Source organism: Chionomys nivalis, chromosome 22 (genome assembly GCF_950005125.1).
Source record: "Chionomys nivalis chromosome 22, mChiNiv1.1, whole genome shotgun sequence".
NCBI lineage: Eukaryota > Metazoa > Chordata > Mammalia > Rodentia > Cricetidae > Chionomys > Chionomys nivalis.
Window position 1 is genome coordinate 55,423,674 of NC_080107.1, and position 288,358 is coordinate 55,712,031.

Consider the following 288,358-nt stretch of genomic DNA (forward strand, 5'->3'; position numbering starts at 1 on the left):
ACAAAGAAATGCATGAGAGTTTCTTACTAAAGCTTTCGTGAAATCAATAAACTTTCAAAAGAACGCGATTATCTTTCAAAGTAAAGCTTGAACTGAGGAAATTAAACCTGATCTCAGTTCTAACAGTGCTTTCACACGTAGCAAACAACTGCTTGTCTTTACAAAGAAACGCATGAGCGTTTCTTACTAAAGCTTTCGTGAAATTAATAAACTTTCAATAGAACACGATTATCTTTCAAAGTAAAGCTTGTACTGAAGAAATTAAACCTGATCTCAGTTCTAACAGTGCGTTCACACGTAGCAAACAACTGCTTGCCTTGACAAAGAAACGCATGTGCGTTTCTTACTAAATCTTTCATAAAATTAATAAACTTTCAAAAGAACGCGATTATCTTTCAAAGTAAAGCTTGTACTGAGAAAAGCAACACTGATCTCAGTTCTAACAGTGCTTTCACACGTAGCAAACAACAGCTTGTCTTTACAAAGAAATGCATGAGCGTTTCTTACTAAAGCTTTCGTGAAATTAATAAACTTTCAAAAGAACGCAATTATCTTTCAAAGTAAAGCTTGTACTGAGGAAATTAAACCTGATCTCAGTTCTAACAGTGCTTTCACACGGAGCAAACAACTGCTTGTCTTGACAAAGAAACGCTTGTGTGTTTCTTACTAAAGCTTTCTTGAAATTAATAAACTTTCAAAAGAACTCGATTATCTTTCAAAGTAAAGCTTGTACTGAGAAAAGCAACACTGATCTCAGTTCTAACAGTGCTTTCACACGTAGCAAACAACTGCTTGTCTTTACAAAGAAACGCATGAGCGTTTCTTACTAAAGCTTTCGTAAAATTAATAAACTTTCAAAAGAACTCGATTATCTTTCAAAGTAAAGCTTGTACTGAGAAAAGCAACACTGATCTCAGTTCTAACAGTGCTTTCACACGTAGCAAACAACTGCTTTTCTTTACAAAGAAACGCATGAGCGTTTCTTACTAAAGCTTTCGTGAAATAAACTTTCAGAAGAACGCGATTATCTTTCAAAGTAAAGCTTGTACTGAGAAAAGCAACACTGATCTCAGTTCTAACCGTGCTTTCACACGTAGCAAACAAGTGCTTGTCTTTACAAAGAAACGCATGAGCGTTTCTTACTAAAGCTTTCGTGAAATTAATAAACTTTCAATAGAACGCGATAATCTTCCAAAGTAAAGTTTGTACTGAGAAAATTAAACCTGATCTCAGTTCTAACAGTGCTTTCACACGTATCAAACAACTGCTTGTCTTTACAAAGAAACGCATGAGCGTTTCTTACTAAAGCTTTCTTAAAATTAATAAACTTTCAAAAGAACTCGATTTTCTTTCAAAGTAAAGCTTGTACTGAGAAAAGCTACACTGATCTCAGTTCTAACAGTGCTTTCACACGTAGCAAACAACTGCTTGTCTTTACAAAGAAACGCATGAGCGTTTCTTACTAAAGCTTTCGTGAAATTAATAAACTTTCTAAAGAACGCGATTATCTTTCAAAGTAAAGCTTGTACTGAGAAAATTAAACCCGATGTCAGTTCTAACAGTGCTTTCACACGTAGCAAACAACTGCTTGTCTTGACAAAGAAACGCATATGCGTTTCTTACTAAATCTTTCATAAAAAAAGAACGCGATTATCTTTCAAAGTAAAGCTTGTACTGAGAAAAGCAACACTGATCACCGTTCTAACAGTGCTTTCACACGTAGCAAACAACTGCTTGTCTTTACAAAGAAATGCATGAGAGTTTCTTACTAAAGCTTTCGTGAAATCAATAAACTTTCAAAAGAACGCGATCTTCTTTCAAAATAAAGCTTGTACTGAGAACAGCAACACTGATCTCAGTTCTAACACTGCTTTCACACGTAGCAAACAACTGCTTGTCTTTACAAAGAAACGATGAGCGTTTCTTACTAAAGCTTTCGTGAAATTAATAAACTTTCAATAGAACGCGATAATCTTCCAAAGTAAAGCTTGTACTGAGAAAATTAAACCTGATCTCAGTTCTAACAGTGCTTTCACACGTATCAAACAACTGCTTGTCTTTACAAAGAAACGCATGAGCGTTTCTTACTAAAGCTTTCTTAAAATTAATAAACTTTCAAAAGAACTCGATTATCTTTCAAAGTAAAGCTTGTACTGAGAAAAGCAACACTGATCTCAGTTCTAACAGTGCTTTCACACGTAGCAAACAACTGCTTGTCTTGACAAAGAAACGCATGAGCGTTTCTTACTAAAGCTTTCGTGAAATTAATAAACTTTCAAAAGAACGCGATTATCTTTCAAAGTAAAGCTTGTACTGAGAAAATTAAACCCGATGTCAGTTCTAACAGTGCTTTCACACGTAGCAAACCACTGCTTGTCTTGACAAAGAAACGCATATGCGTTTCTTACTAAATCTTTCATAAAATTAATAAACTTTCAAAAGAACGCGATTATCTTTCAAAGTAAAGCTTGTACTGAGAAAAGCAACACTGATCTCCGTTCTAACAGTGCTTTCACACGTAGCAAACAACTGCTTGTCTTTACAAATAAATGCATGAGAGTTTCTTACTAAAGCTTTCGTGAAATCAATAAACTTTCAAAAGAACGCGATATCTTTCAAAGTAAAGCTTGAACTGAGGAAATTAAACCTGATCTCAGTTCTAACAGTGCTTTCACACGTAGCAAACAACTGCTTGTCTTGACAAAGAAACGCATGTGCGTTTCTTTCTAAAGCTTTCGTGAAATTAATATACTTTCAAAAGAACGCGATTATCTTTCAATGTAAAGCTTGTACTGAGGAAATTAAACCTGATCTCAGTTGTAACAGTGCTTTCACACATAGCAAACAACTGCTTGTCTTTACAAAGAAACGCAATAGCGTTTCTTACTAAAGCTTTCATGAAATTAATAAACTTTCAATAGAACGCGATTATCTTTCAAAGTAAAGCTTGTACTGAGTAAATTAAACCTGATCTCAGTTCTAACAGTGCTTTCACACGTAGCAAACAACTGCTTGTCTTTACAAAGCAACGCCTGAGCGTTTCTTAATAAAGCTTGCGTGAAATTAATAATCTTTCAAAAGAACGCGATTATCTTTCAAAGTAAAGCTTGTACTGAGAAAAGCAACACTGATCTCAGTTCTAACAGTGCTTTCACATGTAGCAAACAACAGCTTGTCTTTACAAAGAAATGCATGAGCGTTTCTAACTAAAGCTTTCGTGAAATTAATAAACTTTCAAAAGAACGCGATTATCTTTCAAAGTAACACTTCTACTGAGGAAATTAAACCTGATCTCAGTTCTAACAGTGCTTTCACATGTAGCAAACAACTGCTTGTCTTGACAAAGAAACACATGTGCGTTTCTTTCTAAAGCTTTCGTGAAATTAATATACTTTCAAAAGAACGCGATTATCTTTCAAAGTAAAGGTTGTACTGAGGAAATTAAATCTGATCTCAGTGCAAACAGTGCTTTCACACGTAGCAAACAACTGCTTGTCTTTACAAAGAAACGCATGAGCGTTTCTTACTAAAGCTTTCGTGAAATTAATAAACTTTCAATAGAACACGATTATCTTTCAAAGTAAAGCTTGTACTGAAGAAATTAAACCTGATCTCAGTTCTAACAGTGCGTTCACACGTAGCAAACAACTGCTTGCCTTGACAAAGAAACGCATGTGCGTTTCTTACTAAATCTTTCATAAAATTAATAAACTTTCAAAAGAACGCGATTATCTTTCAAAGTAAAGCTTGTACTGAGAAAAGCAACACTGATCTCAGTTCTAACAGTGCTTTCACACGTAGCAAACAACAGCTTGTCTTTACAAAGAAATGCATGAGCGTTTCTTACTAAAGCTTTCGTGACATTAATAAACTTTCAATAGAACGCGATAATCTTCCAAAGTAAAGCTTGTACTGAGAAAATTAAACCTGATCTCAGTTCTAACAGTGCTTTCACACGTATCAAACAACTGCTTGTCTTTACAAAGAAACGCATGAGCGTTTCTTACTAAAGCTTTCTTAAAATTAATAAACTTTCAAAAGAACTCGATTTTCTTTCAAAGTAAAGCTTGTACTGAGAAAAGCTACACTGATCTCAGTTCTAACAGTGCTTTCACACGTAGCAAAAAACTGCTTGTCTTGACAAAGAAACGCATGAGCGTTTCTTACTAAAGCTTTCGTGAAATTAATAAACTTTCAAAAGAACTCGAATATCTTTCAAAGTAAAGCTTGTACTGAGAAAAGCAACACTGATCTCAGTTCTAACAGTGCTTTCACACGTAGCAAACAACTGCTTGTCTTTACAAAGAAACGCATGTGCGTTTCTTACTAAAGCTTTCAGGAAATTAATATAGTTTCAAAGGAACGCGATTATCTTTCAAAGTAAAGCTTGTACTGAGAAAAGCAACACTGATCTCAGTTCTAACAGTGCTTTCACACGTAGCAAACAACTGCTTGTCTTTACAAAGAAACGCATGAGCGTTTCTTACTAAAGCTTTCATGAAATTAATAAACTTTCAATAGAACGCGATTATCTTTCAAAGTAAAGCTTGTACTGAGGAAATTAAACCTGATGTCAGTAGTAACAGTGCTTTCACACATAGCAAACAACTGCTTGTCTTTACAAAGAAACGCATGAGCGTTTCTTACTAAAGCTTTCATGAAATTAATAAACTTTCAATAGAACGCGATTATCTTTCAAAGTAAAGCTTGTACTGAGAAAAGCAACACTGATCTCAGTTCTAACAGTGCTTTCACACGTAGCAAACAACAGCTTGTCTTTACAAAGAAATGCATGAGCGTTTCTTACTAAAGCTTTCGTGAAATTAATAAACTTTCAAAAGAACGCAATTATCTTTCAAAGTAAAGCTTGTACTGAGGAAATTACACCTGATCTCAGTTCTAACAGTGCTTTCACACGGAGCAAACAACTGCTTGTCTTGACAAAGAAACGCTTGTGTGTTTCTTACTAAAGCTTTCTTGAAATTAATAAACTTTCAAAAGAACTCGATTATCTTTCAAAGTAAAGCTTTTACTGGGAAAAGCAACACTGATCTCCGTTCTAACAGTGCTTTCACACGTACCAAACCACTGCTGTCTTGACAAAGAAACGCATGTGCGTTTCTTACTAAAGCTTTCGTGAAATTAATATACTTTCAAAAGAACGCGATTAACTTTCAAAGTAAAGCTTGTACTGAGAAAAGCAACACTGATCTCAGTTCTAACAGTGCTTTCACACGTAGCAAACAACTGCTTGTCTTTACAAAGAAACGAATGAGCGTTTCTTACTGAAGCTTTCGTGAAATTAGTAAACTTTCAAAAGAACGCGATTATCTTTCAAAATAAAGCTTGTACTGAGAAAAGCAACACTGATCTCAGTTCTAACACTGCTTTCACACGTAGCAAACAACTGCTTGTCTTTACAAAGCAACGCATGAGCGTTTCTTAATAAAGCTTTCGTAAAATTAATAAACTTTCAAAAGAACGCGATTATCTTTCAAAGTAAAGCTTGTACTGAGAAAATTAAACCCGATGTCAGTTCTAACAGTGCTTTCACACGTAGCAAACAACTGCTTGTCTTGACAAAGAAACGCATATGCGTTTCTTACTAAATCTTTCATAAAATTAATAAACTTTCAAAAGAACGCGATTATCTTTCAAAGTAAAGCTTGTACTGAGAAAAGCAACACTGATCACCGTTCTAACAGTGCTTTCACACGTAGCAAACAACTGCTTGTCTTTACAAAGAAACGATGAGCGTTTCTTACTAAAGCTTTCGTGAAAATAATAAACTTTCAATAGAACGCGATAATCTTCCAAAGTAAAGCTTGTACTGAGAAAATTAAACCTGATCTCAGTTCTAACAGTGCTTTCACACGTATCAAACAACTGCTTGTCTTTACAAAGAAACGCATGAGCGTTTCTTACTAAAGCTTTCTTAAAATTAATAAACTTTCAAAAGAACTCGATTATCTTTCAAAGTAAAGCTTGTACTGAGAAAAGCAACACTGATCTCAGTTCTAACAGTGCTTTCACACGTAGCAAACAACTGCTTGTCTTGACAAAGAAACGCATGAGCGTTTCTTACTAAAGCTTTCGTGAAATTAATAAACATTCAAAAGAACGCGATTATCTTTCAAAGTAAAGCTTGTACTGAGAAAATTAAACCCGATGTCAGTTCTAACAGTGCTTTCACACGTAGCAAACCACTGCTTGTGTTGACAAAAAAACGCATATGCGTTTCTTACTAAATCTTTCATAAAATTAATAAACTTTCAAAAGAACGCGATTATCTTTCAAAGTAAAGCTTGTACTGAGAAAAGCAACACTGATCTCCGTTCTAACAGTGCTTTCACAAGTAGCAAACAACTGCTTGTCTTTACAAAGAAATGCATGAGAGTTTCTTACTAAAGCTTTCGTGAAATCAATAAACTTTCAAAAGAACGCGATTATCTTTCAAAGTAAAGCTTGAACTGAGGAAATTAAACCTGATCTCAGTTCAACAGTGCTTTCACACGTAGCAAACAACTGCTTGTCTTTACAAAGAAACGCATGAGCGTTTCTTACTAAAGCTTTCGTGAAATTAATAAACTTTCAAAAGAACGCGATTATCTTTCAAAGTAAAGCTTGTACTGAGAAAAGCAACACTGATCTCAGTTCTAACACTGCTTTCACACGTAGCAAACATCTGCTTGTCTTTACAAAGAAACGCATGTGCGTTTCTTACTAAAGCTTTCGTGAAATTAATAAACTTTCAAATGAACGCGATTATCTTTCAAAGTAAAGCTTGTACTGAGAAAAGCAACACTGATCTCAGTTCTAACAGTGCTTTCACACGTAGCAAAAAAGTGCTTTTCTTTACAAAGAAACGCATGAGCGTTTCTTACTAAAGCTTTCGTGAAATTAATAAACTTTCAATAGAACGCGATTATCTTTCAAAGTAAAGCTTGTACTGAAGAAATTAAACCTGATCTCAGTTCTAACAGTGCTTGCACACGTAGCAAACAACTGCTTGCCTTGACAAAGAAACTCACGTGCGTTTCTTACTAAATCCTTCATAAAATTAATAAACTTTCAAAAGAACGCGATTATCTTTCAAAGTAAAGCTTGTACTGAGAAAAGCAACACTGATCTCAGTTCTAACAGTGCTTTCACACGTAGCAAACAACTGCTTGTCTTTACAAAGAAATGCATGAGCGTTTCTTACTAAAGCTTTCGTGAAATTAATAAACTTTCAAAAGAACGCGATTATCTTTCAAAGTAAAGCTTGTACTGAAGAAATTAAACCTGATCTCAGTTCTAACAGTGCTTGCACACGTAGCAAACAACTGCTTGTCTTTACAAAGAAACGCATGAGCGTTTCTTACAAAAGCTTTCGTAAAATTAATAAACTTTCAAAAGAACTCGATTATCTTTCAAAGTAAAGCTTGTACTGAGAAAAGCAACACTGATCTCAGTTCTAACAGTGCTTTCACACGTAGCAAACAACTGCTTGTGTTTACAAAGAAACGCATGAGCGTTTCTTACTAAAGCTTTCGTGAAATTAATAAACTTTCAAAAGAACGCGATTATCGTTCAAAGTAAAGCTTGTACTGAGAAAAGCAACACTGATCTCAGTTCTAACCGTGCTTTCACACGTAGCAAACAAGTGCTTGTCTTTACAAAGAAACGCATGAGAGTTTCTTACTAAAGCTTTCGTGAAATTAATAAACTTTCAATAGAACGCGATAATCTTCCAAAGTAAAGCTTGTACTGAGAAAATTAAACCTGATCTCAGTTCTAACAGTGATTTCACACGTATCAAACAACTGCTTGTCTTTACAAAGAAACGCATGAGCGTTTCTTACTAAAGCTTTCGTGAAATCAATAAACTTTCAAAAGAACGCGATCTTCTTTCAAAATAAAGCTTGTACTGAGAAAAACAACACTGATCTCAGTTCTAACACTGCTTTCACACGCAGCAAACAACTGCTTGTCTTTACAAAGAAACGATGAGCGTTTCTTACTAAAGCTTTCGTGAAATTAATAAACTTTCAATAGAACGCGATAATCTTCCAAAGTAAAGCTTGTACTGAGAAAATTAAACCTGATCTCAGTTCTAACAGTGCTTTCACACGTATCAAACAACTGCTTGTATTTACAAAGAAACGCATGAGCGTTTCTTACTAAAGCTTTCTTAAAATTAATAAACTTTCAAAAGAACTCGATTATCTTTCAAAGTAAAGCTTGTACTGAGAAAAGCAACACTGATCTCAGTTCTAACAGTGCTTTCACACGTAGCAAACAACTGCTTGTCTTGACAAAGAAACGCATGAGCGTTTCTTACTAAAGCTTTCGTGAAATTAATAAACTTTCAAAAGAACGCAATTATCTTTCAAAGTAAAGCTTGTACTGAGAAAATTAAACCCGATGTCAGTTCTAACAGTGCTTTCACACGTAGCAAACAACTGCTTGTGTTTACAAAGAAACGCATGAGCGTTTCTTACTAAAGCTTTCGTGAAATTAATAAACTTTCAAAAGAACGCGATTATCTTTCAAAGTAACACTTCTACTGAGGAAATTAAACCTGATCTCAGTTCTAACAGTGCTTTCACATGTAGCAAACAACTGCTTGTCTTGACAAAGAAACACATGTGCGTTTCTTTCTAAAGCTTTCGTGAAATTAATATACTTTCAAAAGAACGCGATTATCTTTCAAAGTAAAGGTTGTACTGAGGAAATTAAATCTGATCTCAGTTCTAACAGTGCTTTCACACGTAGCAAACAACTGCTTGTCTTTACAAAGAAACGCATGAGCGTTTCTTACTAAAGCTTTCGTGAAATTAATAAACTTTCAATAGAACACGATTATCTTTCAAAGTAAAGCTTGTACTGAAGAAATTAAACCTGATCTCAGTTCTAACAGTGCGTTCACACGTAGCAAACAACTGCTTGCCTTGACAAAGAAACGCATGTGCGTTTCTTACTAAATCTTTCATAAAATTAATAAACTTTCAAAAGAACGCGATTATCTTTCAAAGTAAAGCTTGTACTGAGAAAAGCAACACTGATCTCAGTTCTAACAGTGCTTTCACACGTAGCAAACAACAGCTTGTCTTTACAAAGAAATGCATGAGCGTTTCTTACTAAAGCTTTCGTGAAATTAATAAACTTTCAAAAGAACGCAATTATCTTTCAAAGTAAAGCTTGTACTGAGGAAATTAAACCTGATCTCAGTTCTAACAGTGCTTTCACACGGAGCAAACAACTGCTTGTCTTGACAAAGAAACGCTTGTGTGTTTCTTACTAAAGCTTTCTTGAAATTAATAAACTTTCAAAAGAACTCGATTATCTTTCAAAGTAAAGCTTGTACTGAGAAAAGCAACACTGATCTCAGTTCTAACAGTGCTTTCACACGTAGCAAACAACTGCTTGTCTTTACAAAGAAACGCATGAGCGTTTCTTACTAAAGCTTTCGTAATATTAATAAACTTTCAAAAGAACTCGATTATCTTTCAAAGTAAAGCTTGTACTGAGAAAAGCAACACTGATCTCAGTTCTAACAGTGCTTTCACACGTAGCAAACAACTGCTTTTCTTTACAAAGAAACGCATGAGCGTTTCTTACTAAAGCTTTCGTGAAATAAACTTTCAGAAGAACGCGATTATCTTTCAAAGTAAAGCTTGTACTGAGAAAAGCAACACTGATCTCAGTTCTAACAGTGCTTTCACACGTAGCAAACAACTGCTTTTCTTTACAAAGAAACGCATGAGCGTTTCTTACTAAAGCTTTCGTGAAATAAACTTTCAGAAGAACGCGATTATCTTTCAAAGTAAAGCTTGTACTGAGAAAAGCAACACTGATCTCAGTTCTAACCGTGCTTTCACACGTAGCAAACAAGTGCTTGTCTTTACAAAGAAACGCATGAGCGTTTCTTACTAAAGCTTTCGTGAAATTAATAAACTTTCAATAGAACGCGATAATCTTCCAAAGTAAAGTTTGTACTGAGAAAATTAAACCTGATCTCAGTTCTAACAGTGCTTTCACACGTATCAAACAACTGCTTGTCTTTACAAAGAAACGCATGAGCGTTTCTTACTAAAGCTTTCTTAAAATTAATAAACTTTCAAAAGAACTCGATTTTCTTTCAAAGTAAAGCTTGTACTGAGAAAAGCTACACTGATCTCAGTTCTAACAGTGCTTTCACACGTAGCAAACAACTGCTTGTCTTTACAAAGAAACGCATGAGCGTTTCTTACTAAAGCTTTCGTGAAATTAATAAACTTTCTAAAGAACGCGATTATCTTTCAAAGTAAAGCTTGTACTGAGAAAATTAAACCCGATGTCAGTTCTAACAGTGCTTTCACACGTAGCAAACAACTGCTTGTCTTGACAAAGAAACGCATATGCGTTTCTTACTAAATCTTTCATAAAAAAAGAACGCGATTATCTTTCAAAGTAAAGCTTGTACTGAGAAAAGCAACACTGATCACCGTTCTAACAGTGCTTTCACACGTAGCAAACAACTGCTTGTCTTTACAAAGAAATGCATGAGAGTTTCTTACTAAAGCTTTCGTGAAATCAATAAACTTTCAAAAGAACGCGATATCTTTCAAAGTAAAGCTTGAACTGAGGAAATTAAACCTGATCTCAGTTCTAACAGTGCTTTCACACGTAGCAAACAACTGCTTGTCTTGACAAAGAAACGCATGTGCGTTTCTTTCTAAAGCTTTCGTGAAATTAATATACTTTCAAAAGAACGCGATTATCTTTCAATGTAAAGCTTGTACTGAGGAAATTAAACCTGATCTCAGTTGTAACAGTGCTTTCACACATAGCAAACAACTGCTTGTCTTTACAAAGAAACGCAATAGCGTTTCTTACTAAAGCTTTCATGAAATTAATAAACTTTCAATAGAACGCGATTATCTTTCAAAGTAAAGCTTGTACTGAGTAAATTAAACCTGATCTCAGTTCTAACAGTGCTTTCACACGTAGCAAACAACTGCTTGTCTTTACAAAGCAACGCCTGAGCGTTTCTTAATAAAGCTTGCGTGAAATTAATAATCTTTCAAAAGAACGCGATTATCTTTCAAAGTAAAGCTTGTACTGAGAAAAGCAACACTGATCTCAGTTCTAACAGTGCTTTCACATGTAGCAAACAACTGCTTGTCTTTACAAAGAAACGCATGAGCGTTTCTAACTAAAGCTTTCGTGAAATTAATAAACTTTCAAAAGAACGCGATTATCTTTCAAAGTAACACTTCTACTGAGGAAATTAAACCTGATCTCAGTTCTAACAGTGCTTTCACATGTAGCAAACAACTGCTTGTCTTGACAAAGAAACACATGTGCGTTTCTTTCTAAAGCTTTCGTGAAATTAATATACTTTCAAAAGAACGCGATTATCTTTCAAAGTAAAGGTTGTACTGAGGAAATTAAATCTGATCTCAGTGCAAACAGTGCTTTCACACGTAGCAAACAACTGCTTGTCTTTACAAAGAAACGCATGAGCGTTTCTTACTAAAGCTTTCGTGAAATTAATAAACTTTCAATAGAACACGATTATCTTTCAAAGTAAAGCTTGTACTGAAGAAATTAAACCTGATCTCAGTTCTAACAGTGCGTTCACACGTAGCAAACAACTGCTTGCCTTGACAAAGAAACGCATGTGCGTTTCTTACTAAATCTTTCATAAAATTAATAAACTTTCAAAAGAACGCGATTATCTTTCAAAGTAAAGCTTGTACTGAGAAAAGCAACACTGATCTCAGTTCTAACAGTGCTTTCACACGTAGCAAACAACAGCTTGTCTTTACAAAGAAATGCATGAGCGTTTCTTACTAAAGCTTTCGTGAAATTAATAAACTTTCAAAGAACGCAATTATCTTTCAAAGTAAAGCTTGTACTGAGGAAATTAAACCTGATCTCAGTTCTAACAGTGCTTTCACACGGAGCAAACAACTGCTTGTCTTGACAAAGAAACGCTTGTGTGTTTCTTACTAAAGCTTTCTTGAAATTAATAAACTTTCAAAAGAACTCGATTATCTTTCAAAGTAAAGCTTGTACTGAGAAAAGCAACACTGATCTCAGTTCTAACAGTGCTTTCACACGTAGCAAACAACTGCTTGTCTTTACAAAGAAACGCATGAGCGTTTCTTACTAAAGCTTTCGTAAAATTAATAAACTTTCAAAAGAACTCGATTATCTTTCAAAGTAAAGCTTGTACTGAGAAAAGCAACACTGATCTCAGTTCTAACAGTGCTTTCACACGTAGCAAACAACTGCTTGTCTTTACAAAGAAACGCATGAGCGTTTCTTACTAAAGCTTTCGTGAAATTAATAAACTTTCAGAAGAACGCGATTATCTTTCAAAGTAAAGCTTGTACTGAGAAAAGCAACACTGATCTCAGTTCTAACCGTGCTTTCACACGTAGCAAACAAGTGCTTGTCTTTACAAAGAAACGCATGAGCGTTTCTTACTAAAGCTTTCGTGACATTAATAAACTTTCAATAGAACGCGATAATCTTCCAAAGTAAAGCTTGTACTGAGAAAATTAAACCTGATCTCAGTTCTAACAGTGCTTTCACACGTATCAAACAACTGCTTGTCTTTACAAAGAAACGCATGAGCGTTTCTTACTAAAGCTTTCTTAAAATTAATAAACTTTCAAAAGAACTCGATTTTCTTTCAAAGTAAAGCTTGTACTGAGAAAAGCTACACTGATCTCAGTTCTAACAGTGCTTTCACACGTAGCAAACAACTGCTGGTCTTTACAAAGAAACGCATGAGCGTTTCTTACTAAAGCTTTCGTGAAATTAATAAACTTTCTAAAGAACGCGATTATCTTTCAAAGTAAAGCTTGTACTGAGACAATTAAACCCGATGTCAGTTCTAACAGTGCTTTCACACGTAGCAAACAACTGCTTGTCTTGACAAAGAAACGCATGAGCGTTTCTTACTAAAGCTTTCGTGAAATTAATAAACTTTCAAAAGAACTCGATTATCTTTCAAAGTAAAGCTTGTACTGAGAAAAGCAACACTGATCTCAGTTCTAACAGTGCTTTCACACGTAGCAAACAACTGCTTGTCTTTACAAAGAAACGCATGTGCGTTTCTTACTAAAGCTTTCAGGAAATTAATATAGTTTCAAAGGAACGCGATTATCTTTCAAAGTAAAGCTTGTACTGAGAAAAGCAACACTGATCTCAGTTCTAACAGTGCTTTCACACGTAGCAAACAACTGCTTGTCTTTACAAAGAAACGCATGAGCGTTTCTTACTAAAGCTTTCATGAAATTAATAAACTTTCAATAGAACGCGATTATCTTTCAAAGTAAAGCTTGTACTGAGGAAATTAAACCTGATCTCAGTAGTAACAGTGCTTTCACACATAGCAAACAACTGCTTGTCTTTACAAAGAAACGCATGAGCGTTTCTTACTAAAGCTTTCATGAAATTAATAAACTTTCAATAGAACGCGATTATCTTTCAAAGTAAAGCTTGTACTGAGAAAAGCAACACTGATCTCAGTTCTAACAGTGCTTTCACACGTAGCAAACAACAGCTTGTCTTTACAAAGAAATGCATGAGCGTTTCTTACTAAAGCTTTCGTGAAATTAATAAACTTTCAAAAGAACGCAATTATCTTTCAAAGTAAAGCTTGTACTGAGGAAATTACACCTGATCTCAGTTCTAACAGTGCTTTCACACGGAGCAAACAACTGCTTGTCTTGACAAAGAAACGCTTGTGTGTTTCTTACTAAAGCTTTCTTGAAATTAATAAACTTTCAAAAGAACTCGATTATCTTTCAAAGTAAAGCTTTTACTGGGAAAAGCAACACTGATCTCCGTTCTAACAGTGCTTTCACACGTACCAAACCACTGCTGTCTTGACAAAGAAACGCATGTGCGTTTCTTACTAAAGCTTTCTTGAAATTAATATACTTTCAAAAGAACGCGATTAACTTTCAAAGTAAAGCTTGTACTGAGAAAAGCAACACTGATCTCAGTTCTAACAGTGCTTTCACACGTAGCAAACAACTGCTTGTCTTTACAAAGAAACGAATGAGCGTTTCTTACTGAAGCTTTCGTGAAATTAGTAAACTTTCAAAAGAACGCGATTATCTTTCAAAATAAAGCTTGTACTGAGAAAAGCAACACTGATCTCAGTTCTAACACTGCTTTCACACGTAGCAAACAACTGCTTGTCTTTACAAAGAAACGCATGAGCGTTTCTTACTGAAGCTTTCGTGAAATTAGTAAACTTTCAAAAGAACGCGATTATCTTTCAAAATAAAGCTTGTACTGAGAAAAGCAACACTGATCTCAGTTCTAACACTGCTTTCACACGTAGCAAACAACTGCTTGTCTTTACAAAGAAACGATGAGCGTTTCTTACTAAAGCTTTCGTGAAATTAATAAACTTTCAATAGAACGCGATAATCTTCCAAAGTAAAGCTTGTACTGAGAAAATTAAACCTGATCTCAGTTCTAACAGTGCTTTCACACGTATCAAACAACTGCTTGTCTTTACAAAGAAACGCATGAGCGTTTCTTACTAAAGCTTTCTTAAAATTAATAAACTTTCAAAAGAACTCGATTATCTTTCAAAGTAAAGCTTGTACTGAGAAAAGCAACACTGATCTCAGTTCTAACAGTGCTTTCACACGTAGCAAACAACTGCTTGTCTTGACAAAGAAACGCATGAGCGTTTCTTACTAAAGCTTTCGTAAAATTAATAAACTTTCAAAAGAACGCGATTATCTTTCAAAGTAAAGCTTGTACTGAGAAAATTAAACCCGATGTCAGTTCTAACAGTGCTTTCACACGTAGCAAACCACTGCTTGTCTTGACAAAGAAACGCATATGCGTTTCTTACTAAATCTTTCATAAAATTAATAAACTTTCAAAAGAACGCGATTATCTTTCAAAGTAAAGCTTGTACTGAGAAAAGCAACACTGATCTCCGTTCTAACAGTGCTTTCACACGTAGCAAACAACTGCTTGTCTTTACAAAGAAATGCATGAGAGTTTCTTACTAAAGCTTTCGTGAAATCAATAAACTTTCAAAAGAACGCGATTATCTTTCAAAGTAAAGCTTGAACTGAGGAAATTAAACCTGATCTCAGTTCTAACAGTGCTTTCACACGTAGCAAACAACTGCTTGTCTTGACAAAGAAACGCATCTGCGTTTCTTTCTAAAGCTTTCGTGAAATTAATGTACTTTCAAAAGAACGCGATTATCTTTCAATGTAAAGCTTGTACTGAGGAAATTAAACCTGATCTCAGTTGTAACAGTGCTTTCACACATAGCAAACAACTGCTTGTCTTTACAAAGAAACGCAATAGCGTTTCTTACTAAAGCTTTCATGAAATTAATAAACTTTCAATAGAACGCGATTATCTTTCAAAGTAAAGCTTGTACTGAGTAAATTAAACCTGATCTCAGTTCTAACAGTGCTTTCACACGTAGCAAACAACTGCTTGTCTTACAAAGCAACGTCTGAGCGTTTCTTAATAAAGCTTGCGTGAAATTAATAATCTTTCAAAAGAACGCGATTATCTTTCAAAGTAAAGCTTGTACTGAGAAAAGCAACACTGATCTCAGTTCTAACAGTGCTTTCACACGTAGCAAACAACTGCTTGTCTTGACAAAGAAACACATGTGCGTTTCTTTCTAAAGCTTTCGTGAAATTAATATACTTTCAAAAGAACGCGATTATCTTTCAAAGTAAAGCTTGTACTGAGGATATTAAATCTGATCTCAGTTCTAACTGTGCTTCACACGTAGCAAACAACTGCTTGTCTTTACAAAGAAACGCATGAGCATTTCTTACTAAAGCTTTCGTGAAATTAATAAACTTTCAAAAGAACGCGATTATCTTTCAAAGTAAAGCTTGTACTGAGAAAAGCAACACTGATCTCAGTTCTAACACTGCTTTCACACGTAGCAAACATCTGCTTGTCTTTACAAAGAAACTCATGTGCGTTTCTTACTAAAGCTTTCGTGAAATTAATAAACTTTCAAAAGAACGCGATTATCTTTCAAAGTAAAGGTTGTACTGAGAAAAGCAACACTGATCTCAGTTCTAACAGTGCTTTCACACGTAGCAAAAAAGTGCTTTTCTTTACAAAGAAATGCATGAGCGTTTCTTACTAAAGCTATCGTGAAATTAATAAACTTTCAAAAGAACTCGATTATCTTTCAAAGTAAAGCTTGTACTGAGAAAAGCAACACTGATCTCAGTTCTAACAGTGCTTTCACACGTAGCAAACAACTGCTTGTCTTTACAAAGCAACGTCTGAGCGTTTCTTAATAAAGCTTGCGTGAAATTAATAATCTTTCAAAAGAACGCGATTATCTTTCAAAGTAAAGCTTGTACTGAGAAAAGCAACACTGATCTCAGTTCTAACAGTGCTTTCACATGTAGCAAACAACTGCTTGTCTTTACAAAGAAATGCATGAGCGTTTCTAACTAAAGCTTTCGTGAAATTAATAAACTTTCAAAAGAACGCGATTATCTTTCAAAGTAACACTTCTACTGAGGAAATTAAACCTGATCTCAGTTCTAACAGTGCTTTCACATGTAGCAAACAACTGCTTGTCTTGACAAAGAAACACATGTGCGTTTCTTTCTAAAGCTTTCGTGAAATTAATAAACATTCAATAGAACACGATTATCTTTCAAAGTAAAGCTTGTACTGAAGAAATTAAACCTGATCTCAGTTCTAACAGTGCGTTCACACGTAGCAAACAACTGCTTGTCTTTACAAAGAAACGCATGAGCGTTTCTTACTAAAGCTTTCGTGAAATTAATAAACATTCAATAGAACACGATTATCTTTCAAAGTAAAGCTTGTACTGAAGAAATTAAACCTGATCTCAGTTCTAACAGTGCGTTCACACGTAGCAAACAACTGCTTGCCTTGACAAAGAAACGCATGTGCGTTTCTTACTAAATCTTTCATAAAATTAATAAACTTTCAAAAGAACGCGATTATCTTTCAAAGTAAAGCTTGTACTGAGAAAAGCAACACTGATCTCAGTTCTAACAGTGCTTTCACACGTAGCAAACAACTGCTTGTCTTTACAAAGAAATGCATGAGCGTTTCTTACTAAAGCTTTCGTGAAATTAATAAACTTTCAAAAGAACGCGATTATCTTTCAAAGTAAAGCTTGTACTGAGGAAATTAAACCTGATCTCAGTTCTAACAGTGCTTTCACACGGAGCAAACAACTGCTTGTCGTGACAAAGAAACGCTTGTGTGTTTCTTCCTAAAGCTTTCTTGAAATTAATAATATTTCAAAAGAACTCGATTATCTTTCAAAGTAAAGCTTGTACTGAGAAAAGCAACACTGATCTCAGTTCTAACAGTGCTTTCACACGTAGCAAACAACTGCTTGTCTTTACAAAGAAACGCATGAGCGTTTCTTACTAAAGCTTTCGTAAAATTAATACTCTTTCAAAAGAACTCGATTATCTTTCAAAGTAAAGCTTGTACTGAGAAAAGCAACACTGATCTCAGTTCTAACACTGCTTTCACACGTAGCAAACAACTGCTTGTCTTTACAAAGAAACGCATGTGCGTTTCTTACTAAAGCTTTCATGAAATTAATATAGTTTCAAAAGAACGCGATTATCTTTCAAAGTAAAGCTTGTACTGAGAAAAGCAACACTGATCTCAGTTCTAACAGTGCTTTCACACGTAGCAAACAACTGCTTGTCTTTACAAAGCAACGCATGAGCGTTTCTTAATAAAGCTTTCGTAAAATTAATAAACTTTCAAAAGAACGCGATTATCTTTCAAAGTAAACTTGTACTGAGAAAAGCAACGCTGATCTCAGTTCTAACTGTGCTCTCACACGTAGCAAACAACTGCTTGTCTTTACAAAGAAACGCATGAGCGTTTCTTACTAAAGCTTTCGTGAAATTAATAAACTTTCAAAAGAACGCGATTATCTTTCAAAGTAAAGCTTTTACTGGGAAAAGCAACACTGATCTCCGTTCTAACAGTGCTTTCACACGTACCAAACCACTGCTGTCTTGACAAAGAAACGCATGTGCGTTTCTTACTAAAGCTTTCGTGAAATTAATATACTTTCAAAAGAACGCGATTAACTTTCAAAGTAGTGCTTGTACTGAGAAAAGCAACACTGATCTCAGTTCTAACAGTGCTTTCACACGTAGCAAACAACTGCTTGTCTTTACAAAGCAATGCATGAGCGTTTCTTAATAAAGCTTTCGTAAAATTAATAAACTTTCAAAAGAACGCGATTATCTTTCAAAGTAAAGCTTGTACTGAGAAAAGCAACACTGATCTCAGTTCTAACAGTGCTTTCACACGTAGCAAACAACTGCTTGTCTTTACAAAGAAACGCATGAGCGTTTCTTACTGAAGCTTTCGTGAAATTAGTAAACTTTCAAAAGAACGCGATTATCTTTCAAAATAAAGGTTGTACTGAGAAAAGCAACACTGATCTCAGTTCTAACACTGCTTTCACACGTAGCAAACAACTACTTGTCTTTACAAAGAAACGCATGAGCGTTTCTTACTAAAGCTTTCGTGAAATTAATAAACTTTCAAAAGAACGCGATTATCTTTCAAAGTAAAGCTTGTACTGAGAAAAGCAACACTGATCTCAGTTCTAACCGTGCTTTCACACGTAGCAAACAACTGCTTGTCTTGACAAAGAAACGCATGAGCGTTTCTTACTAAATCTTTCATAAAATTAATACTCTTTCAAAAGAACTCGATTATCTTTCAAAGTAAAGCTTGTACTGAGAAAAGCAACACTGATCACCGTTCTAACAGTGCTTTCACACGTAGCAAACAACTGCTTGTCTTTACAAAGAAATGCATGAGAGTTTCTTACTAAAGCTTTCGTGAAATCAATAAACTTTCAAAAGAACGCGATCTTCTTTCAAAATAAAGCTTGTACTGAGAAAAGCAACACTGATCTCAGTTCTAACACTGCTTTCACACGTAGCAAACAACTGCTTGTCTTTACAAAGAAACGATGAGCGTTTCTTACTAAAGCTTTCGTGAAATTAATAAACTTTCAATAGAACGCGATAATCTTCCAAAGTAAAGCTTGTACTGAGAAAATTAAACCTGATCTCAGTTCTAACAGTGCTTTCACACGTATCAAACAACTGTTTGTCTTTACAAAGAAACGCATATGCGTTTCTTACTAAATCTTTCATAAAATTAATAAACTTTCAAAAGAACGCGATTATCTTTTAAAGTAAAGCTTGTACTGAGAAAAGCAACACTGATCTCAGTTCTAACAGTGCTTTCACACGTAGCAAACAACTGCTTGTCTTTACAAAGAAATGCATGAGAGTTTCTTACTAAAGCTTTCGTGAAATCAATAAAGTTTCAAAAGAACGCGATTATCTTTCAAAGTAAAGCTTGAAGTGAGGAAATTAAACCTGATCTCAGTTCTAACAGTGCTTTCACACGTAGCAAACAACTGCTTGTCTTGACAAAGAAACGCATGTGCGTTTCTTTCTAAAGCTTTCGTGAAATTAATATACTTTCAAAAGAACGCGATTATCTTTCAATGTAAAGCTTGTACTGAGGAAATTAAACCTGATCTCAGTTGTAACAGTGCTTTCACACATAGCAAAGAACTGCTTGTCTTTACAAAGAAACGCATGAGCGTTTCTTACTAAAGCTTTCATGAAATTAATAAACTTTCAATAGAACGCGATTATCTTTCAAAGTAAAGCTTGTACTGAGTAAATTAAACCTGATCTCAGTTCTAACAGTGCTTTCACACGTAGCAAACAACTGCTTGTCTTTACAAAGCAACGCATGAGCGTTTCTTAATAAAGCTTGCGTGAAATTAATAATCTTTCAAAAGAACGCGATTATCTTTCAAAGTAAAGCTTGTACTGAGAAAAGCAACACTGATCTCAGTTCTAACAGTGCTTTCACATGTAGCAAACAACTGCTTGTCTTTACAAAGAAATGCATGAGCGTTTCTAACTAAAGCTTTCGTGAAATTAATAAACTTTCAAAAGAACGCGATTATCTTTCAAAGTAACACTTCTACTGAGGAAATTAAACCTGATCTCAGTTCTAACAGTGCTTTCACATGTAGCAAACAACTGCTTGTCTTGACAAAGAAACACATGTGCGTTTCTTTCTAAAGCTTTCGTGAAATTAATATACTTTCAAAAGAACGCGATTATCTTTCAAAGTAAAGGTTGTACTGAGCAAATTAAATCTGATCTCAGTTCTAACAGTGCTTTCACATGTAGCAAACAACTGCTTGCCTTGACAAAGAAACGCATGTGCGTTTCTTACTAAATCTTTCATAAAATTAATAAACTTTCAAAAGAACGCGATTATCTTTCAAAGTAAAGCTTGTACTGAGAAAAGCAACACTGATCTCAGTTCTAACAGTGCTTTCACACGTAGCAAACAACTGCTTGTCTTTACAAAAAAATGCATGAGCGTTTCTTACTAAAGCTTTCGTGAAATTAATAAACTTTCAAAAGAACGCGATTATCTTTCAAAGTAAAGCTTGAACTGAGGAAATTAAACCTGATCTCAGTTCTAACACTGCTTTCACACGTAGCAAACAACTACTTGTCTTTACAAAGAAACGCATGAGCGTTTCTTACTAAAGCTTTCGTGAAATTAATAAACTTTCAAAAGAACTCGATTATCTTTCAAAGTAAAGCTTGTACTGAGAAAAGCAACACTGATCTCAGTTCTAACAGTGCTTTCACACGTAGCAAACAACTGCTTGTCTTTACAAAGCAACGCATGAGCGTTTCTTACTAAATCTTTCATAAAATTAATACTCTTTCAAAAGAACTCGATTATCTTTCAAAGTAAAGCTTGTACTGAGAAAAGCAACACTGATCACCGTTCTAACAGTGCTTTCACACGTAGCAAACAACTGCTTGTCTTTACAAAGAAATGCATGAGAGTTTCTTACTAAAGCTTTCGTGAAATCAATAAACTTTCAAAAGAACGCGATCTTCTTTCAAAATAAAGCTTGTACTGAGAAAAGCAACACTGATCTCAGTTCTAACACTGCTTTCACACGTAGCAAACAACTGCTTGTCTTTACAAAGAAACGATGAGCGTTTCTTACTAAAGCTTTCGTGAAATTAATAAACTTTCAATAGAACGCGATAATCTTCCAAAGTAAAGCTTGTACTGAGGAAATTAAACCTGATCTCAGTTCTAACAGTGCTTTCACACGTATCAAACAACTGTTTGTCTTTACAAAGAAACGCATATGCGTTTCTTACTAAATCTTTCATAAAATTAATAAACTTTCAAAAGAACGCGATTATCTTTTAAAGTAAAGCTTGTACTGAGAAAAGCAACACTGATCTCCGTTCTAACAGTGCTTTCACACGTAGCAAACAACTGCTTGTCTTTACAAAGAAATGCATGAGAGTTTCTTACTAAAGCTTTCGTGAAATCAATAAAGTTTCAAAAGAACGCGATTATCTTTCAAAGTAAAGCTTGAAGTGAGGAAATTAAACCTGATCTCAGTTCTAACAGTGCTTTCACACGTAGCAAACAACTGCTTGTCTTGACAAAGAAACGCATGTGCGTTTCTTTCTAAAGCTTTCGTGAAATTAATATACTTTCAAAAGAACGCGATTATCTTTCAATGTAAAGCTTGTACTGAGGAAATTAAACCTGATCTCAGTTGTAACAGTGCTTTCACACATAGCAAAGAACTGCTTGTCTTTACAAAGAAACGCATGAGCGTTTCTTACTAAAGCTTTCATGAAATTAATAAACTTTCAATAGAACGCGATTATCTTTCAAAGTAAAGCTTGTACTGAGTAAATTAAACCTGATCTCAGTTCTAACAGTGCTTTCACACGTAGCAAACAACTGCTTGTCTTTACAAAGCAACGCATGAGCGTTTCTTAATAAAGCTTGCGTGAAATTAATAATCTTTCAAAAGAACGCGATTATCTTTCAAAGTAAAGCTTGTACTGAGAAAAGCAACACTGATCTCAGTTCTAACAGTGCTTTCACATGTAGCAAACAACTGCTTGTCTTTACAAAGAAATGCATGAGCGTTTCTAACTAAAGCTTTCGTGAAATTAATAAACTTTCAAAAGAACGCGATTATCTTTCAAAGTAACACTTCTACTGAGGAAATTAAACCTGATCTCAGTTCTAACAGTGCTTTCACATGTAGCAAACAACTGCTTGTCTTGACAAAGAAACACATGTGCGTTTCTTTCTAAAGCTTTCGTGAAATTAATATACTTTCAAAAGAACGCGATTATCTTTCAAAGTAAAGGTTGTACTGAGCAAATTAAATCTGATCTCAGTTCTAACAGTGCTTTCACACGTAGCAAACAACTGCTTGCCTTGACAAAGAAACGCATGTGCGTTTCTTACTAAATCTTTCATAAAATTAATAAACTTTCAAAAGAACGCGATTATCTTTCAAAGTAAAGCTTGTACTGAGAAAAGCAACACTGATCTCAGTTCTAACAGTGCTTTCACACGTAGCAAACAACTGCTTGTCTTTACAAAAAAATGCATGAGCGTTTCTTACTAAAGCTTTCGTGAAATTAATAAACTTTCAAAAGAACGCGATTATCTTTCAAAGTAAAGCTTGAACTGAGGAAATTAAACCTGATCTCAGTTCTAACAGTGCTTTCACACGGAGCAAACAACTGCTTGTCTTGACAAAGAAACGCTTGTGTGTTTCTTCCTAAAGCTTTCTTGAAATTAATAAACTTTCAAAAGAACTCGATTATCTTTCAAAGTAAAGCTTGTACTGAGAAAAGCAACACTGATCTCAGTTCTAACAGTGCTTTCACACGTAGCAAACAACTGCTTGTCTTTACAAAGCAACGCATGAGCGTTTCTTAATAAAGCTTTCGTAAAATTAATAAACTTTCAAAAGAACGCGATTATCTTTCAAAGTAAACTTGTACTGAGAAAAGCAACACTGATCTCAGTTCTAACTGTGCTCTCACACGTAGCAAACAACTGCTTGTCTTTACAAAGAAACGCATGAGCGTTTCTTACTAAAGCTTTCGTGAAATTAATAAACTTTCAAAAGAACGCGATTATCTTTCAAAGTAAAGCTTTTACTGGGAAAAGCAACACTGATCTCCGTTCTAACAGTGCTTTCACACGTACCAAACCACTGCTGTCTTGACAAAGAAACGCATGTGCGTTTCTTACTAAAGCTTTCGTGAAATTAATATACTTTCAAAAGAACGCGATTAACTTTCAAAGTAAAGCTTGTACTGAGAAAAGCAACACTGATCTCAGTTCTAACAGTGCTTTCACACGTAGCAAACAACTGCTTGTCTTTACAAAGCAATGCATGAGCGTTTCTTAATAAAGCTTTCGTAAAATTAATAAACTTTCAAAAGAACGCGATTATCTTTCAAAGTAAAGCTTGTACTGAGAAAAGCAACACTGATCTCAGTTCTAACAGTGCTTTCACACGTAGCAAACAACTGCTTGTCTTTACAAAGAAACGCATGAGCGTTTCTTACTGAAGCTTTCGTGAAATTAGTAAACTTTCAAAAGAACGCGATTATCTTTCAAAATAAAGGTTGTACTGAGAAAAGCAACACTGATCTCAGTTCTAACACTGCTTTCACACGTAGCAAACAACTACTTGTCTTTACAAAGAAACGCATGAGCGTTTCTTACTAGAGCTTTCGTGAAATTAATAAACTTTCAAAAGAACTCGATTATCTTTCAAAGTAAAGCTTGTACTGAGAAAAGCAACACTGATCTCAGTTCTAACCGTGCTTTCACACGTAGCAAACAACTGCTTGTCTTGACAAAGAAACGCATGAGCGTTTCTTACTAAATCTTTCATAAAATTAATAAACTTTCAAAAGAACGCGATTATCTTTCAAAGTAAAGCTTGTACTGAGAAAAGCAACACTGATCACCGTTCTAACAGTGCTTTCACACGTAGCAAACAACTGCTTGTCTTTACAAAGAAATGCATGAGAGTTTCTTACTAAAGCATACGTGAAATCATTAAACTTTCAAAAGAACGCGATCTTCTTTCAAAATAAAGCTTGTACTGAGAAAAGCAACACTGATCTCAGTTCTAACACTGCTTTCACACGTAGCAAACAACTGCTTGTCTTTACAAAGAAACGATGAGCGTTTCTTACTAAAGCTTTCGTGAAATTAATAAACTTTCAATAGAACGCGATAATCTTCCAAAGTAAAGCTTGTACTGAGGAAATTAAACCTGATCTCAGTTCTAACAGTGTTTTCACACGTATCAAACAACTGTTTGTCTTTACAAAGAAACGCATATGCGTTTCTTACTAAATCTTTCATAAAATTAATAAACTTTCAAAAGAACGCGATTATCTTTTAAAGTAAAGCTTGTACTGAGAAAAGCAACACTGATCTCCGTTCTAACAGTGCTTTCACACGTAGCAAACAACTGCTTGTCTTTACAAAGAAATGCATGAGAGTTTCTTACTAAAGCTTTCGTGAAATCAATAAAGTTTCAAAAGAACGCGATTATCTTTCAAAGTAAAGCTTGAAGTGAGGAAATTAAACCTGATCTCAGTTCTAACAGTGCTTTCACACGTAGCAAACAACTGCTTGTCTTGACAAAGAAACGCATGTGCGTTTCTTTCTAAAGCTTTCGTGAAATTAATATACTTTCAAAAGAACGCGATTATCTTTCAATGTAAAGCTTGTACTGAGGAAATTAAACCTGATCTCAGTTGTAACAGTGCTTTCACACATAGCAAAGAACTGCTTGTCTTTACAAAGAAACGCATGAGCGTTTCTTACTAAAGCTTTCATGAAATTAATAAACTTTCAATAGAACGCGATTATCTTTCAAAGTAAAGCTTGTACTGAGTAAATTAAACCTGATCTCAGTTCTAACAGTGCTTTCACACGTAGCAAACAACTGCTTGTCTTTACAAAGCAACGCATGAGCGTTTCTTAATAAAGCTTGCGTGAAATTAATAATCTTTCAAAAGAACGCGATTATCTTTCAAAGTAAAGCTTGTACTGAGAAAAGCAACACTGATCTCAGTTCTAACAGTGCTTTCACATGTAGCAAACAACTGCTTGTCTTTACAAAGAAATGCATGAGCGTTTCTAACTAAAGCTTTCGTGAAATTAATAAACTTTCAAAAGAACGCGATTATCTTTCAAAGTAACACTTCTACTGAGGAAATTAAACCTGATCTCAGTTCTAACAGTGCTTTCACATGTAGCAAACAACTGCTTGTCTTGACAAAGAAACACATGTGCGTTTCTTTCTAAAGCTTTCGTGAAATTAATATACTTTCAAAAGAACGCGATTATCTTTCAAAGTAAAGCTTGTACTGAGAAAAGCAACACTGATCTCAGTTCTAACAGTGCTTTCACACGTAGCAAACAACTGCTTGTCTTTACAAAGAAACGCATGTGCGTTTCTTACTAAAGCTTTCATGAAATTAATATAGTTTCAAAAGAACGCGATTATCTTTCAAAGTAAAGCTTGTACTGAGAAAAGCAACACTGATCTCAGTTCTAACAGTGCTTTCACACGTAGCAAACAACTGCTTGTCTTTACAAAGCAACGCATGAGCGTTTCTTAATAAAGCTTTCGTAAAATTAATAAACTTTCAAAAGAACGCGATTATCTTTCAAAGTAAAGCTTGTACTGAGAAAAGCAACACTGATCTCAGTTCTAACAGTGCTTTCACACGTAGCAAACAACTCCTTGTCTTTACAAAGAAACGCATGAGCGTTTCTTACTGAAGCTTTCGTGAAATTAGTAAACTTTCAAAAGAACGCGATTATCTTTCAAAATAAAGCTTGTACTGAGAAAAGCAACACTGATCTCAGTTCTAACACTGCTTTCACACGTAGCAAACAACTGCTTCTCTTTACAAAGAAACGCATGAGCGTTTCTTACTAAAGCTTTCGTGAAATTAATAAACTTTCAAAAGAACTCGATTATCTTTCAAAGTAAAGCTTGTACTGAGAAAAGCAACACTGATATCAGTTCTAACAGTGCTTTCACACGTAGCAAACAACTGCTTGTCTTTACAAAGAAACGCATGTGCGTTTCTTACTAAAGCTTTCAGGAAATTAATATAGTTTCAAAGGAACGCGATTATCTTTCAAAGTAAAGCTTGTACTGAGAAAAGCAACACTGATCTCAGTTCTAACAGTGCTTTCACACGTAGCAAACAACTGCTTGTCTTTACAAAGCAACGCATGAGCGTTTCTTAATAAAGCTTTCGTAAAATTAATAAACTTTCAAAAGAACGCGATTATCTTTCAAAGTAAAGCTTGTACTGAGAAAAGCAACACTGATCTCAGTTCTAACAGTGCTTTCACACGTAGCAAACAACTCCTTGTCTTTACAAAGAAACGCATGAGCGTTTCTTACTGAAGCTTTCGTGAAATTAGTAAACTTTCAAAAGAACGCGATTATCTTTCAAAATAAAGCTTGTACTGAGAAAAGCAACACTGATCTCAGTTCTAACACTGCTTTCACACGTAGCAAACAACTGCTTCTCTTTACAAAGAAACGCATGAGCGTTTCTTACTAAAGCTTTCGTGAAATTAATAAACTTTCAAAAGAACTCGATTATCTTTCAAAGTAAAGCTTGTACTGAGAAAAGCAACACTGATATCAGTTCTAACAGTGCTTTCACACGTAGCAAACAACTGCTTGTCTTTACAAAGAAACGCATGTGCGTTTCTTACTAAAGCTTTCAGGAAATTAATATAGTTTCAAAGGAACGCGATTATCTTTCAAAGTAAAGCTTGTACTGAGAAAAGCAACACTGATCTCAGTTCTAACAGTGCTTTCACACGTAGCAAACAACTGCTTGTCTTTACAAAGGAACGCATGAGCGTTTCTTAATAAAGCTTTGGTAAAATTAATAAACTTTCAAAAGAACGCGATTATCTTTCAAAGTAAAGCTTGTACTGAGAAAAGCAACACTGATCTCAGTTCTAACAGTGCTTTCACACGTAGCAAACAACTGCTTGTCTTTACAAAGAAACGCATGAGCGTTTCTTACTAAAGCTTTCGTGAAATTAATAAACTTTCAAAAGAACGCGATTATCTTTCAAAGTAAAGCTTGTACTGAGAAAAGCAACACTGATCTCAGTTCTAACCGTGCTTTCACACGTAGCAAACAAGTGCTTGTCTTTACAAAGAAACGCATGAGCGTTTCTTACTAAAGCTTTCGTGAAATTAATAAACTTTCAATAGAACGCGATAATCTTCCAAAGTAAAGCTTGTACTGAGAAAATTAAACCTGATCTCAGTTCTAACAGTGCTTTCACACGTATCAAACAACTGCTTGTCTTTACAAAGAAACGCATGAGCGTTTCTTACTAAAGCTTTCTTAAAATTAATAAACTTTCAAAAGAACTCGATTATCTTTCAAAGTAAAGCTTGTACTGAGAAAAGCTACACTGATCTCAGTTCTAACAGTGCTTTCACACGTAGCAAACAACAGCTTGTCTTTACAAAGAAACGCATGAGCGTTTCTTACTAAAGCTTTTGTGAAATTAATAAACTTTCTAAAGAACGCGATTATCTTTCAAAGTAAAGCTTGTACTGAGAAAATTAAACCCGATGTCAGTTCTAACAGTGCTTTCACACGTAGCAAACAACTGCTTGTCTTGACAAAGAAACGCATAGCGTTTCTTACTAAATCTTTCATAAAATTAATAAACTTTCAAAAGAACGCGATTATCTTTCAAAGTAAAGCTTGTACTGAGAAAAGCAACACTGATCACCGTTCTAACACTGCTTTCACACGTAGCAAACAACTGCTTGTCTTTACAAAGAAATGCATGAGAGTTTCTTACTAAAGCTTCGTGAAATCAATAAACTTTCAAAAGAACGCGATCTTCTTTCAAAATAAAGCTTGTATTGAGAAAAGCAACACTGATCTCAGTTTTAACACTGCTTTCACACGTAGCAAACAACTGCTTGTCTTTACAAAGAAACGATGAGCGTTTCTTACTAAAGCTTTCGTGAAATTAATAAACTTTCAATAGAACGCGATAATCTTCCAAAGTAAAGCTTGTACTGTGAAAATTAAACCTGATCTCAGTTCTAACAGTGCTTTCACACGTATCAAACAACTGCTTGTCTTTACAAAGAAACGCATATGCGTTTCTTACTAAAGCTTTCGTAAAATTAATACTCTTTCAAAAGAACTCGATTATCTTTCAAAGTAAAGCTTGTACTGAGAAAAGCAACACTGATCTCAGTTCTAACAGTGCTTTCACACGTAGCAAACAACTGCTTGTCTTTACAAAAAAATGCATGAGCGTTTCTTACTAAAGCTTGCGTGAAATTAATAATCTTTCAAAAGAACGCGATTATCTTTCAAAGTAAAGCTTGTACTGAGTAAATTAAACCTGATCTCAGTTCTAACAGTGCTTTCAAACGTAGCAAACAACTGCTTGTCTTTACAAAGCAACGCATGAGCGTTTCTTAATAAAGCTTGCGTGAAATTAATAATCTTTCAAAAGAACGCGATTATCTTTCAAAGTAAAGCTTGTACTGAGAAAAGCAACACTGATCTCAGTTCTAACAGTGCTTTCACATGTAGCAAACAACTGCTTGTCTTTACAAAGAAATGCATGAGCGTTTCTAACTAAAGCTTTCGTGAAATTAATAAACTTTCAAAAGAACGCGATTATCTTTCAAAGTAACACTTCTACTGAGGAAATTAAACCTGATCTCAGTTCTAACAGTGCTTTCAGATGTAGCAAACAACTGCTTGTCTTGACAAAGAAACACATGTGCGTTTCTTTCTAAAGCTTTCGTGAAATTAATAAACTTTCAAAAGAACGCGATTATCTTTCAAAGTAAAGCTTGTACTGAGAAAAGCAACACTGATCTCAGTTCTAACAGTGCTTTCACACGTAGCAAACAACTGCTTGTCTTTACAAAGCAACGCATGAGCGTTTCTTAATAAAGCTTTCGTAAAATTAATAAACTTTCAAAAGAACGCGATTATCTTTCAAAGTAAAGCTTGTACTGAGAAAAGCAGCACTGATCTCAGTTCTAACAGTGCTTTCACACGTAGCAAACAACTGCTTGTCTTTACAAAGAAACGCATGAGCGTTTCTTACTGAAGCTTTCGTGAAATTAGTAAACTTTCAAAAGAACGCGATTATCTTTCAAAATAAAGCTTGTACTGAGAAAAGCAACACTGATCTCAGTTCTAAAACTGCTTTCACACGTAGCAAACAACTGCTTGTCTTTACAAAGAAACGCATGAGCGTTTCTTACTAAAGCTTTCGTGAAATTAATAAACTTTCAAAAGAACTCGATTATCTTTCAAAGTAAAGCTTGTACTGAGAAAAGCAACACTGATCTCAGTTCTAACAGTGCTTTCACACGTAGCAAACAACTGCTTGTCTTTACAAACGCATGTGCGTTTCTTACTAAAGCTTTCAGGAAATTAATATATTTTCAAAGGAACGCGATTATCTTTCAAAGTAAAGCTTGTACTGAGAAAAGCAACACTGATCTCAGTTCTAACAGTGCTTTCACACGTAGCAAACAACTGCTTGTCTTTACAAAGAAACGCATGAGCGTTTCTTACTAAAGCTTTCGTGAAATTAATAAACTTTCAAAAGAACGCGATTATCTTTCAAAGTAAAGCTTGTACTGAGAAAAGCAACACTGATCTCAGTTCTAAACGTGCTTTCACACGTAGCAAACAAGTGCTTGTCTTTACAAAGAAACGCATGAGCGTTTCTTACTAAAGCTTTCGTGAAATTAATAAACTTTCAATAGAACGCGATAATCTTCCAAAGTAAAGCTTGTACTGAGAAAATTAAACCTGATCTCAGTTCTAACAGTGCTTTCACACGTATCAAACAACTGCTTGTCTTTACAAAGAAACGCATGAGCGTTTCTTACTAAAGCTTTCTTAAAATTAATAAACTTTCAAAAGAACTCGATTATCTTTCAAAGTAAAGCTTGTACTGAGAAAAGCTACACTGACCTCAGTTCTAACAGTGCTTTCGCACGTAGCAAACAACTGCTTGTCTTTACAAAGAAATGCATGAGAGTTTCTTACTAAAGCTTTCGTGAAATCAATAAACTTTCAAAAGAACGCGATCTTCTTTCAAAATAAAGCTTGTACTGAGAAAAGCAACACTGATCTCAGTTTTAACACTGCTTTCACACGTAGCAAACAACTGCTTGTCTTTACAAAGAAACGATGAGCGTTTCTTACTAAAGCTTTCGTGAAATTAATAAACTTTCAATAGAACGCGATAATCTTCCAAAGTAAAGCTTGTACTGTGAAAATTAAACCTGATCTCAGTTCTAACAGTGCTTTCACACGTATCAAACAACTGCTTGTCTTTACAAAGAAACGCATATGCGTTTCTTACTAAAGCTTTCGTAAAATTAATACTCTTTCAAAAGAACTCGATTATCTTTCAAAGTAAAGCTTGTACTGAGAAAAGCAACACTGATCTCAGTTCTAACAGTGCTTTCACACGTAGCAAACAACTGCTTGTCTTTACAAAAAAATGCATGAGCGTTTCTTACTAAAGCTTTCGTGAAATTAATAAACTTTCAAAAGAACGCGATTATCTTTCAAAGTAAAGCTTGTACTGAGTAAATTAAACCTGATCTCAGTTCTAACAGTGCTTTCAAACGTAGCAAACAACTGCTTGTCTTTACAAAGCAACGCATGAGCGTTTCTTAATAAAGCTTGCGTGAAATTAATAATCTTTCAAAAGAACGCGATTATCTTTCAAAGTAAAGCTTGTACTGAGAAAAGCAACACTGATCTCAGTTCTAACAGTGCTTTCACATGTAGCAAACAACTGCTTGTCTTTACAAAGAAATGCATGAGCGTTTCTAACTAAAGCTTTCGTGAAATTAATAAACTTTCAAAAGAACGCGATTATCTTTCAAAGTAACACTTCTACTGAGGAAATTAAACCTGATCTCAGTTCTAACAGTGCTTTCACATGTAGCAAACAACTGCTTGTCTTGACAAAGAAACACATGTGCGTTTCTTTCTAAAGCTTTCGTGAAATTAATAAACTTTCAAAAGAACGCGATTATCTTTCAAAGTAAAGCTTGTACTGAGAAAAGCAACACTGATCTCAGTTCTAACAGTGCTTTCACACGTAGCAAACAACTGCTTGTCTTTACAAAGCAACGCATGAGCGTTTCTTAATAAAGCTTTCGTAAAATTAATAAACTTTCAAAAGAACGCGATTATCTTTCAAAGTAAAGCTTGTACTGAGAAAAGCAGCACTGATCTCAGTTCTAACAGTGCTTTCACACGTAGCAAACAACTGCTTGTCTTTACAAAGAAACGCATGAGCGTTTCTTACTGAAGCTTTCGTGAAATTAGTAAACTTTCAAAAGAACGCGATTATCTTTCAAAATAAAGCTTGTACTGAGAAAAGCAACACTGATCTCAGTTCTAACACTGCTTTCACACGTAGCAAACAACTGCTTGTCTTTACAAAGAAACGCATGAGCGTTTCTTACTAAAGCTTTCGTGAAATTAATAAACTTTCAAAAGAACTCGATTATCTTTCAAAGTAAAGCTTGTACTGAGAAAAGCAACACTGATCTCAGTTCTAACAGTGCTTTCACACGTAGCAAACAACTGCTTGTCTTTACAAACGCATGTGCGTTTCTTACTAAAGCTTTCAGGAAATTAATATAGTTTCAAAGGAACGCGATTATCTTTCAAAGTAAAGCTTGTACTGAGAAAAGCAACACTGATCTCAGTTCTAACAGTGCTTTCACACGTAGCAAACAACTGCTTGTCTTTACAAAGGAACGCATGAGCGTTTCTTAATAAAGCTTTCGTAAAATTAATAAACTTTCAAAAGAACGCGATTATCTTTCAAAGTAAAGCTTGTACTGAGAAAAGCAACACTGATCTCAGTTCTAACAGTGCTTTCACACGTAGCAAACAACTGCTTGTCTTTACAAAGAAACGCATGAGCGTTTCTTACTAAAGCTTTCGTGAAATTAATAAACTTTCAAAAGAACGCGATTATCTTTCAAAGTAAAGCTTGTACTGAGAAAAGCAACACTGATCTCAGTTCTAAACGTGCTTTCACACGTAGCAAACAAGTGCTTGTCTTTACAAAGAAACGCATGAGCGTTTCTTACTAAAGCTTTCGTGAAATTAATAAACTTTCAATAGAACGCGATAATCTTCCAAAGTAAAGCTTGTACTGAGAAAATTAAACCTGATCTCAGTTCTAACAGTGCTTTCACACGTATCAAACAACTGCTTGTCTTTACAAAGAAACGCATGAGCGTTTCTTACTAAAGCTTTCTTAAAATTAATAAACTTTCAAAAGAACTCGATTATCTTTCAAAGTAAAGCTTGTACTGAGAAAAGCTACACTGACCTCAGTTCTAACAGTGCTTTCGCACGTAGCAAACAACTGCTTGTCTTTACAAAGAAATGCATGAGAGTTTCTTACTAAAGCTTTCGTGAAATCAATAAACTTTCAAAAGAACGCGATCTTCTTTCAAAATAAAGCTTGTACTGAGAAAAGCAACACTGATCTCAGTTTTAACACTGCTTTCACACGTAGCAAACAACTGCTTGTCTTTACAAAGAAACGATGAGCGTTTCTTACTAAAGCTTTCGTGAAATTAATAAACTTTCAATAGAACGCGATAATCTTCCAAAGTAAAGCTTGTACTGTGAAAATTAAACCTGATCTCAGTTCTAACAGTGCTTTCACACGTATCAAACAACTGCTTGTCTTTACAAAGAAACGCATATGCGTTTCTTACTAAAGCTTTCGTAAAATTAATACTCTTTCAAAAGAACTCGATTATCTTTCAAAGTAAAGCTTGTACTGAGAAAAGCAACACTGATCTCAGTTCTAACAGTGCTTTCACACGTAGCAAACAACTGCTTGTCTTTACAAAAAAATGCATGAGCGTTTCTTACTAAAGCTTTCGTGAAATTAATAAACTTTCAAAAGAACGCGATTATCTTTCAAAGTAAAGCTTGTACTGAGTAAATTAAACCTGATCTCAGTTCTAACAGTGCTTTCAAACGTAGCAAACAACTGCTTGTCTTTACAAAGCAACGCATGAGCGTTTCTTAATAAAGCTTGCGTGAAATTAATAATCTTTCAAAAGAACGCGATTATCTTTCAAAGTAAAGCTTGTACTGAGAAAAGCAACACTGATCTCAGTTCTAACAGTGCTTTCACATGTAGCAAACAACTGCTTGTCTTTACAAAGAAATGCATGAGCGTTTCTAACTAAAGCTTTCGTGAAATTAATAAACTTTCAAAAGAACGCGATTATCTTTCAAAGTAACACTTCTACTGAGGAAATTAAACCTGATCTCAGTTCTAACAGTGCTTTCACATGTAGCAAACAACTGCTTGTCTTGACAAAGAAACACATGTGCGTTTCTTTCTAAAGCTTTCGTGAAATTAATATACTTTCAAAAGAACGCGATTATCTTTCAAAGTAAAGGTTGTACTGAGCAAATTAAATCTGATCTCAGTTCTAACAGTGCTTTCACACGTAGCAAACAACTGCTTGTCTTTACAAAGAAACGCATGAGCGTTTCTTACTAAAGCTTTCGTGAAATTAATAAACTTTCAATAGAACACGATTATCTTTCAAAGTAAAGCTTGTACTGAAGAAATTAAACCTGATCTCAGTTCTAACAGTGCTTTCACACGTAGCAAACAACTGCTTGCCTTGACAAAGAAACGCATGTGCGTTTCTTACTAAATCTTTCATAAAATTAATAAACTTTCAAAAGAACGCGATTATCTTTCAAAGTAAAGCTTGTACTGAGAAAAGCAACACTGATCTCAGTTCTAACAGTGCTTTCACACGTAGCAAACAACTGCTTGTCTTTACAAAGAAATGCATGAGCGTTTCTTACTAAAGCTTTCGTAAAATTAATAAACTTTCAAAAGAACGCGATTATCTTTCAAAGTAAAGCTTGTACTGAGGAAATTAAACCTGATCTCAGTTCTAACAGTGCTTTCACACGGAGCAAACAACTGCTTGTCTTGACAAAGAAACGCTTGTGTGTTTCTTCCTAAAGCTTTCTTGAAATTAATAAACTTTCAAAAGAACTCGATTATCTTTCAAAGTAAAGCTTGTACTGAGAAAAGCAACACTGATCTCAGTTCTAACAGTGCTTTCACACGTAGCAAACAACTGCTTGTCTTTACAAAAAAACGCATGAGCGTTTCTTACTAAAGCTTTCGTAAAATTAATACTCTTTCAAAAGAACTCGATTATCTTTCAAAGTAAAGCTTGTACTGAGAAAAGCAACACTGATCTCAGTTCTAACAGTGCTTTCACACGTAGCAAACAACTGCTTGTCTTTACAAAGAAACGCATGTGCGTTTCTTACTAAAGCTTTCATGAAATTAATATAGTTTCAAAAGAACGCGATTATCTTTCAAAGTAAAGCTTGTACTGAGAAAAGCAACACTGATCTCAGTTCTAACAGTGCTTTCACACGTAGCAAACAACTGCTTGTCTTTACAAAGCAACGCATGAGCGTTTCTTAATAAAGCTTTCGTAAAATTAATAAACTTTCAAAAGAACGCGATTATCTTTCAAAGTAAAGCTTGTACTGAGAAAAGCAACACTGATCTCAGTTCTAACAGTGCTTTCACACGTAGCAAACAACTGCTTGTCTTTACAAAGAAACGCATGAGCGTTTCTTACTGAAGCTTTCGTGAAATTAGTAAACTTTCAAAAGAACGCGATTATCTTTCAAAATAAAGCTTGTACTGAGAAAAGCAACACTGATCTCAGTTCTAACACTGCTTTCACACGTAGCAAACAACTGCTTGTCTTTACAAAGAAACGCATGAGTGTTTCTTACTAAAGCGTTCGTGAAATTAATAAACTTTCAAAAGAACTCGATTATCTTTCAAAGTAAATCTTGTACTGAGAAAAGCAACACTGATCTCAGTTCTAACAGTGCTTTCACACGTAGCAAACAACTGCTTGTCTTTACAAAGAAACGCATGTGCGTTTCTTACTAAAGCTTTCAGGAAATTAATATAGTTTCAAAGGAACGCGATTATCTTTCAAAGTAAAGCTTGTACTGAGAAAAGCAACACTGATCTCAGTTCTAACAGTGCTTTCACACGTAGCAAACAACTGCTTGTCTTTACAAAGAAACGCATGAGCGTTTCTTACTGAAGCTTTCGTGAAATTAGTAAACTTTCAAAAGAACGCGATTATCTTTCAAAATAAAGCTTGTACTGAGAAAAGCAACACTGATCTCAGTTCTAACACTGCTTTCACACGTAGCAAACAACTGCTTGTCTTTACAAAGAAACGCATGAGCGTTTCTTACTAAAGCTTTCGTGAAATTAATAAACTTTCAAAAGAACTCGATTATCTTTCAAAGTAAAGCTTGTACTGAGAAAAGCAACACTGATCTCAGTTCTAACAGTGCTTTCACACGTAGCAAACCACTGCTTGTCTTTACAAAGAAACGCATGTGCGTTTCTTACTAAAGCTTTCAGGAAATTAATATAGTTTCAAAGGAACGCGATTATCTTTCAAAGTAAAGCTTGTACTGAGAAAAGCAACACTGATCTCAGTTCTAACCGTGCTTTCACACGTAGCAAACAAGTGCTTGTCTTTACAAAGAAACGCATGAGCGTTTCTTACTAAAGCTTTCGTGAAATTAATAAACTTTCAATAGAACGCGATAATCTTCCAAAGTAAAGCTTGTACTGAGAAAATTAAACCTGATCTCAGTTCTAACAGTGCTTTCACTCGTATCAAACAACTGCTTGTCTTTACAAAGAAACGCATGAGCGTTTCTTACTAAAGCTTTCTTAAAATTAATAAACTTTCAAAAGAACTCGATTATCTTTCAAAGTAAAGCTTGTACTGAGAAAAGCAACACTGATCTCAGTTCTAACAGTGCTTTCACACGTAGCAAACAACTGCTTGTCTTTACAAAGAAACGCATGAGCGTTTCTTACTAAAGCTTTCGTGAAATTAATAAACTTTCAATAGAACACGATTATCTTTCAAAGTAAAGCTTGTACTGAAGAAATTAAACCTGATCTCAGTTCTAACAGTGCTTTCACACGTAGCAAACAACTGCTTGCCTTGACAAAGAAACGCATGTGCGTTTCTTACTAAATCTTTCATAAAATTAATAAACTTTCAAAAGAACGCGATTATCTTTCAAAGTAAAGCTTGTACTGAGAAAAGCAACACTGATCTCAGTTCTAACAGTGCTTTCACACGTAGCAAACAACTGCTTGTCTTTACAAAGAAATGCATGAGCGTTTCTTACTAAAGCTTTCGTAAAATTAATAAACTTTCAAAAGAACGCGATTATCTTTCAAAGTAAAGCTTGTACTGAGGAAATTAAACCTGATCTCAGTTCTAACAGTGCTTTCACACGGAGCAAACAACTGCTTGTCTTGACAAAGAAACGCTTGTGTGTTTCTTCCTAAAGCTTTCTTGAAATTAATAAACTTTCAAAAGAACTCGATTATCTTTCAAAGTAAAGCTTGTACTGAGAAAAGCAACACTGATCTCAGTTCTAACAGTGCTTTCACACGTAGCAAACAACTGCTTGTCTTTACAAAAAAACGCATGAGCGTTTCTTACTAAAGCTTTCGTAAAATTAATACTCTTTCAAAAGAACTCGATTATCTTTCAAAGTAAAGCTTGTACTGAGAAAAGCAACACAGATCTCAGTTCTAACAGTGCTTTCACACATAGCAAACAACTGCTTGTCTTTACAAAGAAACGCATGTGCGTTTCTTACTAAAGCTTTCATGAAATTAATATAGTTTCAAAAGAACGCGATTATCTTTCAAAGTAAAGCTTGTACTGAGAAAAGCAACACTGATCTCAGTTCTAACAGTGCTTTCACACGTAGCAAACAACTGCTTGTCTTTACAAAGCAACGCATGAGCGTTTCTTAATAAAGCTTTCGTAAAATTAATAAACTTTCAAAAGAACGCGATTATCTTTCAAAGTAAAGCTTGTACTGAGAAAAGCAACACTGATCTCAGTTCTAACAGTGCTTTCACACGTAGCAAACAACTGCTTGTCTTTACAAAGAAACGCATGAGCGTTTCTTACTGAAGCTTTCGTGAAATTAGTAAACTTTCAAAAGAACGCGATTATCTTTCAAAATAAAGCTTGTACTGAGAAAAGCAACACTGATCTCAGTTCTAACACTGCTTTCACACGTAGCAAACAACTGCTTGTCTTTACAAAGAAACGCATGAGCGTTTCTTACTAAAGCTTTCGTGAAATTAATAAACTTTCAAAAGAACTCGATTATCTTTCAAAGTAAAGCTTGTACTGAGAAAAGCAACACTGATCTCAGTTCTAACAGTGCTTTCACACGTAGCAAACCACTGCTTGTCTTTACAAAGAAACGCATGTGCGTTTCTTACTAAAGCTTTCAGGAAATTAATATAGTTTCAAAGGAACGCGATTATCTTTCAAAGTAAAGCTTGTACTGAGAAAAGCAACACTGATCTCAGTTCTAACAGTGCTTTCACACGTAGCAAACAACTGCTTGTCTTTACAAAGAAACGCATGTGTGTTTCTTACTAAAGCTTTCATGAAATTAATATAGTTTCAAAAGAACGCGATTATCTTTCAAAGTAAAGCTTGTACTGAGAAAAGCAACACTGATCTCAGTTCTAACAGTGCTTTCACACGTAGCAAACAACTGCTTGTCTTGACAAAGAAACGCATGAGCGTTTCTTACTAAAGCTTTCGTGAAATTAATAAACTTTCAAAAGAACGCGATTATCTTTCAAAGTAAAGCTTGTACTGAGAAAAGCAACACTGATCTCAGTTCTAACAGTGCTTTCACACGTAGCAAACAACTGCTTGTCTTTACAAAGGAACGCATGAGCGTTTCTTAATAAAGCTTTCGTAAAATTAATAAACTTTCAAAAGAACGCGATTATCTTTCAAAGTAAAGCTTGTACTGAGAAAAGCAACACTGATCTCAGTTCTAACAGTGCTTTCACACGTAGCAAACAACTGCTTGTCTTTACAAAGAAACGCATGAGCGTTTCTTACTAAAGCTTTCGTGAAATTAATAAACTTTCAAAAGAACGCGATTATCTTTCAAAGTAAAGCTTGTACTGAGAAAAGCAACACTGATCTCAGTTCTAAACGTGCTTTCACACGTAGCAAACAAGTGCTTGTCTTTACAAAGAAACGCATGAGCGTTTCTTACTAAAGCTTTCGTGAAATTAATAAACTTTCAATAGAATGCGATAATCTTCCAAAGTAAAGCTTGTACTGAGAAAATTAAACCTGATCTCAGTTCTAACAGTGCTTTCACACGTATCAAACAACTGCTTGTCTTTAGAAAGAAACGCATGAGCGTTTCTTACTAAAGCTTTCTTAAAATTAATAAACTTTCAAAAGAACTCGATTATCTTTCAAAGTAAAGCTTGTACTGAGAAAAGCTACACTGACCTCAGTTCTAACAGTGCTTTCGCACGTAGCAAACAACTGCTTGTCTTTACAAAGAAATGCATGAGAGTTTCTTACTAAAGCTTTCGTGAAATCAATAAACTTTCAAAAGAACGCGATCTTCTTTCAAAATAAAGCTTGTACTGAGAAAAGCAACACTGATCTCAGTTTTAACACTGCTTTCACACGTAGCAAACAACTGCTTGTCTTTACAAAGAAACGATGAGCGTTTCTTACTAAAGCTTTCGTGAAATTAATAAACTTTCAATAGAACGCGATAATCTTCCAAAGTAAAGCTTGTACTGTGAAAATTAAACCTGATCTCAGTTCTAACAGTGCTTTCACACGTATCAAACAACTGCTTGTCTTTACAAAGAAACGCATATGCGTTTCTTACTAAAGCTTTCGTAAAATTAATACTCTTTCAAAAGAACTCGATTATCTTTCATAGTAAAGCTTGTACTGAGAAAAGCAACACTGATCTCAGTTCTAACAGTGCTTTCACACGTAGCAAACAACTGCTTGTCTTTACAAAAAAATGCATGAGCGTTTCTTACTAAAGCTTTCGTGAAATTAATAAACTTTCAAAAGAACGCGATTATCTTTCAAAGTAAAGCTTGTACTGAGTAAATTAAACCTGATCTCAGTTCTAACAGTGCGTTCAAACGTAGCAAACAACTGCTTGTCTTTACAAAGCAACGCATGAGCGTTTCTTAATAAAGCTTGCGTGAAATTAATAATCTTTCAAAAGAACGCGATTATCTTTCAAAGTAAAGCTTGTACTGAGAAAAGCAACACTGATCTCAGTTCTAACAGTGCTTTCACATGTAGCAAACAACTGCTTGTCTTTACAAAGAAATGCATGAGCGTTTCTAACTAAAGGTTTCGTGAAATTAATAAACTTTCAAAAGAACGCGATTATCTTTCAAAGTAACACTTCTACTGAGGAAATTAAACCTGATCTCAGTTCTAACAGTGCTTTCACACGGAGCAAACAATTGCTTGTCTTGACAAAGAAACGCTTGTGTGTTTCTTCCTAAAGCTTTCTTGAAATTAATAAACTTTCAAAAGAACTCGATTATCTTTCAAAGTAAAGCTTGTACTGAGAAAAGCAACACTGATGTCAGTTCTAACAGTGCTTTCACACGTAGCAAACAACTGCTTCTCTTTACAAAGAAACGCATGTGCGTTTCTTACTAAAGCTTTCATGAAATTAATATAGTTTCAAAAGAACGCGATTATCTTTCAAAGTAAAGCTTGTACTGAGAAAAGCAACACTGATCTCAGTTCTAACAGTGCTTTCACACGTAGCAAACAACTGCTTGTCTTTACAAAGAAACGCATGAGCGTTTCTTACTGAAGCTTTCGTGAAATTAGTAAACTTTCAAAAGAACGCGATTATCTTTCAAAATAAAGCTTGTACTGAGAAAAGCAACACTGATCTCAGTTCTAACACTGCTTTCACACGTAGCAAACAACTGCTTGTCTTTACAAAGAAACGCATGAGTGTTTCTTACTAAAGCGTTCGTGAAATTAATAAACTTTCAAAAGAACTCGATTATCTTTCAAAGTAAAGCTTGTACTGAGAAAAGCAACACTGATCTCAGTTCTAACAGTGCTTTCACACGTAGCAAACAACTGCTTGTCTTTACAAAGAAACGCATGAGCGTTTCTTACTAAAGCTTTCAGGAAATTAATATAGTTTCAAAGGAACGCGATTATCTTTCAAAGTAAAGCTTGTACTGAGAAAAGCAACACTGATCTCAGTTCTAACAGTGCTTTCACACGTAGCAAACAACTGCTTGTCTTTACAAAGAAACGCATGTGCGTTTCTTACTAAAGCTTTCATGAAATTAATATAGTTTCAAAAGAACGCGATTATCTTTCAAAGTAAAGCTTGTACTGAGAAAAGCAACACTGATCTCAGTTCTAACAGTGCTTTCACACGTAGCAAACAACTGCTTGTCTTTACAAAGAAACGCATGAGCGTTTCTTAATAAAGCTTTCGTAAAATTAATAAACTTTCAAAAGAACGCGATTATCTTTCAAAGTAAAGCTTGTACTGAGAAAAGCAACACTGATCTCAGTTCTAACAGTGCTTTCACACGTAGCAAACAACTGCTTGTCTTTACAAAGAAACGCATGAGCGTTTCTTACTAAAGCTTTCGTGAAATTAATAAACTTTCAAAAGAACGCGATTATCTTTCAAAGTAAAGCTTGTACTGAGAAAAGCAACACTGATCTCAGTTCTAACCGTGCTTTCACACGTAGCAAACAAGTGCTTGTCTTTACAAAGAAACGCATGAGCGTTTCTTACTAAAGCTTTCGTGAAATTAATAAACTTTCAATAGAACGCGATAATCTTCCAAAGTAAAGCTTGTACTGAGAAAATTAAACCTGATCTCAGTTCTAACAGTGCTTTCACACGTATCAAACAACTGCTTGTCTTTACAAAGAAACGCATGAGCGTTTCTTACTAAAGCTTTCTTAAAATTAATAAACTTTCAAAAGAACTCGATTATCTTTCAAAGTAAAGCTTGTACTGAGAAAAGCAACACTGATCTCAGTTCTAACAGTGCTTTCACACGTAGCAAACAACTGCTTGCCTTCACAAAGAAACGCATGTGCGTTTCTTACTAAATCTTTCATAAAATTAATAAACTTTCAAAAGAACGCGATTATCTTTCAAAGTAAAGCTTGTACTGAGAAAAGCAACACTGATCTCAGTTCTAACAGTGCTTTCACACGTAGCAAACAACTGCTTGTCTTTACAAAGAAATGCATGAGCGTTTCTTACTAAAGCTTTCGTAAAATTAATAAACTTTCAAAAGAACGCGATTATCTTTCAAAGTAAAGCTTGTACTGAGGAAATTAAACCTGATCTCAGTTCTAACAGTGCTTTCACACGGAGCAAACAACTGCTTGTCTTGACAAAGAAACGCTTGTGTGTTTCTTCCTAAAGCTTTCTTGAAATTAATAAACTTTCAAAAGAACTCGATTATCTTTCAAAGTAAAGCTTGTACTGAGAAAAGCAACACTGATCTCAGTTCTAACAGTGCTTTCACACGTAGCAAACAACTGCTTGTCTTTACAAAAAAACGCATGAGCGTTTCTTACTAAAGCTTTCGTAAAATTAATACTCTTTCAAAAGAACTCGATTATCTTTCAAAGTAAAGCTTGTACTGAGAAAAGCAACACTGATCTCAGTTCTAACAGTGCTTTCACACATAGCAAACAACTGCTTGTCTTTACAAAGAAACGCATGTGCGTTTCTTACTAAAGCTTTCATGAAATTAATATAGTTTCAAAAGAACGCGATTATCTTTCAAAGTAAAGCTTGTACTGAGAAAAGCAACACTGATCTCAGTTCTAACAGTGCTTTCACACGTAGCAAACAACTGCTTGTCTTTACAAAGCAACGCATGAGCGTTTCTTAATAAAGCTTTCGTAAAATTAATAAACTTTCAAAAGAACGCGATTATCTTTCAAAGTAAAGCTTGTACTGAGAAAAGCAACACTGATCTCAGTTCTAACAGTGCTTTCACACGTAGCAAACAACTGCTTGTCTTTACAAAGAAACGCATGAGCGTTTCTTACTGAAGCTTTCGTGAAATTAGTAAACTTTCAAAAGAACGCGATTATCTTTCAAAATAAAGCTTGTACTGAGAAAAGCAACACTGATCTCAGTTCTAACACTGCTTTCACACGTAGCAAACAACTGCTTGTCTTTACAAAGAAACGCATGAGCGTTTCTTACTAAAGCTTTCGTGAAATTAATAAACTTTCAAAAGAACTCGATTATCTTTCAAAGTAAAGCTTGTACTGAGAAAAGCAACACTGATCTCAGTTCTAACAGTGCTTTCACACGTAGCAAACAACTGCTTGTCTTTACAAAGAAACGCATGTGCGTTTCTTACTAAAGCTTTCAGGAAATTAATATAGTTTCAAAGGAACGCGATTATCTTTCAAAGTAAAGCTTGTACTGAGAAAAGCAACACTGATCTCAGTTCTAACAGTGCTTTCACACGTAGCAAACAACTGCTTGTCTTTACAAAGAAACGCATGTGCGTTTCTTACTAAAGCTTTCATGAAATTAATATAGTTTCAAAAGAACGCGATTATCTTTCAAAGTAAAGCTTGTACTGAGAAAAGCAACACTGATCTCAGTTCTAACAGTGCTTTCACACGTAGCAAACAACTGCTTGTCTTTACAAAGAAACGCATGAGCGTTTCTTAATAAAGCTTTCGTAAAATTAATAAACTTTCAAAAGAACGCGATTATCTTTCAAAGTAAAGCTTGTACTGAGAAAAGCAACACTGATCTCAGTTCTAACAGTGCTTTCACACGTAGCAAACAACTGCTTGTCTTTACAAAGAAACGCATGAGCGTTTCTTACTAAAGCTTTCGTGAAATTAATAAACTTTCAAAAGAACGCGATTATCTTTCAAATTAAAGCTTGTACTGAGAAAAGCAACACTGATCTCAGTTCTAACCGTGCTTTCACACGTAGCAAACAAGTGCTTGTCTTTACAAAGAAACGCATGAGCGTTTCTTACTAAAGCTTTCGTGAAATTAATAAACTTTCAATAGAACGCGATAATCTTCCAAAGTAAAGCTTGTACTGAGAAAATTAAACCTGATCTCAGTTCTAACAGTGCTTTCACACGTATCAAACAACTGCTTGTCTTTACAAAGAAACGCATGAGCGTTTCTTACTAAAGCTTTCTTAAAATTAATAAACTTTCAAAAGAACTCGATTATCTTTCAAAGTAAAGCTTGTACTGAGAAAAGCTACACTGATCTCAGTTCTAACAGTGCTTTCACACGTAGCAAACAACAGCTTGTCTTTACAAAGAAACGCATGAGCGTTTCTTACTAAAGCTTTCGTGAAATTAATAAACTTTCTAAAGAACGCGATTATCTTTTAAAGTAAAGCTTGTACTGAGAAAATTAAACCCGATGTCAGTTCTAACAGTGCTTTCACACGTAGCAAACAACTGCTTGTCTTGACAAAGAAACGCATAGCGTTTCTTACTAAATCTTTCATAAAATTAATAAACTTTCAAAAGAACGCGATTATCTTTCAAAGTAAAGCTTGTAATGAGAAAAGCAACACTGATCTCAGTTCTAACAGTGCTTTCACACGTAGCAAACAACTGCTTGTCTTTACAAAAAAACGCATGAGCGTTTCTTACTAAAGCTTTCGTAAAATTAATACTCTTTCAAAAGAACTCGATTATCTTTCAAAGTAAAGCTTGTACTGAGAAAAGCAACACTGATCTCAGTTCTAACAGTGCTTTCACACGTAGCAAACAACTGCTTGTCTTTACAAAGAAACGCATGAGCGTTTCTTACTAAAGCTTTCTTAAAATTAATAAACTTTCAAAAGAACTCGATTATCTTTCAAAGTAAAGCTTGTACTGAGAAAAGCTACACTGATCTCTGTTCTAACAGTGCTTTCACACGTAGCAAACAACAGCTTGTCTTTACAAAGAAACGCATGAGCGTTTCTTACTAAAGCTTTCGTGAAATTAATAAACTTTCTAAAGAACGCGATTATCTTTCAAAGTAAAGCTTGTACTGAGAAAATTAAACCCGATGTCAGTTCTAACAGTGCTTTCACACGTAGCAAACAACTGCTTGTCTTGACAAAGAAACGCATAGCGTTTCTTACTAAATCTTTCATAAAATTAATAAACTTTCAAAAGAACGCGATTATCTTTCAAAGTAAAGCTTGTACTGAGAAAAGCAACACTGATCACCGTTCTAACAGTGCTTTCACACGTAGCAAACAACTGCTTGTCTTTACAAAGAAATGCATGAGAGTTTCTTACTAAAGCTTTCGTGAAATCAATAAACTTTCAAAAGAACGCGATCTTCTTTCAAAATAAAGCTTGTACTGAGAAAAGCAACACTGATCTCAGTTCTAACACTGCTTTCACACGTAGCAAACAACTGCTTGTCTTTACAAAGAAATGATGAGCGTTTCTTACTAAAGCTTTCGTGAAATTAATAAACTTTCAATAGAACGCGATAATCTTCCAAAGTAAAGCTTGTACTGAGAAAATTAAACCTGATCTCAGTTCTAACAGTGCTTTCACACGTAGCAAACAACTGCTTGTCTTTACAAAGAAACGCATATGCGTTTCTTACTAAAGCTTTCGTAAAATTAATACTCTTTCAAAAGAACTCGATTATCTTTCAAAGTAAAGCTTGTACTGAGAAAAGCAACACTGATCTCAGTTCTAACAGTGCTTTCACACGTAGCAAACAACTGCTTGTCTTTACAAAGAAATGCATGAGCGTTTCTTACTAAAGCTTTCGTGAAATTAATAAACTTTCAAAAGAACGCGATTATCTTTCAAAGTAAAGCTTGTACTGAGGAAATTAAACCTGATCTCAGTTCTAACAGTGCTTTCACACGGAGCAAACAACTGCTTGTCTTGACAAAGAAACGCTTGTGTGTTTCTTCCTAAAGCTTTCTTGAAATTAATAAACTTTCAAAAGAACTCGATTATCTTTCAAAGTAAAGCTTGTACTGAGAAAAGCAACACTGATCTCAGTTCTAACAGTGCTTTCACACGTAGCAAACAACTGCTTGTCTTTACAAAAAAACGCATGAGCGTTTCTTACTAAAGCTTTCGTAAAATTAATACTCTTTCAAAAGAACTCGATTATCTTTCAAAGTAAAGCTTGTACTGAGAAAAGCAACACTGATCTCAGTTCTAACAGTGCTTTCACACGTAGCAAACAACTGCTTGTCTTTACAAAGAAACGCATGTGCGTTTCTTACTAAAGCTTTCATGAAATTAATATAGTTTCAAAAGAACGCGATTATCTTTCAAAGTAAAGCTTGTACTGAGAAAAGCAACACTGATCTCAGTTCTAACAGTGCTTTCACACGTAGCAAACAACTGCTTGTCTTTACAAAGCAACGCATGAGCGTTTCTTAATAAAGCTTTCTTAAAATTAATAAACTTTCAAAAGAACGCGATTATCTTTCAAAGTAAAGCTTGTACTGAGAAAAGCAACACTGATCTCAGTTCTAACAGTGCTTTCACACGTAGCAAACAACTGCTTGTCTTTACAAAGAAACGCATGAGCGTTTCTTACTGAAGCTTTCGTGAAATTAGTAAACTTTCAAAAGAAATCGATTATCTTTCAAAATAAAGCTTGTACTGAGAAAAGCAACACTGATCTCAGTTCTAACACTGCTTTCACACGTAGCAAACAACTGCTTGTCTTTACAAAGAAACGCATGAGTGTTTCTTACTAAAGCTTTCGTGAAATTAATAAACTTTCAAAAGAACGCGATTATCTTTCAAAGTAAAGCTTGTACTGAGAAAAGCAACACTGATCTCAGTTCTAACCGTGCTTTCACACGTAGCAAACAAGTGCTTGTCTTTACAAAGAAACGCATGAGCGTTTCTTACTAAAGCTTTCGTGAAATTAATAAACTTTCAATAGAACGCGATAATCTTCCAAAGTAAAGCTTGTACTGAGAAAATTAAACCTGATCTCAGTTCTAACAGTGCTTTCACACGTATCAAACAACTGCTTGTCTTTACAAAGAAACGATGAGCGTTTCTTACTAAAGCTTTCTTAAAATTAATAAACTTTCAAAAGAACTCGATTATCTTTCAAAGTAAAGCTTGTACTGAGAAAAGCTACACTGATCTCAGTTCTAACACTGCTTTCACACGTAGCAAACAACAGCTTGTCTTTACAAAGAAACGCATGAGCGTTTCTTACTAAAGCTTTCGTGAAATTAATAAACTTTCTAAAGAACGCTATTATCTTTCAAAGTAAAGCTTGTACTGAGAAAATTAAACCCGATGTCAGTTCTAACAGTGCTTTCACACGTAGCAAACAACTGCTTGTCTTGACAAAGAAACGCATAGCGTTTCTTACTAAATCTTTTATAAAATTAATAAACTTTCAAAAGAACGCGATTATCTTTCAAAGTAAAGCTTGTACTGAGAAAAGCAACACTGATCACCGTTCTAACAGTGCTTTCACACGTAGCAAACAACTGCTTGTCTTTACAAAGAAATGCATGAGAGTTTCTTACTAAAGCTTTCGTAAAATCAATAAACTTTCAAAAGAACGCGATCTTCTTTCAAAATAAAGCTTGTACTGAGAAAAGCAACACTGATCTCAGTTCTAACACTGCTTTCACACGTAGCAAACAACTGCTTGTCTTTATAAAGAAATGATGAGCGTTTCTTACTAAAGCTTTCGTGAAATTAATAAACTTTCAATAGAACGCGGTAATCTTCCAAAGTAAAGCTTGTACTGAGAAAATTAAACCTGATCTCAGTTCTAACAGTGCTTTCACACGTATCAAACAACTGCTTGTCTTTACAAAGAAACGCATATGCGTTTCTTACTAAAGCTTTCGTAAAATTAATACTCTTTCAAAAGAACTCGATTATCATTCAAAGTAAAGCTTGTACTGAGAAAAGCAACACTGATCTCAGTTCTAACAGTGCTTTCACACGTAGCAAACAACTGCTTGTCTTTACAAAGAAACGCATGTGCGTTTCTTACTAAAGCTTTCATGAAATTAATATAGTTTCAAAAGAACGCGATTATCTTTCAAAGTAAAGCTTGTACTGAGAAAAGCAACACTGATCTCAGTTGTAACAGTGCTTTCACACACAACAAACAACTGCTTGTCTTTACAAAGAAACGCATGAGCGTTTCTTACTAAAGCTTTCATGAAATTAATAAACTTTCAATAGAACGCGATTATCTTTCAAAGTAAAGCTTGTACTGAGTAAATTAAACCTGATCTCAGTTCTAACAGTGCTTTCACACGTAGCAAACAACTGCTTGTCTTTACAAAGCAATGCATGAGCGTTTCTTAATAAAGCTTGCGTGAAATTAATAATCTTTCAAAAGAACGCGATTATCTTTCAAAGTAAAGCTTGTACTGAGAAAAGCAACACTGATCTCAGTTCTAACAGTGCTTTCACATGTAGCAAACAACTGCTTGTCTGTACAAAGAAATGCATGAGCGTTTCTAACTAAAGCTTTCGTCAAATTAATAAACTTTCAAAAGAACGCGATTATCTTTCAAAGTAACACTTCTACTGAGGAAATTAAACCTGATCTCAATTCTAACAGTGCTTTCACATGTAGCAAACAACTGCTTGTCTTGACAAAGAAACACATGTGCGTTTCTTTCTAAAGCTTTCGTGAAATTAATATACTTTCAAAAGAACGCGATTATCTTTCAAAGTAAAGGTTGTACTGAGCAAATTAAATCTGATCTCAGTTCTAACAGTGCTTTCACACGTAGCAAACAACTGCTTGTCTTTACAAAGAAACGCATGAGCGTTTCTTACTAAAGCTTTCGTAAAATTAATACTCTTTCAAAAGAACTCGATTATCTTTCAAAGTAAAGCTTGTACTGAGAAAAGCAACACTGATCTCAGTTCTAACACTGCTTTCACACGTAGCAAACAACTGCTTGTCTTGACAAAAAAACGCATATGCGTTTCTTACTAAATCTTTCATAAAATTAATAAACTTTCAAAAGAACGCGATTATCTTTCAAAGTAAAGCTTGTACTGAGAAAAGCAACACTGATCTCCGTTCTAACAGTGCTTTCACACGTAGCAAACAACTGCTTGTCTTTACAAAGAAATGCATGAGAGTTTCTTACTAAAGCTTTCGTGAAATCAATAAACTTTCAAAAGAACGCGATTATCTTTCAAAGTAAAGCTTGAACTGAGGAAATTAAACCTGATCTCAGTTCTAACAGTGCTTTCACACGTAGCAAACAACTGCTTGTCTTGACAAAGAAACGCATGTGCGTTTCTTTCTAAAGCTTTCGTGAAATTAATATACTTTCAAAAGAACGCGATTATCTTTCAATGTAAAGCTTGTACTGAGGAAATTAAACCTGATCTCAGTTGTAACAGTGCTTTCACACATAGCAAACAACTGCTTGTCTTTACAAAGAAACGCATGAGCGTTTCTTACTAAAGCTTTCATGAAATTAATAAACTTTCAATAGAACGCGATTATCTTTCAAAGTAAAGCTTGTACTGAGGAAATTAAACCTGATCTCAGTTCTAACAGTGCTTTCACACGTAGCAAACAACTGCTTGTCTTTACAAAGCAACGCATGAGCGTTTCTTAATAAAGCTTGCGTGAAATTAATAATCTTTCAAAAGAACGCGATTATCTTTCAAAGTAAAGCTTGTACTGAGAAAAGCAACACTGATCTCAGTTCTAACAGTGCTTTCACACGTAGCAAACAACTGCTTGTCTTGACAAAGAAACGCATGTGCGTTTCTTTCTAAAGCTTTCGTGAAATTAATATACTTTCAAAAGAACACGATTATCTTTCAATGGAAAGCTTGTACTGAGGAAATTAAACCTGATCTCAGTTGTAACAGTGCTTTCACACATAGCAAACAACTGCTTGTCTTTACAAAGAAACGCATGAGCGTTTCTTACTAAAGCTTTCATGAAATTAATAAACTTTCAATAGAACGCAATTATCTTTCAAAGTAAAGCTTGTACTGAGTAAATTAAACCTGATCTCAGTTCTAACAGTGCTTTCACACGTAGCAAACAACTGCTTGTCTTTACAAAGCAACGCATGAGCGTTTCTTAATAAAGCTTGCGTGAAATTAATAATCTTTCAAAAGAACGCGATTATCTTTCAAAGTAAAGCTTGTACTGAGAAAAGCAACACTGATCTCAGTTCTAACAGTGCTTTCACATGTAGCAAACAACTGCTTGTCTTTACAAAGAAATGCATGAGCGTTTCTAACTAAAGCTTTCGTGAAATTAATAAACTTTCAAAAGAACGCGATTATCTTTCAAAGTAACACTTCTACTGAGGAAATTAAACCTGATCTCAGTTCTAACAGTGCTTTCACATGTAGCAAACAACTGCTTGTCTTGACAAAGAAACACATGTGCGTTTCTTTCTAAAGCTTTCGTGAAATTAATATACTTTCAAAAGAACGCGATTATCTTTCAAAGTAAAGGTTGTACTGAGCATATTAAATCTGATCTCAGTTCTAACAGTGCTTTCACACGTAGCAAACAACTGCTTGTCTTTACAAAGAAACGCATGAGCGTTTCTTACTAAAGCTTTCGTGAAATTAATAAACTTTCAATAGAACACGATTATCTTTCAAAGTAAAGCTTGTACTGAAGAAATTAAACCTGATCTCAGTTCTAACAGTGCTTTCACACGTAGCAAACAACTGCTTGCCTTGACAAAGAAACGCATGTGCGTTTCTTACTAAATCTTTCATAAAATTAATAAACTTTCAAAAGAACGCGATTATCTTTCAAAGTAAAGCTTGTACTGAGAATAGCAACACTGATCTCAGTTCTAACAGTGCTTTCACACGTAGCAAACAACTGCTTGTCTTTACAAAGAAATGCATGAGTGTTTCTTACTAAAGCTTTCGTGAAATTAATAAACTTTCAAAAGAACGCGATTATCTTTCAAAGTAAAGCTTGTACTGAGGAAATTAAACCTGATCTCAGTTCTAACAGTGCTTTCACACGGAGCAAACAACTGCTTGTCTTGACAAAGAAACGCTTGTGTGTTTCTTCCTAAAGCTTTCTTGAAATTAATAAACTTTCAAAAGAACTCGATTATCTTTCAAAGTAAAGCTTGTACTGAGAAAAGCAACACTGATTTCAGTTCTAACAGTGCTTTCACACGTAGCAAACAACTGCTTGTCTTTACAAAGCAACGCATGAGCGTTTCTTAATAAAGCTTGCGTGAAATTAATAATCTTTCAAAAGAACGCGATTATCTTTCAAAGTAAAGCTTGTACTGAGAAAAGCAACACTGATCTCAGTTCTAACAGTGCTTTCACATGTAGCAAACAACTGCTTGTCTTTACAAAGAAATGCATGAGCGTTTCTAACTAAAGCTTTCGTGAAATTAATAAACTTTCAAAAGAACGCGATTATCTTTCAAAGAAACACTTCTACTGAGGAAATTAAACCTGATCTCAGTTCTAACAGTGCTTTCACATGTAGCAAACAACTGCTTGTCTTGACAAAAAAACACATGTGCGTTTCTTTCTAAAGCTTTCGTGAAATTAATATACTTTCAAAAGAACGCGATTATCTTTCAAAGTAAAGGTTGTACTGAGCAAATTAAATCTGATCTCAGTTCTAACAGTGCTTTCACACGTAGCAAACAAAAGCTTGTCTTTACAAAGAAACGCATGAGCGTTTCTTACTAAAGCTTTCGTAAAATTAATACTCTTTCAAAAGACCTCGATTATCTTTCAAAGTAAAGCTTGTACTGAGAAAAGCAACACTGATCTCCGTTCTAACAGTGCTTTCACACGTAGCAAACAACTGCTTGTCTTTACAAAGAAATGCATGAGAGTTTCTTACTAAAGCTTTCGTGAAATCAATAAACTTTCAAAAGAACGCGATTATCTTTCAAAGTAAAGCTTGAACTGAGGAAATTAAACGTGATCTCAGTTCTAACAGTGCTTTCACACGTAGCAAACAACTGCTTGTCTTGACAAAGAAACGCATGTGCGTTTCTTTCTAAAGCTTTCGTGAAATTAATATACTTTCAAAAGAACGCGATTATCTTTCAATGTAAAGCTTGTACTGAGGAAATTAAACCTGATCTCAGTTGTAACAGTGCTTTCACACATAGCAAACAACTGCTTGTCTTTACAAAGAAACGCATGAGCGTTTCTTACTAAAGCTTTCATGAAATTAATAAACTTTCAATAGAACGCGATTATCTTTCAAAGTAAAGCTTGTACTGAGGAAATTAAACCTGATCTCAGTTCTAACAGTGCTTTCACACGTAGCAAACAACTGCTTGTCTTTACAAAGCAACGCATGAGCGTTTCTTAATAAAGCTTGCGTGAAATTAATAATCTTTCAAAAGAACGCGATTATCTTTCAAAGTAAAGCTTGTACTGAGAAAAGCAACACTGATCACCGTTCTAACAGTGCTTTCACACGTAGCAAACAACTGCTTGTCTTTACAAAAAAGTGCATGAGCGTTTCTTACTAAAGCTTCCGTGAAATTAATAAACTTTCTAAAGAACGCGATTATCTTTCAAAGTAAAGCTTGTACTGAGAAAATTAAACCCGATGTCAGTTCTAACAGTGCTTTCACACGTAGCAAACAACTGCTTGTCTTGACAAAGAAACGCATAGCGTTTCTTACTAAATCTTTCATAAAATTAATAAACTTTCAAAAGAACGCGATTATCTTTCAAAGTAAAGCTTGTACTGAGAAAAGCAACACTGATCACCGTTCTAACAGTGCTTTCACACGTAGCAAACAACTGCTTGTCTTTACAAAGAAATGCATGAGAGTTTCTTACTAAAGCTTTCGTGAAATCAATAAACTTTCAAAAGAACGCGATCTTCTTTCAAAATAAAGCTTGTACTGAGAAAAGCAACACTGATCTCAGTTTTAACGCTGCTTTCACACGTAGCAAACAACTGCTTGTCTTTAAAAAGAAACGCATGAGCGTTTCTTACTAAAGCTTTCATGAAATTAATAAACTTTCAATAGAACGCAATTATCTTTCAAAGTAAAGCTTGTACTGAGTAAATTAAACCTGATCTCAGTTCTAACAGTGCTTTCACACGTAGCAAACAACTGCTTGTCTTTACAAAGCAACGCATGAGCGTTTCTTAATAAAGCTTGCGTGAAATTAATAATCTTTCAAAAGAACGTGATTATCTTTCAAAGTAAAGCTTGTACTGAGAAAAGCAACACTGATCTCAGTTCTAACAGTGCTTTCACATGTAGCAAACAACTGCTTGTCTTTACAAAGAAATGCATGAGCGTTTCTAACTAAAGCTTTCGTGAAATTAATAAACTTTCAAAAGAACGCGATTATCTTTCAAAGTAACACTTCTACTGAGGAAATTAAACCTGATCTCAGTTCTAACAGTGCTTTCACATGTAGCAAACAACTGCTTGTCTTGACAAAGAAACACATGTGCGTTTCTTTCTAAAGCTTTCGTGAAATTAATATACTTTCAAAAGAACGCGATTATCTTTCAAAGTAAAGGTTGTACTGAGCAAATTAAATCTGATCTCAGTTCTAAAAGTGCTTTCACACGTAGCAAACAACTGCTTGTCTTTACAAAGAAACGCATGAGCGTTTCTTACTAAAGCTTTCGTGAAATTAATAAACTTTCAATAGAACACGATTATCTTTCAAAGTAAAGCTTGTACTGAAGAAATTAAACCTGATCTCAGTTCTAACAGTGCTTTCACACGTAGCAAACAACTGCTTGCCTTGACAAAGAAACGCATGTGCGTTTCTTACTAAATCTTTCATAAAATTAATAAACTTTCAAAAGAACGCGATTATCTTTCAAAGTAAAGCTTGTACTGAGAATAGCAACACTGATCTCAGTTCTAACAGTGCTTTCACACGTAGCAAACAACTGCTTGTCTTTACAAAGAAATGCATGAGCGTTTCTTACTAAAGCTTTCGTGAAATTAATAAACTTTCAAAAGAACGCGATTATCTTTCAAAGTAAAGCTTGTACTGAGGAAATTAAACCTGATCTCAGTTCTAACAGTGCTTTCACACGGAGCAAACAACTGCTTGTCTTGACAAAGAAACGCTTGTGTGTTTCTTCCTAAAGCTTTCTTGAAATTAATAAACTTTCAAAAGAACTCGATTATCTTTCAAAGTAAAGCTTGTACTGAGAAAAGCAACACTGATCTCAGTTCTAACAGTGCTTTCACACGTAGCAAACAACTGCTTGTCTTTACAAAGCAACGCATGAGCGTTTCTTAATAAAGCTTGCGTGAAATTAATAATCTTTCAAAAGAACGCGATTATCTTTCAAAGTAAAGCTTGTACTGAGAAAAGCAACACTGATCTCCGTTCTAACAGTGCTTTCACACGTAGCAAACAAATGCTTGTCTTTACAAAGAAATGCATGAGAGTTTCTTACTAAAGCTTTCGTGAAATCAATAAACTTTCAAAAGAACGCGATTATCTTTCAAAGTAAAGCTTGAACTGAGGAAATTAAACCTGATCTCAGTTCTAACAGTGCTTTCACACGTAGCAAACAACTGCTTGTCTTGACAAAGAAACGCATGTGCGTTTCTTTCTAAAGCTTTCGTGAAATTAATATACTTTCAAAAGAACGCGATTATCTTTCAATGTAAAGCTTGTACTGAGGAAATTAAACCTGATCTCAGTTGTAACAGTGCTTTCACACATAGCAAACAACTGCTTGTCTTTACAAAGAAACGCATGAGCGTTTCTTACTAAAGCTTTCATGAAATTAATAAACTTTCAATAGAACGCGATTATCTTTCAAAGTAAAGCTTGTACTGAGGAAATTAAACCTGATCTCAGTTCTAACAGTGCTTTCACACGTAGCAAACAACTGCTTGTCTTTACAAAGCAACGCATGAGCGTTTCTTAATAAAGCTTGCGTGAAATTAATAATCTTTCAAAAGAACGCGATTATCTTTCAAAGTAAAGCTTGTACTGAGAAAAGCAACACTGATCTCAGTTCTAACAGTGCTTTCACACGTAGCAAACAACTGCTTGTCTTTACAAAAAAATGCATGAGCGTTTCTTACTAAAGCTTGCGTGAAATTAATAAACTTTCTAAAGAACGCGATTATCTTTCAAAGTAAAGCTTGTACTGAGAAAATTAAACCCGATGTCAGTTCTAACAGTGCTTTCACACGTAGCAAACAACTGCTTGTCTTGACAAAGAAACGCATAGCGTTTCTTACTAAATCTTTCATAAAATTAATAAACTTTCAAAAGAACGCGATTATCTTTCAAAGTAAAGCTTGTACTGAGAAAAGCAACACTGATCACCGTTCTAACAGTGCTTTCACACGTAGCAAACAACTGCTTGTCTTTACAAAGAAATGCATGAGAGTTTCTTACTAAAGCTTTCGTGAAATCAATAAACTTTCAAAAGAACGCGATCTTCTTTCAAAATAAAGCTTGTACTGAGAAAAGCAACACTGATCTCAGTTTTAACACTGCTTTCACACGTAGCAAACAACTGCTTGTCTTTACAAAGAAACGATGAGCGTTTCTTACTAAAGCTTTCGTGAAATTAATAAACTTTCAATAGAACGCGATAATCTTCCAAAGTAAAGCTTGTACTGTGAAAATTAAACCTGATCTCAGTTCTAACAGTGCTTTCACACGTATCAAACAACTGCTTGTCTTTACAAAGAAACGCATATGCGTTTCTTACTAAAGCTTTCGTAAAATTAATACTCTTTCAAAAGAACTCGATTATCTTTCAAAGTAAAGCTTGTACTGAGAAAAGCAACACTGATCTCAGTTCTAACAGTGCTTTCACACGTAGCAAACAACTGCTTGTCTTTACAAAAAAATGCATGAGCGTTTCTTACTAAAGCTTGCGTGAAATTAATAATCTTTCAAAACAACGCGATTATCTTTCAAAGTAAAGCTTGTACTGAGTAAATTAAACCTGATCTCAGTTCTAACAGTGCTTTCAAACGTAGCAAACAACTGCTTGTCTTTACAAAGCAACGCATGAGCGTTTCTTAATAAAGCTTGCGTGAAATTAATAATCTTTCAAAAGAACGCGATTATCTTTCAAAGTAAAGCTTGTACTGAGAAAAGCAACACTGATCTCAGTTCTAACAGTGCTTTCACATGTAGCAAACAACTGCTTGTCTTTACAAAGAAATGCATGAGCGTTTCTAACTAAAGCTTTCGTGAAATTAATAAACTTTCAAAAGAACGCGATTATCTTTCAAAGTAACACTTCTACTGAGGAAATTAAACCTGATCTCAGTTCTAACAGTGCTTTCACATGTAGCAAACAACTGCTTGTCTTGACAAAGAAACACATGTGCGTTTCTTTCTAAAGCTTTCGTGAAATTAATATACTTTCAAAAGAACGCGATTATCTTTCAAAGTAAAGCTTGTACTGAGAAAAGCAACACTGATCTCAGTTCTAACAGTGCTTTCACACGTAGCAAACAACTGCTTGTCTTTACAAAGCAACGCATGAGCGTTTCTTACTAAAGCTTTCGTGAAATTAATAAACTTTCAAAAGAACGCGATTATCTTTCAAAGTAAAGCTTGTACTGAGAAAAGCAACACTGATCTCAGTTCTAACCGTGCTTTCACACGTAGCAAACAAGTGCTTGTCTTTACAAGGAAACGCATGAGCGTTTCTTACTAAAGCTTTCGTGAAATTAATAAACTTTCAATAGAACGCGATAATCTTCCAAAGTAAAGCTTGTACTGAGAAAATTAAACCTGATCTCAGTTCTAACAGTGCTTTCACACGTATCAAACAACTGCTTGTCTTTACAAAGAAACGCATGAGCGTTTCTTACTAAAGCTTTCTTAAAATTAATAAACTTTCAAAAGAACTCGATTATCTTTCAAAGTAAAGCTTGTACTGAGAAAAGCTACACTGATCTCAGTTCTAACAGTGCTTTCACACGTAGCAAACAACAGCTTGTCTTTACAAAGAAACGCATGAGCGTTTCTTACTAAAGCTTTCGTGAAATTAATAAACTTTCTAAAGAACGCGATTATCTTTCAAAGTAAAGCTTGTACTGAGAAAATTAAACCCGATGTCAGTTCTAACAGTGCTTTCACACGTAGCAAACAACTGCTTGTCTTGACAAAGAAACGCATAGCGTTTCTTACTAAATCTTTCATAAAATTAATAAACTTTCAAAAGAACGCGATTATCTTTCAAAGTAAAGCTTGTACTGAGAAAAGCAACACTGATCACCGTTCTAACAGTGCTTTCACACGTAGCAAACAACTGCTTGTCTTTACAAAGAAATGCATGAGAGTTTCTTACTAAAGCTTTCGTGAAATCAATAAACTTTCAAAAGAACGCGATCTTCTTTCAAAATAAAGCTTGTACTGAGAAAAGCAACACTGATCTCAGTTCTAACACTGCTTTCACACGTAGCAAACAACTGCTTGTCTTTACAAAGAAATGATGAGCGTTTCTTACTAAAGCTTTCGTGAAATTAATAAACGTTCAATAGAACGCAATAATCTTCCAAAGTAAAGCTTGTACTGAGGAAATTACACCTGATCTCGGTTCTAACAGTGCTTTCACACGGAGCAAACAACTGCTTGTCTTGACAAAGAAACGCATATGCGTTTCTTACTAAAGCTTTCGTAAAATTAATACTCTTTCAAAAGAACTCGATTATCTTTCAAAGTAAAGCTTGTACTGAGAAAAGCAACACTGATCTCAGTTCTAACAGTGCTTTCACACGTAGCAAACAACTGCTTGTCTTTACAAAGAAATGCATGAGCGTTTCTTACTAAAGCTTTCGTGAAATTAATAAACTTTCAAAAGAACGCGATTATCTTTCAAAGTAAAGCTTGTACTGAGGAAATTAAACCTGATCTCAGTTCTAACAGTGCTTTCACACGGAGCAAACAACTGCTTGTCTTGACAAAGAAACGCTTGTGTGTTTCTTCCTAAAGCTTTCTTGAAATTAATAAACTTTCAAAAGAACTCGATTATCTTTCAAAGTAAAGCTTGTACTGAGAAAAGCAACACTGATCTCAGTTCTAACAGTGCTTTCACACGTAGCAAACAACTGCTTGTCTTTACAAAAAAACGCATGAGCGTTTCTTACTAAAGCTTTCGTAAAATTAATACTCTTTCAAAAGAACTCGATTATCTTTCAAAGTAAAGCTTGTACTGAGAAAAGCAACACTGATCTCAGTTCTAACAGTGCTTTCACACGTAGCAAACAACTGCTTGTCTTTACAAAGAAACGCATGTGCGTTTCTTACTAAAGCTTTCATGAAATTAATATAGTTTCAAAAGAACGCGATTAATTCAAAGTAAAGCTTGTACTGAAGAAAGCAACACTGATCTCAGTTCTAACAGTGCTTTCACATGTAGCAAACAACTGCTTGTCTTTACAAACAAATGCATGAGCGTTTCTAACTAAAGCTTTCGTGAAATTAATAAACTTTCAAAAGAACGCGATTATCTTTCAAAGTAACACTTCTACTGAGGAAATTAAACCTGATCTCAGTTCTAACAGTGCTTTCACATGTAGCAAACAACTGCTTGTCTTGACAAAGAAACACATGTGCGTTTCTTTCTAAAGCTTTCGTGAAATAAATATACTTTCAAAAGAACGCGATTATCTTTCAAAGTAAAGGTTGTACTGAGCAAATTAAATCTGATCTCAGTTCTAACAGTGCTTTCACACGTAGCAAACAACTGCTTGTCTTTACAAAGAAACGCATGAGCGTTTCTTACTAAAGCTTTCGTAAAATTAATACCCTTTCAAAAGAACTCGATTATCTTTCAAAGTAAAGCTTGTACTGAGAAAAGCAACACTGATCTCCGTTCTAACAGTGCTTTCACACGTAGCAAACAACTGCTTGTCTTTACAAAGAAATGCATGTGAGTTTCTTACTAAAGCTTTCGTGAAATCAATAAACTTTCAAAAGAACGCGATTATCTTTCAAAGTAAAGCTTGAACTGAGGAAATTAAACCTGATCTCAGTTCTAACAGTGCTTTCACACGTAGCAAACAACTGCTTGTCTTGACAAAGAAACGCATGTGCGTTTCTTACTGAAGCTTTCGTGAAATTAGTAAACTTTCAAAAGAACGCGATTATCTTTCAAAATAAAGCTTGTACTGAGAAAAGCAACACTGATCTCAGTTCTAACACTGCTTTCACACGTAGCAAACAACTGCTTGTCTTTACAAAGAAACGCATGAGTGTTTCTTACTAAAGCTTTCGTGAAATTAATAAACTTTCAAAAGAACTCGATTATCTTTCAAAGTAAAGCTTGTACTGAGAAAAGCAACACTGATCTCAGTTCTAACAGTGCTTTCACACGTAGCAAACAACTGCTTGTCTTTACAAAGAAACGCATGTGCGTTTCTTACTAAAGCTTTCAGGAAATTAATATAGTTTCAAAGGAACGCGATTATCTTTCAAAGTAAAGCTTGTACTGAGAAAAGCAACACTGATCTCAGTTCTAACAGTGCTTTCACACGTAGCAAACAACTGCTTGTCTTTACAAAGGAACGCATGAGCGTTTCTTAATAAAGCTTTCGTAAAATTAATAAACTTTCAAAAGAACGCGATTATCTTTCAAAGTAAAGCTTGTACTGAGAAAAGCAACACTGATCTCAGTTCTAACAGTGCTTTCACACGTAGCAAACAACTGCTTGTCTTTACAAAGAAACGCATGAGCGTTTCTTACTAAAGCTTTCGTGAAATTAATAAACTTTCAATAGAACGCGATAATCTTCCAAAGTAAAGCTTGTACTGAGAAAATTAAACCTGATCTCAGTTCTAACAGTGCTTTCACACGTATCAAACAACTGCTTGTCTTTACAAAGAAACGCATGAGCGTTTCTTACTAAAGCTTTCTTAAAATTAATAAACTTTCAAAAGAACTCGATTATCTTTCAAAGTAAAGCTTGTACTGAGAAAAGCTACACTGATCTCAGTTCTAACAGTGCTTTCACACGTAGCAAACAACAGCTTGTCTTTACAAAGAAACGCATGAGCGTTTCTTACTAAAGCTTTCGTGAAATTAATAAACTTTCTAAAGAACGCGATTATCTTTCAAAGTAAAGCTTGTACTGAGAAAATTAAACCCGATGTCAGTTCTAACAGTGCTTTCACACGTAGCAAACAACTGCTTGTCTTGACAAAGAAACGCATAGCGTTTCTTACTAAATCTTTCATAAAATTAATAAACTTTCAAAAGAACGCGATTATCTTTCAAAGTAAAGCTTGTACTGAGAAAAGCAACACTGATCTCAGTTCTAACAGTGCTTTCACACGTAGCAAACAACTGCTTGTCTTTACAAAGAAACGCATGTGCGTTTCTTACTAAAGCTTTCAGGAAATTAATATAGTTTCAAAGGAACGCGATTATCTTTCAAAGTAAAGCTTGTACTGAGAAAAGCAACACTGATCTCAGTTCTAACAGTGCTTTCACACGTAGCAAACAACTGCTTGTCTTTACAAAGGAACGCATGAGCGTTTCTTAATAAAGCTTTCGTAAAATTAATAAACTTTCAAAAGAACGCGATTATCTTTCAAAGTAAAGCTTGTACTGAGAAAAGCAACACTGATCTCAGTTCTAACAGTGCTTTCACACGTAGCAAACAACTGCTTGTCTTTACAAAGAAACGCATGAGCGTTTCTTACTAAAGCTTTCGTGAAATTAATAAACTTTCAATAGAACGCGATAATCTTCCAAAGTAAAGCTTGTACTGAGAAAATTAAACCTGATCTCAGTTCTAACAGTGCTTTCACACGTATCAAACAACTGCTTGTCTTTACAAAGAAACGCATGAGCGTTTCTTACTAAAGCTTTCTTAAAATTAATAAACTTTCAAAAGAACTCGATTATCTTTCAAAGTAAAGCTTGTACTGAGAAAAGCTACACTGATCTCAGTTCTAACAGTGCTTTCACATGTAGCAAACAACAGCTTGTCTTTACAAAGAAACGCATGAGCGTTTCTTACTAAAGCTTTCGTGAAATTAATAAACTTTCTAAAGAACGCGATTATCTTTCAAAGTAAAGCTTGTACTGAGAAAATTAAACCCGATGTCAGTTCTAACAGTGCTTTCACACGTAGCAAACAACTGCTTGTCTTGACAAAGAAACGCATAGCGTTTCTTACTAAATCTTTCATAAAATTAATAAACTTTCAAAAGAACGCGATTATCTTTCAAAGTAAAGCTTGTACTGAGAAAAGCAACACTGATCACCGTTCTAACAGTGCTTTCACACGTAGCAAACAACTGCTTGTCTTTACAAAGAAATGCATGAGAGTTTCTTACTAAAGCTTTCGTGAAATCAATAAACTTTCAAAAGAACGCGATCTTCTTTCAAAATAAAGCTTGTACTGAGAAAAGCAACACTGATCTCAGTTCTAACACTGCTTTCACACGTAGCAAACAACTGCTTGTCTTTACAAAGAAATGATGAGCGTTTCTTACTAAAGCTTTCGTGAAATTAATAAACTTTCAATAGAACGCGATAATCTTCCAAAGTAAAGCTTGTACTGAGAAAATTAAACCTGATCTCAGTTCTAACAGTGCTTTCACACATAGCAAACAACTGCTTGTCTTTACAAAGAAACGCATATGCGTTTCTTACTAAAGCTTTCGTAAAATTAATACTCTTTCAAATGAACTCGATTATCTTTCAAAGTAAAGCTTGTACTGAGAAAAGCAACACTGATCTCAGTTCTAACAGTGATTTCACACGTAGCAAACAACTGCTTGTCTTTACAAAGAAATGCATGAGCGTTTCTTACTAAAGCTTTCGTGAAATTAATAAACTTTCAAAAGAACGCGATTATCTTTCAAAGTAAAGCTTGTACTGAGGAAATTAAACCTGATCTCAGTTCTAACAGTGCTTTCACACGGAGCAAACAACTGCTTGTCTTGACAAAGAAACGCTTGTGTGTTTCTTCCTAAAGCTTTCTTGAAATTAATAAACTTTCAAAAGAACTCGATTATCTTTCAAAGTAAAGCTTGTACTGAGAAAAGCAACACTGATCTCAGTTCTAACAGTGCTTTCACACGTAGCAAACAACTGCTTGTCTTTACAATAAAACGCATGAGCGTTTCTTACTAAAGCTTTCGTAAAATTAATACTCTTTCAAAAGAACTCGATTATCTTTCAAAGTAAAGCTTGTACTGAGAAAAGCAACACTGATCTCAGTTCTAACAGTGCTTTCACACGTAGCAAACAACTGCTTGTCTTTACAAAGAAACGCATGTGCGTTTCTTACTAAAGCTTTCATGAAATTAATATAGTTTCAAAAGAACGCGATTATCTTTCAAAGTAAAGCTTGTACTGAGAAAAGCAACACTGATCTCAGTTCTAACAGTGCTTTCACACGTAGCAAACAACTGCTTGTCTTTACAAAGCAACGCATGAGCGTTTCTTACTAAAGCTTTCGTAAAATTAATAAACTTTCAAAAGAACGCGATTATCTTTCAAAATAAAGCTTGTACTGAGAAAAGCAACACTGATCTCAGTTCTAACACTGCTTTCACACGTAGCAAACAACTGCTTGTCTTTAAAAAGAAACGCATGAGTGTTTCTTACTAAAGCTTTCGTGAAATTAATAAACTTTCAAAAGAACTCGATTATCTTTCAAAGTAAAGCTTGTACTGAGAAAAGCAACACTGATCTCAGTTCTAACAGTGCTTTCACACGTAGCAAACAACTGCTTGTCTTTACAAAGAAACGCATGTGCGTTTCTTACTAAAGCTTTCAGGAAATTAATATAGTTTCAAAGGAACGCGATTATCTTTCAAAGTAAAGCTTGTACTGAGAAAAGCAACACTGATCTCAGTTCTAACAGTGCTTTCACACGTAGCAAACAACTGCTTGTCTTTACAAAGGAACGCATGAGCGTTTCTTAATAAAGCTTTCGTAAAATTAATAAACTTTCAAAAGAACGCGATTATCTTTCAAAGTAAAGCTTGTACTGAGAAAAGCAACACTGATCTCAGTTCTAACAGTGCTTTCACACGTAGCAAACAACTGCTTGTCTTTACAAAGAAACGCATGAGCGTTTCTTACTAAAGCTTTCGTGAAATTAATAAACTTTCAAAAGAACGCGATTATCTTTCAAAGTAAAGCTTGTACTGAGAAAAGCAACACTGATCTCAGTTCTAACCGTGCTTTCACACGTAGCAAACAAGTGCTTGTCTTTACAAAGAAACGCATGAGCGTTTCTTACTAAAGCTTTCGTGAAATTAATAAACTTTCAATAGAACGCGATAATCTTCCAAAGTAAAGCTTGTACTGAGAAAATTAAACCTGATCTCAGTTCTAACAGTGCTTTCACACGTATCAAACAACTGCTTGTCTTTACAAAGAAACGATGAGCGTTTCTTACTAAAGCTTTCTTAAAATTAATAAACTTTCAAAAGAACTCGATTATCTTTCAAAGTAAAGCTTGTACTGAGAAAAGCTACACTGATCTCAGTTCTAACAGTGCTTTCACACGTAGCAAACAACAGCTTGTCTTTACAAAGAAACGCATGAGCGTTTCTTACTAAAGCTTTCGTGAAATTAATAAACTTTCTAAAGAACGCTATTATCTTTCAAAGTAAAGCTTGTACTGAGAAAATTAAACCCGATGTCAGTTCTAACAGTGCTTTCACACGTAGCAAACAACTGCTTGTCTAGACAAAGAAACGCATAGCGTTTCTTACTAAATCTTTTATAAAATTAATAAACTTTCAAAAGAACGCGATTATCTTTCAAAGTAAAGCTTGTACTGAGAAAAGCAACACTGATCACCGTTCTAACAGTGCTTTCACACGTAGCAAACAACTGCTTGTCTTTACAAAGAAATGCATGAGAGTTTCTTACTAAAGCTTTCGTGAAATCAATAAACTTTCAAAAGAACGCGATCTTCTTTCAAAATAAAGCTTGTACTGAGAAAAGCAACACTGATCTCAGTTCTAACACTGCTTTCACACGTAGCAAACAACTGCTTGTCTTTATAAAGAAATGATGAGCGTTTCTTACTAAAGCTTTCGTGAAATTAATAAACTTTCAATAGAACGCGATAATCTTCCAAAGTAAAGCTTGTACTGAGAAAATTAAACCTGATCTCAGTTCTAACAGTGCTTTCACACGTATCAAACAACTGCTTGTCTTTACAAAGAAACGCATATGCGTTTCTTACTAAAGCTTTCGTAAAATTAATACTCTTTCAAAAGAACTCGATTATCTTTCAAAGTAAAGCTTGTACTGAGAAAAGCAACACTGATCTCAGTTCTAACAGTGCTTTCACACGTAGCAAACAACTGCTTGTCTTTACAAAGAAACGCATGTGCGTTTCTTACTAAAGCTTTCATGAAATTAATATAGTTTCAAAAGAACGCGATTATCTTTCAAAGTAAAGCTTGTACTGAGAAAAGCAACACTGATCTCAGTTGTAACAGTGCTTTCACACATAGCAAACAACTGCTTGTCTTTACAAAGAAACGCATGAGCGTTTCTTACTAAAGCTTTCATGAAATTAATAAACTTTCAATAGAACGCAATTATCTTTCAAAGTAAAGCTTGTCCTGAGTAAATTAAACCTGATCTCAGTTCTAACAGTGCTTTCACACGTAGCAAACAACTGCTTGTCTTTACAAAGCAACGCATGAGCGTTTCTTAATAAAGCTTGCGTGAAATTAATAATCTTTCAAAAGAACGCGATTATCTTTCAAAGTAAAGCTTGTACTGAGAAAAGCAACACTGATCTCAGTTCTAACAGTGCTTTCACATGTAGCAAACAACTGCTTGTCTTTACAAAGAAATGCATGAGCGTTTCTAACTAAAGCTTTCGTGAAATTAATAAACTTTCAAAAGAACGCGATTATCTTTCAAAGTAACACTTCTACTGAGGAAATTAAACCTGATCTCAGTTCTAACAGTGCTTTCACATGTAGCAAACAACTGCTTGTCTTGACAAAGAAACACATGTGCGTTTCTTTCTAAAGCTTTCGTGAAATTAATATACTTTCAAAAGAACGCGATTATCTTTCAAAGTAAAGGTTGTACTGAGCAAATTAAATCTGATCTCAGTTCTAACAGTGCTTTCACACGTAGCAAACAACTGCTTGTCTTTACAAAGAAACGCATGAGCGTTTCTTACTAAAGCTTTCGTAAAATTTATACTCTTTCAAAAGAACTCGATTATCTTTCAAAGTAAAGCTTGTACTGAGAAAAGCAACACTGATCTCAGTTCTAACAGTGCTTTCACACGTAGCAAACAACTGCTTGTCTTGACAAAAAAACGCATAGGCGTTTCTTACTAAATCTTTCATAAAATTAATAAACTTTCAGAAGAACGCGATTATCTTTCAAAGTAAAGCTTGTACTGAGAAAAGCAACACTGATCTCCGTTCTAACAGTGCTTTCACACGTAGCAAACAACTGCTTGTCTTTACAAAGAAATGCATGAGAGTTTCTTACTAAAGCTTTCGTGAAATCAATAAACTTTCAAAAGAACGCGATTATCTTTCAAAGTAAAGCTTGAACTGAGGAAATTAAACCTGACCTCAGTTCTAACAGTGCTTTCACACGTAGCAAACAACTGCTTGTCTTGACAAAGAAACGCATGTGCGTTTCTTTCTAAAGCTTTCGTGAAATTAATATACTTTCAAAAGAACGCGATTATCTTTCAATGTAAAACTTGTACTGAGGAAATTAAACCTGATCTCAGTTGTAACAGTGCTTTCACACATAGCAAACAACTGCTTGTCTTTACAAAGAAACGCATGAGCGTTTCTTACTAAAGCTTTCATGAAATTAATAAACTTTCAATAGAACGCGATTATCTTTCAAAGTAAAGCTTGTACTGAGGAAATTAAACCTGATCTCAGTTCTAACAGTGCTTTCACACGTAGCAAACAACTGCTTGTCTTTACAAAGCAACGCATGAGCGTTTCTTAATAAAGCTTGCGTGAAATTAATAATCTTTCAAAAGAACGCGATTATCTTTCAAAGTAAAGCTTGTACTGAGAAAAGCAACACTGATCTCAGTTCTAACAGTGCTTTCACATGTAGCAAACAACTGCTTGTCTTTACAAAGAAATGCATGAGCGTTTCTAACTAAAGCTTTCGTGAAATTAATAAACTTTCAAAAGAACGCGATTATCTTTCAAAGTAACACTTCTACTGAGGAAATTAAACCTGATCTCAGTTCTAACAGTGCTTTCACATGTAGCAAACAACTGCTTGTCTTGACAAAGAAACACATGTGCGTTTCTTTCTAAAGCTTTCGTGAAATTAATATACTTTCAAAAGAACGCGATTATCTTTCAAAGTAAAGGTTGTACTGAGCAAATTAAATCTGATCTCAGTTCTAACAGTGCTTTCACACGTAGCAAACAACTGCTTGTCTTTACAAAGAAACGCATGAGCGTTTCTTACTAAAGCTTTCGTGAAATTAATAAACTTTCAATAGAACACGATTATCTTTCAAAGTAAAGCTTGTACTGAAGAAATTAAACCTGATCTCAGTTCTAACAGTGCTTTCACACGTAGCAAACAACTGCTTGCCTTGACAAAGAAACGCATGTGCGTTTCTTACTAAATCTTTCATAAAATTAATAAACTTTCAAAAGAACGCGATTATCTTTCAAAGTAAAGCTTGTACTGAGAATAGCAACACTGATCTCAGTTCTAACAGTGCTTTCACACGTAGCAAACAACTGCTTGTCTTTACAAAGAAATGCATGAGCGTTTCTTACTAAAGCTTTCGTGAAATCAATAAACTTTCAAAAGAACGCGATTATCTTTCAAAGTAAAGCTTGAACTGAGGAAATTAAACCTGACCTCAGTTCTAACAGTGCTTTCACACGTAGCAAACAACTGCTTGTCTTGACAAAGAAACGCATGTGCGTTTCTTTCTAAAGCTTTCGTGAAATTAATATACTTTCAAAAGAACGCGATTATCTTTCAATGTAAAACTTGTACTGAGGAAATTAAACCTGATCTCAGTTGTAACAGTGCTTTCACACATAGCAAACAACTGCTTGTCTTTACAAAGAAACGCATGAGCGTTTCTTACTAAAGCTTTCATGAAATTAATAAACTTTCAATAGAACGCGATTATCTTTCAAAGTAAAGCTTGTACTGAGGAAATTAAACCTGATCTCAGTTCTAACAGTGCTTTCACACGTAGCAAACAACTGCTTGTCTTTACAAAGCAACGCATGAGCGTTTCTTAATAAAGCTTGCGTGAAATTAATAATCTTTCAAAAGAACGCGATTATCTTTCAAAGTAAAGCTTGTACTGAGAAAAGCAACACTGATCTCAGTTCTAACAGTGCTTTCACACGTAGCAAACAACTGCTTGTCTTGACAAAGAATCGCATGTGCGTTTCTTTCTAAAGCTTTCGTGAAATTAATATACTTTCAAAAGAACGCGATTATCTTTCAATGGAAAGCTTGTACTGAGGAAATTAAACCTGATCTCAGTTGTAACAGTGCTTTCACACATAGCAAACAACTGCTTGTCTTTACAAAGAAACGCATGAGCGTTTCTTACTAAAGCTTTCATGAAATTAATAAACTTTCAATAGAACGCAATTATCTTTCAAAGTAAAGCTTGTACTGAGTAAATTAAACCTGATCTCAGTTCTAACAGTGCTTTCACACGTAGCAAACAACTGCTTGTGTTTACAAAGCAACGCATGAGCGTTTCTTAATAAAGCTTGCGTGAAATTAATAATCTTTCAAAAGAACGCGATTATCTTTCAAAGTAAAGCTTGTACTGAGAAAAGCAACACTGATCTCAGTTCTAACAGTGCTTTCACATGTAGCAAACAACTGCTTGTCTTTACAAAGAAATGCATGAGCGTTTCTAACTAAAGCTTTCGTGAAATTAATAAACTTTCAAAAGAACGCGATTATCTTTCAAAGTAACACTTCTACTGAGGAAATTAAACCTGATCTCAGTTCTAACAGTGCTTTCACATGTAGCAAACAACTGCTTGTCTTGACAAAGAAACACATGTGCGTTTCTTTCTAAAGCTTTCGTGAAATTAATATACTTTCAAAAGAACGCGATTATCTTTCAAAGTAAAGGTTGTACTGAGCAAATTAAATCTGATCTCAGTTCTAACAGTGCTTTCACACGTAGCAAACAACTGCTTGTCTTTACAAAGAAACGCATGAGCGTTTCTTACTAAAGCTTTCGTGAAATTAATAAACTTTCAATAGAACACGATTATCTTTCAAAGTAAAGCTTGTACTGAAGAAATTAAACCTGATCTCAGTTCTAACAGTGCTTTCACACGTAGCAAACAACTGCTTGCCTTGACAAAGAAACGCATGTGCGTTTCTTACTAAATCTTTCATAAAATTAATAAACTTTCAAAAGAACGCGATTATCTTTCAAAGTAAAGCTTGTACTGAGAATAGCAACACTGATCTCAGTTCTAACAGTGCTTTCACACGTAGCAAACAACTGCTTGTCTTTACAAAGAAATGCATGAGCGTTTCTTACTAAAGCTTTCGTGAAATCAATAAACTTTCAAAAGAACGCGATTATCTTTCAAAGTAAAGCTTGAACTGAGGAAATTAAACCTGATCTCAGTTCTAACAGTGCTTTCACACGTAGCAAACAACTGCTTGTCTTGACAAAGAAACGCATGTGCGTTTCTTTCTAAAGCTTTCGTGAAATTAATATACTTTTAAAAGAACGCGATTATCTTTCAATGTAAAACTTGTACTGAGGAAATTAAACCTGATCTCAGTTGTAACAGTGCTTTCACACATAGCAAACAACTGCTTGTCTTTACAAAGAAACGCATGAGCGTTTCTTACTAAAGCTTTCATGAAATTAATAAACTTTCAATAGAACGCGATTATCTTTCAAAGTAAAGCTTGTACTGAGGAAATTAAACCTGATCTCAGTTCTAACAGTGCTTTCACACGTAGCAAACAACTGCTTGTCTTTACAAAGCAACGCATGAGCGTTTCTTAATAAAGCTTGCGTGAAATTAATAATCTTTCAAAAGAACGCGATTATCTTTCAAAGTAAAGCTTGTACTGAGAAAAGCAACACTGATCTCAGTTCTAACAGTGCTTTCACACGTAGCAAACAACTGCTTGTCTTGACAAAGAAACGCATGTGCGTTTCTTTCTAAAGCTTTCGTGAAATTATTATACTTTCAAAAGAACGCGATTATCTTTCAATGGAAAGCTTGTACTGAGGAAATTAAACCTGATCTCAGTTGTAACAGTGCTTTCACACATAGCAAACAACTGCTTGTCTTTACAAAGAAACGCATGAGCGTTTCTTACTAAAGCTTTCATGAAATTAATAAACTTTCAATAGAACGCAATTATCTTTCAAAGTAAAGCTTGTACTGAGTAAATTAAACCTGATCTCAGTTCTAACAGTGCTTTCACACGTAGCAAACAACTGCTTGTGTTTACAAAGCAACGCATGAGCGTTTCTTAATAAAGCTTGCGTGAAATTAATAATCTTTCAAAAGAACGCGATTATCTTTCAAAGTAAAGCTTGTACTGAGAAAAGCAACACTGATCTCAGTTCTAACAGTGCTTTCACATGTAGCAAACAACTGCTTGTCTTTACAAAGAAATGCATGAGCGTTTCTAACTAAAGCTTTCGTGAAATTAATAAACTTTCAAAAGAACGCGATTATCTTTCAAAGTAACACTTCTACTGAGGAAATTAAACCTGATCTCAGTTCTAACAGTGCTTTCACATGTAGCAAACAACTGCTTGTCTTGACAAAGAAACACATGTGCGTTTCTTTCTAAAGCTTTCGTGAAATTAATATACTTTCAAAAGAACGCGATTATCTTTCAAAGTAAAGGTTGTACTGAGCAAATTAAATCTGATCTCAGTTCTAACAGTGCTTTCACACGTAGCAAACAACTGCTTGTCTTTACAAAGAAACGCATGAGCGTTTCTTACTAAAGCTTTCGTGAAATTAATAAACTTTCAATAGAACACGATTATCTTTCAAAGTAAAGCTTGTACTGAAGAAATTAAACCTGATCTCAGTTCTAACAGTGCTTTCACACGTAGCAAACAACTGCTTGCCTTGACAAAGAAACGCATGTGCGTTTCTTACTAAATCTTTCATAAAATTAATAAACTTTCAAAAGAACGCGATTATCTTTCAAAGTAAAGCTTGTACTGAGAATAGCAACACTGATCTCAGTTCTAACAGTGCTTTCACACGTAGCAAACAACTGCTTGTCTTTACAAAGAAATGCATGAGCGTTTCTTACTAAAGCTTTCGTGAAATCAATAAACTTTCAAAAGAACGCGATTATCTTTCAAAGTAAAGCTTGAACTGAGGAAATTAAACCTGACCTCAGTTCTAACAGTGCTTTCACACGTAGCAAACAACTGCTTGTCTTGACAAAGAAACGCATGTGCGTTTCTTTCTAAAGCTTTCGTGAAATTAATATACTTTTAAAAGAACGCGATTATCTTTCAATGTAAAACTTGTACTGAGCAAATTAAATCTGATCTCAGTTCTAACAGTGCTTTCACACGTAGCAAACAACTGCTTGTCTTTACAAAGAAATGCATGAGCGTTTCTTACTAAAGCTTTCGTGAAATTAATAAACTTTCAAAAGAACGCGATTATCTTTCAAAGTAAAGCTTGTACTGAGGAAATTAAACCTGATCTCAGTTCTAACAGTGCTTTCACACGGAGCAAACAACTGCTTGTCTTGACAAAGAAACGCTTGTGTGTTTCTTCCTAAAGCTTTCTTGAAATTAATAAACTTTCAAAAGAACTCGATTATCTTTCAAAGTAAAGCTTGTACTGAGAAAAGCAACACTGATCTCAGTTCTAACAGTGCTTTCACACGTAGCAAACAACTGCTTGTCTTTACAAAGAAATGCATGAGCGTTTCTAACTAAAGCTTTTGTGAAATTAATAAACTTTCAAAAGAACGCGATTATCTTTCAAAGAAACACTTCTACTGAGGAAATTAAACCTGATCTCAGTTCTAACAGTGTTTTCACATGTAGCAAACAACTGCTTGTCTTGACAAAGAAACACATGTGCGTTTCTTTCTAAAGCTTTCGTGAAATTAATATACTTTCAAAAGAACGCGATTATCTTTCAAAGTAAAGGTAGTACTGAGCAAATTAAATCTGATCTCAGTTCTAACAGTGCTTTCACACGTAGCAAAAAAAGCTTGTCTTTACAAAGAAACGCATGAGCGTTTCTTACTAAAGCTTTCGTAAAATTAATACTCTTTCAAAAGACCTCGATTATCTTTCAAAGTAAAGCTTGTACTGAGAAAAGCAACACTGATCTCAGTTCTAACAGTGCTTTCACACGTAGCAAACAACTGCTTGTCTTGACAAAAAAACGCATATGCGTTTCTTACTAAATCTTTCATAAAATTAATAAACTTTCAAAAGAACGCGATTATCTTTCAAAGTAAAGCTTGTACTGAGAAAAGCAACACTGATCTCCGTTCTAACAGTGCTTTCACACGTAGCAAACAACTGCTTGTCTTTACAAAGAAATGCATGAGAGTTTCTTACTAAAGCTTTCGTGAAATCAATAAACTTTCAAAAGAACGCGATTATCTTTCAAAGTAAAGCTTGAACTGAGGAAATTAAACCTGATCTCAGTTCTAACAGTGCTTTCACACGTAGCAAACAACTGCTTGTCTTGACAAAGAAACGCATGTGCGTTTCTTTCTAAAGCTTTCGTGAAATTAATATACTTTCAAAAGTACGCGATTATCTTTCAATGTAAAGCTTGTACTGAGGAAATTAAACCTGATCTCAGTTGTAACAGTGCTTTCACACATAGCAAACAACTGCTTGTCTTTACAAAGAAACGCATGAGCGTTTCTTACTAAAGCTTTCATGAAATTAATAAACTTTCAATAGAACGCGATTATCTTTCAAAGTAAAGCTTGTACTGAGGAAATTAAACCTGATCTCAGTTCTAACAGTGCTTTCACACGTAGCAAACAACTGCTTGTCTTTACAAAGCAACGCATGAGCGTTTCTTAATAAAGCTTGCGTGAAATTAATAATCTTTCAAAAGAACGCGATTATCTTTCAAAGTAAAGCTTGTACTGAGAAAAGCAACACTGATCTCAGTTCTAACAGTGCTTTCACACGTAGCAAACAACTGCTTGTCTTTACAAAAAAATGCATGAGCGTTTCTTACTAAAGCTTGCGTGAAATTAATAAACTTTCTAAAGAACGCGATTATCTTTCAAAGTAAAGCTTGTACTGAGAAAATTAAACCCGATGTCAGTTCTAACAGTGCTTTCACACGTAGCAAACAACTGCTTGTCTTGACAAAGAAACGCATAGCGTTTCTTACTAAATCTTTCATAAAATTAATAAACTTTCAAAAGAACGCGATTATCTTTCAAAGTAAAGCTTGTACTGAGAAAAGCAACACTGATCACCGTTCTAACAGTGCTTTCACACGTAGCAAACAACTGCTTGTCTTTACAAAGAAACGCATGTGCGTTTCTTACTAAAGCTTTCAGGAAATTAATATAGTTTCAAAGGAACGCGATTATCTTTCAAAGTAAAGCTTGTACTGAGAAAAGCAACACTGATCTCAGTTCTAACAGTGCTTTCACACGTAGCAAACAACTGCTTGTCTTTACAAAGCAACGCATGAGCGTTTCTTAATAAAGCTTTCGTAAAATTAATAAACTTTCAAAAGAACGCGATTATCTTTCAAAGTAAAGCTTGTACTGAGAAAAGCAACACTGATCTCAGTTCTAACAGTGCTTTCACATGTAGCAAACAACTGCTTGTCTTTACAAAGAAATGCATGAGCGTTAATAACTAAAGCTTTCGTGAAATTAATAAACTTTCAAAAGAACGCGATTATCTTTCAAAGTAACACTTCTACTGAGGAAATTAAACCTGATCTCAGTTCTAACAGTGCTTTCACATGTAGCAAACAACTGCTTGTCTTGACAAAGAAACACATGTGCGTTTCTTTCTAAAGCTTTCGTGAAATTAATATACTTTCAAAAGAACGCGATTATCTTTCAAAGTAAAGGTTGTACTGAGCAAATTAAATCTGATCTCAGTTCTAACAGTGCTTTCACACGTAGCAAACAACTGCTTGTCTTTACAAAGAAACGCATGAGCGTTTCTTACTAAAGCTTTCGTGAAATTAATAAACTTTCAATAGAACACGATTATCTTTCAAAGTAAAGCTTGTACTGAAGAAATTAAACCTGATCTCAGTTCTAACAGTGCTTTCACACGTAGCAAACAACTGCTTGCCTTGACAAAGAAACGCATGTGCGTTTCTTACTAAATCTTTCATAAAATTAATAAACTTTCAAAAGAACGCGATTATCTTTCAAAGTAAAGCTTGTACTGAGAATAGCAACACTGATCTCAGTTCTAACAGTGCTTTCACACGTAGCAAACAACTGCTTGTCTTTACAAAGAAATGCATGAGAGTTTCTTACTAAAGCTTTCGTGAAATCAATAAACTTTCAAAAGAACGCGATTATCTTTCAAAGTAAAGCTTGAACTGAGGAAATTAAACCTGATCTCAGTTCTAACAGTGCTTTCACACGTAGCAAACAACTGCTTGTCTTGACAAAGAAACGCATGTGCGTTTCTTTCTAAAGCTTTCGTGAAATTAATATACTTTCAAAAGTACGCGATTATCTTTCAATGTAAAGCTTGTACTGAGGAAATTAAACCTGATCTCAGTTGTAACAGTGCTTTCACACATAGCAAACAACTGCTTGTCTTTACAAAGAAACGCATGAGCGTTTCTTACTAAAGCTTTCATGAAATTAATAAACTTTCAATAGAACGCGATTATCTTTCAAAGTAAAGCTTGTACTGAGGAAATTAAACCTGATCTCAGTTCTAACAGTGCTTTCACACGTAGCAAACAACTGCTTGTCTTTACAAAGCAACGCATGAGCGTTTCTTAATAAAGCTTGCGTGAAATTAATAATCTTTCAAAAGAACGCGATTATCTTTCAAAGTAAAGCTTGTACTGAGAAAAGCAACACTGATCTCAGTTCTAACAGTGCTTTCACACGTAGCAAACAACTGCTTGTCTTTACAAAAAAATGCATGAGCGTTTCTTACTAAAGCTTGCGTGAAATTAATAAACTTTCTAAAGAACGCGATTATCTTTCAAAGTAAAGCTTGTACTGAGAAAATTAAACCCGATGTCAGTTCTAACAGTGCTTTCACACGTAGCAAACAACTGCTTGTCTTGACAAAGAAACGCATAGCGTTTCTTACTAAATCTTTCATAAAATTAATAAACTTTCAAAAGAACGCGATTATCTTTCAAAGTAAAGCTTGTACTGAGAAAAGCAACACTGATCACCGTTCTAACAGTGCTTTCACACGTAGCAAACAACTGCTTGTCTTTACAAAGAAACGCATGTGCGTTTCTTACTAAAGCTTTCAGGAAATTAATATAGTTTCAAAGGAACGCGATTATCTTTCAAAGTAAAGCTTGTACTGAGAAAAGCAACACTGATCTCAGTTCTAACAGTGCTTTCACACGTAGCAAACAACTGCTTGTCTTTACAAAGCAACGCATGAGCGTTTCTTAATAAAGCTTTCGTAAAATTAATAAACTTTCAAAGAACGCGATTATCTTTCAAAGTAAAGCTTGTACTGAGAAAAGCAACACTGATCTCAGTTCTAACAGTGCTTTCACATGTAGCAAACAACTGCTTGTCTTTACAAAGAAATGCATGAGCGTTAATAACTAAAGCTTTCGTGAAATTAATAAACTTTCAAAAGAACGCGATTATCTTTCAAAGTAACACTTCTACTGAGGAAATTAAACCTGATCTCAGTTCTAACAGTGCTTTCACATGTAGCAAACAACTGCTTGTCTTGACAAAGAAACACATGTGCGTTTCTTTCTAAAGCTTTCGTGAAATTAATATACTTTCAAAAGAACGCGATTATCTTTCAAAGTAAAGGTTGTACTGAGCAAATTAAATCTGATCTCAGTTCTAACAGTGCTTTCACACGTAGCAAACAACTGCTTGTCTTTACAAAGAAACGCATGAGCGTTTCTTACTAAAGCTTTCGTGAAATTAATAAACTTTCAATAGAACACGATTATCTTTCAAAGTAAAGCTTGTACTGAAGAAATTAAACCTGATCTCAGTTCTAACAGTGCTTTCACACGTAGCAAACAACTGCTTGCCTTGACAAAGAAACGCATGTGCGTTTCTTACTAAATCTTTCATAAAATTAATAAACTTTCAAAAGAACGCGATTATCTTTCAAAGTAAAGCTTGTACTGAGAATAGCAACACTGATCTCAGTTCTAACAGTGCTTTCACACGTAGCAAACAACTGCTTGTCTTTACAAAGAAATGCATGAGCGTTTCTTACTAAAGCTTTCGTGAAATCAATAAACTTTCAAAAGAACGCGATTATCTTTCAAAGTAAAGCTTGAACTGAGGAAATTAAACCTGATCTCAGTTCTAACAGTGCTTTCACACGTAGCAAACAACTGCTTGTCTTGACAAAGAAACGCATGTGCGTTTCTTTCTAAAGCTTTCGTGAAATTAATATACTTTTAAAAGAACGCGATTATCTTTCAATGTAAAACTTGTACTGAGGAAATTAAACCTGATCTCAGTTGTAACAGTGCTTTCACACATAGCAAACAACTGCTTGTCTTTACAAAGAAACGCATGAGCGTTTCTTACTAAAGCTTTCATGAAATTAATAAACTTTCAATAGAACGCGATTATCTTTCAAAGTAAAGCTTGTACTGAGGAAATTAAACCTGATCTCAGTTCTAACAGTGCTTTCACACGTAGCAAACAACTGCTTGTCTTTACAAAGCAACGCATGAGCGTTTCTTAATAAAGCTTGCGTGAAATTAATAATCTTTCAAAAGAACGCGATTATCTTTCAAAGTAAAGCTTGTACTGAGAAAAGCAACACTGATCTCAGTTCTAACAGTGCTTTCACACGTAGCAAACAACTGCTTGTCTTGACAAAGAAACGCATGTGCGTTTCTTTCTAAAGCTTTCGTGAAATTATTATACTTTCAAAAGAACGCGATTATCTTTCAATGGAAAGCTTGTACTGAGGAAATTAAACCTGATCTCAGTTGTAACAGTGCTTTCACACATAGCAAACAACTGCTTGTCTTTACAAAGAAACGCATGAGCGTTTCTTACTAAAGCTTTCATGAAATTAATAAACTTTCAATAGAACGCAATTATCTTTCAAAGTAAAGCTTGTACTGAGTAAATTAAACCTGATCTCAGTTCTAACAGTGCTTTCACACGTAGCAAACAACTGCTTGTGTTTACAAAGCAACGCATGAGCGTTTCTTAATAAAGCTTGCGTGAAATTAATAATCTTTCAAAAGAACGCGATTATCTTTCAAAGTAAAGCTTGTACTGAGAAAAGCAACACTGATCTCAGTTCTAACAGTGCTTTCACATGTAGCAAACAACTGCTTGTCTTTACAAAGAAATGCATGAGCGTTTCTAACTAAAGCTTTCGTGAAATTAATAAACTTTCAAAAGAACGCGATTATCTTTCAAAGTAACACTTCTACTGAGGAAATTAAACCTGATCTCAGTTCTAACAGTGCTTTCACATGTAGCAAACAACTGCTTGTCTTGACAAAGAAACACATGTGCGTTTCTTTCTAAAGCTTTCGTGAAATTAATATACTTTCAAAAGAACGCGATTATCTTTCAAAGTAAAGGTTGTACTGAGCAAATTAAATCTGATCTCAGTTCTAACAGTGCTTTCACACGTAGCAAACAACTGCTTGTCTTTACAAAGAAACGCATGAGCGTTTCTTACTAAAGCTTTCGTGAAATTAATAAACTTTCAATAGAACACGATTATCTTTCAAAGTAAAGCTTGTACTGAAGAAATTAAACCTGATCTCAGTTCTAACAGTGCTTTCACACGTAGCAAACAACTGCTTGCCTTGACAAAGAAACGCATGTGCGTTTCTTACTAAATCTTTCATAAAATTAATAAACTTTCAAAAGAACGCGATTATCTTTCAAAGTAAAGCTTGTACTGAGAATAGCAACACTGATCTCAGTTCTAACAGTGCTTTCACACGTAGCAAACAACTGCTTGTCTTTACAAAGAAATGCATGAGCGTTTCTTACTAAAGCTTTCGTGAAATTAATAAACTTTCAAAAGAACGCGATTATCTTTCAAAGTAAAGCTTGTACTGAGGAAATTAAACCTGATCTCAGTTCTAACAGTGCTTTCACACGGAGCAAACAACTGCTTGTCTTGACAAAGAAACGCTTGTGTGTTTCTTCCTAAAGCTTTCTTGAAATTAATAAACTTTCAAAAGAACTCGATTATCTTTCAAAGTAAAGCTTGTACTGAGAAAAGCAACACTGATCTCAGTTCTAACAGTGCTTTCACACGTAGCAAACAACTGCTTGTCTTTACAAAGAAATGCATGAGCGTTTCTAACTAAAGCTTTTGTGAAATTAATAAACTTTCAAAAGAACGCGATTATCTTTCAAAGAAACACTTCTACTGAGGAAATTAAACCTGATCTCAGTTCTAACAGTGTTTTCACATGTAGCAAACAACTGCTTGTCTTGACAAAGAAACACATGTGCGTTTCTTTCTAAAGCTTTCGTGAAATTAATATACTTTCAAAAGAACGCGATTATCTTTCAAAGTAAAGGTAGTACTGAGCAAATTAAATCTGATCTCAGTTCTAACAGTGCTTTCACACGTAGCAAAAAAAGCTTGTCTTTACAAAGAAACGCATGAGCGTTTCTTACTAAAGCTTTCGTAAAATTAATACTCTTTCAAAAGACCTCGATTATCTTTCAAAGTAAAGCTTGTACTGAGAAAAGCAACACTGATCTCAGTTCTAACAGTGCTTTCACACGTAGCAAACAACTGCTTGTCTTGACAAAAAAACGCATATGCGTTTCTTACTAAATCTTTCATAAAATTAATAAACTTTCAAAAGAACGCGATTATCTTTCAAAGTAAAGCTTGTACTGAGAAAAGCAACACTGATCTCCGTTCTAACAGTGCTTTCACACGTAGCAAACAACTGCTTGTCTTTACAAAGAAATGCATGAGAGTTTCTTACTAAAGCTTTCGTGAAATCAATAAACTTTCAAAAGAACGCGATTATCTTTCAAAGTAAAGCTTGAACTGAGGAAATTAAACCTGATCTCAGTTCTAACAGTGCTTTCACACGTAGCAAACAACTGCTTGTCTTGACAAAGAAACGCATGTGCGTTTCTTTCTAAAGCTTTCGTGAAATTAATATACTTTCAAAAGTACGCGATTATCTTTCAATGTAAAGCTTGTACTGAGGAAATTAAACCTGATCTCAGTTGTAACAGTGCTTTCACACATAGCAAACAACTGCTTGTCTTTACAAAGAAACGCATGAGCGTTTCTTACTAAAGCTTTCATGAAATTAATAAACTTTCAATAGAACGCGATTATCTTTCAAAGTAAAGCTTGTACTGAGGAAATTAAACCTGATCTCAGTTCTAACAGTGCTTTCACACGTAGCAAACAACTGCTTGTCTTTACAAAGCAACGCATGAGCGTTTCTTAATAAAGCTTGCGTGAAATTAATAATCTTTCAAAAGAACGCGATTATCTTTCAAAGTAAAGCTTGTACTGAGAAAAGCAACACTGATCTCAGTTCTAACAGTGCTTTCACACGTAGCAAACAACTGCTTGTCTTTACAAAAAAATGCATGAGCGTTTCTTACTAAAGCTTGCGTGAAATTAATAAACTTTCTAAAGAACGCGATTATCTTTCAAAGTAAAGCTTGTACTGAGAAAATTAAACCCGATGTCAGTTCTAACAGTGCTTTCACACGTAGCAAACAACTGCTTGTCTTGACAAAGAAACGCATAGCGTTTCTTACTAAATCTTTCATAAAATTAATAAACTTTCAAAAGAACGCGATTATCTTTCAAAGTAAAGCTTGTACTGAGAAAAGCAACACTGATCACCGTTCTAACAGTGCTTTCACACGTAGCAAACAACTGCTTGTCTTTACAAAGAAATGCATGAGAGTTTCTTACTAAAGCTTTCGTGAAATCAATAAACTTTCAAAAGAACGCGATCTTCTTTCAAAATAAAGCTTGTACTGAGAAAAGCAACACTGATCTCAGTTTTAACACTGCTTTCACACGTAGCAAACAACTGCTTGTTTACAAAAAAATGCATGAGCGTTTCTTACTAAAGCTTTCGTGAAATTAATAAACTTTCAAAAGAACGCGATTATCTTTCAAAGTAAAGCTTGTACTGAGGAAATTAAACCTGATCTCAGTTCTAACAGTGCTTTCACACGGAGCAAACAACTGCTTGTCTTGACAAAGAAACGCTTGTGTGTTTCTTCCTAAAGCTTTCTTGAAATTAATAAATTTCAAAAGAACTCGATTATCTTTCAAAGTAAAGCTTGTACTGAGAAAAGCAACACTGATCTCAGTTCTAACAGTGCTTTCACACGTAGCAAACAACTGCTTGTCTTTACAAAAAAATGCATGAGCGTTTCTTACTAAAGCTTTCGTGAAATTAATAAACTTTCAAAAGAACGCGATTATCTTTCAAAGTAAAGCTTGTACTGAGGAAATTAAACCTGATCTCAGTTCTAACAGTGCTTTCACACGGAGCAAAAAACTGCTTGTCTTGACAAAGAAACGCTTGTGTGTTTCTTCCTAAAGCTTTCTTGAAATTAATAAACTTTCAAAAGAACTCGATTATCTTTCAAAGTAAAGCTTGTACTGAGAAAAGCAACACTGATCTCAGTTCTAACAGTGCTTTCACACGTAGCAAACAACTGCTTGTCTTTACAAAGAAACGCATGTGCGTTTCTTACTAAAGCTTTCATGAAATTAATATAGTTTCAAAAGAACGCGATTATCTTTCAAAGTAAAGCTTGTACTGAGAAAAGCAACACTGATCTCAGTTCTAACAGTGCTTTCACACGTAGCAAACAACTGCTTGTCTTTACAAAGCAACGCATGAGCGTTTCTTAATAAAGCTTTCGTAAAATTAATAAACTTTCAAAAGAACGCAATTATCTTTCAAAGTAAAGCTTGTACTGAGAAAAGCAACACTGATCTCAGTTCTAACAGTGCTTTCACACGTAGCAAACAACTGCTTGTCTTTACAAAGAAACGCATGAGCGTTTCTTACTGAAGCTTTCGTGAAATTAGTAAACTTTCAAAAGAACGCGATTATCTTTCAAAATAAAGCTTGTACTGAGAAAAGCAACACTGATCTCAGTTCTAACAGTGCTTTCACACGTAGCAAACAACTGCTTGTGTTTACAAAGCAACGCATGAGCGTTTCTTAATAAAGCTTGCGTGAAATTAATAATCTTTCAAAAGAACGCGATTATCTTTCAAAGTAAAGCTTGTACTGAGAAAAGCAACACTGATCTCAGTTCTAACAGTGCTTTCACACGTAGCAAACAACTGCTTGTCTTTACAAAGAAACGCATGAGCGTTTCTTACTAAAGCTTTCGTGAAATTAATAAACTTTCAAAAGAACGCGATTATCTTTCAAAGTAAAGCTTGTACTGAGAAAAGCAACACTGATCTCAGTTCTAACCGTGCTTTCACACGTAGCAAACAAGTGCTTGTCTTTACAAGGAAACGCATGAGCGTTTCTTACTAAAGCTTTCGTGAAATTAATAAACTTTCAATAGAACGCGATAATCTTCCAAAGTAAAGCTTGTACTGAGAAAATTAAACCTGATCTCAGTTCTAACAGTGCTTTCACACGTATCAAACAACTGCTTGTCTTTACAAAGAAACGCATGAGCGTTTCTTACTAAAGCTTTCTTAAAATTAATAAACTTTCAAAAGAACTCGATTATCTTTCAAAGTAAAGCTTGTACTGAGAAAAGCTACACTGATCTCAGTTCTAACCATGCTTTCACACGTAGCAAACAACAGCTTGTCTTTACAAAGAAACGCATGAGCGTTTCTTACTAAAGCTTTTGTGAAATTAATAAACTTTCTAAAGAACGCGATTATCTTTCAAAGTAAAGCTTGTACTGAGAAAATTAAACCCGATGTCAGTTCTAACAGTGCTTTCACACGTAGCAAACAACTGCTTGTCTTGACAAAGAAACGCATAGCGTTTCTCACTAAATCTTTCATAAAATTAATAAACTTTCAAAAGAACCCGATTATCTTTCAAAGTAAAGCTTGTACTGAGAAAAGCAACACTGATCACCGTTCTAACAGTGCTTTCACACGTAGCAAACAACTGCTTGTCTTTACAAAGAAATGCATGAGAGTTTCTTACTAAAGCTTTCGTGAAATCAATAAACTTTCAAAAGAACGCGATCTTCTTTCAAAATAAAGCTTGTACTGAGAAAAGCAACACTGATCTCAGTTCTAACACTGCTTTCACACGTAGCAAACAACTGCTTGTCTTTACAACGAAATGATGAGCGTTTCTTACTAAAGCTTTCGTGAAATTAATAAACTTTCAATAGAACGCAATAATCTTCCAAAGTAAAGCTTGTACTGAGAAAATTAAACCTGATCTCAGTTCTAACAGTGCTTTCACACGTATCAAACAACTGCTTGTCTTTACAAAGAAACGCATATGCGTTTCTTACTAAAGCTTTCGTAAAATTAATACTCTTTCAAAAGAACTCGATTATCTTTCAAAGTAAAGCTTGTACTGAGAAAAGCAACACTGATCTCAGTTCTAACAGTGCTTTCACACGTAGCAAACAACTGCTTGTCTTGACAAAAAAACGCATATGCGTTTCTTACTAAATCTTTCATAAAATTAATAAACTTTCAAAAGAACGCGATTATCTTTCAAAGTAAAGCTTGTACTGAGAAAAGCAACACTGATCTCCGTTCTAACAGTGCTTTCACACGTAGCAAACAACTGCTTGTCTTTACAAAGAAATGCATGAGAGTTTCTTACTAAAGCTTTCGTGAAATCAATAAACTTTCAAAAGAACGCGATTATCTTTCAAAGTAAAGCTTGAACTGAGGAAATTAAACCTGATCTCAGTTCTAACAGTGCTTTCACACGTAGCAAACAACTGCTTGTCTTGACAAAGAAACGCATGTGCGTTTCTTTCTAAAGCTTTCGTGAAATTAATATACTTTCAAAAGTACGCGATTATCTTTCAATGTAAAGCTTGTACTGAGGAAATTAAACCTGATCTCAGTTGTAACAGTGCTTTCACACATAGCAAACAACTGCTTGTCTTTACAAAGAAACGCATGAGCGTTTCTTACTAAAGCTTTCATGAAATTAATAAACTTTCAATAGAACGCGATTATCTTTCAAAGTAAAGCTTGTACTGAGGAAATTAAACCTGATCTCAGTTCTAACAGTGCTTTCACACGTAGCAAACAACTGCTTGTCTTTACAAAGCAACGCATGAGCGTTTCTTAATAAAGCTTGCGTGAAATTAATAATCTTTCAAAAGAACGCGATTATCTTTCAAAGTAAAGCTTGTACTGAGAAAAGCAACACTGATCTCAGTTCTAACAGTGCTTTCACACGTAGCAAACAACTGCTTGTCTTTACAAAAAAATGCATGAGCGTTTCTTACTAAAGCTTGCGTGAAATTAATAAACTTTCTAAAGAACGCGATTATCTTTCAAAGTAAAGCTTGTACTGAGAAAATTAAACCCGATGTCAGTTCTAACAGTGCTTTCACACGTAGCAAACAACTGCTTGTCTTGACAAAGAAACGCATAGCGTTTCTTACTAAATCTTTCATAAAATTAATAAACTTTCAAAAGAACGCGATTATCTTTCAAAGTAAAGCTTGTACTGAGAAAAGCAACACTGATCACCGTTCTAACAGTGCTTTCACACGTAGCAAACAACTGCTTGTCTTTACAAAGAAATGCATGAGAGTTTCTTACTAAAGCTTTCGTGAAATCAATAAACTTTCAAAAGAACGCGATCTTCTTTCAAAATAAAGCTTGTACTGAGAAAAGCAACACTGATCTCAGTTTTAACACTGCTTTCACACGTAGCAAACAACTGCTTGTTTACAAAAAAATGCATGAGCGTTTCTTACTAAAGCTTTCGTGAAATTAATAAACTTTCAAAAGAACGCGATTATCTTTCAAAGTAAAGCTTGTACTGAGGAAATTAAACCTGATCTCAGTTCTAACAGTGCTTTCACACGGAGCAAACAACTGCTTGTCTTGACAAAGAAACGCTTGTGTGTTTCTTCCTAAAGCTTTCTTGAAATTAATAAATTTCAAAAGAACTCGATTATCTTTCAAAGTAAAGCTTGTACTGAGAAAAGCAACACTGATCTCAGTTCTAACAGTGCTTTCACACGTAGCAAACAACTGCTTGTCTTTACAAAAAAATGCATGAGCGTTTCTTACTAAAGCTTTCGTGAAATTAATAAACTTTCAAAAGAACGCGATTATCTTTCAAAGTAAAGCTTGTACTGAGGAAATTAAACCTGATCTCAGTTCTAACAGTGCTTTCACACGGAGCAAAAAACTGCTTGTCTTGACAAAGAAACGCTTGTGTGTTTCTTCCTAAAGCTTTCTTGAAATTAATAAACTTTCAAAAGAACTCGATTATCTTTCAAAGTAAAGCTTGTACTGAGAAAAGCAACACTGATCTCAGTTCTAACAGTGCTTTCACACGTAGCAAACAACTGCTTGTCTTTACAAAGAAACGCATGTGCGTTTCTTACTAAAGCTTTCATGAAATTAATATAGTTTCAAAAGAACGCGATTATCTTTCAAAGTAAAGCTTGTACTGAGAAAAGCAACACTGATCTCAGTTCTAACAGTGCTTTCACACGTAGCAAACAACTGCTTGTCTTTACAAAGCAACGCATGAGCGTTTCTTAATAAAGCTTTCGTAAAATTAATAAACTTTCAAAAGAACGCGATTATCTTTCAAAGTAAAGCTTGTACTGAGAAAAGCAACACTGATCTCAGTTCTAACAGTGCTTTCACACGTAGCAAACAACTGCTTGTCTTTACAAAGAAACGCATGAGCGTTTCTTACTGAAGCTTTCGTGAAATTAGTAAACTTTCAAAAGAACGCGATTATCTTTCAAAATAAAGCTTGTACTGAGAAAAGCAACACTGATCTCAGTTCTAACAGTGCTTTCACACGTAGCAAACAACTGCTTGTGTTTACAAAGCAACGCATGAGCGTTTCTTAATAAAGCTTGCGTGAAATTAATAATCTTTCAAAAGAACGCGATTATCTTTCAAAGTAAAGCTTGTACTGAGAAAAGCAACACTGATCTCAGTTCTAACAGTGCTTTCACACGTAGCAAACAACTGCTTGTCTTTACAAAGAAACGCATGAGCGTTTCTTACTAAAGCTTTCGTGAAATTAATAAACTTTCAAAAGAACGCGATTATCTTTCAAAGTAAAGCTTGTACTGAGAAAAGCAACACTGATCTCAGTTCTAACCGTGCTTTCACACGTAGCAAACAAGTGCTTGTCTTTACAAGGAAACGCATGAGCGTTTCTTACTAAAGCTTTCGTGAAATTAATAAACTTTCAATAGAACGCGATAATCTTCCAAAGTAAAGCTTGTACTGAGAAAATTAAACCTGATCTCAGTTCTAACAGTGCTTTCACACGTATCAAACAACTGCTTGTCTTTACAAAGAAACGCATGAGCGTTTCTTACTAAAGCTTTCTTAAAATTAATAAACTTTCAAAAGAACTCGATTATCTTTCAAAGTAAAGCTTGTACTGAGAAAAGCTACACTGATCTCAGTTCTAACCATGCTTTCACACGTAGCAAACAACAGCTTGTCTTTACAAAGAAACGCATGAGCGTTTCTTACTAAAGCTTTTGTGAAATTAATAAACTTTCTAAAGAACGCGATTATCTTTCAAAGTAAAGCTTGTACTGAGAAAATTAAACCCGATGTCAGTTCTAACAGTGCTTTCACACGTAGCAAACAACTGCTTGTCTTGACAAAGAAACGCATAGCGTTTCTCACTAAATCTTTCATAAAATTAATAAACTTTCAAAAGAACCCGATTATCTTTCAAAGTAAAGCTTGTACTGAGAAAAGCAACACTGATCACCGTTCAAACAGTGCTTTCACACGTAGCAAACAACTGCTTGTCTTTACAAAGAAATGCATGAGAGTTTCTTACTAAAGCTTTCGTGAAATCAATAAACTTTCAAAAGAACGCGATCTTCTTTCAAAATAAAGCTTGTACTGAGAAAAGCAACACTGATCTCAGTTCTAACACTGCTTTCACACGTAGCAAACAACTGCTTGTCTTTACAACGAAATGATGAGCGTTTCTTACTAAAGCTTTCGTGAAATTAATAAACTTTCAATAGAACGCAATAATCTTCCAAAGTAAAGCTTGTACTGAGAAAATTAAACCTGATCTCAGTTCTAACAGTGCTTTCACACGTATCAAACAACTGCTTGTCTTTACAAAGAAACGCATATGCGTTTCTTACTAAAGCTTTCGTAAAATTAATACTCTTTCAAAAGAACTCGATTATCTTTCAAAGTAAAGCTTGTACTGAGAAAAGCAACACTGATCTCAGTTCTAACAGTGCTTTCACACGTAGCAAACAACTGCTTGTCTTTACAAAGAAATGCATGAGCGTTTCTTACTTAAGCTTTCGTGAAATTAATAAACTTTCAAAAGAACGCGATTATCTTTCAAAGTAAAGCTTGTACTGAGGAAATTAAACCTGATCTCAGTTCTAACAGTGCTTTCACACGGAGCAAACAACTGCTTGTCTTGACAAAGAAACGCTTGTGTGTTTCTTCCTAAAGCTTTCTTGAAATTAATAAACTTTCAAAAGAACTCGATTATCTTTCAAAGTAAAGCTTGTACTGAGAAAAGCAACACTGATCTCAGTTCTAACAGTGCTTTCACACGTAGCAAACAACTGCTTGTCTTTACAAAAAAACGCATGAGCGTTTCTTACTAAAGCTTTCGTAAAATTAATACTCTTTCAAAAGAACTCGATTATCTTTCAAAGTAAAGCTTGTACTGAGAAAAGCAACACTGATCTCAGTTCTAACAGTGCTTTCACACGTAGCAAACAACTGCTTGTCTTTACAAAGAAACGCATGTGCGTTTCTTACTAAAGCTTTCATGAAATTAATATAGTTTCAAAAGAACGCGATTATCTTTCAAAGTAAAGCTTGTACTGAAGAAAGCAACACTGATCTCAGTTCTAACAGTGCTTTCACATGTAGCAAACAACTGCTCTTCTTTACAAAGAAATGCATGAGCGTTTCTAACTAAAGCTTTCGTGAAATTAATAAACTTTCAAAAGAACGCGATTATCTTTCAAAGTAACACTTCTACTGAGGAAATTAAACCTGATCTCAGTTCTAACAGTGCTTTCACATGTAGCAAACAACTGCTTGTCTTGACAAAGAAACACATGTGCGTTTCTTTCTAAAGCTTTCGTGAAATAAATATACTTTCAAAAGAACGCGATTATCTTTCAAAGTAAAGGTTGTACTGAGCAAATTAAATCTGATCTCAGTTCTAACAGTGCTTTCACACGTAGCAAACAACTGCTTGTCTTCACAAAGAAACGCATGAGCGTTTCTTACTAAAGCTTTCGTAAAATTAATACCCTTTCAAAAGAACTCGATTATCTTTCAAAGTAAAGCTTGTACTGAGAAAAGCAACACTGATCTCAGTTCTAACAGTGCTTTCACACGTAGCAAACAACTGCTTGCCTTGACAAAGAAACGCATGTGCGTTTCTTACTAAATCTTTCATAAAATTAATAAACTTTCAAAAGAACGCGATTATCTTTCAAAGTAAAGCTTGTACTGAGAAAAGCAACACTGATCTCCGTTCTAACAGTGCTTTCACACGTAGCAAACAACTGCTTGTCTTTACAAAGAAATGCATGAGAGTTTCTTACTAAAGCTTTCGTGAAATCAATAAACTTTCAAAAGAACGCGATTATCTTTCAAAGTAAAGCTTGAACTGAGGAAATTAAACCTGATCTCAGTTCTAACAGTGCTTTCACACGTAGCAAACAACTGCTTGTCTTGACAAAGAAACGCATGTGCGTTTCTTTCTAAAGCTTTCGTGAAATTAATATACTTTCAAAAGAACGCGATTATCTTTCAATGTAAAGCTTGTACTGAGGAAATTAAACCTGATCTCAGTTGTAACAGTGCTTTCACACATAGCAAACAACTGCTTGTCTTTACAAAGAAACGCATGAGCGTTTCTTACTAAAGCTTTCGTGAAATTAATAAACTTTCAATAGAACGCGATTATCTTTCAAAGTAAAGCTTGTACTGAGGAAATTAAACCTGATCTCAGTTCTAACAGTACTTTCACACGTAGCAAACAACTGCTTGTCTTTACAAAGCAACGCATGAGCGTTTCTTAATAAAGCTTGCGTGAAATTAATAATCTTTCAAAAGAACGCGATTATCTTTCAAAGTAAAGCTTGTACTGAGAAAAGCAACACTGATCTCAGTTCTAACAGTGCTTTCACACGTAGCAAACAACTGCTTGTCTTGACAAAGAAACGCATGTGCGTTTCTTTCTAAAGCTTTCGTGAAATTAATATACTTTCAAAAGAACGCGATTATCTTTCAATGGAAAGCTTGTACTGAGGAAATTAAACCTGATCTCAGTTGTAACAGTGCTTTCACACATAGCAAACAACTGCTTGTCTTTACAAAGAAACGCATGAGCGTTTCTTACTAAAGCTTTCATGAAATTAATAAACTTTCAATAGAACGCGATTATCTTTCAAAGTAAAGCTTGTACTGATTAAATTAAACCTGATCTCAGTTCTAACAGTGCTTTCACACGTAGCAAACAACTGCTTGTCTTTACAAAGCAACGCATGAGCGTTTCTTAATAAAGCTTGCGTGAAATTAATAATCTTTCAAAAGAACGCGATTATCTTTCAAAGTAAAGCTTGTACTGAGAAAAGCAACACGGATCTCAGTTCTAACAGTGCTTTCACATGTAGCAAACAACTGATTGTCTTTACAAAGAAATGCATGAGCGTTTCTAACTAAAGCTTTCGTGAAATTAATAAACTTTCAAAAGAACGCGATTATCTTTCAAAGTAACACTTCTACTGAGGAAATTAAACCTGATCTAAGTTCTAACAGTGCTTTCACATGTAGCAAACAACTGCTTGTCTTGACAAAGAAACACATGTGCGTTTCTTTCTAAAGCTTTCGTGAAATTAATATACTTTCAAAAGAACGCGATTATCTTTCAAAGTAAAGGTTGTACTGAGCAAATTAAATCTGATCTCAGTTCTAACAGTGCTTTCACACGTAGCAAACAACTGCTTGTCTTTACAAAGAAACGCATGAGCGTTTCTTACTAAAGCTTTCGTGAAATTAATAAACTTTCAAAAGAACGCGATTATCTTTCAAAGTAAAGGTTGTACTGAGGAAATTAAACCTGATCTCAGTTCTAACAGTGCTTTCACACGGAGCAAACAACTGCTTGTCTTGACAAAGAAACGCTTGTGTGTTTCTTCCTAAAGCTTTCTTGAAATTAATAAACTTTCAAAAGAACTCGATTATCTTTCAAAGTAAAGCTTGTACTGAGAAAAGCAACACTGATCTCAGTTCTAACAGTGCTTTCACACGTAGCAAACAACTGCTTGTCTTTACAAAAAAATGCATGAGCGTTTCTTACTAAAGCTTTCATGAAATTAATAAACTTTCAAAAGAACGCGATTATCTTTCAAAGTAAAGCTTGTACTGAGGAAATTAAACCTGATCTCAGTTCTAACAGTGCTTTCACACGGAGCAAACAACTGCTTGTCTTGACAAAGAAACGCTTGTGTGTTTCTTCCTAAAGCTTTCTTGAAATTAATAAACTTTCAAAAGAACTCGATTATCTTTCAAAGTAAAGCTTGTACTGAGAAAAGCAACACTGATCTCAGTTCTAACAGTGCTTTCACACGTAGCAAACAACTGCTTGTCTTTACAAAGAAACGCATGTGCGTTTCTTACTAAAGCTTTCATGAAATTAATATAGTTTCAAAAGAACGCGATTATCTTTCAAAGTAAAGCTTGTACTGAGAAAAGCAACACTGATCTCAGTTCTAACAGTGCTTTCACACGTAGCAAACAACTGCTTGTCTTTACAAAGGAACGCATGAGCGTTTCTTAATAAAGCTTTCGTAAAATTAATAAACTTTCAAAAGAACGCGATTATCTTTCAAAGTAAAGCTTGTACTGAGAAAAGCAACACTGATCTCAGTTCTAACAGTGCTTTCACACGTAGCAAACAACTGCTTGTCTTTACAAAGAAACGCATGAGCGTTTCTTACTAAAGCTTTCGTGAAATTAATAAACTTTCAAAAGAACGCGATTATCTTTCAAAGTAAAGCTTGTACTGAGAAAAGCAACACTGATCTCAGTTCTAACCGTGCTTTCACACGTAGCAAACAAGTGCTTGTCTTTACAAGGAAACGCATGAGCGTTTCTTACTAAAGCTTTCGTGAAATTAATAAACTTTCAATAGAACGCGATAATCTTCCAAAGTAAAGCTTGTACTGAGAAAATTAAACCTGATCTCAGTTCTAACAGTGCTTTCACACGTATCAAACAACTGCTTGTCTTTACAAAGAAACGCATGAGCGTTTCTTAATAAAGCTTGCGTGAAATTAATAATCTTTCAAAAGAACGCGATTATCTTTCAAAGTAAAGCTTGTACTGAGAAAAGCAACACTGATCTCAGTTCTAACAGTGCTTTCACATGTAGCAAACAACTGATTGTCTTTACAAAGAAATGCATGAGCGTTTCTAACTAAAGCTTTCGTGAAATTAATAAACTTTCAAAAGAACGCGATTATCTTTCAAAGTAACACTTCTACTGAGGAAATTAAACCTGATCTCAGTTCTAACAGTGCTTTCACATGTAGCAAACAACTGCTTGTCTTGACAAAGAAACACATGTGCGTTTCTTTCTAAAGCTTTCGTGAAATTAATATACTTTCAAAAGAACGCGATTATCTTTCAAAGTAAAGGTTGTACTGAGCAAATTAAATCTGATCTCAGTTCTAACAGTGCTTTCACACGTAGCAAACAACTGCTTGTCTTTACAAAGAAACGCATGAGCGTTTCTTACTAAAGCTTTCGTGAAATTAATAAACTTTCAAAAGAACGCGATTATCTTTCAAAGTAAAGCTTGTACTGAGGAAATTAAACCTGATCTCAGTTCTAACAGTGCTTTCACACGGAGCAAACAACTGCTTGTCTTGACAAAGAAACGCTTGTGTGTTTCTTCCTAAAGCTTTCTTGAAATTAATAAACTTTCAAAAGAACTCGATTATCTTTCAAAGTAAAGCTTGTACTGAGAAAAGCAACACTGATCTCAGTTCTAACAGTGCTTTCACACGTAGCAAACAACTGCTTGTCTTTACAAAAAAATGCATGAGCGTTTCTTACTAAAGCTTTCATGAAATTAATAAACTTTCAAAAGAACGCGATTATCTTTCAAATAAAGCTTGTACTGAGGAAATTAAACCTGATCTCAGTTCTAACAGTGCTTTCACACGGAGCAAACAACTGCTTGTCTTGACAAAGAAACGCTTGTGTGTTTCTTCCTAAAGCTTTCTTGAAATTAATAAACTTTCAAAAGAACTCGATTATCTTTCAAAGTAAAGCTTGTACTGAGAAAAGCAACACTGATCTCAGTTCTAACAGTGCTTTCACACGTAGCAAACAACTGCTTGTCTTTACAAAGAAACGCATGAGCGTTTCTTACTGAAGCTTTCGTGAAATTAGTAAACTTTCAAAAGAACGCGATTATCTTTCAAAATAAAGCTTGTACTGAGAAAAGCAACACTGATCTCAGTTCTAACACTGCTTTCACACGTAGCAAACAACTGCTTGTCTTTACAAAGAAACGCATGAGTGTTTCTTACTAAAGCTTTCGTGAAATTAATAAACTTTCAAAAGAACTCGATTATCTTTCAAAGTAAAGCTTGTACTGAGAAAAGCAACACTGATCTCAGTTCTAACAGTGCTTTCACACGTAGCAAACAACTGCTTGTCTTTACAAAGAAACGCATGTGCGTTTCTTACTAAAGCTTTCAGGAAATTAATATAGTTTCAAAGGAACGCGATTATCTTTCAAAGTAAAGCTTGTACTGAGAAAAGCAACACTGATCTCAGTTCTAACAGTGCTTTCACACGTAGCAAACAACTGCTTGTCTTTACAAAGGAACGCATGAGCGTTTCTTAATAAAGCTTTCGTAAAATTAATAAACTTTCAAAAGAACGCGATTATCTTTCAAAGTAAAGCTTGTACTGAGAAAAGCAACACTGATCTCAGTTCTAACAGTGCTTTCACACGTAGCAAACAACTGCTTGTCTTTACAAGAAACGCATGAGCGTTTCTTACTAAAGCTTTCGTGAAATTAGTAAACTTTCAAAAGAACGCGATTATCTTTCAAAGTAAAGCTTGTACTGAGAAAAGCAACACTGATCTCAGTTCTAACCGTGCTTTCACACGTAGCAAACAAGTGCTTGTCTTTACAAAGAAACGCATGAGCGTTTCTTACTAAAGCTTTCGTGAAATTAATAAACTTTCAATAGAACGCGATAATCTTCCAAAGTAAAGCTTGTACTGAGAAAATTAAACCTGATCTCAGTTCTAACAGTGCTTTCACACGTATCAAACAACTGCTTGTCTTTACAAAGAAACGCATGAGCGTTTCTTAATAAAGCTTGCGTGAAATTAATAATCTTTCAAAAGAACGCGATTATCTTTCAAAGTAAAGCTTGTACTGAGAAAAGCAACACTGATCTCAGTTCTAACAGTGCTTTCACATGTAGCAAACAACTGATTGTCTTTACAAAGAAATGCATGAGCGTTTCTAACTAAAGCTTTCGTGAAATTAATAAACTTTCAAAAGAACGCGATTATCTTTCAAAGTAACACTTCTACTGAGGAAATTAAACCTGATCTCAGTTCTAACAGTGCTTTCACATGTAGCAAACAACTGCTTGTCTTGACAAAGAAACACATGTGCGTTTCTTTCTAAAGCTTTCGTGAAATTAATATACTTTCAAAAGAACGCGATTATCTTTCAAAGTAAAGGTTGTACTGAGCAAATTAAATCTGATCTCAGTTCTAACAGTGCTTTCACACGTAGCAAACAACTGCTTGTCTTTACAAAGAAACGCATGAGCGTTTCTTACTAAAGCTTTCGTGAAATTAATAAACTTTCAAAAGAACGCGATTATCTTTCAAAGTAAAGCTTGTACTGAGGAAATTAAACCTGATCTCAGTTCTAACAGTGCTTTCACACGGAGCAAACAACTGCTTGTCTTGACAAAGAAACGCTTGTGTGTTTCTTCCTAAAGCTTTCTTGAAATTAATAAACTTTCAAAAGAACTCGATTATCTTTCAAAGTAAAGCTTGTACTGAGAAAAGCAACACTGATCTCAGTTCTAACAGTGCTTTCACACGTAGCAAACAACTGCTTGTCTTTACAAAAAAATGCATGAGCGTTTCTTACTAAAGCTTTAATGAAATTAATAAACTTTCAAAAGAACGCGATTATCTTTCAAAGTAAAGCTTGTACTGAGGAAATTAAACCTGATCTCAGTTCTAACAGTGCTTTCACACGGAGCAAACAACTGCTTGTCTTGACAAAGAAACGCTTGTGTGTTTCTTCCTAAAGCTTTCTTGAAATTAATAAACTTTCAAAAGAACTCGATTATCTTTCAAAGTAAAGCTTGTACTGAGAAAAGCAACACTGATCTCAGTTCTAACAGTGCTTTCACACGTAGCAAACAACTGCTTGTCTTTACCAAGAAACGCATGTGCGTTTCTTACTAAAGCTTTCATGAAATTAATATAGTTTCAAAAGAACGCGATTATCTTTCAAAGTAAAGCTTGTACTGAGAAAAGCAACACTGATCTCAGTTCTAACAGTGCTTTCACACGTAGCAAACAACTGCTTGTCTTTACAAAGCAACGCATGAGCGTTTCTTAATAAAGCTTTCGTAAAATTAATAAACTTTCAAAAGAACTCGATTATCTTTCAAAGTAAAGCTTGTACTGAGAAAAGCAACACTGATCTCAGTTCTAACAGTGCTTTCACACGTAGCAAACAACTGCTTGTCTTTACAAAGAAACGCATGAGCGTTTCTTACTGAAGCTTTCGTGAAATTAGTAAACTTTCAAAAGAACGCTATTATCTTTCAAAATAAAGCTTGTACTGAGAAAAGCAACACTGATCTCAGTTCTAACACTGCTTTCACACGTAGCAAACAACTGCTTGTCTTTACAAAGAAACGCATGAGTGTTTCTTACTAAAGCTTTCGTGAAATTAATAAACTTTCAAAAGAACTCGATTATCTTTCAAAGTAAAGCTTGTACTGAGAAAAGCAACACTGATCTCAGTTCTAACAGTGCTTTCACACGTAGCAAACAACTGCTTGTCTTTACAAAGAAACGCATGTGCTTTTCTTACTAAAGCTTTCAGGAAATTAATATAGTTTCAAAGGAACGCGATTATCTTTCAAAGAAAAGCTTGTACTGAGAAAAGCAACACTGATCTCAGTTCTAACAGTGCTTTCACACGTAGCAAACAACTGCTTGTCTTTACAAAGGAACGCATGAGCGTTTCTTAATAAAGCTTTCGTAAAATTAATAAACTTTCAAAAGAACGCGATTATCTTTCAAAGTAAAGCTTGTACTGAGAAAAGCAACACTGATCTCAGTTCTAACAGTGCTTTCACACGTAGCAAACAACTGCTTGTCTTTACAAAGAAACGCATGAGCGTTTCTTACTAAAGCTTTCGTGAAATTAATAAACTTTCAAAAGAACGCGATTATCTTTCAAAGTAAAGCTTGTACTGAGAAAAGCAACACTGATCTCAGTTCTAACCGTGCTTTCACACGTAGCAAACAAGTGCTTGTCTTTACAAGGAAACGCATGAGCGTTTCTTACTAAAGCTTTCGTGAAATTAATAAACTTTCAATAGAACGCGATAATCTTCCAAAGTAAAGCTTGTACTGAGAAAATTAAACCTGATCTCAGTTCTAACAGTGCTTTCACACGTAGCAAACAACTGCTTGTCTTTACAAAGAAACGCATGAGCGTTTCTTACTAAAGCTTTCTTAAAATTAATAAACTTTCAAAAGAACTCGATTATCTTTCAAAGTAAAGCTTGTACTGAGAAAAGCTACACTGATCTCAGTTCTAACCATGCTTTCACACGTAGCAAACAACAGCTTGTCTTTACAAAGAAACGCATTAGCGTTTCTTACTAAAGCTTTCGTGAAATTAATAAACTTTCTAAAGAACGCGATTATCTTTCAAAGTAAAGCTTGTACTGAGAAAAGCAACACTGATCTCAGTTCTAACAGTGCTTTCACACGTAGCAAACAACTGCTTGTCTTGACAAAGAAACGCATAGCGTTTCTCACTAAATCTTTCATAAAATTAATAAACTTTCAAAAGAACCCGATTATCTTGCAAAGTAAAGCTTGTACTGAGAAAAGCAACATTGATCACCGTTCTAACAGTGCTTTCACACGTAGCAAACAACTGCTTGTCTTTACAAAGAAATGCATGAGTTTCTTACTAAAGCTTTCGTGAAATCAATAAACTTTCAAAAGAACGCGATCTTCTTTCAAAATAAAGCTTGTACTGAGAAAAGCAACACTGATCTCAGTTCTAACACTGCTTTCACACGTAGCAAACAACTGCTTGTCTTTACAAAGAAATGATGAGCGTTTCTTACTAAAGCTTTCGTGAAATTAATAAACTTTCAATAGAACGCAATAATCTTCCAAAGTAAAGCTTGTACTGAGAAAATTAAACCTGATCTCAGTTCTAACAGTGCTTTCACACGTATCAAACAACTGCTTGTCTTTACAAAGAAACGCATATGCGTTTCTTACTAAAGCTTTCGTAAAATTAATACTCTTTCAAAAGAACTCGATTATCTTTCAAAGTAAAGCTTGTACTGAGAAAAGCAACACTGATCTCAGTTCTAACAGTGCTTTCACACGTAGCAAACAACTGCTTGTCTTTACAAAGCAACGCATGAGCGTTTCTTAATAAAGCTTTCGTAAAATTAATAAACTTTCAAAAGAACTCGATTATCTTTCAAAGTAAAGCTTGTACTGAGAAAAGCAACACTGATCTCAGTTCTAACAGTGCTTTCACACGTAGCAAACAACTGCTTGTCTTTACAAAGAAACGCATGAGCGTTTCTTACTGAAGCTTTCGTGAAATTAGTAAACTTTCAAAAGAACGCGATTATCTTTCAAAATAAAGCTTGTACTGAGAAAAGCAACACTGATCTCAGTTCTAACACTGCTTTCACACGTAGCAAACAACTGCTTGTCTTTACAAAGAAACGCATGAGTGTTTCTTACTAAAGCTTTCGTGAAATTAATAAACTTTCAAAAGAACTCGATTATCTTTCAAAGTAAAGCTTGTACTGAGAAAAGCAACACTGATCTCAGTTCTAACAGTGCTTTCACACGTAGCAAACAACTGCTTGTCTTTACAAAGAAACGCATGTGCTTTTCTTACTAAAGCTTTCAGGAAATTAATATAGTTTCAAAGGAACGCGATTATCTTTCAAAGAAAAGCTTGTACTGAGAAAAGCAACACTGATCTCAGTTCTAACAGTGCTTTCACACGTAGCAAACAACTGCTTGTCTTTACAAAGGAACGCATGAGCGTTTCTTAATAAAGCTTTCGTAAAATTAATAAACTTTCAAAAGAACGCGATTATCTTTCAAAGTAAAGCTTGTACTGAGAAAAGCAACACTGATCTCAGTTCTAACAGTGCTTTCACACGTAGCAAACAACTGCTTGTCTTTACAAAGAAACGCATGAGCGTTTCTTACTAAAGCTTTCGTGAAATTAATAAACTTTCAAAAGAACGCGATTATCTTTCAAAGTAAAGCTTGTACTGAGAAAAGCAACACTGATCTCAGTTCTAACCGTGCTTTCACACGTAGCAAACAAGTGCTTGTCTTTACAAGGAAACGCATGAGCGTTTCTTACTAAAGCTTTCGTGAAATTAATAAACTTTCAATAGAACGCGATAATCTTCCAAAGTAAAGCTTGTACTGAGAAAATTAAACCTGATCTCAGTTCTAACAGTGCTTTCACACGTAGCAAACAACTGCTTGTCTTTACAAAGAAACGCATGAGCGTTTCTTACTAAAGCTTTCTTAAAATTAATAAACTTTCAAAAGAACTCGATTATCTTTCAAAGTAAAGCTTGTACTGAGAAAAGCTACACTGATCTCAGTTCTAACCATGCTTTCACACGTAGCAAACAACAGCTTGTCTTTACAAAGAAACGCATTAGCGTTTCTTACTAAAGCTTTCGTGAAATTAATAAACTTTCTAAAGAACGCGATTATCTTTCAAAGTAAAGCTTGTACTGAGAAAAGCAACACTGATCTCAGTTCTAACAGTGCTTTCACACGTAGCAAACAACTGCTTGTCTTGACAAAGAAACGCATAGCGTTTCTCACTAAATCTTTCATAAAATTAATAAACTTTCAAAAGAACCCGATTATCTTTCAAAGTAAAGCTTGTACTGAGAAAAGCAACATTGATCACCGTTCTAACAGTGCTTTCACACGTAGCAAACAACTGCTTGTCTTTACAAAGAAATGCATGAGTTTCTTACTAAAGCTTTCGTGAAATCAATAAACTTTCAAAAGAACGCGATCTTCTTTCAAAATAAAGCTTGTACTGAGAAAAGCAACACTGATCTCAGTTCTAACACTGCTTTCACACGTAGCAAACAACTGCTTGTCTTTACAAAGAAATGATGAGCGTTTCTTACTAAAGCTTTCGTGAAATTAATAAACTTTCAATAGAACGCAATAATCTTCCAAAGTAAAGCTTGTACTGAGAAAATTAAACCTGATCTCAGTTCTAACAGTGCTTTCACACGTATCAAACAACTGCTTGTCTTTACAAAGAAACGCATATGCGTTTCTTACTAAAGCTTTCGTAAAATTAATACTCTTTCAAAAGAACTCGATTATCTTTCAAAGTAAAGCTTGTACTGAGAAAAGCAACACTGATCTCAGTTCTAACAGTGCTTTCACACGTAGCAAACAACTGCTTGTCTTTACAAAGAAATGCATGAGCGTTTCTTACTTAAGCTTTCGTGAAATTAATAAACTTTCAAAAGAACGCGATTATCTTTCAAAGTAAAGCTTGTACTGAGGAAATTAAGCCTGATCTCAGTTCTAACAGTGCTTTCACACGGAGCAAACAACTGCTTGTCTTGACAAAGAAACGCTTGTGTGTTTCTTCCTAAAGCTTTCTTGAAATTAATAAACTTTCAAAAGAACTCGATTATCTTTCAAAGTAAAGCTTGTACTGAGAAAAGCAACACTGATCTCAGTTCTAACAGTGCTTTCACACGTAGCAAACAACTGCTTGTCTTTACAAAAAAACGCATGAGCGTTTCTTACTAAAGCTTTCGTAAAATTAATACTCTTTCAAAAGAACTCGATTATCTTTCAAAGTAAAGCTTGTACTGAGAAAAGCAACACTGATCTCAGTTCTAACAGTGCTTTCACACGTAGCAAACAACTGCTTGTCTTTACAAAGAAACGCATGTGCGTTTCTTACTAAAGCTTTCATGAAATTAATATAGTTTCAAAAGAACGCGATTATCTTTCAAAGTAAAGCTTGTACTGAAGAAAGCAACACTGATCTCAGTTCTAACAGTGCTTTCACATGTAGCAAACAACTGCTTGTCTTTACAAAGAAATGCATGAGCGTTTCTAACTAAAGCTTTCGTGAAATTAATAAACTTTCAAAAGAACGCGATTATCTTTCAAAGTAACACTTCTACTGAGGAAATTAAACCTGATCTCAGTTCTAACAGTGCTTTCACATGTAGCAAACAACTGCTTGTCTTGACAAAGAAACACATGTGCGTTTCTTTCTAAAGCTTTCGTGAAATAAATATACTTTCAAAAGAACGCGATTATCTTTCAAAGTAAAGGTTGTACTGAGCAAATTAAATCTGATCTCAGTTCTAACAGTGCTTTCACACGTAGCAAACAACTGCTTGTCTTTACAAAGAAACGCATGAGCGTTTCTTACTAAAGCTTTCGTAATATTAATACCCTTTCAAAAGAACTCGATTATCTTTCAAAGTAAAGCTTGTACTGAGAAAAGCAACACTGATCTCAGTTCTAACAGTGCTTTCACACGTAGCAAACAACTGCTTGTCTTGACAAAAAAACGCATATGCGTTTCTTACTAAATCTTTCATAAAATTAATAAACTTTCAAAAGAACGCGATTATCTTTCAAAGTAAAGCTTGTACTGAGAAAAGCAACACTGATCTCCGTTCTAACAGTGCTTTCACACGTAGCAAACAACTGCTTGTCTTTACAAAGAAATGCATGAGAGTTTCTTACTAAAGCTTTCGTGAAATCAATAAACTTTCAAAAGAACGCGATTATCTTTCAAAGTAAAGCTTGAACTGAGGAAATTAAACCTGATCTCAGTTCTAACAGTGCTTTCACATGTAGCAAACAACTGCTTGTCTTGACAAAGAAACGCATGTGCGTTTCTTTCTAAAGCTTTCGTGAAATTAATATACTTTCAAAAGAACGCGATTATCTTTCAATGTAAAGCTTGTACTGAGGAAAATAAACCTGATCTCAGTTGTAACAGTGCTTTCACACATAGCAAACAACTGCTTGTCTTTACAAAGAAACGCATGAGCGTTTCTTACTAAAGCTTTCATGAAATTAATAAACTTTCAATAGAACACGATTATCTTTCAAAGTAAAGCTTGTACTGAGGAAATTAAACCTGATCTCAGTTCTAACAGTGCTTTCACACGTAGCAAACAACTGCTTGTCTTTACAAAGCAACGCATGAGCGTTTCTTAATAAAGCTTGCGTGAAATTAATAATCTTTCAAAAGAACGCGATTATCTTTCAAAGTAAAGCTTGTACTGAGAAAAGCAACACTGATCTCAGTTCTAACAGTGCTTTCACACGTAGCAAACAACTGCTTGTCTTGACAAAGAAACGCATGTGCGTTTCTTTCTAAAGCTTTCGTGAAATTAATATACTTTCAAAAGAACGCGATTATCTTTCAATGGAAAGATTGTACTGAGGAAATTAAACCTGATCTCAGTTGTAACAGTGCTTTCACACATAGCAAACAACTGCTTGTCTTTACAAAGAAACGCATGAGCGTTTCTTACTAAAGCTTTCATGAAATTATTAAACTTTCAATAGAACGCAATTATCTTTCAAAGTAAAGCTTGTACTGAGTAAATTAAACCTGATCTCAGTTCTAACAGTGCTTTCACACGTAGCAAACAACTGCTTGTCTTTACAAAGCAACGCATGAGCGTTTCTTAATAAAGCTTGAGTGAAATTAATAATCTTTCAAAAGAACGCGATTATCTTTCAAAGTAAAGCTTGTACTGAGAAAAGCAACACTGATCTCAGTTCTAACAGTGCTTTCACACGTAGCAAACAACTGCTTGTCTTTACAAAGAAATGCATGAGCGTTACTAACTAAAGCTTTCGTGAAATTAATAAACTTTAAAAAGAACGCGATTATCTTTCAAAGTAACACTTCTACTGAGGAAATTAAACCTGATCTCAGTTCTAACAGTGCTTTCACATGTAGCAAACAACTGCTTGTCTTGACAAAGAAACACATGTGCGTTTCTTTCTAAAGCTTTCATGAAATTAATATACTTTCAAAAGAACGCGATTATCTTTCAAAGTAAAGGTTGTACTGAGCAAATTAAATCTGATCTCAGTTCTAACAGTGCTTTCACACGTAGCAAACAACTGCTTGTCTTTACAAAGAAACGCATGAGCGTTTCTTACTAAAGCTTTCGTGAAATTAATAAACTTTCAATAGAACACGATTATCTTTCAAAGTAAAGCTTGTACTGAAGAAATTAAACCTGATCTCAGTTCTAACAGTGCTTTCACACGTAGCAAACAACTGCTTGCCTTGACAAAGAAACGCATGTGCGTTTCTTACTAAATATTTCATAAAATTAATAAACTTTCAAAAGAACGCGATTATCTTTCAAAGTAAAGCTTGTACTGAGAAAAGCAACACTGATCTCAGTTCTAACAGTGCTTTCACACGTAGCAAACAACTGCTTGTCTTTACAAAGAAATGCATGAGCGTTTCTTACTAAAGCTTTCGTGAAATTAATAAACTTTCAAAAGAACGCGATTATCTTTCAAAGTAAAGCTTGTACTGAGGAAATTAAACCTGATCTCAGTTCTAACAGTGCTTTCACACGGAGCAAACAACTGCTTGTTTGACAAAGAAACGCTTGTGTGTTTCTTCCTAAAGCTTTCTTGAAATTAATAAACTTTCAAAAGAACTCGATTATCTTTCAAAGTAAAGCTTGTACTGAGAAAAGCAACACTGATCTCAGTTCTAACAGTGCTTTCACACGTAGCAAACAACTGCTTGTCTTGACAAAGAAACGCATGAGCGTTTCTTACTAAAGCTTTCGTAAAATTAATACTCTTTCAAAAGAACTCGATTATCTTTCAAAGTAAAGCTTGTACTGAGAAAAGCAACACTGATCTCAGTTCTAACAGTGCTTTCACACATAGCAAACAACTGCTTGTCTTGACAAAGAAACGCATATGCGTTTCTTTCTAAAGCTTTCGTGAAATTAATATACTTTCAAAAGAACGCGATTATCTTTCAATGTAAAGCTTGTACTGAGGAAATTAAACCTGATCTCAGTTGTAACAGTGCTTTCACACATAGCAAACAACTGCTTGTCTTTACAAAGAAACGCATGAGCGTTTCTTACTAAAGCTTTCATGAAATTAATAAACTTTCAATAGAACGCGATTATCTTTCAAAGTAAAGCTTGTACTGAGGAAATTAAACCTGATCTCAGTTCTAACAGTGCTTTCACACGGAGCAAACAACTGCTTGTCTTTACAAAGCAACGCATGAGCGTTTCTTAATAAAGCTTGCGTGAAATTAATAATCTTTCAAAAGAACGCGATTATCTTTCAAAGTAAAGCTTGTACTGAGAAAAGCAACACTGATCTCAGTTCTAACAGTGCTTTCACACGTAGCAAACAACTGCTTGTCTTGACAAAGAAACGCATGTGCGTTTCTTTCTAAAGCTTTCGTGAAATTAATATACTTTCAAAAGAACGCGATTATCTTTCAATGGAAAGCTTGTACTGAGGAAATTAAACCTGATCTCAGTTGTAACAGTGCTTTCACACATAGCAAACAACTGCTTGTCTTTACAAAGAAACGCATGAGCGTTTCTTACTAAAGCTTTCATGAAATTATTAAACTTTCAATAGAACGCAATTATCTTTCAAAGTAAAGCTTGTACTGAGTAAATTAAACCTGATCTCAGTTCTAACAGTGCTTTCACACGTAGCAAACAACTGCTTGTCTTTACAAAGCAACGCATGAGCGTTTCTTAATAAAGCTTGCGTGAAATTAATAATCTTTCAAAAGAACGCAATTATCTTTCAAAGTAAAGCTTGTACTGAGAAAAGCAACACTGATCTCAGTTCTAACAGTGCTTTCACATGTAGCAAACAACTGCTTGTCTTTACAAAGAAATGCATGAGCGTTTCTAACTAAAGCTTTCGTGAAATTAATAAACTTTCAAAAGAACGCGATTATCTTTCAAAGTAACACTTCTACTGAGGAAATTAAACCTGATCTCAGTTCTAACAGTGCTTTCACATGTAGCAAAAAACTGCTTGTCTTGACAAAGAAACACATGTGCGTTTCTTTCTAAAGCTTTCGTGAAATTAATATACTTTCAAAAGAACGCGATTATCTTTCAAAGTAAAGGTTGTACTGAGCAAATTAAATCTGATCTCAGTTCTAACAGTGCTTTCACACGTAGCAAACAACTGCTTCTCTTTACAAAGAAACGCATGAGCGTTTCTTACTAAAGCTTTCGTGAAATTAATAAACTTTCAATAGAACACGATTATCTTTCAAAGTAAAGCTTGTACTGAAGAAATTAAACCTGATCTCAGTTCTAACAGTGCTTTCACACGTAGCAAACAACTGCTTGCCTTGACAAAGAAACGCATGTGCGTTTCTTACTAAATCTTTCATAAAATTAATAAACTTTCAAAAGAACGCGATTATCTTTCAAAGTAAAGCTTGTACTGAGAAAAGCAACACTGATCTCAGTTCTAACAGTGCTTTCACACGTAGCAAACAACTGCTTGTCTTTACAAAGAAATGCATGAGCGTTTCTTACTAAAGCTTTCGTGAAATTAATAAACTTTCAAAAGAACGCGATTATCTTTCAAAGTAAAGCTTGTACTGAGGAAATTAAACCTGATCTCAGTTCTAACAGTGCTTTCACACGGAGCAAACAACTGCTTGTTTGACAAAGAAACGCTTGTGTGTTTCTTCCTAAAGCTTTCTTGAAATTAATAAACTTTCAAAAGAACTCGATTATCTTTCAAAGTAAAGCTTGTACTGAGAAAAGCAACACTGATCTCAGTTCTAACAGTGCTTTCACACGTAGCAAACAACTGCTTGTCTTTACAAAGAAACGCATGAGCGTTTCTTACTAAAGCTTTCGTAAAATTAATAAACTTTCAAAAGAACAAGATTATCTTTCAAAGTAAAGCTTGTACTGAGAAAAGCAACACTGATCTCAGTTCTAACAGTGCTTTCACACGTAGCAAACAACTGCTTGTCTTTACAAAGAAACGCATGAGCGTTTCTTACTGAAGCTTTCGTGAAATTAGTAAACTTTCAAAAGAACGCGATTATCTTTCAAAATAAAGCTTGTACTGAGAAAAGCAACACTGATCTCAGTTCTAACACTGCTTTCACACGTAGCAAACAACTGCTTGTCTTTACAAAGAAACGCATGAGCGTTTCTTACTAAAGCTTTCGTGAAATTAATAAACTTTCAATAGAACGCGATAATCTTCCAAAGAAAAGTTTGTACTGAGAATATTAAACCTGATCTCAGTTCTAACACTGCTTTCACACGTATCAAACAACTGCTTGTCTTTACAAAGAAACGCATGAGCGTTTCTTACTAAAGCTTTCTTAAAATTAATAAACTTTCAAAAGAACTCGATTATCTTTCAAAGTAAAGCTTGTACTGAGAAAAGCAACACTGATCTCAGTTCTAACAGTGCTTTCACACGTAGCAAACAACTGCTTGTCTTGACAAAGAAACGCATGAGCGTTTCTTACTAAAGCTTTCGTGAAATTAATAAACTTTCAAAAGAACGCGATTATCTTTCAAAGTAAAGCTTGTACTGAGAAAATTAAACCTGATCTCAGTTCTAACCGTGCTTTCACATGTAGCAAACAACTGCTTCTCTTGACAAAGAAACGCATATGCGTTTCTTACTAAATCTTTCATAAAATTAATAAACTTTCAAAAGAACGCCATTATCTTTCAAAGTAAAGATTGTACTGAGAAAAGTAACACTGATTTCAGTTCTAACAGTGCTTTCACACGTAGCAAACAAATGCTTGTCTTTACAAAGAAACGCATGAGCTTTTATTAATAAAGCTTTCGTGAAATGAATAAACTTTCAAAAGAACGCGATTATCTTTCAAAGAAAAGCTTGTACTGAGAAAAGCAACACTGATCTCAGTTCTAAAAGTGCTTTCACACGTAGCAAACAAAAGCTTGTCTTTACAAAGAAACGCATGAGCGTTTCTTACTAAAGCTTTCGTAAAATTAATACTCTTTCAAAAGACCTCGATTATCTTTCAAAGTAAAGCTTGTACTGAGAAAAGCAACACTGATCTCAGTTCTAACAGTGCTTTCACACGTAGCAAACAACTGCTTGTCTTGACAAAAAAACGCATATGCGTTTCTTACTAAATCTTTCATAAAATTAATAAACTTTCAAAAGAACGCGATTATCTTTCAAAGTAAAGCTTGTACAGAGAAAAGCAACACTGATCTCCGTTCTAACAGTGCTTTCACACGTAGCAAACAACTGCTTGTCTTTACAAAGAAATGCATGAGAGTTTCTTACTAAAGCTTTCGTGAAATCAATAAACTTTCAAAAGAACGCGATTATCTTTCAAAGTAAAGCTTGAACTGAGGAAATTAAACCTGATCTCAGTTCTAACAGTGCTTTCACACGTAGCAAACAACTGCTTGTGTTGACAAAGAAACGCATGTGCGTTTCTTTCTAAAGCTTTCGTGAAATTAATATACTTTCAAAAGAACGCGATTATCTTTCAATGTAAAGCTTGTACTGAGGATATTAAACCTGATCTCAGTTGTAACAGTGCTTTCACACATAGCAAACAACTGCTTGTCTTTACAAAGAAACGCATGAGCGTTTCTTACTAAAGCTTTCATGAAATTAATAAACTTTCAATAGAACGCGATTATCTTTCAAAGTAAAGCTTGTACTGAGGAAATTAAACCGGATCTCAGTTCTAACAGTGCTTTCACACGTAGCAAACAACTGCTTGTCTTTACAAAGCAACGCATGAGCGTTTCTTAATAAAGCTTGCGTGAAATTAATAATCTTTCAAAAGAACGCGATTATCTTTCAAAGTAAAGCTTGTACTGAGAAAAGCAACACTGATCTCAGTTCTAACAGTCTTTCACACGTAGCAAACAACTGCTTGTCTTGACAAAGAAACGCATGTGCGTTTCTTTCTAAAGCTTTCGTGAAATTAATATACTTTCAAAAGAACGCGATTATCTTTCAATGTAAAGCTTGTACTGAGGAAATTAAAACTGATCTCAGTTGTAACAGTGCTTTCACACATAGCAAACAACTGCTTGTCTTTACAAAGAAACGCATGAGCGTTTCTTACTAAAGCTTTCATGAAATTAATAAACTTTCAATAGAACGCAATTATCTTTCAAAGTAAAGCTTGTACTGAGTAAATTAAACCTGATCTCAGTTCTAACAGTGCTTTCACACGTAGCAAACAACTGCTTGTCTTTACAAAGCAACGCATGAGCGTTTCTTCATAAAGCTTGCGTGAAATTAATAATCTTTCAAAAGAACGCGATTATCTTTCAAAGTAAAGCTTGTACTGAGAAAAGCAACACTGATCTCAGTTCTAACAGTGCTTTCACATGTAGCAAACAACTGCTTGTCTTTACAAAGAAATGCATGAGCGTTTCTAACTAAAGCTTTCGTGAAATTAATAAACTTTCAAAAGAACGCGATTATCTTTCAAAGTAACACTTCTACTGAGGAAATTAAACCTGATCTCAGTTCTAACAGTGCTTTCACATGTAGCAAACAACTGCTTGTCTTGACAAAGAAACACATGTGCGTTTCTTTCTAAAGCTTTCGTGAAATTAATATACTTTCAAAAGAACGCGATTATCTTTCAAAGTAAAGGTTGTACTGAGCAAATTAAATCTGATCTCAGTTCTAACAGTGCTTTCACACGTAGCAAACAACTGCTTGTCTTTACAAAGAAACGCATGAGCGTTTCTTACTAAAGCTTTCGTGAAATTAATAAACTTTCAATAGAACACGATTATCTTTCAAAGTAAAGCTTGTACTGAAGAAATTAAACCTGATCTCAGTTCTAACAGTGCTTTCACACGTAGCAAACAACTGCTTGCCTTGACAAAGAAACGCATGTGCGTTTCTTACTAAATCTTTCATAAAATTAATAAACTTTCAAAAGAACGCGATTATCTTTCAAAGTAAAGCTTGTACTGAGAAAAGCAACACTGATCTCAGTTCTAACAGTGCTTTCACACGTAGCAAACAACTGCTTGTATTTACAAAGAAATGCATGAGCGTTTCTTACTAAAGCTTTCGTGAAATTAACAAACTTTCAAAAGAACGCGATTATCTTTCAAAGTAAAGCTTGTACTGAGGAAATTAAACCTGATCTCAGTTCTAACAGTGCTTTCACACGAAGCAAACAACTGCTTGTCTTGACAAAGAAACGCTTGTGTGTTTCTTCCTAAAGCTTTCTTGAAATTAATAAACTTTCAAAAGAACTCGATTATCTTTCAAAGTAAAGCTTGTACTGAGAAAAGCAACACTGATCTCAGTTCTAACAGTGCTTTCACACGTAGCAAACAACTGCTTGTCTTTACAAAGAAACGCATGAGCGTTTCTTACTAAAGCTTTCGTAAAATTAATACTCTTTCAAAAGAACTCGATTATCTTTCAAAGTAAAGCTTGTACTGAGAAAAGCAACACTGATCTCAGTTCTAACAGTGCTTTCACACGTAGCAAACAACTGCTTGTCTTTACAAAGAAACGCATGTGCGTTTCTTACTAAAGCTTTCATGAAATTAATATAGTTTCAAAAGAACGCGATTATCTTTCAAAGTAAAGCTTGTACTGAGAAAAGCAACACTGATCTCAGTTCTAACAGTGCTTTCACACGTAGCAAACAACTGCTTGTCTTTACAAAGCAACGCATGAGCGTTTCTTAATAAAGCTTTCATAAAATTAATAAACTTTCAAAAGAACGCGATTATCTTTCAAAGTAAAGCTTGTACTGAGAAAAGCAACACTGATCTCAGTTCTAACAGTGCTTTCACACGTAGCAAACAACTGCTTGTCTTTACAAAGAAACGCATGAGCGTTTCTTACTGAAGCTTTCGTGAAATTAGTAAACTTTCAAAAGAACGCGATTATCTTTCAAAATAAAGCTTGTACTGAGAAAAGCAACACTGATCTCAGTTCTAACACTGCTTTCATACGTAGCAAACAACTGCTTGTCTTTACAAAGAAACGCATGAGCGTTTCTTACTAAAGCTTTCGTGAAATTAATAAACTTTCAATAGAACGCGATAATCTTCCAAAGTAAAGTTTGTACTGAGAATATTAAACCTGATCTCTGTTCTAACACTGCTTTCACACGTAGCAAACAACTGCTTGTCTTTACAAAGAAACGCATGAGCGTTTCTTACTAAAGCTTTCGTGAAATTAATAAACTTTCAATAGAACGCGATAATCTTCCAAAGTAAAGTTTGTACTGAGAATATTAAACCTGATCTCAGTTCTAACAGTGCTTTCACACGTATCAAACAACTGCTTGTCTTTACAAAGAAACGCATGAGCGTTTCTTACTAAAGCTTTCTTAAAATTAATAAACTTTCAAAAGAACTCGATTATCTTTCAAAGTAAAGCTTGTACTGAGAAAAGCAACACTGATCTCAGTTCTAACAGTGCTTTCACACGTAGCAAACAACTGCTTGTCTTGACAAAGAAACGCATGAGCGTTTCTTACTAAAGCTTTCGTGAAATTAATAAACTTTCAATAGAACGCGATAATCTTTCAAAGTAAAGCTTGTACTGAGAAAATTAAACCTGATCTCAGTTCTAACAGTGCTTTCACACGTAGCAAACAACTGCTTGTCTTTACAAAGAAACGCATGAGCGTTTCTTACTAAAGCTTTCCTGAAATTAATAAACTTTCAATAGAACGTGATAATCTTCCAAAGTAAAGCTTGTACTGAGAAAATTAAACCTGATCTCAGTTCTAACAGTGCTTTCACATGTATCAAACAACTGCATGTCTTTACAAAGAAACGCATGAGCGTTTCTTACTAATGCTTTCGTGAAATTAATAAACTTTCAAAAGAACTCGATTATCTTTCAAAGTAAAGCTTGTACTGAGAAAAGCAACACTGACCTCAGTTCTAACAGTGCTTTCACACGTAGCAAACAACTGCTTGTCTTGACAAAGAAACGCATGAGCGTTTCTTACTAAAGCTTTCGTGAAATTATTAAACTTTCAAAAGAACGCGATTATCTTTCAAAGTAAAGCTTGTACTGAGAAAATTAAACCCGATGTCAGTTCTAACAGTGCTTTCACACGTAGCAAACAACTGCTTGTCTTGACAAAGAAACGCATATGCGTTTCTTACTAAATCTTTCATAAAATTAATAAACTTTAAAAGAACGCGATTATCTTTCAAAGTAAAGCTTGTACTGAGAAAAGCAACACTGATCTCCGTTCTAACAGTACTTTCTCACGTAGCAAACAACTGCCTGTCTTTACAAAGAAATGCATGAGAGTTTCTTACTAAAGCTTTCGTGAAATCAATAAACTTTCAAAAGAACGCGATTATCTTTCAAAGTAAAGCTTGAACTGAGGAAATTAAACCTGATCTCGTTCTAACAGTGCTTTCACACGTAGCAAACAACTGCTTGTCTTGACAAAGAAACGCATGTGCGTTTCTTTCTAAAGCTTTCGTGAAATTAATATACTTTCAAAAGAACGCGATTATCTTTCAATGTAAAGCTTGTACTGAGGAAATTAAACCTGATCTCAGTTGTAACAGTGTTTTCACACATAGCAAACAACTGCTTGTCTTTACAAAGAAACTCATGAGCGTTTCTTACTAAAGCTTTCATAAAATTAATAAACTTTCAATAGAACGCGATTATCTTTCAAAGTAAAGCTTGTACTGAGGAAATTAAACCTGATCTCAGTTCTAACAGTGCTTTCACACGTAGCAAACAACTGCTTCTCTTGACAAAGAAACGCATATGCGTTTCTTACTAAATCTTTCATAAAATTAATAAACTTTCAAAAGAACGCGATTATCTTTCAAAGTAAAGCTTGTACTGAGAAAAGCAACACTGATCTCAGTTCTAACAGTGCTTTCACATGTAGCAAACAACTGCTTGTCTTTACAAAGAAATGCATGAGCGTTTCTAACTAAAGCTTTCGTGAAATTAATAAACTTTCAAAAGAACGCGATTATCTTTCAAAGTAAAGCTTGTACTGAGAAAAGCAACACTGATCTCAGTTCTAACAGTGCTTTCACACGTAGCAAACAACTGCTTGTCTTGACAAAGAAACGCATGAGCGTTTCTTACTAAAGCTTTCGTGAAATTAATAAACTTTCAAAAGAACGCGATTATCTTTCAAAGTAAAGCTTGTACTGAGAAAATTAAACCTGATCTCAGTTCTAACAGTGCTTTCACATGTAGCAAACAACTGCTTCTCTTGACAAAGAAACGCATATGCGTTTCTTACTAAATCTTTCATAAAATTAATAAACTTTCAAAAGAACGCCATTATCTTTCAAAGTAAAGATTGTACTGAGAAAAGTAACACTGATTTCAGTTCTAACAGTGCTTTCACACGTAGCAAACAACTGCTTGTCTTTACAAAGAAACGCATGAGCTTTTATTAATAAAGCTTTCGTGAAATGAATTAACTTTCAAAAGAACGCGATTATCTTTCAAAGAAAAGCTTGTACTGAGAAAAGCAACACTGATCTCAGTTCTAACAGTGCTTTCACACGTAGCAAACAACTGCTTCTCTTTACAAAGAAACGCATGAGCTTTTATTACTAAAGCTTTCGTGAAATGAATAAACTTTCAAAAGAACTCGATTATCTTTCAAAGTAAAGCTTGTACTGAGAAAAGCAACACTGATCTCAGTTCTAACAGTGCTTTCACACGTAGCAAACAACTGCTTGTCTTTACAAAGAAACGCATGAGCGTTTCTTACTAAAGCTTTCGTAAAATTAATAAACTTTCAAAATAACTCGATTATCTTTGAAAGTAAAGCTTGTACTGAGAAAAGCAACACTGATCTCAGTTCTAACAGTGCTTTCACACGTAGCAAACAACTGCTTGTCTTTACAAAGAAACGCATGAGCGTTTCTTAATAAAGCTTCCGTAAAATTAATAAACTTTCAAAAGAACGCGATTATCTTTCAAAGTAAAGCTTGTACTGAGAAAAGCAACACTGATCTCAGTTCTAACAGTGCTTTCACACGTAGCAAACAACTGCTTGTCTTTACAAAGAAACGCATGAGCGTTTCTTACTAAAGCTTTCCTGAAATTAATAAACTTTCAATAGAACGTGATAATCTTCCAAAGTAAAGCTTGTACTGAGAAAATTAAACCTGATCTCAGTTCTAACAGTGCTTTCACACGTATCAAACAACTGCTTGTCTTTACAAAGAAACGCATGAGCGTTTCTTACTAATGCTTTCGTGAAATTAATAAACTTTCAAAAGAACTCGATTATCTTTCAAAGTAAAGCTTGTACTGAGAAAAGCAACACTGACCTCAGTTCTAACAGTGCTTTCACACGTAGCAAACAACTGCTTGTCTTGACAAAGAAACGCATGAGCGTTTCTTACTAAAGCTTTCGTGAAATTAATAAACTTTCAAAAGAACGCGATTATCTTTCAAAGTAAAGCTTGTACTGAGAAAATTAAACCCGATGTCAGTTCTAACAGTGCTTTCACACGTAGCAAACAACTGCTTGTCTTGAAAAAGAAACGCATATGCGTTTCTTACTAAATCTTTCATAAAATTAATAAACTTTCAAAAGAACGCGATTATCTTTCAAAGTAAAGCTTGTACTGAGAAAAGCAACACTGATCTCCGTTCTAACAGTGCTTTCTCACGTAGCAAACAACTGCCTGTCTTTACAAAGAAATGCATGAGAGTTTCTTACTAAAGCTTTCGTGAAATCAATAAACTTTCAAAAGAACGCGATTATCTTTCAAAGTAAAGCTTGAACTGAGGAAATTAAACCTGATCTCAGTTCTAACAGTGCTTTCACACGTAGCAAACAACTGCTTGTCTTGACAAAGAAACGCATGTGCGTTTCTTTCTAAAGCTTTCGTGAAATTAATATACTTTCAAAAGAACGCGATTATCTTTCAATGTAAAGCTTGTACTGAGGAAATTAAACCTGATATCAGTTGTAACAGTGTTTTCACACATAGCAAACAACTGCTTGTCTTTACAAAGAAACTCATGAGCGTTTCTTACTAAAGCTTTCATAAAATTAATAAACTTTCAATAGAACGCGATTATTTTTCAAAGTAAAGCTTGTACTGAGGAAATTAAACCTGATCTCAGTTCTAACAGTGCTTTCACACGTAGCAAACAACTGCTTGTCTTTACAAAGCAACGCATGAGCGTTTCTTAATAAAGCTTGCGTGAAATTAATAATCTTTCAAAAGAACGCGATTATCTTTCAAAGTAAAGCTTGTACTGAGAAAAGCAACACTGATCTCAGTTCTAACAGTGCTTTCACACGTAGCAAACAACTGCTTGTCTTTACAAAGAAACGCATGAGCGTTTCTTACTAAAGCTTTCCTGAAATTAATAAACTTTCAATAGAACGCGATAATCTTCCAAAGTAAAGCTTGTACTGAGAAAATTAAACCTGATCTCAGTTCTAACAGTGCTTTCACACGTATCAAACAACTGCTTGTCTTTACAAAGAAACGCATGAGCGTTTCTTACTAATGCTTTCGTGAAATTAATAAACTTTCAATAGAACGCGATAATCTTCCAAAGTAAAGCTTGTACTGAGAAAATTAAACCTGATCTCAGTTCTAACAGTGCTTTCACACGTATCAAACAACTGCTTGTCTTTACAAAGCAACGCATGAGCGTTTCTTAATAAAGCTTTCGTAAAATTAATAAACTTTCAAAAGAACGCGATTATCTTTCAAAGTAAAGCTTGTACTGAGAAAAGCAACACTGATCTCAGTTCTAACAGTGCTTTCACACGTAGCAAACAACTGCTTGTCTTTACAAAGAAACGCATGAGCGTTTCTTACTGAAGCTTTCGTGAAATTAGTAAACTTTCAAAAGAACGCGATTATCTTTCAAAATAAAGCTTGTACTGAGAAAAGCAACACTGATCTCAGTTCTAACACTGCTTTCATACGTAGCAAACAACTGCTTGTCTTTACAAAGAAACGCATGAGCGTTTCTTACTAAAGCTTTCGTGAAATTAATAAACTTTCAATAGAACGCGATAATCTTCCAAAGTAAAGTTTGTACTGAGAATATTAAACCTGATCTCAGTTCTAACACTGCTTTCACACGTAGCAAACAACTGCTTGTCTTTACAAAGAAACGCATGAGCGTTTCTTACTAAAGCTTTCGTGAAATTAATAAACTTTCAATAGAACGCGATAATCTTCCAAAGTAAAGTTTGTACTGAGAATATTAAACCTGATCTCAGTTCTAACAGTGCTTTCACACGTATCAAACAACTGTTTGTCTTTACAAAGAAACGCATGAGCGTTTCTTACTAAAGCTTTCTTAAAATTAATAAACTTTCAAAAGAACTCGATTATCTTTCAAAGTAAAGCTTGTACTGAGAAAAGCAACACTGATCTCAGTTCTAACAGTGCTTTCACACGTAGCAAACAACTGCTTGTCTTTACAAAGAAATGCATGAGAGTTTCTTACTAAAGCTTTCGTGAAATCAATAAACTTTCAAAAGAACGCGATTATCTTTCAAAGTAAAGCTTGAACTGAGGAAATTAAACCTGATCTCGTTCTAACAGTGCTTTCACACGTAGCAAACAACTGCTTGTCTTGACAAAGAAACGCATGTGCGTTTCTTTCTAAAGCTTTCGTGAAATTAATATACTTTCAAAAGAACGCGATTATCTTTCAATGTAAAGCTTGTACTGAGGAAATTAAACCTGATCTCAGTTGTAACAGTGTTTTCACACATAGCAAACAACTGCTTGTCTTTACAAAGAAACTCATGAGCGTTTCTTACTAAAGCTTTCATAAAATTAATAAACTTTCAATAGAACGCGATTATCTTTCAAAGTAAAGCTTGTACTGAGGAAATTAAACCTGATCTCAGTTCTAACAGTGCTTTCACACGTAGCAAACAACTGCTTCTCTTGACAAAGAAACGCATATGCGTTTCTTACTAAATCTTTCATAAAATTAATAAACTTTCAAAAGAACGCGATTATCTTTCAAAGTAAAGCTTGTACTGAGAAAAGCAACACTGATCTCAGTTCTAACAGTGCTTTCACATGTAGCAAACAACTGCTTGTCTTTACAAAGAAATGCATGAGCGTTTCTAACTAAAGCTTTCGTGAAATTAATAAACTTTCAAAAGAACGCGATTATCTTTCAAAGTAAAGCTTGTACTGAGAAAAGCAACACTGATCTCAGTTCTAACAGTGCTTTCACACGTAGCAAACAACTGCTTGTCTTGACAAAGAAACGCATGAGCGTTTCTTACTAAAGCTTTCGTGAAATTAATAAACTTTCAAAAGAACGCGATTATCTTTCAAAGTAAAGCTTGTACTGAGAAAATTAAACCTGATCTCAGTTCTAACAGTGCTTTCACATGTAGCAAACAACTGCTTCTCTTGACAAAGAAACGCATATGCGTTTCTTACTAAATCTTTCATAAAATTAATAAACTTTCAAAAGAACGCCATTATCTTTCAAAGTAAAGATTGTACTGAGAAAAGTAACACTGATTTCAGTTCTAACAGTGCTTTCACACGTAGCAAACAACTGCTTGTCTTTACAAAGAAACGCATGAGCTTTTATTAATAAAGCTTTCGTGAAATGAATAAACTTTCAAAAGAACGCGATTATCTTTCAAAGAAAAGCTTGTACTGAGAAAAGCAACACTGATCTCAGTTCTAACAGTGCTTTCACACGTAGCAAACAACTGCTTCTCTTTACAAAGAAACGCATGAGCTTTTATTACTAAAGCTTTCGTGAAATGAATAAACTTTCAAAAGAACTCAATTATCTTTCAAAGTAAAGCTTGTACTGAGAAAAGCAACACTGATCTCAGTTCTAACAGTGCTTTCACACGTAGCAAACAACTGCTTGTCTTTACAAAGAAACGCATGAGCGTTTCTTACTAAAGCTTTCGTAAAATTAATAAACTTTCAAAATAACTCGATTATCTTTGAAAGTAAAGCTTGTACTGAGAAAAGCAACACTGATCTCAGTTCTAACAGTGCTTTCACACGTAGCAAACAACTGCTTGTCTTTACAAAGAAACGCATGAGCGTTTCTTAATAAAGCTTCCGTAAAATTAATAAACTTTCAAAAGAACGCGATTATCTTTCAAAGTAAAGCTTGTACTGAGAAAAGCAACACTGATCTCAGTTCTAACAGTGCTTTCACACGTAGCAAACAACTGCTTGTCTTTACAAAGAAACGCATGAGCGTTTCTTACTAAAGCTTTCCTGAAATTAATAAACTTTCAATAGAACGTGATAATCTTCCAAAGTAAAGCTTGTACTGAGAAAATTAAACCTGATCTCAGTTCTAACAGTGCTTTCACACGTATCAAACAACTGCTTGTCTTTACAAAGAAACGCATGAGCGTTTCTTACTAATGCTTTCGTGAAATTAATAAACTTTCAAAAGAACTCGATTATCTTTCAAAGTAAAGCTTGTACTGAGAAAAGCAACACTGACCTCAGTTCTAACAGTGCTTTCACACGTAGCAAACAACTGCTTGTCTTGACAAAGAAACGCATGAGCGTTTCTTACTAAAGCTTTCGTGAAATTAATAAACTTTCAAAAGAACGCGATTATCTTTCAAAGTAAAGCTTGTACTGAGAAAATTAAACCCGATGTCAGTTCTAACAGTGCTTTCACACGTAGCAAACAACTGCTTGTCTTGACAAAGAAACGCATATGCGTTTCTTACTAAATCTTTCATAAAATTAATAAACTTTCAAAAGAACGCGATTATCTTTCAAAGTAAAGCTTGTACTGAGAAAAGCAACACTGATCTCCGTTCTAACAGTGCTTTCTCACGTAGCAAACAACTGCCTGTCTTTACAAAGAAATGCATGAGAGTTTCTTACTAAAGCTTTCGTGAAATCAATAAACTTTCAAAAGAACGCGATTATCTTTCAAAGTAAAGCTTGAACTGAGGAAATTAAACCTGATCTCAGTTCTAACAGTGCTTTCACACGTAGCAAACAACTTCTTGTCTTGACAAAGAAACGCATGTGCGTTTCTTTCTAAAGCTTTCGTGAAATTAATATACTTTCAAAAGAACGCGATTATCTTTCAATGTAAAGCTTGTACTGAGGAAATTAAACCTGATCTCAGTTGTAACAGTGTTTTCACACATAGCAAACATCTGCTTGTCTTTACAAAGAAACTCATGAGCGTTTCTTACTAAAGCTTTCATAAAATTAATAAACTTTCAATAGAACGCGATTATCTTTCAAAGTAAAGCTTGTACTGAGGAAATTAAACCTGATCTCAGTTCTAACAGTGCTTTCACACGGAGCAAACAACTGCTTGTCTTTACAAAGCAACGCATGAGCGTTTCTTAATAAAGCTTGCGTGAAATTAATAATCTTTCAAAAGAACGCGATTATCTTTCAAAGTAAAGCTTGTACTGAGAAAAGCAACACTGATCTCAGTTCTAACAGTGCTTTCACACGTAGCAAACAACTGCTTGTCTTTACAAAGAAACGCATGAGCGTTTCTTACTAAAGCTTTCCTGAAATTAATAAACTTTCAATAGAACGCGATAATCTTCCAAAGTAAAGCTTGTACTGAGAAAATTAAACCTGATCTCAGTTCTAACAGTGCTTTCACACGTATCAAACAACTGCTTGTCTTTACAAAGAAACGCATGAGCGTTTCTTACTAATGCTTTCATGAAATTAATAAACTTTCAATAGAACGCGATTATCTTTCAAAGTAAAGCTTGTACTGAGTAAATTAAACCTGATCTCAGTTCCAACAGTGCTTTCACACGTAGCAAACAACTGCTTGTCTTTACAAAGCAACGCATGAGCGTTTCTTAATAAAGCTTGCGTGAAATTAATAATCTTTCAAAAGAACGCGATTATCTTTCAAAGTAAAGCTTGTACTGAGAAAAGCAACACTGATCTCAGTTCTAACAGTGCTTTCACATGTAGCAAACAACTGCTTGTCTTTACAAAGAAATGCATGAGCGTTTCTAACTAAAGCTTTCGTGAAATTAATAAACATTGAAAAGAACGCGATTATCTTTCAAAGTAACACTTCTACTGAGGAAATTAAACCTGATCTCAGTTCTAACAGTGCTTTCACATGTAGCAAACAACTGCTTGTCTTGACAAAGAAACACATGTGCGTTTCTTTCTAAAGCTTTCGTGAAATTAATATACTTTCAAAAGAACGCGATTATCTTTCAAAGTAAAGGTTGTACTGAGCAAATTAAATCTGATCTCAGTTCTAACAGTGCTTTCACACGTAGCAAACAACTGCTTGTCTTTACAAAGAAACGCATGAGCGTTTCTTACTAAAGCTTTCGTGAAATTAATAAACTTTCAAAAGAACACGATTATCTTTCAAAGTAAAGCTTGTACTGAAGAAATTAAACCTGATCTCAGTTCTAACAGTGCTTTCACACGTAGCAAACAACTGCTTGCCTTGACAAAGAAACGCATGTGCGTTTCTTACTAAATCTTTCATAAAATTAATAAACTTTCAAAAGAACGCGATTATCTTTCAAAGTAAAGCTTGTACTGAGAAAAGCAACACTGATCTCAGTTCTAGCAGTGCTTTCACACGTAGCAAACAACTGCTTGTCTTTACAAAGAAATGCATGAGCGTTTCTTACTAAAGCTTTCGTGAAATTAATAAACTTTCAAAAGAACGCGATTATCTTTCAAAGTAAAGCTTGTACTGAGGAAATTAAACCTGATCTCAGTTCTAACAGTGCTTTCACACGTAGCAAACAACTGCTTGTCTTGACAAAGAAACGCTTGTGTGTTTCTTCCTAAAGCTTTCTTGAAATTAATAAACTTTCAAAAGAACTCGATTATCTTTCAAAGTAAAGCTTGTACTGAGAAAAGCAACACTGATCTCAGTTCTAACAGTGCTTTCACACGTAGCAAACAACTGCTTGTCTTTACAAAGAAACGCATGAGCGTTTCTTACTAAAGCTTTCGTAAAATTAATACTCTTTCAAAAGAACTCGATTATCTTTCAAAGTAAAGCTTGTACTGAGAAAAGCAACACTGATCTCAGTTCTAACAGTGCTTTCACATGTAGCAAACAACTGCTTGTCTTTACAAAGCAACGCATGAGCGTTTCTTACTAAAGCTTTCGTAAAATTAATAAACTTTCAAAAGAACGCGATTATCTTTCAAAGTAAAGCTTGTACTGAGAAAAGCAACACTGACCTCAGTTCTAACAGTGCTTTCACACGTAGCAAACAACTGCTTGTCTTGACAAAGAAACGCATGAGCGTTTCTTACTAAAGCTTTCGTGAAATTAATAAACTTTCAAAAGAACGCGATTATCTTTCAAAGTAAAGCTTGTACTGAGAAAATTAAACCCGATGTCAGTTCTAACAGTGCTTTCACACGTAGCAAACAACTGCTTGTCTTGACAAAGAAACGCATATGCGTTTCTTACTAAATCTTTCATAAAATTAATAAACTTTCAAAAGAACGCGATTATCTTTCAAAGTAAAGCTTGTACTGAGAAAAGCAACACTGATCTCTGTTCTAACAGTGCTTTCTCACGTAGCAAACAACTGCCTGTCTTTACAAAGAAATGCATGAGAGTTTCTTACTAAAGCTTTCGTGAAATCAATAAACTTTCAAAAGAACGCGATTATCTTTCAAAGTAAAGCTTGAACTGAGGAAATTAAACCTGATCTCAGTTCTAACAGTGCTTTCACACGTAGCAAACAACTGCTTGTCTTGACAAAGAAACGCATGTGCGTTTCTTTCTAAAGCTTTCGTGAAATTAATATACTTTCAAAAGAACGCGATTATCTTTCAATGTAAAGCTTGTACTGAGGAAATTAAACCTGATCTCAGTTGTAACAGTGTTTTCACACATAGCAAACAACTGCTTGTTTTTACAAAGAAACTCATGAGCGTTTCTTACTAAAGCTTTCATAAAATTAATAAACTTTCAATAGAACGCGATTATCTTTCAAAGTAAAGCTTGTACTGAGTAAATTAAACCTGATCTCAGTTCTAACAGTGCTTTCACACGTAGCAAACAACTGCTTGTCTTTACAAAGCAACGCATGAGCGTTTCTTAATAAAGCTTGCGTGAAATTAATAATCTTTCAAAAGAACGCGATTATCTTTCAAAGTAAAGCTTGTACTGAGAAAAGCAACACTGATCTCAGTTCTAACAGTGCTTTCACACGTAGCAAACAACTGCTTGTCTTTACAAAGAAACGCATGAGCGTTTCTTACTAAAGCTTTCCTGAAATTAATAAACTTTCAATAGAACGCGATAATCTTCCAAAGTAAAGCTTGTACTGAGAAAATTAAACCTGATCTCAGTTCTAACAGTGCTTTCACACGTATCAAACAACTGCTTGTCTTTACAAAGAAACGCATGAGCGTTTCTTACTAAAGCTTTCTTAAAATTAATAAACTTTCAAAAGAACTCGATTATCTTTCAAAGTAAAGCTTGTACTGAGAAAAGCAACACTGACCTCAGTTCTAACAGTGCTTTCACACGTAGCAAACAACTGCTTGTCTTGACAAAGAAACGCATGAGCGTTTCTTACTAAAGCTTTCGTGAAATTAATAAACTTTCAATAGAACGTGATAATCTTCCAAAGTAAAGCTTGTACTGAGAAAATTAAACCTGATCTCAGTTCTAACAGTGCTTTCACACGTATCAAACAACTGCTTGTCTTTACAAAGAAACGCATGAGCGTTTCTTACTAATGCTTTCGTGAAATTAATAAACTTTCAAAAGAACTCGATTATCTTTCAAAGTAAAGCTTGTACTGAGAAAAGCAACACTGACCTCAGTTCTAACAGTGCTTTCACACGTAGCAAACAACTGCTTGTCTTGACAAAGAAACGCATGAGCGTTTCTTACTAAAGCTTTCGTGAAATTAATAAACTTTCAAAAGAACGCGATTATCTTTCAAAGTAAAGCTTGTACTGAGAAAATTAAACCCGATGTCAGTTCTAACAGTGCTTTCACACGTAGCAAACAACTGCTTGTCTTGACAAAGAAACGCATATGCGTTTCTTACTAAATCTTTCATAAAATTAATAAACTTTCAAAAGAACGCGATTATCTTTCAAAGTAAAGCTTGTACTGAGAAAAGCAACACTGATCTCCGTTCTAACAGTGCTTTCTCACGTAGCAAACAACTGCCTGTCTTTACAAAGAAATGCATGAGAGTTTCTTACTAAAGCTTTCGTGAAATCAATAAACTTTCAAAAGAACGCGATTATCTTTCAAAGTAAAGCTTGAACTGAGGAAATTAAACCTGATCTCAGTTCTAACAGTGCTTTCACACGTAGCAAACAACTTCTTGTCTTGACAAAGAAACGCATGTGCGTTTCTTTCTAAAGCTTTCGTGAAATTAATATACTTTCAAAAGAACGCGATTATCTTTCAATGTAAAGCTTGTACTGAGGAAATTAAACCTGATCTCAGTTGTAACAGTGTTTTCACACATAGCAAACATCTGCTTGTCTTTACAAAGAAACTCATGAGCGTTTCTTACTAAAGCTTTCATAAAATTAATAAACTTTCAATAGAACGCGATTATCTTTCAAAGTAAAGCTTGTACTGAGGAAATTAAACCTGATCTCAGTTCTAACAGTGCTTTCACACGGAGCAAACAACTGCTTGTCTTTACAAAGCAACGCATGAGCGTTTCTTAATAAAGCTTGCGTGAAATTAATAATCTTTCAAAAGAACGCGATTATCTTTCAAAGTAAAGCTTGTACTGAGAAAAGCAACACTGATCTCAGTTCTAACAGTGCTTTCACACGTAGCAAACAACTGCTTGTCTTTACAAAGAAACGCATGAGCGTTTCTTACTAAAGCTTTCCTGAAATTAATAAACTTTCAATAGAACGCGATAATCTTCCAAAGTAAAGCTTGTACTGAGAAAATTAAACCTGATCTCAGTTCTAACAGTGCTTTCACACGTATCAAACAACTGCTTGTCTTTACAAAGAAACGCATGAGCGTTTCTTACTAATGCTTTCGTGAAATTAATAAACTTTCAATAGAACGCGATAATCTTCCAAAGTAAAGCTTGTACTGAGAAAATTAAACCTGATCTCAGTTCTAACAGTGCTTTCACACGTATCAAACAACTGCTTGTCTTTACAAAGAAACGCATGAGCGTTTCTTACTAAAGCTTTCTTAAAATTAATAAACTTTCAAAAGAACTCGATTATCTTTCAAAGTAAAGCTTGTACTGAGAAAAGCAACACTGACCTCAGTTCTAACAGTGCTTTCACACGTAGCAAACAACTGCTTGTCTTGACAAAGAAACGCATGAGCGTTTCTTACTAAAGCTTTCGTGAAATTAATAAACTTTCAAAAGAACGCGATTATCTTTCAAAGTAAAGCTTGTACTGAGAAAATTAAACCCGATGTCAGTTCTAACAGTGCTTTCACACGTAGCAAACAACTGCTTCTCTTGACAAAGAAACGCATATGCGTTTCTTACTAAATCTTTCATAAAATTAATAAACTTTAAAAGAACGCGATTATCTTTCAAAGTAAAGCTTGTACTGAGAAAAGCAACACTGATCTCCGTTCTAACAGTGCTTTCTCACCTAGCAAACAACTGCCTGTCTTTACAAAGAAATGCATGAGAGTTTCTTACTAAAGCTTTCGTGAAATTAATAAACTTTCAAAAGAACGCGATTATCTTTCAAAGTAAAGCTTGTACTGAGAAAAGCAACACTGATCTCAGTTCTAACAGTGCTTTCACACGTAGCAAACAACTGCTTGTCTTGACAAAGAAACGCATGTACGTTTCTTTCTAAAGCTTTCGTGAAATTAATATACTTTCAAAAGAACGCGATTATCTTTCAATGTAAAGCTTGTACTGAGGAAATTAAACCTGATCTCAGTTGTAACAGTACTTTCACACATAGCAAACAACTGCTTGTCTTTACAAAGAAATGCATGAGCGTTTCTTACTAAAGCTTTCATGAAATTAATAAACTTTCAATAGAACGCGATTATCTTTCAAAGTAAAGCTTGTACTGAGTAAATTAAACCTGATCTCAGTTCCAACAGTGCTTTCACACGTAGCAAACAACTGCTTGTCTTTACAAAGCAACGCATGAGCGTTTCTTAATAAAGCTTGCGTGAAATTAATAATCTTTCAAAAGAACGCGATTATCTTTCAAAGTAAAGCTTGTACTGAGAAAAGCAACACTGATCTCAGTTCTAACAGTGCTTTCACATGTAGCAAACAACTGCTTGTCTTTACAAAGAAATGCATGAGCGTTTCTAACTAAAGCTTTCGTGAAATTAATAAACATTGAAAAGAACGCGATTATCTTTCAAAGTAACACTTCTACTGAGGAAATTAAACCTGATCTCAGTTCTAACAGTGCTTTCACATGTAGCAAACAACTGCTTGTCTTGACAAAGAAACACATGTGCGTTTCTTTCTAAAGCTTTCGTGAAATTAATATACTTTCAAAAGAACGCGATTATCTTTCAAAGTAAAGGTTGTACTGAGCAAATTAAATCTGATCTCAGTTCTAACAGTGCTTTCACACGTAGCAAACAACTGCTTGTCTTTACAAAGAAACGCATGAGCGTTTCTTACTAAAGCTTTCGTGAAATTAATAAACTTTCAAAAGAACACGATTATCTTTCAAAGTAAAGCTTGTACTGAAGAAATTAAACCTGATCTCAGTTCTAACAGTGCTTTCACACGTAGCAAACAACTGCTTGCCTTGACAAAGAAACGCATGTGCGTTTCTTACTAAATCTTTCATAAAATTAATAAACTTTCAAAAGAACGCGATTATCTTTCAAAGTAAAGCTTGTACTGAGAAAAGCAACACTGATCTCAGTTCTAGCAGTGCTTTCACACGTAGCAAACAACTGCTTGTCTTTACAAAGAAATGCATGAGCGTTTCTTACTAAAGCTTTCGTGAAATTAATAAACTTTCAAAAGAACGCGATTATCTTTCAAAGTAAAGCTTGTACTGAGGAAATTAAACCTGATCTCAGTTCTAACAGTGCTTTCACACGTAGCAAACAACTGCTTGTCTTGACAAAGAAACGCTTGTGTGTTTCTTCCTAAAGCTTTCTTGAAATTAATAAACTTTCAAAAGAACTCGATTATCTTTCAAAGTAAAGCTTGTACTGAGAAAAGCAACACTGATCTCAGTTCTAACAGTGCTTTCACACGTAGCAAACAACTGCTTGTCTTTACAAAGAAACGCATGAGCGTTTCTTACTAAAGCTTTCGTAAAATTAATACTCTTTCAAAAGAACTCGATTATCTTTCAAAGTAAAGCTTGTACTGAGAAAAGCAACACTGATCTCAGTTCTAACAGTGCTTTCACATGTAGCAAACAACTGCTTGTCTTTACAAAGCAACGCATGAGCGTTTCTTACTAAAGCTTTCGTAAAATTAATAAACTTTCAAAAGAACGCGATTATCTTTCAAAGTAAAGCTTGTACTGAGAAAAGCAACACTGACCTCAGTTCTAACAGTGCTTTCACACGTAGCAAACAACTGCTTGTCTTGACAAAGAAACGCATGAGCGTTTCTTACTAAAGCTTTCGTGAAATTAATAAACTTTCAAAAGAACGCGATTATCTTTCAAAGTAAAGCTTGTACTGAGAAAATTAAACCCGATGTCAGTTCTAACAGTGCTTTCACACGTAGCAAACAACTGCTTGTCTTGACAAAGAAACGCATATGCGTTTCTTACTAAATCTTTCATAAAATTAATAAACTTTCAAAAGAACGCGATTATCTTTCAAAGTAAAGCTTGTACTGAGAAAAGCAACACTGATCTCTGTTCTAACAGTGCTTTCTCACGTAGCAAACAACTGCCTGTCTTTACAAAGAAATGCATGAGAGTTTCTTACTAAAGCTTTCGTGAAATCAATAAACTTTCAAAAGAACGCGATTATCTTTCAAAGTAAAGCTTGAACTGAGGAAATTAAACCTGATCTCAGTTCTAACAGTGCTTTCACACGTAGCAAACAACTGCTTGTCTTGACAAAGAAACGCATGTGCGTTTCTTTCTAAAGCTTTCGTGAAATTAATATACTTTCAAAAGAACGCGATTATCTTTCAATGTAAAGCTTGTACTGAGGAAATTAAACCTGATCTCAGTTGTAACAGTGTTTTCACACATAGCAAACAACTGCTTGTTTTTACAAAGAAACTCATGAGCGTTTCTTACTAAAGCTTTCATAAAATTAATAAACTTTCAATAGAACGCGATTATCTTTCAAAGTAAAGCTTGTACTGAGTAAATTAAACCTGATCTCAGTTCTAACAGTGCTTTCACACGTAGCAAACAACTGCTTGTCTTTACAAAGCAACGCATGAGCGTTTCTTAATAAAGCTTGCGTGAAATTAATAATCTTTCAAAAGAACGCGATTATCTTTCAAAGTAAAGCTTGTACTGAGAAAAGCAACACTGATCTCAGTTCTAACAGTGCTTTCACACGTAGCAAACAACTGCTTGTCTTTACAAAGAAACGCATGAGCGTTTCTTACTAAAGCTTTCCTGAAATTAATAAACTTTCAATAGAACGCGATAATCTTCCAAAGTAAAGCTTGTACTGAGAAAATTAAACCCGATGTCAGTTCTAACAGTGCTTTCACACGTAGCAAACAACTGCTTGTCTTGACAAAGAAACGCATATGCGTTTCTTACTAAATCTTTCATAAAATTAATAAACTTTCAAAAGAACGCGATTATCTTTCAAAGTAAAGCTTGTACTGAGAAAAGCAACACTGATCTCTGTTCTAACAGTGCTTTCTCACGTAGCAAACAACTGCCTGTCTTTACAAAGAAATGCATGAGAGTTTCTTACTAAAGCTTTCGTGAAATCAATAAACTTTCAAAAGAACGCGATTATCTTTCAAAGTAAAGCTTGAACTGAGGAAATTAAACCTGATCTCAGTTCTAACAGTGCTTTCACACGTAGCAAACAACTGCTTGTCTTGACAAAGAAACGCATGTGCGTTTCTTTCTAAAGCTTTCGTGAAATTAATATACTTTCAAAAGAACGCGATTATCTTTCAATGTAAAGCTTGTACTGAGGAAATTAAACCTGATCTCAGTTGTAACAGTGTTTTCACACATAGCAAACAACTGCTTGTTTTTACAAAGAAACTCATGAGCGTTTCTTACTAAAGCTTTCATAAAATTAATAAACTTTCAATAGAACGCGATTATCTTTCAAAGTAAAGCTTGTACTGAGTAAATTAAACCTGATCTCAGTTCTAACAGTGCTTTCACACGTAGCAAACAACTGCTTGTCTTTACAAAGCAACGCATGAGCGTTTCTTAATAAAGCTTGCGTGAAATTAATAATCTTTCAAAAGAACGCGATTATCTTTCAAAGTAAAGCTTGTACTGAGAAAAGCAACACTGATCTCAGTTCTAACAGTGCTTTCACACGTAGCAAACAACTGCTTGTCTTTACAAAGAAACGCATGAGCGTTTCTTACTAAAGCTTTCCTGAAATTAATAAACTTTCAATAGAACGCGATAATCTTCCAAAGTAAAGCTTGTACTGAGAAAATTAAACCTGATCTCAGTTCTAACAGTGCTTTCACACGTATCAAACAACTGCTTGTCTTTACAAAGAAACGCATGAGCGTTTCTTACTAAAGCTTTCTTAAAATTAATAAACTTTCAAAAGAACTCGATTATCTTTCAAAGTAAAGCTTGTACTGAGAAAAGCAACACTGACCTCAGTTCTAACAGTGCTTTCACACGTAGCAAACAACTGCTTGTCTTGACAAAGAAACGCATGAGCGTTTCTTACTAAAGCTTTCGTGAAATTAATAAACTTTCAAAAGAACGCGATTATCTTTCAAAGTAAAGCTTGTACTGAGAAAATTAAACCCGATGTCAGTTCTAACAGTGCTTTCACACGTAGCAAACAACTGCTTCTCTTGACAAAGAAACGCATATGCGTTTCTTACTAAATCTTTCATAAAATTAATAAACTTTAAAAGAACGCGATTATCTTTCAAAGTAAAGCTTGTACTGAGAAAAGCAACACTGATCTCCGTTCTAACAGTGCTTTCTCACCTAGCAAACAACTGCCTGTCTTTACAAAGAAATGCATGAGAGTTTCTTACTAAAGCTTTCGTGAAATTAATAAACTTTCAAAAGAACGCGATTATCTTTCAAAGTAAAGCTTGTACTGAGAAAAGCAACACTGATCTCAGTTCTAACAGTGCTTTCACACGTAGCAAACAACTGCTTGTCTTGACAAAGAAACGCATGTGCGTTTCTTTCTAAAGCTTTCGTGAAATTAATATACTTTCAAAAGAACGCGATTATCTTTCAATGTAAAGCTTGTACTGAGGAAATTAAACCTGATCTCAGTTGTAACAGTGCTTTCACACATAGCAAACAACTGCTTGTCTTTACAAAGAAACGCATGAGCGTTTCTTACTAAAGCTTTCGTGAAATTAATAAACTTTCAAAAGAACGCGATTATCTTTCAAAGTAAAGCTTGTACTGAGGAAATTAAACCTGATCTCAGTTCTAACAGTGCTTTCACACGTAGCAAACAACTGCTTGTCTTGACAAAGAAACGCTTGTGTGTTTCTTCCTAAAGCTTTCTTGAAATTAATAAACTTTCAAAAGAACTCGATTATCTTTCAAAGTAAAGCTTGTACTGAGAAAAGCAACACTGATCTCAGTTCTAACAGTGCTTTCACACGTAGCAAACAACTGCTTGTCTTTGCAAAGAAACGCATGAGCGTTTCTTACTAAAGCTTTCGTAAAATTAATACTCTTTCAAAAGAACTCGATTATCTTTCAAAGTAAAGCTTGTACTGAGAAAAGCAACACTGATCTCAGTTCTAACAGTGCTTTCACATGTAGCAAACAACTGCTTGTCTTTACAAAGAAACGCATGTGCGTTTCTTACTAAAGCTTTCATGAAATTAATATAGTTTCAAAAGAACGCGATTATCTTTCAAAGTAAAGCTTGTACTGAGAAAAGCAACACTGATCACAGTTCTAACAGTGCTTTCACACGTAGCAAACAACTGCTTGTCTTTACAAAGCAACGCATGAGCGTTTCTTACTAAAGCTTTCGTAAAATTAATAAACTTTCAAAAGAACGCGATTATCTTTCAAAGTAAAGCTTGTACTGAGAAAAGCAACACTGATCTCAGTTCTAACAGTGCTTTCACACGTAGCAAACAACTGCTTGTCTTGACAAAGAAACGCATGAGCGTTTCTTACTAAAGCTATCGTGAAATTAATAAACTTTCAAAAGAACGCGATTATCTTTCAAAGTAAAGCTTGTACTGAGAAAATTAAACCTGATCTCAGTTCTAACAGTGCTTTCACATGTAGCAAACAACTGCTTCTCTTGACAAAGAAACGCATATGCGTTTCTTACTAGATCTTTCATAAAATTAATAAACTTTCAAAAGAACGCCATTATCTTTCAAAGTAAAGCTTGTACTGAGAAAAGTAACACTGATTTCAGTTCTAACAGTGCTTTCACACGTAGCAAACAACTGCTTGTCTTAACAAAGAAACGCATGAGCTTTTATTAATAAAGCTTTCGTGAAATGAATAAACTTTCAAAAGAACGCGATTATCTTTCAAAGAAAAGCTTGTACTGAGAAAAGCAACACTGATCTCAGTTCTAACAGTGCTTTCACACGTAGCAAACAACTGCTTCTCTTTACAAAGAAACGCATGAGCTTTTATTACTAAAGCTTTCGTGAAATGAATAAACTTTCAAAATAACTCGAATATCTTTAAAGTAAAGCTTGTACTGAGAAAAGCAACACTGATCTCAGTTCTAACAGTGCTTTCACACGTAGCAAACAACTGCTTGTCTTTACAAAGTAACGCATGAGCGTTTCTTAATAAATCTTCCGTAAAATTAATAAACTTTCAAAAGAACGCGATTATCTTTCAAAGTAAAGCTTGTACTGAGAAAAGCAACACTGATCTCAGTTCTAACAGTGCTTTCACACGTAGCAAACAACTGCTTGTCTTTACAAAGAAACGCATGAGCGTTTCTTACTAAAGCTTTCCTGAAATTAATAAACTTTCAATAGAACGCAATAATCTTCCAAAGTAAAGCTTGTACTGAGAAAATTAAACCTGATCTCAGTTCTAACAGTGCTTTCACACGTATCAAACAACTGCTTGTCTTTACAAAGAAACGCATGAGCGTTTCTTACTAATGCTTTCGTGAAATTAATAAACTTTCAATAGAACGCGATAATCTTCCAAAGTAAAGCTTGTACTGAGAAAATTAAACCTGATCTCAGTTCTAACAGTGCTTTCACACGTATCAAACAACTGCTTGTCTTTAATAAGAAACGCATGAGCGTTTCTTACTAAAGCTTTCGTGAAATTAATAAACTTTCAATAGAACGCGATAATCTTCCAAAGTAAAGTTTGTACTGAGAATATTAAACCTGATCTCAGTTCTAACAGTGCTTTCACACGTATCAAACAACTGCTTGTCTTTACAAAGAAACGCATGAGCGTTTCTTACTAAAGCTTTCTTAAAATTAATAAACTTTCAAAAGAACGCCATTATCTTTCAAAGTAAAGATTGTACTGAGAAAATTAAACCTGATCTCAGTTCTAACAGTGCTTTCACATGTAGCAAACAACTGCTTCTCTTGACAAAGAAACGCTTATGCGTTTCTTACTAAATCTTTCATAAAATTAATAAACTTTCAAAAGAACGCCATTATCTTTCAAAGTAAAGATTGTACTGAGAAAAGTAACACTGATTTCAGTTCTAACAGTGCTTTCACACGTAGCAAACAACTGCTTGTCTTTACAAAGAAACGCATGAGCTTTTATTAATAAAGCTTTCGTGAAATGAATAAACTTTCAAAAGAACGCGATTATCTTTCAAAGAAAAGCTTGTACTGAGAAAAGCAACACTGATCTCAGTTCTAACAGTGCTTTCACACGTAGCAAACAACTGCTTCTCTTTACAAAGAAACGCATGAGCTTTTATTACTAAAGCTTTCGTGAAATGAATAAACTTTCAAAAGAACTCGATTATCTTTCAAAGTAAAGCTTGTACTGAGAAAAGCAACACTGATCTCAGTTCTAACAGTGCTTTCACACGTAGCAAACAACTGCTTGTCTTTACAAAGAAACGCATGTGCGTTTCTTACTAAAGCTTTCGTAAAATTAATAAACTTTCAAAATAACTCGATTATCTTTGAAAGTAAAGCTTGTACTGAGAAAAGCAACACTGATCTCAGTTCTAACAGTGCTTTCACACGTAGCAAACAACTGCTTGTCTTTACAAAGAAACGCATGAGCGTTTCTTAATAAAGCTTCCGTAAAATTAATAAACTTTCAAAAGAACGCGATTATCTTTCAAAGTAAAGCTTGTACTGAGAAAAGCAACACTGATCTCAGTTCTAACAGTGCTTTCACACGTAGCAAACAACTGCTTGTCTTTACAAAGAAACGCATGAGCGTTTCTTACTAAAGCTTTCCTGAAATTAATAAACTTTCAATAGAACGTGATAATCTTCCAAAGTAAAGCTTGTACTGAGAAAATTAAACCTGATCTCAGTTCTAACAGTGCTTTCACACGTATCAAACAACTGCTTGTCTTTACAAAGAAACGCATGAGCGTTTCTTACTAATGCTTTCGTGAAATTAATAAACTTTCAAAAGAACTCGATTATCTTTCAAAGTAAAGCTTGTACTGAGAAAAGCAACACTGACCTCAGTTCTAACAGTGCTTTCACACGTAGCAAACAACTGCTTGTCTTGACAAAGAAACGCATGAGCGTTTCTTACTAAAGCTTTCGTGAAATTAATAAACTTTCAAAAGAACGCGATTATCTTTCAAAGTTAAGCTTGTACTGAGAAAATTAAACACAATGTCAGTTCTAACAGTGCTTTCACACGTAGCAAACAACTGCTTGTCTTGACAAAGAAACGCATATGCGTTTCTTACTAAATCTTTCATTAAATTAATAAACTTTCAAAAGAACGCGATTATCTTTCAAAGTAAAGCTTGTACTGAGAAAAGCAACACTGATCTCCGTTCTAACAGTGCTTTCTCACGTAGCAAACAACTGCCTGTCTTTACAAAGAAATGCATGAGAGTTTCTTACTAAAGCTTTCGTGAAATCAATAAACTTTCAAAAGAACGCGATTATCTTTCAAAGTAAAGCTTGAACTGAGGAAATTAAACCTGATCTCAGTTCTAACAGTGCTTTCACACGTAGCAAACAACTGCTTGTCTTGACAAAGAAACGCATGTGCGTTTCTTTCTAAAGCTTTCGTGAAATTAATATACTTTCAAAAGAACGCGATTATCTTTCAATGTAAAGCTTGTACTGAGGAAATTAAACCTGATCTCAGTTGTAACAGTGTTTTCACACATAGCAAACAACTGCTTGTCTTTACAAAGAAACTCATGAGCGTTTCTTACTAAAGCTTTCATAAAATTAATAAACTTTCAATAGAACGCGATTATCTTTCAAAGTAAAGCTTGTACTGAGTAAATTAAACCTGATCTCAGTTCTAACAGTGCTTTCACACGTAGCAAACAACTGCTTGTCTTTACAAAGCAACGCATGAGCGTTTCTTAATAAAGCTTGCGTGAAATTAATAATCTTTCAAAAGAACGCGATTATCTTTCAAAGTAAAGCTTGTACTGAGAAAAGCAACACTGATCTCAGTTCTAACAGTGCTTTCACATGTAGCAAACAACTGCTTGTCTTTACAAAGAAATGCATGAGCGTTTCTAACTAAAGCTTTCGTGAAATTAATAAACTTTCAAAAGAACGCGATTATCTTTCAAAGTAAAGCTTGTACTGAGAAAAGCAACACTGATCTCAGTTCTAACAGTGCTTTCACACGTAGCAAACAACTGCTTGTCTTGACAAAGAAACGCATGTGCGTTTCTTTCTAAAGCTTTCGTGAAATTAATATACTTTCAAAAGAACGCGATTATCTTTCAATGTAAAGCTTGTACTGAGGAAATTAAACCTGATCTCAGTTGTAACAGTGCTTTCACACATAGCAAACAACTGCTTGTCTTTACAAAGAAACGCATGAGCGTTTCTTACTAAAGCTTTCATGAAATTAATAAACTTTCAATAGAACGCGATTATCTTTCAAAGTAAAGCTTGTACTGAGTAAATTAAACCTGATCTCAGTTCTAACAGTGCTTTCACACGTTGCAAACAACTGCTTGTCTTTACAAAGCAACGCATGAGCGTTTCTTAATAAAGCTTGCGTGAAATTAATAATCTTTCAAAAGAACGCGATTATCTTTGAAAGTAAAGCTTGTACTGAGAAAAGCAACACTGATCTCAGTTCTAACAGTGCTTTCACATGTAGCAAACAACTGCTTGTCTTTACAAAGAAATGCATGAGCGTTTCTAACTAAAGCTTTCGTGAAATTAATAAACATTCAAAAGAACGCGATTATCTTTCAAAGTAACACTTCTACTGAGGAAATTAAACCTGACCTCAGTTCTAACAGTGCTTTCACATGTAGCAAACAACTGCTTGTCTTGACAAAGAAACACATGTGCGTTTCTTTCTAAAGCTTTCGTGAAATTAATATACTTTCAAAAGAACGCGATTATCTTTCAAAGTAAAGGTTGTACTGAGCAAATTAAATCTCATCTCAGTTCTAACAGTGCTTTCACACGTAGCAAACAACTGCTTGTCTTTACAAAGAAACGCATGAGCGTTTCTTACTAAAGCTTTCGTGAAATTAATAAACTTTCAATAGAACACGATTATCTTTCAAAGTAAAGCTTGTACTGAAGAAATTAAACCTGATCTCAGTTCTAACAGTGCTTTCACACGGAGCAAACAACTGCTTGTCTTGACAAAGAAACGCTTGTGTGTTTCTTCCTAAAGCTTTCTTGAAATTAATAAACTTTCAAAAGAACTTGATTATCTTTCAAAGTAAAGCTTGTACTGAGAAAAGCAACACTGATCTCAGTTCTAACAGTGCTTTCACACGTAGCAAACAACTGCTTGTCTTTACAAAGAAACGCATGAGCGTTTCTTACTAAAGCTTTCGTAAAATTAATACTCTTTCAAAAGAACTCGATTATCTTTCAAAGTAAAGCTTGTACTGAGAAAAGCAACACTGATCTCAGTTCTAACAGTGCTTTCACATGTAGCAAACAACTGCTTGTCTTTACAAAGAAACGCATGTGCGTTTCTTACTAAAGCTTTCATGAAATTAATATAGTTTCAAAAGAACGCGATTATCTTTCAAAGTAAAGCTTGTACTGAGAAAAGCAACACTGATCTCAGTTCTAACAGTGCTTTCACACGTAGCAAACAACTGCTTGTCTTTACAAAGCAACGCATGAGCGTTTCTTAATAAAGCTTTCGTAAAATTAAAAAACTTTCAAAAGAACGCGATTATCTTTCAAAGTAAAGCTTGTACTGAGAAAATTTAACCTGATCTCAGTTCTAACAGTGCTTTCACACGTAGCAAACAACTGCTTCTCTTTACAAAGAAACGCATGAGCTTTTATTACTAAAGCTTTCGTGAAATGAATAAACTTTCAAAAGAACTCGATTATCTTTCAAAGTAAAGCTTGTACTGAGAAAAGCAACACTGATCTCAGTTCTAACAGTGCTTTCACACGTAGCAAACAACTGCTTGTCTTTACAAAGAAACGCATGAGCGTTTCTTACTAAAGCTTTCGTAAAATTAATAAACTTTCAAAATAACTCGATTATCTTTGAAAGTAAAGCTTGTACTGAGAAAAGCAACACTGATCTCAGTTCTAACAGTGCTTTCACACGTAGCAAACAACTGCTTGTCTTGACAAAGAAACGCATGTGCGTTTCTTTCTAAAGCTTTCGTGAAATTAATATACTTTCAAAAGAACGCGATTATCTTTCAATGTAAAGCTTGTACTGAGGAAATTAAACCTGATCTCAGTTGTAACAGTGCTTTCACACATAGCAAACAACTGCTTGTCTTTACAAAGAAACGCATGAGCGTTTCTTACTAAAGCTTTCGTGAAATTAATAAACTTTCAAAAGAACGCGATTATCTTTCAAAGTAAAGCTTGTACTGAGGAAATTAAACCTGATCTCAGTTCTAACAGTGCTTTCACACGTAGCAAACAACTGCTTGTCTTGACAAAGAAACGCTTGTGTGTTTCTTCCTAAAGCTTTCTTGAAATTAATAAACTTTCAAAAGAACTCGATTATCTTTCAAAGTAAAGCTTGTACTGAGAAAAGCAACACTGATCTCAGTTCTAACAGTGCTTTCACACGTAGCAAACAACTGCTTGTCTTTACAAAGAAACGCATGAGCGTTTCTTACTAAAGCTTTCGTAAAATTAATACTCTTTCAAAAGAACTCGATTATCTTTCAAAGTAAAGCTTGTACTGAGAAAAGCAACACTGATCTCAGTTCTAACAGTGCTTTCACATGTAGCAAACAACTGCTTGTCTTTACAAAGAAACGCATGTGCGTTTCTTACTAAAGCTTTCATGAAATTAATACAGTTTCAAAAGAACGCGATTATCTTTCAAAGTAAAGCTTGTACTGAGAAAAGCAACACTGATCTCAGTTCTAACAGTGCTTTCACACGTAGCAAACAACTGCTTGTCTTTACAAAGCAACGCATGAGCGTTTCTTACTAAAGCTTTCGTAAAATTAATAAACTTTCAAAAGAACGCGATTATCTTTCAAAGTAAAGCTTGTACTGAGAAAAGCAACACTGATCTCAGTTCTAACAGTGCTTTCACACGTAGCAAACAACTGCTTGTCTTGACAAAGAAACGCATGAGCGTTTCTTACTAAAGCTATCGTGAAATTAATAAACTTTCAAAAGAACGCGATTATCTTTCAAAGTAAAGCTTGTACTGAGAAAATTAAACCTGATCTCAGTTCTAACAGTGCTTTCACATGTAGCAAACAACTGCTTCTCTTGACAAAGAAACGCATATGCGTTTCTTACTAAATCTTTCATAAAATTAATAAACTTTCAAAAGAACGCCATTATCTTTCAAAGTAAAGCTTGTACTGAGAAAAGTAACACTGATTTCAGTTCTAACAGTGCTTTCACACGTAGCAAACAACTGCTTGTCTTAACAAAGAAACGCATGAGCTTTTATTAATAAAGCTTTCGTGAAATGAATAAACTTTCAAAAGAACGCGATTATCTTTCAAAGAAAAGCTTGTACTGAGAAAAGCAACACTGATCTCAGTTCTAACAGTGCTTTCACACGTAGCAAACAACTGCTTCTCTTTACAAAGAAACGCATGAGCTTTTATTACTAAAGCTTTCGTGAAATGAATAAACTTTCAAAATAACTCGAATATCTTTAAAGTAAAGCTTGTACTGAGAAAAGCAACACTGATCTCAGTTCTAACAGTGCTTTCACACGTAGCAAACAACTGCTTGTCTTTACAAAGTAACGCATGAGCGTTTCTTAATAAATCTTCCGTAAAATTAATAAACTTTCAAAAGAACGCGATTATCTTTCAAAGTAAAGCTTGTACTGAGAAAAGCAACACTGATCTCAGTTCTAACAGTGCTTTCACACGTAGCAAACAACTGCTTGTCTTTACAAAGAAACGCATGAGCGTTTCTTACTAAAGCTTTCCTGAAATTAATAAACTTTCAATAGAACGCAATAATCTTCCAAAGTAAAGCTTGTACTGAGAAAATTAAACCTGATCTCAGTTCTAACAGTGCTTTCACACGTATCAAACAACTGCTTGTCTTTACAAAGAAACGCATGAGCGTTTCTTACTAATGCTTTCGTGAAATTAATAAACTTTCAATAGAACGCGATAATCTTCCAAAGTAAAGCTTGTACTGAGAAAATTAAACCTGATCTCAGTTCTAACAGTGCTTTCACACGTATCAAACAACTGCTTGTCTTTAATAAGAAACGCATGAGCGTTTCTTACTAAAGCTTTCGTGAAATTAATAAACTTTCAATAGAACGCGATAATCTTCCAAAGTAAAGTTTGTACTGAGAATATTAAACCTGATCTCAGTTCTAACAGTGCTTTCACACGTATCAAACAACTGCTTGTCTTTACAAAGAAACGCATGAGCGTTTCTTACTAAAGCTTTCTTAAAATTAATAAACTTTCAAAAGAACGCCATTATCTTTCAAAGTAAAGATTGTACTGAGAAAATTAAACCTGATCTCAGTTCTAACAGTGCTTTCACATGTAGCAAACAACTGCTTCTCTTGACAAAGAAACGCATGAGCTTTTATTACTAAAGCTTTCGTGAAATGAATAAACTTTCAAAAGAACGCGATTATCTTTCAAAGAAAAGCTTGTACTGAGAAAAGCAACACTGATCTCAGTTCTAACAGTGCTTTCACACGTAGCAAACAACTGCTTCTCTTTACAAAGAAACGCATGAGCTTTTATTACTAAAGCTTTCGTGAAATGAATAAACTTTCAAAAGAACTCGATTATCTTTCAAAGTAAAGCTTGTACTGAGAAAAGCAACACTGATCTCAGTTCTAACAGTGCTTTCACACGTAGCAAACAACTGCTTGTCTTTACAAAGAAACGCATGTGCGTTTCTTACTAAAGCTTTCGTAAAATTAATAAACTTTCAAAATAACTCGATTATCTTTGAAAGTAAAGCTTGTACTGAGAAAAGCAACACTGATCTCAGTTCTAACAGTGCTTTCACACGTAGCAAACAACTGCTTGTCTTTACAAAGAAACGCATGAGCGTTTCTTAATAAAGCTTCCGTAAAATTAATAAACTTTCAAAAGAACGCGATTATCTTTCAAAGTAAAGCTTGTACTGAGAAAAGCAACACTGATCTCAGTTCTAACAGTGCTTTCACACGTAGCAAACAACTGCTTGTCTTTACAAAGAAACGCATGAGCGTTTCTTACTAAAGCTTTCCTGAAATTAATAAACTTTCAATAGAACGTGATAATCTTCCAAAGTAAAGCTTGTACTGAGAAAATTAAACCTGATCTCAGTTCTAACAGTGCTTTCACACGTATCAAACAACTGCTTGTCTTTACAAAGAAACGCATGAGCGTTTCTTACTAATGCTTTCGTGAAATTAATAAACTTTCAAAAGAACTCGATTATCTTTCAAAGTAAAGCTTGTACTGAGAAAAGCAACACTGACCTCAGTTCTAACAGTGCTTTCACACGTAGCAAACAACTGCTTGTCTTGACAAAGAAACGCATGAGCGTTTCTTACTAAAGCTTTCGTGAAATTAATAAACTTTCAAAAGAACGCGATTATCTTTCAAAGTTAAGCTTGTACTGAGAAAATTAAACACAATGTCAGTTCTAACAGTGCTTTCACACGTAGCAAACAACTGCTTGTCTTGACAAAGAAACGCATATGCGTTTCTTACTAAATCTTTCATTAAATTAATAAACTTTCAAAAGAACGCGATTATCTTTCAAAGTAAAGCTTGTACTGAGAAAAGCAACACTGATCTCCGTTCTAACAGTGCTTTCTCACGTAGCAAACAACTGCCTGTCTTTACAAAGAAATGCATGAGAGTTTCTTACTAAAGCTTTCGTGAAATCAATAAACTTTCAAAAGAACGCGATTATCTTTCAAAGTAAAGCTTGAACTGAGGAAATTAAACCTGATCTCAGTTCTAACAGTGCTTTCACACGTAGCAAACAACTGCTTGTCTTGACAAAGAAACGCATGTGCGTTTCTTTCTAAAGCTTTCGTGAAATTAATATACTTTCAAAAGAACGCGATTATCTTTCAATGTAAAGCTTGTACTGAGGAAATTAAACCTGATCTCAGTTGTAACAGTGTTTTCACACATAGCAAACAACTGCTTGTCTTTACAAAGAAACTCATGAGCGTTTCTTACTAAAGCTTTCATAAAATTAATAAACTTTCAATAGAACGCGATTATCTTTCAAAGTAAAGCTTGTACTGAGTAAATTAAACCTGATCTCAGTTCTAACAGTGCTTTCACACGTAGCAAACAACTGCTTGTCTTTACAAAGCAACGCATGAGCGTTTCTTAATAAAGCTTGCGTGAAATTAATAATCTTTCAAAAGAACGCGATTATCTTTCAAAGTAAAGCTTGTACTGAGAAAAGCAACACTGATCTCAGTTCTAACAGTGCTTTCACATGTAGCAAACAACTGCTTGTCTTTACAAAGAAATGCATGAGCGTTTCTAACTAAAGCTTTCGTGAAATTAATAAACTTTCAAAAGAACGCGATTATCTTTCAAAGTAAAGCTTGTACTGAGAAAAGCAACACTGATCTCAGTTCTAACAGTGCTTTCACACGTAGCAAACAACTGCTTGTCTTGACAAAGAAACGCATGTGCGTTTCTTTCTAAAGCTTTCGTGAAATTAATATACTTTCAAAAGAACGCGATTATCTTTCAATGTAAAGCTTGTACTGAGGAAATTAAACCTGATCTCAGTTGTAACAGTGCTTTCACACATAGCAAACAACTGCTTGTCTTTACAAAGAAACGCATGAGCGTTTCTTACTAAAGCTTTCATGAAATTAATAAACTTTCAATAGAACGCGATTATCTTTCAAAGTAAAGCTTGTACTGAGTAAATTAAACCTGATCTCAGTTCTAACAGTGCTTTCACACGTTGCAAACAACTGCTTGTCTTTACAAAGCAACGCATGAGCGTTTCTTAATAAAGCTTGCGTGAAATTAATAATCTTTCAAAAGAACGCGATTATCTTTGAAAGTAACACTTCTACTGAGGAAATTAAACCTGACCTCAGTTCTAACAGTGCTTTCACATGTAGCAAACAACTGCTTGTCTTGACAAAGAAACACATGTGCGTTTCTTTCTAAAGCTTTCGTGAAATTAATATACTTTCAAAAGAACGCGATTATCTTTCAAAGTAAAGGTTGTACTGAGCAAATTAAATCTCATCTCAGTTCTAACAGTGCTTTCACACGTAGCAAACAACTGCTTGTCTTTACAAAGAAACGCATGAGCGTTTCTTACTAAAGCTTTCGTGAAATTAATAAACTTTCAATAGAACACGATTATCTTTCAAAGTAAAGCTTGTACTGAAGAAATTAAACCTGATCTCAGTTCTAACAGTGCTTTCACACGGAGCAAACAACTGCTTGTCTTGACAAAGAAACGCTTGTGTGTTTCTTCCTAAAGCTTTCTTGAAATTAATAAACTTTCAAAAGAACTCGATTATCTTTCAAAGTAAAGCTTGTACTGAGAAAAGCAACACTGATCTCAGTTCTAACAGTGCTTTCACACGTAGCAAACAACTGCTTGTCTTTACAAAGAAACGCATGAGCGTTTCTTACTAAAGCTTTCGTAAAATTAATACTCTTTCAAAAGAACTCGATTATCTTTCAAAGTAAAGCTTGTACTGAGAAAAGCAACACTGATCTCAGTTCTAACAGTGCTTTCACATGTAGCAAACAACTGCTTGTCTTTACAAAGAAACGCATGTGCGTTTCTTACTAAAGCTTTCATGAAATTAATATAGTTTCAAAAGAACGCGATTATCTTTCAAAGTAAAGCTTGTACTGAGAAAAGCAACACTGATCTCAGTTCTAACAGTGCTTTCACACGTAGCAAACAACTGCTTGTCTTTACAAAGCAACGCATGAGCGTTTCTTAATAAAGCTTTCGTAAAATTAATAAACTTTCAAAAGAACGCGATTATCTTTCAAAGTAAAGCTTGTACTGAGAAAATTTAACCTGATCTCAGTTCTAACAGTGCTTTCACACGTAGCAAACAACTGCTTCTCTTTACAAAGAAACGCATGAGCTTTTATTACTAAAGCTTTCGTGAAATGAATAAACTTTCAAAAGAACTCGATTATCTTTCAAAGTAAAGCTTGTACTGAGAAAAGCAACACTGATCTCAGTTCTAACAGTGCTTTCACACGTAGCAAACAACTGCTTGTCTTTACAAAGAAACGCATGAGCGTTTCTTACTAAAGCTTTCGTAAAATTAATAAACTTTCAAAATAACTCGATTATCTTTGAAAGTAAAGCTTGTACTGAGAAAAGCAACACTGATCTCAGTTCTAACAGTGCTTTCACACGTAGCAAACAACTGCTTGTCTTTACAAAGAAACGCATGAGCGTTTCTTACTAAAGCTTTCCTGAAATTAATAAACTTTCAATAGAACGCAATAATCTTCCAAAGTAAAGCTTGTACTGAGAAAATTAAACCTGATCTCAGTTCTAACAGTGCTTTCACACGTATCAAACAACTGCTTGTCTTTACAAAGAAACCATGAGCGTTTCTTACTAATGCTTTCGTGAAATTAATAAACTTTCAATAGAACGCGATAATCTTCCAAAGTAAAGCTTGTACTGAGAAAATTAAACCTGATCTCAGTTCTAACAGTGCTTTCACACGTATCAAACAACTGCTTGTCTTTACAAAGAAACGCATGAGCGTTTCTTACTAAAGCTTTCTTAAAATTAATAAACTTTCAAAAGAACTCGATTATCTTTCAAAGTAAAGCTTGTACTGAGAAAAGCAACACTGACCTCAGTTCTAACAGTGCTTTCACACGTAGCAAACAACTGCTTGTCTTGACAAAGAAACGCATGAGCGTTACTTACTAAAGCTTTCGTGAAATTAATAAACTTTCAAAAGAACGCGATTATCTTTCAAAGTAAAGCTTGTACTGAGAAAATTAAACCCGATGTCAGTTCTAACAGTGCTTTCACACGTAGCAAACAACTGCTTGTCTTGACAAAGAAACGCATATGCGTTTCTTACTAAATCTTTCATAAAATTAATAAACTTTCAAAAGAACGCGATTATCTTTCAAAGTAAAGCTTGTACTGAGAAAAGCAACACTGATCTCCGTTCTAACAGTGCTTTCTCACATAGCAAACAACTGCCTGACTTTACAAAGAAATGCATGAGAGTTTCTTACTAAAGCTTTCGTGAAATCAATAAACTTTCAAAAGAACGCGATTATCTTTCAAAGTAAAACTTGAACTGAGGAAATTAAACCTGATCTCAGTTCTAACAGTGCTTTCACACGTAGCAAACAACTGCTTGTCTTGACAAAGAAACGCATGTGCGTTTCTTTCTAAAGCTTTCGTGAAATTAATATACTTTCAAAAGAACGCAATTATCTTTCAATGTAAAGCTTGTACTGAGGAAATTAAACCTGATCTCAGTTGTAACAGTGTTTTCACACATAGCAAACAACTGCTTGTCTTTACAAAGAAACTCATGAGCGTTTCTTACTAAAGCTTTCATAAAATTAATAAACTTTCAATAGAACGCGATTATCTTTCAAAGTAAAGCTTGTACTGAGGAAATTAAACCTGATCTCAGTTCTAACAGTGCTTTCACACGTAGCAAACAACTGCTTGTCTTTACAAAGCAACGCATGAGCGTTTCTTAATAAAGCTTGCGTGAAATTAATAATCTTTCAAAAGAACGCGATTATCTTTCAAAGTAAAGCTTGTACTGAGAAAAGCAACACTGATCTCAGTTCTAACAGTGCTTTCACATGTAGCAAACAACTGCTTGTCTTTACAAAGAAATGCATGAGCGTTTCTAACTAAAGCTTTCGTGAAATTAATAAACTTTCAAAAGAACGCGATTATCTTTCAAAGTAAAGCTTGTACTGAGAAAAGCAACACTGATCTCAGTTCTAACAGTGCTTTCACACGTAGCAAACAACTGCTTGTCTTGACAAAGAAACGCATGTGCGTTTCTTTCTAAAGCTTTCGTGAAATTAATATACTTTCAAAAGAACGCGATTATCTTTCAATGTAAAGCTTGTACGGAGGAAATTAAACCTGATCTCAGTTGTAACAGTGCTTTCACACATAGCAAACAACTGCTTGTCTTTACAAAGAAACGCATGAGCGTTTCTTACTAAAGCTTTCATGAAATTAATAAACTTTCAATAGAACGCGATTATCTTTCAAAGTAAAGCTTGTACTGAGTAAATTAAACCTGATCTCAGTTCTAACAGTGCTTTCACACGTTGCAAACAACTGCTTGTCTTTACAAAGCAACGCATGAGCGTTTCTTAATAAAGCTTGCGTGAAATTAATAATCTTTCAAAAGAACGCGATTATCTTTGAAAGTAAAGCTTGTACTGAGAAAAGCAACACTGATCTCAGTTCTAACAGTGCTTTCACATGTAGCAAACAACTGCTTGTCTTTACAAAGAAATGCATGAGCGTTTCTAACTAAAGCTTTCGTGAAATTAATAAACATTCAAAAGAACGCGATTATCTTTCAAAGTAACACTTCTACTGAGGAAATTAAACCTGACCTCAGTTCTAACAGTGCTTTCACATGTAGCAAACAACTGCTTGTCTTGACAAAGAAACACATGTGCGTTTCTTTCTAAAGCTTTCGTGAAATTAATATACTTTCAAAAGAACGCGATTATCTTTCAAAGTAAAGGTTGTACTGAGCAAATTAAATCTGATCTCAGTTCTAACAGTGCTTTCACACGTAGCAAACAACTGCTTTTCTTTACAAAGAAACGCATGAGCGTTTCTTACTAAAGCTTTCGTGAAATTAATAAACTTTCAATAGAACACGATTATCTTTCAAAGTAAAGCTTGTACTGAAGAAATTAAACCTGATCTCAGTTCTAACAGTGCTTTCACACGGAGCAAACAACTGCTTGTCTTGACAAAGAAACGCTTGTGTGTTTCTTCCTAAAGCTTTCTTGAAATTAATAAACTTTCAAAAGAACTCGATTATCTTTCAAAGGAAAGCTTGTACTGAGAAAAGCAACACTGATCTCAGTTCTAACAGTGCTTTCACACGTAGCAAACAACTGCTTGTCTTTACAAAGAAACGCATGAGCGTTTCTTACTAAAGCTTTCGTAAAATTAATACTCTTTCAAAAGAACTCGATTATCTTTCAAAGTAAAGCTTGTACTGAGAAAAGCAACACTGATCTCAGTTCTAACAGTGCTTTCACATGTAGCAAACAACTGCTTGTCTTTACAAAGAAACGCATGTGCGTTTCTTACTAAAGCTTTCATGAAATTAATATAGTTTCAAAAGAACGCGATTATCTTTCAAAGTAAAGCTTGTACTGAGAAAAGCAACACTGATCTCAGTTCTAACAGTGCTTTCACACGTAGCAAACAACTGCTTGTCTTTACAAAGCAACGCATGAGCGTTTCTTAATAAAGCTTTCGTAAAATTAATAAACTTTCAAAAGAACGCGATTATCTTTCAAAGTAAAGCTTGTACTGAGAAAAGCAACACTGATCTCAGTTCTAACAGTGCTTTCACACGTAGCAAACAACTGCTTGTCTTTACAAAGCAACGCATGAGCGTTTCTTAATAAAGCTTTCGTAAAATTAATAAACTTTAAAAAGAACGCGATTATCTTTCAAAGTAAAGCTTGTACTGAGAAAAGCAACACTGATCTCAGTTCTAACAGTGCTTTCACACGTAGCAAACAACTGCTTGTCTTTAAAAAGAAACGCATGAGCGTTTCTTACTGAAGCTTTCGTGAAATTAGTAAACTTTCAAAAGAACGCGATTATCTTTCAAAATAAAGCTTGTACTGAGAAAAGCAACACTGATCTCAGTTCTAACACTGCTTTCACACGTAGCAAACAACTGCTTGTCTTTACAAAGAAACGCATGAGCGTTTCTTACTAAAGCTTTCGTGAAATTAATAAACTTCCAATAGAAAGCGATTATCTTTCAAAGTAAAGCTTGTACTGAGAATATTAAACCTGATCTCAGTTCTAACAGTGCTTTCACACGTAGCAAACAACTGCTTGTCTTGACAAAGAAACGCATGTGCGTTTCTTTCTAAAGCTTTCGTGAAATTAATATACTTTCAAAAGAACGCAATTATCTTTCAATGTAAAGCTTGTACTGAGGAAATTAAACCTGATCTCAGTTGTAACAGTGTTTTCACACATAGCAAACAACTGCTTGTCTTTACAAAGAAACTCATGAGCGTTTCTTACTAAAGCTTTCATAAAATTAATAAACTTTCAATAGAACGCGATTATCTTTCAAAGTAAAGCTTGTACTGAGGAAATTAAACCTGATCTCAGTTCTAACAGTGCTTTCACACGTAGCAAACAACTGCTTGTCTTTACAAAGCAACGCATGAGCGTTTCTTAATAAAGCTTGCGTGAAATTAATAATCTTTCAAAAGAACGCGATTATCTTTCAAAGTAAAGCTTGTACTGAGAAAAGCAACACTGATCTCAGTTCTAACAGTGCTTTCACATGTAGCAAACAACTGCTTGTCTTTACAAAGAAATGCATGAGCGTTTCTAACTAAAGCTTTCGTGAAATTAATATACTTTCAAAAGAACGCGATTATCTTTCAAAGTAAAGCTTGTACTGAGAAAAGCAACACTGATCTCAGTTCTAACAGTGCTTTCACACGTAGCAAACAACTGCTTGTCTTGACAAAGAAACACATGTGCGTTTCTTTCTAAAGCTTTCGTGAAATTAATATACTTTCAAAAGAACGCGATTATCTTTCAATGTAAAGCTTGTACTGAGGAAATTAAACCTGATCTCAGTTGTAACAGTGCTTTCACACATAGCAAACAACTGCTTGTCTTTACAAAGAAACGCATGAGCGTTTCTTACTAAAGTTTTCATGAAATTAATAAACTTTCAATAGAACGCGATTATCTTTCAAAGTAAAGCTTGTACTGAGTAAATTAAACCTGATCTCAGTTCTAACAGTGCTTTCACACGTTGCAAACAACTGCTTGTCTTTACAAAGCAACGCATGAGCGTTTCTTAATAAAGCTTGCGTGAAATTAATAATCTTTCAAAAGAACGCGATTATCTTTCAAAGTAAAGCTTGTACTGAGAAAAGCAACACTGATCTCAGTTCTAACAGTGCTTTCACATGTAGCAAACAACTGCTTGTCTTTACAAAGAAATGCATGAGCGTTTCTAACTAAAGCTTTCGTGAAATTAATAAACATTCAAAAGAACGCGATTATCTTTCAAAGTAACACTTCTACTGAGGAAATTAAACCTGACCTCAGTTCTAACAGTGCTTTCACATGTAGCAAACAACTGCTTGTCTTGACAAAGAAACACATGTGCGTTTCTTTCTAAAGCTTTCGTGAAATTAATATACTTTCAAAAGAACGCGATTATCTTTCAAAGTAAAGGTTGTACTGAGCAAATTAAATCTGATCTCAGTTCTAACAGTGCTTTCACACGTAGCAAACAACTGCTTTTCTTTACAAAGAAACGCATGAGCGTTTCTTACTAAAGCTTTCGTGAAATTAATAAACTTTCAATAGAACACGATTATCTTTCAAAGTAAAGCTTGTACTGAAGAAATTAAACCTGATCTCAGTTCTAACAGTGCTTTCACACGTAGCAAACAACTGCTTGTCTTTACAAAGAAACGCATGAGCGTTTCTTACTAAAGCTTTCGTAAAATTAATACTCTTTCAAAAGAACTCGATTATCTTTCAAAGTAAAGCTTGTACTGAGAAAAGCAACACTGATCTCAGTTCTAACAGTGCTTTCACATGTAGCAAACAACTGCTTGTCTTTACAAAGAAACGCATGTGCGTTTCTTACTAAAGCTTTCATGAAATTAATATAGTTTCAAAAGAACGCGATTATCTTTCAAAGTAAAGCTTGTACTGAGAAAAGCAACACTGATCTCAGTTCTAACAGTGCTTTCACACGTAGCAAACAACTGCTTGTCTTTACAAAGCAACGCATGAGCGTTTCTTAATAAAGCTTTCGTAAAATTAATAAACTTTCAAAAGAACGCGATTATCTTTCAAAGTAAAGCTTGTACTGAGAAAAGCAACACTGATTTCAGTTCTAACAGTGCTTTCACACGTAGCAAACAACTGCTTGTCTTTACAAAGCAACGCATGAGCGTTTCTTAATAAAGCTTTCGTAAAATTAATAAACTTTCAAAAGAACGCGATTATCTTTCAAAGTAAAGCTTGTACTGAGAAAAGCAACACTGATCTCAGTTCTAACAGTGCTTTCACACGTAGCAAACAACTGCTTGTCTTTAAAAAGAAACGCATGAGCGTTTCTTACTGAAGCTTTCGTGAAATTAGTAAACTTTCAAAAGAACGCGATTATCTTTCAAAATAAAGCTTGTACTGAGAAAAGCAACACTGATCTCAGTTCTAACACTGCTTTCACACGTAGCAAACAACTGCTTGTCTTTACAAAGAAACGCATGAGCGTTTCTTACTAAAGCTTTCGTGAAATTAATAAACTTCCAATAGAACGCGATAATCTTCCAAAGTAAAGCTTGTACTGAGAATATTAAACCTGATCTCAGTTCTAACAGTGCTTTCACACGTATCAAACAACTGCTTGTCTTTACAAAGAAACGCATGAGCGTTTCTTACTAAAGCTTTCTTAAAATTAATAAACTTTCAAAAGAACTCGATTATCTTTCAAAGTAAAGCTTGTACTGAGAAAAGCAACACTGATCTCAGTTCTAACAGTGCTTTCACACGTAGCAAACAACTGCTTGTCTTGACAAAGAAACGCATGAGCGTTTCTTACTAAAGCTTTCGTGAAATTAATAAACTTTCAAAAGAACGCGATTATCTTTCAAAGTAAAGCTTGTACTGAGAAAATTAAACCTGATCTCAGTTCTAACAGTGCTTTCACATGTAGCAAACAACTGCTTCTCTTGACAAAGAAAGGCATATGTGTTTCTTACTAAATCTTTCATAAAATTAATAAACTTTCAAAAGAACGCGATTATGTTTCAAAGTAAAGCTTGTACTGAGAAAAGTAACACTGATCTCAGTTCTAACAGTGCTTTCACACGTAGCAAACAACTGCTTGTCTTTACAAAGAAACGCATGAGCTTTTATTAATAAAGCTTTCGTGAAATGAATAAACTTTCAAAAGAACGCGATTATCTTTCAAAGAAAAGCTGGTACTGAGAAAAGCAACACTGATCTCAGTTCTAACAGTTCTTTCACACGTAGCAAACAACTGCTTCTCTTTACAAAGAAACGCATGAGCTTTTATTACTAAAGCTTTCGTGAAATGAATAAACTTTCAAAAGAACTCGATTATCTTTCAAAGTAAAGCTTGGACTGAGAAAAGCAACACTGATCTCAGTTCTAACAGTGCTTTCACACGTAGCAAACAACTGCTTGTCTTTACAAAGAAACGCATGAGCGTTTCTTACTAAAGCTTTCGTAAAATTAATAAACTTTCAAAATAACTCGATTATCTTTGAAAGTAAAGCTTGTACTGAGAAAAGCAACACTGATCTCAGTTCTAACAGTGCTTTCACACGTAGCAAACAACTGCTTGTCTTGACAAAGAAACGCACGTGCGTTTCTTTCTATAGCTTTCGTGAAATTAATATACTTTCAAAAGAACGCGATTATCTTTCAATGTAAAGCTTGTACTGAGGAAATTAAACCTGATCTCAGTTGTAACAGTGCTTTCACACATAGCAAACAACTGCTTGTCTTTACAAAGAAACGCATGAGCGTTTCTTACTAAAGCTTTCATGAAATTAATAAACTTTCAATAGAACGCGATTATCTTTCAAAGTAAAGCTTGTACTGAGTAAATTAAACCTGATCTCAGTTCTAACAGTGCTTTCACACGTAGCAAACAACTGCTTGTCTTAACAAAGCAACGCATGAGCGTTTCTTAATAAAGCTTGCGTGAAATTAATAATCTTTCAAAAGAACGCGATTATCTTTCAAAGTAAAGCTTGTACTGAGAAAAGCAACACTGATCTCAGTTCTAACAGTGCTTTCACATGTAGCAAACAACTGCTTGTCTTTACAAAGAAATGCATGAGCGTTTCTAACTAAAGTTTTCGTGAAATTAATAAACTTTAAAAAGAACGCGATTATCTTTCAAAGTAACACTTCTACTGAGGAAATTAAACCTGATCTCAGTTCTAACAGTGCTTTCACACGTAGCAAACAACTGCTTGTCTTGACAAAGAAACACATGTGCGTTAATTCTAAAGCTTTCGTGAAATTAATATACTTTCAAAAGAACGCGATTATCTTTCAAAGTAAAGGTTGTACTGAGCAAATTAAATCTGATCTCAGTTCTAACAGTGCTTTCACACGTAGCAAACAACTGCTTGTCTTTACAAAGAAACGCATGAGCGTTTCTTACTAAAGCTTTCGTGAAATTAATAAACTTTCAATAGAACACGATTATCTTTCAAAGTAAACCTTGTACTGAAGAAATTAAACCTGATCTCAGTTCTAACAGTGCTTTCACACGTAGCAAACAACTGCTTGCCTTGACAAAGAAACGCATGTGCGTTTCTTACTAAATCTTTCATAAAATTAATAAACTTTCAAAAGAACGCGATTATCTTTCAAAGTAAAGCTTGTACTGAGAAAAGCAACACTGATCTCAGTTCTAACAGTGCTTTCACACGTAGCAAACAACTGCTTGTCTTTACAAAGAAATGCATGAGCGTTTCTTACTAAAGCTTTCGTGAAATTAATAAAATTTCAAAAGAACGCGATTATCTTTCAAAGTAAAGCTTGTACTGAGGAAATTATACCTGATCTCAGTTCTAACAGTGCTTTCACACGGAGCAAACAACTGCTTGTCTTGACAAAGAAACGCTTGTGTGTTTCTTCCTAAAGCTTTCTTGAAATTAATAAACTTTCAAAAGAACTCGATTATCTTTCAAAGTAAAGCTTGTACTGAGAAAAGCAACACTGATCTCAGTTCTAACAGTGCTTTCACACGTAGCAAACAACTGCTTGTCTTTACAAAGAAACGCATGAGCGTTTCTTACTAAAGCTTTCGTAAAATTAATACTCTTTCAAAAGAACTCGATTATCTTTCAAAGTAAAGCTTGTACTGAGAAAAGCAACACTGATCTCAGTTCTAACAGTGCTTTCACATGTAGCAAACAACTGCTTGTCTTTACAAAGAAACGCATGTGCGTTTCTTACTAAAGCTTTCATGAAATTAATATAGTTTCAAAAGAACGCGATTATCTTTCAAAGTAAAGCTTGTACTGAGAAAAGCAACACTGATCTCAGTTCTAACAGTGCTTTCACACGTAGCAAACAACTGCTTGTCTTTACAAAGCAACGCATGAGCGTTTCTTAATAAAGCTTTCGTAAAATTAATAAACTTTCAAAAGAACGCGATTATCTTTCAAAGTAAAGCTTGTACTGAGAAAAGCAACACTGATCTCAGTTCTAACAGTGCTTTCACACGTAGCAAACAACTGCTTGTCTTTACAAAGCAACGCATGAGCGTTTCTTAATAAAGCTTTCGTAAAATTAATAAACTTTCAAAAGAAAGCGATTATCTTTCAAAGTAAAGCTTGTACTGAGAAAAGCAACACTGATCTCAGTTCTAACAGTGCTTTCACACGTAGCAAACAACTGCTTGTCTTTACAAAGAAACGCATGAGCGTTTCTTACTGAAGCTTTCGTGAAATTAGTAAACTTTCAAAAGAACGCGATAATCTTTCAAAATAAAGCTTGTACTGAGAAAAGCAACACTGATCTCAGTTCTAACACTGCTTTCACACGTAGCAAACTACTGCTTGTCTTTACAAAGAAACGCATGAGCGTTTCTTACTAAAGCTTTCGTGAAATTAATAAACTTTCAATAGAACGCGATAATCTTCCAAAGTAAAGCTTGTACTGAGAATATTAAACCTGATCTCAGTTCTAACAGTGCTTTCACACGTATCAAACAACTGCTTGTCTTTACAAAGAAACGCATGAGCGTTTCTTACTAAAGCTTTCTTAAAATTAATAAACTTTCAAAAGAACTCGATTATCTTTCAAAGTAAAGCTTGTACTGAGAAAAGCAACACTGATCTCAGTTCTAACAGTGCTTTCACACGTAGCAAACAACTGCTTGTCTTGACAAAGAAACGCATGAGCGTTTCTTACTAAAGCTTGCGTGAATTTAATAAACTTTCAATAGAACGCGATTATCTTTCAAATAAAGCTTGTACTGAGAAAATTAAACCTGATCTCAGTTCTAACAGTGCTTTCACATGTAGGAAACAACTTCTTCTCCTGACAAAGAAACGCATATGCGTTTCTTACTAAATCTTTCATAAAATTAATAAACTTTCAAAAGAACGCGATTATCTTTCAAAGTAAAGCTTGTACTGAGAAAAGTAACACTGATCTCAGTTCTAACAGTGCTTTCACACGTAGCAAACAACTGCTTGTCTTTACAAAGAAACGCATGAGCTTTTATTAATAAAGCTTTCGTGAAATGAATAAACTTTCAAAAGAACGCGATTATCTTTCAAAGAAAAGCTGGTACTGAGAAAACAACACTGATCTCAGTTCTAACAGTGCTTTCACACGTAGCAAACAACTGCTTCTCTTTACAAAGAAACGCATGAGCTTTTATTACTAAAGCTTTCGTGAAATAAATAAACTTTCAAAAGAACTCGATTATCTTTCAAAGTAAAGCTTGTACTGAGAAAAGCAACACTGATCTCAGTTCTAACAGTGCTTTCACACGTAGCAAACAACTGCTTGTCTTTACAAAGAAACGCATGAGCGTTTCTTACTAAAGCTTTCGTAAAATTAATAAACTTTCAAAATAACTCGATTATCTTTGAAAGTAAAGCTTGTACTGAGAAAAGCAACACTGATCTCAGTTCTAACAGTGCTTTGACACGTAGCAAACAACTGCTTGTCTTTACAAAGAAACGCATGAGCGTTTCTTAATAAAGCTTCCGTAAAATTAATAAACTTTCAAAAGAACGCGATTATCTTTCAAAGTAAAGCTTGTACTGAGAAAATTAAACCTGATCTCAGTTCTAACAGTGCTTTCACACGTATCAAACAACTGCTTGTCTTTACAAAGAAACGCATGAGCGTTTCTTACTAAAGCTTTCGTGAAATTAATAAACTTTCAATAGAACGCGATAATCTTCCAAAGTAAAGCTTGTACTGAGAAAATTAAACCTGATCTCAGTTCTAACAGTGCTTTCACACGTATCAAACAACTGCTTGTCTTTACAAAGAAACGCATGAGCGTTTCTTACTAACGCTTTCTTAAAATTAATAAACTTTCAAAAGAACTCGATTATCTTTCAAAGTAAAGCTTGTACTGAGAAAAGCAACACTGACCTCAGTTCTAACAGTGCTTTCACACGTAGCAAACAACTGCTTGTCTTTACAAAGAAACGCATGAGCGTTTCTTACTAAAGCTTTCGTAAAATTAATACTCTTTCAAAAGAACTCGATTATCTTTCAAAGTAAAGCTTGTACTGAGAAAAGCAACACTGATCTCAGTTCTAACAGTGCTTTCACATGTAGCAAACAACTGCTTGTCTTTACAAAGAAACGCATGTGCGTTTCTTACTAAAGCTTTCATGAAATTAATATAGTTTCAAAAGAACGCGATTATCTTTCAAAGTAAAGCTTGTACTGAGAAAAGCAACACTGATCTCAGTTCTAACAGTGCTTTCACACGTAGCAAACAACTGCTTGTCTTTACAAAGCAACGCATGAGCGTTTCTTAATAAAGCTTTCGTAAAATTAATAAACTTTCAAAAGAACGCGATTATCTTTCAATGTAAAGCTTGTACTGAGAAAAGCAACACTGATCTCAGTTCTAACAGTGCTTTCACACGTAGCAAACAACTGCTTGTCTTTACAAAGCAACGCATGAGCGTTTCTTAATAAAGCTTTCGTAAAATTAATAAACTTTCAAAAGAACGCGATTATCTTTCAAAGTAAAGCTTGTACTGAGAAAAGCAACACTGATCTCAGTTGTAACAGTGTTTTCACACGTAGCAAACAACTGCTTGTCTTTACAAAGAAACGCATGAGCGTTTCTTACTGAAGCTTTCGTGAAATTAGTAAACTTTCAAAAGAACGCGATTATCTTTCAAAATAAAGCTTGTACTGAGAAAAGCAACACTGATCTCAGTTCTAACACTGCTTTCACACGTAGCAAACAACTGCTTGTCTTTACAAAGAAACGCATGAGCGTTTCTTACTAAAGCTTTCGTGAAATTAATAAACTTCCAATAGAACGCGATAATCTTCCAAAGTAAAGCTTGTACTGAGAATATTAAACCTGATCTCAGTTCTAACAGTGCTTTCACACGTATCAAACAACTGCTTGTCTTTACAAAGAAACGCATGAGCGTTTCTTACTAAAGCTTTCTTAAAATTAATAAACTTTCAAAAGAACTCGATTATCTTTCAAAGTAAAGCTTGTACTGAGAAAAGCAACACTGATCTCAGTTCTAACAGTGCTTTCACACGTAGCAAACAACTGCTTGTCTTGACAAAGAAACGCATGAGCGTTTCTTACTAAAGCTTTCGTGAAATTAATAAACTTTCAAAAGAACGCGATTATCTTTCAAAGTAAAGCTTGTACTGAGAAAATTAAACCTGATCTCAGTTCTAACAGTGCTTTCACATGTAGCAAACAACTGCTTCTCTTGACAAAGAAAGGCATATGTGTTTCTTACTAAATCTTTCATAAAATTAATAAACTTTCAAAAGAACGCGATTATCTTTCAAAGTAAAGCTTGTACTGAGAAAAATAACACTGATCTCAGTTCTAACAGTGCTTTCACACGTAGCAAACAACTGCTTGTCTTTACAAAGAAACGCATGAGCTTTTATTAATAAAGCTTTCGTGAAATGAATAAACTTTCAAAAGAACGCGATTATCTTTCAAAGAAAAGCTGGTACTGAGAAAAGCAACACTGATCTCAGTTCTAACAGTGCTTTCACACGTAGCAAACAACTGCTTCTCTTTACAAAGAAACGCATGAGCTTTTATTACTAAAGCTTTCGTGAAATGAATAAACTTTCAAAAGAACTCGATTATCTTTCAAAGTAAAGCTTGTACTGAGAAAAGCAACACTGATCTCAGTTCTAACAGTGCTTTCACACGTAGCAAACAACTGCTTGTCTTTACAAAGAAACGCATGAGCGTTTCTTACTAAAGCTTTCGTAAAATTAATAAACTTTCAAAATAACTCGATTATCTTTGAAAGTAAAGCTTGTACTGAGAAAAGCAACACTGATCTCAGTTCTAACAGTGCTTTCACACGTAGCAAACAACTGCTTGTCTTGACAAAGAAACGCACGTGCGTTTCTTTCTAAAGCTTTCGTGAAATTAATATACTTTCAAAAGAACGCGATTATCTTTCAATGTAAAGCTTGTACTGAGGAAATTAAACCTGATCTCAGTTGTAACAGTGCTTTCACACATAGCAAACAACTGCTTGTCTTTACAAAGAAACGCATGAGCGTTTCTTACTAAAGCTTTCATGAAATTAATAAACTTTCAATAGAACGCGATTATCTTTCAAAGTAAAGCTTGTACTGAGTAAATTAAACCTGATCTCAGTTCTAACAGTGCTTTCACACGTAGCAAACAACTGCTTGTCTTTACAAAGCAACGCATGAGCGTTTCTTAATAAAGCTTGCGTGAAATTAATAATCTTTCAAAAGAACGCAATTATCTTTCAAAGTAAAGCTTGTACTGAGAAAAGCAACACTGATCTCAGTTCTAACAGTGCTTTCACATGTAGCAAACAACTGCTTGTCTTTACAAAGAAATGCATGAGCGTTTCTAACTAAAGCTTTCGTGAAATTAATAAACTTTCAAAAGAACGCGATTATCTTTCAAAGTAACACTTCTACTGAGGAAATAAAACCTGATCTCAGTTCTAACAGTGCTTTCACATGTAGCAAACAACTGCTTGTCTTGACAAAGAAACACATGTGCGTTTCTTTCTAAAGCTTTCGTGAAATTAATATACATTCAAAAGAACGCGATTATCTTTCAAAGTAAAGGTTGTACTGAGCAAATTAAATCTGATCTCAGTTCTAACAGTGCTTTCACACGTAGCAAACAACTGCTTGTCTTTACAAAGAAACGCATGAGCGTTTCTTACTAAAGCTTTCGTGAAATTAATAAACTTTCAATAGAACACGATTATCTTTCAAAGTAAAGCTTGTACTGAAGAAATTAAACCTGATCTCAGTTCTAACAGTGCTTTCACACGTAGCAAACAACTGCTTGCCTTGACAAAGAAACGCATGTGCGTTTCTTACTAAATCTTTCATAAAATTAATAAACTTTCAAAAGAATGCGATTATCTTTCAAAGTAAAGCTTGTACTGAGAAAAGCAACACTGATCTCAGTTCTAACAGTGCTTTCACACGTAGCAAACAACTGCTTGTCTTTACAAAGAAATGCATGAGCGTTTCTTACTAAAGCTTTCGTGAAATTAATAAAATTTCAAAAGAACGCGATTATCTTTCAAAGTAAAGCTTGTACTGAGGAAATTATACCTGATCTCAGTTCTAACAGTGCTTTCACACGGAGCAAACAACTGCTTGTCTTGACAAAGAAACGCTTGTGTGTTTCTTCCTAAAGCTTTCTTGAAATTAATAAACTTTCAAAAGAACTCGATTATCTTTCAAAGTAAAGCTTGTACTGAGAAAAGCAACACTGATCTCAGTTCTAACAGTGCTTTCACACGTAGCAAACAACTGCTTGTCTTTACAAAGAAACGCATGAGCGTTTCTTACTAAAGCTTTCGTAAAATTAATACTCTTTCAAAAGAACTCGATTATCTTTCAAAGTAAAGCTTGTACTGAGAAAAGCAACACTGATCTCAGTTCTAACAGTGCTTTCACATGTAGCAAACAACTGCTTGTCTTTACAAAGAAACGCATGTGCGTTTCTTACTAAAGCTTTCATGAAATTAATATAGTTTCAAAAGAACGCGATTATCTTTCAAAGTAAAGCTTGTACTGAGAAAAGCAACACTGATCTCAGTTCTAACAGTGCTTTCACACGTAGCAAACAACTGCTTGTCTTTACAAAGCAACGCATGAGCGTTTCTTAATAAAGCTTTCGTAAAATTAATAAACTTTCAAAAGAACGCGATTATCTTTCAAAGTAAAGCTTGTACTGAGAAAAGCAACACTGATCTCAGTTCTAACCGTGCTTTCACACGTAGCAAACAACTGCTTGTCTTTACAAAGCAACGCATGAGCGTTTCTTAATAAAGCTTTCGTAAAATTAATAAACTTTCAAAAGAACGCGATTATCTTTCAAAGTAAAGCTTGTACTGAGAAAAGCAACACTGATCTCAGTTCTAACAGTGCTTTCACACGTAGCAAACAACTGCTTGTCTTTACAAAGAAACGCATGAGCGTTTCTTACTGAAGCTTTCGTGAAATTAGTAAACTTTCAAAAGAACGCGATAATCTTTCAAAATAAAGCTTGTACTGAGAAAAGCAACACTGATCTCAGTTCTAACACTGCTTTCACACGTAGCAAACTACTGCTTGTCTTTACAAAGAAACGCATGAGCGTTTCTTACTAAAGCTTTCGTGAAATTAATAAACTTTCAATAGAACGCGATAATCTTCCAAAGTAAAGCTTGTACTGAGAATATTAAACCTGATCTCAGTTCTAACAGTGCTTTCACACGTATCAAACAACTGCTTGTCTTTACAAAGAAACGCATGAGCGTTTCTTACTAAAGCTTTCTTAAAATTAATAAACTTTCAAAAGAACTCGATTATCTTTCAAAGTAAAGCTTGTACTGAGAAAAGCAACACTGATCTCAGTTCTAACAGTGCTTTCACACGTAGCAAACAACTGCTTGTCTTGACAAAGAAACGCATGAGCGTTTCTTACTAAAGCTTGCGTGAAATTAATAAACTTTCAATAGAACGCGATTATCTTTCAAATAAAGCTTGTACTGAGAAAATTAAACCTGATCTCAGTTCTAACAGTGCTTTCACATGTAGGAAACAACTTCTTCTCCTGACAAAGAAACGCATATGCGTTTCTTACTAAATCTTTCATAAAATTAATAAACTTTCAAAAGAACGCGATTATCTTTCAAAGTAAAGCTTGTACTGAGAAAAGCAACACTGATCTCAGTTCTAACAGTGCTTTCACACGTAGCAAACAACTGCTTGTCTTTACAAAGAAACGCATGAGCTTTTATTAATAAAGCTTTCGTGAAATGAATAAACTTTCAAAAGAACGCGATTATCTTTCAAAGAAAAGCTGGTACTGAGAAAAGCAACACTGATGTCAGTTCTAACAGTGCTTTCACACGTAGCAAACAACTGCTTCTCTTTACAAAGAAACGCATGAGCTTTTATTACTAAAGCTTTCGTGAAATGAATAAACTTTCAAAAGAACTCGATTATCTTTCAAAGTAAAGCTTGTACTGAGAAAAGCAACACTGATCTCAGTTCTAACAGTGCTTTCACACGTAGCAAACAACTGCTTGTCTTTACAAAGAAACGCATGAGCGTTTCTTAATAAAGCTTCCGTAAAATTAATAAACTTTCAAAAGAACGCGATTATCTTTCAAAGTAAAGCTTGTACTGAGAAAATTAAACCTGATCTCAGTTCTAACAGTGCTTTCACACGTATCAAACAACTGCTTGTCTTTACAAAGAAACGCATGAGCGTTTCTTACTAAAGCTTTCGTGAAATTAATAAACTTTCAATAGAACGCGATAATCTTCCAAAGTAAAGCTTGTACTGAGAAAATTAAACCTGATCTCAGTTCTAACAGTGCTTTCACACGTATCAAACAACTGCTTGTCTTTACAAAGAAACGCATGAGCGTTTCTTACTAACGCTTTCTTAAAATTAATAAACTTTCAAAAGAACTCGATTATCTTTCAAAGTAAAGCTTGTACTGAGAAAAGCAACACTGACCTCAGTTCTAACAGTGCTTTCACACGTAGCAAACAACTGCTTGTCTTTACAAAGAAACGCATGAGCGTTTCTTACTAAAGCTTTCGTAAAATTAATACTCTTTCAAAAGAACTCGATTATCTTTCAAAGTAAAGCTTGTACTGAGAAAAGCAACACTGATCTCAGTTCTAACAGTGCTTTCACATGTAGCAAACAACTGCTTGTCTTTACAAAGAAACGCATGTGCGTTTCTTACTAAAGCTTTCATGAAATTAATATAGTTTCAAAAGAACGCGATTATCTTTCAAAGTAAAGCTTGTACTGAGAAAAGCAACACTGATCTCAGTTCTAACACTGCTTTCACACGTAGCAAACAACTGCTTGTCTTTACAAAGAAACGCATGAGCGTTTCTTATAAAGCTTTCGTGAAATTAATAAACTTCCAATAGAACGCGATAATCTTCCAAAGTAAAGCTTGTACTGAGAATATTAAACCTGATCTCAGTTCTAACAGTGCTTTCACACGTATCAAACAACTGCTTGTCTTTACAAAGAAACGCATTAGCGTTTCTTACTAAAGCTTTCTTAAAATTAATAAACTTTCAAAAGAACTCGATTATCTTTCAAAGTAAAGCTTGTACTGAGAAAAGCAACACTGATCTCAGTTCTAACAGTGCTTTCACACGTAGCAAACAACTGCTTGTCTTGACAAAGAAACGCATGAGCGTTTCTTACTAAAGCTTTTGTGAAATTAATAAACTTTCAAAAGAACGCGATTATCTTTTAAAGTAAAGCTTGTACTGAGAAAATTAAACCTGATCTCAGTTCTAACAGTGCTTTCACATGTAGCAAACAACTGCTTCTCTTGACAAAGAAAGGCATATGTGTTTCTTACTAAATCTTTCATAAAATTAATAAACTTTCAAAAGAACGCGATTATCTTTCAAAGTAAAGCTTGTACTGAGAAAAGTAACACTGATCTCAGTTCTAACAGTGCTTTCACACGTAGCAAACAACTGCTTGTCTTTACAAAGAAACGCATGAGCTTTTATTAATAAAGCTTTCGTGAAATGAATAAACTTTCAAAAGAACGCGATTATCTTTCAAAGAAAAGCTGGTACTGAGAAAAGCAACACTGATCTCAGTTCTAACAGTGCTTTCACACGTAGCAAACAACTGCTTCTCTTTACAAAGAAACGCATGAGCTTTTATTACTAAAGCTTTCGTGAAATGAATAAACTTTCAAAAGAACTTGATTATCTTTCAAAGTAAAGCTTGTACTGAGAAAAGCAACACTGATCTCAGTTCTAACAGTGCTTTCACACGTAGCAAACAACTACTTGTCTTTACAAAGAAACGCATGAGCGTTTCTTACTAAAGCTTTCGTGAAATTAATAAACTTTCAATAGAACACGATTATCTTTCAAAGTAAAGCTTGTACTGAAGAAATTAAACCTGATCTCAGTTCTAACAGTGCTTTCACACGTAGCAAACAACTGCTTGCCTTGACAAAGAAACGCATGTGCGTTTCTTACTAAATCTTTCATAAAATTAATAAACTTTCAAAAGAACGCGATTATCTTTCAAAGTAAAGCTTGTACTGAGAAAAGCAACACTGATCTCAGTTCTAACAGTGCTTTCACACGTAGCAAACAACTGCTTGTCTTTACAAAGAAATGCATGAGCGTTTCTTACTAAAGCTTTCGTGAAATTAATAAAATTTCAAAAGAACGCGATTATCTTTCAAAGTAAAGCTTGTACTGAGGAAATTAAACCTGATCTCAGTTCTAACAGTGCTTTCACACGGAGCAAACAACTGCTTGTCTTGACAAAGAAACGCTTGTGTGTTTCTTCCTAAAGCTTTCTTGAAATTAATAAACTTTCAAAAGAACTCGATTATCTTTCAAAGTAAAGCTTGTACTGAGAAAAGCAACACTGATCTCAGTTCTAACAGTGCTTTCACACGTAGCAAACAACTGCTTGTCTTTACAAAGAAACGCATGAGCGTTTCTTACGAAAGCTTTAGTAAAATTAATACTCTTTCAAAAGAACTCGATTATCTTTCAAAGTAAAGCTTGTACTGAGAAAAGCAACACTGATCTCAGTTCTAACAGTGCTTTCACATGTAGCAAACAACTGCTTGTCTTTACAAAGAAACGCATGTGCGTTTCTTACTAAAGCTTTCATGAAATTAATATAGTTTCAAAAGAACGCGATTATCTTTCAAAGTAAAGCTTGTACTGAGAAAAGCAACACTGATCTCAGTTCTAACAGTGCTTTCACACGTAGCAAACAACTGCTTGTCTTTACAAAGCAACGCATGAGCGTTTCTTAATAAAGCTTTCGTAAAATTAATAAACTTTCAAAAGAACGCGATTATCTTTCAAAGTAAAGCTTGTACTGAGAAAAGCAACACTGATCTCAGTTCTAACAGTGCTTTCACACGTAGCAAACAACTGCTTGTCTTTACAAAGCAACGCATGAGCGTTTCTTAATAAAGCTTTCGTAAAATTAATAAACTTTCAAAAGAACGCGATTATCTTTCAAAGTAAAGCTTGTACTGAGAAAAGCAACACTGATCTCAGTTCTAACAGTGCTTTCACACGTAGCAAACAACTGCTTGTCTTTACAAAGAAACGCATGAGCGTTTCTTACTGAAGCTTTCGTGAAATTAGTAAACTTTCAAAAGAACGCGATAATCTTTCAAAATAAAGCTTGTACTGAGAAAAGCAACACTGATCTCAGTTCTAACACTGCTTTCACACGTAGCAAACAACTGCTTGTCTTTACAAAGAAACGCATGAGCGTTTCTTACTAAAGCTTTCGTGAAATTAATAAACTTTCAATAGAACGCGATAATCTTTCAAAGTAAAGCTTGTACTGAGAATATTAAACCTGATCTCAGTTCTAACAGTGCTTTCACACGTAGCAAACAACTGCTTGTCTTTACAAAGAAACGCATGAGCGTTTCTTACTAAAGCTTTCTTAAAATTAATAAACTTTCAAAAGAACTCGATTATCTTTCAAAGTAAAGCTTGTACTGAGAAAAGCAACACTGATCTCAGTTCTAACAGTGCTTTCACACGTAGCAAACAACTGCTTGTCTTGACAAAGAAACGCATGAGCGTTTCTTACTAAAGCTTGCGTGAAATTAATAAACTTTCAATAGAACGCGATTATCTTTCAAATAAAGCTTGTACTGAGAAAATTAAACCTGATCTCAGTTCTAACAGTGCTTTCACATGTAGGAAACAACTTCTTCTCCTGACAAAGAAACGCATATGCGTTTCTTACTAAATCTTTCATAAAATTAATAAACTTTCAAAAGAACGCGATTATCTTTCAAAGTAAAGCTTGTACTGAGAAAAGTAACACTGATCTCAGTTCTAACAGTGCTTTCACACGTAGCAAACAACTGCTTGTCTTTACAAAGAAACGCATGAGCTTTTATTAATAAAGCTTTCGTGAAATGAATAAACTTTCAAAAGAACGCGATTATCTTTCAAAGAAAAGCTGGTACTGAGAAAAGCAACACTGATCTCAGTTCTAACAGTGCTTTCACACGTAGCAAACAACTGCTTCTCTTTACAAAGAAACGCATGAGCTTTTATTACTAAAGCTTTCGTGAAATGAATAAACTTTCAAAAGAACTCGATTATCTTTCAAAGTAAAGCTTGTACTGAGAAAAGCAACACTGATCTCAGTTCTAACAGTGCTTTCACACGTAGCAAACAACTGCTTGTCTTTACAAAGAAACGCATGAGCGTTTCTTACTAAAGCTTTCGTAAAATTAATAAACTTTCAAAATAACTCGATTATCTTTGAAAGTAAAGCTTGTACTGAGAAAAGCAACACTGATCTCAGTTCTAACAGTGCTTTCACACGTAGCAAACAACTGCTTGTCTTTACAAAGAAACGCATGAGCGTTTCTTAATAAAGCTTCCGTAAAATTAATAAACTTTCAAAAGAACGCAATTATCTTTCAAAGTAAAGCTTGTACTGAGAAAATTAAACCTGATCTCAGTTCTAACAGTGCTTTCACACGTATCAAACAACTGCTTGTCTTTACAAAGAAACGCATGAGCGTTTCTTACTAAAGCTTTCATGAAATTAATAAACTTTCAATAGAACGCGATAATCTTCCAAAGTAAAGCTTGTACTGAGAAAATTAAACCTGATCTCAGTTCTAACAGTGCTTTCACACGTATCAAACAACTGCATGTCTTTACAAAGAAACGCATGAGCGTTTCTTACTAACGCTTTCTTAAAATTAATAAACTTTCAAAAGAACTCGATTATCTTTCAAAGTAAAGCTTGTACTGAGAAAAGCAACACTGAACTCAGTTCTAACAGTGCTTTCACACGTAGCAAACAACTGCTTGTCTTGACAAAGAAACGCATGAGCGTTTCTTACTAAAGCTTTCGTGAAATTAATAAACTTTCAAAAGAACGCGATTATCTTTCAAAGTAAAGCTTGTACTGAGAAAATTAAACCCGATGTCAGTTCTAACACTGCTTTCACACGTAGCAAACAACTGCTTGTCTTGACAAAGAAACGCATATGCGTTTCTTACTAAATCTTTCATAAAATTAATAAACTTTCAAAAGAACGCGATTATCTTTCAAAGTAAAGCTTGTACTGAGAAAAGCAACACTGATCTCCGTTCCAACAGTGCTTTCACACGTAGCAAACAACTGCTTGTCTTTACAAAGAAATGCATAAGAGTTTCTTACTAAAGCTTTCGTGAAATCAATAAACTTTCAAAAGAACGCGATTATCTTTCAAAGTAAAGCTTGAACTAAGGAAATTAAACCTGATCTCAGTTCTAACAGTGCTTTCACACGTAGCAAACAACTGCTTGTCTTGACAAAGAAACGCATGTGCGTTTCTTTCTAAAGCATTCGTGAAATTAATATACTTTCAAAAGAACGCGATTATCTTTCAATGTAAAGCTTGTACTGAGGAAATTAAACCTGATCTCAGTTGTAACAGTGCTTTCACACATAGCAAACAACTGCTTGCCTTGACAAAGAAACGCACGTGCGTTTCTTACTAAATCTTTCATAAAATTAATAAACTTTCAAAAGAACGCGATTATCTTTCAAAGTAAAGCTTGTACTGAGAAAAGCAACACTGATGTCAGTTCTAACAGTGCTTTCACACGTAGCAAACAACTGCTTGTCTTTACAAAGCAATGCATGAGCGTTTCTTATTAAAGCTTTCGTGAAATTAATAAACTTTCAAAAGAACGCGATTATCTTTCAAAGTAAAGCTTGTACTGAGGAAATTAAACCTGATCTCAGTTCTAACAGTGCTTTCACACGGAGCAAACAACTGCTTGTCTTGACAAAGAAACGCTTGTGTGTTTCTTCCTAAAGCTTTCTTGAAATTAATAAACTTTCAAAAGAACTCGATTATCTTTCAAAGTAAAGCTTGTACTGAGAAAAGCAACACTGATCTCAGTTCTAACAGTGCTTTCACACGTAGCAAACAACTGCTTGTCTTTACAAAGAAACGCATATGCGTTTCTTACTAAAGCTTTCATAAAATTAATACTCTTTCAAAAGAACTCGATTATCTTTCAAAGTAAAGTTTGTACTGAGAAAAGCAACACTGATCTCAGTTCTAACAGTGCTTTCACACGTAGCAAACAACTGCTTGTCTTTACAAAGAAATGCATGAGCGTTTCTTACTAAAGCTTTCGTGAAATTAATAAACTTTCAATAGAACGCGATAATCTTCCAAAGTAAAGCTTGTACTGAGAATATTAAACCTGATCTCAGTTCTAACAGTGCTTTCACACGTATCAAACAACTGCTTGTCTTTACAAAGAAACGCATGAGCGTTTCTTACTAAAGCTTTCTTAAAATTAATAAACTTTCAAAAGAACTCGATTATCTTTCAAAGTAAAGCTTGTACTGAGAAAAGCAACACTGATCTCAGTTCTAACAGTGCTTTCACACGTAGCAAACAACTGCTTGTCTTGACAAAGAAACGCATGAGCGTTTCTTACTAAAGCTTGCGTGAAATTAATAAACTTTCAATAGAACGCGATTATCTTTCAAATAAAGCTTGTACTGAGAAAATTAAACCTGATCTCAGTTCTAACAGTGCTTTCACATGTAGGAAACAACTTCTTCTCCTGACAAAGAAACGCATATGCGTTTCTTACTAAATCTTTCATAAAATTAATAAACTTTCAAAAGAACGCGATTATCTTTCAAAGTAAAGCTTGTACTGAGAAAAGTAACACTGATCTCAGTTCTAACAGTGCTTTCACACGTAGCAAACAACTGCTTGTCTTTACAAAGAAACGCATGAGCTTTTATTAATAAAGCTTTCGTGAAATGAATAAACTTTCAAAAGAACGCGATTATCTTTCAAAGAAAAGCTGGTACTGAGAAAAGCAACACTGATCTCAGTTCTAACAGTGCTTTCACACGTAGCAAACAACTGCTTCTCTTTACAAAGAAACGCATGAGCTTTTATTACTAAAGCTTTCGTGAAATGAATAAACTTTCAAAAGAACTCGATTATCTTTCAAAGTAAAGCTTGTACTGAGAAAAGCAACACTGATCTCAGTTCTAACAGTGCTTTCACACGTAGCAAACAACTGCTTGTCTTTACAAAGAAACGCATGAGCGTTTCTTAATAAAGCTTCCGTAAAATTAATAAACTTTCAAAAGAACGCGATTATCTTTCAAAGTAAAGCTTGTACTGAGAAAATTAAACCTGATCTCAGTTCTAACAGTGCTTTCACACGTATCAAACAACTGCTTGTCTTTACAAAGAAACGCATGAGCGTTTCTTACTAAAGCTTTCGTGAAATTAATAAACTTTCAATAGAACGCGATAATCTTTCAAAGTAAAGCTTGTACTGAGAAAATTAAACCTGATCTCAGTTCTAACAGTGCTTTCACACGTATCAAACAACTGCTTGTCTTTACAAAGAAACGCATGAGCGTTTCTTACTAACGCTTTCTTAAAATTAATAAACTTTCAAAAGAACTCGATTATCTTTCAAAGTAAAGCTTGTACTGAGAAAAGCAACACTGACCTCAGTTCTAACAGTGCTTTCACACGTAGCAAACAACTGCTTGTCTTTACAAAGAAACGCATGAGCGTTTCTTACTAAAGCTTTCGTAAAATTAATACTCTTTCAAAAGAACTCGATTATCTTTCAAAGTAAAGCTTGTACTGAGAAAAGCAACACTGATCTCAGTTCTAACAGTGCTTTCACATGTAGCAAACAACTGCTTGTCTTTACAAAGAAACGCATGTGCGTTTCTTACTAAAGCTTTCATGAAATTAATATAGTTTCAAAAGAACGCGATTATCTTTCAAAGTAAAGCTTGTACTGAGAAAAGCAACACTGATCTCAGTTCTAACAGTGCTTTCACACGTAGCAAACAACTGCTTGTCTTTACAAAGCAACGCATGAGCGTTTCTTAATAAAGCTTTCGTAAAATTAATAAACTTTCAAAAGAACGCGATTATCTTTCAAAGTAAAGCTTGTACTGAGAAAAGCAACACTGATCTCAGTTCTAACAGTGCTTTCACACGTAGCAAACAACTGCTTGTCTTTACAAAGCAACGCATGAGCGTTTCTTAATAAAGCTTTCGTAAAATTAATAAACTTTCAAAAGAACGCGATTATCTTTCAAAGTAAAGCTTGTACTGAGAAAAGCAACACTGATCTCAGTTCTAACAGTGCTTTCACACGTAGCAAACAACTGCTTGTCTTTACAAAGAAACGCATGAGCGTTTCTTACTGAAGCTTTCGTGAAATTAGTAAACTTTCAAAAGAACGCGATTATCTTTCAAAATAAAGCTTGTACTGAGAAAAGCAACACTGATCTCAGTTCTAACACTGCTTTCACACGTAGCAAACAACTGCTTGTCTTTACAAAGAAACGCATGAGCGTTTCTTACTAAAGCTTTCGTGAAATTAATAAACTTCCAATAGAACGCGATAATCTTCCAAAGTAAAGCTTGTACTGAGAATATTAAACCTGATCTCAGTTCTAACAGTGCTTTCACACGTATCAAACAACTGCTTGTCTTTACAAAGAAACGCATGAGCGTTTCTTACTAAAGCTTTCTTAAAATTAATAAACTTTCAAAAGAACTCGATTATCTTTCAAAGTAAAGCTTGTACTGAAAAAAGCAACACTGATCTCAGTTCTAACAGTGCTTTCACACGTAGCAAACAACTGCTTGTCTTGACAAAGAAACGCATGAGCGTTTCTTACTAAAGCTTTCGTGAAATTAATAAACTTTCAAAAGAACGCGATTATCTTTCAAAGTAAAGCTTGTACTGAGAAAATTAAACCTGATCTCAGTTCTAACAGTGCTTTCACATGTAGCAAACAACTGCTTCTCTTGACAAAGAAAGGCATATGTGTTTCTTACTAAATCTTTCATAAAATTAATAAACTTTCAAAAGAACGCGATTATCTTTCAAAGTAAAGCTTGTACTGAGAATATTAAACCTGATCTCAGTTCTAACAGTGCTTTCACACGTAGCAAACAACTGCTTGTCTTTACAAAGAAACGCATGAGCGTTTATAACTAAAGCTTTCTTAAAATTAATAAACTTTCAAAAGAACTCGATTATCTTTCAAAGTAAATCTTGTACTGAGAAAAGCAACACTGATCTCAGTTCTAACAGTGCTTTCACACGTAGCAAACAACTGCTTGTCTTGACAAAGAAACGCATGAGCGTTTCTTACTAAAGCTTGCGTGAAATTAATAAACTTTCAATAGAACGCGATTATCTTTCAAATAAAGCTTGTACTGAGAAAATTAAACCTGATCTCAGTTCTAACAGTGCTTTCACATGTAGGAAACAACTTCTTCTCCTGACAAAGAAACGCATATGCGTTTCTTACTAAATCTTTCATAAAATTAATAAACTTTCAAAAGAACGCGATTATCTTTCAAAGTAAAGCTTGTACTGAGAAAAGTAACACTGATCTCAGTTCTAACAGTGCTTTCACACGTAGCAAACAACTGCTTGTCTTTACAAAGAAACGCATGAGCTTTTATTAATAAAGCTTTCGTGAAATGAATAAACTTTCAAAAGAACGCGATTATCTTTCAAAGAAAAGCTGGTACTGAGAAAAGCAACACTGATCTCAGTTCTAACAGTGCTTTCACACGTAGCAAACAACTGCTTCTCTTTACAAAGAAACGCATGAGCTTTTATTACTAAAGCTTTCGTGAAATGAATAAACTTTCAAAAGAACTCGATTATCTTTCAAAGTAAAGCTTGTACTGAGAAAAGCAACACTGATCTCAGTTCTAACAGTGCTTTCACACGTAGCAAACAACTGCTTGTCTTTACAAAGAAACGCATGAGCGTTTCTTACTAAAGCTTTCGTAAAATTAATAAACTTTCAAAATAACTCGATTATCTTTGAAAGTAAAGCTTGTACTGAGAAAAGCAACACTGATCTCAGTTCTAACAGTGCTTTCACACGTAGCAAACAACTGCTTGTCTTTACAAAGAAACGCATGAGCGTTTCTTAATAAAGCTTCCGTAAAATTAATAAACTTTCAAAAGAACGCGATTATCTTTCAAAGTAAAGCTTGTACTGAGAAAATTAAACCTGATCTCAGTTCTAACAGTGCTTTCACACGTATCAAACAACTGCTTGTCTTTACAAAGAAACGCATGAGCGTTTCTTACTAAAGCTTTCATGAAATTAATAAACTTTCAATAGAACGCGATAATCTTCCAAAGTAAAGCTTGTACTGAGAAAATTAAACCTGATCTCAGTTCTAACAGTGCTTTCACACGTATCAAACAACTGCATGTCTTTACAAAGAAACGCATGAGCGTTTCTTACTAACGCTTTCTTAAAATTAATAAACTTTCAAAAGAACTCGATTATCTTTCAAAGTAAAGCTTGTACTGAGAAAAGCAACACTGAACTCAGTTCTAACAGTGCTTTCACACGTAGCAAACAACTGCTTGTCTTGACAAAGAAACGCATGAGCGTTTCTTACTAAAGCTTTCGTGAAATTAATAAACTTTCAAAAGAACGCGATTATCTTTCAAAGTAAAGCTTGTACTGAGAAAATTAAACCCGATGTCAGTTCTAACAGTGCTTTCACACGTAGCAAACAACTGCTTGTCTTGACAAAGAAACGCATATGCGTTTCTTACTAAATCTTTCATAAAATTAATAAACTTTCAAAAGAACGCGATTATCTTTCAAAGTAAAGCTTGTACTGAGAAAAGCAACACTGATCTCCGTTCTAACAGTGCTTTCACACGTAGCAAACAACTGCTTGTCTTTACAAAGAAATGCATAAGAGTTTCTTACTAAAGCTTTCGTGAAATCAATAAACTTTCAAAAGAACGCGATTATCTTTCAAAGTAAAGCTTGAACTGAGGAAATTAAACCTGATCTCAGTTCTAACAGTGCTTTCACACGTAGCAAACAACTGCTTGTCTTGACAAAGAAACGCATGTGCGTTTCTTTCTAAAGCATTCGTGAAATTAATATACTTTCAAAAGAACGCGATTATCTTTCAATGTAAAGCTTGTACTGAGGAAATTAAACCTGATCTCAGTTGTAACAGTGCTTTCACACATAGCAAACAACTGCTTGCCTTGACAAAGAAACGCACGTGCGTTTCTTACTAAATCTTTCATAAAATTAATAAACTTTCAAAAGAACGCGATTATCTTTCAAAGTAAAGCTTGTACTGAGAAAAGCAACACTGATGTCAGTTCTAACAGTGCTTTCACACGTAGCAAACAACTGCTTGTCTTTACAAAGCAATGCATGAGCGTTTCTTACTAAAGCTTTCGTGAAATTAATAAACTTTCAAAAGAACGCGATTATCTTTCAAAGTAAAGCTTGTACTGAGGAAATTAAACCTGATCTCAGTTCTAACAGTGCTTTCACACGGAGCAAACAACTGCTTGTCTTGACAAAGAAACGCTTGTGTGTTTCTTCCTAAAGCTTTCTTGAAATTAATAAACTTTCAAAAGAACTCGATTATCTTTCAAAGTAAAGCTTGTACTGAGAAAAGCAACACTGATCTCAGTTCTAACAGTGCTTTCACACGTAGCAAACAACTGCTTGTCTTTACAAAGAAACGCATATGCGTTTCTTACTAAAGCTTTCGTAAAATTAATACTCTTTCAAAAGAACTCGATTATCTTTCAAAGTAAAGTTTGTACTGAGAAAAGCAACACTGATCTCAGTTCTAACAGTGCTTTCACACGTAGCAAACAACTGCTTGTCTTTACAAAGAAACGCATGTGCGTTTCTTACTAAAGCTTTCATGAAATTAATATAGTTTCAAAAGAACGCGATTATCTTTCAAAGTAAAGCTTGTACTGAGAAAAGCAACACTGATCTCAGTTCTAACAGTGCTTTCACACGTAGCAAACAACTGCTTGTCTTTACAAAGAAACGCATGAGCGTTTCTTACTAAAGCTTTCTTAAAATTAATACTCTTTCAAAAGAACTCGATTATCTTTCAAAGTAAAGCTTGTACTGAGAAAAGCAACACTGATCTCAGTTCTAACAGTGCTTTCACACGTAGCAAACAAGTGCTTGTCTTTACAAAGAAACGCATGAGCGTTTCTTAATAAAGCTTTCGTAAAATTAATAAACTTTCAAAAGAACGCGAATATCTTTCAAAGTAAAGCTTGTACTGAGAAAAGCAACACTGATCTCAGTTCTACCATTGCTTTCACACGTAGCAAAAAACTGCTTGTCTTTACAAAGAAACGCATGAGCGTTTCTTACTGAAGCTTTCGTGAAATTAATAAACTTTCAAAAGAACGCGATTATCTTTCAAAGTAAAGCTTGTACTGAGGAAATTAAACCTGATCTCAGTTCTAACAGTGCTTTCACACGGAGCAAACAACTGCTTGTCTTGACAAAGAAACGCTTGTGTGTTTCTTACTAAAGCTTTCTTGAAATTAATAAACTTTCAAAAGAACTCGATTATCTTTCAAAGTAAAGCTTGTACTGAAAAAAGCAACACTGATCTCAGTTCTAACAGTGCTTTCACACGTAGCAAACAACTGCTTGTCTTTACAAAGAAACGCATGAGCGTTTCTTACTAAAGCTTTCGTAAAATTAATAAACTTTCAAAAGAACGCGATTATCTTTCAAAGTAAAGCTTGTACTGAGAAAAGCAACACTGATCTCAGTTCTAACAGTGCTTTCACACGTAGCAAACAACTGCTTGTCTTTACAAAGAAACGCATGTGCGTTTCTTACTAAACCTTTCAGGAAATTAATATAGTTTCAAAGGAACGCGATTATCTTTCAAAGTAAAGCTTGTACTGAGAAAAGCAACACTGATCTCAGTTCTAACAGTGCTTTCACACGTAGCAAACAACTGCTTGTCTTTACAAAGCAACGCATGAGCGTTTCTTAATAAAGCTTTCGTAAAATTAATAAACTTTCAAAAGAACGCGATTATCTTTCAAAGTAAAGCTTGTACTGAGAAAAGCAACACTGATGTCAGTTCTAACAGTGCTTTCACACGTAGCAAACAACTGCTTGTCTTTACAAAGAAACGCATGAGCGTTTCTTACTAAAGCTTTCGTGAAATTAATAAACTTTCAAAAGAACGCGATTATCTTTCAAAGTAAAGCTTGTACTGAGAAAAGCAACACTGATCTCAGTTCTAACACTGCTTTCACACGTAGCAAACATCTGCTTGTCTTTACAAGGAAACGCATGTGCGTTTCTTACTAAAGCTTTCGTGAAATTAATAAACATTCAAAAGAACGCGATTATCTTTCAAAGTAAAGCTTGTACTGAGAAAAGCAACACTGATCTCAGTTCTAACAGTGCTTTCACACGTAGCAAACAACTGCTTGTCTTTACAAAGAAACGCATGAGCGTTTCTTACTAAAGCTTTCGTAAAATTAATAAACTTTCAAAAGAACTCAATTATCTTTCAAAGTAAAGATTTACTGAGAAAAGCAACACTGATCTCAGTTCTAACAGTGCTTTCACACGTAGCAAACAACTGCTTGTCTTTACGAAGAAACGCATGTGCGTTTCTTACTAAAGCTTTCAGAAAATTAATATAGTTTCAAAGGAACGCGATTATCTTTCAAAGTAAAGCTTGTACTGAGAAAAGCAACACTGATCTCAGTTCTAACAGTGCTTTCACACGTAGCAAACAACTGCTTGTCTTTACAAAGCAACGCATGAGCGTTTCTTAATAAAGATTTCGTAAAATTAATAAACTTTCAAAAGAACGCGATTATCTTTAAAGTAAAGCTTGTACTGAGAAAAGCAACACTGATCTCAGTTCTAACAGTGCTTTCACACGGAGCAAACAACTGCTTGTCTTTACAAAGCAACGCATGAGCGTTTCTTACTAAAGCTTTCGTGAAATTAATAAACTTTCAAAAGAACGCGATTATCTTTCAAAGTAAAGCTTGTACTGAGAAAAGCAACACTGATCTCAGTTCTAACACTGCTTTCACACGTAGCAAACATCTGCTTGTCTTTACAAAGAAACGCATGTGCGTTTCTTACTAAAGCTTTCGTGAAATTAATAAACTTTCAAAAGAACGCGATTATCTTTCAAAGTAAAGCTTGTACTGAGAAAAGCAACACTGATCTCATTTCTAACAGTGCTTTCACACGTAGCAAACAAGTGCTTGTCTTTACAAAGAAACGCATGAGCGTTTCTTACTAAAGCTTTCGTGAAATTAATAAACTTTCAATAGAACGCGATTATCTTTCAAAGTAAAGCTTGTACTGAAGAAATTAAACCTGATCTCAGTTCTAACAGTGCTTTCACACATAGCAAAAAACTGCTTGCCTTGACAAAGAAACGCACGTGCGTTTCTTACTAAATCTTTCATAAAATTAATAAACTTTCAAAAGAACGCGATTATCTTTCAAAGTAAAGCTTGTACTGAGAAAAGCAACACTGATGTCAGTTCTAACAGTGCTTTCACACGTAGCAAACAACTGCTTGTCTTTACAAAGCAATGCATGAGCGTTTCTTACTAAAGCTTTTGTGAAATTAATAAACTTTCAAAAGAACGCGATTATCTTTCAAAGTAAAGCTTGTACTGAGGAAATTAAACCTGATCTCAGTTCTAACAGTGCTTTCACACGGAGCAAACAACTGCTTGTCTTGACAAAGAAACGCTTGTTTGTTTCTTACTAAAGCTTTCTTGAAATTAATAAACTTTCAAAAGAACTCGATTATCTTTCAAAGTAAAGCTTGTACTGAGAAAAGCAACACTGATCTCAGTTCTAACAGTGCTTTCACACGTAGCAAACAACTGCTTGTCTTTACAAAGAAACGCATGAGCCTTTCTTACTAAAGCTTTCGTAAAATTATTAAACTTTCAAAGAACTCGATTATCTTTCAAAGTAAAGCTTGTACTGAGAAAAGCAACACTGATCTCAGTTCTAACAGTGCTTTCACACGTAGCAAACAACTGCTTGTCTTTACAAAGAAACGCATGTGCGTTTCTTACTAAAGCTTTCAGGAAATTAATATAGTTTCAAAGGAACGTGATTATCTTTCAAAGTAAAGCTTGTACTGAGAAAAGCAACACTGATCTCAGTTCTAACAGTGCTTTCACACGTAGCAAACAACTGCTTGTCTTTACAAAGCAACGCATGAGCGTTTCTTACTAAAGCTTTCGTGAAATTAATAAACTTTCAAAAGAACGCGATGATCTTTCAAAGTAAAGCTTGTACTGAGAAAAGCAACACTGATCTCAGTTCTAACAGTGCTTTCACACGTAGCAAACAACTGCTTGTCTTTACAAAGAAACGCATGAGCGTTTCTTACTAAAGCTTTCGTGAAATTAATAAACTTTCAAAAGAACGCGATTATCTTTCAAAGTAAAGCTTGTACTGAGAAAAGCAACACTGATCTCAGTTCTAACACTGCTTTCACACGTAGCAAACATCTGCTTGTCTTTACAAAGAAATGCATGAGCGTTTCTTACTAAAGCTTTCGTGAAATCAATAAACTTTCAAAAGAACGCGATTATCTTTCAAAGTAAAGCTTGAACTGAGGAAATTAAACCTGATCTCAGTTCTAACAGTGCTTTCACACGTAGCAAACAACTGCTTGTCTTGACAAAGAAACGCATGTGCGTTTCTTTCTAAAGCATTCGTGAAATTAATATACTTTCAAAAGAACGCGATTATCTTTCAATGTAAAGCTTGTACTGAGGAAATTAAACCTGATCTCAGTTCTAACAGTGCTTTCACACATAGCAAACAACTGCTTGCCTTGACAAAGAAACGCACATGCATTTCTTACTAAATCTTTCATAAAATTAATAAACTTTCAAAAGAACGCGATTATCTTTCAAAGTAAAGCTTGTACTGAGAAAAGCAACACTGATGTCAGTTCTAACAGTGCTTTCACACGTAGCAAACAACTGCTTGTCTTTACAAAGCAATGCATGAGCGTTTCTTACTAAAGCTTTCGTGAAATTAATAAACTTTCAAAAGAACGCGATTATCTTTCAAAGTAAAGCTTGTACTGAGAAAAGCAACACTGATGTCAGTTCTAACAGTGCTTTCACACGTAGCAAACAACTGCTTGTCTTTACAAAGAAACGCATGAGCGTTTCTTACTAAAGCTTTCGTGAAATTAATAAACTTTCAAAAGAACGCGATTATCTTTCAAAGTAAAGCTTGTACTGAGAAAAGCAACACTGATCTCAGTTCTAACAGTGCTTTCACACGTAGCAAACAACTGCTTGTCTTTACGAAGAAACGCATGTGCGTTTCTTACTAAAGCTTTCAGGAAATTAATATAGTTTCAAAGGAACGCGATTATCTTTCAAAGTAAAGCTTGTACTGAGAAAAGCAACACTGATCTCAGTTCTAACACTGCTTTCACACGTAGCAAACATCTGCTTGTCTTTACAAAGAAACGCATGTGCGTTTCTTACTAAAGCTTTCGTGAAATTAATAAACTTTCAAAAGAACGCGATTATCTTTCAAAGTAAAGCTTGTACTGAGAAAAGCAACACTGATCTCATTTCTAACAGTGCTTTCACACGTAGCAAACAAGTGCTTGTCTTTACAAAGAAACGCATGAGCGTTTCTTACTAAAGCTTTCGTGAAATTAATAAACTTTCAATAGAACGCGATTATCTTTCAAAGTAAAGCTTGTACTGAAGAAATTAAACCTGATCTCAGTTCTAACAGTGCTTTCACACATAGCAAACAACTGCTTGCCTTGACAAAGAAACGCACGTGCGTTTCTTACTAAATCTTTCATAAAATTAATAAACTTTCAAAAGAACGCGATTATCTTTCAAAGTAAAGCTTGTACTGAGAAAAGCAACACTGATGTCAGTTCTAACAGTGCTTTCACACGTAGCAAACAACTGCTTGTCTTTACAAAGCAATGCATGAGCGTTTCTTACTAAAGCTTTCGTGAAATTAATAAACTTTCAAAAGAACGCGATTATCTTTCAAAGTAAAGCTTGTACTGAGGAAATTAAACCTGATCTCAGTTCTAACAGTGCTTTCACACGGAGCAAACAACTGCTTGTCTTGACAAAGAAACGCTTGTGTGTTTCTTACTAAAGCTTTCTTGAAATTAATAAACTTTCAAAAGAACTCGATTATCTTTCAAAGTAAAGCTTGTCCTGAGAAAAGCAACACTGATCTCAGTTCTAACAGTGCTTTCACACGTAGCAAACAACTGCTTGTCTTTACAAAGAAACGCATGAGCCTTTCTTACTAAAGCTTTCGTAAAATTAATAAACTTTCAAAGAACTCGATTATCTTTCAAAGTAAAGCTTGTACTGAGAAAAGCAACACTGATCTCAGTTCTAACAGTGCTTTCACACGTAGCAAACAACTGCTTGTCTTTACAAAGAAACGCATGTGCGTTTCTTACTAAAGCTTTCAGGAAATTAATATAGTTTCAAAGGAACGCGATTATCTTTCAAAGTAAAGCTTGTACTGAGAAAAGCAACACTGATCTCAGTTCTAACAGTGCTTTCACACGTAGCAAACAACTGCTTGTCTTTACAAAGCAACGCATGAGCGTTTCTTAATAAAGCTTTCGTGAAATTAATAAACTTTCAAAAGAACGCGATTATCTTTCAAAGTAAAGCTTGTACTGAGAAAAGCAACACTGATCTCAGTTCTAACAGTGCTTTCACACGTAGCAAACAACTGCTTGTCTTTACAAAGAAACGCATGAGCGTTTCTTACTAAAGCTTTCGTGAAATTAATAAACTTCCAAAGAACGCGATTATCTTTCAAAGTAAAGCTTGTACTGAGAAAAGCAACACTGATCTCAGTTCTAACACTGCTTTCACACGTAGCAAACATCTGCTTGTCTTTACAAAGAAACGCATGAGCGTTTCTTACTAAAGCTTTCGTGAAATTAATAAACTTCCAAAGAACGCGATTATCTTTCAAAGTAAAGCTTGTACTGAGAAAAGCAACACTGATCTCAGTTCTAACACTGCTTTCACACGTAGCAAACATCTGCTTGTCTTTACAAAGAAACGCATGTGCGTTCCTTACTAAAGCTTTCGTGAAATTAATAAACTTTCAAAAGAACGCGATTATCTTTCAAAGTAAAGGTTGTACTGAGAAAAGCAACACTGATCTCAGTTCTAACAGTGCTTTCACACGTAGCAAACAAGTGCTTGTCTTTACAAAGAAACGCATGAGCGTTTCTTACTAAAGCTTTTGTGAAATTAATAAACTTTCAATAGAACGCGATTATCTTTCAAAGTAAAGCTTGTACTGAAGAAATTAAACCTGATCTCAGTTCTAACAGTGCTTTCACACATAGCAAACAACTGCTTGCCTTGACAAAGAAACGCACGTGCGTTTCTTACTAAATCTTTCATAAAATTAATAAACTTTCAAAAGAACGCGATTATCTTTCAAGGTAAAGCTTGTACTGAGAAAAGCAACACTGATGTCAGTTCTAACAGTGCTTTCACACGTAGCAAACAACTGCTTGTCTTTACAAAGCAATGCATGAGCGTTTCTTACTAAAGCTTTCGTGAAATTAATAAACTTTCAAAAGAACGCGATTATCTTTCAAAGTAAAGCTTGTACTGAGAAAAGCAACACTGATGTCAGTTCTAACAGTGCTTTCACACGTAGCAAACAACTGCTTGTCTTTACAAAGAAACGCATGAGCGTTTCTTACTAAAGCTTTCGTGAAATTAATAAACTTTCAAAAGAACGCGATTATCTTTCAAAGTAAAGCTTGTACTGAGAAAAGCAAAACTGATCTCAGTTCTAACACTGCTTTCACACGTAGCAAACGTCTGCTTGTCTTTACAAGGAAACGCATGTGCGTTTCTTACTAAAGCTTTTGTGAAATTAATAAACTTTCAATAGAACGCGATTATCTTTCAAAGTAAAGCTTGTACTGAGGAAATTAAACCTGATCTCAGTTCTAACAGTGCTTTCACACGGAGCAAACAACTGCTTGTCTTGACAAAGAAACGCTTGTGTGTTTCTTACTAAAGCTTTCTTGAAATTAATAAACTTTCAAAAGAACTCGATTATCTTTCAAAGTAAAGCTTGTCCTGAGAAAAGCAACACTGATCTCAGTTCTAACAGTGCTTTCACACGTAGCAAACAACTGCTTGTCTTTACAAAGAAACGCATGAGCCTTTCTTACTAAAGCTTTCGTAAAATTAATAAACTTTCAAAGAACTCGATTATCTTTCAAAGTAAAGCTTGTACTGAGAAAAGCAACACTGATCTCAGTTCTAACAGTGCTTTCACACGTAGCAAACAACTGCTTGTCTTTACAAAGAAACGCATGTGTGTTTCTTACTAAAGCTTTCAGGAAATTAATATAGTTTCAAAGGAACGCGATTATCTTTCAAAGTAAAGCTTGTACTGAGAAAAGCAACACTGATCTCAGTTCTAACAGTGCTTTCACACGTAGCAAACAACTGCTTGTCTTTACAAAGCAACGCATGAGCGTTTCTTAATAAAGCTTTCGTGAAATTAATAAACTTTCAAAAGAACGCGATTATCTTTCAAAGTAAAGCTTGTACTGAGAAAAGCAACACTGATCTCAGTTCTAACAGTTCTTTCACACGTAGCAAACAACTGCTTGTCTTTACAAAGAAACGCATGAGCGTTTCTTACTAAAGCTTTCGTGAAATTAATAAACTTCCAAAGAACGCGATTATCTTTCAAAGTAAAGCTTGTACTGAGAAAAGCAACACTGATCTCAGTTCTAACACTGCTTTCACACGTAGCAAACATCTGCTTGTCTTTACAAAGAAACGCATGTGCGTTCCTTACTAAAGCTTTCGTGAAATTAATAAACTTTCAAAAGAACGCGATTATCTTTCAAAGTAAAGGTTGTACTGAGAAAAGCAACACTGATCTCAGTTCTAACAGTGCTTTCACACGTAGCAAACAAGTGCTTGTCTTTACAAAGAAACGCATGAGCGTTTCTTACTAAAGCTTTTGTGAAATTAATAAACTTTCAATAGAACGCGATTATCTTTCAAAGTAAAGCTTGTACTGAAGAAATTAAACCTGATCTCAGTTCTAACAGTGCTTTCACACATAGCAAACAACTGCTTGCCTTGACAAAGAAACGCACGTGCGTTTCTTACTAAATCTTTCATAAAATTAATAAACTTTCAAAAGAACGCGATTATCTTTCAAAGTAAAGCTTGTACTGAGAAAAGCAACACTGATGTCAGTTCTAACAGTGCTTTCACACGTAGCAAACAGCTGCTTGTCTTTACAAAGCAATGCATGAGCGTTTCTTACTAAAGCTTTCGTGAAATTAATAAACTTTCAAAAGAACGCGATTATCTTTCAAAGTAAAGCTTGTACTGAGAAAAGCAACACTGATGTCAGTTCTAACAGTGCTTTCACACGTAGCAAACAACTGCTTGTCTTTACAAAGAAACGCATGAGCGTTTCTTACTAAAGCTTTCGTGAAATTAATAAACTTTCAAAAGAACGCGATTATCTTTCAAAGTAAAGCTTGTACTGAGAAAAGCAACACTGATCTCAGTTCTAACACTGCTTTCACACGTAGCAAACGTCTGCTTGTCTTTACAAGGAAACGCATGTGCGTTTCTTACTAAAGCTTTCGTGAAATTAATAAACTTTCAAAAGAACGCGATGATCTTTCAAAGAAAAGCTTGTACTGAGAAAAGCAACACTGATCTCAGTTCTAACAGTGCTTTCACACGTAGCAAACAACTGCTTGTCTTTACAAAGAAACGCATGAGCGTTTCTTACTAAAGCTTTCGTAAAATTAATAAACTTTCAAAAGAACTCAATTATCTTTCAAAGTAAAGCTTTTACTGAGAAAAGCAACACTGATCTCAGTTCTAACAGTGCTTTCACACGTAGCAAACAACTGCTTGTCTTTACGAAGAAACGCATGTGCGTTTCTTACTAAAGCTTTCAGGAAATTAATATAGTTTCAAAGGAACGCGATTATCTTTCAAAGTAAAGCTTGTACTGAGAAAAGCAACACTGATCTCAGTTCTAACACTGCTTTCACACGTAGCAAACATCTGCTTGTCTTTACAAAGAAACGCATGTGCGTTTCTTACTAAAGCTTTCGTGAAATTAATAAACTTTCAAAAGAACGCGATTATCTTTCAAAGTAAAGCTTGTACTGAGAAAAGCAACACTGATCTCATTTCTAACAGTGCTTTCACACGTAGCAAACAAGTGCTTGTCTTTACAAAGAAACGCATGAGCGTTTCTTACTAAAGCTTTCGTGAAATTAATAAACTTTCAATAGAACGCGATTATCTTTCAAAGTAAAGCTTGTACTGAAGAAATTAAACCTGATCTCAGTTCTAACAGTGCTTTCACACATAGCAAACAACTGCTTGCCTTGACAAAGAAACGCACGTGCGTTTCTTACTAAATCTTTCATAAAATTAATAAACTTTCAAAAGAACGCGATTATCTTTCAAAGTAAAGCTTGTACTGAGAAAAGCAACACTGATGTCAGTTCTAACAGTGCTTTCACACGTAGCAAACAACTGCTTGTCTTTACAAAGCAATGCATGAGCGTTTCTTACTAAAGCTTTCGTGAAATTAATAAACTTTCAAAAGAACGCGATTATCTTTCAAAGTAAAGCTTGTACTGAGGAAATTAAACCTGATCTCAGTTCTAACAGTGCTTTCACACGGAGCAAACAACTGCTTGTCTTGACAAAGAAACGCTTGTGTGTTTCTTACTAAAGCTTTCTTGAAATTAATAAACTTTCAAAAGAACTCGATTATCTTTCAAAGTAAAGCTTGTCCTGAGAAAAGCAACACTGATCTCAGTTCTAACAGTGCTTTCACACGTAGCAAACAACTGCTTGTCTTTACAAAGAAACGCATGAGCCTTTCTTACTAAAGCTTTCGTAAAATTAATAAACTTTCAAAGAACTCGATTATCTTTCAAAGTAAAGCTTGTACTGAGAAAAGCAACACTGATCTCAGTTCTAACAGTGCTTTCACACGTAGCAAACAACTGCTTGTCTTTACAAAGAAACGCATGTGCGTTTCTTACTAAAGCTTTCAGGAAATTAATATAGTTTCAAAGGAACGCGATTATCTTTCAAAGTAAAGCTTGTACTGAGAAAAGCAACACTGATCTCAGTTCTAACAGTGCTTTCACACGTAGCAAACAACTGCTTGTCTTTACAAAGCAACGCATGAGCGTTTCTTAATAAAGCTTTCGTGAAATTAATAAACTTTCAAAAGAACGCGATTATCTTTCAAAGTAAAGCTTGTACTGAGAAAAGCAACACTGATCTCAGTTCTAACAGTGCTTTCACACGTAGCAAACAACTGCTTGTCTTTACAAAGAAACGCATGAGCGTTTCTTACTAAAGCTTTCGTGAAATTAATAAACTTTCAAAAGAACGCGATTATCTTTCAAAGTAAAGCTTGTACTGAGAAAAGCAACACTGATCTCAGTTCTAACACTGCTTTCACACGTAGCAAACATCTGCTTGTCTTTACAAAGAAACGCATGTGCGTTCCTTACTAAAGCTTTCGTGAAATTAATAAACTTTCAAAAGAACGCGATTATCTTTCAAAGTAAAGCTTGTACTGAGAAAAGCAACACTGATCTTAGTTCTAACAGTGCTTTCACACGTAGCAAACAAGTGCTTGTCTTTACAAAGAAACGCATGAGCGTTTCTTACTAAAGCTTTTGTGAAATTAATAAACTTTCAATAGAACGCGATTATCTTTCAAAGTAAAGCTTGTCCTGAAGAAATTAAACCTGATCTCAGTTCTAACAGTGCTTTCACACATAGCAAACAACTGCTTGCCTTGACAAAGAAACGCACGTGCGTTTCTTACTAAATCTTTCATAAAATTAATAAACTTTCAAAAGAACGCGATTATCTTTCAAAGTAAAGCTTGTACTGAGAAAAGCAACACTGATCTCAGTTCTAACAGTGCTTTCACACGTAGCAAACAACTGCTTGTCTTTACAAAGAAACGCATGAGCGTTTCTTACTAAAGCTTTCGTAAAATTAATAAACTTTCAAAAGAACTCGATTATCTTTCAAAGTAAAGCTTGTACTGAGAAAAGCAACACTGATCTCAGTTCTAACAGTGCTTTCACACGTAGCAAACATCTGCTTGTCTTTACAAAGAAACGCATGTGCGTTTCTTACTAAAGCTTTCGTGAAATTAATAAACTTTCAAAAGAACGCGATTATCTTTCAAAGTAAAGCTTGTACTGAGAAAAGCAACCCTGATCTCAGTTCTAACAGTGCTTTCACACGTAGCAAACCAGTGCTTGTCTTTACAAAGAAACGCATGAGCGTTTCTTACTAAAGCTTTCGTGAAATTAATAAACTTTCAATAGAACGCGATAATCTTCCAAAGTAAAGCTTGTACTGAGAAAATTAAACCTGATCTCAGTTCTAACAGTGATTTCACACGTATAAAACAACTGCTTGTCTTTACAAAGAAACGCATGAGCGTTTCTTACTAAAGCTTTCTTAAAATTAATAAACTTTCAAAAGAACTCGATTATCTTTCAAAGTAAAGCTTTTACTGAGAAAAGCAACACTGATCTCAGTTCTAACAGTGCTTTCACACGTAGCAAACAACTGCTTGTCTTTACGAAGAAACGCATGTGCGTTTCTTACTAAAGCTTTCAGGAAATTAATATAGTTTCAAAGGAACGCGATTATCTTTCAAAGTAAAGCTTGTACTGAGAAAAGCAACACTGATCTCAGTTCTAACACTGCTTTCACACGTAGCAACCATCTGCTTGTCTTTACAAAGAAACGCATGTGCGTTTCTTACTAAAGCTTTCGTGAAATTAATAAACTTTCAAAAGAACGCGATTATCTTTCAAAGTAAAGCTTGTACTGAGAAAAGCAACACTGATCTCAGTTCTAACAGTGCTTTCACACGTATCAAACAACTGCTTGTCTTTACAAAGAAACGCATGAGCGTTTCTTACTAACGCTTTCTTAAAATTAATAAACTTTCAAAAGAACTCGATTATCTTTCAAAGTAAAGCTTGTACTGAGAAAAGCAACACTGACCTCAGTTCTAACAGTGCTTTCACACGTAGCAAACAACTGCTTGTCTTGACAAAGAAACGCATGAGCGTTTCTTACTAAAGCTTTCGTGAAATTAATAAACTTTCAAAAGAACGCGATTATCTTTCAAAGTAAAGCTTGTACTGAGAAAATTAAACCCGATGTCAGTTCTAACAGTGCTTTCACACGTAGCAAACAACTGCTTGTCTTGACAAAGAAACGCATATGCGTTTCTTACTAAATCTTTCATAAAATTAATAAACTTTCAAAAGAACGCGATTATCTTTCAAAGTAAAGCTTGTACTGAGAAAAGCAACACTGATCTCCGTTCTAACAGTGCTTTCACACGTAGCAAACAACTGCTTGTCTTTACAAAGAAATGCATAAGAGTTTCTTACTAAAGCTTTCGTGAAATCAATAAACTTTCAAAAGAACGCGATTATCTTTCAAAGTAAAGCTTGAACTGAGGAAATTAAACCTGATCTCAGTTCTAACAGTGCTTTCACACGTAGCAAACAACTGCTTGTCTTGACAAAGAAACGCATGTGCGTTTCTTTCTAAAGCATTCGTGAAATTAATATACTTTCAAAAGAACGCGATTATCTTTCAATGTAAAGCTTGTACTGAGGAAATTAAACCTGATCTCAGTTGTAACAGTGCTTTCACACATAGCAAACAACTGCTTGCCTTGACAAAGAAACGCACATGCGTTTCTTACTAAATCTTTCATAAAATTAATAAACTTTCAAAAGAACGCGATTATCTTTCAAAGTAAAGCTTGTACTGAGAAAAGCAACACTGATGTCAGTTCTAACAGTGCTTTCACACGTAGCAAACAACTGCTTGTCTTTACAAAGCAATGCATGAGCGTTTCTTACTAAAGCTTTCGTGAAATTAATAAACTTTCAAAAGAACGCGATTATCTTTCAAAGTAAAGCTTGTACTGAGAAAAGCAACACTGATGTCAGTTCTAACAGTGCTTTCACACGTAGCAAACAACTGCTTGTCTTTACAAAGAAACGCATGAGCGTTTCTTACTAAAGCTTTCGTGAAATTAATAAACTTTCAAAAGAACGCGATTATCTTTCAAAGTAAAGCTTGTACTGAGAAAAGCAACACTGATCTCAGTTCTAACACTGCTTTCACACGTAGCAAACGTCTGCTTGTCTTTACAAGGAAACGCATGTGCGTTTCTTACTAAAGCTTTCGTGAAATTAATAAACTTTCAAAAGAACGCGATTATCTTTCAAAGTAAAGCTTGTACTGAGAAAAGCAACACTGATCTCAGTTCTAACAGTGCTTTCACACGTAGCAAACAACTGCTTGTCTTTACAAAGAAACGCATGAGCATTTCTTACTAAAGCTTTCGTAAAATTAATAAACTTTCAAAAGAACTCAATTATCTTTCAAAGTAAAGCTTTTACTGAGAAAAGCAACACTGATCTCAGTTCTAACAGTGCTTTCACACGTGGCAAACAACTGCTTGTCTTTACGAAGAAACGCATGTGCGTTTCTTACTAAAGCTTTCAGGAAATTAATATAGTTTCAAAGGAACGCGATTATCTTTCAAAGTAAAGCTTGTACTGAGAAAAGCAACACTGATCTCAGTTCTAACACTGCTTTCACACGTAGCAAACATCTGCTTGTCTTTACAAAGAAACGCATGTGCGTTTCTTACTAAAGCTTTCGTGAAATTAATAAACTTTCAAAAGAACGCGATTATCTTTCAAAGTAAAGCTTGTACTGAGAAAAGCAACACTGATCTCATTTCTAACAGTGCTTTCACACGTAGCAAACAAGTGCTTGTCTTTACAAAGAAACGCATGAGCGTTTTTTACTAAAGCTTTCGTGAAATTAATAAACTTTCAATAGAACGCGATTATCTTTCAAAGTAAAGCTTGTACTGAAGAAATTAAACCTGATCTCAGTTCTAACAGTGCTTTCACACATAGCAAACAACTGCTTGCCTTGACAAAGAAACGCACGTGCGTTTCTTACTAAATCTTTCATAAAATTAATAAACTTTCAAAAGAACGCAATTATCTTTCAAAGTAAAGCTTGTACTGAGAAAAGCAACACTGATGTCAGTTCTAACAGTGCTTTCACACGTAGCAAACAACTGCTTGTCTTTACAAAGCAATGCATGAGCGTTTCTTACTAAAGCTTTCGTGAAATTAATAAACTTTCAAAAGAACGCGATTATCTTTCAAAGTAAAGCTTGTACTGAGGAAATTAAACCTGATCTCAGTTCTAACAGTGCTTTCACACGGAGCAAACAACTGCTTGTCTTGACAAAGAAACGCTTGTGTGTTTCTTACTAAAGCTTTCTTGAAATTAATAAACTTTCAAAAGAACTCGATTATCTTTCAAAGTAAAGCTTGTCCTGAGAAAAGCAACACTGATCTCAGTTCTAACAGTGCTTTCACACGTAGCAAACAACTGCTTGTCTTTACAAAGCAACGCATGAGCGTTTCTTACTAAAGCTTTCGTAAAATTAATAAACTTTCAAAGAACTCGATTATCTTTCAAAGTAAAGCTTGTACTGAGAAAAGCAACACTGATCTCAGTTCTAACAGTGCTTTCACACGTAGCAAACAACTGCTTGTCTTTACAAAGAAACGCATGTGCGTTTCTTACTAAAGCTTTCAGGAAATTAATATAGTTTCAAAGGAACGCGATTATCTTTCAAAGTAAAGCTTGTACTGAGAAAAGCAACACTGATCTCAGTTCTAACAGTGCTTTCACACGTAGCAAACAACTGCTTGTCTTTACAAAGCAACGCATGAGCGTTTCTTAATAAAGCTTTCGTGAAATTAATAAACTTTCAAAAGAACGCGATTATCTTTCAAAGTAAAACTTGTACTGAGAAAAGCAACACTGATCTCAGTTCTAACAGTGCTTTCACACGTAGCAAACAACTGCTTGTCTTTACAAAGAAACGCATGAGCGTTTCTTACTAAAGCTTTCGTGAAATTAATAAACTTCCAAAGAACGCGATTATCTTTCAAAGTAAAGCTTGTACTGAGAAAAGCAACACTGATCTCAGTTCTAACACTGCTTTCACACGTAGCAAACATCTGCTTGTCTTTACAAAGAAACGCATGTGCGTTCCTTACTAAAGCTTTCGTGAAATTAATAAACTTTCAAAAGAACGCGATTATCTTTCAAAGTAAAGGTTGTACTGAGAAAAGCAACACTGATCTCAGTTCTAACAGTGCTTTCACACGTAGCAAACAAGTGCTTGTCTTTACAAAGAAACGCATGAGCGTTTCTTACTAAAGCTTTTGTGAAATTAATAAACTTTCAATAGAACGCGATTATCTTTCAAAGTAAAGCTTGTACTGAAGAAATTAAACCTGATCTCAGTTCTAACAGTGCTTTCACACATAGCAAACAACTGCTTGCCTTGACAAAGAAACGCACGTGCGTTTCTTACTAAATCTTTCATAAAATTAATAAACTTTCAAAAGAACGCGATTATCTTTCAAGGTAAAGCTTGTACTGAGAAAAGCAACACTGATGTCAGTTCTAACAGTGCTTTGACACGTAGCAAACAACTGCTTGTCTTTACAAAGCAATGCATGAGCGTTTCTTACTAAAGCTTTCGTGAAATTAATAAACTTTCAAAAGAACGCGATTATCTTTCAAAGTAAAGCTTGTACTGAGAAAAGCAACACTGATGTCAGTTCTAACAGTGCTTTCACACGTAGCAAACAACTGCTTGTCTTTACAAAGAAACCCATGAGCGTTTCTTACTAAAGCTTTCGTGAAATTAATAAACTTTCAAAAGAACGCGATTATCTTTCAAAGTAAAGCTTGTACTGAGAAAAGCAACACTGATCTCAGTTCTAACACTGCTTTCACACGTAGCAAACGTCTGCTTGTCTTTACAAGGAAACGCATGTGCGTTTCTTACTAAAGCTTTCGTGAAATTAATAAACTTTCAAAAGAACGCGATTATCTTTCAAAGTAAAGCTTGTACTGAGAAAAGCAACACTGATCTCAGTTCTAACAGTGCTTTCACACGTAGCAAACAACTGCTTGTCTTTACAAAGAAATGCATGAGCGTTTCTTACTAAAGCTTTCGTAAAATTAATAAACTTTCAAAAGAACTCAATTATCTTTCAAAGTAAAGCTTTTACTGAGAAAAGCAACACTGATCTCAGTTCTAACAGTGCTTTCACACGTAGCAAACAACTGCTTGTCTTTACGAAGAAACGCATGTGCGTTTCTTACTAAAGCTTTCAGGAAATTAATATAGTTTCAAAGGAACGCGATTATCTTTCAAAGTAAAGCTTGTACTGAGAAAAGCAACACTGATCTCAGTTCTAACACTGCTTTCACACGTAGCAAACATCTGCTTGTCTTTACAAAGAAACGCATGTGCGTTTCTTACTAAAGCTTTCGTGAAATTAATAAACTTTCAAAAGAACGCGATTATCTTTCAAAGTAAAGCTTGTACTGAGAAAAGCAACACTGATCTCATTTCTAACAGTGCTTTCACACGTAGCAAACAAGTGCTTGTCTTTACAAAGAAACGCATGAGCGTTTCTTACTAAAGCTTTCGTGAAATTAATAAACTTTCAATAGAACGCGATTATCTTTCAAAGTAAAGCTTGTACTGAAGAAATTAAACCTGATCTCAGTTCTAACAGTGCTTTCACACATAGCAAACAACTGCTTGCCTTGACAAAGAAACGCACGTGCGTTTCTTACTAAATCTTTCATAAAATTAATAAACTTTCAAAAGAACGCGATTATCTTTCAAAGTAAAGCTTGTACTGAGAAAAGCAACACTGATGTCAGTTCTAACAGTGCTTTCACACGTAGCAAACAACTGCTTGTCTTTACAAAGCAATGCATGAGCGTTTCTTACTAAAGCTTTCGTGAAATTAATAAACTTTCAAAAGAACGCGATTATCTTTCAAAGTAAAGCTTGTACTGGGGAAATTAAACCTGATCTCAGTTCTAACAGTGCTTTCACACGGAGCAAACAACTGCTTGTCTTGACAAAGAAACGCTTGTGTGTTTCTTACTAAAGCTTTCTTGAAATTAATAAACTTTCAAAAGAACTCGATTATCTTTCAAAGTAAAGCTTGTCCTGAGAAAAGCAACACTGATCTCAGTTCTAACAGTGCTTTCACACGTAGCAAACAACTGCTTGTCTTTACAAAGAAACGCATGAGCCTTTCTTACTAAAGCTTTCGTAAAATTAATAAACTTTCAAAGAACTCGATTATCTTTCAAAGTAAAGCTTGTACTGAGAAAAGCAACACTGATCTCAGTTCTAACAGTGCTTTCACACGTAGCAAACAACTGCTTGTCTTTACAAAGAAACGCATGTGCGTTTCTTACTAAAGCTTTCAGGAAATTAATATAGTTTCAAAGGAACGCGATTATCTTTCAAAGTAAAGCTTGTACTGAGAAAAGCAACACTGATCTCAGTTCTAACAGTGCTTTCACACGTAGCAAACAACTGCTTGTCTTTACAAAGCAACGCATGAGCGTTTCTTAATAAAGCTTTCGTGAAATTAATAAACTTTCAAAAGAACGCGATTATCTTTCAAAGTAAAGCTTGTACTGAGAAAAGCAACACTGATCTCAGTTCTAACAGTGCTTTCACACGTAGCAAACAACTGCTTGTCTTTACAAAGAAACGCATGAGCGTTTCTTACTAAAGCTTTCGTGAAATTAATAAACTTCCAAAGAACGCGATTATCTTTCAAAGTAAAGCTTGTACTGAGAAAAGCAACACTGATCTCAGTTCTAACACTGCTTTCACACGTAGCAAATATCTGCTTGTCTTTACAAAGAAACGCATGTGCGTTCCTTACTAAAGCTTTCGTGAAATTAATAAACTTTCAAAAGAACGCGATTATCTTTCAAAGTAAAGGTTGTACTGAGAAAAGCAACACTGATCTCAGTTCTAACAGTGCTTTCACACGTAGCAAACAAGTGCTTGTCTTTACAAAGAAACGCATGAGCGTTTCTTACTAAAGCTTTTGTGAAATTAATAAACTTTCAATAGAACGCGATTATCTTTCAAAGTAAAGCTTGTACTGAAGAAATTAAACCTGATCTCAGTTCTAACAGTCCTTTCACACATAGCAAACAACTGCTTGCCTTGACAAAGAAACGCACGTGCGTTTCTTACTAAATCTTTCATAAAATTAATAAACTTTCAAAAGAACGCGATTATCTTTCAAAGTAAAGCTTGTACTGAGAAAAGCAACACTGATGTCAGTTCTAACAGTGCTTTCACACGTAGCAAACAACTGCTTGTCTTTACAAAGCAATGCATGAGCGTTTCTTACTAAAGCTTTCGTGAAATTAATAAACTTTCAAAAGAACGCGATTATCTTTCAAAGTAAAGCTTGTACTGAGAAAAGCAACACTGATGTCAGTTCTAACAGTGCTTTCACACGTAGCAAACAACTGCTTGTCTTTACAAAGAAACGCATGAGCGTTTCTTACTAAAGCTTTCGTGAAATTAATAAACTTTCAAAAGAACGCGATTATCTTTCAAAGTAAAGCTTGTCCTGAGAAAAGCAACACTGATCTCAGTTCTAACACTGCTTTCACACGTAGCAAACGTCTGCTTGTCTTTACAAGGAAACGCATGTGCGTTTCTTACTAAAGCTTTCGTGAAATTAATAAACTTTCAAAAGAACGCGATTATCTTTCAAAGTAAAGCTTGTACTGAGAAAAGCAACACTGATCTCAGTTCTAACAGTGCTTTCACACGTAGCAAACAACTGCTTGTCTTTACAAAGAAACGCATGAGCGTTTCTTACTAAAGCTTTCGTAAAATTAATAAACTTTCAAAAGAACTCAATTATCTTTCAAAGTAAAGCTTTTACTGAGAAAAGCAACACTGATCTCAGTTCTAACAGTGCTTTCACACGTAGCAAACAACTGCTTGTCTTTACGAAGAAACGCATGTGCGTTTCTTACTAAAGCTTTCAGGAAATTAATATAGTTTCAAAGGAACGCGATTATCTTTCAAAGTAAAGCTTGTACTGAGAAAAGCAACACTGATCTCAGTTCTAACACTGCTTTCACACGTAGCAAACATCTGCTTGTCTTTACAAAGAAACGCATGTGCGTTTCTTACTAAAGCTTTCGTGAAATTAATAAACTTTCAAAAGAACGCGATTATCTTTCAAAGTAAAGCTTGTACTGAGAAAAGCAACACTGATCTCATTTCTAACAGTGCTTTCACACGTAGCAAACAAGTGCTTGTCTTTACAAAGAAACGCATGAGCGTTTCTTACTAAAGCTTTCGTGAAATTAATAAACTTTCAATAGAACGCGATTATCTTTCAAAGTAAAGCTTGTACTGAAGAAATTAAACCTGATCTCAGTTCTAACAGTGCTTTCACACATAGCAAACAACTGCTTGCCTTGACAAAGAAACGCACGTGCGTTTCTTACTAAATCTTTCATAAAATTAATAAACTTTCAAAAGAACGCGATTATCTTTCAAAGTAAAGCTTGTACTGAGAAAAGCAACACTGATCTCAGTTCTAACACTGCTTTCACACGTAGCAAACGTCTGCTTGTCTTTACAAGGAAACGCATGTGCGTTTCTTACTAAAGCTTTCGTGAAATTAATAAACTTTCAAAAGAACGCGATTATCTTTCAAAGTAAAGCTTGTACTGAGAAAAGCAACACTGATCTCAGTTCTAACAGTGCTTTCACACGTAGCAAACAACTGCTTGTCTTTACAAAGAAACGCATGAGCGTTTCTTACTAAAGCTTTCGTAAAATTAATAAACTTTCAAAAGAACTCAATTATCTTTCAAAGTAAAGCTTGTACTGAGAAAAGCAACACTGATCTCATTTCTAACAGTGCTTTCACACGTAGCAAAAAAGTGCTTGTCTTTACAAAGAAACGCATGAGCGTTTCTTACTAAAGCTTTCGTGAAATTAATAAACTTTCAATAGAACGCGATTATCTTTCAAAGTAAAGCTTGTACTGAAGAAATTAAACCTGATCTCAGTTCTAACAGTGCTTTCACACATAGCAAACAACTGCTTGCCTTGACAAAGAAACGCACGTGCGTTTCTTACTAAATCTTTCATAAAATTAATAAACTTTCAAAAGAACGCGATTATCTTTCAAAGTAAAGCTTGTACTGAGGAAATTAAACCTGATCTCAGTTCTAACAGTGCTTTCACACGGAGCAAACAACTGCTTGTCTTGACAAAGAAACGCTTGTGTGTTTCTTACTAAAGCTTTCTTGAAATTAATAAACTTTCAAAAGAACTCGATTATCTTTCAAAGTAAAGCTTGTCCTGAGAAAAGCAACACTGATCTCAGTTCTAACAGTGCTTTCACACGTAGCAAACAACTGCTTGTCTTTACAAAGAAACGCATGAGCCTTTCTTACTAAAGCTTTCGTAAAATTAATAAACTTTCAAAGAACTCGATTATCTTTCAAAGTAAAGCTTGTACTGAGAAAAGCAACACTGATCTCAGTTCTAACAGTGCTTTCACACGTAGCAAACAACTGCTTGTCTTTACAAAGAAACGCATGTGCGTTTCTTACTAAAGCTTTCAGGAAATTAATATAGTTTCAAAGGAACGCGATTATCTTTCAAAGTAAAGCTTGTACTGAGAAAAGCAACACTGATCTCAGTTCTAACAGTGCTTTCACACGTAGCAAACAACTGCTTGTCTTTACAAAGCAACGCATGAGCGTTTCTTAATAAAGCTTTCGTGAAATTAATAAACTTTCAAAAGAACGCGATTATCTTTCAAAGTAAAGCTTGTACTGAGAAAAGCAACACTGATCTCAGTTCTAACAGTGCTTTCACACGTAGCAAACAACTGCTTGTCTTTACAAAGAAACGCAAGAGCGTTTCTTACTAAAGCTTTCGTGAAATTAATAAACTTCCAAAGAACGCGATTATCTTTCAAAGTAAAGCTTGTACTGAGAAAAGCAACACTGATCTCAGTTCTAACACTGCTTTCACACGTAGCAAACATCTGCTTGTCTTTACAAAGAAACGCATGTGCGTTCCTTACTAAAGCTTTCGTGAAATTAATAAACTTTCAAAAGAACGCGATTATCTTTCAAAGTAAAGGTTGTACTGAGAAAAGCAACACTGATCTCAGTTCTAACAGTGCTTTCACACGTAGCAAACAAGTGCTTGTCTTTACAAAGAAACGCATGAGCGTTTCTTACTAAAGCTTTTGTGAAATTAATAAACTTTCAATAGAACGCGATTATCTTTCAAAGTAAAGCTTGTACTGAAGAAATTAAACCTGATCTCAGTTCTAACAGTGCTTTCACACATAGCAAACAACTGCTTGCCTTGACAAAGAAACGCACGTGCGTTTCTTACTAAATCTTTCATAAAATTAATAAACTTTCAAAAGAACGCGATTATCTTTCAAAGTAAAGCTTGTACTGAGAAAAGCAACACTGATCTCAGTTCTAACAGTGCTTTCACACGTAGCAAACAACTGCTTGTCTTTACAAAGAAACGCATGAGCGTTTCTTACTAAAGCTTTCGTAAAATTAATAAACTTTCAAAAGAACTCGATTATCTTTCAAAGTAAAGCTTGTACTGAGAAAAGCAACACTGATCTCAGTTCTAACAGTGCTTTCAAACGTAGCAAACATCTGCTTGTCTTTACAAAGAAACGCATGTGCGTTTCTTACTAAAGCTTTCGTGAAATTAATAAACTTTCAAAAGAACGCGATTATCTTTCAAAGTAAAGCTTGTACTGAGAAAAGCAACCCTGATCTCAGTTCTAACAGTGCTTTCACACGTAGCAAACCAGTGCTTGTCTTTACAAAGAAACGCATGAGCGTTTCTTACTAAAGCTTTCGTGAAATTAATAAACTTTCAATAGAACGCGATAATCTTCCAAAGTAAAGCTTGTACTGAGAAAATTAAACCTGATCTCACTTCTAACAGTGCTTTCACACGTATAAAACAACTGCTTGTCTTTACAAAGAAACGCATGAGCGTTTCTTACTAAAGCTTTCTTAAAATTAATAAACTTTCAAAAGAACTCGATTATCTTTCAAAGTAAACCTTGTACTGAGAAAAGCAACACTGATGTCAGTTCTAACAGTGCTTTCACACGTAGCAAACAACTGCTTGTCTTTACAAAGAAACGCATGAGCGTTTTTTACTAAAGCTTTTGTGAAATTAATAAACTTTCTAAAGAACACGATTATCTTTCAAAGTAAAGCTTGTACTGAGAAAAGCAACACTGACCTCAGTTCTAACAGTGCTTTCACACGTAGCAAACAACTGCTTGCCTTGACAAAGAAACGCACGTGCGTTTCTTACTAAATCTTTCATAAAATTAATAAACTTTCAAAAGAACGCGATTATCTTTCAAAGTAAAGCTTGTACTGAGAAAAGCAACACTGATCTCAGTTCTAACAGTGCTTTCACACGTAGCAAACAACTGCTTGTCTTTACAAAGAAACGCATGAGCGTTTCTTACTAAAGCTTTCGTAAAATTAATAAACTTTCAAAAGAACTCGATTATCTTTCAAAGTAAAGCTTGTACTGAGAAAAGCAACACTGATCTCAGTTCTAACAGTGCTTTCAAACGTAGCAAACATCTGCTTGTCTTTACAAAGAAACGCATGTGCGTTTCTTACTAAAGCTTTCGTGAAATTAATAAACTTTCAAAAGAACGCGATTATCTTTCAAAGTAAAGCTTGTACTGAGAAAAGCAACCCTGATCTCAGTTCTAACAGTGCTTTCACACGTAGCAAACCAGTGCTTGTCTTTACAAAGAAACGCATGAGCGTTTCTTACTAAAGCTTTCGTGAAATTAATAAACTTTCAATAGAACGTGATAATCTTCCAAAGTAAAGCTTGTACTGAGAAAATTAAACCTGATCTCAGTTCTAACAGTGCTTTCACACGTATAAAACAACTGCTTGTCTTTACAAAGAAACGCATGAGCGTTTCTTACTAAAGCTTTCTTAAAATTAATAAACTTTCAAAAGAACTCGATTATCTTTCAAAGTAAAGCTTGTACTGAGAAAAGCAACACTGATGTCAGTTCTAACAGTGCTTTCACACGTAGCAAACAACTGCTTGTCTTTACAAAGAAACGCATGAGCGTTTTTTACTAAAGCTTTCGTGAAATTAATAAACTTTCTAAAGAACACGATTATCTTTCAAAGTAAAGCTTGTACTGAGAAAAGCAACACTGACCTCAGTTCTAACAGTGCTTTCACACGTAGCAAACAACTGCTTGTCTTGACAAAGAAACGCATGAGCGTTTCTTACTAAAGCTTTCGTGAAATTAATAAACTTCCAAAGAACGCGATTATCTTTCAAAGTAAAGCTTGTACTGAGAAAAGCAACACTGATCTCAGTTCTAACACTGCTTTCACACGTAGCAAACATCTGCTTGTCTTTACAAAGAAACGCATGTGCGTTCCTTACTAAAGCTTTCGTGAAATTAATAAACTTTCAAAAGAACGCGATTATCTTTCAAAGTAAAGGTTGTACTGAGAAAAGCAACACTGATCTCAGTTCTAACAGTGCTTTCACACGTAGCAAACAAGTGCTTGTCTTTACAAAGAAACGCATGAGCGTTTCTTACTAAAGCTTTTGTGAAATTAATAAACTTTCAATAGAACGCGATTATCTTTCAAAGTAAAGCTTGTACTGAAGAAATTAAACCTGATCTCAGTTCTAACAGTCCTTTCACACATAGCAAACAACTGCTTGCCTTGACAAAGAAACGCACGTGCGTTTCTTACTAAATCTTTCATAAAATTAATAAACTTTCAAAAGAACGCGATTATCTTTCAAAGTAAAGCTTGTACTGAGAAAAGCAACACTGATGTCAGTTCTAACAGTGCTTTCACACGTAGCAAACAACTGCTTGTCTTTACAAAGCAATGCATGAGCGTTTCTTACTAAAGCTTTCGTGAAATTAATAAACTTTCAAAAGAACGCGATTATCTTTCAAAGTAAAGCTTGTACTGAGAAAAGCAACACTGATGTCAGTTCTAACAGTGCTTTCACACGTAGCAAACAACTGCTTGTCTTTACAAAGAAACGCATGAGCGTTTCTTACTAAAGCTTTCGTGAAATTAATAAACTTTCAAAAGAACGCGATTATCTTTCAAAGTAAAGCTTGTCCTGAGAAAAGCAACACTGATCTCAGTTCTAACACTGCTTTCACACGTAGCAAACGTCTGCTTGTCTTTACAAGGAAACGCATGTGCGTTTCTTACTAAAGCTTTCGTGAAATTAATAAACTTTCAAAAGAACGCGATTATCTTTCAAAGTAAAGCTTGTACTGAGAAAAGCAACACTGATCTCAGTTCTAACAGTGCTTTCACACGTAGCAAACAACTGCTTGTCTTTACAAAGAAACGCATGAGCGTTTCTTACTAAAGCTTTCGTAAAATTAATAAACTTTCAAAAGAACTCAATTATCTTTCAAAGTAAAGCTTTTACTGAGAAAAGCAACACTGATCTCAGTTCTAACAGTGCTTTCACACGTAGCAAACAACTGCTTGTCTTTACGAAGAAACGCATGTGCGTTTCTTACTAAAGCTTTCAGGAAATTAATATAGTTTCAAAGGAACGCGATTATCTTTCAAAGTAAAGCTTGTACTGAGAAAAGCAACACTGATCTCAGTTCTAACACTGCTTTCACACGTAGCAAACATCTGCTTGTCTTTACAAAGAAACGCATGTGCGTTTCTTACTAAAGCTTTCGTGAAATTAATAAACTTTCAAAAGAACGCGATTATCTTTCAAAGTAAAGCTTGTACTGAGAAAAGCAACACTGATCTCATTTCTAACAGTGCTTTCACACGTAGCAAACAAGTGCTTGTCTTTACAAAGAAACGCATGAGCGTTTCTTACTAAAGCTTTCGTGAAATTAATAAACTTTCAATAGAACGCGATTATCTTTCAAAGTAAAGCTTGTACTGAAGAAATTAAACCTGATCTCAGTTCTAACAGTGCTTTCACACATAGCAAACAACTGCTTGCCTTGACAAAGAAACACACGTGCGTTTCTTACTAAATCTTTCATAAAATTAATAAACTTTCAAAAGAACGCGATTATCTTTCAAAGTAAAGCTTGTACTGAGAAAAGCAACACTGATCTCAGTTCTAACACTGCTTTCACACGTAGCAAACGTCTGCTTGTCTTTACAAGGAAACGCATGTGCGTTTCTTACTAAAGCTTTCGTGAAATTAATAAACTTTCAAAAGAACGCGATTATCTTTCAAAGTAAAGCTTGTACTGAGAAAAGCAACACTGATCTCAGTTCTAACAGTGCTTTCACACGTAGCAAACAACTGCTTGTCTTTACAAAGAAACGCATGAGCGTTTCTTACTAAAGCTTTCGTAAAATTAATAAACTTTCAAAAGAACTCAATTATCTTTCAAAGTAAAGATTTACTGAGAAAAGCAACACTGATCTCAGTTCTAACAGTGCTTTCACACGTAGCAAACAACTGCTTGTCTTTACGAAGAAACGCATGTGCGTTTCTTACTAAAGCTTTCAGGGAATTAATATAGTTTCAAAGGAACGCGATTATCTTTCAAAGTAAAGCTTGTACTGAGAAAAGCAACACTGATCTCATTTCTAACAGTGCTTTCACACGTAGCAAACAAGTGCTTGTCTTTACAAAGAAACGCATGAGCGTTTCTTACTAAAGCTTTCGTGAAATTAATAAACTTTCAATAGAACGCGATTATCTTTCAAAGTAAAGCTTGTACTGAAGAAATTAAACCTGATCTCAGTTCTAACAGTGCTTTCACACATAGCAAACAACTGCTTGCCTTGACAAAGAAACGCACGTGCGTTTCTTACTAAATCTTTCATAAAATTAATAAACTTTCAAAAGAACGCGATTATCTTTCAAAGTAAAGCTTGTACTGAGGAAATTAAACCTGATCTCAGTTCTAACAGTGCTTTCACACGGAGCAAACAACTGCTTGTCTTGACAAAGAAACGCTTGTGTGTTTCTTACTAAAGCTTTCTTGAAATTAATAAACTTTCAAAAGAACTCGATTATCTTTCAAAGTAAAGCTTGTCCTGAGAAAAGCAACACTGATCTCAGTTCTAACAGTGCTTTCACACGTAGCAAACAACTGCTTGTCTTTACAAAGAAACGCATGAGCCTTTCTTACTAAAGCTTTCGTAAAATTAATAAACTTTCAAAGAACTCGATTATCTTTCAAAGTAAAGCTTGTACTGAGAAAAGCAACACTGATCTCAGTTCTAACAGTGCTTTCACACGTAGCAAACAACTGCTTGTCTTTACAAAGAAACGCATGTGCGTTTCTTACTAAAGCTTTCAGGAAATTAATATAGTTTCAAAGGAACGCGATTATCTTTCAAAGTAAAGCTTGTACTGAGAAAAGCAACACTGATCTCAGTTCTAACAGTGCTTTCACACGTAGCAAACAACTGCTTGTCTTTACAAAGCAACGCATGAGCGTTTCTTAATAAAGCTTTCGTGAAATTAATAAACTTTCAAAAGAACGCGATTATCTTTCAAAGTAAAGCTTGTACTGAGAAAAGCAACACTGATCTCAGTTCTAACAGTGCTTTCACACGTAGCAAACAACTGCTTGTCTTTACAAAGAAACGCAAGAGCGTTTCTTACTAAAGCTTTCGTGAAATTAATAAACTTCCAAAGAACGCGATTATCTTTCAAAGTAAAGCTTGTACTGAGAAAAGCAACACTGATCTCAGTTCTAACAGTGCTTTCACACGTAGCAAACATCTGCTTGTCTTTACAAAGAAACGCATGTGCGTTCCTTACTAAAGCTTTCGTGAAATTAATAAACTTTCAAAAGAACGCGATTATCTTTCAAAGTAAAGGTTGTACTGAGAAAAGCAACACTGATCTCAGTTCTAACAGTGCTTTCACACGTAGCAAACAAGTGCTTGTCTTTACAAAGAAACGCATGAGCGTTTCTTACTAAAGCTTTTGTGAAATTAATAAACTTTCAATAGAACGCGATTATCTTTCAAAGTAAAGCTTGTACTGAAGAAATTAAACCTGATCTCAGTTCTAACAGTGCTTTCACACATAGCAAACAACTGCTTGCCTTGACAAAGAAACGCACGTGCGTTTCTTACTAAATCTTTCATAAAATTAATAAACTTTCAAAAGAACGCGATTATCTTTCAAAGTAAAGCTTGTACTGAGAAAAGCAACACTGATCTCAGTTCTAACAGTGCTTTCACACGTAGCAAACAACTGCTTGTCTTTACAAAGAAACGCATGAGCGTTTCTTACTAAAGCTTTCGTAAAATTAATAAACTTTCAAAAGAACTCGATTATCTTTCAAAGTAAAGCTTGTACTGAGAAAAGCAACACTGATCTCAGTTCTAACAGTGCTTTCAAACGTAGCAAACATCTGCTTGTCTTTACAAAGAAACGCATGTGCGTTTCTTACTAAAGCTTTCGTGAAATTAATAAACTTTCAAAAGAACGCGATTATCTTTCAAAGTAAAGCTTGTACTGAGAAAAGCAACCCTGATCTCAGTTCTAACAGTGCTTTCACACGTAGCAAACCAGTGCTTGTCTTTACAAAGAAACGCATGAGCGTTTCTTACTAAAGCTTTCGTGAAATTAATAAACTTTCAATAGAACGCGATAATCTTCCAAAGTAAAGCTTGTACTGAGAAAATTAAACCTGATCTCACTTCTAACAGTGCTTTCACACGTATTAAACAACTGCTTGTCTTTACAAAGAAACGCATGAGCGTTTCTTACTAAAGCTTTCTTAAAATTAATAAACTTTCAAAAGAACTCGATTATCTTTCAAAGTAAAGCTTGTACTGAGAAAAGCAACACTGATGTCAGTTCTAACAGTGCTTTCACACGTAGCAAACAACTGCTTGTCTTTACAAAGAAACGCATGAGCGTTTTTTACTAAAGCTTTTGTGAAATTAATAAACTTTCTAAAGAACACGATTATCTTTCAAAGTAAAGCTTGTACTGAGAAAAGCAACACTGACCTCAGTTCTAACAGTGCTTTCACACGTAGCAAACAACTGCTTGCCTTGACAAAGAAACGCACGTGCGTTTCTTACTAAATCTTTCATAAAATTAATAAACTTTCAAAAGAACGCGATTATCTTTCAAAGTAAAGCTTGTACTGAGAAAAGCAACACTGATCTCAGTTCTAACAGTGCTTTCACACGTAGCAAACAACTGCTTGTCTTTACAAAGAAACGCATGAGCGTTTCTTACTAAAGCTTTCGTAAAATTAATAAACTTTCAAAAGAACTCGATTATCTTTCAAAGTAAAGCTTGTACTGAGAAAAGCAACACTGATCTCAGTTCTAACAGTGCTTTCAAACGTAGCAAACATCTGCTTGTCTTTACAAAGAAACGCATGTGCGTTTCTTACTAAAGCTTTCGTGAAATTAATAAACTTTCAAAAGAACGCGATTATCTTTCAAAGTAAAGCTTGTACTGAGAAAAGCAACCCTGATCTCAGTTCTAACAGTGCTTTCACACGTAGCAAACCAGTGCTTGTCTTTACAAAGAAACGCATGAGCGTTTCTTACTAAAGCTTTCGTGAAATTAATAAACTTTCAATAGAACGCGATAATCTTCCAAAGTAAAGCTTGTACTGAGAAAATTAAACCTGATCTCAGTTCTAACAGTGCTTTCACACGTATAAAACAACTGCTTGTCTTTACAAAGAAACGCATGAGCGTTTCTTACTAAAGCTTTCTTAAAATTAATAAACTTTCAAAAGAACTCGATTATCTTTCAAAGTAAAGCTTGTACTGAGAAAAGCAACACTGATGTCAGTTCTAACAGTGCTTTCACACGTAGCAAACAACTGCTTGTCTTTACAAAGAAACGCATGAGCGTTTTTTACTAAAGCTTTCGTGAAATTAATAAACTTTCTAAAGAACACGATTATCTTTCAAAGTAAAGCTTGTACTGAGAAAAGCAACACTGACCTCAGTTCTAACAGTGCTTTCACACGTAGCAAACAACTGCTTGTCTTGACAAAGAAACGCATGAGCGTTTCTTACTAAAGCTTTCGTGAAATTAATAAACTTTCAAAAGAACGCGATTATCTTTCAAAGTAAAGCTTGTACTGAGAAAATTAAACCCGATGTCAGTTCTAACAGTGCTTTCACACGTAGCAAACAACTGCTTGTCTTGACAAAGAAACGCATATGCGTTTCTTACTAAATCTTTCATAAAATTAATAAACTTTCAAAAGAACGCGATTATCTTTCAAAGTAAAGCTTGTACTGAGAAAAGCAACACTGATCTCCGTTCTAACAGTGCTTTCACACGTAGCAAACAACTGCTTGTCTTTACAAAGCAATGCATGAGCGTTTCTTACTAAAGCTTTCGTGAAATTAATAAACTTTCAAAAGAACGCGATTATCTTTCAAAGTAAAGCTTGTACTGAGGAAATTAAACCTGATCTCAGTTCTAACAGTGCTTTCACACGGAGCAAACAACTGCTTGTCTTGACAAAGAAACGCTTGTGTGTTTCTTCCTAAAGCTTTCTTGAAATTAATAAACTTTCAAAAGAACTCGATTATCTTTCAAAGTAAAGCTTGTACTGAGAAAAGCAACACTGATCTCAGTTCTAACAGTGCTTTCACACGTAGCAAACAACTGCTTGTCTTTACAAAGAAACGCATATGCGTTTCTTACTAAAGCTTTCGTAAAATTAATACTCTTTCAAAAGAACTCGATTATCTTTCAAAGTAAAGTTTGTACTGAGAAAAGCAACACTGATCTCAGTTCTAACAGTGCTTTCACACGTATCAAACAACTGCTTGTCTTTACAAAGAAACGCATGTGCGTTTCTTACTAAAGCTTTCATGAAATTAATATAGTTTCAAAAGAACGCGATTATCTTTCAAAGTAAAGCTTGTACTGAGAAAAGCAACACTGATCTCAGTTCTAACAGTGCTTTCACACGTAGCAAACAACTGCTTGTCTTTACAAAGAAACGCATGAGCGTTTCTTACTAAAGCTTTCTTAAAATTAATACTCTTTCAAAAGAACTCGATTATCTTATAAAGTAAAGCTTGTACTGAGAAAAGCAACACTGATCTCAGTTCTAACAGTGCTTTCACACGTAGCAAACAAGTGCTTGTCTTTACAAAGAAACGCATGAGCGTTTCTTAATAAAGCTTTCGTAAAATTAATAAACTTTCAAAAGAACGCGAATATCTTTCAAAGTAAAGCTTGTACTGAGAAAAGCAACACTGATCTCAGTTCTACCATTGCTTTCACACGTAGCAAACAACTGCTTGTCTTTACAAAGCAATGCATGAGCGTTTCTTACTAAAGCTTTCGTGAAATTAATAAACTTTCAAAAGAACGCGATTATCTTTCAAAGTAAAGCTTGTACTGGGGAAATTAAACCTGATCTCAGTTCTAACAGTGCTTTCACACGGAGCAAACAACTGCTTGTCTTGACAAAGAAACGCTTGTGTGTTTCTTACTAAAGCTTTCTTGAAATTAATAAACTTTCAAAAGAACTCGATTATCTTTCAAAGTAAAGCTTGTCCTGAGAAAAGCAACACTGATCTCAGTTCTAACAGTGCTTTCACACGTAGCAAACAACTGCTTGTCTTTACAAAGAAACGCATGAGCCTTTCTTACTAAAGCTTTCGTAAAATTAATAAACTTTCAAAGAACTCGATTATCTTTCAAAGTAAAGCTTGTACTGAGAAAAGCAACACTGATCTCAGTTCTAACAGTGCTTTCACACGTAGCAAACAACTGCTTGTCTTTACAAAGAAACGCATGTGCGTTTCTTACTAAAGCTTTCAGGAAATTAATATAGTTTCAAAGGAACGCGATTATCTTTCAAAGTAAAGCTTGTACTGAGAAAAGCAACACTGATCTCAGTTCTAACAGTGCTTTCACACGTAGCAAACAACTGCTTGTCTTTACAAAGCAACGCATGAGCGTTTCTTAATAAAGCTTTCGTGAAATTAATAAACTTTCAAAAGAACGCGATTATCTTTCAAAGTAAAGCTTGTACTGAGAAAAGCAACACTGATCTCAGTTCTAACAGTGCTTTCACACGTAGCAAACAACTGCTTGTCTTTACAAAGAAACGCATGAGCGTTTCTTACTAAAGCTTTCGTGAAATTAATAAACTTCCAAAGAACGCGATTATCTTTCAAAGTAAAGCTTGTACTGAGAAAAGCAACACTGATCTCAGTTCTAACACTGCTTTCACACGTAGCAAATATCTGCTTGTCTTTACAAAGAAACGCATGTGCGTTCCTTACTAAAGCTTTCGTGAAATTAATAAACTTTCAAAAGAACGCGATTATCTTTCAAAGTAAAGGTTGTACTGAGAAAAGCAACACTGATCTCAGTTCTAACAGTGCTTTCACACGTAGCAAACAAGTGCTTGTCTTTACAAAGAAACGCATGAGCGTTTCTTACTAAAGCTTTTGTGAAATTAATAAACTTTCAATAGAACGCGATTATCTTTCAAAGTAAAGCTTGTACTGAAGAAATTAAACCTGATCTCAGTTCTAACAGTCCTTTCACACATAGCAAACAACTGCTTGCCTTGACAAAGAAACGCACGTGCGTTTCTTACTAAATCTTTCATAAAATTAATAAACTTTCAAAAGAACGCGATTATCTTTCAAAGTAAAGCTTGTACTGAGAAAAGCAACACTGATGTCAGTTCTAACAGTGCTTTCACACGTAGCAAACAACTGCTTGTCTTTACAAAGCAATGCATGAGCGTTTCTTACTAAAGCTTTCGTGAAATTAATAAACTTTCAAAAGAACGCGATTATCTTTCAAAGTAAAGCTTGTACTGAGAAAAGCAACACTGATGTCAGTTCTAACAGTGCTTTCACACGTAGCAAACAACTGCTTGTCTTTACAAAGAAACGCATGAGCGTTTCTTACTAAAGCTTTCGTGAAATTAATAAACTTTCAAAAGAACGCGATTATCTTTCAAAGTAAAGCTTGTCCTGAGAAAAGCAACACTGATCTCAGTTCTAACACTGCTTTCACACGTAGCAAACGTCTGCTTGTCTTTACAAGGAAACGCATGTGCGTTTCTTACTAAAGCTTTCGTGAAATTAATAAACTTTCAAAAGAACGCGATTATCTTTCAAAGTAAAGCTTGTACTGAGAAAAGCAACACTGATCTCAGTTCTAACAGTGCTTTCACACGTAGCAAACAACTGCTTGTCTTTACAAAGAAACGCATGAGCGTTTCTTACTAAAGCTTTCGTAAAATTAATAAACTTTCAAAAGAACTCAATTATCTTTCAAAGTAAAGCTTTTACTGAGAAAAGCAACACTGATCTCAGTTCTAACAGTGCTTTCACACGTAGCAAACAACTGCTTGTCTTTACGAAGAAACGCATGTGCGTTTCTTACTAAAGCTTTCAGGAAATTAATATAGTTTCAAAGGAACGCGATTATCTTTCAAAGTAAAGCTTGTACTGAGAAAAGCAACACTGATCTCAGTTCTAACACTGCTTTCACACGTAGCAAACATCTGCTTGTCTTTACAAAGAAACGCATGTGCGTTTCTTACTAAAGCTTTCGTGAAATTAATAAACTTTCAAAAGAACGCGATTATCTTTCAAAGTAAAGCTTGTACTGAGAAAAGCAACACTGATCTCATTTCTAACAGTGCTTTCACACGTAGCAAACAAGTGCTTGTCTTTACAAAGAAACGCATGAGCGTTTCTTACTAAAGCTTTCGTGAAATTAATAAACTTTCAATAGAACGCGATTATCTTTCAAAGTAAAGCTTGTACTGAAGAAATTAAACCTGATCTCAGTTCTAACAGTGCTTTCACACATAGCAAACAACTGCTTGCCTTGACAAAGAAACACACGTGCGTTTCTTACTAAATCTTTCATAAAATTAATAAACTTTCAAAAGAACGCGATTATCTTTCAAAGTAAAGCTTGTACTGAGAAAAGCAACACTGATCTCAGTTCTAACACTGCTTTCACACGTAGCAAACGTCTGCTTGTCTTTACAAGGAAACGCATGTGCGTTTCTTACTAAAGCTTTCGTGAAATTAATAAACTTTCAAAAGAACGCGATTATCTTTCAAAGTAAAGCTTGTACTGAGAAAAGCAACACTGATCTCAGTTCTAACAGTGCTTTCACACGTAGCAAACAACTGCTTGTCTTTACAAAGAAACGCATGAGCGTTTCTTACTAAAGCTTTCGTAAAATTAATAAACTTTCAAAAGAACTCAATTATCTTTCAAAGTAAAGATTTACTGAGAAAAGCAACACTGATCTCAGTTCTAACAGTGCTTTCACACGTAGCAAACAACTGCTTGTCTTTACGAAGAAACGCATGTGCGTTTCTTACTAAAGCTTTCAGGGAATTAATATAGTTTCAAAGGAACGCGATTATCTTTCAAAGTAAAGCTTGTACTGAGAAAAGCAACACTGATCTCATTTCTAACAGTGCTTTCACACGTAGCAAACAAGTGCTTGTCTTTACAAAGAAACGCATGAGCGTTTCTTACTAAAGCTTTCGTGAAATTAATAAACTTTCAATAGAACGCGATTATCTTTCAAAGTAAAGCTTGTACTGAAGAAATTAAACCTGATCTCAGTTCTAACAGTGCTTTCACACATAGCAAACAACTGCTTGCCTTGACAAAGAAACGCACGTGCGTTTCTTACTAAATCTTTCATAAAATTAATAAACTTTCAAAAGAACGCGATTATCTTTCAAAGTAAAGCTTGTACTGAGGAAATTAAACCTGATCTCAGTTCTAACAGTGCTTTCACACGGAGCAAACAACTGCTTGTCTTGACAAAGAAACGCTTGTGTGTTTCTTACTAAAGCTTTCTTGAAATTAATAAACTTTCAAAAGAACTCGATTATCTTTCAAAGTAAAGCTTGTCCTGAGAAAAGCAACACTGATCTCAGTTCTAACAGTGCTTTCACACGTAGCAAACAACTGCTTGTCTTTACAAAGAAACGCATGAGCCTTTCTTACTAAAGCTTTCGTAAAATTAATAAACTTTCAAAGAACTCGATTATCTTTCAAAGTAAAGCTTGTACTGAGAAAAGCAACACTGATCTCAGTTCTAACAGTGCTTTCACACGTAGCAAACAACTGCTTGTCTTTACAAAGAAACGCATGTGCGTTTCTTACTAAAGCTTTCAGGAAATTAATATAGTTTCAAAGGAACGCGATTATCTTTCAAAGTAAAGCTTGTACTGAGAAAAGCAACACTGATCTCAGTTCTAACAGTGCTTTCACACGTAGCAAACAACTGCTTGTCTTTACAAAGCAACGCATGAGCGTTTCTTAATAAAGCTTTCGTGAAATTAATAAACTTTCAAAAGAACGCGATTATCTTTCAAAGTAAAGCTTGTACTGAGAAAAGCAACACTGATCTCAGTTCTAACAGTGCTTTCACACGTAGCAAACAACTGCTTGTCTTTACAAAGAAACGCAAGAGCGTTTCTTACTAAAGCTTTCGTGAAATTAATAAACTTCCAAAGAACGCGATTATCTTTCAAAGTAAAGCTTGTACTGAGAAAAGCAACACTGATCTCAGTTCTAACAGTGCTTTCACACGTAGCAAACATCTGCTTGTCTTTACAAAGAAACGCATGTGCGTTCCTTACTAAAGCTTTCGTGAAATTAATAAACTTTCAAAAGAACGCGATTATCTTTCAAAGTAAAGGTTGTACTGAGAAAAGCAACACTGATCTCAGTTCTAACAGTGCTTTCACACGTAGCAAACAAGTGCTTGTCTTTACAAAGAAACGCATGAGCGTTTCTTACTAAAGCTTTTGTGAAATTAATAAACTTTCAATAGAACGCGATTATCTTTCAAAGTAAAGCTTGTACTGAAGAAATTAAACCTGATCTCAGTTCTAACAGTGCTTTCACACATAGCAAACAACTGCTTGCCTTGACAAAGAAACGCACGTGCGTTTCTTACTAAATCTTTCATAAAATTAATAAACTTTCAAAAGAACGCGATTATCTTTCAAAGTAAAGCTTGTACTGAGAAAAGCAACACTGATCTCAGTTCTAACAGTGCTTTCACACGTAGCAAACAACTGCTTGTCTTTACAAAGAAACGCATGAGCGTTTCTTACTAAAGCTTTCGTAAAATTAATAAACTTTCAAAAGAACTCGATTATCTTTCAAAGTAAAGCTTGTACTGAGAAAAGCAACACTGATCTCAGTTCTAACAGTGCTTTCAAACGTAGCAAACATCTGCTTGTCTTTACAAAGAAACGCATGTGCGTTTCTTACTAAAGCTTTCGTGAAATTAATAAACTTTCAAAAGAACGCGATTATCTTTCAAAGTAAAGCTTGTACTGAGAAAAGCAACCCTGATCTCAGTTCTAACAGTGCTTTCACACGTAGCAAACCAGTGCTTGTCTTTACAAAGAAACGCATGAGCGTTTCTTACTAAAGCTTTCGTGAAATTAATAAACTTTCAATAGAACGCGATAATCTTCCAAAGTAAAGCTTGTACTGAGAAAATTAAACCTGATCTCACTTCTAACAGTGCTTTCACACGTATTAAACAACTGCTTGTCTTTACAAAGAAACGCATGAGCGTTTCTTACTAAAGCTTTCTTAAAATTAATAAACTTTCAAAAGAACTCGATTATCTTTCAAAGTAAAGCTTGTACTGAGAAAAGCAACACTGATGTCAGTTCTAACAGTGCTTTCACACGTAGCAAACAACTGCTTGTCTTTACAAAGAAACGCATGAGCGTTTTTTACTAAAGCTTTTGTGAAATTAATAAACTTTCTAAAGAACACGATTATCTTTCAAAGTAAAGCTTGTACTGAGAAAAGCAACACTGACCTCAGTTCTAACAGTGCTTTCACACGTAGCAAACAACTGCTTGCCTTGACAAAGAAACGCACGTGCGTTTCTTACTAAATCTTTCATAAAATTAATAAACTTTCAAAAGAACGCGATTATCTTTCAAAGTAAAGCTTGTACTGAGAAAAGCAACACTGATCTCAGTTCTAACAGTGCTTTCACACGTAGCAAACAACTGCTTGTCTTTACAAAGAAACGCATGAGCGTTTCTTACTAAAGCTTTCGTAAAATTAATAAACTTTCAAAAGAACTCGATTATCTTTCAAAGTAAAGCTTGTACTGAGAAAAGCAACACTGATCTCAGTTCTAACAGTGCTTTCAAACGTAGCAAACATCTGCTTGTCTTTACAAAGAAACGCATGTGCGTTTCTTACTAAAGCTTTCGTGAAATTAATAAACTTTCAAAAGAACGCGATTATCTTTCAAAGTAAAGCTTGTACTGAGAAAAGCAACCCTGATCTCAGTTCTAACAGTGCTTTCACACGTAGCAAACCAGTGCTTGTCTTTACAAAGAAACGCATGAGCGTTTCTTACTAAAGCTTTCGTGAAATTAATAAACTTTCAATAGAACGCGATAATCTTCCAAAGTAAAGCTTGTACTGAGAAAATTAAACCTGATCTCAGTTCTAACAGTGCTTTCACACGTATAAAACAACTGCTTGTCTTTACAAAGAAACGCATGAGCGTTTCTTACTAAAGCTTTCTTAAAATTAATAAACTTTCAAAAGAACTCGATTATCTTTCAAAGTAAAGCTTGTACTGAGAAAAGCAACACTGATGTCAGTTCTAACAGTGCTTTCACACGTAGCAAACAACTGCTTGTCTTTACAAAGAAACGCATGAGCGTTTTTTACTAAAGCTTTCGTGAAATTAATAAACTTTCTAAAGAACACGATTATCTTTCAAAGTAAAGCTTGTACTGAGAAAAGCAACACTGACCTCAGTTCTAACAGTGCTTTCACACGTAGCAAACAACTGCTTGTCTTGACAAAGAAACGCATGAGCGTTTCTTACTAAAGCTTTCGTGAAATTAATAAACTTTCAAAAGAACGCGATTATCTTTCAAAGTAAAGCTTGTACTGAGAAAATTAAACCCGATGTCAGTTCTAACAGTGCTTTCACACGTAGCAAACAACTGCTTGTCTTGACAAAGAAACGCATATGCGTTTCTTACTAAATCTTTCATAAAATTAATAAACTTTCAAAAGAACGCGATTATCTTTCAAAGTAAAGCTTGTACTGAGAAAAGCAACACTGATCTCCGTTCTAACAGTGCTTTCACACGTAGCAAACAACTGCTTGTCTTTACAAAGCAATGCATGAGCGTTTCTTACTAAAGCTTTCGTGAAATTAATAAACTTTCAAAAGAACGCGATTATCTTTCAAAGTAAAGCTTGTACTGAGGAAATTAAACCTGATCTCAGTTCTAACAGTGCTTTCACACGGAGCAAACAACTGCTTGTCTTGACAAAGAAACGCTTGTGTGTTTCTTCCTAAAGCTTTCTTGAAATTAATAAACTTTCAAAAGAACTCGATTATCTTTCAAAGTAAAGCTTGTACTGAGAAAAGCAACACTGATCTCAGTTCTAACAGTGCTTTCACACGTAGCAAACAACTGCTTGTCTTTACAAAGAAACGCATATGCGTTTCTTACTAAAGCTTTCGTAAAATTAATACTCTTTCAAAAGAACTCGATTATCTTTCAAAGTAAAGTTTGTACTGAGAAAAGCAACACTGATCTCAGTTCTAACAGTGCTTTCACACGTATCAAACAACTGCTTGTCTTTACAAAGAAACGCATGTGCGTTTCTTACTAAAGCTTTCATGAAATTAATATAGTTTCAAAAGAACGCGATTATCTTTCAAAGTAAAGCTTGTACTGAGAAAAGCAACACTGATCTCAGTTCTAACAGTGCTTTCACACGTAGCAAACAACTGCTTGTCTTTACAAAGAAACGCATGAGCGTTTCTTACTAAAGCTTTCTTAAAATTAATACTCTTTCAAAAGAACTCGATTATCTTATAAAGTAAAGCTTGTACTGAGAAAAGCAACACTGATCTCAGTTCTAACAGTGCTTTCACACGTAGCAAACAAGTGCTTGTCTTTACAAAGAAACGCATGAGCGTTTCTTAATAAAGCTTTCGTAAAATTAATAAACTTTCAAAAGAACGCGAATATCTTTCAAAGTAAAGCTTGTACTGAGAAAAGCAACACTGATCTCAGTTCTACCATTGCTTTCACACGTAGCAAACAACTGCTTGTCTTTACAAAGCAATGCATGAGCGTTTCTTACTAAAGCTTTCGTGAAATTAATAAACTTTCAAAAGAACGCGATTATCTTTCAAAGTAAAGCTTGTACTGGGGAAATTAAACCTGATCTCAGTTCTAACAGTGCTTTCACACGGAGCAAACAACTGCTTGTCTTGACAAAGAAACGCTTGTGTGTTTCTTACTAAAGCTTTCTTGAAATTAATAAACTTTCAAAAGAACTCGATTATCTTTCAAAGTAAAGCTTGTCCTGAGAAAAGCAACACTGATCTCAGTTCTAACAGTGCTTTCACACGTAGCAAACAACTGCTTGTCTTTACAAAGAAACGCATGAGCCTTTCTTACTAAAGCTTTCGTAAAATTAATAAACTTTCAAAGAACTCGATTATCTTTCAAAGTAAAGCTTGTACTGAGAAAAGCAACACTGATCTCAGTTCTAACAGTGCTTTCACACGTAGCAAACAACTGCTTGTCTTTACAAAGAAACGCATGTGCGTTTCTTACTAAAGCTTTCAGGAAATTAATATAGTTTCAAAGGAACGCGATTATCTTTCAAAGTAAAGCTTGTACTGAGAAAAGCAACACTGATCTCAGTTCTAACAGTGCTTTCACACGTAGCAAACAACTGCTTGTCTTTACAAAGCAACGCATGAGCGTTTCTTAATAAAGCTTTCGTGAAATTAATAAACTTTCAAAAGAACGCGATTATCTTTCAAAGTAAAGCTTGTACTGAGAAAAGCAACACTGATCTCAGTTCTAACAGTGCTTTCACACGTAGCAAACAACTGCTTGTCTTTACAAAGAAACGCATGAGCGTTTCTTACTAAAGCTTTCGTGAAATTAATAAACTTCCAAAGAACGCGATTATCTTTCAAAGTAAAGCTTGTACTGAGAAAAGCAACACTGATCTCAGTTCTAACACTGCTTTCACACGTAGCAAATATCTGCTTGTCTTTACAAAGAAACGCATGTGCGTTCCTTACTAAAGCTTTCGTGAAATTAATAAACTTTCAAAAGAACGCGATTATCTTTCAAAGTAAAGGTTGTACTGAGAAAAGCAACACTGATCTCAGTTCTAACAGTGCTTTCACACGTAGCAAACAAGTGCTTGTCTTTACAAAGAAACGCATGAGCGTTTCTTACTAAAGCTTTTGTGAAATTAATAAACTTTCAATAGAACGCGATTATCTTTCAAAGTAAAGCTTGTACTGAAGAAATTAAACCTGATCTCAGTTCTAACAGTCCTTTCACACATAGCAAACAACTGCTTGCCTTGACAAAGAAACGCACGTGCGTTTCTTACTAAATCTTTCATAAAATTAATAAACTTTCAAAAGAACGCGATTATCTTTCAAAGTAAAGCTTGTACTGAGAAAAGCAACACTGATGTCAGTTCTAACAGTGCTTTCACACGTAGCAAACAACTGCTTGTCTTTACAAAGCAATGCATGAGCGTTTCTTACTAAAGCTTTCGTGAAATTAATAAACTTTCAAAAGAACGCGATTATCTTTCAAAGTAAAGCTTGTACTGAGAAAAGCAACACTGATGTCAGTTCTAACAGTGCTTTCACACGTAGCAAACAACTGCTTGTCTTTACAAAGAAACGCATGAGCGTTTCTTACTAAAGCTTTCGTGAAATTAATAAACTTTCAAAAGAACGCGATTATCTTTCAAAGTAAAGCTTGTCCTGAGAAAAGCAACACTGATCTCAGTTCTAACACTGCTTTCACACGTAGCAAACGTCTGCTTGTCTTTACAAGGAAACGCATGTGCGTTTCTTACTAAAGCTTTCGTGAAATTAATAAACTTTCAAAAGAACGCGATTATCTTTCAAAGTAAAGCTTGTACTGAGAAAAGCAACACTGATCTCAGTTCTAACAGTGCTTTCACACGTAGCAAACAACTGCTTGTCTTTACAAAGAAACGCATGAGCGTTTCTTACTAAAGCTTTCGTAAAATTAATAAACTTTCAAAAGAACTCAATTATCTTTCAAAGTAAAGCTTTTACTGAGAAAAGCAACACTGATCTCAGTTCTAACAGTGCTTTCACACGTAGCAAACAACTGCTTGTCTTTACGAAGAAACGCATGTGCGTTTCTTACTAAAGCTTTCAGGAAATTAATATAGTTTCAAAGGAACGCGATTATCTTTCAAAGTAAAGCTTGTACTGAGAAAAGCAACACTGATCTCAGTTCTAACACTGCTTTCACACGTAGCAAACATCTGCTTGTCTTTACAAAGAAACGCATGTGCGTTTCTTACTAAAGCTTTCGTGAAATTAATAAACTTTCAAAAGAACGCGATTATCTTTCAAAGTAAAGCTTGTACTGAGAAAAGCAACACTGATCTCATTTCTAACAGTGCTTTCACACGTAGCAAACAAGTGCTTGTCTTTACAAAGAAACGCATGAGCGTTTCTTACTAAAGCTTTCGTGAAATTAATAAACTTTCAATAGAACGCGATTATCTTTCAAAGTAAAGCTTGTACTGAAGAAATTAAACCTGATCTCAGTTCTAACAGTGCTTTCACACATAGCAAACAACTGCTTGCCTTGACAAAGAAACGCACGTGCGTTTCTTACTAAATCTTTCATAAAATTAATAAACTTTCAAAAGAACGCGATTATCTTTCAAAGTAAAGCTTGTACTGAGAAAAGCAACACTGATCTCAGTTCTAACACTGCTTTCACACGTAGCAAACGTCTGCTTGTCTTTACAAGGAAACGCATGTGCGTTTCTTACTAAAGCTTTCGTGAAATTAATAAACTTTCAAAAGAACGCGATTATCTTTCAAAGTAAAGCTTGTACTGAGAAAAGCAACACTGATCTCAGTTCTAACAGTGCTTTCACACGTAGCAAACAACTGCTTGTCTTTACAAAGAAACGCATGAGCGTTTCTTACTAAAGCTTTCGTAAAATTAATAAACTTTCAAAAGAACTCAATTATCTTTCAAAGTAAAGCTTGTACTGAGAAAAGCAACACTGATCTCATTTCTAACAGTGCTTTCACACGTAGCAAAAAAGTGCTTGTCTTTACAAAGAAACGCATGAGCGTTTCTTACTAAAGCTTTCGTGAAATTAATAAACTTTCAATAGAACGCGATTATCTTTCAAAGTAAAGCTTGTACTGAAGAAATTAAACCTGATCTCAGTTCTAACAGTGCTTTCACACATAGCAAACAACTGCTTGCCTTGACAAAGAAACGCACGTGCGTTTCTTACTAAATCTTTCATAAAATTAATAAACTTTCAAAAGAACGCGATTATCTTTCAAAGTAAAGCTTGTACTGAGGAAATTAAACCTGATCTCAGTTCTAACAGTGCTTTCACACGGAGCAAACAACTGCTTGTCTTGACAAAGAAACGCTTGTGTGTTTCTTACTAAAGCTTTCTTGAAATTAATAAACTTTCAAAAGAACTCGATTATCTTTCAAAGTAAAGCTTGTCCTGAGAAAAGCAACACTGATCTCAGTTCTAACAGTGCTTTCACACGTAGCAAACAACTGCTTGTCTTTACAAAGAAACGCATGAGCCTTTCTTACTAAAGCTTTCGTAAAATTAATAAACTTTCAAAGAACTCGATTATCTTTCAAAGTAAAGCTTGTACTGAGAAAAGCAACACTGATCTCAGTTCTAACAGTGCTTTCACACGTAGCAAACAACTGCTTGTCTTTACAAAGAAACGCATGTGCGTTTCTTACTAAAGCTTTCAGGAAATTAATATAGTTTCAAAGGAACGCGATTATCTTTCAAAGTAAAGCTTGTACTGAGAAAAGCAACACTGATCTCAGTTCTAACAGTGCTTTCACACGTAGCAAACAACTGCTTGTCTTTACAAAGCAACGCATGAGCGTTTCTTAATAAAGCTTTCGTGAAATTAATAAACTTTCAAAAGAACGCGATTATCTTTCAAAGTAAAGCTTGTACTGAGAAAAGCAACACTGATCTCAGTTCTAACAGTGCTTTCACACGTAGCAAACAACTGCTTGTCTTTACAAAGAAACGCAAGAGCGTTTCTTACTAAAGCTTTCGTGAAATTAATAAACTTCCAAAGAACGCGATTATCTTTCAAAGTAAAGCTTGTACTGAGAAAAGCAACACTGATCTCAGTTCTAACACTGCTTTCACACGTAGCAAACATCTGCTTGTCTTTACAAAGAAACGCATGTGCGTTCCTTACTAAAGCTTTCGTGAAATTAATAAACTTTCAAAAGAACGCGATTATCTTTCAAAGTAAAGGTTGTACTGAGAAAAGCAACACTGATCTCAGTTCTAACAGTGCTTTCACACGTAGCAAACAAGTGCTTGTCTTTACAAAGAAACGCATGAGCGTTTCTTACTAAAGCTTTTGTGAAATTAATAAACTTTCAATAGAACGCGATTATCTTTCAAAGTAAAGCTTGTACTGAAGAAATTAAACCTGATCTCAGTTCTAACAGTGCTTTCACACATAGCAAACAACTGCTTGCCTTGACAAAGAAACGCACGTGCGTTTCTTACTAAATCTTTCATAAAATTAATAAACTTTCAAAAGAACGCGATTATCTTTCAAAGTAAAGCTTGTACTGAGAAAAGCAACACTGATCTCAGTTCTAACAGTGCTTTCACACGTAGCAAACAACTGCTTGTCTTTACAAAGAAACGCATGAGCGATTCTTACTAAAGCTTTCGTAAAATTAATAAACTTTCAAAAGAACTCGATTATCTTTCAAAGTAAAGCTTGTACTGAGAAAAGCAACACTGATCTCAGTTCTAACAGTGCTTTCAAACGTAGCAAACATCTGCTTGTCTTTACAAAGAAACGCATGTGCGTTTCTTACTAAAGCTTTCGTGAAATTAATAAACTTTCAAAAGAACGCGATTATCTTTCAAAGTAAAGCTTGTACTGAGAAAAGCAACCCTGATCTCAGTTCTAACAGTGCTTTCACACGTAGCAAACCAGTGCTTGTCTTTACAAAGAAACGCATGAGCGTTTCTTACTAAAGCTTTCGTGAAATTAATAAACTTTCAATAGAACGCGATAATCTTCCAAAGTAAAGCTTGTACTGAGAAAATTAAACCTGATCTCACTTCTAACAGTGCTTTCACACGTATAAAACAACTGCTTGTCTTTACAAAGAAACGCATGAGCGTTTCTTACTAAAGCTTTCTTAAAATTAATAAACTTTCAAAAGAACTCGATTATCTTTCAAAGTAAACCTTGTACTGAGAAAAGCAACACTGATGTCAGTTCTAACAGTGCTTTCACACGTAGCAAACAACTGCTTGTCTTTACAAAGAAACGCATGAGCGTTTTTTACTAAAGCTTTTGTGAAATTAATAAACTTTCTAAAGAACACGATTATCTTTCAAAGTAAAGCTTGTACTGAGAAAAGCAACACTGACCTCAGTTCTAACAGTGCTTTCACACGTAGCAAACAACTGCTTGCCTTGACAAAGAAACGCACGTGCGTTTCTTACTAAATCTTTCATAAAATTAATAAACTTTCAAAAGAACGCGATTATCTTTCAAAGTAAAGCTTGTACTGAGAAAAGCAACACTGATCTCAGTTCTAACAGTGCTTTCACACGTAGCAAACAACTGCTTGTCTTTACAAAGAAACGCATGAGCGTTTCTTACTAAAGCTTTCGTAAAATTAATAAACTTTCAAAAGAACTCGATTATCTTTCAAAGTAAAGCTTGTACTGAGAAAAGCAACACTGATCTCAGTTCTAACAGTGCTTTCAAACGTAGCAAACATCTGCTTGTCTTTACAAAGAAACGCATGTGCGTTTCTTACTAAAGCTTTCGTGAAATTAATAAACTTTCAAAAGAACGCGATTATCTTTCAAAGTAAAGCTTGTACTGAGAAAAGCAACCCTGATCTCAGTTCTAACAGTGCTTTCACACGTAGCAAACCAGTGCTTGTCTTTACAAAGAAACGCATGAGCGTTTCTTACTAAAGCTTTCGTGAAATTAATAAACTTTCAATAGAACGTGATAATCTTCCAAAGTAAAGCTTGTACTGAGAAAATTAAACCTGATCTCAGTTCTAACAGTGCTTTCACACGTATAAAACAACTGCTTGTCTTTACAAAGAAACGCATGAGCGTTTCTTACTAAAGCTTTCTTAAAATTAATAAACTTTCAAAAGAACTCGATTATCTTTCAAAGTAAAGCTTGTACTGAGAAAAGCAACACTGATGTCAGTTCTAACAGTGCTTTCACACGTAGCAAACAACTGCTTGTCTTTACAAAGAAACGCATGAGCGTTTTTTACTAAAGCTTTCGTGAAATTAATAAACTTTCTAAAGAACACGATTATCTTTCAAAGTAAAGCTTGTACTGAGAAAAGCAACACTGACCTCAGTTCTAACAGTGCTTTCACACGTAGCAAACAACTGCTTGTCTTGACAAAGAAACGCATGAGCGTTTCTTACTAAAGCTTTCGTGAAATTAATAAACTTCCAAAGAACGCGATTATCTTTCAAAGTAAAGCTTGTACTGAGAAAAGCAACACTGATCTCAGTTCTAACACTGCTTTCACACGTAGCAAACATCTGCTTGTCTTTACAAAGAAACGCATGTGCGTTCCTTACTAAAGCTTTCGTGAAATTAATAAACTTTCAAAAGAACGCGATTATCTTTCAAAGTAAAGGTTGTACTGAGAAAAGCAACACTGATCTCAGTTCTAACAGTGCTTTCACACGTAGCAAACAAGTGCTTGTCTTTACAAAGAAACGCATGAGCGTTTCTTACTAAAGCTTTTGTGAAATTAATAAACTTTCAATAGAACGCGATTATCTTTCAAAGTAAAGCTTGTACTGAAGAAATTAAACCTGATCTCAGTTCTAACAGTCCTTTCACACATAGCAAACAACTGCTTGCCTTGACAAAGAAACGCACGTGCGTTTCTTACTAAATCTTTCATAAAATTAATAAACTTTCAAAAGAACGCGATTATCTTTCAAAGTAAAGCTTGTACTGAGAAAAGCAACACTGATGTCAGTTCTAACAGTGCTTTCACACGTAGCAAACAACTGCTTGTCTTTACAAAGCAATGCATGAGCGTTTCTTACTAAAGCTTTCGTGAAATTAATAAACTTTCAAAAGAACGCGATTATCTTTCAAAGTAAAGCTTGTACTGAGAAAAGCAACACTGATGTCAGTTCTAACAGTGCTTTCACACGTAGCAAACAACTGCTTGTCTTTACAAAGAAACGCATGAGCGTTTCTTACTAAAGCTTTCGTGAAATTAATAAACTTTCAAAAGAACGCGATTATCTTTCAAAGTAAAGCTTGTCCTGAGAAAAGCAACACTGATCTCAGTTCTAACACTGCTTTCACACGTAGCAAACGTCTGCTTGTCTTTACAAGGAAACGCATGTGCGTTTCTTACTAAAGCTTTCGTGAAATTAATAAACTTTCAAAAGAACGCGATTATCTTTCAAAGTAAAGCTTGTACTGAGAAAAGCAACACTGATCTCAGTTCTAACAGTGCTTTCACACGTAGCAAACAACTGCTTGTCTTTACAAAGAAACGCATGAGCGTTTCTTACTAAAGCTTTCGTAAAATTAATAAACTTTCAAAAGAACTCAATTATCTTTCAAAGTAAAGCTTTTACTGAGAAAAGCAACACTGATCTCAGTTCTAACAGTGCTTTCACACGTAGCAAACAACTGCTTGTCTTTACGAAGAAACGCATGTGCGTTTCTTACTAAAGCTTTCAGGAAATTAATATAGTTTCAAAGGAACGCGATTATCTTTCAAAGTAAAGCTTGTACTGAGAAAAGCAACACTGATCTCAGTTCTAACACTGCTTTCACACGTAGCAAACATCTGCTTGTCTTTACAAAGAAACGCATGTGCGTTTCTTACTAAAGCTTTCGTGAAATTAATAAACTTTCAAAAGAACGCGATTATCTTTCAAAGTAAAGCTTGTACTGAGAAAAGCAACACTGATCTCATTTCTAACAGTGCTTTCACACGTAGCAAACAAGTGCTTGTCTTTACAAAGAAACGCATGAGCGTTTCTTACTAAAGCTTTCGTGAAATTAATAAACTTTCAATAGAACGCGATTATCTTTCAAAGTAAAGCTTGTACTGAAGAAATTAAACCTGATCTCAGTTCTAACAGTGCTTTCACACATAGCAAACAACTGCTTGCCTTGACAAAGAAACACACGTGCGTTTCTTACTAAATCTTTCATAAAATTAATAAACTTTCAAAAGAACGCGATTATCTTTCAAAGTAAAGCTTGTACTGAGAAAAGCAACACTGATCTCAGTTCTAACACTGCTTTCACACGTAGCAAACGTCTGCTTGTCTTTACAAGGAAACGCATGTGCGTTTCTTACTAAAGCTTTCGTGAAATTAATAAACTTTCAAAAGAACGCGATTATCTTTCAAAGTAAAGCTTGTACTGAGAAAAGCAACACTGATCTCAGTTCTAACAGTGCTTTCACACGTAGCAAACAACTGCTTGTCTTTACAAAGAAACGCATGAGCGTTTCTTACTAAAGCTTTCGTAAAATTAATAAACTTTCAAAAGAACTCAATTATCTTTCAAAGTAAAGATTTACTGAGAAAAGCAACACTGATCTCAGTTCTAACAGTGCTTTCACACGTAGCAAACAACTGCTTGTCTTTACGAAGAAACGCATGTGCGTTTCTTACTAAAGCTTTCAGGGAATTAATATAGTTTCAAAGGAACGCGATTATCTTTCAAAGTAAAGCTTGTACTGAGAAAAGCAACACTGATCTCATTTCTAACAGTGCTTTCACACGTAGCAAACAAGTGCTTGTCTTTACAAAGAAACGCATGAGCGTTTCTTACTAAAGCTTTCGTGAAATTAATAAACTTTCAATAGAACGCGATTATCTTTCAAAGTAAAGCTTGTACTGAAGAAATTAAACCTGATCTCAGTTCTAACAGTGCTTTCACACATAGCAAACAACTGCTTGCCTTGACAAAGAAACGCACGTGCGTTTCTTACTAAATCTTTCATAAAATTAATAAACTTTCAAAAGAACGCGATTATCTTTCAAAGTAAAGCTTGTACTGAGGAAATTAAACCTGATCTCAGTTCTAACAGTGCTTTCACACGGAGCAAACAACTGCTTGTCTTGACAAAGAAACGCTTGTGTGTTTCTTACTAAAGCTTTCTTGAAATTAATAAACTTTCAAAAGAACTCGATTATCTTTCAAAGTAAAGCTTGTCCTGAGAAAAGCAACACTGATCTCAGTTCTAACAGTGCTTTCACACGTAGCAAACAACTGCTTGTCTTTACAAAGAAACGCATGAGCCTTTCTTACTAAAGCTTTCGTAAAATTAATAAACTTTCAAAGAACTCGATTATCTTTCAAAGTAAAGCTTGTACTGAGAAAAGCAACACTGATCTCAGTTCTAACAGTGCTTTCACACGTAGCAAACAACTGCTTGTCTTTACAAAGAAACGCATGTGCGTTTCTTACTAAAGCTTTCAGGAAATTAATATAGTTTCAAAGGAACGCGATTATCTTTCAAAGTAAAGCTTGTACTGAGAAAAGCAACACTGATCTCAGTTCTAACAGTGCTTTCACACGTAGCAAACAACTGCTTGTCTTTACAAAGCAACGCATGAGCGTTTCTTAATAAAGCTTTCGTGAAATTAATAAACTTTCAAAAGAACGCGATTATCTTTCAAAGTAAAGCTTGTACTGAGAAAAGCAACACTGATCTCAGTTCTAACAGTGCTTTCACACGTAGCAAACAACTGCTTGTCTTTACAAAGAAACGCAAGAGCGTTTCTTACTAAAGCTTTCGTGAAATTAATAAACTTCCAAAGAACGCGATTATCTTTCAAAGTAAAGCTTGTACTGAGAAAAGCAACACTGATCTCAGTTCTAACAGTGCTTTCACACGTAGCAAACATCTGCTTGTCTTTACAAAGAAACGCATGTGCGTTCCTTACTAAAGCTTTCGTGAAATTAATAAACTTTCAAAAGAACGCGATTATCTTTCAAAGTAAAGGTTGTACTGAGAAAAGCAACACTGATCTCAGTTCTAACAGTGCTTTCACACGTAGCAAACAAGTGCTTGTCTTTACAAAGAAACGCATGAGCGTTTCTTACTAAAGCTTTTGTGAAATTAATAAACTTTCAATAGAACGCGATTATCTTTCAAAGTAAAGCTTGTACTGAAGAAATTAAACCTGATCTCAGTTCTAACAGTGCTTTCACACATAGCAAACAACTGCTTGCCTTGACAAAGAAACGCACGTGCGTTTCTTACTAAATCTTTCATAAAATTAATAAACTTTCAAAAGAACGCGATTATCTTTCAAAGTAAAGCTTGTACTGAGAAAAGCAACACTGATCTCAGTTCTAACAGTGCTTTCACACGTAGCAAACAACTGCTTGTCTTTACAAAGAAACGCATGAGCGTTTCTTACTAAAGCTTTCGTAAAATTAATAAACTTTCAAAAGAACTCGATTATCTTTCAAAGTAAAGCTTGTACTGAGAAAAGCAACACTGATCTCAGTTCTAACAGTGCTTTCAAACGTAGCAAACATCTGCTTGTCTTTACAAAGAAACGCATGTGCGTTTCTTACTAAAGCTTTCGTGAAATTAATAAACTTTCAAAAGAACGCGATTATCTTTCAAAGTAAAGCTTGTACTGAGAAAAGCAACCCTGATCTCAGTTCTAACAGTGCTTTCACACGTAGCAAACCAGTGCTTGTCTTTACAAAGAAACGCATGAGCGTTTCTTACTAAAGCTTTCGTGAAATTAATAAACTTTCAATAGAACGCGATAATCTTCCAAAGTAAAGCTTGTACTGAGAAAATTAAACCTGATCTCACTTCTAACAGTGCTTTCACACGTATTAAACAACTGCTTGTCTTTACAAAGAAACGCATGAGCGTTTCTTACTAAAGCTTTCTTAAAATTAATAAACTTTCAAAAGAACTCGATTATCTTTCAAAGTAAAGCTTGTACTGAGAAAAGCAACACTGATGTCAGTTCTAACAGTGCTTTCACACGTAGCAAACAACTGCTTGTCTTTACAAAGAAACGCATGAGCGTTTTTTACTAAAGCTTTTGTGAAATTAATAAACTTTCTAAAGAACACGATTATCTTTCAAAGTAAAGCTTGTACTGAGAAAAGCAACACTGACCTCAGTTCTAACAGTGCTTTCACACGTAGCAAACAACTGCTTGCCTTGACAAAGAAACGCACGTGCGTTTCTTACTAAATCTTTCATAAAATTAATAAACTTTCAAAAGAACGCGATTATCTTTCAAAGTAAAGCTTGTACTGAGAAAAGCAACACTGATCTCAGTTCTAACAGTGCTTTCACACGTAGCAAACAACTGCTTGTCTTTACAAAGAAACGCATGAGCGTTTCTTACTAAAGCTTTCGTAAAATTAATAAACTTTCAAAAGAACTCGATTATCTTTCAAAGTAAAGCTTGTACTGAGAAAAGCAACACTGATCTCAGTTCTAACAGTGCTTTCAAACGTAGCAAACATCTGCTTGTCTTTACAAAGAAACGCATGTGCGTTTCTTACTAAAGCTTTCGTGAAATTAATAAACTTTCAAAAGAACGCGATTATCTTTCAAAGTAAAGCTTGTACTGAGAAAAGCAACCCTGATCTCAGTTCTAACAGTGCTTTCACACGTAGCAAACCAGTGCTTGTCTTTACAAAGAAACGCATGAGCGTTTCTTACTAAAGCTTTCGTGAAATTAATAAACTTTCAATAGAACGCGATAATCTTCCAAAGTAAAGCTTGTACTGAGAAAATTAAACCTGATCTCAGTTCTAACAGTGCTTTCACACGTATAAAACAACTGCTTGTCTTTACAAAGAAACGCATGAGCGTTTCTTACTAAAGCTTTCTTAAAATTAATAAACTTTCAAAAGAACTCGATTATCTTTCAAAGTAAAGCTTGTACTGAGAAAAGCAACACTGATGTCAGTTCTAACAGTGCTTTCACACGTAGCAAACAACTGCTTGTCTTTACAAAGAAACGCATGAGCGTTTTTTACTAAAGCTTTCGTGAAATTAATAAACTTTCTAAAGAACACGATTATCTTTCAAAGTAAAGCTTGTACTGAGAAAAGCAACACTGACCTCAGTTCTAACAGTGCTTTCACACGTAGCAAACAACTGCTTGTCTTGACAAAGAAACGCATGAGCGTTTCTTACTAAAGCTTTCGTGAAATTAATAAACTTTCAAAAGAACGCGATTATCTTTCAAAGTAAAGCTTGTACTGAGAAAATTAAACCCGATGTCAGTTCTAACAGTGCTTTCACACGTAGCAAACAACTGCTTGTCTTGACAAAGAAACGCATATGCGTTTCTTACTAAATCTTTCATAAAATTAATAAACTTTCAAAAGAACGCGATTATCTTTCAAAGTAAAGCTTGTACTGAGAAAAGCAACACTGATCTCCGTTCTAACAGTGCTTTCACACGTAGCAAACAACTGCTTGTCTTTACAAAGCAATGCATGAGCGTTTCTTACTAAAGCTTTCGTGAAATTAATAAACTTTCAAAAGAACGCGATTATCTTTCAAAGTAAAGCTTGTACTGAGGAAATTAAACCTGATCTCAGTTCTAACAGTGCTTTCACACGGAGCAAACAACTGCTTGTCTTGACAAAGAAACGCTTGTGTGTTTCTTCCTAAAGCTTTCTTGAAATTAATAAACTTTCAAAAGAACTCGATTATCTTTCAAAGTAAAGCTTGTACTGAGAAAAGCAACACTGATCTCAGTTCTAACAGTGCTTTCACACGTAGCAAACAACTGCTTGTCTTTACAAAGAAACGCATATGCGTTTCTTACTAAAGCTTTCGTAAAATTAATACTCTTTCAAAAGAACTCGATTATCTTTCAAAGTAAAGTTTGTACTGAGAAAAGCAACACTGATCTCAGTTCTAACAGTGCTTTCACACGTATCAAACAACTGCTTGTCTTTACAAAGAAACGCATGTGCGTTTCTTACTAAAGCTTTCATGAAATTAATATAGTTTCAAAAGAACGCGATTATCTTTCAAAGTAAAGCTTGTACTGAGAAAAGCAACACTGATCTCAGTTCTAACAGTGCTTTCACACGTAGCAAACAACTGCTTGTCTTTACAAAGAAACGCATGAGCGTTTCTTACTAAAGCTTTCTTAAAATTAATACTCTTTCAAAAGAACTCGATTATCTTATAAAGTAAAGCTTGTACTGAGAAAAGCAACACTGATCTCAGTTCTAACAGTGCTTTCACACGTAGCAAACAAGTGCTTGTCTTTACAAAGAAACGCATGAGCGTTTCTTAATAAAGCTTTCGTAAAATTAATAAACTTTCAAAAGAACGCGAATATCTTTCAAAGTAAAGCTTGTACTGAGAAAAGCAACACTGATCTCAGTTCTACCATTGCTTTCACACGTAGCAAACAACTGCTTGTCTTTACAAAGAAACGCATGAGCGTTTCTTACTGAAGCTTTCGTGAAATTAGTAAACTTTCAAAAGCACGCGATCTTCTTTCAAAATAAAGCTTGTACTGAGAAAAGCAACACTGATCTCAGTTCTAACACTGCTTTCACACGTAGCAAACAACTGCTTGTCTTTACAAAGAAACGCATGAGCGTTTCTTACTAAAGCTTTCGTGAAATTAATAAACTTTCAATAGAACACGATAATCTTCCAAAGTAAAGCTTGTAGTGAGAAAATTAAACCTGATCTCAGTTCTAACAGTGCTTTCACACGTAGCAAACAACTGCTTGTCTTGACAAAGTAACGCATGAGCATTTCTTACTAAAGCTTTCGTGAAATTAATAAACTTTCAAAAGAACGCGATTATCTTTCAAAGTAAAGCTTGTACTGAGAAAAGCAACACTGATCTCTGTTCTAACACTGCTTTCACACGTAGCAAACATCTGCTTGTCTTTACAAAGAAACGCATGTGCGTTTCTTACTAAAGCTTTCGTGAAATTAATAAACTTTCAAAAGAACGCGATTATCTTTCAAAGTAAAGCTTGTACTGAGAAAAGCAACACTGATCTCAGTTCTAACAGTGCTTTCACACGTATCAAACAACTGCTTGTCTTTACAAAGAAATGCATGAGCGTTTCTTACTAAAGCTTTCGTGAAATTAATAAACTTTCAAAAGAACGCGATTATCTTTCAAAGTAAAGCTTGTACTGAGGAAATTAAACCTGATCTCAGTTCTAACAGTGCTTTCACACGGAGCAAACAACTGCTTGTCTTGACAAAGAAACGCTTGTGTGTTTCTTACTAAAGCTTTCTTGAAATTAATAAACTTTCAAAAGAACTCGATTATCTTTCAAAGTAAAGCTTGTACTGAGAAAAGCAACACTGATCGCAGTTCTAACAGTGCTTTCACACGTAGCAAACAACTGCTTGTCTTTACAAAGAAACGCATGAGCGTTTCTTACTAAAGCTTTCGTAAAATTAATAAACTTTCAAAAGAACGCGATTATCTTTCAAAGTAAAGCTTGTACTGAGAAAAGCAACACTGATCTCAGTTCTAACAGTGCTTTCACACGTAGCAAACAACTGCTTGTCTTTACAAAGAAACGCATGTGCGTTTCTTACTAAACCTTTCAGGAAATTAATATAGTTTCAAAGGAACGCGATTATCTTTCAAAGTAAAGCTTGTACTGAGAAAAGCAACACTGATCTCAGTTCTAACAGTGCTTTCACACGTAGCAAACAACTGCTTGTCTTTACAAAGCAACGCATGAGCGTTTCTTAATAAAGCTTTCGTAAAATTAATAAACTTTCAAAAGAACGCGATTATCTTTCAAAGTAAAGCTTGTACTGAGAAAAGCAACACTGATGTCAGTTCTAACAGTGCTTTCACACGTAGCAAACAACTGCTTGTCTTTACAAAGAAACGCATGAGCGTTTCTTACTAAAGCTTTCGTGAAATTAATAAACTTTCAAAAGAACGCGATTATCTTTCAAAGTAAAGCTTGTACTGAGAAAAGCAACACTGATCTCAGTTCTAACAGTGCTTTCACACGTAGCAAACATCTGCTTGTCTTTACAAGGAAACGCATGAGCGTTTCTTACTAAAGCTTTCGTGAAATTAATAAACTTTCAAAAGAACGCGATTATCTTTCAAAGTAAAGCTTTTACTGAGAAAAGCAACACTGATCTCAGTTCTAACAGTGCTTTCACACGTAGCAAACAACTGCTTGTCTTTACGAAGAAACGCATGTGCGTTTCTTACTAAAGCTTTCGTGAAATTAATAAACTTTCAAAAGAACGCGATTATCTTTCAAAGTAAAGCTTGTACTGAGAAAAGCAACACTGATCTCATTTCTAACAGTGCTTTCACACGTAGCAAACAAGTGCTTGTCTTTACAAAGAAACGCATGAGCGTTTCTTACTAAAGCTTTCGTGAAATTAATAAACTTTCAATAGAACGCGATTATCTTTCAAAGTAAAGCTTGTACTGAAGAAATTAAACCTGATCTCAGTTCTAACAGTGCTTTCACACGGAGCAAACAACTGCTTGTCTTGACAAAGAAACGCTTGTGTGTTTCTTACTAAAGCTTTCTTGAAATTAATAAACTTTCAAAAGAACTCGATTATCTTTCAAAGTAAAGCTTGTACTGAGAAAAGCAACACTGATCGCAGTTCTAACAGTGCTTTCACACGTAGCAAACAACTGCTTGTCTTTACAAAGAAACGCATGAGCCTTTCTTACTAAAGCTTTCGTAAAATTAATAAACTTTCAAAGAACTCGATTATCTTTCAAAGTAAAGCTTGTACTGAGAAAAGCAACACTGATCTCAGTTCTAACAGTGCTTTCACACGTAGCAAACAACTGCTTGTCTTTACAAAGAAACGCATGTGCGTTTCTTACTAAAGCTTTCAGGAAATTAATATAGTTTCAAAGGAACGCGATTATCTTTCAAAGTAAAGCTTGTACTGAGAAAAGCAACACTGATCTCAGTTCTAACAGTGCTTTCACACGTAGCAAACAAGTGCTTGTCTTTACAAAGAAACGCATGAGCGTTTCTGAATAAAGCTTTCGTAAAATTAATAAACTTTCAAAAGAACGCGATTATCTTTCAAAGTAAAGCTTGTACTGAGGAAATTAAACCTGATCTCAGTTCTAACAGTGCTTTCACACGGAGCAAACAACTGCTTGTCTTGACAAAGAAACGCTTGTGTGTTTCTTACTAAAGCTTTCTTGAAATTAATAAACTTTCAAAAGAACGCGATTATCTTTCAAAGTAAAGCTTGTACTGAGAAAAGCAACACTGATCTCAGTTCTAACACTGCTTTCACACGTAGCAAACATCTGCTTGTCTTTACAAAGAAACGCATGTGCGTTCCTTACTAAAGCTTTCGTGAAATTAATAAACTTTCAAAAGAACGCGATTATCTTTCAAAGTAAAGCTTGTACTGAGAAAAGCAACACTGATCTCATTTCTAACAGTGCTTTCACACGTAGCAAACAAGTGCTTGTCTTTACAAAGAAACGCACGAGCGTTTCTTACTAAAGCTTTCGTGAAATTAATAAACTTTCAATAGAACGCGATTATCTTTCAAAGTAAAGCTTGTACTGAAGAAATTAAACCTGATCTCAGTTCTAACAGTGCTTTCACACATAGCAAACAACTGCTTGCCTTGACAAAGAAACGCACGTGCGTTTCTTACTAAATCTTTCATAAAATTAATAAACTTTCAAAAGAACGCGATTATCTTTCAAAGTAAAGCTTGTACTGAGAAAAGCAACACTGATCTCAGTTCTAACAGTGCTTTCACACCTAGCAAACAACTGCTTGTCTTTACAAGGCAATGCATGAGCGTTTCTTACTAAAGCTTTCGTGAAATTAATAAACTTTCAAAAGAACGCGATTATCTTTCAAAGTAAAGCTTGTACTGAGGAAATTCAACCTGATCTCAGTTCTAACAGTGCACGGAGCAAACAACTGCTTGTCTTGACAAAGAAACGCTTGTGTGTTTAAGAAACACTAAAGCTTTCTTGAAATTAATAAACTTTCAAAAGAACTCGATTATCTTTCAAAGTAAAGCTTTTACTGAGAAAAGCAACACTGATCTCAGTTCTAACAGTGCTTTCACACGTAGCAAACAACTGCTTGTCTTTACAAAGAAATGCATGAGCGTTTCTTACTAAAGCTTTCGTGAAATCAATAAACTTTCAAAAGAACGCGATCTTCTTTCAAAATAAAGCTTGTACTGAGAAAAGCAACACTGATCTCAGTTCTAACCCTGCTTTCACACGCAGCAAACAACTGCTTGTCTTGACAAAGAAACGCATGAGCGTTTCTTACTAAAGCTTTCGTGAAATTAATAAACTTTCAAAAGAACGCGATTATCTTTCAAAGTAAAGCTTGTACTGAGAAAATTAAACCTGATCTCAGTTCTAACAGTGCTTTCACACGTATCAAACAACTGCTTGTCTTTACAAAGAAACGCATGAGCGTTTCTTACTAAAGCTTTCTTAAAATTAATAAACTTTCAAAAGAACTCGATTATCTTTCAAAGTAAAGCTTGTACTGAGAAAAGCAACACTGATCTCAGTTCTAACAGTGCTTTCACACGTAGCAAACAACTGCTTGTCTTGACAAAGAAACGCATGAGCGTTTCTTACTAAAGCTTTCGTGAAATTAATAAACTTTCAAAAGAACGCGATTATCTTTCAAAGTAAAGCTTGTACTGAGAAAATTAAACCCGATGTCAGTTCTAACAGTGCTTTCACACGTAGCAAACCACTGCTTGTCTTGACAAAGAAACGCATATGCGTTTCTTACTAAATCTTTCATAAAATTAATAAACTTTCAAAAGAACGCGATTATCTTTCAAAGTAAAGCTTGTACTGAGAAAAGCAACACTGATCTCCGTTCTAACAGTGCTTTCACACGTAGCAAACAACTGCTTGTCTTTACAAAGAAATGCATGAGAGTTTCTTACTAAAGCTTTCGTGAAATCAATAAACTTTCAAAAGAACGCGATTATCTTTCAAAGTAAAGCTTGAACTGAGGAAATTAAACCTGATCTCAGTTCTAACAGTGCTTTCACACGTAGCAAACAACTGCTTGTCTTTACAAAGAAACGCATGAGCGTTTCTTACTAAAGCTTTCGTGAAATTAATAAACTTTCAAAAGAACGCGATTATCTTTCAAAGTAAAGCTTGTACTGAGAAAAGCAACACTGATCTCAGTTCTAACACTACTTTCACACGTAGCAAACATCTGCTTGTCTTTACAAAGAAACGCATGTGCGTTTCTTACTAAAGCTTTCGTGAAATTAATAAACTTTCAAAAGAACGCGATTATCTTTCAAAGTAAAGCTTGTACTGAGAAAAGCAACACTGATCTCAGTTCTAACAGTGCTTTCACACGTAGCAAAAAAGTGCTTTTCTTTACAAAGAAACGCATGAGCGTTTCTTACTAAAGCTTTCGTGAAATTAATAAACTTTCAATAGAACGCGATTATCTTTCAAAGTAAAGCTTGTACTGAAGAAATTAAACCTGATCTCAGTTCTAACAGTGCTTGCACACGTAGCAAACAACTGCTTGCCTTGAGAAAGAAACTCACGTGCGTTTCTTACTAAATCCTTCATAAAATTAATAAACTTTCAAAAGAACGCGATTATCTTTCAAAGTAAAGCTTGTACTGAGAAAAGCAACACTGATCTCAGTTCTAACAGTGCTTTCACACGTAGCAAACAACTGCTTGTCTTTACAAAGAAATGCATGAGCGTTTCTTACTAAAGCTTTCGTGAAATTAATAAACTTTCAAAAGAACGCGATTATCTTTCAAAGTAAAGCTTGTACTGAAGAAATTAAACCTGATCTCAGTTCTAACAGTGCTTTCACACGTAGCAAACAACTGCTTGTCTTTACAAAGAAATGCATGAGCGTTTCTTACTAAAGCTTTCGTGAAATTAATAAACTTTCAAAAGAACGCGATTATCTTTCAAAGTAAAGCTTGTACTGAGGAAATTAAACCTGATCTCAGTTCTAACAGTGCTTTCACACGTAGCAAACAACTGCTTGTCTTGACAAAGAAACGCTTGTGTGTTTCTTCCTAAAGCTTTCTTGAAATTAATAAACTTTCAAAAGAACGCGATTATCTTTCAAAGTAAAGCTTGTACTGAGAAAAGCAACACTGATCTCAGTTCTAACAGTGCTTTCACACGTAGCAAACAACTGCTTGTCTTTACAAAGCAACGCATGAGCGTTTCTTAATAAAGCTTTCGTAAAATTAATAAACTTTCAAAAGAACGCGATTATCTTTAAAAGTAAAGCTTGTACTGAGAAAAGCAACACTGATCTCAGTTCTAACAGTGCTTTCACACGTAGCAAACAACTGCTTGTCTTTACAAAGAAACGCATGAGCGTTTCTTACTGAAGCTTTCGTGAAATTAGTAAACTTTCAAAAGAACGCGATTATCTTTCAAAATAAAGCTTGTACTGAGAAAAGCAACACTGATCTCAGTTCTAACACTGCTTTCACACGTATCAAACAACTGCTTGTCTTTACAAAGAAACGCATGAGCGTTTCTTACTAAAGCTTTCGTGAAATTAATAAACTTTCAATAGAACGCGAAAATCTTCCAAAGTAAAGCTTGTACTGAGAATATTAAACCTGATCTCAGTTCTAACAGTGCTTTCACACGTATCAAACAACTGCTTGTCTTTACAAAGAAACGCATGAGCGTTTCTTACTAAAGCTTTCTTAAAATTAATAAACTTTCAAAAGAACGCGATTATCTTTCAAAGTAAAGCTTGTACTGAGAAAATTAAACCTGATCTCAGTTCTTACAGTGCTTTCACATGTAGCAAACAACTGCTTCTCTTGACAAAGAAACGCATATGCGTTTCTTACTAAATCTTTCATAAAATTAATAAACTTTCAAAAGAACGCCATTATCTTTCAAAGTAAAGCTTGTACTGAGAAAAGTAACACTGATTTCAGTTCTAACAGTGCTTTCACACGTAGCAAACAACTGCTTGTCTTTACAAAGAAACGCATGAGCTTTTATTAATAAAGCTTTCGTGAAATGAATAAACTTTCAAAAGAACGCGATTATCTTTCAAAGAAAAGCTTGTACTGAGAAAAGCAACACTGACCTCAGTTCTAACAGTGCTTTCACACGTAGCAAACAACTGCTTCTCTTTACAAAGAAACGCATGAGCTTTTATTACTAAAGCTTTCGTGAAATGAATAAACTTTCAAAAGAACTCGATTATCTTTCAAAGTAAAGCTTGTACTGAGAAAAGCAACACTGATCTCAGTTCTAACAGTGCTTTCACACGTAGCAAACAACTGCTTGTCTTTACAAAGAAACGCATGAGCGTTTCTTACTAAAGCTTTCGTAAAATTAATAAACTTTCAAAATAACTCGATTATCTTTGAAAGTAAAGCTTGTACTGAGAAAAGCAACACTGATCTCAGTTCTAACAGTGCTTTCACATGTAGCAAACAACTGCTTGTCTTTACAAAGAAACGCATGAGCGTTTCTTAATAAAGCTTCCGTAAAATTAATAAACTTTCAAAAGAACGCGATTATCTTTCAAAGTAAAGCTTGTACTGAGAAAAGCAACACTGATCTCAGTTCTAACAGTGCTTTCACACGTAGCAAACAACTGCTTGTCTTTACAAAGAAACGCATGAGCGTTTCTTACTAAAGCTTTCCTGAAATTAATAAACTTTCAATAGAACGCAATAATCTTCCAAAGTAAAGCTTGTACTGAGAAAATTAAACCTGATCTCAGTTCTAACAGTGCTTTCACACGTATCAAACAACTGCTTGTCTTTACAAAGAAACGCATGAGCGTTTCTTACTAAAGCTTTCTTAAAATTAATAAACTTTCAAAAGAACTCGATTATCTTTCAAAGTAAAGCTTGTACTGAGAAAAGCAACACTGACCTCAGTTCTAACAGTGCTTTCACACGTAGCAAACAACTGCTTGTCTTGACAAAGAAACGCATGAGCGTTTCTTACTAAAGCTTTCGTGAAATTAATAAACTTTCAAAAGAACGCGATTATCTTTCAAAGTAAAGCTTGTACTGAGAAAATTAAACCCGATGTCAGTTCTAACAGTGCTTTCACACGTAGCAAACAACTGCTTGTCTTGACAAAGAAACGCATATGCGTTTCTTACTAAATCTTTCATAAAATTAATAAACTTTCAAAAGAACGCGATTATCTTTCAAAGTAAAGCTTGTACTGAGAAAAGCAACACTGATCTCCGTTCTAACAGTGCTTTCTCACGTAGCAAACAACTGCCTGTCTTTACAAAGAAATGCATGAGAGTTTCTTACTAAAGCTTTCGTGAAATCAATAAACTTTCAAAAGAACGCGATTATCTTTCAAAGTAAAGCTTGAACTGAGGAAATTAAACCTGATCTCAGTTCTAACAGTGCTTTCACACGTAGCAAACAACTGCTTGTCTTGACAAAGAAACGCATGTGCGTTTCTTTCTAAAGCTTTCGTGAAATTAATATACTTTCAAAAGAACGCGATTATCTTTCAATGTAAAGCTTGTACTGAGGAAATTAAACCTGATCTCAGTTGTAACAGTGCTTTCACACATAGCAAACAACTGCTTGTCTTTACAAAGAAACGCATGAGCGTTTCTTACTAAAGCTTTCATGAAATTAATAAACTTTCAATAGAACGCGATTATCTTTCAAAGTAAAGCTTGTACTGAGTAAATTAAACCTGATCTCAGTTCTAACAGTGCTTTCACACGTTGCAAACAACTGCTTGTCTTTACAAAGCAACGCATGAGCGTTTCTTAATAAAGCTTGCATGAAATTAATAATCTTTCAAAAGAACGCGATTATCTTTCAAAGTAAAGCTTGTACTGAGAAAAGCAACACTGATCTCAGTTCTAACAGTGCTTTCACATGTAGCAAACAACTGCTTGTCTTTACAAAGAAATGCATGAGCGTTTCTAACTAAAGCTTTCGTGAAATTAATAAACATTCAAAAGAACGCGATTATCTTTCAAAGTAACACTTCTACTGAGGAAATTAAACCTGACCTCAGTTCTAACAGTGCTTTCACATGTAGCAAACAACTGCTTGTCTTGACAAAGAAACACATGTGCGTTTCTTTCTAAAGCTTTCGTGAAATTAATATACTTTCAAAAGAACGCGATTATCTTTCAAAGTAAAGGTTGTACTGAGCAAATTAAATCTCATCTCAGTTCTAACAGTGCTTTCACACTTAGCAAACAACTGCTTGTCTTTACAAAGAAACGCATGAGCGTTTCTTACTAAAGCTTTCGTGAAATTAATAAACTTTCAAAAGAACGCGATTATCTTTCAAAGTAAAGCTTGTACTGAGAAAAGCAACACTGATCTCAGTTCTAACACTACTTTCACACGTAGCAAACATCTGCTTGTCTTTACAAAGAAACGCATGTGCGTTTCTTACTAAAGCTTTCGTGAAATTAATAAACTTTCAAAAGAACGCGATTATCTTTCAAAGTAAAGCTTGTACTGAGAAAAGCAACACTGATCTCAGTTCTAACAGTGCTTTCACACGTAGCAAAAAAGTGCTTTTCTTTACAAAGAAACGCATGAGCGTTTCTTACTAAAGCTTTCGTGAAATTAATAAACTTTCAATAGAACGCGATTATCTTTCAAAGTAAAGCTTGTACTGAAGAAATTAAACCTGATCTCAGTTCTAACAGTGCTTGCACACGTAGCAAACAACTGCTTGCCTTGAGAAAGAAACTCACGTGCGTTTCTTACTAAATCCTTCATAAAATTAATAAACTTTCAAAAGAACGCGATTATCTTTCAAAGTAAAGCTTGTACTGAGAAAAGCAACACTGATCTCAGTTCTAACAGTGCTTTCACACGTAGCAAACAACTGCTTGTCTTTACAAAGAAATGCATGAGCGTTTCTTACTAAAGCTTTCGTGAAATTAATAAACTTTCAAAAGAACGCGATTATCTTTCAAAGTAAAGCTTGTACTGAAGAAATTAAACCTGATCTCAGTTCTAACAGTGCTTTCACACGTAGCAAACAACTGCTTGTCTTTACAAAGAAATGCATGAGCGTTTCTTACTAAAGCTTTCGTGAAATTAATAAACTTTCAAAAGAACGCGATTATCTTTCAAAGTAAAGCTTGTACTGAGAAAATTAAACCCGATGTCAGTTCTAACAGTGCTTTCACACGTAGCAAACAACTGCTTGTCTTGACAAAGAAACGCATATGCGTTTCTTACTAAATCTTTCATAAAATTAATAAACTTTCAAAAGAACGCGATTATCTTTCAAAGTAAAGCTTGTACTGAGAAAAGCAACACTGATCTCCGTTCTAACAGTGCTTTCTCACGTAGCAAACAACTGCCTGTCTTTACAAAGAAATGCATGAGAGTTTCTTACTAAAGCTTTCGTGAAATCAATAAACTTTCAAAAGAACGCGATTATCTTTCAAAGTAAAGCTTGAACTGAGGAAATTAAACCTGATCTCAGTTCTAACAGTGCTTTCACACGTAGCAAACAACTGCTTGTCTTGACAAAGAAACGCATGTGCGTTTCTTTCTAAAGCTTTCGTGAAATTAATATACTTTCAAAAGAACGCGATTATCTTTCAATGTAAAGCTTGTACTGAGGAAATTAAACCTGATCTCAGTTGTAACAGTGCTTTCACACATAGCAAACAACTGCTTGTCTTTACAAAGAAACGCATGAGCGTTTCTTACTAAAGCTTTCATGAAATTAATAAACTTTCAATAGAACGCGATTATCTTTCAAAGTAAAGCTTGTACTGAGTAAATTAAACCTGATCTCAGTTCTAACAGTGCTTTCACACGTTGCAAACAACTGCTTGTCTTTACAAAGCAACGCATGAGCGTTTCTTAATAAAGCTTGCATGAAATTAATAATCTTTCAAAAGAACGCGATTATCTTTCAAAGTAAAGCTTGTACTGAGAAAAGCAACACTGATCTCAGTTCTAACAGTGCTTTCACATGTAGCAAACAACTGCTTGTCTTTACAAAGAAATGCATGAGCGTTTCTAACTAAAGCTTTCGTGAAATTAATAAACATTCAAAAGAACGCGATTATCTTTCAAAGTAACACTTCTACTGAGGAAATTAAACCTGACCTCAGTTCTAACAGTGCTTTCACATGTAGCAAACAACTGCTTGTCTTGACAAAGAAACACATGTGCGTTTCTTTCTAAAGCTTTCGTGAAATTAATATACTTTCAAAAGAACGCGATTATCTTTCAAAGTAAAGGTTGTACTGAGCAAATTAAATCTCATCTCAGTTCTAACAGTGCTTTCACACTTAGCAAACAACTGCTTGTCTTTACAAAGAAACGCATGAGCGTTTCTTACTAAAGCTTTCGTGAAATTAATAAACTTTCAAAAGAACGCGATTATCTTTCAAAGTAAAGCTTGTACTGAGAAAAGCAACACTGATCTCAGTTCTAACACTACTTTCACACGTAGCAAACATCTGCTTGTCTTTACAAAGAAACGCATGTGCGTTTCTTACTAAAGCTTTCGTGAAATTAATAAACTTTCAAAAGAACGCGATTATCTTTCAAAGTAAAGCTTGTACTGAGAAAAGCAACACTGATCTCAGTTCTAACAGTGCTTTCACACGTAGCAAAAAAGTGCTTTTCTTTACAAAGAAACGCATGAGCGTTTCTTACTAAAGCTTTCGTGAAATTAATAAACTTTCAATAGAACGCGATTATCTTTCAAAGTAAAGCTTGTACTGAAGAAATTAAACCTGATCTCAGTTCTAACAGTGCTTGCACACGTAGCAAACAACTGCTTGCCTTGAGAAAGAAACTCACGTGCGTTTCTTACTAAATCCTTCATAAAATTAATAAACTTTCAAAAGAACGCGATTATCTTTCAAAGTAAAGCTTGTACTGAGAAAAGCAACACTGATCTCAGTTCTAACAGTGCTTTCACACGTAGCAAACAACTGCTTGTCTTTACAAAGAAATGCATGAGCGTTTCTTACTAAAGCTTTCGTGAAATTAATAAACTTTCAAAAGAACGCGATTATCTTTCAAAGTAAAGCTTGTACTGAAGAAATTAAACCTGATCTCAGTTCTAACAGTGCTTTCACACGTAGCAAACAACTGCTTGTCTTTACAAAGAAATGCATGAGCGTTTCTTACTAAAGCTTTCGTGAAATTAATAAACTTTCAAAAGAACGCGATTATCTTTCAAAGTAAAGCTTGTACTGAGAAAATTAAACCCGATGTCAGTTCTAACAGTGCTTTCACACGTAGCAAACAACTGCTTGTCTTGACAAAGAAACGCATATGCGTTTCTTACTAAATCTTTCATAAAATTAATAAACTTTCAAAAGAACGCGATTATCTTTCAAAGTAAAGCTTGTACTGAGAAAAGCAACACTGATCTCCGTTCTAACAGTGCTTTCTCACGTAGCAAACAACTGCCTGTCTTTACAAAGAAATGCATGAGAGTTTCTTACTAAAGCTTTCGTGAAATCAATAAACTTTCAAAAGAACGCGATTATCTTTCAATGTAAAGCTTGTACTGAGGAAATTAAACCTGATCTCAGTTGTAACAGTGCTTTCACACATAGCAAACAACTGCTTGTCTTTACAAAGAAACGCATGAGCGTTTCTTACTAAAGCTTTCATGAAATTAATAAACTTTCAATAGAACGCGATTATCTTTCAAAGTAAAGCTTGTACTGAGTAAATTAAACCTGATCTCAGTTCTAACAGTGCTTTCACACGTTGCAAACAACTGCTTGTCTTTACAAAGCAACGCATGAGCGTTTCTTAATAAAGCTTGCATGAAATTAATAATCTTTCAAAAGAACGCGATTATCTTTCAAAGTAAAGCTTGTACTGAGAAAAGCAACACTGATCTCAGTTCTAACAGTGCTTTCACATGTAGCAAACAACTGCTTGTCTTTACAAAGAAATGCATGAGCGTTTCTAACTAAAGCTTTCGTGAAATTAATAAACATTCAAAAGAACGCGATTATCTTTCAAAGTAACACTTCTACTGAGGAAATTAAACCTGACCTCAGTTCTAACAGTGCTTTCACATGTAGCAAACAACTGCTTGTCTTGACAAAGAAACACATGTGCGTTTCTTTCTAAAGCTTTCGTGAAATTAATATACTTTCAAAAGAACGCGATTATCTTTCAAAGTAAAGGTTGTACTGAGCAAATTAAATCTCATCTCAGTTCTAACAGTGCTTTCACACTTAGCAAACAACTGCTTGTCTTTACAAAGAAACGCATGAGCGTTTCTTACTAAAGCTTTCGTGAAATTAATAAACTTTCAAAAGAACGCGATTATCTTTCAAAGTAAAGCTTGTACTGAGAAAAGCAACACTGATCTCAGTTCTAACACTACTTTCACACGTAGCAAACATCTGCTTGTCTTTACAAAGAAACGCATGTGCGTTTCTTACTAAAGCTTTCGTGAAATTAATAAACTTTCAAAAGAACGCGATTATCTTTCAAAGTAAAGCTTGTACTGAGAAAAGCAACACTGATCTCAGTTCTAACAGTGCTTTCACACGTAGCAAAAAAGTGCTTTTCTTTACAAAGAAACGCATGAGCGTTTCTTACTAAAGCTTTCGTGAAATTAATAAACTTTCAATAGAACGAGATTATCTTTCAAAGTAAAGCTTGTACTGAAGAAATTAAACCTGATCTCAGTTCTAACAGTGCTTGCACACGTGGCAAACAACTGCTTGCCTTGAGAAAGAAACTCACGTGCGTTTCTTACTAAATCCTTCATAAAATTAATAAACTTTCAAAAGAACGCGATTATCTTTCAAAGTAAAGCTTGTACTGAGAAAAGCTACACTGATCTCAGTTCTAACAGTGCTTTCACACGTAGCAAACAACTGCTTGTCTTTACAAAGAAATGCATGAGCGTTTCTTACTAAAGCTTTCGTGAAATTAATAAACTTTCAAAAGAACGCGATTATCTTTCAAAGTAAAGCTTGTACTGAAGAAATTAAACCTGATCTCAGTTCTAACAGTGCTTTCACACGTAGCAAACAACTGCTTGTCTTTACAAAGAAATGCATGAGCGTTTCTTACTAAAGCTTTCGTGAAATTAATAAACTTTCAAAAGAACGCGATTATCTTTCAAAGTAAAGCTTGTACTGAGGAAATTAAACCTGATCTCAGTTCTAACAGTGCTTTCACACGTAGCAAACAACTGCTTGTCTTGACAAAGAAACGCTTGTGTGTTTCTTCCTAAAGCTTTCTTGAAATTAATAAACTTTCAAAAGAACTCGATTATCTTTCAAAGTAAAGCTTGTACTGAGAAAAGCAACACTGATCTCAGTTCTAACAGTGCTTTCACACGTAGCAAACAACTGCTTGTCTTTACAAAGAAACGCATGAGCGTTTCTTACTAAAGCTTTCGTAAAATTAATACTCTTTCAAAAGAACTCGATTATCTTTCAAAGTAAAGCTTGTACTGAGAAAAGCAACACTGATCTCAGTTCTAACAGTGCTTTCACATGTAGCAAACAACTGCTTGTCTTTACAAAGAAACGCATGTGCGTTTCTTACTAAAGCTTTCATGAAATTAATATAGTTTCAAAAGAACGCGATTATCTTTCAAAGTAAAGCTTGTACTGAGAAAAGCAACCCTGATCTTAGTTCTAACAGTGCTTTCACACGTAGCAAACCAGTGCTTGTCTTTACAAAGCAACGCATGAGCGTTTCTTAATAAAGCTTTCGTAAAATTAATAAACTTTCAAAAGAACGCGATTATCTTTAAAAGTAAAGCTTGTACTGAGAAAAGCAACACTGATCTCAGTTCTAACAGTGCTTTCACACGTAGCAAACAACTGCTTGTCTTTACAAAGAAACGCATGAGCGTTTCTTACTGAAGCTTTCGTGAAATTAGTAAACTTTCAAAAGAACGCGATTATCTTTCAAAATAAAGCTTGTACTGAGAAAAGCAACACTGATCTCAGTTCTAACACTGCTTTCACACGTAGCAAACAACTGCTTGTCTTTACAAAGAAACGCATGAGCGTTTCTTACTAAAGCTTTCGTGAAATTAATAAACTTTCAATAGAACGCGATAATCTTCCAAAGTAAAGCTTGTACTGAGAATATTAAACCTGATCTCAGTTCTAACAGTGCTTTCACACGTATCAAACAACTGCTTGTCTTTACAAAGAAACGCATGAGCGTTTCTTACTAAAGTTTTCTTAAAATTAATAAACTTTCAAAAGAACGCGATTATCTTTCAAAGTAAAGCTTGTACTGAGAAAAGCAACACTGATCTCAGTTCTAACAGTGCTTTCACACGTAGCAAACAACTGCTTCTCTTGACAAAGAAACGCATGAGCGTTTCTTAGTAAAGCTATCGTGAAATTAATAAACTTTCAAAAGAACGCGATTATCTTTCAAAGTAAAGCTTGTACTGAGAAAATTAAACCTGATCTCAGTTCTTACAGTGCTTTCACATGTAGCAAACAACTGCTTCTCTTGACTAAGAAACGCATATGCGTTTCTTACTAAATCTTTCATAAAATTAATAAACTTTCAAAAGAACGCCATTATCTTTCAAAGTAAAGCTTGTACTGAGAAAAGCAACACTGATCTCCGTTCTAACAGTGCTTTCACACGTAGCAAACAACTGCTTGTCTTTACAAAGAAACGCATGAGCTTTTATTAATAAAGCTTTCGTAAAATGAATAAACGTTCAAAAGAACGTGATTATCTTTCAAAGAAAAGCTTGTACTGAGAAAAGCAACACTGATCTCAGTTCTAACAGTGCTTTCACACGTAGCAAACAACTGCTTCTCTTTACAAAGAAACGCATGAGCTTTTATTACTAAAGCTTTCGTGAAATGAATAAACTTTCAAAAGAACTCGATTATCTTTCAAAGTAAAGCTTGTACTGAGAAAAGCAACACTGATCTCAGTTCTAACAGTGCTTTCACACGTAGCAAACAACTGCTTGTCTTTACAAAGAAACGCATGAGCGTTTCTTACTAAAGCTTTCGTAAAATTAATAAACTTTCAAAATAACTCGATTATCTTTGAAAGTAAAGCTTGTACTGAGAAAAGCAACATTGATCTCAGTTCTAACAGTGCTTTCACACGTAGCAAACAACTGATTGTCTTTACAAAGAAACGCATGAGCGTTTCTTAATAAAGCTTCCGTAAAATTAATAAACTTTCAAAAGAACGCGATTATCTTTCAAAGTAAAGCTTGTACTGAGAAAAGCAACACTGATCTCAGTTCTAACAGTGCTTTCACACGTAGCAAACAACTGCTTGTCTTTACAAAGAAACGCATGAGCGTTTCTTACTAAAGCTTTCCTGAAATTAAAAAACTTTCAATAGAACGCAGTAATCTTCCAAAGTAAAGCTTGTACTGAGAAAATTAAACCTGATCTCAGTTCTAACAGTGCTTTCACACGTATCAAACAACTGCTTGTCTTTACAAAGAATCCATGAGCGTTTCTTACTAATGCTTTCGTGAAATTAATAAACTTTCAATAGAACGCGATAATCTTCCAAAGTAAAGCTTGTACTGAGAAAATTAAACCTGATCTCAGTTCTAACAGTGCTTTCACACGTATCAAACAACTGCTTGTCTTTACAAAGAAACGCATGAGCCTTTCTTACTAAAGCTTTCTTAAAATTAATAAACTTTCAAAAGAACTCGATTATCTTTCAAAGTAAAGCTTGTACTGAGAAAAGCAACACTGACCTCAGTTCTAACAGTGCTTTCGCACATAGCAAACAACTGCTTGTCTTGACAAAGAAATGCATGAGCGTTTCTTACTAAAGCTTTCGTGAAATTAATAAACTTTCAAAAGAACGCGATTATCTTTCAAAGTAAAGCTTGTACTGAGAAAATTAAACCCGATGTCAGTTCTAACAGTGCTTTCACACGTAGCAAACAACTGCTTGTCTTGACAAAGAAACGCATATGCGTTTCTTACTAAATCTTTCATAAAATTAATAAACTTTCAAAAGAACGCGATTATCTTTCAAAGTAAAGCTTGTACTGAGAAAAGCAACACTGATCTCCGTTCTAACAGTGCTTTCTCACGTAGCAAACAACTGCCTGACTTTACAAAGAAATGCATGAGAGTTTCTTACTAAAGCTTTCGTGAAATCAATAAACTTTCAAAAGAACGCGATTATCTTTCAAAATAAAGCTTGTACTGAGAAAAGCAACACTGATCTCAGTTCTAACACTGCTTTCACACGTAGCAAACAACTGCTTGTCTTTACAAAGAAACGCATGAGCGTTTCTTACTAAACCTTTCGTGAAATTAATAAACTTTCAATAGAACGCGATAATCTTCCAAAGTAAAGCTTGTACTGAGAATATTAAACCTGATCTCAGTTCTAACAGTGCTTTCACACGTATCAAACAACTGCTTGTCTTTACAAAGAAACGCATGAGCGTTTCTTACTAAAGTTTTCTTAAAATTAATAAACTTTCAAAAGAACGCGATTATCTTTCAAAGTAAAGCTTGTACTGAGAAAAGCAACACTGATCTCAGTTCTAACAGTGCTTTCACACGTAGCAAACAACTGCTTGTCTTGACAAAGAAACGCATGAGCTTTTCTTAGTAAAGCTATCGTGAAATTAATAAACTTTCAAAAGAACGCGATTATCTTTCAAAGTAAAGCTTGTACTGAGAAAATTAAACCTGATCTCAGTTCTTACAGTGCTTTCACATGGAGCAAACAACTGCTTCTCTTGACTAAGAAACGCATATGCGTTTCTTACTAAATCTTTCATAAAATTAATAAACTTTCAAAAGAACGCCATTATCTTTCAAAGTAAAGCTTGTACTGAGAAAAGCAACACTGATCTCCGTTCTAACAGTGCTTTCACACGTAGCAAACAACTGCTTGTCTTTACAAAGAAACGCATGAGCTTTTATTAATAAAGCTTTCGTAAAATGAATAAACTTTCAAAAGAACGTGATTATCTTTCAAAGAAAAGCTTGTACTGAGAAAAGCAACACTGATCTCAGTTCTAACAGTGCTTTCACACGTAGCAAACAACTGCTTCTCTTTACAAAGAAACGCATGAGCTTTTATTACTAAAGCTTTCGTGAAATGAATAAACTTTCAAAAGAACTCGATTATCTTTCAAAGTAAAGCTTGTACTGAGAAAAGCAACACTGATCTCAGTTCTAACAGTGCTTTCACACGTAGCAAACAACTGCTTGTCTTTACAAAGAAACGCATGAGCGTTTCTTACTAAAGCTTTCGTAAAATTAATAAACTTTCAAAATAACTCGATTATCTTTGAAAGTAAAGCTTGTACTGAGAAAAGCAACACTGATCTCAGTTCTAACAGTGCTTTCACACGTAGCAAACAACTGATTGTCTTTACAAAGAAACGCATGAGCGTTTCTTAATAAAGCTTCCGTAAAATTAATAAACTTTCAAAAGAACGCGATTATCTTTCAAAGTAAAGCTTGTACTGAGAAAAGCAACACTGATCTCAGTTCTAACAGTGCTTTCACACGTAGCAAACAACTGCTTGTCTTTACAAAGAAACGCATGAGCGTTTCTTACTAAAGCTTTCCTGAAATTAATAAACTTTCAATAGAACGCAGTAATCTTCCAAAGTAAAGCTTGTACTGAGAAAATTAAACCTGATCTCAGTTCTAACAGTGCTTTCACACGTATCAAACAACTGCTTGTCTTTACAAAGAAACCATGAGCGTTTCTTACTAATGCTTTCGTGAAATTAATAAACTTTCAATAGAACGCGATAATCTTCCAAAGTAAAGCTTGTACTGAGAAAATAAAACCTGATCTCAGTTCTAACAGTGCTTTCACACGTATCAAACAACTGCTTGTCTTTACAAAGAAACGCATGAGCGTTTCTTACTAAAGCTTTCGTAAAATTAATAAACTTTCAAAATAACTCGATTATCTTTGAAAGTAAAGCTTGTACTGAGAAAAGCAACATTGATCTCAGTTCTAACAGTGCTTTCACACGTAGCAAACAACTGATTGTCTTTACAAAGAAACGCATGAGCGTTTCTTAATAAAGCTTCCGTAAAATTAATAAACTTTCAAAAGAACGCGATTATCTTTCAAAGTAAAGCTTGTACTGAGAAAAGCAACACTGATCTCAGTTCTAACAGTGCTTTCACACGTAGCAAACAACTGCTTGTCTTTACAAAGAAACGCATGAGCGTTTCTTACTAAAGCTTTCCTGAAATTAAAAAACTTTCAATAGAACGCAGTAATCTTCCAAAGTAAAGCTTGTACTGAGAAAATTAAACCTGATCTCAGTTCTAACAGTGCTTTCACACGTATCAAACAACTGCTTGTCTTTACAAAGAATCCATGAGCGTTTCTTACTAATGCTTTCGTGAAATTAATAAACTTTCAATAGAACGCGATAATCTTCCAAAGTAAAGCTTGTACTGAGAAAATTAAACCTGATCTCAGTTCTAACAGTGCTTTCACACGTATCAAACAACTGCTTGTCTTTACAAAGAAACGCATGAGCCTTTCTTACTAAAGCTTTCTTAAAATTAATAAACTTTCAAAAGAACTCGATTATCTTTCAAAGTAAAGCTTGTACTGAGAAAAGCAACACTGACCTCAGTTCTAACAGTGCTTTCGCACATAGCAAACAACTGCTTGTCTTGACAAAGAAATGCATGAGCGTTTCTTACTAAAGCTTTCGTGAAATTAATAAACTTTCAAAAGAACGCGATTATCTTTCAAAGTAAAGCTTGTACTGAGAAAATTAAACCCGATGTCAGTTCTAACAGTGCTTTCACACGTAGCAAACAACTGCTTGTCTTGACAAAGAAACGCATATGCGTTTCTTACTAAATCTTTCATAAAATTAATAAACTTTCAAAAGAACGCGATTATCTTTCAAAGTAAAGCTTGTACTGAGAAAAGCAACACTGATCTCCGTTCTAACAGTGCTTTCTCACGTAGCAAACAACTGCCTGACTTTACAAAGAAATGCATGAGAGTTTCTTACTAAAGCTTTCGTGAAATCAATAAACTTTCAAAAGAACGCGATTATCTTTCAAAATAAAGCTTGTACTGAGAAAAGCAACACTGATCTCAGTTCTAACACTGCTTTCACACGTAGCAAACAACTGCTTGTCTTTACAAAGAAACGCATGAGCGTTTCTTACTAAACCTTTCGTGAAATTAATAAACTTTCAATAGAACGCGATAATCTTCCAAAGTAAAGCTTGTACTGAGAATATTAAACCTGATCTCAGTTCTAACAGTGCTTTCACACGTATCAAACAACTGCTTGTCTTTACAAAGAAACGCATGAGCGTTTCTTACTAAAGTTTTCTTAAAATTAATAAACTTTCAAAAGAACGCGATTATCTTTCAAAGTAAAGCTTGTACTGAGAAAAGCAACACTGATCTCAGTTCTAACAGTGCTTTCACACGTAGCAAACAACTGCTTGTCTTGACAAAGAAACGCATGAGCTTTTCTTAGTAAAGCTATCGTGAAATTAATAAACTTTCAAAAGAACGCGATTATCTTTCAAAGTAAAGCTTGTACTGAGAAAATTAAACCTGATCTCAGTTCTTACAGTGCTTTCACATGGAGCAAACAACTGCTTCTCTTGACTAAGAAACGCATATGCGTTTCTTACTAAATCTTTCATAAAATTAATAAACTTTCAAAAGAACGCCATTATCTTTCAAAGTAAAGCTTGTACTGAGAAAAGCAACACTGATCTCCGTTCTAACAGTGCTTTCACACGTAGCAAACAACTGCTTGTCTTTACAAAGAAACGCATGAGCTTTTATTAATAAAGCTTTCGTAAAATGAATAAACTTTCAAAAGAACGTGATTATCTTTCAAAGAAAAGCTTGTACTGAGAAAAGCAACACTGATCTCAGTTCTAACAGTGCTTTCACACGTAGCAAACAACTGCTTCTCTTTACAAAGAAACGCATGAGCTTTTATTACTAAAGCTTTCGTGAAATGAATAAACTTTCAAAAGAACTCGATTATCTTTCAAAGTAAAGCTTGTACTGAGAAAAGCAACACTGATCTCAGTTCTAACAGTGCTTTCACACGTAGCAAACAACTGCTTGTCTTTACAAAGAAACGCATGAGCGTTTCTTACTAAAGCTTTCGTAAAATTAATAAACTTTCAAAATAACTCGATTATCTTTGAAAGTAAAGCTTGTACTGAGAAAAGCAACACTGATCTCAGTTCTAACAGTGCTTTCACACGTAGCAAACAACTGATTGTCTTTACAAAGAAACGCATGAGCGTTTCTTAATAAAGCTTCCGTAAAATTAATAAACTTTCAAAAGAACGCGATTATCTTTCAAAGTAAAGCTTGTACTGAGAAAAGCAACACTGATCTCAGTTCTAACAGTGCTTTCACACGTAGCAAACAACTGCTTGTCTTTACAAAGAAACGCATGAGCGTTTCTTACTAAAGCTTTCCTGAAATTAATAAACTTTCAATAGAACGCAGTAATCTTCCAAAGTAAAGCTTGTACTGAGAAAATTAAACCTGATCTCAGTTCTAACAGTGCTTTCACACGTATCAAACAACTGCTTGTCTTTACAAAGAAACCATGAGCGTTTCTTACTAATGCTTTCGTGAAATTAATAAACTTTCAATAGAACGCGATAATCTTCCAAAGTAAAGCTTGTACTGAGAAAATAAAACCTGATCTCAGTTCTAACAGTGCTTTCACACGTATCAAACAACTGCTTGTCTTTACAAAGAAACGCATGAGCCTTTCTTACTAAAGCTTTCTTAAAATTAATAAACTTTCAAAAGAACTCGATTATCTTTCAAAGTAAAGCTTGTACTGAGAAAAGCAACACTGACCTCAGTTCTAACAGTGCTTTCGCACATAGCAAACAACTGCTTGTCTTGACAAAGAAATGCATGAGCGTTTCTTACTAAAGCTTTCGTGAAATTAATAAACTTTCAAAAGAACGCGATTATCTTTCAAAGTAAAGCTTGTACTGAGAAAATTAAACCCGATGTCAGTTCTAACAGTGCTTTCACACGTAGCAAACAACTGCTTGTCTTGACAAAGAAACGCATATGCGTTTCTTACTAAATCTTTCATAAAATTAATAAACTTTCAAAAGAACGCGATTATCTTTCAAAGTAAAGCTTGTACTGAGAAAAGCAACACTGATCTCCGTTCTAACAGTGCTTTCTCACGTAGCAAACAACTGCCTGACTTTACAAAGAAATGCATGAGAGTTTCTTACTAAAGCTTTCGTGAAATCAATAAACTTTCAAAAGAACGCGATTATCTTTCAAAGTAAAGCTTGAACTGAGGAAATTAAACCTGATCTCAGTTCTAACAGTGCTTTCACACGTAGCAAACAACTGCTTGTCTTGACGAAGAAACGCATGGGCGTTTCTTTCTAAAGCTTTCGTGAAATTAATATACTTTCAAAAGAACGCAATTATCTTTCAATGTAAAGCTTGTACTGAGGAAATTAAACCTGATCTCAGTTGTAACAGTGTTTTCACACATAGCAAACAACTGCTTGTCTTTACAAAGAAACTCATGAGCGTTTCTTACTAAAGCTTTCATAAAATTAATAAACTTTCAATAGAACGCGATTATCTTTCAAAGTAAAGCTTGTACTGAGGAAATTAAACCTGATCTCAGTTCTAACAGTGCTTTCACACGTAGCAAACAACTGCTTGTCTTTACAAAGCAACGCATGAGCGTTTCTTAATAAAGCTTGCGTGAAATTAATAATCTTTCAAAAGAACGCGATTATCTTTCAAAGTAAAGCTTGTACTGAGAAAAGCAACACTGATCTCAGTTCTAACAGTGCTTTCACATGTAGCAAACAACTGCTTGTCTTTACAAAGAAACGCATGAGCGTTTCTTACTAAAGCTTTCATGAAATTAATAAACTTTCAATAGAACGCGATTATCTTTCAAAGTAAAGCTTGTACTGAGTAAATTAAACCTGATCTCAGTTCTAACAATGCTTTCACACGTTGCAAACAACTGCTTTTCTTTACAAAGCAACGCATGAGCGTTTCTTAATAAAGCTTGCGTGAAATTAATAATCTTTCAAAAGAACGCGATTATCTTTCAAAGTAAAGCTTGTACTGAGAAAAGCAACACTGATCTCAGTTCTAACAGTGCTTTCACATGTAGCAAACAACTGCTTGTCTTTACAAAGAAATGCATGAGCGTTTCTAACTAAAGCTTTCGTGAAATTAATAAACATTCAAAAGAACGCGATTATCTTTCAAAGTAACACTTCTACTGAGGAAATTAAACCTGACCTCAGTTCTAACAGTGCTTTCACATGTAGCAAACAACTGCTTGTCTTGACAAAGAAACACATGTGCGTTTCTTTCTAAAGCTTTCGTGAAATTAATATACATTCAAAAGAACGCGATTATCTTTCAAAGTAAAGGTTGTACTGAGCAAATTAAATCTGATCTCAGTTCTAACAGTGCTTTCACACGTAGCAAACAACTGCTTGTCTTTACAAAGAAACGCATGAGCGTTTCTTACTAAAGCTTTCGTGAAATTAATAAACTTTCAATAGAACACGATTATCTTTCAAAGTAAAGCTTGTACTGAAGAAATTAAACCTGATCTCAGTTCTAACAGTGCTTTCACACGGAGCAAACAACTGCTTGTCTTGACAAAGAAACGCTTGTGTGTTTCTTCCTAAAGCTTTCTTGAAATTAATAAACTTTCAAAAGAACTCGATTATCTTTCAAAGGAAAGCTTGTACTGAGAAAAGCAACACTGATCTCAGTTCTAACAGTGCTTTCACACGTAGCAAACAACTGCTTGTCTTTACAAAAACGCATGAGCGTTTCTTACTAAAGCTTTCGTAAAATTAATACTCTTTCAAAAGAACTCGATTATCTTTCAAAGTAAAGCTTGTACTGAGAAAAGCAACACTGATCTCAGTTCTAACAGTGCTTTCACACGTAGCAAACAACTGCTTGTCTTTACAAAGCAACGCATGAGCATTTCTTACTAAAGCTTTCGTGAAATTAATAAACTTCCAATAGAACGCGATAATCTTCCAAAGTAAAGCTTGTACTGAGAATATTAAACCTGATCTCAGTTCTAACAGTGCTTTCACACGTAGCAAACAACTGCTTGTCTTTACAAAGAAACGCATGAGCGTTTCTTACTAAAGCTTTCGTAAAATTAATACTCTTTCAAAAGAACTCGATTATCTTTCAAAGTAAAGCTTGTACTGAGAAAAGCAACACTGATCTCAGTTCTAACAGTGCTTTCACATGTAGCAAACAACTGCTTGTCTTTACAAAGAAACGCATGTGCGTTTCTTACTAAAGCTTTCATGAAATTAATATAGTTTCAAAAGAACGCGATTATCTTTCAAAGTAAAGCTTGTACTGAGAAAAGCAACACTGATCTCAGTTCTAACAGTGCTTTCACACGTAGCAAACAACTGCTTGTCTTTACAAAGCAACGCATGAGCGTTTCTTAATAAAGCTTTCGTAAAATTAATACTTTTCAAAAGAACGCGATTATCTTTCAAAGTAAAGCTTGTACTGAGAAAAGTAACACTGATCTCAGTTCTAACAGTGCTTTCACACGTAGCAAACAACTGCTTTTCTTTACAAAGAAACTCATGAGCTTTTATTAATAAAGCTTTCGTGAAATGAATAAACTTTCAAAAGAACGCGATTATCTTTCAAAGAAAAGCTTGTACTGAGAAAAGCAACACTGATCTCAGTTCTAACAGTGCTTTCACACGTAGCAAACAACTGCTTCTCTTTACAAAGAAACGCATGAGCTTTTATTACTAAAGCTTTCGTGAAATGAATAAACTTTCAAAAGAACTCGATTATCTTTCAAAGTAAAGCTTGTACTGAGAAAAGCAACACTGATCTCAGTTCTAACAGTGCTTTCACACGTAGCAAACAACTGCTTGTCTTTACAAAGAAACGCATGAGCGTTTCTTACTAAAGCTTTCGTAAAATTAATAAACTTTCAAAATAACTCGATTATCTTTGAAAGTAAAGCTTGTACTGAGAAAAGCAACACTGATCTCAGTTCTAACAGTGCTTTCACACGTAGCAAACAACTGCTTGTCTTTACAAAGAAACGCATGAGCGTTTCTTAATAAAGCTTCCGTAAAATTAATAAACTTTCAAAAGAACGCGATTATCTTTCAAAGTAAAGCTTGTACTGAGAAAAGCAACACTGATCTCAGTTCTAACAGTGCTTTCACACGTAGCAAACAACTGCTTGTCTTTACAAAGAAATGCATGAGCGTTTCTTACTAAAGCTTTCCTGAAATTAATAAACTTTCAATAGAACGCAATAATCTTCCAAAGTAAAGCTTGTACTGAGGAAATTAAACCTGATCTCAGTTGTAACAGTGTTTTCACACATAGCAAACAACTGCTTGTCTTTACAAAGAAACTCATGAGCGTTTCTTACTAAAGCTTTCATAAAATTAATAAACTTTCAATAGAACGCGATTATCTTTTAAAGTAAAGCTTGTACTGAGGAAATTAAACCTGATCTCAGTTCTAACAGTGCTTTCACACGTAGCAAACAACTGCTTGTCTTTACAAAGCAACGCATGAGCGTTTCTTAATAAAGCTTGCGTGAAATTAATAATCTTTCAAAAGAACGCGATTATCTTTCAAAGTAAAGCTTGTACTGAGAAAAGCAACACTGATCTCAGTTCTAACAGTGCTTTCACATGTAGCAAACAACTGCTTGTCTTTACAAAGAAATGCATGAGCGTTTCTAACTAAAGCTTTCGTGAAATTAATAAACTTTCAAAAGAACGCGATTATCTTTCAAAGTAAAGCTTGTACTGAGAAAAGCAACACTGATCTCAGTTCTAACAGTGCTTTCACACGTAGCAAACAACTGCTTGTCTTGACAAAGAAACGCATGTGCGTTTCTTTCTAAAGCTTTCGTGAAATTAATATACTTTCAAAAGAACGCGATTATCTTTCAATGTAAAGCTTGTACTGAGGAAATTAAACCTGATCTCAGTTGTAACAGTGCTTTCACACATAGCAAACAACTGCTTGTCTTTACAAAGAAACGCATGAGCGTTTCTTACTAAAGCTTTCATGAAATTAATAAACTTTCAATAGAACGCGATTATCTTTCAAAGTAAAGCTTGTACTGAGTAAATTAAACCTGATCTCAGTTCTAACAGTGCTTTCACACGTTGCAAACAACTGCTTGTCTTTACAAAGCAACGCATGAGCGTTTCTTAATAAAGCTTGCGTGAAATTAATAATCTTTCAAAAGAACGCGATTATCTTTCAAAGTAAAGCTTGTACTGAGAAAAGCAACACTGATCTCAGTTCTAACAGTGCTTTCACATGTAGCAAACAACTGCTTGTCTTTACAAAGAAATGCATGAGCGTTTCTAACTAAAGCTTTCGTGAAATTAATAAACATTCAAAAGAACGCGATTATCTTTCAAAGTAACACTTCTACTGAGGAAATTAAACCTGACCTCAGTTCTAACAGTGCTTTCACATGTAGCAAACAACTGCTTGTCTTGACAAAGAAACACATGTGCGTTTCTTTCTAAAGCTTTCGTGAAATTAATATACTTTCAAAAGAACGCGATTATCTTTCAAAGTAAAGGTTGTACTGAGCAAATTAAATCTGATCTCAGTTCTAACAGTGCTTTCACACGTAGCAAACAACTGCTTGTCTTTACAAAGAAACGCATGAGCGTTTCTTACTAAAGCTTTCGTGAAATTAAAACTTTCAATAGAACACGATTATCTTTCAAAGTAAAGCTTGTACTGAAGAAATTAAACCTGATCTCAGTTCTAACAGTGCTTTCACACGGAGCAAACAACTGCTTGTCTTGACAAAGAAACGCTTGTGTGTTTCTTCCTAAAGCTTTCTTGAAATTAATAAACTTTCAAAAGAACTCGATTATCTTTCAAAGGAAAGCTTGTACTGAGAAAAGCAACACTGATCTCAGTTCTAACAGTGCTTTCACACGTAGCAAACAACTGCTTGTCTTTACAAAGAAACGCATGAGCGTTTCTTACTAAAGCTTTCTTAAAATTAATACTCTTTCAAAAGAACTCGAATATCTTTCAAAGTAAAGCTTGTACTGAGAAAAGCAACACTGATCTCAGTTCTAACAGTGCTTTCACATGTAGCAAACAACTGCTTGTCTTTACAAAGAAACGCATGTGCGTTTCTTACTAAAGCTTTCATGAAATTAATATAGTTTCAAAAGAACGCGATTATCTTTCAAAGTAAAGCTTGTACTGAGAAAAGCAACACTGATCTCAGTTCTAACAGTGCTTTCACACGTAGCAAACAACTGCTTGTCTTTACAAAGCAACGCAGGAGCGTTTCTTAATAAAGCTTTCGTAAAATTAATAAACTTTCAAAAGAACGCGATTATCTTTCAAAGTAAAGCTTGTACTGAGAAAAGCAACACCGATCTCAGTTCTAACAGTGCTTTCACACGTAGCAAACAACTGCTTGTCTTTACAAAGCAACGCATGAGCGTTTCTTAATAAAGCTTTCGTAAAATTAATAAACTTTCAAAAGAACGCGATTATCTTTCAAAGTAAAGCTTGTACTGAGAAAAGCAACACTGATCTCAGTTCTAACAGTGCTTTCACACGTAGCAAACAACTGTTTGTCTTTACAAAGAAATGCATGAGCGTTTCTTACTGAAGCTTTCGTGAAATTAGTAAACTTTCAAAAGAACGCGATTATCTTTCAAAATAAAGCTTGTACTGAGAAAAGCCACACTGATCTCAGTTCTAACACTGCTTTCACACGTAGCAAACAACTGCTTGTCTTTACAAAGAAACGCATGAGCGTTTCTTACTAAAGCTTTCGTGAAATTAATAAACTTCCAATAGAACGCGATAATCTTCCAAAGTAAAGCTTGTACTGAGAATATTAAACCTGATCTCAGTTCTAACAGTGCTTTCACACGTATCAAACAACTGCTTGTCTTTACAAAGAAACGCATGAGCGTTTCTTACTAAAGCTTTCTTAAAATTAATAAACTTTCAAAAGAACTCGATTATCTTTCAAAGTAAAGCTTGTACTGAGAAAAGCAACACTGATCTCAGTTCTAACAGTGCTTTCACACGTAGCAAACAACTGCTTGTCTTGACAAAGAAACGCATGAGCGTTTCTTACTAAAGCTTTCGTGAAATTAATAAACTTTCAAAAGAACGCGATTATCTTTCAAAGTAACACTTCTACTGAGGAAATTAAACCTGATCTCAGTTCTAACAGTGCTTTCACATGTAGCAAACAACTGCTTCTCTTGACAAAGAAAGGCATATGTGTTTCTTACTAAATCTTTCATAAAATTAATAAACTTTCAAAAGAACGCGATTATCTTTCAAAGTAAAGCTTGTACTGAGAAAAGTAACACTGATCTCAGTTCTAACAGTGCTTTCACACGTAGCAAACAACTGCTTGTCTTTACAAAGAAACGCATGAGCTTTTATTAATAAAGCTTTCGTGAAATGAATAAACTTTCAAAAGAACGCGATTATCTTTCAAAGAAAAGCTGGTACTGAGAAAAGCAACACTGATCTCAGTTCTAACAGTGCTTTCACACGTAGCAAACAACTGCTTCTCTTTACAAAGAAACGCATGAGCTTTTATTACTAAAGCTTTCGTGAAATGAATAAACTTTCAAAAGAACTCGATTATCTTTCAAAGTAAAGCTTGTACTGAGAAAAGCAACACTGATCTCAGTTCTAACAGTGCTTTCACACGTAGCAAACAACTGCTTGTCTTTACAAAGAAACGCATGAGCGTTTCTTACTAAAGCTTTCGTAAAATTAATAAACTTTCAAAATAACTCGATTATCTTTGAAAGTAAAGCTTGTACTGAGAAAAGCAACACTGATCTCAGTTCTAACAGTGCTTTCACACGTAGCAAACAACTGCTTGTCTTGACAAAGAAACGCACGTGCGTTTCTTTCTAAAGCTTTCGTGAAATTAATATACTTTCAAAAGAACGCAATTATCTTTCAATGTAAAGCTTGTACTGAGGAAATTAAACCTGATCTCAGTTGTAACAGTGCTTTCACACATAGCAAACAACTGCTTGTCTTTACAAAGAAACGCATGAGCGTTTCTTACTAAAGCTTTCATGAAATTAATAAACTTTCAATAGAACGCGATTATCTTTCAAAGTAAAGCTTGTACTGAGTAAATTAAACCTGATCTCAGTTCTAACAGTGCTTTCACACGTAGCAAACAACTGCTTGTCTTTACAAAGCAACGCATGAGCGTTTCTTAATAAAGCTTGCGTGAAATTAATAATCTTTCAAAAGAACGCGATTATCTTTCAAAGTAAAGCTTGTACTGAGAAAAGCAACACTGATCTCAGTTCTAACAGTGCTTTCACATGTAGCAAACAACTGCTTGTCTTTACAAAGAAATGCATGAGCGTTTCTAACTAAAGCTTTCGTGAAATTAATAAACATTCAAAAGAACGCGATTATCTTTCAAAGTAACACTTCTACTGAGGAAATTAAACCTGACCTCAGTTCTAACAGTGCTTTCACATGTAGCAAACAACTGCTTGTCTTGACAAAGAAACACATGTGCGTTTCTTTCTAAAGCTTTCGTGAAATTAATATACTTTCAAAAGAACGCGATTATCTTTCAAAGTAAAGGTTGTACTGAGCAAATTAAATCTGATCTCAGTTCTAACAGTGCTTTCACACGTAGCAAACAACTGCTTGTCTTTACAAAGAAACGCATGAGCGTTTCTTACTAAAGCTTTCGTGAAATTAAAACTTTCAATAGAACACGATTATCTTTCAAAGTAAAGCTTGTACTGAAGAAATTAAACCTGATCTCAGTTCTAACAGTGCTTTCACACGGAGCAAACAACTGCTTGTCTTGACAAAGAAACGCTTGTGTGTTTCTTCCTAAAGCTTTCTTGAAATTAATAAACTTTCAAAAGAACTCGATTATCTTTCAAAGGAAAGCTTGTACTGAGAAAAGCAACACTGATCTCAGTTCTAACAGTGCTTTCACACGTAGCAAACAACTGCTTGTCTTTACAAAGAAACGCATGAGCGTTTCTTACTAAAGCTTTCTTAAAATTAATACTCTTTCAAAAGAACTCGAATATCTTTCAAAGTAAAGCTTGTACTGAGAAAAGCAACACTGATCTCAGTTCTAACAGTGCTTTCACATGTAGCAAACAACTGCTTGTCTTTACAAAGAAACGCATGTGCGTTTCTTACTAAAGCTTTCATGAAATTAATATAGTTTCAAAAGAACGCGATTATCTTTCAAAGTAAAGCTTGTACTGAGAAAAGCAACACTGATCTCAGTTCTAACAGTGCTTTCACACGTAGCAAACAACTGCTTGTCTTTACAAAGCAACGCAGGAGCGTTTCTTAATAAAGCTTTCGTAAAATTAATAAACTTTCAAAAGAACGCGATTATCTTTCAAAGTAAAGCTTGTACTGAGAAAAGCAACACCGATCTCAGTTCTAACAGTGCTTTCACACGTAGCAAACAACTGCTTGTCTTTACAAAGCAACGCATGAGCGTTTCTTAATAAAGCTTTCGTAAAATTAATAAACTTTCAAAAGAACGCGATTATCTTTCAAAGTAAAGCTTGTACTGAGAAAAGCAACACTGATCTCAGTTCTAACAGTGCTTTCACACGTAGCAAACAACTGTTTGTCTTTACAAAGAAATGCATGAGCGTTTCTTACTGAAGCTTTCGTGAAATTAGTAAACTTTCAAAAGAACGCGATTATCTTTCAAAATAAAGCTTGTACTGAGAAAAGCCACACTGATCTCAGTTCTAACACTGCTTTCACACGTAGCAAACAACTGCTTGTCTTTACAAAGAAACGCATGAGCGTTTCTTACTAAAGCTTTCGTGAAATTAATAAACTTCCAATAGAACGCGATAATCTTCCAAAGTAAAGCTTGTACTGAGAATATTAAACCTGATCTCAGTTCTAACAGTGCTTTCACACGTATCAAACAACTGCTTGTCTTTACAAAGAAACGCATGAGCGTTTCTTACTAAAGCTTTCTTAAAATTAATAAACTTTCAAAAGAACTCGATTATCTTTCAAAGTAAAGCTTGTACTGAGAAAAGCAACACTGATCTCAGTTCTAACAGTGCTTTCACACGTAGCAAACAACTGCTTGTCTTGACAAAGAAACGCATGAGCGTTTCTTACTAAAGCTTTCGTGAAATTAATAAACTTTCAAAAGAACGCGATTATCTTTCAAAGTAACACTTCTACTGAGGAAATTAAACCTGATCTCAGTTCTAACAGTGCTTTCACATGTAGCAAACAACTGCTTCTCTTGACAAAGAAAGGCATATGTGTTTCTTACTAAATCTTTCATAAAATTAATAAACTTTCAAAAGAACGCGATTATCTTTCAAAGTAAAGCTTGTACTGAGAAAAGTAACACTGATCTCAGTTCTAACAGTGCTTTCACACGTAGCAAACAACTGCTTGTCTTTACAAAGAAACGCATGAGCTTTTATTAATAAAGCTTTCGTGAAATGAATAAACTTTCAAAAGAACGCGATTATCTTTCAAAGAAAAGCTGGTACTGAGAAAAGCAACACTGATCTCAGTTCTAACAGTGCTTTCACACGTAGCAAACAACTGCTTCTCTTTACAAAGAAACGCATGAGCTTTTATTACTAAAGCTTTCGTGAAATGAATAAACTTTCAAAAGAACTCGATTATCTTTCAAAGTAAAGCTTGTACTGAGAAAAGCAACACTGATCTCAGTTCTAACAGTGCTTTCACACGTAGCAAACAACTGCTTGTCTTTACAAAGAAACGCATGAGCGTTTCTTACTAAAGCTTTCGTAAAATTAATAAACTTTCAAAATAACTCGATTATCTTTGAAAGTAAAGCTTGTACTGAGAAAAGCAACACTGATCTCAGTTCTAACAGTGCTTTCACACGTAGCAAACAACTGCTTGTCTTGACAAAGAAACGCACGTGCGTTTCTTTCTAAAGCTTTCGTGAAATTAATATACTTTCAAAAGAACGCAATTATCTTTCAATGTAAAGCTTGTACTGAGGAAATTAAACCTGATCTCAGTTGTAACAGTGCTTTCACACATAGCAAACAACTGCTTGTCTTTACAAAGAAACGCATGAGCGTTTCTTACTAAAGCTTTCATGAAATTAATAAACTTTCAATAGAACGCGATTATCTTTCAAAGTAAAGCTTGTACTGAGTAAATTAAACCTGATCTCAGTTCTAACAGTGCTTTCACACGTAGCAAACAACTGCTTGTCTTTACAAAGCAACGCATGAGCGTTTCTTAATAAAGCTTGCGTGAAATTAATAATCTTTCAAAAGAACGCGATTATCTTTCAAAGTAAAGCTTGTACTGAGAAAAGCAACACTGATCTCAGTTCTAACAGTGCTTTCACATGTAGCAAACAACTGCTTGTCTTTACAAAGAAATGCATGAGCGTTTCTAACTAAAGCTTTCGTGAAATTAATAAACATTCAAAAGAACGCGATTATCTTTCAAAGTAACACTTCTACTGAGGAAATTAAACCTGACCTCAGTTCTAACAGTGCTTTCACATGTAGCAAACAACTGCTTGTCTTGACAAAGAAACACATGTGCGTTTCTTTCTAAAGCTTTCGTGAAATTAATATACTTTCAAAAGAACGCGATTATCTTTCAAAGTAAAGGTTGTACTGAGCAAATTAAATCTGATCTCAGTTCTAACAGTGCTTTCACACGTAGCAAACAACTGCTTGTCTTTACAAAGAAACGCATGAGCGTTTCTTACTAAAGCTTTCGTGAAATTAAAACTTTCAATAGAACACGATTATCTTTCAAAGTAAAGCTTGTACTGAAGAAATTAAACCTGATCTCAGTTCTAACAGTGCTTTCACACGGAGCAAACAACTGCTTGTCTTGACAAAGAAACGCTTGTGTGTTTCTTCCTAAAGCTTTCTTGAAATTAATAAACTTTCAAAAGAACTCGATTATCTTTCAAAGGAAAGCTTGTACTGAGAAAAGCAACACTGATCTCAGTTCTAACAGTGCTTTCACACGTAGCAAACAACTGCTTGTCTTTACAAAGAAACGCATGAGCGTTTCTTACTAAAGCTTTCTTAAAATTAATACTCTTTCAAAAGAACTCGAATATCTTTCAAAGTAAAGCTTGTACTGAGAAAAGCAACACTGATCTCAGTTCTAACAGTGCTTTCACATGTAGCAAACAACTGCTTGTCTTTACAAAGAAACGCATGTGCGTTTCTTACTAAAGCTTTCATGAAATTAATATAGTTTCAAAAGAACGCGATTATCTTTCAAAGTAAAGCTTGTACTGAGAAAAGCAACACTGATCTCAGTTCTAACAGTGCTTTCACACGTAGCAAACAACTGCTTGTCTTTACAAAGCAACGCAGGAGCGTTTCTTAATAAAGCTTTCGTAAAATTAATAAACTTTCAAAAGAACGCGATTATCTTTCAAAGTAAAGCTTGTACTGAGAAAAGCAACACCGATCTCAGTTCTAACAGTGCTTTCACACGTAGCAAACAACTGCTTGTCTTTACAAAGCAACGCATGAGCGTTTCTTAATAAAGCTTTCGTAAAATTAATAAACTTTCAAAAGAACGCGATTATCTTTCAAAGTAAAGCTTGTACTGAGAAAAGCAACACTGATCTCAGTTCTAACAGTGCTTTCACACGTAGCAAACAACTGTTTGTCTTTACAAAGAAATGCATGAGCGTTTCTTACTGAAGCTTTCGTGAAATTAGTAAACTTTCAAAAGAACGCGATTATCTTTCAAAATAAAGCTTGTACTGAGAAAAGCCACACTGATCTCAGTTCTAACACTGCTTTCACACGTAGCAAACAACTGCTTGTCTTTACAAAGAAACGCATGAGCGTTTCTTATTAAAGCTTTCGTGAAATTAATAAACTTCCAATAGAACGCGATAATCTTCCAAAGTAAAGCTTGTACTGAGAATATTAAACCTGATCTCAGTTCTAACAGTGCTTTCACACGTATCAAACAACTGCTTGTCTTTACAAAGAAACGCATGAGCGTTTCTTACTAAAGCTTTCTTAAAATTAATAAACTTTCAAAAGAACTCGATTATCTTTCAAAGTAAAGCTTGTACTGAGAAAAGCAACACTGATCTCAGTTCTAACAGTGCTTTCACACGTAGCAAACAACTGCTTGTCTTGACAAAGAAACGCATGAGCGTTTCTTACTAAAGCTTTCGTGAAATTAATAAACTTTCAAAAGAACGCGATTATCTTTCAAAGTAACACTTCTACTGAGGAAATTAAACCTGATCTCAGTTCTAACAGTGCTTTCACATGTAGCAAACAACTGCTTCTCTTGACAAAGAAAGGCATATGTGTTTCTTACTAAATCTTTCATAAAATTAATAAACTTTCAAAAGAACGCGATTATCTTTCAAAGTAAAGCTTGTACTGAGAAAAGTAACACTGATCTCAGTTCTAACAGTGCTTTCACACGTAGCAAACAACTGCTTGTCTTTACAAAGAAACGCATGAGCTTTTATTAATAAAGCTTTCGTGAAATGAATAAACTTTCAAAAGAACGCGATTATCTTTCAAAGAAAAGCTGGTACTGAGAAAAGCAACACTGATCTCAGTTCTAACAGTGCTTTCACACGTAGCAAACAACTGCTTCTCTTTACAAAGAAACGCATGAGCTTTTATTACTAAAGCTTTCGTGAAATGAATAAACTTTCAAAAGAACTCGATTATCTTTCAAAGTAAAGCTTGTACTGAGAAAAGCAACACTGATCTCAGTTCTAACAGTGCTTTCACACGTAGCAAACAACTGCTTGTCTTTACAAAGAAACGCATGAGCGTTTCTTACTAAAGCTTTCGTAAAATTAATAAACTTTCAAAATAACTCGATTATCTTTGAAAGTAAAGCTTGTACTGAGAAAAGCAACACTGATCTCAGTTCTAACAGTGCTTTCACACGTAGCAAACAACTGCTTGTCTTGACAAAGAAACGCACGTGCGTTTCTTTCTAAAGCTTTCGTGAAATTAATATACTTTCAAAAGAACGCAATTATCTTTCAATGTAAAGCTTGTACTGAGGAAATTAAACCTGATCTCAGTTGTAACAGTGCTTTCACACATAGCAAACAACTGCTTGTCTTTACAAAGAAACGCATGAGCGTTTCTTACTAAAGCTTTCATGAAATTAATAAACTTTCAATAGAACGCGATTATCTTTCAAAGTAAAGCTTGTACTGAGTAAATTAAACCTGATCTCAGTTCTAACAGTGCTTTCACACGTAGCAAACAACTGCTTGTCTTTACAAAGCAACGCATGAGCGTTTCTTAATAAAGCTTGCGTGAAATTAATAATCTTTCAAAAGAACGCGATTATCTTTCAAAGTAAAGCTTGTACTGAGAAAAGCAACACTGATCTCAGTTCTAACAGTGCTTTCACATGTAGCAAACAACTGCTTGTCTTTACAAAGAAATGCATGAGCGTTTCTAACTAAAGCTTTCGTGAAATTAATAAACTTTCAAAAGAACGCGATTATCTTTCAAAGTAACACTTCTACTGAGGAAATTAAACCTGATCTCAGTTCTAACAGTGCTTTCACATGTAGCAAACAACTGCTTGTCTTGACAAAGAAACACATGTGCGTTTCTTTCTAAAGCTTTCGTGAAATTAATATACTTTCAAAAGAATGCGATTATCTTTCAAAGTAAAGGTTGTACTGAGCAAATTAAATCTGATCTCAGTTCTAACAGTGCTTTCACACGTAGCAAACAACTGCTTGTCTTTACAAAGAAACGCATGAGCGTTTCTTACTAAAGCTTTCGTGAAATTAATAAACTTTCAATAGAACGCGATTATCTTTCAAAGTAAAGCTTGTACTGAAGAAATTAAACCTGATCTCAGTTCTAACAGTGCTTTCACACGTAGCAAACAGCTGCTTGCCTTGACAAAGAAACGCATGTGCGTTTCTTACTAAATCTTTCATAAAATTAATAAACTTTCAAAAGAACGCGATTATCTTTCAAAGTAAAGCTTGTACTGAGAAAAGCAACACTGATCTCAGTTCTAACAGTGCTTTCACACGTAGCAAACAACTGCTTGTCTTTACAAAGAAACGCATGAGCGTTTCTTACTAAAGCTTTCGTAAAATTAATACTCTTTCAAAAGAACTCGATTATCTTTCAAAGTAAAGCTTGTACTGAGAAAAGCAACACTGATCTCAGTTCTAACAGTGCTTTCACATGTAGCAAACAACTGCTTGTCTTTACAAAGAAACGCATGTGCGTTTCTTACTAAAGCTTTCATGAAATTAATATAGTTTCAAAAGAACGCGATTATCTTTCAAAGTAAAGCTTGTACTGAGAAAAGCAACACTGATCTCAGTTCTAACAGTGCTTTCACACGTAGCAAACAACTGCTTGTCTTTACAAAGCAACGCATGAGCGTTTCTTAATAAAGCTTTCGTAAAATTAATAAACTTTCAAAAGAACGCGATTATCTTTCAAAGTAAAGCTTGTACTGAGAAAAGCAACACTGATCTCAGTTCTAACACTGCTTTCACACGTAGCAAACAACTGCTTGTCTTTACAAAGCAACGCATGAGCGTTTCTTAATAAAGCTTTCGTAAAATTAATAAACTTTCAAAAGAACGCGATTATCTTTCAAAGTAAAGCTTGTACTGAGAAAAGCAACACTGATCTCAGTTCTAACAGTGCTTTCACACGTAGCAAACAACTGCTTGTCTTTACAAAGAAACGCATGAGCGTTTCTTACTGAAGCTTTCGTGAAATTAGTAAACTTTCAAAAGAACGCGATAATCTTTCAAAATAAAGCTTGTACTGAGAAAAGCAACACTGATCTCAGTTCTAACACTGCTTTCACACGTAGCAAACAACTGCTTGTCTTTACAAAGAAACGCATGAGCGTTTCTTACTAAAGCTTTCGTGAAATTAATAAACTTTCAATAGAACGCGATAATCTTCCAAAGTAAAGCTTGTACTGAGAATATTAAACCTGATCTCAGTTCTAACAGTGCTTTCAAACGTAGCAAACAACTGCTTGTCTTTACAAAGAAACGCATGAGCGTTTCTTACTAAAGCTTTCTTAAAATTAATAAACTTTCAAAAGAACTCGATTATCTTTCAAACTAAAGCTTGTACTGAGAAAAGCAACACTGATCTCAGTTCTAACAGTGCTTTCACACGTAGCAAACAACTGCTTGTCTTGACAAAGAAACGCATGAGCGTTTCTTACTAAAGCTTGCGTGAAATTAATAAACTTTCAATAGAACGCGATAATCTTCCAAAGTAAAGCTTGTACTGAGAAAATTAAACCTGATCTCAGTTCTAACAGTGCTTTCACACGTATCAAACAACTGCTTGTCTTTACAAAGAAACGCATGAGCGTTTCTTACTAACGCTTTCTTAAAATTAATAAACTTTCAAAAGAACTCGATTATCTTTCAAAGTAAAGCTTGTACTGAGAAAAGCATCACAGACCTCAGTTCTAACAGTGCTTTCACACGTAGCAAACAACTGCTTGTCTTTACAAAGAAACGCATGAGCGTTTCTTACTAAAGCTTTCGTAAAATTAATAAACTTTCAAAATAACTCGATTATCTTTGAAAGTAAAGCTTGTACTGAGAAAAGCAACACTGATCTCAGTTCTAACAGTGCTTTCACACGTAGCAAACAACTGCTTGTCTTGACAAAGAAACGCACGTGCGTTTCTTTCTAAAGCTTTCGTGAAATTAATATACTTTCAAAAGAACGCGATTATCTTTCAATGTAAAGCTTGTACAGAGGAAATTAAACCTGATCTCAGTTGTAACAGTGCTTTCACACATAGCAAACAACTGCTTGTCTTTACAAAGAAACGCATGAGCGTTTCTTACTAAAGCTTTCATGAAATTAATAAACTTTCAATAGAACGCGATTATCTTTCAAAGTAAAGCTTGTACTGAGTAAATTAAACCTGATCTCAGTTCTAACAGTGCTTTCACACGTAGCAAACAACTGCTTGTCTTTACAAAGCAACGCATGAGCGTTTCTTAATAAAGCTTGCGTGAAATTAATAATCTTTCAAAAGAACGCGATTATCTTTCAAAGTAACACTTCTACTGAGGAAATTAAACCTGATCTCAGTTCTAACAGTGCTTTCACATGTAGCAAACAACTGCTTGTCTTGACAAAGAAACACATGTGCGTTTCTTTCTAAAGCTTTCGTGAAATTAATATACTTTCAAAAGAACGCGATTATCTTTCAAAGTAAAGGTTGTACTGAGCAAATTAAATCTGATCTCAGTTCTAACAGTGCTTTCACACGTAGCAAACAACTGCTTGTCTTTACAAAGAAACGCATGAGCGTTTCTTACTAAAGCTTTCGTGAAATTAATAAACTTTCAATAGAACACGATTATCTTTCAAAGTAAAGCTTGTACTGAAGAAATTAAACCTGATCTCAGTTCTAACAGTGCTTTCACACGTAGCAAACAACTGCTTGCCTTGACAAAGAAACGCATGTGCGTTTCTTACTAAATCTTTCATAAAATTAATAAACTTTCAAAAGAACGCGATTATCTTTCAAAGTAAAGCTTGTACTGAGAAAAGCAACACTGATCTCAGTTCTAACAGTGCTTTCACACGTAGCAAACAACTGCTTGTCTTGACAAAGAAACGCATGAGCGTTTCTTACTAAAGCTTGCGTGAAATTAATAAACTTTCAATAGAACGCGATTATCTTTCAAATAAAGCTTGTACTGAGAAAATTAAACCTGATCTCAGTTCTAACAGTGCTTTCACATGTAGGAAACAACTTCTTCTCCTGACAAAGAAACGCATATGCGTTTCTTACTAAATCTTTCATAAAATTAATAAACTTTCAAAAGAACGCGATTATCTTTCAAAGTAAAGCTTGTACTGAGAAAAGTAACACTGATCTCAGTTCTAACAGTGCTTTCACACGTAGCAAACAACTGCTTGTCTTTACAAAGAAACGCATGAGCTTTTATTAATAAAGCTTTCGTGAAATGAATAAACTTTCAAAAGAACGCGATTATCTTTCAAAGAAAAGCTGGTACTGAGAAAAGCAACACTGATCTCAGTTCTAACAGTGCTTTCACACGTAGCAAACAACTGCTTCTCTTTACAAAGAAACGCATGAGCTTTTATTACTAAAGCTTTCGTGAAATGAATAAACTTTCAAAAGAACTCGATTATCTTTCAAAGTAAAGCTTGTACTGAGAAAAGCAACACTGATCTCAGTTCTAACAGTGCTTTCACACGTAGCAAACAACTGCTTGTCTTTACAAAGAAACGCATGAGCGTTTCTTACTAAAGCTTTCGTAAAATTAATAAACTTTCAAAATAACTCGATTATCTTTGAAAGTAAAGCTTGTACTGAGAAAAGCAACACTGATCTCAGTTCTAACAGTGCTTTCACACGTAGCAAACAACTGCTTGTCTTTACAAAGAAACGCATGATCGTTTCTTAATAAAGCTTCCGTAAAATTAATAAACTTTCAAAAGAACGCGATTATCTTTCAAAGTAAAGCTTGTACTGAGAAAATTAAACCTGATCTCAGTTCTAACAGTGCTTTCACACGTATCAAACAACTGCTTGTCTTTACAAAGTAACGCATGATCGTTTCTTACTAAAGCTTTCGTGAAATTAATAAACTTTCAATAGAACGCGATAATCTTCCAAAGTAAAGCTTGTACTGAGAAAATTAAACCTGATCTCAGTTCTAACAGTGCTTTCACACGTATCAAACAACTGCTTGTCTTTACAAAGAAACGCATGAGCGTTTCTTACTAACGCTTTCTTAAAATTAATAAACTTTCAAAAGAACTCGATTATCTTTCAAAGTAAAGCTTGTACTGAGAAAAGCAACACTGACCTCAGTTCTAACAGTGCTTTCACACGTAGCAAACAACTGCTTGTCTTTACAAAGAAACGCATGAGCGTTTCTTACTAAAGCTTTCGTAAAATTAATACTCTTTCAAAAGAACTCGATTATCTTTCAAAGTAAAGCTTGTACTGAGAAAAGCAACACTGATCTCAGTTCTAACAGTGCTTTCACATGTAGCAAACATCTGCTTGTCTTTACAAAGAAACGCATGTGCGTTTCTTACTAAAGCTTTCATGAAATTAATATAGTTTCAAAAGAACGCGATTATCTTTCAAAGTAAAGCTTGTACTGAGAAAAGCAACACTGATCTCAGTTCTAACAGTGCTTTCACACGTAGCAAACAACTGCTTGTCTTTACAAAGCAACGCATGAGCGTTTCTTAATAAAGCTTTCGTAAAATTAATAAACTTTCAAAAGAACGCGATTATCTTTCAAAGTAAAGCTTGTACTGAGAAAAGCAACACTGATCTCAGTTCTAACAGTGCTTTCACACGTAGCAAACAACTGCTTGTCTTTACAAAGCAACGCATGAGCGTTTCTTAATAAAGCTTTCGTAAAATTAATAAACTTTCAAAAGAACGCGATTATCTTTCAAAGTAAAGCTTGTACTGAGAAAAGCAACACTGATCTCAGTTCTAACAGTGCTTTCACACGTAGCAAACAACTGCTTGTCTTTACAAAGCAACGCATGAGCGTTTCTTAATAAAGCGTTCGTAAAATTAATAAACTTTCAAAAGAACGCGATTATCTTTCAAAGTAAAGCTTGTACTGAGAAAAGCAACACTGATCTCAGTTCTAACAGTGCTTTCACACGTAGCAAACAACTGCTTGTCTTTACAAAGAAACGCATGAGCGTTTCTTACTGAAGCTTTCGTGAAATTAGTAAACTTTCAAAAGAACGCGATTATCTTTCAAAATAAAGCTTGTACTGAGAAAAGCAACACTGATCTCAGTTCTAACACTGCTTTCACACGTAGCAAACAACTGCTTGTCTTTACAAAGAAACGCATGAGCGTTTCTTACTAAAGCTTTCGTGAAATTAATAAACTTCCAATAGAACGCGATAATCTTCCAAAGTAAAGCTTGTACTGAGAATATTAAACCTGATCTCAGTTCTAACAGTGCTTTCACACGTATCAAACAACTGCTTGTCTTTACAAAGAAACGCATGAGCGTTTCTTACTAAAGCTTTCTTAAAATTAATAAACTTTCAAAAGAACTCGATTATCTTTCAAAGTAAAGCTTGTACTGAGAAAAGCAACACTGATCTCAGTTCTAACAGTGCTTTCACATGTAGCAAACAACTGCTTGTCTTGACAAAGAAACGCATGAGCGTTTCTTACTAAAGCTTTCGTAAAATTAATAAACTTTCAAAAGAACGCGATTATCTTTCAAAGTAAAGCTTGTACTGAGAAAAGCAACACTGATCTCAGTTCTAACAGTGCTTTCACACGTAGCAAACAACTGCTTGTCTTTACAAAGAAACGCATGAGCGTTTCTTACTGAAGCTTTCGTGAAATTAGTAAACTTTCAAAAGAACGCGATTATCTTTCAAAATAAAGCTTGTACTGAGAAAAGTAACACTGATCTCAGTTCTAACACTGCTTTCACACGTAGCAAACAACTGCTTGTCTTTACAAAGAAACGCAAGAGCGTTTCTTACTAAAGCTTTCGTGAAATTAATAAACTTCCAATAGAACGCGATAATCTTCCAAAGTAAAGCTTGTACTGAGAATATTAAACCTGATCTCAGTTCTAACAGTGCTTTCACACGTATCAAACAACTGCTTGTCTTTACAAAGAAACGCATGAGCGTTTCTTACTAAAGCTTTCTTAAAATTAATAAACTTTCAAAAGAACTCGATTATCTTTCAAAGTAAAGCTTGTACTGAGAAAAGCAACACTGATCTCAGTTCTAACAGTGCTTTCACACGTAGCAAACAACTGCTTGTCTTGACAAAGAAACGCATGAGCGTTTCTTACTAAAGCTTTCGTGAAATTAATAAACTTTCAAAAGAACGCGATTATCTTTCAAAGTAAAGCTTGTACTGAGAAAATTAAACCTGATCTCAGTTCTAACAGTGCTTTCACATGTAGCAAACAACTGCTTCTCTTGACAAAGAAAGGCATATGTGTTTCTTACTAAATCTTTCATAAAATTAATAAACTTTCAAAAGAACGCGATTATCTTTCAAAGTAAAGCTTGTACTGAGAAAAGTAACACTGATCTCAGTTCTAACAGTGCTTTCACACCTAGCAAACAACTGCTTGTCTTTACAAAGAAACGCATGAGCTTTTATTAATAAAGCTTTCGTGAAATGAATAAACTTTCAAAAGAACGCGATTATCTTTCAAAGAAAAGCTGGTACTGAGAAAAGCAACACTGATCTCAGTTCTAACAGTGCTTTCACACGTAGCAAACAACTGCTTCTCTTTACAAAGAAACGCATGAGCTTTTATTACTAAAGCTTTCGTGAAATGAATAAACTTTCAAAAGAACTCGATTATCTTTCAAAGTAAAGCTTGTACTGAGAAAAGCAACACTGATCTCAGTTCTAACAGTGCTTTCACACGTAGCAAACAACTGCTTGTCTTTACAAAGAAACGCATGAGCGTTTCTTACTAAAGCTTTCGTAAAATTAATAAACTTTCAAAATAACTCGATTATCTTTGAAAGTAAAGCTTGTACTGAGAAAAGCAACACTGATCTCAGTTCTAACAGTGCTTTCACACGTAGCAAACAACTGCTTGTCTTGACAAAGAAACGCACGTGCGTTTCTTTCTAAAGCTTTCGTGAAATTAATATACTTTCAAAAGAACGCGATTATCTTTCAATGTAAAGCTTGTACAGAGGAAATTAAACCTGATCTCAGTTGTAACAGTGCTTTCACACATAGCAAACAACTGCTTGTCTTTACAAAGAAACGCATGAGCGTTTCTTACTAAAGCTTTCATGAAATTAATAAACTTTCAATAGAACGCGATTATCTTTCAAAGTAAAGCTTGTACTGAGTAAATTAAACCTGATCTCAGTTCTAACAGTGCTTTCACACGTAGCAAACAACTGCTTGTCTTTACAAAGCAACGCATGAGCGTTTCTTAATAAAGCTTGCGTGAAATTAATAATCTTTCAAAAGAACGCGATTATCTTTCAAAGTAACACTTCTACTGAGGAAATTAAACCTGATCTCAGTTCTAACAGTGCTTTCACATGTAGCAAACAACTGCTTGTCTTGACAAAGAAACACATGTGCGTTTCTTTCTAAAGCTTTCGTGAAATTAATATACTTTCAAAAGAACGCGATTATCTTTCAAAGTAAAGGTTGTACTGAGCAAATTAAATCTGATCTCAGTTCTAACAGTGCTTTCACACGTAGCAAACAACTGCTTGTCTTTACAAAGAAACGCATGAGCGTTTCTTACTAAAGCTTTCGTGAAATTAATAAACTTTCAATAGAACACGATTATCTTTCAAAGTAAAGCTTGTACTGAAGAAATTAAACCTGATCTCAGTTCTAACAGTGCTTTCACACGTAGCAAACAACTGCTTGCCTTGACAAAGAAACGCATGTGCGTTTCTTACTAAATCTTTCATAAAATTAATAAACTTTCAAAAGAACGCGATTATCTTTCAAAGTAAAGCTTGTACTGAGAAAAGCAACACTGATCTCAGTTCTAACAGTGCTTTCACACGTAGCAAACAACTGCTTGTCTTGACAAAGAAACGCATGAGCGTTTCTTACTAAAGCTTGCGTGAAATTAATAAACTTTCAATAGAACGCGATTATCTTTCAAATAAAGCTTGTACTGAGAAAATTAAACCTGATCTCAGTTCTAACAGTGCTTTCACATGTAGGAAACAACTTCTTCTCCTGACAAAGAAACGCATATGCGTTTCTTACTAAATCTTTCATAAAATTAATAAACTTTCAAAAGAACGCGATTATCTTTCAAAGTAAAGCTTGTACTGAGAAAAGTAACACTGATCTCAGTTCTAACAGTGCTTTCACACGTAGCAAACAACTGCTTGTCTTTACAAAGAAACGCATGAGCTTTTATTAATAAAGCTTTCGTGAAATGAATAAACTTTCAAAAGAACGCGATTATCTTTCAAAGAAAAGCTGGTACTGAGAAAAGCAACACTGATCTCAGTTCTAACAGTGCTTTCACACGTAGCAAACAACTGCTTCTCTTTACAAAGAAACGCATGAGCTTTTATTACTAAAGCTTTCGTGAAATGAATAAACTTTCAAAAGAACTCGATTATCTTTCAAAGTAAAGCTTGTACTGAGAAAAGCAACACTGATCTCAGTTCTAACAGTGCTTTCACACGTAGCAAACAACTGCTTGTCTTTACAAAGAAACGCATGAGCGTTTCTTACTAAAGCTTTCGTAAAATTAATAAACTTTCAAAATAACTCGATTATCTTTGAAAGTAAAGCTTGTACTGAGAAAAGCAACACTGATCTCAGTTCTAACAGTGCTTTCACACGTAGCAAACAACTGCTTGTCTTTACAAAGAAACGCATGAGCGTTTCTTAATAAAGCTTCCGTAAAATTAATAAACTTTCAAAAGAACGCGATTATCTTTCAAAGTAAAGCTTGTACTGAGAAAATTAAACCTGATCTCAGTTCTAACAGTGCTTTCACACGTATCAAACAACTGCTTGTCTTTACAAAGTAACGCATGATCGTTTCTTACTAAAGCTTTCGTGAAATTAATAAACTTTCAATAGAACGCGATAATCTTCCAAAGTAAAGCTTGTACTGAGAAAATTAAACCTGATCTCAGTTCTAACAGTGCTTTCACACGTATCAAACAACTGCTTGTCTTTACAAAGAAACGCATGAGCGTTTCTTACTAACGCTTTCTTAAAATTAATAAACTTTCAAAAGAACTCGATTATCTTTCAAAGTAAAGCTTGTACTGAGAAAAGCAACACTGACCTCAGTTCTAACAGTGCTTTCACACGTAGCAAACAACTGCTTGTCTTTACAAAGAAACGCATGAGCGTTTCTTACTAAAGCTTTCGTAAAATTAATACTCTTTCAAAAGAACTCGATTATCTTTCAAAGTAAAGCTTGTACTGAGAAAAGCAACACTGATCTCAGTTCTAACAGTGCTTTCACATGTAGCAAACATCTGCTTGTCTTTAAAAAGAAACGCATGTGCGTTTCTTACTAAAGCTTTCATGAAATTAATATAGTTTCAAAAGAACGCGATTATCTTTCAAAGTAAAGCTTGTACTGAGAAAAGCAACACTGATCTCAGTTCTAACAGTGCTTTCACACGTAGCAAACAACTGCTTGTCTTTACAAAGCAACGCATGAGCGTTTCTTAATAAAGCTTTCGTAAAATTAATAAACTTTCAAAAGAACGCGATTATCTTTCAAAGTAAAGCTTGTACTGAGAAAAGCAACACTGATCTCAGTTCTAACAGTGCTTTCACACGTAGCAAACAACTGCTTGTCTTTACAAAGCAACGCATGAGCGTTTCTTAATAAAGCTTTCGTAAAATTAATAAACTTTCAAAAGAACGCGATTATCTTTCAAAGTAAAGCTTGTACTGAGAAAAGCAACACTGATCTCAGTTCTAACAGTGCTTTCACACGTAGCAAACAATTGCTTGTCTTTACAAAGAAACGCATGAGCGTTTCTTACTGAAGCTTTCGTGAAATTAGTAAACTTTCAAAAGAACGCGATTATCTTTCAAAATAAAGCTTGTACTGAGAAAAGCAACACTGATCTCAGTTCTAACACTGCTTTCACACGTAGCAAACAACTGCTTGTCTTTACAAAGAAACGCATGAGCGTTTCTTACTAAAGCTTTCGTGAAATTAATAAACTTCCAATAGAACGCGATAATCTTCCAAAGTAAAGCTTGTACTGAGAATATTAAACCTGATCTCAGTTCTAACAGTGCTTTCACACGTAGCAAACAACTGCTTGTCTTTACAAAGAAACGCATGAGCGTTTCTTACTAAAGCTTTCTTAAAATTAATAAACTTTCAAAAGAACTCGATTATCTTTCAAAGTAAAGCTTGTACTGAGAAAAGCAACACTGATCTCAGTTCTATCAGTGCTTTCACACGTAGCAAACAACTGCTTGTCTTGACAAAGAAACGCATGAGCGTTTCTTACTAAAGCTTTCGTGAAATTAATAAACTTTCAAAAGAACGCGATTATCTTTCAAAGCTTGTACTGAGAAAATTAAACCTGATCTCAGTTCTAACAGTGCTTTCACATGTAGCAAACAACTGCTTCTCTTGACAAAGAAAGGCATATGTGTTTCTTACTAAATCTTTCATAAAATTAATAAACTTTCAAAAGAACGCGATTATCTTTCAAAGTAAAGCTTGTACTGAGAAAAGTAACACTGATCTCAGTTCTAACAGTGCTTTCACACGTAGCAAACAACTGCTTGTCTTTACAAAGAAACGCATGAGCTTTTATTAATAAAGCTTTCGTGAAATGAATAAACTTTCAAAAGAACGCGATTATCTTTCAAAGAAAAGCTGGTACTGAGAAAAGCAACACTGATCTCAGTTCTAACAGTGCTTTCACACGTAGCAAACAACTGCTTCTCTTTACAAAGAAACGCATGAGCTCTTATTACTAAAGCTTTCGTGAAATGAATAAACTTTCAAAAGAACTCGATTATCTTTCAAAGTAAAGCTTGTACTGAGAAAAGCAACACTGATCTCAGTTCTAACAGTGCTTTCACACATAGCAAACAACTGCTTGTCTTGACAAAGAAACGCACGTGCGTTTCTTTCTAAAGCTTTCGTGAAATTAATATACTTTCAAAAGAACGCGATTATCTTTCAATGTAAAGCTTGTACTGAGGAAATTAAACCTGATCTCAGTTGTAACAGTGCTTTCACACATAGCAAACAACTGCTTGTCTTTACAAGAAACGCATGAGCGTTTCTTACTAAAGCTTTCATGAAATTAATAAACTTTCAATAGAACGCGATTATCTTTCAAAGTAAAGCTTGTACTGAGTAAATTAAACCTGATCTCAGTTCTAACAGTGCTTTCACACGTAGCAAACAACTGCTTGTCTTTACAAAGCAACGCATGAGCGTTTCTTAATAAAGCTTGCGTGAAATTAATAATCTTTCAAAAGAACGCGATTATCTTTCAAAGTAAAGCTTGTACTGAGAAAAGCAACACTGATCTCAGTTCTAACAGTGCTTTCACATGTAGCAAACAACTGCTTGTCTTTACAAAGAAATGCATGAGCGTTTCTAACTAAAGCTTTCGTGAAATTAATAAACTTTCAAAAGAACGCGATTATCTTTCAAAGTAACACTTCTACTGAGGAAATTAAACCTGATCTCAGTTCTAACAGTGCTTTCACATGTAGCAAACAACTGCTTGTCTTGACAAAGAAACACATGTGCGTTTCTTTCTAAAGCTTTCGTGAAATTAATATACTTTCAAAAGAACGCGATTATCTTTCAAAGTAAAGGTTGTACTGAGCAAATTAAATCTGATCTCAGTTCTAACAGTGCTTTCACATGTAGCAAACAACTGCTTGTCTTTACAAAGAAACGCATGAGCGTTTCTTACTAAAGCTTTCGTGAAATTAATAAACTTTCAATAGAACACGATTATCTTTCAAAGTAAAGCTTGTACTGAAGAAATTAAACCTGATCTCAGTTCTAACAGTGCTTTCACACGTAGCAAACAACTGCTTGCCTTGACAAAGAAACGCATGTGCGTTTCTTACTAAATCTTTCATAAAATTAATAAACTTTCAAAAGAACGCGATTATCTTTCAAAGTAAAGCTTGTACTGAGAAAAGCAACACTGATCTCAGTTCTAACAGTGCTTTCACACGTAGCAAACAACTGCTTGTCTTTACAAAGAAACGCATGAGCGTTTCTTACTAAAGCTTTCGTAAAATTAATACTCTTTCAAAAGAACTCGATTATCTTTCAAAGTAAAGCTTGTACTGAGAAAAGCAACACTGATCTCAGTTCTAACAGTGCTTTCACATGTAGCAAACAACTGCTTGTCTTTACAAAGAAACGCATGTGCGTTTCTTACTAAAGCTTTCATGAAATTAATATAGTTTCAAAAGAACGCGATTATCTTTCAAAGTAAAGCTTGTACTGAGAAAAGCAACACTGATCTCAGTTCTAACAGTGCTTTCACACGTAGCAAACAACTGCTTGTCTTTACAAAGCAACGCATGAGCGTTTCTTAATAAAGCTTTCGTAAAATTAATAAACTTTCAAAAGAACGCGATTATCTTTCAAAGTAAAGCTTGTACTGAGAAAAGCAACACTGATCTCAGTTCTAACAGTGCTTTCACACGTAGCAAACAACTGCTTGTCTTTACAAAGCAACGCATGAGCGTTTCTTAATAAAGCTTTCGTAAAATTAATAAACTTTCAAAAGAACGCGATTATCTTTCAAAGTAAAGCTTGTACTGAGAAAAGCAACACTGATCTCAGTTCTAACAGTATTTCACACGTAGCAAACAACTGCTTGTCTTTACAAAGAAACGCATGAGCGTTTCTTACTGAAGCTTTGGTGAAATTAGTAAACTTTCAAAAGAACGCGATAATCTTTCAAAATAAAGCTTGTACTGAGAAAAGCAACACTGATCTCAGTTCTAACACTGCTTTCACACGTAGCAAACAACTGCTTGTCTTTACAAAGAAACGCATGAGCGTTTCTTACTAAAGCTTTCGTGAAATTAATAAACTTTCAATAGAACGCGATAATCTTCCAAAGTAAAGCTTGTACTGAGAATATTAAACCTGATCTCAGTTCTAACAGTGCTTTCACACTTAGCAAACAACTGCTTGTCTTTACAAAGAAACGCATGAGCGTTTCTTACTAAAGCTTTCTTAAAATTAATAAACTTTCAAAAGAACTCGATTATCTTTCAAAGTAAAGCTTGTACTGAGAAAAGCAACACTGATCTCAGTTCTAACAGTGCTTTCACACGTAGCAAACAACTGCTTGTCTTGACAAAGAAACGCATGAGCGTTTCTTACTAAAGCTTGCGTGAAATTAATAAACTTTCAATAGAACGCGATTATCTTTCAAATAAAGCTTGTACTGAGAAAATTAAACCTGATCTCAGTTCTAACAGTGCTTTCACATGTAGGAAACAACTTCTTCTCCTGACAAAGAAACGCATATGCGTTTCTTACTAAATCTTTCATAAAATTAATAAACTTTCAAAAGAACGCGATTATCTTTCAAAGTAAAGCTTGTACTGAGAAAAGTAACACTGATCTCAGTTCTAACAGTGCTTTCACACGTAGCAAACAACTGCTTGTCTTTACAAAGAAACGCATGAGCTTTTATTAATAAAGCTTTCGTGAAATGAATAAACTTTCAAAAGAACGCGATTATCTTTCAAAGAAAAGCTGGTACTGAGAAAAGCAACACTGATCTCAGTTCTAACAGTGCTTTCACACGTAGCAAACAACTGCTTCTCTTTACAAAGAAACGCATGAGCTTTTATTACTAAAGCTTTCGTGAAATGAATAAACTTTCAAAAGAACTCGATTATCTTTCAAAGTAAAGCTTGTACTGAGAAAAGCAACACTGATCTCAGTTCTAACAGAGCTTTCACATGTAGCAAACAACTGCTTGTCTTTACAAAGAAACGCATGAGCGTTTCTTACTAAAGCTTTCGTAAAATTAATAAACTTTCAAAATAACTCGATTATCTTTGAAAGTAAAGCTTGTACTGAGAAAAGCAACACTGATCTCAGTTCTAACAGTGCTTTCACACGTAGCAAACAACTGCTTGTCTTTACAAAGAAACGCATGAGCGTTTCTTAATAAAGCTTCCGTAAAATTAATAAACTTTCAAAAGAACTCGATTATCTTTCAAAGTAAAGCTTGTACTGAGAAAAGCAACACTGACCTCAGTTCTAACAGTGCTTTCACACGTAGCAAACAACTGCTTGTCTTGACAAAGAAACGCATGAGCGTTTCTTACTAAAGCTTTCGTGAAATTAATAAACTTTCAAAAGAACGCGATTATCTTTCAAAGTAAAGCTTGTACTGAGAAAATTAAACCCGATGTCAGTTCTAACAGTGCTTTCACACGTAGCAAACAACTGCTTGTCTTGACAAAGAAACGCATATGCGTTTCTTACTAAATCTTTCATAAAATTAATACTCTTTCAAAAGAACTCGATTATCTTTCAAAGTAAAGCTTGTACTGAGAAAAGCAACACTGATCTCAGTTCTAACAGTGCTTTCACATGTAGCAAACAACTGCTTGTCTTTACAAAGAAACGCATGTGCGTTTCTTACTAAAGCTTTCATGAAATTAATATAGTTTCAAAAGAACGCGATTATCTTTCAAAGTAAAGCTTGTACTGAGAAAAGCAACACTGATCTCAGTTCTAACAGTGCTTTCACACGTAGCAAACAACTGCTTGTCTTTACAAAGCAACGCATGAGCGTTTCTTAATAAAGCTTTCGTAAAATTAATAAACTTTCAAAAGAACGCGATTATCTTTCAAAGTAAAGCTTGTACTGAGAAAAGCAACACTGATCTCAGTTCTAACAGTGCTTTCACACGTAGCAAACAACTGCTTGTCTTTACAAAGCAACGCATGAGCGTTTCTTAATAAAGCTTTCGTAAAATTAATAAACTTTCAAAAGAACGCGATTATCTTTCAAAGTAAAGCTTGTACTGAGAAAAGCAACACTGATCTCAGTTCTAACAGTGCTTTCACACGTAGCAAACAACTGCTTGTCTTTACAAAGAAACGCATGAGCGTTTCTTACTGAAGCTTTCGTGAAATTAGTAAACTTTCAAAAGAACGCGATTATCTTTCAAAATAAAGCTTGTACTGAGAAAAGCAACACTGATCTCAGTTCTAACACTGCTTTCACACGTAGCAAACAACTGCTTGTCTTTACAAAGAAACGCATGAGCGTTTCTTACTAAAGCTTTCGTGAAATTAATAAACTTCCAATAGAACGCGATAATCTTCCAAAGTAAAGCTTGTACTGAGAATATTAAACCTGATCTCAGTTCTAACAGTGCTTTCACACGTATCAAACAACTGCTTGTCTTTACAAAGAAACGCATGAGCGTTTCTTACTAAAGCTTTCTTAAAATTAATAAACTTTCAAAAGAACTCGATTATCTTTCAAAGTAAAGCTTGTACTGAGAAAAGCAACACTGATCTCAGTTCTAACAGTGCTTTCACACGTAGCAAACAACTGCTTGTCTTGACAAAGAAACGCATGAGCGTTTCTTACTAAAGCTTTCGTAAAATTAATAAACTTTCAAAAGAACGCGATTATCTTTCAAAGTAAAGCTTGTACTGAGAAAAGCAACACTGATCTCAGTTCTAACAGTGCTTTCACACGTAGCAAACAACTGCTTGTCTTTACAAAGAAACGCATGAGCGTTTCTTACTAAAGCTTTCTTAAAATTAATAAACTTTCAAAAGAACTCGATTATCTTTCAAAGTAAAGCTTGTACTGAGAAAAGCAACACTGATCTCAGTTCTAACAGTGCTTTCACACGTAGCAAACAACTGCTTGTCTTGACAAAGAAACGCATGAGCGTTTCTTACTAAAGCTTTCATGAAATTAATAAACTTTCAAAAGAACGCGATTATCTTTCAAAGTAAAGCTTGTACTGAGAAAATTAAACCTGATCTCAGTTCTAACAGTGCTTTCACATGTAGCAAACAACTGCTTCTCTTGACAAAGAAAGGCATATGTGTTTCTTACTAAATCTTTCATAAAATTAATAAACTTTCAAAAGAACGCGATTATCTTTCAAAGTAAAGCTTGTACTGAGAAAAGTAACACTGATCTCAGTTCTAACAGTGCTTTCACACCTAGCAAACAACTGCTTGTCTTTACAAAGAAACGCATGAGCTTTTATTAATAAAGCTTTCGTGAAATGAATAAACTTTCAAAAGAACGCGATTATCTTTCAAAGAAAAGCTGGTACTGAGAAAAGCAACACTGATCTCAGTTCTAACAGTGCTTTCACACGTAGCAAACAACTGCTTCTCTTTACAAAGAAACGCATGAGCTTTTATTACTAAAGCTTTCGTGAAATGAATAAACTTTCAAAAGAACTCGATTATCTTTCAAAGTAAAGCTTGTACTGAGAAAAGCAACACTGATCTCAGTTCTAACAGTGCTTTCACACGTAGCAAACAACTGCTTGTCTTTACAAAGAAACGCATGAGCGTTTCTTACTAAAGCTTTCGTAAAATTAATAAACTTTCAAAATAACTCGATTATCTTTGAAAGTAAAGCTTGTACTGAGAAAAGCAACACTGATCTCAGTTCTAACAGTGCTTTCACACGTAGCAAACAACTGCTTGTCTTGACAAAGAAACACATGTGCGTTTCTTTCTAAAGCTTTCGTGAAATTAATATACTTTCAAAAGAACGCGATTATCTTTCAAAGTAAAGGTTGTACTGAGCAAATTAAATCTGATCTCAGTTCTAACAGTGCTTTCACACGTAGCAAACAACTGCTTGTCTTTACAAAGAAACGCATGAGCGTTTCTTACTAAAGCTTTCGTGAAATTAATAAACTTTCAATAGAACACGATTATCTTTCAAAGTAAAGCTTGTACTGAAGAAATTAAACCTGATCTCAGTTCTAACAGTGCTTTCACACGTAGCAAACAACTGCTTGCCTTGACAAAGAAACGCATGTGCGTTTCTTACTAAATCTTTCATAAAATTAATAAACTTTCAAAAGAACGCGATTATCTTTCAAAGTAAAGCTTGTACTGAGAAAAGCAACACTGATCTCAGTTCTAACAGTGCTTTCACACGTAGCAAACAACTGCTTGTCTTGACAAAGAAACGCATGAGCGTTTCTTACTAAAGCTTTCGTAAAATTAATAAACTTTCAAAAGAACGCGATTATCTTTCAAAGTAAAGCTTGTACTGAGAAAAGCAACACTGATCTCAGTTCTAACAGTGCTTTCACACGTAGCAAACAACTGCTTGTCTTTACAAAGAAACGCATGAGCGTTTCTTACTGAAGCTTTCGTGAAATTAGTAAACTTTCAAAAGAACGCGATTATCTTTCAAAATAAAGCTTGTACTGAGAAAAGCAACACTGATCTCAGTTCTAACACTGCTTTCACACGTAGCAAACAACTGCTTGTCTTTACAAAGAAACGCATGAGCGTTTCTTACTAAAGCTTTCGTGAAATTAATAAACTTCCAATAGAACGCGATAATCTTCCAAAGTAAAGCTTGTACTGAGAATATTAAACCTGATCTCAGTTCTAACAGTGCTTTCACACGTATCAAACAACTGCTTGTCTTTACAAAGAAACGCATGAGCGTTTCTTACTAAAGCTTTCTTAAAATTAATAAACTTTCAAAAGAACTCGATTATCTTTCAAAGTAAAGCTTGTACTGAGAAAAGCAACACTGATCTCAGTTCTAACAGTGCTTTCACACGTAGCAAACAACTGCTTGTCTTGACAAAGAAACGCATGAGCGTTTCTTACTAAAGCTTTCGTGAAATTAATAAACTTTCAAAAGAACGCGATTATCTTTCAAAGTAAAGCTTGTACTGAGAAAATTAAACCTGATCTCAGTTCTAACAGTGCTTTCACATGTAGCAAACAACTGCTTCTCTTGACAAAGAAAGGCATATGTGTTTCTTACTAAATCTTTCATAAAATTAATAAACTTTCAAAAGAACGCGATTATCTTTCAAAGTAAAGCTTGTACTGAGAAAAGTAACACTGATCTCAGTTCTAACAGTGCTTTCACACCTAGCAAACAACTGCTTGTCTTTACAAAGAAACGCATGAGCTTTTATTAATAAAGCTTTCGTGAAATGAATAAACTTTCAAAAGAACGCGATTATCTTTCAAAGAAAAGCTGGTACTGAGAAAAGCAACACTGATCTCAGTTCTAACAGTGCTTTCACACGTAGCAAACAACTGCTTCTCTTTACAAAGAAACGCATGAGCTTTTATTACTAAAGCTTTCGTGAAATGAATAAACTTTCAAAAGAACTCGATTATCTTTCAAAGTAAAGCTTGTACTGAGAAAAGCAACACTGATCTCAGTTCTAACAGTGCTTTCACACGTAGCAAACAACTGCTTGTCTTTACAAAGAAACGCATGAGCGTTTCTTACTAAAGCTTTCGTAAAATTAATAAACTTTCAAAATAACTCGATTATCTTTGAAAGTAAAGCTTGTACTGAGAAAAGCAACACTGATCTCAGTTCTAACAGTGCTTTCACACGTAGCAAACAACTGCTTGTCTTGACAAAGAAACGCACGTGCGTTTCTTTCTAAAGCTTTCGTGAAATTAATATACTTTCAAAAGAACGCGATTATCTTTCAATGTAAAGCTTGTACTGAGGAAATTAAACCTGATCTCAGTTGTAACAGTGCTTTCACACATAGCAAACAACTGCTTGTCTTTACAAAGAAACGCATGAGCGTTTCTTACTAAAGCTTTCATGAAATTAATAAACTTTCAATAGAACGCGATTATCTTTCAAAGTAAAGCTTGTACTGAGTAAATTAAACCTGATCTCAGTTCTAACAGTGCTTTCACACGTAGCAAACAACTGCTTGTCTTTACAAAGCAACGCATGAGCGTTTCTTAATAAAGCTTGCGTGAAATTAATAATCTTTCAAAAGAACGCGATTATCTTTCAAAGTAAAGCTTGTACTGAGAAAAGCAACACTGATCTCAGTTCTAACAGTGCTTTCACATGTAGCAAACAACTGCTTGTCTTTACAAAGAAATGCATGAGCGTTTCTAACTAAAGCTTTCGTGAAATTAATAAACTTTCAAAAGAACGCGATTATCTTTCAAAGTAACACTTCTACTGAGGAAATTAAACCTGATCTCAGTTCTAACAGTGCTTTCACATGTAGCAAACAACTGCTTGTCTTGACAAAGAAACACATGTGCGTTTCTTTCTAAAGCTTTCGTGAAATTAATAAACTTTCAAAAGAACGCGATTATCTTTCAAAGTAAAGCTTGTACTGAGAAAAGCAACACTGATCTCATTTCTAACAGTGCTTTCACACGTAGCAAACAAGTGCTTGTCTTTACAAAGAAACGCATGAGCGTTTCTTACTAAAGCTTTCGTGAAATTAATAAACTTTCAATAGAACGCGATTATCTTTCAAAGAAAAGCTTGTACTGAAGAAATTAAACCTGATCTCAGTTCTAACAGTGCTTTCACACATAGCAAACAACTGCTTGCCTTGACAAAGAAACGCACGTGCGTTTCTTACTAAATCTTTCATAAAATTAATAAACTTTCAAAAGAACGCGATTATCTTTCAAAGTAAAGCTTGTACTGAGAAAAGCAACACTGATCTCAGTTCTAACAGTGCTTTCACACGTAGCAAACAACTGCTTGTCTTTACAAAGCAATGCATGAGCGTTTCTTACTAAAGCTTTCGTGAAATTAATAAACTTTCAAAAGAACGCGATTATCTTTCAAAGTAAAGCTTGTACTGAGGAAATTAAACCTGATCTCAGTTCTAACAGTGCTTTCACACGGAGCAAACAACTGCTTGTCTTGACAAAGAAACGCTTGTGTGTTTCTTACTAAAGCTTTCTTGAAATTAATAAACTTTCAAAAGAACTCGATTATCTTTCAAAGTAAAGCTTGTCCTGAGAAAAGCAACACTGATCTCAGTTCTAACAGTGCTTTCACACGTAGCAAACAACTGCTTGTCTTTACAAAGCAACGCATGAGCGTCTCTTAATAAAGCTTTCGTGAAATTAATAAACTTTCAAAAGAACGCGATTATCTTTCAAAGTAAAGCTTGTACTGAGAAAAGCAACACTGATCTCAGTTCTAACACTGCTTTCACACGTAGCAAACATCTGCTTGTCTTTACAAAGAAACGCATGTGCGTTCCTTACTAAAGCTTTCGTGAAATTAATAAACTTTCAAAAGAACGCGATTATCTTTCAAAGTAAAGCTTGTACTGAGAAAAGCAACACTGATCTTAGTTCTAACAGTGCTTTCACACGTAGCAAACAAGTGCTTGTCTTTACAAAGAAACGCATGAGCGTTTCTTACTAAAGCTTTTGTGAAATTAATAAACTTTCAATAGAACGCGATTATCTTTCAAAGTAAAGCTTGTCCTGAAGAAATTAAACCTGATCTCAGTTCTAACAGTGCTTTCACACATAGCAAACAACTGCTTGCCTTGACAAAGAAACGCACGTGCGTTTCTTACTAAATCTTTCATAAAATTAATAAACTTTCAAAAGAACGCGATTATCTTTCAAAGTAAAGCTTGTACTGAGAAAAGCAACACTGATCTCAGTTCTAACAGTGCTTTCACACGTAGCAAACAACTGCTTGTCTTTACAAAGAAACGCATGAGCGTTTCTTACTAAAGCTTTCGTAAAATTAATAAACTTTCAAAAGAACTCGATTATCTTTCAAAGTAAAGCTTGTACTGTGAAAAGCAACACTGATCTCAATTCTAACAGTGCTTTCACACGTAGCAAACATCTGCTTGTCTTTACAAAGAAACGCATGTGCGTTTCTTACTAAAGCTTTCGTGAAATTAATAAACTTTCAAAAGAACGCGATTATCTTTCAAAGTAAAGCTTGTACTGAGAAAAGCAACACTGATCTCAGTTCTAACAGTGCTTTCACACGTAGCAAACCAGTGCTTGTCTTTACAAAGAAACGCATGAGCGTTTCTTACTAAAGCTTTCGTGAAATTAATAAACTTTCAATAGAACGCGATAATCTTCCAAAGTAAAGCTTGTACTGAGAAAATTAAACCTGATCTCAGTTCTAAAAGTGCTTTCACACGTATAAAACAACTGCTTGTCTTTACAAAGAAACGCATGAGCGTTTCTTACTAAAGCTTTCTTAAAATTAATAAACTTTCAAAAGAACTCGATTATCTTTCAAAGTAAAGCTTGTACTGAGAAAAGCAACACTGATGTCAGTTCTAACAGTGCTTTCACACGTAGCAAACAACTGCTTGTCTTTACAAAGAAACGCATGAGCGTTTTTTACTAAAGCTTTCGTGAAATTAATAAACTTTCTAAAGAACACGATTATCTTTCAAAGTAAAGCTTTTACTGGGAAAAGCAACACTGATCTCAGTTCTAACAGTGCTTTCACACGTAGCAAACAACTGCTTGTCTTGACAAAGAAACGCATGTGCGTTTCTTCTAAAGCTTTCGTGAAATTAATATACTTTCAAAAGAACGCGATTATCTTTCAAAGTAAAGCTTGTCCTGAGAAAAGCAACACTGACCTCAGTTCTAACATTGCTTTCAAACGTAGCAAACAACTGCTTGTCTTTACAAAGAAACGCATGAGCCTTTCTTACTAAAGCTTTCGTAAAATTAATAAACTTTCAAAGAACTCGATTATCTTTCAAAGTAAAGCTTGTACTGAGAAAAGCAACACTGATCTCAGTTCTAACAGTGCTTTCACACGTAGCAAACAACTGCTTGTCTTTACAAAGAAACGCATGTGCGTTTCTTACTAAAGCTTTCAGGAAATTAATATAGTTTCAAAGGAACGTGATTATCTTTCAAAGTAAAGCTTGTACTGAGAAAAGCAACACTGATCTCAGTTGTAACAGTGCTTTCACACGTAGCAAACAACTGCTTGTCTTTACAAAGCAACGCATGAGCGTTTCTTAATAAAGCTTTCGTGAAATTAATAAACTTTCAAAAGAACGCGATTATCTTTCAAAGTAAAGCTTGTGCTGAGGAAAGCAACACTGATCTCAGTTCTAACAGTGCTTTCACACGTAGCAAACAACTGCTTGTCTTTACAAAGAAACGCATGAGCGTTTCTTACTAAAGCTTTCGTGAAATTAATAAACTTTCAAAAGAACGCGATTATCTTTCAAAGTAAAGCTTGTACTGAGAAAAGCAACACTGATCTCAGTTCTAACACTGCTTTCACACGTAGGAAACATCTGCTTGTCTTTACAAAGAAACGCATGTGCGTTCCTTACTAAAGCTTTCGTGAAATTAATAAACTTTCAAAAGAACGCGATTATCTTTCAAAGTAAAGCTTGTACTGAGAAAAGCAACACTGATCTTAGTTCTAACAGTGCTTTCACACGTAGCAAACAAGTGCTTGTCTTTACAAAGAAACGCATGAGCGTTTCTTACTAAAGCTTTTGTGAAATTAATAAACTTTCAATAGAACGCGATTATCTTTCAAAGTAAAGCTTGTCCTGAAGAAATTAAACCTGATCTCAGTTCTAACAGTGCTTTCACACATAGCAAACAACTGCTTGCCTTGACAAAGAAACGCACGTGCGTTTCTTACTAAATCTTTCATAAAATTAATAAACTTTCAAAAGAACGCGATTATCTTTCAAAGTAAAGCTTGTACTGAGAAAAGCAACACTGATCTCAGTTCTAACAGTGCTTTCACACGTAGCAAACAACTGCTTGTCTTTACAAAGAAACGCATGAGCGTTTCTTACTAAAGCTTTCGTAAAATTAATAAACTTTCAAAAGAACTCGATTATCTTTCAAAGTAAAGCTTGTACTGAGAAAAGCAACACTGATCTCAATTCTAACAGTGCTTTCACACGTAGCAAACATCTGCTTGTCTTTACAAAGAAACGCATGTGCGTTTCTTACTAAAGCTTTCGTGAAATTAATAAACTTTCAAAAGAACGCGATTATCTTTCAAAGTAAAGCTTGTACTGAGAAAAGCAACCCTGATCTCAGTTCTAACAGTGCTTTCACACGTAGCAAACCAGTGCTTGTCTTTACAAAGAAACGCATGAGCGTTTCTTACTAAAGCTTTCGTGAAATTAATAAACTTTCAAAAGAACGCGATAATCTTCCAAAGTAAAGCTTGTACTGAGAAAATTAAACCTGATCTCAGTTCTAACAGTGCTTTCACACGTATAAAACAACTGCTTGTCTTTACAAAGAAACGCATGAGCGTTTCTTACTAAAGCTTTCTTAAAATTAATAAACTTTCAAAAGAACTCGATTATCTTTCAAAGTAAAGCTTGTACTGAGAAAAGCAACACTGATGTCAGTTCTAACAGTGCTTTCACACGTAGCAAACAACTGCTTGTCTTTACAAAGAAACGCATGAGCGTTTTTTACTAAAGCTTTCGTGAAATTAATAAACTTTCTAAAGAACACGATTATCTTTCAAAGTAAAGCTTTTACTGGGAAAAGCAACACTGATCTCAGTTCTAACAGTGCTTTCACACGTAGCAAACAACTGCTTGTCTTGACAAAGAAACGCATGTGCGTTTCTTCTAAAGCTTTCGTGAAATTAATATACTTTCAAAAGAATGCGATTATCTTTCAAAGTAAAGCTTGTACTGAGAAAAGCAACCCTGATCTCAGTTCTAACAGTGCTTTCACACGTAGCAAACAAGTGCTTGTCTTTACAAAGAAACGCATGAGCGTTTCTTAATAAAGCTTTCGTAAAATTAATAAACTTTCAAAAGAACGCGAATATCTTTCAAAGTAAAGCTTGTACTGAGAAAAGCAACACTGATCTCAGTTCTAACAGTGCTTTCACACGTAGCAAACAACTGCTTGTCTTTACAAAGAAACGCATGAGCGTTTCTTACTAAAGCTTTCGTAAAATTAATAAACTTTCAAAAGAACTCGATTATCTTTCAAAGTAAAGCTTGTACTGAGAAAAGCAACACTGATCTCAATTCTAACAGTGCTTTCACACGTAGCAAACATCTGCTTGTCTTTACAAAGAAACGCATGTGCGTTTCTTACTAAAGCTTTCGTGAAATTAATAAACTTTCAAAAGAACGCGATTATCTTTCAAAGTAAAGCTTGTACTGAGAAAAGCAACACTGATCTCAGTTCTAACAGTGCTTTCACACGTAGCAAACCAGTGCTTGTCTTTACAAAGAAACGCATGAGCGTTTCTTACTAAAGCTTTCGTGAAATTAATAAACTTTCAATAGAACGCGATAATCTTCCAAAGTAAAGCTTGTACTGAGAAAATTAAACCTGATCTCAGTTCTAACAGTGCTTTCACACGTAGCAAACAACTGCTTGTCTTTACAAAGAAACGCATGAGCGTTTCTTACTAAAGCTTTCTTAAAATTAATAAACTTTCAAAAGAACTCGATTATCTTTCAAAGTAAAGCTTGTACTGAGAAAAGCAACACTGATGTCAGTTCTAACAGTGCTTTCACACGTAGCAAACAACTGCTTGTCTTTACAAAGAAACGCATGAGCGTTTTTTACTAAAGCTTTCGTGAAATTAATAAACTTTCTAAAGAACACGATTATCTTTCAAAGTAAAGCTTTTACTGGGAAAAGCAACACTGATCTCAGTTCTAACAGTGCTTTCACACGTAGCAAACAACTGCTTGTCTTGACAAAGAAACGCATGTGCGTTTCTTCTAAAGCTTTCGTGAAATTAATATACTTTCAAAAGAACGCGATTATCTTTCAAAGTAAAGCTTGTCCTGAGAAAAGCAACACTGACCTCAGTTCTAACATTGCTTTCAAACGTAGCAAACAACTGCTTGTCTTTACAAAGAAACGCATGAGCCTTTCTTACTAAAGCTTTCGTAAAATTAATAAACTTTCAAAGAACTCGATTATCTTTCAAAGTAAAGCTTGTACTGAGAAAAGCAACACTGATCTCAGTTCTAACAGTGCTTTCACACGTAGCAAACAACTGCTTGTCTTTACAAAGAAACGCATGTGCGTTTCTTACTAAAGCTTTCAGGAAATTAATATAGTTTCAAAGGAACGTGATTATCTTTCAAAGTAAAGCTTGTACTGAGAAAAGCAACACTGATCTCAGTTGTAACAGTGCTTTCACACGTAGCAAACAACTGCTTGTCTTTACAAAGCAACGCATGAGCGTTTCTTAATAAAGCTTTCGTGAAATTAATAAACTTTCAAAAGAACGCGATTATCTTTCAAAGTAAAGCTTGTACTGAGAAAAGCAACACTGATCTTAGTTCTAACAGTGCTTTCACACGTAGCAAACAAGTGCTTGTCTTTACAAAGAAACGCATGAGCGTTTCTTACTAAAGCTTTTGTGAAATTAATAAACTTTCAATAGAACGCGATTATCTTTCAAAGTAAAGCTTGTCCTGAAGAAATTAAACCTGATCTCAGTTCTAACAGTGCTTTCACACATAGCAAACAACTGCTTGCCTTGACAAAGAAACGCACGTGCGTTTCTTACTAAATCTTTCATAAAATTAATAAACTTTCATAAGAACGCGATTATCTTTCAAAGTAAAGCTTGTACTGAGAAAAGCAACACTGATCTCAGTTCTAACAGTGCTTTCACACGTAGCAAACAACTGCTTGTCTTTACAAAGAAACGCATGAGCGTTTCTTACTAAAGCTTTCGTAAAATTAATAAACTTTCAAAAGAACTCGATTATCTTTCAAAGTAAAGCTTGTACTGAGAAAAGCAACACTGATCTCAATTCTAACAGTGCTTTCACACGTAGCAAACATCTGCTTGTCTTTACAAAGAAACGCATGTGCGTTTCTTACTAAAGCTTTCGTGAAATTAATAAACTTTCAAAAGAACGCGATTATCTTTCAAAGTAAAGCTTGTACTGAGAAAAGCAACCCTGATCTCAGTTCTAACAGTGCTTTCACACGTAGCAAACCAGTGCTTGTCTTTACAAAGAAACGCATGAGCGTTTCTTACTAAAGCTTTCGTGAAATTAATAAACTTTCAAAAGAACGCGATAATCTTCCAAAGTAAAGCTTGTACTGAGAAAATTAAACCTGATCTCAGTTCTAACAGTGCTTTCACACGTATAAAACAACTGCTTGTCTTTACAAAGAAACGCATGAGCGTTTCTTACTAAAGCTTTCTTAAAATTAATAAACTTTCAAAAGAACTCGATTATCTTTCAAAGTAAAGCTTGTACTGAGAAAAGCAACACTGATGTCAGTTCTAACAGTGCTTTCACACGTAGCAAACAACTGCTTGTCTTTACAAAGAAACGCATGAGCGTTTTTTACTAAAGCTTTCGTGAAATTAATAAACTTTCTAAAGAACACGATTATCTTTCAAAGTAAAGCTTTTACTGGGAAAAGCAACACTGATCTCAGTTCTAACAGTGCTTTCACACGTAGCAAACAACTGCTTGTCTTGACAAAGAAACGCATGTGCGTTTCTTCTAAAGCTTTCGTGAAATTAATATACTTTCAAAAGAACGCGATTATCTTTCAAAGTAAAGCTTGTACTGAGAAAAGCAACCCTGATCTCAGTTCTAACAGTGCTTTCACACGTAGCAAACAAGTGCTTGTCTTTACAAAGAAACGCATGAGCGTTTCTTAATAAAGCTTTCGTAAAATTAATAAACTTTCAAAAGAACGCGAATATCTTTCAAAGTAAAGCTTGTACTGAGAAAAGCAACACTGATCTCAGTTCTAACAGTGCTTTCACACGTATCAAACAACTGCTTGTCTTTACAAAGAAACGCATGAGCGTTTCTTACTAACGCTTTCTTAAAATTAATAAACTTTCAAAAGAACTCGATTATCTTTCAAAGTAAAGCTTGTACTGAGAAAATTAAACCCGATGTCAGTTCTAACAGTGCTTTCACACGTAGCAAACAACTGCTTGTCTTGACAAAGAAACGCATATGCGTTTCTTACTAAATCTTTCATAAAATTAATAAACTTTCAAAAGAACGCGATTATCTTTCAAAGTAAAGATTGTACTGAGAAAAGCAACACTGATCTCCGTTCTAACAGTGCTTTCACACGTAGCAAACAACTGCTTGTCTTTACAAAGAAATGCATAAGAGTTTCTTACTAAAGCTTTCGTGAAATCAATAAACTTTCAAAAGAACGCGATTATCTTTCAAAGTAAAGCTTGAACTGAGGAAATTAAACCTGATCTCAGTTCTAACAGTGCTTTCACACGTAGCAAACAACTGCTTGTCTTGACAAAGAAACGCATGTGCGTTTCTTTCTAAAGCATTCGTGAAATTAATATACTTTCAAAAGAACGCGATTATCTTTCAATGTAAAGCTTGTACTGAGGAAATTAAACCTGATCTCAGTTGTAACAGTGCTTTCACACATAGCAAACAACTGCTTGCCTTGACAAAGAAACGCACGTGCGTTTCTTACTAAATCTTTCATAAAATTAATGATGTCAGTTCTAACAGTGCTTTCACACGTAGCAAACAACTGCTTGTCTTTACAAAGCAATGCATGAGCGTTTCTTACTAAAGCTTTCGTGAAATTAATAAACTTTCAAAAGAACGCGATTATCTTTCAAAGTAAAGCTTGTACTGAGAAAAGCAACACTGATGTCAGTTCTAACAGTGCTTTCACACGTAGCAAACAACTGCTTGTCTTTACAAAGAAACGCATGAGCGTTTCTTACTAAAGCTTTCGTGAAATTAATAAACTTTCAAAAGAACGCGATTATCTTTCAAAGTAAAGCTTGTACTGAGAAAAGCAACACTGATCTCAGTTCTAACACTGCTTTCACACGTAGCAAACATCTGCTTGTCTTTACAAGGAAACGCATGTGCGTTTCTTACTAAAGCTTTCGTGAAATTAATAAACTTTCAAAAGAACGCGATTATCTTTCAAAGTAAAGCTTGTACTGAGAAAAGCAACACTGATCTCAGTTCTAACAGTGATTTCACACGTAGCAAACAACTGCTTGTATTTACAAAGAAACGCATGAGCGTTTCTTACTAAAGCTTTCGTAAAATTAATAAACTTTCAAAAGAACTCAATTATCTTTCAAAGTAAAGCTTTTACTGAGAAAAGCAACACTGATCTCAGTTCTAACAGTGCTTTCACACGTAGCAAACAACTGCTTGTCTTTACGAAGAAACGCATGTGCGTTTCTTACTAAAGCTTTCAGGAAATTAATATAGTTTCAAAGGAACGCGATTATCTTTCAAAGTAAAGCTTGTACTGAGAAAAGCAACACTGATCTCAGTTCTAACACTGCTTTCACACGTAGCAAACATCTGCTTGTCTTTACAAAGAAACGCATGTGCGTTTCTTACTAAAGCTTTCGTGAAATTAATAAACTTTCAAAAGAACGCGATTATCTTTCAAAGTAAAGCTTGTACTGAGAAAAGCAACACTGATCTCATTTCTAACAGTGCTTTCACACGTAGCAAACAAGTGCTTGTCTTTACAAAGAAACGCATGAGCGTTTCTTACTAAAGCTTTCGTGAAATTAATAAACTTTCAATAGAACGCGATTATCTTTCAAAGTAAAGCTTGTACGGAAGAAATTAAACCTGATCTCAGTTCTAACAGTGCTTTCACACATAGCAAACAACTGCTTGCCTTGACAAAGAAACGCACGTGCGTTTCTTACTAAATCTTTCATAAAATTAATAAACTTTCAAAAGAACGCGATTATCTTTCAAAGTAAAGCTTGTACTGAGAAAAGCAACACTGATGTCAGTTCTAACAGTGCTTTCACACGTAGCAAACAACTGCTTGTCTTTACAAAGCAATGCATGAGCGTTTCTTACTAAAGCTTTCGTGAAATTAATAAACTTTCAAAAGAACGCGATTATCTTTCAAAGTAAAGCTTGTACTGAGGAAATTAAACCTGATCTCAGTTCTAACAGTGCTTTCACACGGAGCAAACAACTGCTTGTCTTTACAAAGAAACGCTTGTGTGTTTCTTACTAAAGCTTTCTTGAAATTAATAAACTTTCAAAAGAACTCGATTATCTTTCAAAGTAAAGCTTGTCCTGAGAAAAGCAACACTGATCTCAGTTCTAACAGTGCTTTCACACGTAGCAAACAACTGCTTGTCTTTACAAAGAAACGCATGAGCCTTTCTTACTAAAGCTTTCGTAAAATTAATAAACGTTCAAAGAACTCGATTATCTTTCAAAGTAAAGCTTGTACTGAGAAAAGCAACACTGATCTCAGTTCTAACAGTGCTTTCACACGTAGCAAACAACTGCTTGTCTTTACAAAGAAACGCATGTGCGTTTCTTACTAAAGCTTTCAGGAAATTAATATAGTTTCAAAGGAACGCGATTATCTTTCAAAGTAAAGCTTGTACTGAGAAAAGCAACACTGATCTCAGTTCTAACAGTGCTTTCACACGTAGCAAACAACTGCTTGTCTTTACAAAGCAACGCATGAGCGTTTCTTAATAAAGCTTTCGTGAAATTAATAAACTTTCAAAAGAACGCGATTATCTTTCAAAGTAAAGCTTGTACTGAGAAAAGCAACACTGATCTCAGTTCTAACAGTGCTTTCACACGTAGCAAACAACTGCTTGTCTTTACAAAGAAACGCATGAGCGTTTCTTACTAAAGCTTTCGTGAAATTAATAAACTTTCAAAAGAACGCGATTATCTTTCAAAGTAAAGCTTGTACTGAGAAAAGCAACACTGATCTCAGTTCTAACACTGCTTTCACACGTAGCAAACATCTGCTTGTCTTTACAAAGAAACGCATGTGCGTTCCTTACTAAAGCTTTCGTGAAATTAATAAACTTTCAAAAGAACGCGATTATCTTTCAAAGTAAAGGTTGTACTGAGAAAAGCAACACTGATCTCAGTTCTAACAGTGCTTTCACACGTAGCAAACAAGTGCTTGTCTTTACAAAGAAACACATGAGCGTTTCTTACTAAAGCTTTTGTGAAATTAATAAACTTTCAATAGAACGCGATTATCTTTCAAAGTAAAGCTTGTACTGAAGAAATTAAACCTGATCTCAGTTCTAACAGTGCTTTCACACGTATAAAACAACTGCTTGTCTTTACAAAGAAACGCATGAGCGTTTCTTACTAAAGCTTTCTTAAAATTAATAAACTTTCAAAAGAACTCGATTATCTTTCAAAGTAAAGCTTGTACTGAGAAAAGCAACACTGATGTCAGTTCTAACAGTGCTTTCACACGTAGCAAACAACTGCTTGTCTTTACAAAGAAACGCATGAGCGTTTTTTACTAAAGCTTTCGTGAAATTAATAAACTTTCTAAAGAACACGATTATCTTTCAAAGTAAAGCTTGCACTGAGAAAAGCAACACTGACCTCAGTTCTAACAGTGCTTTCACACGTAGCAAACAACTGCTTGTCTTGACAAAGAAACGCATGAGCGTTTCTTACTAAAGCTTTCGTGAAATTAATAAACTTTCAAAAGAACGCGATTATCTTTCAAAGTAAAGCTTGTACTGAGGAAATTAAACCTGATCTCAGTTCTAACAGTGCTTTCACACGTAGCAAACAACTGCTTGTCTTGACAAAGAAACGCATATGCGTTTCTTACTAAATCTTTCATAAAATTAATAAACTTTCAAAAGAACGCGATTATCTTTCAAAGTAAAGCTTGTACTGAGAAAAGCAACACTGATCTCCGTTCTAACAGTGCTTTCACACGTAGCAAACAACTGCTTGTCTTTACAAAGAAATGCATAAGAGTTTCTTACTAAAGCTTTCGTGAAATCAATAAACTTTCAAAAGAACGCGATTATCTTTCAAAGTAAAGCTTGAACTGAGGAAATTAAACCTGATCTCAGTTCTAACAGTGCTTTGACACGTAGCAAACAACTGCTTGTCTTGACAAAGAAACGCATGTGCGTTTCTTTCTAAAGCATTCGTGAAATTAATATACTTTCAAAAGAACGCGATTATCTTTCAATGTAAAGCTTGTACTGAGGAAATTAAACCTGATCTCAGTTGTAACAGTGCTTTCACACATAGCAAACAACTGCTTGCCTTGACAAAGAAACGCACGTGCGTTTCTTACTAAATCTTTCATAAAATTAATGATGTCAGTTCTAACAGTGCTTTCACACGTAGCAAACAACTGCTTGTCTTTACAAAGCAATGCATGAGCGTTTCTTACTAAAGCTTTCGTGAAATTAATAAACTTTCAAAAGAACGCGATTATCTTTCAAAGTAAAGCTTGTACTGAGAAAAGCAACACTGATGTCAGTTCTAACAGTGCTTTCACACGTAGCAAACAACTGCTTGTCTTTACAAAGAAACGCATGAGCGTTTCTTACTAAAGCTTTCGTGAAATTAATAAACTTTCAAAAGAACGCGATTATCTTTCAAAGTAAAGCTTGTACTGAGAAAAGCAACACTGATCTCAGTTCTAACACTGCTTTCACACGTAGCAAACATCTGCTTGTCTTTACAAGGAAACGCATGTGCGTTTCTTACTAAAGCTTTCGTGAAATTAATAAACTTTCAAAAGAACGCGATTATCTTTCAAAGTAAAGCTTGTACTGAGAAAAGCAACACTGATCTCAGTTCTAACAGTGATTTCACACGTAGCAAACAACTGCTTGTCTTTACAAAGAAACGCATGAGCGTTTCTTACTAAAGCTTTCGTAAAATTAATAAACTTTCAAAAGAACTCAATTATCTTTCAAAGTAAAGTTTTACTGAGAAAAGCAACACTGATCTCAGTTCTAACAGTGCTTTCACACGTAGCAAACAACTGCTTGTCTTTACGAAGAAACGCATGTGCGTTTCTTACTAAAGCTTTCAGGAAATTAATATAGTTTCAAAGGAACGCGATTATCTTTCAAAGTAAAGCTTGTACTGAGAAAAGCAACACTGATCTCAGTTCTAACACTGCTTTCACACGTAGCAAACATCTGCTTGTCTTTACAAAGAAACGCATGTGCGTTTCTTACTAAAGCTTTCGTGAAATTAATAAACTTTCAAAAGAACGCGATTATCTTTCAAAGTAAAGCTTGTACTGAGAAAAGCAACACTGATCTCATTTCTAACAGTGCTTTCACACGTAGCAAACAAGTGCTTGTCTTTACAAAGAAACGCATGAGCGTTTCTTACTAAAGCTTTCGTGAAATTAATAAACTTTCAATAGAACGCGATTATCTTTCAAAGTAAAGCTTGTACGGAAGAAATTAAACCTGATCTCAGTTCTAACAGTGCTTTCACACATAGCAAACAACTGCTTGCCTTGACAAAGAAACGCACGTGCGTTTCTTACTAAATCTTTCATAAAATTAATAAACTTTCAAAAGAACGCGATTATCTTTCAAAGTAAAGCTTGTACTGAGAAAAGCAACACTGATGTCAGTTCTAACAGTGCTTTCACACGTAGCAAACAACTGCTTGTCTTTACAAAGCAATGCATGAGCGTTTCTTACTAAAGCTTTCGTGAAATTAATAAACTTTCAAAAGAACGCGATTATCTTTCAAAGTAAAGCTTGTACTGAGGAAATTAAACCTGATCTCAGTTCTAACAGTGCTTTCACACGGAGCAAACAACTGCTTGTCTTTACAAAGAAACGCTTGTGTGTTTCTTACTAAAGCTTTCTTGAAATTAATAAACTTTCAAAAGAACTCGATTATCTTTCAAAGTAAAGCTTGTCCTGAGAAAAGCAACACTGATCTCAGTTCTAACAGTGCTTTCACACGTAGCAAACAACTGCTTGTCTTTACAAAGAAACGCATGAGCCTTTCTTACTAAAGCTTTCGTAAAATTAATAAACTTTCAAAGAACTCGATTATCTTTCAAAGTAAAGCTTGTACTGAGAAAAGCAACACTGATCTCAGTTCTAACAGTGCTTTCACACGTAGCAAACAACTGCTTGTCTTTACAAAGAAACGCATGTGCGTTTCTTACTAAAGCTTTCAGGAAATTAATATAGTTTCAAAGGAACGCGATTATCTTTCAAAGTAAAGCTTGTACTGAGAAAAGCAACACTGATCTCAGTTCTAACAGTGCTTTCACACGTAGCAAACAACTGCTTGTCTTTACAAAGCAACGCATGAGCGTTTCTTAATAAAGCTTTCGTGAAATTAATAAACTTTCAAAAGAACGCGATTATCTTTCAAAGTAAAGCTTGTACTGAGAAAAGCAACACTGATCTCAGTTCTAACAGTGCTTTCACACGTAGCAAACAACTGCTTGTCTTTACAAAGAAACGCATGAGCGTTTCTTACTAAAGCTTTCGTGAAATTAATAAACTTTCAAAAGAACGCGATTATCTTTCAAAGTAAAGCTTGTACTGAGAAAAGCAACACTGATCTCAGTTCTAACACTGCTTTCACACGTAGCAAACATCTGCTTGTCTTTACAAAGAAACGCATGTGCGTTCCTTACTAAAGCTTTCGTGAAATTAATAAACTTTCAAAAGAACGCGATTATCTTTCAAAGTAAAGGTTGTACTGAGAAAAGCAACACTGATCTCAGTTCTAACAGTGCTTTCACACGTAGCAAACAAGTGCTTGTCTTTACAAAGAAACGCATGAGCGTTTCTTACTAAAGCTTTTGTGAAATTAATAAACTTTCAATAGAACGCGATTATCTTTCAAAGTAAAGCTTGTACTGAAGAAATTAAACCTGATCTCAGTTCTAACAGTGCTTTCACACGTATAAAACAACTGCTTGTCTTTACAAAGAAACGCATGAGCGTTTCTTACTAAAGCTTTCTTAAAATTAATAAACTTTCAAAAGAACTCGATTATCTTTCAAAGTAAAGCTTGTACTGAGAAAAGCAACACTGATGTCAGTTCTAACAGTGCTTTCACACGTAGCAAACAACTGCTTGTCTTTACAAAGAAACGCATGAGCGTTTTTTACTAAAGCTTTCGTGAAATTAATAAACTTTCTAAAGAACACGATTATCTTTCAAAGTAAAGCTTGCACTGAGAAAAGCAACACTGACCTCAGTTCTAACAGTGCTTTCACACGTAGCAAACAACTGCTTGTCTTGACAAAGAAACGCATGAGCGTTTCTTACTAAAGCTTTCGTGAAATTAATAAACTTTCAAAAGAACGCGATTATCTTTCAAAGTAAAGCTTGTACTGAGAAAATTAAACCCGATGTCAGTTCTAACAGTGCTTTCACACGTAGCAAACAACTGCTTGTCTTGACAAAGAAACGCATATGCGTTTCTTACTAAATCTTTCATAAAATTAATAAACTTTCAAAAGAACGCGATTATCTTTCAAAGTAAAGCTTGTACTGAGAAAAGCAACACTGATCTCCGTTCTAACAGTGCTTTCACACGTAGCAAACAACTGCTTGTCTTTACAAAGAAATGCATAAGAGTTTCTTACTAAAGCTTTCGTGAAATCAATAAACTTTCAAAAGAAAGCGATTATCTTTCAAAGTAAAGCTTGAACTGAGGAAATTAAACCTGATCTCAGTTCTAACAGTGCTTTCACACGTAGCAAACAACTGCTTGCCTTGACAAAGAAACGCACGTGCGTTTCTTACTAAGTCTTTCATAAAATTAATAAACTTTCAAAAGAACGCGATTATCTTTCAAAGTAAAGCTTGTACTGAGAAACCAACACTGATGTCAGTTCTAACAGTGCTTTCACACGTAGCAAACAACTGCTTGTCTTTACAAAGCAATGCATGAGCGTTTCTTACTAAAGCTTTCGTGAAATTAATAAACTTTCAAAAGAACGCGATTATCTTTCAAAGTAAAGCTTGTACTGAGGAAATTAAACCTGATCTCAGTTCTAACAGTGCTTTCACACGGAGCAAACAACTGCTTGTCTTGACAAAGAAACGCTTGTGTGTTTCTTCCTAAAGCTTTCTTGAAATTAATAAACTTTCAAAAGAACTCAATTATCTTTCAAAGTAAAGCTTGTACTGAGAAAAGCAACACTGATCTCAGTTCTAACAGTGCTTTCACACGTAGCAAACAACTGCTTGTCTTTACAAAGAAACGCATATGCGTTTCTTACTAAAGCTTTCGTAAAATTAATACTCTTTCAAAAGAACTCGATTATCTTTCAAAGTAAAGTTTGTACTGAGAAAAGCAACACTGATCTCAGTTCTAACAGTGCTTTCACACGTAGCAAACAACTGCTTGTCTTTACAAAGAAACGCATGTGCGTTTCTTACTAAAGCTTTCATGAAATTAATATAGTTTCAAAAGAACGCGATTATCTTTCAAAGTAAAGCTTGTACTGAGAAAAGCAACACTGATCTCTGTTCTACCATTGCTTTCACACGTAGCAAACAACTGCTTGTCTTTACAAAGAAACGCATGAGCGTTTCTTACTGAAGCTTTCGTGAAATTAGTAAACTTTCAAAAGCACGCGATCTTCTTTCAAAATAAAGCTTGTACTGAGAAATGCAACACTGATCTCAGTTCTAACACTGCTTTCACACGTAGCAAACAACTGCTTGTCTTTACAAAGAAACGCATGAGCGTTTCTTACTAAAGCTTTCGTGAAATTAATAAACTTTCAATAGAACACGATAATCTTCCAAAGTAAAGCTTGTAGTGAGAAAATTAAACCTGATCTCAGTTCTAACAGTGCTTTCACACGTAGCAAACAACTGCTTGTCTTGACAAAGTAACGCATGAGCGTTTCTTACTAAAGCTTTCGTGAAATTAATAAACTTTCAAAAGAACGCGATTATCTTTCAAAGTAAAGCTTGTACTGAGAAAAGCAACACTGATCTCTGTTCTAACACTGCTTTCACACGTAGCAAACATCTGCTTGTCTTTACAAAGAAACGCATGTGCGTTTCTTACTAAAGCTTTCATGAAATTAATAAACTTTCAAAAGAACGCGATTATCTTTCAAAGTAAAGCTTGTACTGAGAAAAGCAACACTGATCTCAGTTCTAACAGTGCTTTCACACGTATCAAACAACTGCTTGTCTTTACAAAGAAATGCATGAGCGTTTCTTACTAAAGCTTTCGTGAAATTAATAAACTTTCAAAAGAACGCGATTATCTTTCAAAGTAAAGCTTGTACTGAGGAAATTAAACCTGATCTCAGTTCTAACAGTGCTTTCACACGGAGCAAACAACTGCTTGTCTTGACAAAGAAACGCTTGTGTGTTTCTTACTAAAGCTTTCTTGAAATTAATAAACTTTCAAAAGAACTCGATTATCTTTCAAAGTAAAGCTTGTACTGAGAAAAGCAACACTGATCTCAGTTCTAAGAGTGCTTTCACACGTAGCAAACAACTGCTTGTCTTTACAAAGAAACGCATGAGCGTTTCTTACTAAAGCTTTCGTAAAATTAATAAACTTTCAAAAGAACGCGATTATCTTTCAAAGTAAAGCTTGTACTGAGAAAAGCAACACTGATCTCAGTTCTAACAGTGCTTTCACACGTAGCAAACAACTGCTTGTCTTTACAAAGAAACGCATGTGCGTTTCTTACTAAACCTTTCAGGAAATTAATATAGTTTCAAAGGAACGCGATTATCTTTCAAAGTAAAGCTTGTACTGAGAAAAGCAACACTGATCTCAGTTCTAACAGTGCTTTCACACGTAGCAAACAACTGCTTGTCTTTACAAAGCAACGCATGAGCGTCTCTTAATAAAGCTTTCGTAAAATTAATAAACTTTCAAAAGAACGCGATTATCTTTCAAAGTAAAGCTTGTACTGAGAAAAGCAACACTGATGTCAGTTCTAACAGTGCTTTCACACGTAGCAAACAACTGCTTGTCTTTACAAAGAAACGCATGAGCGTTTCTTACTAAAGCTTTCGTGAAATTAATAAACTTTCAAAAGAACGCGATTATCTTTCAAAGTAAAGCTTGTACTGAGAAAAGCAACACTGATCTCAGTTCTAACACTGCTTTCACACGTAGCAAACATCTGCTTGTCTTTACAAGGAAACGCATGTGCGTTTCTTACTAAAGCTTTCGTGAAATTA